General features: G+C 39.9%; 5 protein-coding genes and 1 long non-coding RNA gene across 31 annotated transcripts; 3 read left to right on the top strand and 3 right to left on the bottom strand.

Moving 5' to 3' along the window:
- The first annotated feature begins 9,443 nt into the window (after window positions 1-9,443).
- SEMA4D (semaphorin 4D) lies at window positions 9,444-97,124 on the top strand. Of its 13 annotated transcripts, none has more exons than XR_001552068.2 (20): window positions 9,444-9,546; window positions 57,759-57,822; window positions 61,161-61,553; window positions 63,591-63,736; window positions 64,622-64,684; window positions 68,099-68,197; window positions 69,423-69,516; window positions 70,432-70,545; window positions 71,830-71,981; window positions 73,692-73,867; window positions 73,974-74,130; window positions 74,665-74,887; window positions 76,158-76,273; window positions 79,516-79,688; window positions 79,905-79,948; window positions 81,038-81,364; window positions 83,805-84,011; window positions 92,520-92,729; window positions 93,275-93,386; window positions 94,808-94,909. XR_001552068.2 is itself a non-coding variant. In XM_015849344.2 (20 exons), the coding sequence occupies exons 3-20, from the start codon at window positions 61,460-61,462 to the stop codon at window positions 95,499-95,501; spliced, it is 2,538 nt and encodes an 845-aa protein (XP_015704830.1). In that variant the 5' UTR covers window positions 9,444-9,546; window positions 57,759-57,822; window positions 61,161-61,459; the 3' UTR covers window positions 95,502-97,124. The 13 variants fall into 13 exon arrangements, 12 of the variants coding, with proteins under 12 accessions (XP_015704830.1, XP_015704835.1, XP_015704833.1 ...); XM_015849344.2 differs by lacking the exon at window positions 93,275-93,386 and adding an exon at window positions 95,457-97,124 and having other exon boundaries at window positions 94,808-94,905; XM_015849349.2 differs by lacking the exons at window positions 81,038-81,364; window positions 93,275-93,386 and adding an exon at window positions 95,457-97,124 and having other exon boundaries at window positions 94,808-94,905.
- Window positions 95,395-125,680, bottom strand: SECISBP2 (SECIS binding protein 2). 4 transcript variants are annotated; one of them, XM_015849352.2, is made up of 16 exons: window positions 125,556-125,680; window positions 120,331-120,460; window positions 119,680-119,903; window positions 118,532-118,619; window positions 115,689-115,834; window positions 115,097-115,252; window positions 111,712-111,813; window positions 107,243-107,375; window positions 104,493-104,662; window positions 102,916-103,054; window positions 102,347-102,476; window positions 100,486-100,706; window positions 99,627-99,781; window positions 98,418-98,619; window positions 97,568-97,707; window positions 95,395-96,961 (listed from the first exon to the last, which is right to left on the bottom strand). In XM_015849352.2, exons 1-15 carry the CDS (start codon window positions 125,589-125,591, stop codon window positions 97,598-97,600), a joined length of 2,142 nt encoding a protein of 713 aa, XP_015704838.1. In that variant the 5' UTR covers window positions 125,592-125,680; the 3' UTR covers window positions 95,395-96,961; window positions 97,568-97,597. The 4 variants fall into 4 exon arrangements, with proteins under 4 accessions (XP_015704838.1, XP_015704837.1, XP_015704839.1 ...); XM_015849351.2 differs by having other exon boundaries at window positions 95,395-97,707; XM_015849353.2 differs by having other exon boundaries at window positions 95,395-97,707; window positions 120,331-120,457; window positions 125,556-125,655.
- A 465-nt stretch (window positions 125,681-126,145) lies between these two features.
- Window positions 126,146-128,931, bottom strand: CKS2 (CDC28 protein kinase regulatory subunit 2). The gene is made up of 3 exons (XM_015849356.2): window positions 128,782-128,931; window positions 127,654-127,781; window positions 126,146-126,432 (listed from the first exon to the last, which is right to left on the bottom strand). The coding sequence occupies exons 1-3, from the start codon at window positions 128,838-128,840 to the stop codon at window positions 126,380-126,382; spliced, it is 240 nt and encodes a 79-aa protein (XP_015704842.1). The 5' UTR covers window positions 128,841-128,931; the 3' UTR covers window positions 126,146-126,379.
- A 4,395-nt stretch (window positions 128,932-133,326) lies between these two features.
- On the top strand, window positions 133,327-136,627 carry LOC107306286. The gene is made up of 3 exons (XR_001552066.2): window positions 133,327-134,435; window positions 135,810-135,926; window positions 136,524-136,627. It is a non-coding gene; the product is annotated as an uncharacterized LOC107306286 (long non-coding RNA).
- A 19,373-nt stretch (window positions 136,628-156,000) lies between these two features.
- SHC3 (SHC adaptor protein 3) lies at window positions 156,001-219,991 on the top strand. 8 transcript variants are annotated; one of them, XM_015849366.2, is made up of 14 exons: window positions 156,233-156,489; window positions 157,824-157,879; window positions 158,533-158,694; window positions 171,826-171,896; window positions 184,245-184,308; window positions 188,167-188,286; window positions 191,137-191,190; window positions 193,537-193,588; window positions 198,835-198,961; window positions 200,233-200,374; window positions 206,970-207,066; window positions 207,938-208,132; window positions 211,033-211,328; window positions 214,403-219,991. In XM_015849366.2, the coding sequence occupies exons 3-14, from the start codon at window positions 158,536-158,538 to the stop codon at window positions 214,529-214,531; spliced, it is 1,506 nt and encodes a 501-aa protein (XP_015704852.1). In that variant the 5' UTR covers window positions 156,233-156,489; window positions 157,824-157,879; window positions 158,533-158,535; the 3' UTR covers window positions 214,532-219,991. The 8 variants fall into 8 exon arrangements, with proteins under 8 accessions (XP_015704847.1, XP_015704852.1, XP_015704849.1 ...); XM_015849363.2 differs by having other exon boundaries at window positions 156,233-156,504; XM_015849361.2 differs by lacking the exons at window positions 156,233-156,489; window positions 157,824-157,879 and adding an exon at window positions 156,001-156,216.
- A 2,215-nt stretch (window positions 219,992-222,206) lies between these two features.
- S1PR3 (sphingosine-1-phosphate receptor 3) lies at window positions 222,207-231,904 on the bottom strand. 4 transcript variants are annotated; one of them, XM_015849371.2, is made up of 3 exons: window positions 231,684-231,904; window positions 225,984-226,058; window positions 222,207-225,848 (listed from the first exon to the last, which is right to left on the bottom strand). In XM_015849371.2, exon 3 carries the CDS (start codon window positions 225,665-225,667, stop codon window positions 224,525-224,527), a length of 1,143 nt encoding a protein of 380 aa, XP_015704857.1. In that variant the 5' UTR covers window positions 225,668-225,848; window positions 225,984-226,058; window positions 231,684-231,904; the 3' UTR covers window positions 222,207-224,524. The 4 variants fall into 4 exon arrangements, with proteins under 4 accessions (XP_015704857.1, XP_015704856.1, XP_032297161.1 ...); XM_015849370.1 differs by having other exon boundaries at window positions 231,580-231,687; XM_032441270.1 differs by lacking the exon at window positions 225,984-226,058 and having other exon boundaries at window positions 231,580-231,904.
- Between the last annotated feature and the right edge of the window lie 20,920 nt (window positions 231,905-252,824).

Below are 252,824 nucleotides of genomic sequence, written 5' to 3'. Positions count from 1 at the left end.
TCAAGAGGTGAAGATTGGAGCTATCCCGGGCTGCAGAGACCACGCGCTGGGGTGCAGTTTGAGATCTTGAGGGCGACAGGCCCAGCAAAAAGCAAAGTCAGGACCCTGAACTTCAGGAGAGCAAACTGAAGGCTTTTTAAGGCATTACTGGGTGAGAGCCTCTGGGAAGCCATCCTTGCAGACAAAAGGGATCTCTAGAGGTCCCTTCCAACCCCTACGATTCTGTGATTCTGTATGCACCACTGAGGGACTGGGGAGTGAGGTGTGAAAATCAGTGCAGACTGGTTGACAGCTGACAGTTATGATGTTGACCACTAGCAAATTTCCATGATCATATAAAAAAAAATCCATATTGCTCTATAATAACACTTCTGATACCTCTTCTCCTTCTAAGGAAGGATGTTTTAAAGACCTAGGATACACTTTTTTGTACTGGGCAGATTGCCTAGTGCACATAAAATGCAGTAAGTGAAAGCCTTTGTACTTGCTTCCTTTGCAGGGACAGAATGGAGAGTTACAGATAAAAAATTCAACATTCTGCTATTTTACTCACTTAGTCTGTTATGCAAGGCATAGAAAAGCTAAAAAATGTTGTTATCTTCATGTCCTAATGTGATTATTTTATGTCTTTATAAGTCTCTTCTCAAAGACTGTTTTTGACCCATGCTACTCCATCTGTTGACTTTTCATTGCAAATTACACATATCATCTTAGAAAGTTGTATCCATTCCTGAAGTCTGTGTCCTCTTATTTAATTTAGAATAGTGAGGCAACTGGATCCTTTGTCATTATTCTCTATATGAAGTAACAGAATTCTAATAGGAACATCTGGTGGAAAGCAAAATCTTACTGTAAGGTGGGAAATAAACATCCCTGTAACATAATTCTGAGAAAGTTTAGCATAGCAAAGGGTTGGCTATTAGAGGATCTTAGATTTGGCAGCAAATCACATCAGGTTCTTACATTATTTTGGAGTGAGAAGCACAGGGGATGCCAACACTGAGGAAATAAAGAGGGCACAGAAAAAGAGAACAGGAGTTTGCTTTCACACTTCACTCAAGGTGCATTGCTGACTGTACTGTACATATTGCTGACTTCCATTTTGCAGGTTTTAGCAAACTCTGTGCTCACCACACAGCTGAGATAACAGGTTTATGGTAGTAACTTTTACATTCTAGTTAGCCACCAGGCAAATCCCTGATAATTCCATTTCTTAATTTCTTTTTGTGAATTGTGATATGAAATTATTAATTTATAGAAACGATTGTAGAAAATATAAACAAATCATGAAATATTATTAATTGGGATCATTAAAGGTGTTAAGGTTGGAGGCAGCCTGGGCTGCAGTGACCATGCCCTGGTCCAGTTTGTGAATTCAAGGGATGTGGGCCTGGCAAAGATTGGAGTTAGGACACTGAACTTTGGAAGAGCAAACTTTAAGCTGTTCAATGGATCCTCCCCCCACTGTAAGGGCAGAGCAAGTTTGAGACCACCTCATGAGACTGAATGCATACAAGTCTGTGGGGCCAGATGGCTTGCATTCTAGAATTATGAAGGAGCTTGCTGAGGTGGTTTCCAAGCCACTCTCCATCATATCTGAAAAGTCATGGCTGTCAGGTGAGGTCCTGGATGACTGAAGGAAGGGTCACATCACTCGCATTTACAGTAAAGGGAGCAAGGAGGACCTGGGGAACTACAGGCCAGTGAGTCTCACTTCTGTGCTTGGGAGGATCATGGAACAGATCCTTCTGGATGACATGCTTGATCACATAAGAAATGAGCATGTGATCCAAGACAGGCAGCGTGGCTTTAGCAGGGGAAGGCCATGCCTAACCAATCTGGTGGCCTTCTATGATGGAGTGACGGCATTTGTGGACAAAAGGAAGGTAACAGATGTCATTGACCTGGACTTGAGCAAGATCTTTGACATGGCCCTCCACCACATCCTTATCTCTAAACTGGAGGGATGTGGATTTGACAGGTGGACCACCTGGTGGATAAGGGATTGGTTGAAAGGCCACAGACAGAGGGTGGTGATTCATGGTTCTATGTCCAGGTGGAGGCCGATAACAAGTGGTGTCATCCAGGAGTCTGTCTTGGGACCAGTGCTTTTTTACATGGTTATCAATGACATTGACAACAGAACCGAGTCGAACACTCAGCAAGTTTGCTGGTGACACCAAGCTGAGTTGTGTGGCTGACACAGTGGAAGAAACGGATACCATTCAGAGGGACCTCAACAGATTTGATTTGAAAGGTGGGCCTGGGTGAACCTAATGAGGTTCAACACGGCAAAGTGCAAGGTTTTGCACTTGGGCTGGAGGAATCCCAGACATCTATACAGACTGGAGGGAATAGTCCTTGAGAGCAGCCCTGCACAGGGGGACCTGGGGTTCCTGATGGATGAGAAACTTAACATGAGCCAGCAGTGTGCTCTTGCAGCTCAGAAAGCAAATGGTATCCTGGGCTCCATCAGGAGAGGGGTGGCCAGCAGGGACAGGGAGGCTACTCTGCTCTTGTGAGGCCCCATGTGGTGTACTGTGTCCAGGTACGGAGTCCCCAGCACAAGAAAGACAGAGGGCTGTTGAAGAGGGTCCAGAGGAGAGCCATGAAGATGACCAGGGGGCTGGAGCACCTCCCCTACAAAGACAGGCTGAGGGAGCTGGTCTTGTTCAGCCTGGAGAAAAGAAGGCTGTGGGGTGACCTCATTGCAGCCTTTCAGTACCTGAAGGGAACCTATATGCAGCAGGGGAGTAAACTCTTTGAAAGGGTGGATAACAGTAGGACAAGGGCAAATGGTTTTAAGTTGAAGGAGCAAAGATTTAGGTTGGATGTTAGGGGGAAGTTCTTTACTATGAGAGTGGTGAGGTGTTGGAACAGGCTGCTCAGAGAGGTTGTGGATGCCCCATCCCTGGAGGTGTTCAAGGCCAGGTTGGATAGGGCCCTGGTCAACCTGGTTTAGTAAATGGGGAGGGCTGGTGGTCCTGCCTGGCAGGGGGGTTGGAGATTCATGATCCTTGAGGTCCCTTCGAACCCGCGCCATTCTGTGATTCTGCAGCCAATAAAAATGTGGGTCTTGTGCAGGAATACTGAAAACATAGTGTAAAATCTACAAGTACCTTGATCCATTGCTGTCACTTTATATTTGCTCTTCATGTGTTAACAATGAAGTGCCTTTATTATCTCTCCAGCATCAGATTTCTTCATAACTAGCACAGTCGAGCCACATTCATAGTTTGATAGGCACTGCTAACACCTCCTGTATTGTTTTTCTTGTTAATAAACACATCGTGTCTCCCCCACTAGCACATGCACTTTTCCTATTATGTGTAAAGTGCTTTTTATCATCCATTTACCACCCCCACTGAGTACTCATGTTGATCCTGCTTCTTTCCATACTACATTCACCACTTAAGGTGAGAATCTTCCTTTTGTACCCCTGATTGTAATTTGGCTGAATTAGCTGCTTAAGTAAGGATTAAAGGTTCAAAGTTTGAACACTGCTACATGAAAACTATTTTTTTTTTTTTTAGCTGTTCCTGTTTTGTCTGTGAGCAAATCATATCAGTAATACATTTTGCTAGTGAGCACTCTTTGTAAATTAGGGACTTGTACACAGAATCAGACTGAGGGGAATTCTTATAATCTTTGCAGCCCTTTGGTAAAATCAGTCTGTCCCCCATCGCTTCAGTGAACTTTGCAGGCTTTTGCAGGGAGACTTCATGGATACTGCCCTTTGGCTGGACACTACAGCATAGCTTCACCAAGTTTGTTCTTGCAGATTAGGAAGTAAGGAGATTAGAAAAAGAAATTATTCTCTGTGTTCAGTACTCTTGGCCACTATACTCATGAAAAGAGGACAAGAACACCCTTCTCATCCATGCAGTCCAATCACACACTTCCTTTGCAGCGCACAATCTAACTACAGGTGCCTGTGCAACACATACTTTTCCCCGCTCTCCTTCTGTCTTAGACATACAAGAAGACACATGGCAAATACAAAGACAGTTTTTAAACCTTGGAGTGTACAGTCTACATAATTGCTGTTTTTATCCATAATAACATAGGAAATTTTTAGGCAAAAAAACCACAACAAACAAACAAAAAAACAACCAAAACAAACAAACAAAAAAAAAAACCCCAACAACAAAAACAACAATCCACAGTATCAGAGGATAATGCCCTTTGACTATTGTAATTTACTTCCAGTGCTTCTGTAGTTGCAAAATGAATGGCAGTGCATTTTCTCTGCCTGATGGGGAAAATGTAGAAGGTCAAGATCCATCTGTCTATGGATCTTTACTGACTTACTCTATAATCTTGCATAAGTCACTTCAAGTTCAAGTTCATCATCCTCCTAGCTATGACGAAGTGTTAATAACATTTTCTTATTCTGCAAACAATTTTAAGCCTGTGTCATCATTAGTTTAATAATGTTAATATTAAGCAACATGAATGTACTAGACAGTGTTTGTGTGCTTCTGTGTGCCTTCTGTATGCTTATTTTTTCTATATAGTTTCCAAAATTGTTTTTATTGTCTTTACTATAAGACATATTTAAAATCAATGCTTTCATCAATTTATTTTCCCAAGATTGTTAGTTGAAAACTTTTTTTTTTTTTGGTATGTTTTTCTTTTTAGGAATGCATCTTATTTTAAGATTAAGCAGTGATTGACACCTATGAAAAATCATCTGAGCCACAAAATCATAGCTATCTAGCCATAGAACAGTATAGCTAAACATTGTTTAGAACTGTTTACATACTCACATGCTTTCAACCCAACCATTTATACTTTTATTCACACACCCATTCATTCTTTCACATACTCTGCCAGTGACCTATTCACTGCATTATATGTCTGCAAACTTCCCCGTCCCTGCCCTGACTAAATACGTACCACCTGTTCACTCACTCACTCTTGAACATCTCTGTCCCAGCTTCAGACCCAGCTTCCCGGATAGCTCCAGTCTGCCTTCTAACCTTGCTCTTCTCCTCTGTAACTTGTTTCTTCCTGAGGTTAATTAAGGACTTTAAGAGCAGTCTGTTGTTGAAGCTTTCTTTAACTTTTCCTTAATAGCTTTTTTAATTTTTATATTTATATTTATATTTATATTTATATTTATTTTTATCTTTATTTTTTCCCCAGCACAGCTTTGATACAGTTTACCTAGGATATGCCCCTGAATATGATTTCAGAATTAGATATATCTGTCATGATTGAGGCATTCATTACGTATTATTACTTCATTGCAAAGATTATATGTTCTTTTGAAGATTACTATGCTTATAATGGAGCTTTTAAAAAGTATGTTTCATGTATGCATTTAGAATGCCAATTATACAGTTGCTGTGGACATTCCTCAATAGTTACTCACTATATGATCCCACTGAAGCAGCATGTATTATTGGAAGGATAATGATCATTTCTATCGAAACAAATCCAGTTATGATAACTGCGAGTATCAATCAGTTCATGTACAAACCAGTCCAATGTTACAGACATCTGGAAAACCTCCCAGTCTGAAAGCAGCATTTCTGGGGCCACTTGTTTTCAAAAACTGTGAAAGATGTTACTTGTAATAGGAACCAACAGAAATTTTCAGTAGTACCATTTCTGCTACTTGGGTTTTTGTTTGTTTGTTTGTTTGTTTGTTTTGTTTTTTGTTTTTTGTTTTTAACTGATACTGTTACAGCGTTTTCAGTGTCTTAATGCTGTGGGCAATGCAATTGACTCGAAAGGAGACCCTGAAGTACTGAGGTACTGGTATTTGCGAGACGTATCAAAACACTGTATAAGTTTTACTGAGTCTGGAGACTGAAAACTATGCTATACAATGAACGATATTATTTATAAAGTTGAGGAAATCTAGCTTAGGTATGCACAGCAAAAGCAATGCTTTCTGCCTGGGTGCTGGACTTCACTCTGTCTCCTTGGTGCTTCTCTGGGCTTTGGGAAGATCATACAGACCATAAGCTACCTGGGAATGCCTGGCAAACTCCTTTGATTTTCCTCATCTGTTCTAAGAACTGCCTGGAATTTGTACAATGCAAAAGAACTTACGAAACATTTTTTCTTCCCTTGAAATGTCATAATGATGTCCCTCAGGAGTTGCTTAGCCTTACCTACTCCAGGAAGGTTTCACTGCTGTATCAATACCTGCAGCCAGCCCAGAGGAGAAAGTGGGCATCAGAGATGCCTGGCAGAGCCAAAAATCCAGTCCCAACAGAAGTTAAGTTAAAAACGGGAGCCAGCTCAGTCAGGGTAAAACGGTGCCCTTTGAGGATATGAGATTGTAGAAAGATAAAAGAAATAACAGATAACTTTTTTGAGTTTGGATTATTAGTTGAATGTGAACCCAAATAAAATATGCCAGTCTTGCTAGTAGAAAATTGGATGACAAGAGCTATAGTTTGGTACAAGATTTGAGGGCAGATAATAGAACTGTTGAAGATATACACCTAGTGGTGGCAAATCCATACACTTCATTATAAAAGTTAAGGAATGAGTAGGTGGGGTTTACTATTCTGGTTTTGAAGAATGTTTTTTTTCTGCCTGGTTTTGCTGGAGAAAGTCTCCTTTGAGCAGGAAAACCCCAATACGGGGAGAAAAATCTCCTTTAACATGGACAGTGTTACCCAGGGTTGTAAGAACAGATTTTTGAGAACCAGTCAGCTCATGAGCCGGAGACTTGGGTTCCTCCATCCCAAGGTGGAATTTTACTGCAGTATGTAGATGCCAGAGTAACAAAAGAGGACTGTGTACAATGGACTGTGTGTTTGCTGAATTTCTTGATTTAAGTGGTTATCAAGTTTCTCAACAGAAAGCCCAACTGAGCAAAGACAACTTGGAACAGAATGGAAGGAGGCAATTTGCCAAATGCCCAAAACAATGACAGAGAGCTGCCTCTAAGTCAGCAGTGCGTGGGGCTATCTATGCCAGTTAGTCAGATCTGCAGGAGGAACCATTGGACAATGCTGGGGATTCCTGGATTTATAGAAGCAGTTTTGTGAGACAAAGAAACTGTATGTAGCTACTGCAGTAGCTACTGACAAGGTAATTGAAGCAAAACCATTACCTGGGGTGACTTCGCCCAGAAGGCTGAAATAACTGCCTTGACAAAAGTCTTAAATACATAGACAGATTCTAAGTTTGCATTTGGGGTAGTACACACTCATAGTACCATCTGGAAAGAGTGAAGATCACTGACAGACATGGAAAATAAATTCAGTATGATGAAGATAATGAAAATAAATTCAGTGTTCCTGAAGGTAACACTGTACAGGAAACTGGAAATAAGATGGTGGATCAGGTGGCAAAACAGGCAGCTGAAGGAAAAGAAATTGGTGAACTGACTTTAATTCCAGACAGTAAACTTCAAATCTCTGAACCTGAGTCAGAACCTGTAAAGTATTCTAGAGATAATAGGAGTCTAATTAATGACTTAGAATGGAAGAGAGCCTTCCTGATGTCTTTTACATTGGTACTTAGTGGTGCTGACAGACACTTTTTCAGGTTGGCAAGAAGCCTCTCCTCAAAGAACAGATAATACAAGGAAGATTTCACAGATATTATTGAAAGAAATAATGCCTAGGCTTGGCATGCCTGAAATAATATCAAAGGATAAGGGTACTCATTTTTGTGAACAGCTATAACAACACATTAGTAAGCTCCTGAGAATCAACTGGCAACTACACATCCCATATAGGCCCTAAGCAAGCAGTCAGGTAGAGAAGATGAACCATCTACTTAAACAACAGATAGCCCTCCTATGAATAAGGGTCAAGCCTTGGACTGAAGCCCAGGGACTGGAGCATCCAATCCATTCTATTAATCTAGGGGATTGGGTATATTTTCCAGGTGATCCACTGGAATAGAAGTGTTAGGAATCCGTTAATTGAAAGACCAACAGCATTCCAAAGTTTTGTGAGGTGTTATATACTTTCCCTTGGAGCTAGCAAATTGGAGGTGATTCTCAATATTTTGGCCACCGTGGAACAAACAGAAAATGCAACTGCAAGAGACATAGAAAACCTGCAAGTATAAGTTTCATCCCTAAGCAAGATAGTGTTACCGAGCATAGAAGCCCTAGACCTATTAGCAGCTAAAGGGGTTGTATGTACAGTAATTAATTCTAGCTGTTACGCCTATATTAATAAAGAAAAATAGGTAGAAATGGGTATACAAGCAATCTGGGGAAAGAGCAGCCTATTACAACAGGTGGCCCAGAATATACTTTATTTGGATCTGCAGATATACAGAATAAACTCACTGGCTGGCTACCTAAATTCACCTGGCTAGAGCAACTGTTTGTAGCATGGTAATAATAATTATCTTTGTAGTGTTAACTTGCATGCTTGTACAGCACTCTCTGGTACTGTTGGAAAGGCCTAGATGACTATGCCACCTGGAAGAGACATTCACATGAACCACCAGATGGAAACAGTTAAATACTTCAAGAATGGTCAATGGGCTACTGCAGGCAAAAGAATTTGCCTAGGTTATTGAAAACGGGGGACTGAATAATGGGAACAGCTTTTCTATATTGTGAGAACAGTCTTTTGCATAACTTGAGCAGATATAAGCTGAAGGACGGAGGCTTGCATAAATGTAAGCTCAAGAACAGAATGCAGAGGAGGCTGTGGAGCTTGTTGTCAAGTGAAGTTAAGAAAGTAGAATAGATGTCCTGTTGCTGAAGACAAGATGGCAGTGGGAAATGGTTTGGGCTACCCCCTCCCCATTAAAGGTTGGAAATATACAATGAAAATGACTTCATCATTCATCCCATGACCACCAGAATTTTTTCTTAAAATTTCTGCCCATGTTCTTGGAATGCAATGAATATGTATACGTTAGGCCTTTAAATACATAATTGCTGCTTCTCTCTGTGCATGTTGGTGAAGCAATCCCGTGAACTCAGAGTTGTAATAAAAGCAATAACTGCTTTACTTAATTCAGTGGTGTGTCAAGTTACTTTGTTGTTTTCTTGGCTTCACTAAGCCACCATTCAGTGCGGCGGTGCTGGGTTTTGGTGTGAGAGCAGCCCAGGGCCCAAGTAAAACCACCACCTGGGGAAAGCATGAGATAGTAAGAGGAAGTGGGTTTCACTGTGTACAGCTTGCAATGATCTCTGTTAACAGCCCTGAAATATCTCAACGGCCAGGTCTTGCAGTGCATGAAAACTTTCTTCCCCGGAGGTTACCATCACAGCTCAATGCTTTTAAGAGACTCCATTTCCTCGATAACGCCGTTCTGATGGTATTTCTCCAGCACACACAGCAGGAGAAGCTGCAGCTCCATCCGCCACAGAAAAGGGCGACCCGACCTCCACTCCACCCGACGCAAGCCCAGGGCCCTAGCCCTCCCATCACCCTCCCATCACCCTCCCATCACCCTACCCCCGCCTTCTCCTCCCCCTCTCCTCTCCCCTTCCCCCTCCTCCTCTCCGCCCCGCCCCGTCCCCACCCGGAGCGGGAGGAGGGTTCTGAGGAGGAGGAGCCGAGGCGGGCTGGGGCCAGGGCAGGGTGAAGCACGTCTCTGGTGCAGGTAGGAGCGCGGTTGGGCTGGGGTACGGGCGCGGGGAGGCAGAGGCAGTGTCGCAGGCAGGGGTGAAAACACAGCGGCTGCACCACCGCTAAGTCGCGCCGCGCCGCGCTGCGCTTCGCTTCGCTTCTCCACTCCGCTTCTCCCCTCCTTGCGGCCCTGCGCCTCCAAGGTGGGTGTCTCGGCCTGGCGGGCGGGATCGTGGCGCCGCGCTACCTACGGAGCGTGCCTAGAGCACGACGGGATACGTGCAGGAGGGCGCGGCCATCAGGGTTGTGGATCTGGGAAGGCTGGGGGTGGTTACGGGCCGTGGTCGTCTGCCCTGCTTGTGGGCCTGCGGGCAGGCGCTGCACCTGCTGCTGCAGCTCGCTGAGGAGCCGGGGATCGAGGCGTGTCCGGTCTGCAGAGTTGCCCCCGCCCACTCCTGCCGCGTGCCGGCACGGCGGAGGGGCCTGTGGTCCGCGGGTCGGTTCTGCGCGCGGTGCTGGCCGCGGGAACCGGCTGCATGTGTGTGAAGGGCTCTGAAATGTTACTCTACTTCTCAGCTGTCAGGAGGGTTTAAATCAAATTTGAATTGAGGTGCTGAGTGTGCAGGAGATGGGTACGGTGACATCAGGACTTTATTACTACTTGTCCAGTGCGAGTTTTAAGTGGAACTGTAGGGCTGCACCCCTTTGGGTGGGGCACGTTTGTGAGTTTTGAGGGTGAGAGATGGAGCAGACACTGTGATGCTCTCGTTTCTGCTGTATGGCAGCTGCCAGGAATGCCGGAGCTTATTGTCTGTTCAGTGGCTTGGAAGGCTGTTTCTAAGTGTGCTTCTGGTCTGAATTTGGTTCCTGCCTTCTCATTACAACCTGTTTTTATGTCTGCCAGATGCTTTAGCTAAACGGCCATCTCTGAGCTCTTGCACCCCAGCATTTCTGGTGGGTTCTGGATGCTAGTACAATGGTCAGGTCCATCATGTCCAGGGGCATTTTTTGGGCAGCACAGGTGTTGTGCAGTTGGCTCTGCTTTGCTGAAAGGGAGTGAGCAGTGAGGAAGCAGGTTCCTGCATGTAAACTGGCCTTGAGGAGGGAGCTGGCTCTGCACATGCGGTTAAGGTCTGTCTCCAGTAGGATTGCCCCTGGAAAGCCATCATTGTGCTTACTTTACAGTGCTCAGGGAGCTGCAGAGTGGCTGGTGGATGCACTGTGCTCTCAGCCCCACTAAAATTAGGGAGCTGCGGTTTTGGCTGTTATTTTATTGTGGGTTTTTTTTTTTTTTCCCTTGAAACAGAAGGCATTGTAGCTGGTGACAACTGTGACTGCTCCTTCCATAGTGAATTAAGCATTTGATATCAGTGTTTGTTGAGAATGGGTTTGTTTCAAAGCTGGGAGATTGACTCGTAGCTGTTCTGGACAGTGTGCATAGAGGTGTGCTTGGAGATGTTCTTTCATGTGCTGTGCTGCCTTCTCTGCTGGTGTTATGATTCAGTGCCCTTTCCTCCCCCAGTGTAAACAGCTACTGTCTTAAACCTTCTGCCAGTCAGACTGCATGGCTGCAACTGTGTGACACCAAATATTGTGGCTTTATACTTACAGACAGCTGGGCTTTTTGTTTTCTGTGGCTAGTCCTCTCTGAAGTTGGACTTAATGATCCTTATGGGTCCCTTCCAACTCAGGATATTCTGTAATTTTATGATATGGGTCCCATGAGGATGAGGGGGGAATCTAGTACCTTCTGCTTCCTCATGGCTGCCTCCAGTGCAACTGAGGTGTTGTGTTGGAAGCTCCACACGGCCCTCTGTGGATATAAAAGGAATTGTGGGGAAGCCTGCAGCCCCATGGCTATGCAACCAGGTTGCTTGTCTGTCCCAAGTGGAACACAGGGCTGTAGGTGGCTTTGGAACTGCACTTGGAGCAGGTCTGTTTCAGATGTGCAAAAGTTAATTCTTGATTTTTTACTGGTAGCTTTGGATTCAGTTGTTCCCTATGCCTGTCTGTTTTGCAAGGGTAGATGGTAGCTTTGCTCTGCTTCTGAGGGTGTCTTCTAGAGCTGGGCTCTTCACAGGCAGTAACTATGACAGGAAAGCTCCCAGGTTTTGTACTGTTCCTGAACTTTTCAGATGTTTTCTTCAAGTTCTTTATTGTCCCCAGGAAAAATGGGGACTCATGCCACTGATGCTGGAAGAGGGATTTTGTAGATTTTAAGAAAATAAAACATTTCCCATCAGTGTTCACAGATGAGAGTCATTTTCTCAGGTTTTGCTGTACAAAGATAGCTTGAAACATATAGTGGTAAGGGAAGACGTAAGTGCCAAGGTTTAGTAACCTTGTAAGACTTTGATGCTTCCAAATGTTGGATCTTATAAAAATTCAAATTATTCTGTGATTTAAATGAGTTGAAAAATCATTTCTGAAGGTGCATAACCAGTGTGTTATTTGTGCGTGGATGCAAATCTACTATGCCTCTGAAGTTTAATTAAAGACAAAACTGTGAGGGAGTTTTTCACAATGGCTGACTTTTGGAAAAATGAAATGGGATGAAAATGAAACATGGGAATGTAAATAGGGTAGCGTGTGATGACAAATTCTAAAAGGTGACAACAAAAAGTAGAGCGGATTGTAAACCTCCGTGATGCATCCTTTAAAGGGTTTTATTTTAGCTTGTACATGCAAATTCCTTTGCTGGGAATTACAGAGTTGAGATCCTCCCTGATGTAGTGTTGTTGCATGCTTTGTGGCTGCTCTTTCTTTTGCCTGATGCTGTGTATTGCCCTTAGTTAACTGAGAGGGAATGTGCCTGCCTATTTGTGTATCTGGAGGTTTGCGTGGAGCTGATGACACCTCTGGCTGCTGTACCTGGTTGTTCTCTCTTTGGATCTCTGCCTCTCTTCTTCCTCCCTGTCTGTTTCTCTGATGATGATCAAGTGTGTCTAGGCAGACAGGTGGATGTTCACTAAGAAGCATGGGAAAGTCCTGCTGATCTCACTAGGTCTGGTGCTCAGGGATGGGGTTGATGAGTAGCTGCCTGTTGGCGTCTGCATGCATGGAGTCTTATGAGGCCTAGGGATACTGCTGTGGCTTCCATGCAGATGGCTGTCCTGTCCTGTGTGCGAAGTGCAGCAGGTAGAGCAGCAGCAGACTTATGGAAATGGCATGAATGCATAAGTAGGAAGTTGTTTAGATCCTGTTAGGGTGTTTTTTTCTTTTCTTTTTTTTTTTCTTTCTTTCTTTTTTTTTTTTTTTAATTATTATTATAATGAGGGGATGGTAAGAGAAGAAGAGTGTGTTGGCAGTGCTCCAGTTCTGAGCTCACTGACAGTAAGTGTGTTAAAGCACGAAGCAGCAGGCTTTATTGCAGGAATGTGTTCTTACAGTACATATAGGGAAACAAAACAGGTGGCAAATTAACAGAAACTTGAACTGTAGCTGTGAGGATGCAAAGAACTTTCTGAGGACAACAAATGAAGATAATTGTGGCCCATGTATTGAGTTTTGCCCAAGTTTGTTGCATCTTGCTGTCTCCCTTCTCTTCCATGTGCGTCCTTTCCTTCTGTTCATGTACAACACTGAACTCGTTATCCAGTAGGCATTTTCTGCATTTATCCTCTTAAAAAATTAGTATTAGCCTTAGTATTAGCCTGTGTATGGGGGAGGCCAGAGAGGATTGAACGCTGTGTTGCAGAACCAGTGTGGCCTCTCAGCGAGGATGGGTGGGTTGTTTGGCTCTCAGTTGTACTTGCCTAGCAGATGCCTTATTGGTGGAGCACGTTCATGGAGGTGACTGGGAAATATTTGGGTTTGTCAGACTGTGGGCAGGAAAGCAGAGCCTTGGCAAGCCTCCGGTTCTGTGCTGGGGCTGTGATAATGCTATGGGGTGAAAAGAAGCCTGCCTGTCTCTGTGCCACTGTCCACTGCATGGTTAGTAGGGTGGGATGAGAGAGCATGAAAAGTGATTACAGTTCCTGCTTTGTTTGGGAGTAGTTTTCAGGAACAGGCTTTAGCTGCACTTTTTTCGAGTCCTTCCTCTTTCCCTTGATATAAAGCAGGCATTATTCTTGCCCCAAATGATTGCTTTATATATATGTGTGTGTGCTTGATTTATTTTTTTCATAAACAACTGATGTTTTATGAACTTTGTCATTGTTATAAAAACGAATGTGCTGAAAAGTGGAGAGTAACTTTTATTATTATTTTTTAGGTATGTCTTTGTGTTCATTTGAACTGGAAGAGATAATGTATTATAGTTGGCTGTTACTAGAAGAATAGTACGGGGTGTAGACAGCAGACCTAGAAACGCAAAAGGTCTTGGACTCATGTTCAAGTTCTTTCCTTTCAGACTTAATAAGTTTGGGAGAGAATGGAACCATACATACTTCTTTTTACAAAGAAGCATCCTATGACTTTGCCTTGAATTAGGTCTACAGGCTATGCTTGGTTTTGCTTAGGTTTGTAGTAGCAAAGCCCCCCACGAAAGTGCTTTAGGAAAAGCTGGGTGTTTCTTGCAGAGCTTAGTTTCCTCCTGTTGGAAGTCTCTGTGAGGGCTCGGGGGTCTGGGGACTCATTTTGTCCAGCATGCTGTTGTGACCCATAGTTGTTGGAAGAACAAACCCTATTATGTCAGGAGTACATGTGAAATATGGATTGTCTCAGGGGAAGTTTCTCTCCATGTGCTGGTGATATGGCTCGGAGAGGGATGGGAGTGCAGGCATGTCTTCAGACATTGAGATTTTTTCCTGCTTAATCTAATACAGCATTTGCTGTGCTTCTCTGTAAGCCCCAGCTTGGATTTCCATAGTAGCCTCTGTAATTGTTGCCAGGCATTGTACTGTGGGTGGTGAGACATTTCTGTCTGTAAGTCTGTGTTTGATTTGGGCGCAGCAAGGACTGTCTGCAGAACATCTAAAGGTGGAGGGGCCTGCTGCAGGGAGGAACTAGCTGTGGATGGCTTCCACCCTGCATGGGATCTGTGCAGCTGTAGCCATCTTGTCTTCCCTGAAGCGCAGCAGTAGCTGCTGCCATGATGGCTCAGAGATGCTTTGGTGTGCCTTCGTGGATGTGGAAATCGCTGGAGTGATGCTGTGCTGGTGGAGATCCCCTCTCTCATACTTCTGTTTGTTGTTTTGTTTGTTTTTTAATCGAAAAAGGCATAATGACTGATAATACATAACGACATGATAACACACACTGACTGAGGCAAAATATTATGCATTCTGGTTTTGAGTCAGCAGTTGTGTGATTATGAAGTGTTTGTTAAATATGTGGATGTGTGCCCAGACAGATCACCCTCATTTGTCCTTCAGACCCACTCTACCTGAAGGATCTGTCTGTCAGACAACAAATTGTCCATCACAGGTGCAAGTGTAAAGAAAATTAATGCCATTGATAAAAGTGTTTTAAAAAAAATAAATATATGTATGTCACTAAAAAGTATCTGTCCTTTCATCAGGAGTAAGAATTATTCTTTTTTTCCTGTTAAAATCTAGTCTTATCTAGGTGATAGAGAATGCCTGTCTTTCTCTTCTTGAATTTATTAGATTTCTTAAAAATCTGCTATTGCAAGTCCAGATGCTTACCCCTTCTGAGATAAATTCACTCTTCGGTTGAATCTGACTGCAGTTTTACTTTAGGTGTCACTGGCATTGATATACTGCTTTAAAAGGTCGTCCTGATTATCTGCTAGGTTAGTGAGGCGCATAATGGCCTTTTCATTTCCTTTGTGCAGGAATTCGTTTTGAGGGATTCTGTGATGAACATGTAAGACAACATTTTGTAGGCATAAGAGCTTTCTTCTGTACAATTCTATCTCCCAAAAGAATTAAACAGTAATGAAGAAAACTCTATCCATACGTATACGTTTACAGTGTATTAGATACACTGTTGTAGATATTTGACTAAATATTTTCAAGCAGAAGTTGGTGCTTCTGAATTTTATTCTTTTTTCAAACACTTAAAAGGAGTAACAGTGTATTTTGATTCTCACGTGTTTCATGTGTCTGAGGAATTCATCATTTAATTGGTGAGGATGTATGAAATAAATCTCTGACTCATAGATATTTAGCTCACATATTGTATATTATATATTTAATGCTTGAATTAATGTTTGCTTACAATATAAATACCAGTATGGAAATGCTCTCAAAGGGTTGATTTCTTTCTTTTTCCTTTTTAAAGTATCTGCTTATACCTGCCCTGAGACCGGCCTCCCATGTGCATAAATTGATTGTGCATCTAATGATAAATGCTGGTAGTTGGGAATTCCACAGAGGTTTTTAAGAGCTTTTCTTTCCTGCTTTAGTACTGACAATCACCAGTGACCGTTGTCCGGAGTCTGTCTTCTGCTCTTTAATTTACTTTTTGGCTATTATATGAACTCTGTTCCTGTCGCTGCATGTCTGCCTTCTGTTGTTCTTCATAGCCATGCTTTAATCATTGAAAATCGGATGGGAATGTGTTGTATTTCAGTAGCATTAGCAACAGCTTCTTAATACTTTATGGAACAGTGCTTTTGACCAGGTGAGGTGTCTGATAGGCTGAGGCTTGCCATGAGTGTTGTGTGCACTGGGGATCTATGTGCTGCTCAGAAGCAGTGGTGCAAGGGGTGGATCAGGGCACCTTGGGGAAGGGTTGAATGCAGCAGGAAGCTGGGTCAGCAGGAGCAGTTAATGTTTGCCGGCAGGAGGTGAAGCGAGTCAGCTGCACTAATTTCTTTGCAACAAATGGGCCCTGGGAGTCAGAGGTGTTAACGTGACCCCCACCTTGCATCACTCAGTGGTGATGAGGCTTTGAGGTTCCCGCAGAGAGAGCCTGGACTGCATGTTTCCGTGGTGACAGCTGTTATTTAAACATTTATAACATTTGATTAAAGATACAGAAAGGGGAAAACCTTTTAAACATTACAAATATAAAGCTTTTAACTAACTATTACTAAAACTTTTGTTTTAACAATATCCCTTATTTACATTCCTTGGAGTGTGGATGTTTTATGTGTAGTGCAGCTGCCCCTTCCCATTTGATGGGCCTTGAGATGACAATCTGGGGCAAGCACCATCTTCTAGAGATAGTAGTCTGACTTTGATCATAGCTGGCTTGACATCACTCCACCAATTTAGTTACTCTTTTTTCACGTTACTGTTTTTTGCATCAAAATTGTACTTGAAGTTTCTCACGCAAGGAGATTTGTGTCTCTGGTAAAGGTTTGAGGAAAATGACTATTTTTGTGTTGATTAAACTGAGTTCTAAAGGGAAGGAACACAAAATAGATTGTAAATTACAGTCTCTGAAGTTGTGCAGTGATTGCGGTGATGCACAAAATCTTTGTACTAGAGGGGAGAGCTAGCTGTGACTGCAGGAAGGGAGGGTGGCTAACAGCATGTGTGTTGTGCAGAAGGGCAGCTGAATGTGTGGTACACCTTCCTCCTAGCCCCACTTTCATGTTCTTTAGATACTTTGTGCTCCACAGCCATGCTGGGGCAGCAGTGCTCTTCATCTAGGTCAGGTGTTCTCATGCGTAGTGCTTGTGTGCAGCATATTTTGCTCTCTGGAGGTTTCTGACTGCTGGAATAATTTCTGTTGTATTTTTCTGTTTTCAAACTTTCCTGCCTCTCACTTGCTCCTGTTTTGCATGCATTCCTGGGAAGATGGAGGAAATACTGAATATGTTAGTGGACTCTACAGTTGTGCTATTGAAAACTGTGCCTTGATTTGAGGACTAGACAAATGGGAGCTCTGAAGAGGGATGGAGAAAAGCTCTTATTTCTTCTGCGTCTTTGCTTTGGCCACTGACATTTGGTTTTGCTTCAGACTAGTCCATAGTCCTAGTTTACTAGGACTGTGAGAGTATGGATTTTACTAGTACTCAGGGGACTCTGCTCTGTTTTGTGTTGTACAGATTTAGATGATGATTCTGTGCTTCACGGTGATTTTTTTTTTCTTTGCCTTAGAATCACAGAATCACCAAGATTGGAGAAGACTTCCAAGATCATCTAGTTCAGTCGTCCACCTGCCACCAATATTTCACCACTAAACCACTTCCCCTTAGTACAGCATCTAAATGTTCAACAGCACCAGTGATGATGACTCAACCACTCTTCCCTGGGCATCCTGTCTTACTTTCTTGTTCTATTTTCTTCCTTCCTACCTCTACAGTAGCTATTCATTTGCAGTTTTACAAATCATCAACCATTCCACAGCTCACATGGTTTCTTGTAAAAGTTCCTGCTTAATCTTTATGCTGTTTCCCCTTAGGAGGTGTGTTGGTAGTAAGAAGAGGAGCTTGGCTATGGCTGATGTGTGGAGGAGGGGGAGGCTGAATGACACTGTTGGTACATGCGAGGACATCCCCCAGAGTCTGATGAAGGGCTCTGATGAAGGGTGCTGGGTTTACAGTGCCTGAGGACTTCCAGATTTTCTGAGTGTCTTTTTGTGTTGATGTGATGAGTGTCCTGGCTGCCGGCTTGACAGAGCTAAATCATATAATGACAGAATCACGGAGTGACTTGGGGTGGAATGCACTGTACAGATCACCTTATCCAACTCCCTGCCACAGGCAGGGACATCTCCTGGTTGAAGTTGCCCAAAGCCCCACCCAGAATGGCATTAAGGAATTCCTCCCTCACATATAAGTGTTGCTGGTTCAGGGTCTCTGAAGAAGTTTGCCTTAAAATTTACTGAGTAGACAAGCCTTAAAGTATGTAAGATTTATAGTAGTGAGATGTGGTGACAGCTTGTTCAGCAGTGACATAGCTGCAGGTACAGTGTTCCACATGTGCACCACATGAGTAGTCCTGCCTGAAGCCACTCTGTGTATGGTGGGGAAGGCAAGACTCAGCAGAGCAAAGCTGCTGTTCCCTGAGGTTGGAGCTTCACATGATCAGTACTCCAGGGAAGTGCTGTCTGACAGGCTCCCTTGGACCAGCCAAGTAGAACCTCTGTTCTACAGGGAGGAAGGCTCTAGTGTAAGTTAAATGGAAAATGGTCCCCAGAATTTAGTTACTGTCAAAATAAAGACCCATCTGAATGTGAAATCACTAAATTTCTTTTGCTGAGCTGCTTCCCAGTTTCTGAGGTGTTGTTCTGACAACTGTTGTTCTTAACTGCAGTTAAACAATTGCATTTAAGGCTCAACCAAGAGTTAGATCGAGTTACCTTTCCACCTGAATAAAAGATTCCATAACTGTGTCTAGTTACACCTCTTGACAGTGGAAGTCAAGGAAATGTGCGTACTCTGATGCTTTTTCCTGGTGTTAGGTATGTTTAATAAATTGGTTTGCTAGTTTGCTTCTGTAACATTCACAGGTGAGATTTCGATTAGTATTTTAGGTTCTTGAAATCCAGTTTCATAAGATTTGAAAGCTCCATCTTAAATGCGTAGGAGCTTTGAAACTGTTTGCGTCTGTAAATTATTTCATCATGGGGAGAATGATGACAAGAAAGCTCCTAATAATATTGTTCACTGGGCATTTTCTCAAAACCAGACAGAAAGTTATAGAGATGGGGAACTGAATTGTCTGACAATTATGCGTATTGAAAGCATCTGGAGTTTGTTCCATATTGTATGTGCACAACTTCATCCCCTTGAAGTTTTCATGATCTGAAAGTGCACATCCAATTTGAAAGGTGCTGCTGCATCTCTGAATTTGTGTGAATTATGATATTTGGGAAGTCTTGGTGACAGAAGCATGCAGAGCCTACAGTGTCTGTCTGCATGGAGGTCAACAGGAACAAATATGTACACCTGAGGCATTATTGTTCAGAACTGCAAATGTGGTATTGATACTCAGATGTTGTACTTAGTTATCCAGGCAGTATTATCATGTTAATTGTTGAAACAATAACGCATGTTAGGTTTCCTTCCTTTACAGAGGTACCTTTAGGTGGATTTAAAATTAATCAAATATTGACAGTAAAATCATTGGCATTTCACAGGCCTCTCTTTTTAACACTGGCATACATTAAGATTCTCTTCGGAAGTGAGAAACAATGTTTTATTGCTATGAGACTGATATTGGTAGGTGTCATTACAATCAACATTAATAAAGAAAAAATAGAGTTTTGAGCTGCTGCATTTGTTTCTACCAGTCAATTTTGACAATACATCAGTAGAACTACTGGTACTGCTGTGAATCAAAACAGGTCAGGTGGATACTGCATGTATTGGAACAGACAACTTTATTCCTTCCTGGATTGCCTTGAGTATAAGAATGTGGGAAAAACAAACAAACAAACAAAAACCAACTGTAATAAAGCCAGATGATTACTTCTGGTCATTGAAAGAAAAAAAAGTGGTAGCTAAAATACAATTTATTTTTAATTCTTTGTTTCACTTCCTCTTTTTCAAAGCAGTTGATAAAAAGGGGATCTGATACTCTATAAAGATAATTGTACAGGACTTAGAATTCAGGCTTTGTTAGAATTAAAACCACTTTAGATCTAAACTTTTAATACTAAACTGCTTTGAAATTGTTTTCGTCCAAATTTGGTAGCAAACTGGAAATTTACACATGTAGAGCAAAGCAGGTACTGCAGTTTGCTTTTAGTGACTCGGACATGTAAATTTGGTTGTATACATAGTATTTCTAATGCCTAGAACAAAGCAGAATTGCATGTAGTGATTGCCTTTGCTTTGCATTCCTAACTCTGTACTGTTGGACAAAAATATACATATCCATCTGCTGTTTGAAAATTGTGCATGGTAGGTAGCCACCTATATTGGCATGCACTGTCCAGGCTTGTTGAACTCTCCAGCAGCACTGTGCATGCCAGAGGGTGAGAGGCACAGTGTTGCCATGATGTCCTGCACAGCAGCAGCAGGTCTGGGCTTGGCAGTGACATCCTTATATGGGACTTTCCTCTGTTTCCTGTCATCACTTTAAGAATAGAAAACTTTATTTCTGATCTCCCAGAGCAAGGATGTCTTCCTCCCTTTTCAAAACTCATTACTGTCAATACCCAAGTGCACTCTCACTTGTTTTTCAGATGTTTTTTGAAGGATCTTAAAGGTTTCTGTGTGTCTTTGACATGGGTTGGACTAGCAGTATTTTAATCATCTCCATTTGATAGAAACATCAGCTGTTAAAAATGTTAATGTGACAACAAGCTAGGTTTGCTGCAGACTCTGAGAGGACATGGATGAGGTTCTACAAAACTTGAAATTTGCATTGCATCAATCTAACAGTAATATGACAGTTAAGTAGTTGCTTTTGTGCAAAGGAGGGTTCTGAAGGCTGGGAAGGATGGTTTGTCATTTTCTTAAGTAATGATTTCCATTTCCTGCAAGTATCTGAAGCCATCAGAGTCGGCCATGATTGATTGTTATACTGCAGCAGAACGGCTGTTGTGCACTGTTAGCATTTACGGGCTATGCAGTGTTTATAGATAAACACATATGGGAAAGACAAACCCTTCAGGGGGAAGTTTGTGGCAGGGTTTGAACCAAGAAGCATGTGAGCCCCACAGGAGGAGCAGCAGTGGAGCTGTAGCAGGTTAAAGGTGAGCTGTCTTGTCTGGCTTCATCATGTTGGTCAGCTGTTGTGTCTGGGAGTGCTTTCCTTTAAATGGTGCTGCAGACATGGATCTGAAAGGTGTGAGAAAAGGGGCTCTGGCTGTTAGTTTGTTAAGAAGGCTGCTGATTTGAAGGACAGAAAAGTGGCTGTCATAGAATATTCTGAGTTCGAAGGGACCCAGAAGGATCATTGAGTCCAATTTCTGGCTCCACACAGGACCAACCAGAATTCAAACCTTATGTCTGAGAGTGCTGTCAAGATGCTGCTTGAGCTCTAGCAACTTGGGGCTGTGCCCATTGCTATGAGGAACCTGTTTTGTGCCCACCACCCTCTGGTGGAGAGCCTTTTCCCTAACCCCCCAGTATGATCCTCCCTTGATGATGCTCTGTGCTGTTTGTTCCCTTTGGCCCTGCTACTGTCACCGAGAGCAGAGCTCAGCGCTGCCCCTCCCTCCCTGTGAGGAGCTGCAGCTGCCATGAGGCCTCCTCTCAGTCTCACAAACCAAGTGATGAGAAATTATTAGTCATGGATAAAAGGGCATGTAATGTCTAGCCAGAAAATATGATTTTGGTGCCTCTTAGGTTGAGGATGTTGAGGACGCGTTCAGATTTTATCTTCCAAATGTGATACAGAAGAAAAGGGACTATTGTGAGTGAACATGGCTGTGCAGTTTTTTAGATGCTGATTTTACATCCAAGAGTGAAGCTACGACAGCTGCTGAGATTGCTGTTACTTGGATTCATACAGTCTGTTTCGTGGCATACCTGCAGCAAGTGTATTGATAAAACCTGCAAGCCTTGTTTTTTTTTCCCCTCTCTCCCCATTTCACTGTGAAATAGATATCTAATTTTATTTTCGAAGTTATTTCTGCAGAGAGCTGCTTAAATGTCTTCTGTTGTAAATTCTTCCATGATTTGTAAATCTAGGGAAGTTTTATTGGAATCCTGCCTCTGCCAGGGCATGAGCACTTGTAAATATATGCTAATGCATACTATGGTGTGTTACTATGCTTACACAGTGATTTATTAAAAAAAAAAAAAAAAGTAGAGAAAACAATTGATTAATGCTGGCATGTATGTACTGAGGTATACCACAAGCCTAGTTTATCTCTACAAGAGAGTTTTCCCTGAGATTGGCATACCAGCTGGACTGACTGACCGTTGGCAGTAACTGTACTGATAAGAAACATCCTAACAGGCAGCTGGTGTAGTGGTGTGAAGTGAGCTTGTGGAGGAGGCTGTGCAGGGAAATGGCGCTCATTAGAGCAGAGCAGCACATCTGAATTCACTTTAATTCTGGATGGCACAGTACTGCCTTGCACAGACAGTGTGATTACTCTGGGGAGGAGGAGGCAGTGCCTTGTGTCGAGTCCTTCTGCTGATTAAGGAGTGAACACAGTCCCAGATGCTTTTTGGAGGCAGACAATTATTTCCAACCAGAGAGATGTTAACCAAGAACCAAGGCCCTGGGGGAGGACATGAAGAGCTGGGCCAGAGAGGGAGGGGGGGGGCTTACTGAACACAGAGCATTTATTTTGATTTTTCTGTGTCTTGGGATCTCTTGTTAGAAAGCTTTCACCATTGGCATGGTGAAGCTTTTGAGGCTGGTGGTTGACTCTACATGCAGCTAGACTCTATGTGCAGCTAATTGTTCTGTTTCATAGACCGTCTTTTAACATATACTTAAAAGATTGTTTATTGCTAATATAAATCCTACTGTATGGTCAGTGAGACCGACACTGATGCTTTTAATTCTTTCTGCTCTTCTTTTAGCAGTATTGTGGGGTTTTTAGTTTGGTTGGTTTGTTTTACTATTGATCCAAAATCTAGTTTCAAGCAGTGTACAGATTGATATCCAGCAGGCTGCTGCTGTGTGGTCATTATTTTTGTGGCAGACTTATTACTTGATAACAAAATTCAAGCCATTTCCTATGGCTCAAAGCAGCCATTTCCTACTATCTTTGTGACAGAGCTGTGAGAACAGCCATGCAGCTTGGGTTGAAGGTAAGAAATATATTTTTGGTTATTCAGCAGAAGTTAAAAGCTTATTTAAAGGTTAAAGATTTATCAACTAAATTGTTACAAGAGGGAATAATGAACAGCAGCAGAAAATAATTGCTTCAGTTTTGTAAAGTGTAGTGGTATAGGCTCCAAATGTGAGAGGTTTATATGGTTTTGTCACTGTTGATTGATTGATTTCTTTCCATCTCCACTAACAATGAGGCTGTTTGAATTGAGTTTTTTAATCCAACTGTGTGTCACATTCCCTGTATGGAGATTAATTGTAAATGGTCTTATGTTTATCTCTCTTGCTTTGCAGAGAGAGATCATTTTTCTCTAACAAGTCTAATCATTTCTGTCAGAGCCTGAATTCAACACCTGTCTGTATTCAGAATACTTGTGCATGTTTAGGCATAGTCTCTGTGAACAGAAATGCCCAAGGACCTTAGTGCTGCTATGATGGGACCTACTGGGAACCTTCTCTTCTGTTGGTGTGTTGTGTACAGATATTGTATGGTTTCTATTACCATATAGTTTAGAAACAAAAGAAAAAGTAACAGCAATAACAAAAAAGAATAATGCCCAACTTGTTGATGCATTGTGTCAATTGTGGCTGTACAGGTTGCCCCTATGTGTATGCTGCTGCTGAGCAACATTTTAGTCTGGCTTTCAAGACATGTTTTGAACCACTTTGAAGTGATTGATATTCGCATATATATATAGAACAGTCTGTGTTTATATAAATAACCAGCAGTTGAATATCAGTGTGTTTTTCATATAACAAGAACAAATGAAGGGAAAAATGTCTTCAGTTGTGGTTGTGCTCTAGAAAGTACTGCTTTTTTTTTTTTCTTGTTATTGCTATTAAATCATGCTAATGCTTTTAGGTTTTGCTGAGACTGTTGCTTTTGCTGTTTATTAGTAATCTGCTGCATAACTAGTAAATACTTTTCCATTTGCACTTAATTTTTAAGTGTGCCTTGCTTATCAGCATCACCAAAGCTCACTTGATTGAACAAACAACTCACTTTGTCCAGATCCACAATCAGTAGGATGTATTTTGCATTTTGCTATGTAGCGTTAGCAAGCAGGGAACAAATCTGCTTTTCAGGAGATGTCAGAATAATCAATGGTTTTGAAAGTACTGTTTTGCATAGGAACACAAATGTGTTAAACAGTGAGAGGTTGCTTCTGTGTTTTATAGGCATTGATTCTTTTTCTAATAGGGAATAATAGAAGACAAAACAAAAAGGAGTGAGGAATTTTTAAACATTTTGAGAAGTTTGCCTTGCAGTACTAACAGATACATCCACACATATATTTGTTGGATGATTTCATTATTGTGGTCAGGGTCTAAGTGCATAATGAGCTTGTTTGTTTGTTGAAATCAGTTGAGAAGGTTTCTGCAGGAGGTGAGTGAGTGGGCAGCAGATGAGGCCATGTGGAAAGGAGGGTTCTCTAGGAGATGCTGTGGGGCTGAGGCCTGGGCGGGCTGTAGATGGGTCAGAAGGGGTGGCTGTGGCATGGGGCCACCTGTGGGGCTGCAGCAGCTGGAGGAACAGTCTTGCTTATGCTGGCTTTGGTGTCTTTCTGCTGTCTCCTTGTACTTTATTATGGTCTTGATGCCTTGCTTCATGAACAGTGCACCCTTTCTAGGGATCATGAATGCACTGAGTACAAAGCATTCTCCCCTTGCTCCTGTATGTCTTCCTCACCTTGTAATTTGCTTCCCTTTCTGCTTTGTACTGGAAGCTGATAGGATTCTCTGCCTACCCCTGTCCAACTTCCACTCTGGGCCATCTGGCACCTGTGCCCAACCCACTCAGCCTGTGCTCTGGAAGGTCCCAGATCTGCATACTGGTGGCTTCAGGAGCATCAGTGAGCAGGCTGCCGAGAGAGGAATGGTGAGGAGCAGTGGGATGCCCTCAGCATGGCAGTGGTCTCCATGTCTAAAGCCTCAGGAGTGCACTGCTGCTGTCTATATAATCTGGCTGCATGTTTTTTTTTATTAATGAAGTGTAGCTAATGAAGGAGCTGACATCTATTTTGAGAGAGTGAATGGAAGGGGTAAGTACAAGAGGGGAACCTGTAAGATCTGATGCTTTATGGCTTGGTAGCTAATCTGTTTCACATAGTGCAGTATGCAGTGTGGTGATTCAGAGTGATCTGGGCAGTGTTACATTGTTTTACTGCACAAAGCAGCTGTTGTTCTACTGGCCATTGCCTCAGTGTGAAATAAGATCCAGAAGAGCTGCTGTGAAACCAGCCATCATTTTTGAAAGCACCACACACATTTGGGATTAGATTCCTCATTGCTGGGACAGCATGAGGAAAGATCAGATGGGATGTGAGCTCTGCATCCTTATCTTCCCAGCTAACACATGCTGATGGTATTGGCCTGTTGTGTTACCCTCCCAAGGTGCCTGTGGCAGCACACAAGGGAGAGTTCATGGCTCTGGGAAGGCTGCAGTGTGACTGGATGCAAAATGAGATCTGCTTCTATAGATCCTGGGACTCTGAGGTGATGACAGTGTTTTGATCATGTAAGCTAGCTGTATGGACTACCTAAGCCAAAATTTTGATGCTTCAGCTAGGAGGAAAGTCTTCAGAATGCAGAAGTTGTTGCTTAGTTTTGCCTGAATGACCAACATAGAACAAGTGTGTAACCTGACCTTCATGCCTTTTAAGTGCTCTAGTACTAAATGTTGCTTTAAACTTTAAAGGCAACGGCCAGTTAAAAATCTGTACCTTTTGAAAATGTTCTGTATCAGTAACTATTTTACTTCAGTAATATCATTGTATGCAACATATACTATATGCTAATACATGTTATTATAAGTAATTATAGTAATTATATTTATCAGGTAAATACAAATTTTCTTGTCTCAAGATGTGGAGGGACAGGATCCTGAAGGGCCATGTTTGCTTAAAGTTCAGATGTCATACTGAGGACACATATTATTTCTTCATGAAGTTCGTCAAGTTATACCTGTTCTTTTTGTTTTGTTTTGTTTTTTAAACTTGGCAAGCTATAGTTATAAGCTCAGGATCATATAGGTGATATTATAGGATCTTCTGTTCTTGCATTAGATTTGTGAGTGACAGAAGCAGATGAGCTATTCTAAGAAGTAGGAAAGAAGGGAGAAGGGAGGCTAGTTATCTGGATACAGGCCAACTCTGCTGTCTGGCTGGTGTGGCATGAATGCATTATTTCCTGCAGGAATTGTGCCAATTGAGATTTGCAATGCTACTGGGCGGTACCTTCAAATACCTATCAGTGGTGCCTCTATACTAGCCACTCGGTTGTGATTTTTTTTCAGTCTTGAGGAGGGAAATATTATCAAGGGGAAACTTGAAAATGAAAAGAAATCCTTACACTGTGCCAGCATGTGCTGCTGGCTTCCAGGTTCACGAGCCATTTCCATAGAGGTGGGTTCCGTTAGCCAGACTTTCAGCACTGTGTTCTTTTAACATGCTCCTCAGTAACCCCTCAACCTGCAGTAATGCTGTACTGAATAATGATTTGGACAGTGATGTGTTGTACCAGCAATGACAAGTTCCTCAAATCATGTTGCATCTGTAGGCAAAACACCACCTACTGCTGCTCTCTTTTTGCTCCAGTTGGTTCCAGACAGCTTCTGATTTTGTTTTCGTGTCTCAAGAGGAGGTTTTTTGAGGTCTGGTTTGCATGCAGAACACATAGTATCTTGAGGCTGAAATTTACCTTCACATTAATCTATTTTCATAGATTTCTTGGCCTGACATGAGATTGTTTTTTTTATTTTTTATTTTTAAATTATTATTTATTTAGCTCATGTGGGATTTCTTGTAATGGCTTTCAATTGTTGTGTGCAGTTTTTTGAGAGTTCCCTTTGCATTACCTTCTGTTGATGTTCTTTCAGTGTACTTATGCCATAATACATATTGTGTTATAATTGCTGTTTATAAATTACATGGGCAATATACTAGAGGTTATCTAGAAATTGAGAAGTTAATGGTGTAATGCAAGTGTAATGTATGAAATAAACGTGTACTAAGACATTTCTTTTGCATTAGTTTGAAATATCTCCCAGTTAAATATATAAAAATATGCAAAGAGAATATTTTAAATTACGCTATGCAGGGTTGGAGGACTTAATATGGAAAACTTTTATTGGAGTGATTCATGGCAAGTAGGAGCAGACATTAAGGAATGTGGCTTTGTGAAGGAGACCTTTTTGAAATTTAGGTGGGTTTTATCCAAGCTGTGTATGTAGCTAAACAGCAATCAAGAAGTTTTTTCAAAACGGTTTTCAAATAGGTGACTGAATGGGGCCTTTCTCTCTTCTAAGTAGACATTAAGTTTTGAAAGCATACATAGATGTATTGATATGGGCTGCAGCTTCCATATTGGTGATGCACTGGGTAGAGTAATAATGGAAAAAAAACCACAAAAAAACAGCTGCTGTAATGATTAGACTTTTGTGGAGAAAGAGAGAAATACGTTCTTCGCTGTCTCTCAGGGAAATGCATGCATGAAGAAAGAAAAGATAGTAGCACTTAGAGAAGCTGGCGGTAGAGTTAGTTACTGCCTTCATGTGGTATTACACTGGAGTGACTTGGATACTATTGCTACAGTTTTGTTGCTTGTGGATCTTGTATCTAAAGTGAACAGTTATTGATGTTGTCACCTGAAGTGCAGCTTGATTAAAGCCAGACAAGCATTTGGGAAAACAGTTGGCCAAAGTCACATCATCTCATATCCTGCCTACTCCTCAGTGCTCCCCTCTCTTGCCCGAGACAAGTTGTGTAGTACGTTTGAGCTTACCTCAGTCAAAAAGGTAACCTGACAAAAATATAACCCAGTATTCCTTGGAGGTACAACTAATTGAATATCAGTAATTACTTTTTAACCATGTAGGTGAAAAAGCCCTGGAGCAAGTTGCTTGAGAGAGGCTGATACCTCTCTCTGTCCTGGGGATCTTCAGAACCTGCCTGGACATGGTCCTAGGCACCTTGCTCTGGGTGTCTCTGCTGGAACAAGGCTGAGCCAGATGGACCCAGGGCTCCCTGCCAACCTGCACTGTTACATGATTCTGTGGAAAGAAAGTAAGTTGTTACCTTAGCCCATGAGTAAATCTGAAACTATTGGGTGAAATTCTGATAGCAAGCCCAGGAGTTCACATGGTCGTCTTGTTTTTCTTATCCAGAAAAGAGATCTCTTTTCCTTTTTCTTTTTTTTTTCTTTTTTCTTTTTTTCTTTTTTCCCCTAATAATGGCAAATCTCTTGTGTCATCGTAGTCCCTGGGATTACTCTGCACCTTGAGAGTCTGTACAAGTATTTCCAATGTTTTGTTGTTGATCTTTACTTCTTGGCCATATTATTAAATGAAAGACTGTGCTATTCAGTATCACCTTGTACTATGTAGAAATTGTCTGCTAGGATGTAGTAGCTTGTTCTTTAGACTCTAGTGTATTTTCAGTTCCTTAGCAAATATTTTACTGCTGAAAGGTGTACAGATGCCTATCACGTATGAAATTATTGATCCAGTTGTAATGTTGTGATGCTGGAAGTCTTAAAATATTGTAAAATGAAATTATGGAAATGAATAAATGGCTGAGGAAAATCACCAATAAATTTTGGTTGCTTTTGTTCCAGTTATTAAAAGTTTTAAATACAGTGCTAAGTAGCACATTACCTAAAAGCATAGTCTCAGAACAAACAACTTTATTATTTGTTTTTAACTTAATAACTAATTTGGCTTCTCTCACCTTTCTGTAAGTGGGTAGAGGGGGAAGGATGGGTGATCATGTTACTGAGTGGACTTGTTAAATAACCTAGGTTCTTCATACTGTAACTTATATTAATGCCAAATAACTCTGTGAATGAACTTATTTTTACTTTGTATGGAAACAGCTATATGTTAGTTGCATATTATATTAAAAACAAAAACTGTTTAAGTAAAGGGTAGAGTAAGAGTTTCTGAACCTTCAAGTGCAGCAAAGCTTGAAAACTTGTCCATTTGTATTTTAAGTATGTACTAATTTGTGGGCTGCAGCCACCTGGTCTGCTGCCTCTCCTCCAGGATGAAATGAAGGCAGCTTGCATTCAGCAAACTCATCCTTTGACCATTTGCTGTAATTGCTATTGCATTGATAGAGTTAAGGGGAAGAGGAAAGCTTATAAAAGCGAAAACAGCAGTGAAACCCCAAGAGCAAAGATTCAGGAGTTGTGGAGGTGGGACCCACTTGCTGAACAGCAATGGTTCTGTGACGAGCAGCTGGAGCTGGAAACAGTGCTCAGATGAACATGAGCCAGTATACCCAGATGTGTTTCCTCTATGTGGTCTTCCTGCTGTTCTGCCCCAAGCCTGAAGTGTTGCCCGGGGATGTTCTGGCCAAAGTGCAGGACCTGGCACTTGATCTTGTTGAACCTCATCCCATTGGCTTAAGCTGAGTGATCTAGCTGTCCTGACCCCTCTGTAGGGCCTTGCTACCCCCAGGCAGATTGACACTTCCTCTCAATTGGGTGTCATCTGTAAACTTACTGAGGGTGTACTCAGTGTCCTCATCCAGGTCATCAGTGAAGATATTGAAGATGACAGGCACCAGCACCAGCCCCTGTGGAGTGCCACATACAGCCAGTCCTCGAGTGATTCCTATTCTTTCAGGGGGCAAACTGGAACAAAGTCTGTTGCTCTGTTCTCCATTGTTTTGGTTTGGTTTGGTTGTTTTTTTGTTTTTTTTTTAATTGAGTTTAGTTTGAGGAGTTTCTGAACCTGGGGTTGACCTTGGCAAATTCTTGCAAAGTCAAGCAGAAAAGTGTGTATAAAATCAATTTAGGAGGAGGAAAACACTTCTAGTACTTTTGTGTGAAACTGTTCAGGTGATGATGACATGTAATGAAAGCATGGACTCCTGTGTTTATTGCTCTTAACTTCAGGATGCTGATGTGCTGATATTGATAACTCTCAAGAGATGTATGTATATTATCTAAAGTGTCCCTCAGGGTCACAGCAGCTTTTTTGACCAAGTTCATGACAATTTACCTTGACATTTACTCAAGTAGGATTTTATATTGAAAAGGATTTTTTAGCTATCTGAACCATAAGGTTTACAGCAGAAATACATTTAATTACTAGTATTGAAGCACTCAGTCCTCCCCACTTGCACATTCTGCAAATAAAACATGTTAATCCTCTCTTGCCCTTCCCCCACTGTAAAAGCCTGATTCGTTTCTTTTTGCATTAGTTAGGCCTCCTGGGAAATACATGCAGGAAAAAAAGGCTTTTCTATAGCCCTTTCTCCCTCAGGAATGCATAGAAACCAGCTCTTTGGATCTGTTCCACAAATGTGAAACTTGATTTTAGGAAAAAAAAAAAAGTCTATAATCCTGTACACAAGTTTGTGAGAGAGGCCTGATTTTTAGTTAGACGTATAGCTTGTTATAGGAGCTTGATACATTTTGAAAAAAAAGTTTCATGTTCCTTCTCATCAACCCGTGTGTTGTGCTGAGGCATGTTCCTGAAGCATATATTTAATGCTAACTTAGCTTTGTCCTTTATTAGCAGTGTGAACGTAGACGGTCTGCATAGAAGAGGCTTATTTTTACAAAGATTACTTAAGGATGGAGGTGGTTACTTGGCTACCAACAGTATTCGCACACTTCAACTACAGCAAAGGGTGTGTCCTTTGCCATGGGATAGTTGTTAGTGCATGCAGGTTACACATCCATGAAAACCCAGAAAAAGAGGCACTGCTGATTTTTACATTGATACTGGTGATGGGTATTGGCATTGTGCCAAGGGCAAAAAGGCTGAGCTGAGGCCAGGTGACTGTCATGTTACAGGGAACCTCAGCACTGATTTACTTTTGTGTTAGGTGGCTTTTTGGGCACGAGAGTGATGGGCCTTCCTGAGAAGGACCTTGTGAGGAATGTATGTGGCTAGTGTTGGCACAATAGTGCTGCTAGGATAGTGAAATAAAAAGTGGTATGGTAGCTCGAGCCTGTGACCTTTCCATGTTATTGGGCTCATACCAGTGTCCATGCTCTCCTTCCTCCTAAACCGCATATAGGTGCATCTTGAAGCAAGTAAAGCATGAGCTTGAGTACTCTTGGCAAGACAGCCTGGTTGTTCCCAAAGAGTGCTAGTCTGCATCTTCGTCTTGACTGCCCTCAGAGGAAATCGTTGCCTTTTTCTCCACCATGATCGTATGTGTTGTTTCAGTAAAGCTTGAAAGCTGTAGTGAACTATGTTTTATCGTGTTATATTTATATGTGTGTAAATATACAATTTTTTGAGTTACTGGTACTCTTCAAGCTACAATGGCAGTGGCAGTGGTTGTGGTTTAAAGTGATCGAAGTGGCAAAGTCTGTGGAGTCTGCTGCTCCCCACCATCAGTATGCCATGATTCCCATATCTGAAGAGTCATCCTGAGCTTCTGCCCTTCTCACCCTTCTCCTTGCTTTCCCAGAGGTGGATCAGCCGTATGGAGGCCAGGAGTTGAGACACCTTAGCACTGTTCACTGGTTGTATGTCGTACAAGTGACTTACGACATCGCTGTGGGGCCAGAGCTGCTTTACAGGTTTTGCTGGGGAGCGGAGGGCCTGTGAAACTGCAGTGGAATTAGTGCTGCCATGAGCTGTGGCACAAAAATGGCATGAACAGATTAGGATTGAATCTGGCTTGACTGAAGTAACAGTTTCTTTCAGACAGTAAAAATATTTCATAGCTACTGGCTTTCTTTAAGCTATTAGTTGTGGATCTAACTGAGGTCACGTTCCTTGGCAGCAACCAAATGAGGTTATTTTAATTCCATGCATCTTCCTGAAGTTGATAGATATAATCTCTGTGGCAGCAGGCTGTCAAGTTAACTTTTATCTCCCCCCACTTCTTGCATTACATACTCCTTTTGATGCTGCTGTCTACTTCTCAGCTCAGTGTTTTCTTCTGCTCCTCACCTTCCACTTCTCCAACATAGTTTAGTAAAGGCATCTGGCACTATAATGTTTTTCTGCTGACATTTTCTTAGACCGTGACTGTGTGTATTTTGTTTATTCTCCAGTTTTAATGCTGACAATCTGTTGTTCATACCCACACTTCCACTGTTTCATCTGCTCTCAGTAGCAGTCAAAATGACACCATTTTGCACTGCAGGTTGGCTTGTTTCCGGTCACAAGTGGTTTTCCACAGGGGTCGGTGCTGGGGCCTGTCCTCTTCAATATCTTTATTGATGACCTGGATGAGGGCATTGAGTGCGACCTCAGTAAGTTTACAGATGACACCAAATTGGCTGGGAGTGTGGATCTGCATGGGGGTAGCGAGGCCCTACAGAGGGATCTGGACAGGCTGGAGAGCTGGGCTGAAGCCAATGGGATGAGGTTCAATGAGACCAAATGCCGCTTCCTGCACTTCGGCTACAACAACCCAGGGTGATGCTACAGGCTTGGGGTGGAGTGGCAGGAAGACTGCGTGGAGGAAATGGACCTGGGATATTGATTGATGCTGGGCTGAACATGAACCAACAGTGTGCCCAGGTGGCCAAGAAGGCCAATGGCATCCTGGCTTGCATCAGAAACAATGTTGCCAGCAGAAGCAGAGAGGTGATTGTCCCCCTGTACTCAGCGCTGGTAAGGCTGCATCTCCAGTGCTGTGTCCACTTTTGGGCCCCTCCACTGCAAGAAAGACTTGCAGGCCCTGGAACGTGTTCAAAGGAGGGCAACAAAGCTGGTGAGGGGTCTGGAGCACAGGCCTTATGAGGAGAGGCTGAAGGAGCTGGGAATATTCAGCCAAGGCTCAGAGGAGACCTTATTGCCCTCTATAACTTCCTGAAAGGAAGTCGTAGTGAGCTGGGGGTCAGCCTCTTCTCTCATGTCATTAGTGACAGGACTAGAGGGAATGGTTTCAAGCTGCAGCAGGGGAGATTCAGGCTGGACATTACAAAACATTACTTCTCAGAAAGGGTGGTTGGGCACTGGAGTGGACTACCCAGGGAGGTGTTGGAGTCACCGACCCTGGGGGTGTTCAAGGAGTGACTGGATATTGTGTTGAGGGACATGGTTTGGTGGTATCTGTTGGTAATAGGTGAATGGTTGCACTGGATGATCTTTTAGGTCTTTTCCAGCCTTGGTGATTCTATGATTCTATGAAAAATAGACGTTCCTCATAAGATGAGGGTTGTCTGTAAGGTGAGCAAAGTTGGGCTAATATGCTTTGGAGGCAGTGTGTTTTTAAGTGTGTTTTCCAGTGTTGACTAGTGCAACTTGTTTAACTGCTTTGCTGCTAATTAATTGTGGATTTTTTTCTTTGTGTTATTACTGGTGGATGGTGCTTTTTCATAATGCACATTCTGCTGCTTAAGTAGTTTTCCCAAGGTTTAATACACTCCTTCCTATGTATATTTTAAGTATGTTTCACAAGTTTCTGATTTTAGTGGGGAATAGTTATTCAGTAATAGATTTGCGGAATGTAGGCAGTGTTTTCTTACAGAATTGTCTGGCTTCGGGTAACCATTATGAGACACTTGTCACAATGTTTGCTGATTGAGTACTGCAATACTGATTAGGTAAGAAGGATAAAAGCAAAAAATGTTGTTTGAATTTGAAAATGGTTAACCACTGTAGATTGATAGGCATTTCTCAGAATGTTATACTACATAAATGTGTCTTATCTAACATCATTTATTTTGAATTGGTGGAAAGAAAATCTAAGAAAAATGTTTTGGAAGCTGTAGCTCTTTAATGATGTGGTCTTAGATTCCTCTTTGATTTGAGGTTTTTATTTTTAGGCACACAGAAACCTATCAAAATTTGCATCATGGGGACAGAACAGTGTGCAGCTTCTTCTCTTTAATCATTTTCCTGAAGGAAAGAGAGCTACAGGGATAATGAGTCTTGAATTTGCTTCTTAGAGAGTGCCTGGAGAAGCAACTATAATTAATAAAGTAGTGTGTGAATTATGGAATCATAAAATCACAAGGTTGGAAAGGACCTACAAGATTTTCTAGTCTAACCATCCTCCCATTACTGTAGCTACAGCAATCTAAACCAATCTAAACCACTTCTGGTACAACTTGCGACCATTTCCTTGGGTTCTGCTTCCCTTGCAGGTACTGCAGGAACTGGGACACTGTCACAAAAGAGCTAATGAAAATGAATGTCACAGACCTTGACACACTTCCTTTTGTTTGGTCAGTGGACCATCTTTTTCAAAAGGTGCAATTGTTGTTGGTTTGTTTGAAGAGGAGTGTAGATCAGCTGAGTTTCTTGTACACTAGAACTTGGAACTGGTAAATTTTCTGTGTTTTGTTTTGTTTTTGGATTCTACTTTAAAGTAGAAGTGTTTGTTGATTTTAGATGGCAAAAACTGGTAGATGTGAATGCGGACAGCCTCAGGAAAAGAGTCTTATCAGCTACTGTGCTCAGCATGAATAAGGTACCTTTCAAGGTTCCAATAGATCAGTTGTATGGTTTAAAATTGAACAAAGCACTTTATGAAATAATAGAACTGTCTGGTACTGTGCCTTGAATTCTTAATGGTAAATTATATTCACTAGGCTTGTGTGTCACCTTCATTTCTTCAGCCAAGTCTGAAAGAGGGTATTTGGATAATGCTCTTACATGATTATGTACTTTAACTGCAGGCCAGTCCTGAAACTGTCAGTTGGACTTGCTGATTGGTGTTGATTCCTTCCACCTGAAAGTTCTGTATTCGGCACTTCTCCTGACAAGTTCATACTGACTGATTAGCAGGAATTCTGGCCGTCACATTTTGGTGGCCCAAGGCAAGAGGCAGGGTAATGGGGCTTTCTGGTCCTCATGTCCTTACATGTTTGCAGGGTGCTTGTGGTCATGGATGGATGGACATCCAGCAGTGTTTTCCCTGCTGGTGTAGCACTGTGCCTGGCACTTGCTCTTGGGAAGAGGCTCTGCCAGGTACCCACTCTCTGAAATGCTTTCTTTTGTTCGGGACTTCTGAAGCTGAAGGAGGCAGTCACAAACCTGCTCTTACCTACCACCAGGAAGCATGTGGATTTTTTTCACCCCTTTGATTGAAAAATGTGTCATACTGCCTGAGCTCCTTTCTGCACCAGTGCAGTAATGGCTTGTGCAGTGATTTATGGATTTTGCTTTTTTTGTGTGTGTGTTGCTTTTTTTCTTTCTTTTTTTCTTTTCTTTTTTTTTTTTTTTTTTTTTTAAATATTGCAGTATTTTCTGTCACATGTGCTGCTTTGTTGAGTTTTGGCTACTTTACCCACTGGTAGCATATTCTGAACAGCAGCACAGGTGGCCCTGCCACCTGCAAACTTGGTGTGGTTTGGGCAAAATGGAGAAATAGGTGGTTTACCAGGTGTGGTGCTTGTCCAGGTAAATATTCAGTCTGGTGCAGAAGAGAGGGAAAAAACGAAACTCTTTGATTCCTGCCAGCCTCGGAGAGATGGAATTTCTTCCTCTCAACAGCTTCTGCGAAATATGTATCCTTTTAATGATGCCAGTAAGGTTTTCCTCTGTGTGATCTGATAGCATCCAGACTGCTACCTGTTTCTTCCAAACAGTGACTCACACCGTTATATTTCTTTGATATACCAAGCTCACTTAAACAGTCTCCTGTTACATTTTACTCTTCTTTCTATCTTACTGTTGCTAAAACTTGCTTAAGAAAATGAAAACGGGATTCAGATGTAAGAGAGGTAACTGTTCATGGAATACTCAAGTTTGTGTCCCTGCAGAAATCCTTTGTTATTCTCGGTATCTTATCCTATACATATACATTGGCAAAAGAATTATTTATTTAACTCTCAGCTTCTTCTCCCTCAAAAAACTGTGTGTCTTGGCTCCTAAAAAGGATGCAGAAGTGCTCTAAAATGTAATTTTTGCTTCCCCACTGTACCAGCACTCTCTCTGAGCTGATCTGGCTGAACTTGCATCAATAATGAAAGCTTTTAGTGCACTGAGATCACAGCTGAGGTTTGTTTGTTGTTTGTTTTTTTTTTAAAAAAAGGTAAGGAAATGAAGAGAGATCCTTCGCTCTAAGAGAGACCTCATTGCAAGAGTAGTGTGTCTTGAGGACTCTGGAGTCAGGACTTCTGGCTCCGAAGTTGATTGCATCAAGAAGATGAGGTCCTGGAAAGCCCATTTTCTTAATCCCTTATAAAACAGATTTAAAAGCCACTGTATAGGACCCATAAGAAAAGTTGTTGTTTCTGTTTTTTGTAGTTATTACTTTTTCTTTAGGGCTTCCTTTCTTTTCTTGTCTCTGTACCTTTGGACATTGTTTTTAATCTTCTTTGCTCTTTTCCAGAAGATAGGGATGAGATATGGATTTGAAGGCTGATAAAGAATTAGTTGGACGGTTCTAGCCAAAGGGTTGTTGTCAGTGACTCGTATGTCCAGGTGGAGGCCAGTCACATGTGGTGTCCCCCAGGGAACTGTCTTGAGTCTGGTGTTCTTCAGCATCCTTATCAGCAATGTGGACAGTGTGATCAAGAGTACCCTTAGCAAGTTTGCTGATGACACCAAGCCGAGTGGCACAGTTGACACAACAGAAGGTAGGGATGCCATCCAGGGGGACTTGGACACACTTGAGAATATGGCACATGAGAATCCACTGAAGTTTAACAAGGCCAAGTGCAAGGTGCTACACTTTGGTTGAGGCAGTCCCAGATGTGTGTGCAGACTGGGAGAAGAACTAATTGAGAGCAACCCTGCTGAGAAGGACTTGGAGGTCTGGTGGACAAAAAGCTGGACATGAGTCAGCAGTTGTGTGCTTACATCTTGGAGAGCCAGCAGTGTACTGAGATGCATCAAAAGAGGGGTGGCTAGCAGGGCAAGGGAGGTGATTGTCCTCTACTCTGCTCTCATGAAGACTCATCTATAGTATTACATCCAGGCCTGGGGCCCCCAGTGCGGGAAGGATGTTGGAGTGGGTCCACAGAAGGGCCAGGAAGATGATCTGGGCTGGGGCACCTCTGCATCTCTCTTATGAAGAAAGATTGAGGAAGTTGGGCTTGTTTATCTTGGGGAAGAGAAGGCTCCAGAAAGAGCTCGTTGTGGCCCTCCAGTATTTGAGGATAGCTTATAGGCAGAAGGAGGACCCGCTTTTTACATGGTCTGAAAGTGATAAGACAAGGGGGAATGGCTTTAAGCTAAAAGAGGCAAAATTTAGGTTAGAAGTTAGGAACAAATTTTTTACTCAGAGGGCAGTGTGGCACTGGCATAGGCTGCCCAGAGTTGTTGTCTCCCCATCCCTGGAGGCATTCAAGGCAAGGTGGGATGGCATCCTGTTCTGGTGTTTGACAGCGCTGAGCATGGCAGGGAGTTGGAACTAGATGACCTTTAATGCCTCCACCCACCTAAGCCATTCTGATTCTATGATGGGAATGAGCATGAATGGATTTTTGTTTTTAAATATGTTGTAAAAATTCATGGCCTATTCCACAAGTTCAGAATCTTCTTCGTGCTTCTTTATGCAAGGCGTCTGGTTCTGTTAAATGCTCTGCAGCATGTTGTTCTTACATTTTTTTACTGAATGATGATAACTGTCTTACCACAAATATTTTGGAAAGAATCTAATTTATTGAGAAGTTTGTCCCATAGCTGTCACATTCACATGTCCACATGTCTTATTTTGTTTGTAGGTTTGAAAACTTGAAAGAGAGCGCTAAAGGTGACAACTTGGGAGTTGTGGTGGAGAGTAAACTATCCTTCCTTTGGAGGCATTTTGTGCTGTCTTTCTAACTAATGAGTAAGTGGTATGATGTTGAAGTCAGAATGGCTGGCAGAGTTTATGGAAAGGTGGTGTTCCATAAACAACTGTGACAGCTGTAGGTATTGTTTTCCTTGTTTTACATTAGAAAGTTTTCACTTCTTTCAGTGCAAGGTCTTTATGTTGCTGAGTTTGTTCTTGAGAAGCAAAGTTTCTTGCAGAAATTTAGCTTCTTGTTGGCTGTACACTGTACAACCTTTTGTTCTGCTGCTGAATACGTAAAGAAAAGACTAACAATGGTTTTATTATGTGGTAGTTCCTGAATGTGCTGTTGTCCAATGGATAACAAAGCATCAACTTTGATTAATGAACAGTCTGTTATTACAGCACATCTGAACTGTGCTAGCAGGCTCTTGCTCTGCAGTACATTGACATGTGTGGAGATCTAGTCATCTGCCTTGAAAATCTTTCAGACTGTCACATGAGCCACAGCCTCAGGAATCTGCTGATAGACAGTTTAGGCTGAAAGCCTGTGGCTGAGTTCTGATTTAGCCACCATCAAGCTTCTTTTTGGAGTAACGGGCTTAGCATCCAGATTTTCTGATGGGGAAGTGCATGGACATCATTCATGTAGACTGAGTTTTAATCACCGACCTACCATTTCTTCTTCTTCAGATACTACTCACATGTAAGTTCATTTAGCAACTATAGCGCTTTATCTCTGGGAACCTCTGATAGTGCATACTGATAGTGAGGTAGATTTCTAAAATAAAATATCACATCTCATAGAATCATAGCATTACTTAGGTTGGAAAAGACCTCAAAGGTCATCAATTCCAACCTCAGCCTAACCACAGTACCCTAACTCTAACAACCCTCTGCTGAATTTATGAGCAACACATCCAAAAGGCTCTTAAATACATCCAGGGACAGTGACTCAACCACCTCCCTGGGGAGCCTATTCCAGTGTTTAACTACCCTTTCTGTAAAGAAGTGTTTCCTAACGTCCAACCTAAACTTACCTTGGTGCAACTTGAGGCCATTTCCCCTCATCCTTTCACCTGTCACCAGTGAAATGAGACCCATCCCGCTCTCACTGTAAGCACCCTTCAGATACTGGAAGAGAGCAATAAGCCTCCTTTTCCCCAGACTGAACAGCCCCAGCTCAATCAGTCATTCTTCATAGGGCATATTCTCCATTCTCCTTCACCAGCCTTGTTGTCCTTCTCTAGACCTGCTCCAGTACCTCAATGTCCTTTTTGTACTGAGGTGCCCAAAACTGAACACAGTACTCAAGGTGAGGCTTCACCAATGCCAAGTGCAGGAGCAGGATGACTTCCCTGGTCCTGCTCTCCACACCATTCCAGGATGCCGTTGGCCTTCTTGGCCACCTGGGCACACTGCTGGCTCATATTCAGCCAACTGTCCATCAGTACACTGAGGTCCCTTTCTGTCAGGCAGCTTTCCACCCACTCCTCCCCAGGCCTGTAGGGTTGCCTGGGGTTGTTCTGACCAAAATGCAGGATCCAGCACTTGGCCCTCATGCCATTAACCTTGGCCCATCGATTCAGTCAATTGAGGTTCCCCTGTAGTGCCTTTCTTCTCTCAGGCAGGTCAACACTCCCTCCCAACTTGGTGTCATCTGCGAACTTACTGAGGGTGCACTTAATCCCCTCATTAAGGTCATCAGCGAAGATGTTAAACAGAAGCGGCCCCAGCACTGAGCCCTGGATTCAGCTCCATTGACCACAACTCTTTGGGCCCTGCCATCCAGCCAGTGCTTCACCCAGTGGAGCGTATGGCCATCCAGACCATGGGCAGCCAGCTTCTCTACGGGAATGTTGTGGGGGACCGTGTCAAAGGCCTTTTTGAAGTCCAGGTAGACCACATCAACAGCCTTACCCTCATCCACTAAGCAGGTCACCTTGTCATAGAATGAAATCAGGTTTGTCAGACAGGATCTACCATTCATAAACCCATGCTGACTGGGCCTGATAATGTGGCTGACCTTTCATTGGTCCATGATGATTCCCGAGATAATTTGTTCCATAACCTTTGTGGACACTAAGGTGAGACTGACAGGCCTGTGGCTACCAGGATCATCTTTCCGGCCCTTTTTGAGGATGAGTATCACATTTGCCAACCTCCAGTCCACCAGGACATACCTGGTCAGCCAGGACTGCTGAAAAATGATGGAGAGTGGTTTGGCAACTACATCCGCCAACTCCCTCAGCACTCTAGGGTGCAATCCATCCAGCCCCATGGACTTGTAAGCATCCAGCTTTCGGAGCAGGTCCAAAACTATCTCATCATGGATCATGCAGGGCTTATTCTGTTCCCCCATCCATCTGTTCCATCTAACAGCACAGGAGGCTGTGTTCCCAGGGAGCAACAAGTTTTACTGTTAAAGACTGAGGCAAAGAAGGCATTAAGTACCTCAGCCTTATCCCAGTTCTTGGTGATCAAGTTGCCCTTTGCATCTGACAAGGGATGGTGATTCTCCCTAGCCTTCCTCTTGCTGTTGATGTGTTTATAAAAACATTTATTGTTCTTCTTTACCATAGTGGACAAACTCAGGTTCTAGCTGCATTTCGGCTTTCCTATTTTTCTCCCTGCATAGCTTCACTACATACCTGTAATCCTCCTAAGTAGCTTGTCCTCTTTTTCAGAGACCCTAAACTTTGCTTTTGTTCTTGAGATCCAGCCAAGATCTCAAGATCTCAGATCTCTGTTCAGCCAGCCCAGCCTCCTTGCCCATCGGCTTGTCTTCCATGACTTCCAGGTGGTCAGCTCCTGCGCCTTTAGAACAATTTCCTTAAAGTATTCCCAGCCTTCCTGGGCTCCCACGCTCTCCAAAGTTACCTCCCAAGGGACCCTCTCAACCGAGGTTGAAGTCCACCCTCCGGAAGTCCAAGGTGGCAGTTCTGTTTACTTCTCTCTGTGGTTCAACAAGGATTGAGAGATCTAGCGTCTCATGATCACTTAGCCCCAGGTGGCCTCCAACCTTTATATCCTCCACCAGACCTTCTCTGTTAACAAACATTTGCACTACTAAGGAATGCAAAGCATGAAAAGCCAGCCAGTTAACAAAAGTGTGTGGAGTTTGTAGTTGTATGTTAACTTCCTTCTGACATAGCTGTCTGGCCATAGCTTTGATAGAAAGCAGTAGTTTCTGCCTGCTGCATGCACTTGCATCTGTGCCACATGTTGTAGTCGGTCAGTTATTGCTCACTGATTTAAAGAGGGTGGTGTTTAATTTCTGGTTTCACTGCTTCTCCATCATCCGATGAGGATATCAGTTTAACTTGAAAAGAGTCAGGTGGCAGTGGTTAAGCATTAGTTTATTTCAGTGTGTTTCCTCACAGACCATAGTTGGTGTTGGTGTCGCAGGCTGGTGTTGCTGCTGCCTGAAGCTGCGTGAAGCTTTGTGCAACATGCACTGTGCATTTCTGCCACACCAAATGTATGGGGTTCATAACTGATATTTCACGATACATTCTCACACTCCAACATGGGGCAGGTGAGCTAAAATATGCAAACAGTACTTTTTTTGTGATTTCCAGGTAGTGAAACCAGCCTGTGGCAGAAGTTGTAGCTGCTGAACTTGTGGTACAGGGATTTATCTGCTCTATCTTCCGGCATTCAAATGGTTTATAGTGCTGTGAAGTCAGAAGATAAACACAAGTCAGCAAGCAGGCTTCTATCTGGGGCACTTGTCCCTCTCCTTCCCTCTTTGCAGCCCTCTATGAGACCCACTGCCATCCTTTGTGCAGCATTGCAGACTGCTTGGCCTCTTCAGCATGGGTATGTGGAGTACAGGCTGTGCTTGAACCATTTTTGCTTGTCAGCATGGGGAAGACTAACTCAAAGAGGCATCCGTCAACTTGTCATCAGACCTCTGATGAGGTGTGTTGGAATAGTGGGCTACAGGCTCCCTCATGCAGGGAGTTAGAACAGGTGGGTCAGTAGGAAGCAAACTTGTAAGAAACAGTTTCAGTACACGAGAATACTTTGTTCTGGGACAACTGATGGGGAAGCTACTCTCTGAGTCTCTCTGATGAGCAGAATTTCAGTAAAACCTCAGCACTCTCCAAAACTGCAGTTCTGCACAGTTAAAGAGAGGGAGAATATTTGTCTTGAAAATCTGCAGGTTAAATGAGATATTACTTATTTCATTGTTTTCTTTGGCTGTACAATGAGCTATATGCACATATCAATCCAGGAGAGAAGAACATTTCTCAACCTCCATTTCTGTCCAGACAACCAAATAGCTCAGTTCTAGCTGAATAGATTTTTGAACCAACAAACACTCTTAAATTTAATTATTTTTGTTTGTCTCTAAGAACAGGGTAAGACAGCTATGCACACACAGCTTTTTGCATCTCTTCCACTGGCATATGAGTGTTTTCTGCTATGGAAGTGTACCTTTAGGTGCTGCAAACTCAGAAGTTCAGAGTCTTCAAAGAGTTTCTCTGCTAGTCTGATGGTTGTTGCCCATAGTCCCACGAGCAGCAGTATTCTGTCCTGAGTTGTTGTAGTGGGGAGGAGATAATGTCTGCTGTTGGCAAGTCTCTGCATCATTATTAATGTTCTACTAATATTTGTTCAAATTCTCTTCCCTCTCTTGCCTGCCACAGTGAAGCAAGAAAGCTTTGGGGCTTTCCCTTATGCTTGAGGTTCAAGCAGTTGCTTGTTAGTTCATGACATTAATTCCTGATAACACTCATCAAACAACAGCCAACAGGGGTGGAAATTTGTCTGCAGAGATGTAATTCTATCAGTTTTTGTTCTTATGTATCCAAGAAAGATTAATTGCCAGTCTCCTCTGGTCCAAGAGGTGCTAGAACAAGCAGCAGAACAGGTTCCTGGTATTCTGCTTTCAGCTGAGAAGAGGCAGCTGTGGTTCTTTTTGCTACATTAGCAGAGGAAACCAGCTTTGTCTGACCAAAGTTTGTGTGGTACTGCAGTGAAGAGAGTGCTGTGAGAAGGATTTGGGTGAAGGTGCCTTTGAAACTTCAGTTCACCAGAGGGCCACCAGCCTTTTCACATACTGCTCTGCCACCTTTGGTGGGAATATCTTTTGCTTCTCTGTCATTCATTGATTGGATGTGGTTTTGTCTGCAGTTTTCAGGCCTGAAGCCAAGAAGAAAAACATACAGCTTCGTGGAAACAGGGGCATGTGACAAATGCCTGGGCAGCTCTGATCCAGGAGATTAGCAGCAGGGTCAGTGCTGCATTTGCCTCCACAGTGGGACAGGCAGTAGCTTGCTGGTTGCTGCAGTCAGGGCACAGTTTGGTGTGCCAGTACTGAGGAGAAAAGGTGTGCTTGTTTGTTTTAAATCTTCAGATGTCATAAACACTCTGTCTGTACCATTTCCCTCTGAATTACAGAGTAATTTTCCTTCTCCAAATAGAAAGTGCTGTGTGATTTCAATGTCTATGCTTTCTGCCTTGATTTTCATTAATCTCTTGTTTTAATGATTTAGCATGTGCAGAATGAGAAAACCAAACCATTTGCAACTGGAGAACTGGCTTCATGTGGAATTTAAATTTTGGTAGAGTCCCTTGGCCTAATTTTTGAATTGTCACAGTCAGATATTCAGATATTATTTCAGACAAGTTATCTATGGTTGCTTTTGGACAATGCAGGCACTGGATACAAAATGATGTCTTGGTCTCTGCAGTACCACCCCTACTTCTGCTTCTCACTACTATAAAATCAAAAAATAACAGCCTTCCTTTCATTCCTCTGTGAATGTGAAAAGGCTAAATTTGGAATTCACTAGGCAAGGATTGTTTTTATTATTGAGAAATCTGGAAGAAAAAGTGTAAATTGTGATCATGTTTCAATTTTGTGGTTTTTTTTTTTTAAATGCTGGAGGAGGTTTGGCTTTTGAACAGCTGTTTGACACAAATGTTCTGAAGTGTGATCACAGAATTGGGTTTTTAGTGCTGCAATAGCAGAGTGAGGTAATTCAAGGTGATTCAAGCAGATTCATGCTCACCTTTCATTGTGGAATTATGCTGTATTTGTATAACAGTTTAACTTTGATTTTCCCTGTCATCTGCAACTTCTCTAACTATCCCAACCTCCAGGTTATTACTGAAATTTTGAATATGCAGTCTAATATGTTAGATACAATTCCAGCTGAGAAAGTAGACCTTTGAAAATATTCTGATATGAAAACCATTCATATTGGGAATACTTTCCTATTTTTTGTCTTCTGCCTCTTAAAAATCTTATGATAGAGACCATGAAACCTAGAACACTGCATGATGCATATTTAGTCTCCTACTGTTTGGTGTCTTTAGACCCTTACAAATACAAATCTGTTTATTCACCCCATTATGTCAATTAAAATTTTCTTGATTATTTATTTATTTATTAATGATTGTCCTAGAATCATAGAATGTCCTAGGTTGGAAAGGACCTCAAAGATCATCTAGTTTCATCCCCTCTGCCATGGGCAGGGTCACCAACCACTAGACCAGGCTGCACAGAGCTACATTCAGCCTGGCCTTGAATCCTTCCTGGGACAGAGCATCCACAACTTCTGTGGGCAGCCTGTTCCAGCGTGTTACCAGCCTCTGTGTGAAAAACTTCTGCCTGATATCTAACTTCAGTCTCTTCTGTCTTATTTAAAACTATTCCTGTGTGTCCTATATATATATATATATTTTTTTTTTTTTCCTTACTGTACGCAATGGCTAGTTGTGTAGAAAAATCATATAGAAGCATCGGGCAAAATTGAAGGCTCCATTGTGTTTGGCATTGTGATGAATGTATTTTCAGTCCCCAAATGACCTGCAGCACTGTTAATTTTGAAATGTTGTTAATTTGGAAATACGGTGCAACAGTTTTTTTTTCTTTTTATGCCCAGATTGTATGTAATGTTTTGGTTTTTTTTGAGTTGGAAAAGCAGGCTTATGTTTGTTTATACAGCTGACTGCAGTAGAATTTAATCCTCTGCAGTGATCTATCACCTTGAAAAGTCATCCTTTAAGTCAGCTGCCAAACGGCTGCTAACAGACAAGAAATTGGAATAAAATACCTGTAAATATGGAGGTTTTATGTGTTATGTATCTTATCTCTCTGTAATAACTTAATGTAGAAGATTGACCCATGCTCAGATTGTCTGCATTCACCTCTTCAGCGCTCCTGTCCTGTATATCTATGAAAGACAAGAGACATCCTTACAACTGAAAGGGGCAGCTCAGTCGTACAAGAGCCTTTTCCTGGGATCCCATACAGCAGTTGTTTTACATCTTTATCACTGGGCTTTCAGTATTTTACAGTTGGACTGGAAAGAGATTTTGGGGAAAAAAGGAATGTTTTTTCATTTCTTTGTTAAAATTATATGGGGTCTTAGCACAGAGGTATTTTAAAATTGTTGACCAGTTTAATAGCTTCCTTGGTTTGACATGGTTGATTACCAAGTAACATACTGCATTGTAACAAAAATAAGCATTGCAAGATTCAATTTTATATGCATGATGCAATTTATTATTTTATCTCTTATTTATTTTAATCATAAATATTGCCAGAATTGTAGTCAGTGATATACAATATGGGCGCTACAGTGATATACAATATAGTGATACTCAATATAATATTGAAGTACTTTAGTGTACATATGAACAGAACATTTTTAATATTGCTTTTTACTTTGCTTTTTGCAAAGGTTGTAGCCTTTGGTTGCTAGCCTGTGAAAGGGAACATAAAGGATGCCTTTAGAATATGCTCAGCCATGAGCAGATGGCTTCATTAAATTCTCTTTAGGAGCAAGGAGAGCAGTTGCTTCCTTTGGAAGAAAATTGGCTAGGGCAACTATTTTTATGTTGCTATTCCAAGTGTGTGGCAGGTAGTAATACTATTTGTTGAACTGTTTTATGCAAAGCAATTGGTCCAAGTGCCTTAAAAAAAAACTAGGTAAAAAGTGAAATTTCTGTTCCATAAGCTGATAGACAAAGTTAGGACAAAAAATTGAATATTTAAGTCATCATGTTTTCTGCCTGTATTCTAAATCTTGGGTGGAGGAAGCTCTGCTAGTTTCTTTTGTTGTTGGTTGGGCTTTTGGGTTATTTTTGCTTCTTAATCCTGAAAATCATCATATAGTTCAGTTTGCAACAAAATCTTACAATTTCTATTGTGTTTTACCTTCTTTTCTAGGGAATAGTAATGAAAAATGTATCTACAGCTAGTTCTGTTCATAAATAACTTGTGAAGGAGAGTGCTGTCTAAAATGTACGTTTCCTCCCTTATGAATACGAAGATGTCTAGCAGAAACGTTTCAAGTACTGTGGTTACTCAGAGATTCAGTGTTTTGTGGGCTAAAGTTGCATTATGTAAGGTCATCATTCAAAATGAAGATTATGAGGAAATTTTTTGCTATTCTTAGATCAAAACTGTAACTGAGTGTGATACGCTTGATTTCCTTCTGCCACAACAATTTAAAAACAATCCTCAAAGTTTTGGTTTAAGCTAAGTACTTAGGAATTACAAGTTATTTATGAGGCTAAATATCCTGCTGAAATCAGGAAAAGGTGTGTAGAACTTCAAAGGTAGGGATGGAATATGATAAGAAATTGAAGCTGGCGTTTGTTCTTGTAGTTAAAAGGTTTTACAGGGTTGTGTGTTTCAGTCAGTTGGTTTGTTGTTGTTTCCATTACATTTGGAGGCAATAAACCTGATAGTAGGTAAGAGTGTGCTGTATTGTAGTAGTGGACTTTATTGGTTTATTGATGATTGCATGTTCATTCCTTTACCTGTGAAATGCATCAGTATTACAAAGCAAGGTACCAGCTAATCTCAGGTGGAAATTTGTGGCATCTGCTGATGGGGAGCCTGAACTCCTCTGTTGAGGTTTGTCCAATGGCAAAAATACTGTGTTGTGGAGAGAATTTGAATACTAACCAAGCTGCCAGACTAGTTTTGGCAAGATAGTCCAAGAGGCCTACAGCGAGTGACAATGAGGGGCAGGTGACATTGAGATGCAGCTGTTGTCAGAACACCATGGGTAGGGGAAGCCTTTATTTGTAGCAGAGGTTTTGGATCATTTTGTTTCATTGTTTTAAAGCAAACATTTCTCTGTAAAGGTTGTGTAGGAATTTCTACCTGTGTGCTTGCAGAAAAGTATATTTGTATACTAGAAGAAATTTTTTTTTTTTTTTCTTCCCGTAAGTTGCATTTTAAGGGTAAACTGGCGGCTTATTTGTGCATTGCAGAAACTGTCTGAACAACACATATAAACAACTATTGCTGCAGGAAAATTTGTGCTTAATTAGAATCAATATATTTCACAGGGAGAGAAGTAAATGACCTTGTGTGTGAGTTACTGGCATGATATTTTCCTTGCTCCTGATGAGCTTTATACAGCTATAATACGTACTTGTAAAATGTTATCCATTATATGTGTTCTCCAGAACATGGAATTAGGGCTACTGTTTTTTTTATAGCTAAGTGGTCTAACTGTAAGTAGAATTCTGACCCTAGTTAACTAACACCTGCCACTATACATAAGATAAACTTGTGAGAGTTATCCTGGTGCACTGCTGTCAGACCTGAGGATTGGTGTCAAGACTTTAAGTGCAACGCTTTCCCTCCTACATGTTGCTTTAGGTATTTTCCAGCATGCTCAGAATTGGTAGTTTTTAATAGAGCTCATTACTGTGCTGCCTTTCCTTGTTGCTTATCAGTGCAACAGTGTTGTGTGCGTAAGAGAAAGGACCTTAACTGCCATTACAGAACAAATTGTACTCTGTTTTTGCTGTTTCTTTCAACAAGAACTGAATGCTATTACAGTCACAGTTGTGGTACACCAATGAATTTTATCAGTATCTGTTACCAAAAATAGTCTTGTTGAATTCCAGGCATTGCACATCTGCTGGATAGGCACTCCATCATGTATTTGTGTCTTATTCTTTTTTGATGTTTTGCAAACATCTCACAACAAAGACTTCTAAGCCATCCAGACATCTGGGGTGAATCACATTTAATCAGCTTATATGAGCAAATGTTTTTATTCATTCACATACAGAGATGTTTGCTATGAAGTCTGGGACATTCTGCCAGAAATGAACAGCTTAATGTGGTTATGAATATATAAAATCACTTAGCTTATTCTGACTTTGGATTTTTCCCGTGGATGCAGAAATGATTACAGCTTAGCAGTCCATGATTTTAGGATGTTTAGGCCCATAGAAAAACTTTGCTTTCACACTTGTTGTGTTTACCTTTTTTCATGCTGTTTAAGTAAATTATCAACTTCCTTGAACCCTGATTTGTATTTATGTCTTGCCTTTACATGGAAAAAATAAAACGCCCACTGAGATCTGAGTAAAAGTAATCTTCAGGTAGAGCTACTGCTTGCATTGCTTCCAGAGCTTTCCTGACCTGCAGCAAAGAAAACCAGGCCATCATTGTTGTGTTTGTTCAGGCAGCTCAGATTCTGCTGTCAGCACTATATCTCATAAATAGGAGTGGTTTTGCACTGCTCTGAGCTGCCACGAAAAGCAAAATGCAGGGGGAAGGCTAACTCTTTGGGGATTCAGGCTTGAGTTGTGCCTTCAGATTATACAGAAATCAGGAACTTAGTGTTCCTTGTCCTGTTTCTCCCTTTCCCTGTGTCCTGTGTTACTCATATTCCCTCAAATGAGATCTTTATGATGGATCTGTAGGGTGCCTGGACTGAAAATCTGTTCCCTGAAGTAGCTCTCTGCTGAATGAGATGGGATTCCTTAGCAGCCATATGATGCCTCTTTACTGCACATTGATGTTATGGTGCATAGCATGCTGATATGAGCTTGTTACCTGGCTCTGATGCTGGGTTCTAGGCATGGTTTTGAGCACGAATCCTGCTCTTCAGCACAGAGCTGCTTACCGCTCAGGCAGAAAATCTGAGAAGTTTTACACTGTCCTCTTCAAGACCTGGTTGAGAAGTGGCACCCTTTGTGTGGGCTGAGTGTCTGGGCCCATGCTGCAGGTCCCACTGCCTAAACACAAGGTTTTTTGGCTTTGGTGTTACCTGGAAGGGTTGGCTGTTTTCTCCCAGTTCCAGGCCTGCTAGTTTGCCTTTTCCCTAGGTAGGCTTTGTCAGCATTGTTGATGTAATATTCAGAGTAGCTTTTTTTTTGACGTATCACTTGTATTAATGTAACAGAATTTAATCTTTTGGACTACAAACAATTTACATTATTGAAATGGACTTTAAATAAATTGATGTTCTGCATTCATTTTCATTTAGTGTTTTCCACTTAAATTTGGCTGTGATAGCAGAAACAGCCCTATGGTCTACTGTGGCTCTGACGGCCTTTCAGCTCCAGAAGTGGGATTTGTGTTGTGGCTATCTCTTTCAGGTTGCTGCAGTGTTTTCTTCATGTACTTTAATGGATCACTTTAAGATCTTGTAAACTTGTTTGTCTAAATTTCAAAACTACTGGGGGCAAAGGCTAGGGGACCGCAGGTGTTTGTTGTTTTTCTTTATTTAATGAAGATTGCATAGAGAGAGCGTGCACTAGCTATTGCTTTTGTAGTGCCTTGAGCCTAGGCAGGGAGGGTGGTCCAGGTGACCCTAGAATCATGAAGTGGCTTGATTTGGAAGGGACCTTAAAGGTCACCTAGTTCCAATTCCCTGCAATGGGTAGGGCTGCCACCCACTCACATCAGGCTCACAGAGCTCTATCCATGACGTCCTTGAATGCCTCCATGGATGAGGCATTCAGACCTTCTCCAAGCAACCTGTGACAGTACCTTTTCACCCTCTGTGTAAAGAATTCTTTTCTACCATCTAACCTTAGTTTCCCGTCTTTATTTTTGAACTGTTCCCCCTTGTCACTATTGCACCATTTAAAATGTTGGTCACTCTCCTGTTTATAATTACCCCTAGGTACCACTGAAGACTTCTAAGAGATCTGCAAAAGCTATTTAAGAAATGCAGGCTGATTGGTAGTTGACTGTTCTAAGTGTTATCTTGTGTGTTCTCTTGGAAACAGTGTTTTTGAATTTCTGAAAAAATATCTTTTGACTTTGAGTCTAGATAAGTGTTGGGCTGGAAAGAGGAGTGTCCGTGAAAAGTTCTCCTATTTGTAAATAAATGAAATTAGCTCATGACATTAGCTGAGTTCACAGTGTAATATTAGACAGTTTTTTGATTTGATGACATGCACTTTTGTGGTACTTTTAAATCTAGTCATCCTAATTAATGAAAACTAGGGAGGAAGCGTGCAGCAGTAGCCAAGAGGAAGCTAATGCTTAGTAAGAATCGTAATTTTGTTTGCTATGTGAAATCTACCCTAACTTTAAAACAAACAGAAATATCTGATTAAACTTCTTCAGGAGATCATCTACATAAAACTTGGAATGCAGGAATTGAATATATCCACAGAGAATTTTGAACTTAAGTTTAATTGATTTAAGCTAATATGGAATAACATTTTTTACAGAAACAGACTATTTATTTTGCAGGATATAGGGGAAATAAAGCTGATTTTTTGTTCTATGAGGTGCAGTTCAGAAGGGAAGGTTATGCTGAGATTCAAAATGACAGTTGCAAAGAAGGTGAAGGCAGTACATTCTTGAGTTCAATGGCTGTCCTGAGATGTAGCCAGGAAGTGGACCTAGCTGTCTTCAGTATTTTCTCTTTAATCTTTCTATATCTTTTGATGGTGTTTTACTGTATTGAGTTAATATGGCAAGATTTATGTAGCTTGGGGTGCCTATGTGAGCAAGACCAGCAGTGTCCCATGTCAGAGCAGAGCCAACTTGAACTTCTCCAAAGGCACCCACCTCTGCCAGAGCTGAGCCTTGAGGGGCACTGGTTGTCTTCTGGGAGAGCAGATGTAAGAGGGGGAGACTGCTGCACAACAGCAGGTGGGAAGGAGGAATGAGGAATGGGATAGAAATGGCCCGACAGGCACCCAGGTCAGAGCAGGAGGAGAACAGGATGAGGTCCAAACACAGAGCTCCCTACAGCCCAGGAGAGGTCCACAGAGGAGTAGGTTGTTCCCCTGCAGCTTATGAACTCTGTGTAAAGCATATCTCTCTTTGTAGCTGCAGAGGAACCCACAGTGCAGCAAGGACAGAGAGTGACTGTGAAGGAGCCACAGAGGCAAGATGTTATGGACTGGCCACAGCCATCTATTCTCCATTTCTCTACCATGCTAAGGTGGAGGAGGCAAAAAGAGGTGGATAAGGGGAAATTGTTTTTAGGTTGCTTTTACTTATCACTGCTCTTGTCTGTTTTCAATAGGTAATAAATTAATTCCCTTATGCCATGTTTCTTTTGCCTGTGGCATGTTTGGTGTTTTATTTCCCTGTCCTTATCTCAACCCACAAGCTTTTTTTAATATTGTGTTTTCTCCCCCTGTTCCACTGAAGAGGGGAAGTGAGTGAGTGATGTGGTGCTGAGCTGCACAACAATATTAAATTACTGCAGATACAGAACTTGATGTTAAGAAGGGATAAAGAGGAACAGTTCACAGATTGGTTACTTCTTCTGAATCCATCACACAATTAAAAATGTTAAATATTATCAAGTTTTCTGAAAAATCTCTCTGAACTGTATTCTTTGCATATGGCTGAATGTAACCTGATGTTTCACTGAAACTTGAATTATGAGAGCTGAGAAGGTTTGGGGGGCTGGCCTGTGGATAGCTGCTGTTGTATTTTGAGGTCAGCTTTGCTGAGCTTTTGCTTTGTGTTTTACTATTGAGCCCTAACCCTCTCTGGAAGCACATAATTTTTATCTTTTTTTATGATGAATGCTTTCATGTCATTTTATAGTTCTGCTTTTCTGTAATATTTAAAACATCAAGCTTTGTTATCTTTCTTAGCATTCAGGGGTTAGAAGTATGCAATAATTGTTGGTTCAATAAACTTTGAGGCAGAACCTGCATACTGTGTGACTGTCACATCTGTCTTTTCATAATGTCTTTAATGATGGTGAAAGCAAGAAGAAAGCATGTTAATCTTCAAGTATAATATTGACTCTCCCTGCTGCATTTCATTTAGCATAAGAAAAAGCTTAATTTTAGGCTTGGCAGGAGTTAAAATCCCAGTAATGCTCATGAGAATGTTCTGCAAGCAAAGCCTCTATTAATCCTGCTGCTGACATACTCATACATTGTTTGATCTAAGATCTGAAGCATCTGTATGCAAGACCTGTATTTATGTTTTTAAATGTGCAGGAAGACATAATAAGGGTAAGAGTGATACTCAGTTCATAGATAATGCTCAGAATTATCTTGGCATTTGTAGTGCCAAGGAAAGGATTATACCAGTGTAGGAGCAGATGTTATTGATGCTCTGTAATGTCATGGAGTAGCTGCAGTAAGAGAAGTCATTTCATCTTTGCCAGCTCTCACAAAGTCAGGGCTGCTTTTTCACACTCCAGAGCTGCTCACTACTAGCCATTGCTAGCTGAATTGCTGCTCAATAAATTCTTAAGCACTGGCTTCATCTGGGTGCCCAGGAAGGAATATGGCAGCACTTCGTGATGTTTCAAGCAGCTCTGTGCAAAGGAAGTGTGTATTTCAGTCAAGAACATGTCTGGCACTTCAAACAGGGCTTTGCTAATGAAGGAAAAATGGCACAGCTTTTCCAGTTGAACCAGCATAAGTCATGTCAGATATAAAGCTTGTCTGTGTAGTGTGCAGCAGGGCAGCTGAGTGGAATGGCTGGTGAGGCATGGGAGGGACACTGCCTTCCTTCTTCATTTGCAACTGAGAGCTCTGGTTGTTTCTGCAGGTCCATTTGCCAGCTGGGAGTCACAGCTCTTTGTCACAAATGAAACTGGGAGTACAATATGGAAGGATTTGTGAATGTCCCAGTCTCCTGCAGTTCACGGTGGTTGTTTTGCCATTAAGTGAGCATGTTTTTCACACAGGCATAGTCTCACTATGTAAATGACTGTGGAGCTGGATATGTGAGAATATACTTCTAAAGGCATGTGTGGTAAGGGAGTAGTACTGCACGATTGGTAAGATCAGAATGTTCAGAAGCTCAACAGATTTTACCTGTTTTTCCTATGTTGGAGCTGTTCTTATGTAACTTGTAAAGCTTGAAAAAATCCTTTTTTGATATCTCTTAGGGTATTGTTTGGACATGAGTAGTTTTAGTTTGTTTTTACAAAAAGTGGGTAAATTCCACTTGTGGATTTTAATCGTGTTTTTAATAGCTGAACTCTACTGCAAGGTTAAACTTATGAATTTCATATAGCCCAACAAAATTAAGCCTTGTTTTTGTTATTTCTCTTTTGTTTTGAGAATAACTTGGATCAAGTTTTCTGCTTCAGCAGTCTCACTCAGTGCCCTTGGGGAAGCCACCCTTTAACTTGCACAACCTAGGAAGTAGCGTTTGGCTTCCTGGAATGAATGTTACTGTTCTTAAAGCACTGACATTTTTACTCAGGACCTACAGGTAACATATACCAAGGCTTCTCTTGAGGAAGCTGAACAATGTTTTGTTGTGCAGGTTTTTACCTTGTACTGTCGGTTGAAACTCTTTTTTCTCCTCCTTCTCCACCTGCTACCAGTTTATTACAAAAAAAAAAAAAAAAAAAAAAAAAGAAAAAAAGAAAAAAAAAAGAAAAAAAAAAGACAATAACATAACCGAAAAACAAAATACATTAAATTTAGAAGATCTGTGGTTTAAGGGTTGTCTTTTTGTTTTGCCATGTCAGTGCAGCTTTCTGTGAGCAGTGTATGCTTGGCAGTGCATACTGGGTTTGTACAGTTCATTATTAGCTGGTGTTGTGAATTGTCCAGTGTCCTGATGATGTTTGAATACTTAAGAACGTGCACTCTGCTGACAAGGTGTTTGCTTCTGAAAACTGAAAAATTCAGGGTCTGTCAGATAACTCAAGTAATTCATGAAACTTTTGAAACTGTTTTGAAAGCTTCTGTTCTTTATGCTTTGAAGATTCATCTTCTTATTGCCTTCAATTTTGTTAAGAATCCACACATTTCTCAAAAGAAGGGAGAAGAAAATTGTGAAGTGATGAAAACTGCTTAGTGGAAAACATTTTGGAAGCACCACTTGTGTATTTTGTGGTCTCAGTATTCAGGTAGTGCTCTTGAGTATATTTAGACTGTTGCTTATAATAGTGGATAGAGCATCTTTTATAAAAAATATGAGGAAATCAAATGGAGTATTTGAGTAATAAATGTTTGAAAGAAGACAGAACATACAATCTAAGCTATTAAAGTTACATGTTAAATTAAATCATGTTGATTTTAGCTTTTTTGTTATAGCGGATATGGAAACTAATGACATTCACTTCTCTGATTAATACTGAGAAGCACTTCCATATAAGGCATCCACGAAGCAGAGGTTGTAGCTTCTTTTTGTTTCTTGTTTTTCATTTTATTTTTTAAACTGATCTTTTTGCAAGTGTGACTGATACGCTTCCAGTGATCTTTCCTCTGCAAAGAGTACATTGTGTATTGAACATTTAAAATATTCTAATGCTGCTTTGCTAAGCAAATATACCTTGTGAGTTCACGTAAATTCTACAGCACCATAAAATGGTGGCTTTAAGTTCAGTCTAAATGCTCATAATCTGCTATTATCTACATGCAGTTTTGCTTCCTCTTTCCTTTTCTCTAGTGCTCTGTGACTCTTGGTCTTTCAGAGATGTAATTTTGGTACCCTGGAATCTGATTCAGAACCACCAGTATACTCTTGATTAAAATTTTGCTAGAATAGTCCTGAGTTAATGTTTGGATAAGATTGTAACATTGGGAAAGTTGACGGTGCTTGTGAGATTCAAGAAGAGTTAGGACGGTGAGGAGGAAGCTGACTGTCGCAGTCTAGCTTCGGCTAAATTAAAATGACTGAGACTTAAGAAGAGTTCTGGTATGTCAAATAACCTGTTACTGAAATAGCGGTTACTGTTTTTAAATTTGTTATCTAACTTATCATTTCGTGTAATTTTATTTTAAAACTCTAACGTCACACAAAATAGCCACAAGAACATTTTTAGCATGCTGTACATGAACAGTGTACGTGGCTGTAATTATTCATAGCCACTTGCCTGCTTAACCTGTGGCTTCTGTACAACTGTAAAAATAGTTTTCTAAAACCCCTAGAGTGCAAATAGGTTGTGGCTGACTAGATTTGAGAAGCAAATGCTAACTTGCAGTCATCAAGATCTTGATCTGGAAACAGTTTTGCTAGATGGGTAAATGATACTGTAAAAAAGCAAATATTCCCAAAGTTAACGTTTGCCTTCGTGGTCTCTGAGAGAGTTTTCTGAGTGCTTAGAAAGTTTTCTTTTGTTTCCTTCCTTCTTTTTTCTCAGTTAGTTTTTCTTGTATCTACATAAGGAGCAAGCCCAAATAAAGGATTGACTAAATACTTCTGATTTGGATGGTAGCTGGTATGCAGAAGGAAATAGTACAAGTTATTTTTTTCTGTGCAAGTGGCAGTCAGAAGTACACTGCGACACGTTAGTATGTTTTGGAGTTTGACAGATTAGAAGAAAATCCTCAAAGAAATAATTATGTATGCATGCATGTATGTATATATATATGTGTGTGTCTATATATGCATGGATATGCAAAAGATTGAAGCTCTTTCATGTGAATTTTGCTTAAGGTGACTGTCATGTTATTCTACTTAATATGTTCCAGGTTGTCTTTCATTTATAATCTAGTAGGTGTTTTCTTTAATCTTGGAGGACTTAGTCACAGTTGTCAAAATAATGAGCTTTTCATGGTGTAACATTTTTTTGTTGTCCATGTACTTTTCTCCCAACCATAAGTAATCGTTACTAGAAGAATGAGGTCTTTTCCTCAAACTTACACTGAAGTATGGATTTCACCCTTAAAATCTGACAACATTTAAGGTTGCTAGGGAGTTCTTTCAGTACCTGTTCAGATGAGAGATCTGGGTCAAATGAGAAGATCTGCGGAGTGCCTGAAAACTTCAATTACTTACATGAATGTTAATTTAGTATTCAAGTACTGGTTGAATTAAAATGTGTAATTATGCCTTTTGACAGTCTGTGACTGGTTACTTATTTGTGTTGCATGACGACAGGTGTCCAAACAGGTAGCCAACAGAGACCTGATCAAAGAATCAAATCTACTTGTACTGCAGACATCTGCATTTAGCTACCCTCACTCCAGGCCCTGAATCTGTGTGCTTCTGTATTTAAAAAAAACAACAATTAAAAAACACCCTTGACCCCCACCAGATAAGTGCAGGCATTTCCTTCCATCCCCCTTGTCAAGAGGGAAAGCCCTGAGGAGGAATGAAGTGTTCATGAGGGGCTGAGTTTTGGAGCTGAGGCATGGCAGCCTTCATGTCTTTGCAGCTGCCTACCACTTTTCCCACCTCTGTGGAGATCTGGGGCTTCCTGGACTGGGGTTTGTCCACGTGCCCATCCTTTGTACAGCTTTCAGCTCCCCCAAGTTGCTGATCTCAGCTCAGAAACTTGAAGCTGCTTGCTTCTTGGTGAGCCATTTTAAGAGTTGCTGAAGTCTTCTGGCCAGCTGATTTGCTGCCAAAAAAAAATTTTTTTTGTTTTTTTTGGAGCAATTTGACATCTACTTATAACTATTTACTTAGATGTGAGACCTACATTATAATTAAAATGTTTGTAAAAGCCACAGTATATTAGACATTATCTCTAAGGAGAGCAAAAGATAATTTTGTTCCCCTTTTAGTGTACCTACAGCTGAAATGGGTATGTTTGCACTCGAAGCAATAAGATGTGAGGAAGCATGCTGGGATCTAAAAATCAAAGTTAACAATAATCACCACGGCAAGTGGCCGTTTTTACAAATTTCAGCCCCACTTCTGTACAGCCAGAGTGATGATCAGATGTGAGCCAGCCTAAGAAAAGCTTCGTAATTTCCAGAATGATTCAGCCTATTATTGCTGTTTTTTGTTTTTTTTTCTCAAGCAAAATGAAAGGCAGGCAGTTGCATTTACAGCAACAATAAAAAAGTTGCTTATTTGCTTCTAGTGCATGTGAAAAATATCTACTGGGAAATAGCACAGGTAGGGAACAAATTTCCATGGGATATCTTGTCCAAAAAATATTGTAGTGAAAGAATCAGAGATGTCCCTTTCTGTAACCTAAAAAGATTTTTAATTACTGAAAGAAGACATTTTTCTCTATCAAAAGTAGGTTTGATGTAGCCGTTTGGAATTGCTAGTGTACTGGCCATCACAAAATGTATGTATATTGTTGAAGGATGGGGCAGACACTGTGGTTTTGATAATACGTTGTATAGTCTCCACCATTCCTTTTAGACCTGTAATATTTGTCTCAGCTTCCTGTAATTTTGTTCTGGTCTATTTCTTTTTGAGCCTTTTGTATTGTCTGCCTTGAAGTGTAATCCTCTGGATCCAGAATTGAGCTTTCAGATGTACAGCAGCAACTGTTTCAGATGTGCTCCCTTCCTATTCAGATGGGCAAGAACCCTTCTAGTGTTAAAAATCCAAATGGGAACTGTGGTGAATAGCATTTAATGACACTAACCCTACAAGTATGAACACACTAGTTTTTTTTAAAGGTATCCATATTTTCTTGCTCTGAGCTCATGTAAAGAGCAGTTTGGTAATGCAGGAGAGTGTTGAAATTGCCGTGTGTGGATTTGATAAAGCTAATTGTTTTTCTAACTGCTGGAGTCTGAATTTATAGAACATTATTTATACTTTCAGTCACAGTGTAAGAGAGGTCCCAGGTGCTTACCAGAATCAATAATTGCTACCACAAACAAATGCTGAACAATTTTGTCCAGGTGGATGTAAGAGAAGGGGAACAGACTGAGTTTGGAAAGGGCTGACGCATGTGCTTTTTACCAGGACTGCTTAGTAATTTTTTTTTTTTCTTTTATTGATTTTTATTAAGTGCAGTATCTTGGTTTATTGGATACAGATATATCAGTTCTTGTCTCTATTGGAAACAGTCTCTTAAAGAGAATCTGGGAAATGAAAGCAAAATTCTGGGGGAGGTTTTATTATAATTCCCGTAGCAAAAATGGCACTTTGGTTTTATGTGGTGCTAATGTCAAATTCTGTATATTACCTCTTGCAGAAGAGACGGATTTCTGATGACTCCACAGTTCCAGGGTTGAGCAGGAGTTTCCAAGAAGTGCCAGGTATGGTAAAATGCGGTTATCCTCTCCCTGCTTGCTGTGTGGTTCTTAGTAGATGTTACATATGTTGTACTCATAGGATACTCACAAGCAGGAAGACTAGTATCTTCTTTTGTATAGCAAACATGAATTATTTTATAAAAAGCTTGATTTATTATTCTGTTCCATTTGAGATTGAAATATTTTTCAAGAAATTCATTGTTAAAGGGACATTTTTCACCTAAGAACAAAATGTATTCTAAGCTGTGTGTTAGTTATTACTTAAAGGTCTTGTTCAGGATTGCAGATTGAATCAGAGGGGTAGTGGCCTTGCTTTCAGAGACAACTGTATCTTTGAAAGCATTGCTGGACATCCTGTATAGTTTTAATTAGAAACAAACAAACAAAAAAACCAACAAGAACAGCTGATATGGACATTCAGGTGCCTTTGAGAGTACCACTGTTTGCCATTAACATCTTTAAATAATTTTGACTGGTTGACTCAGACCCATAAGTCTAAGAAGAAATTATGTAGAAGCTGACCATGCAGTTTATGGCTTTGTCAAGAACATAAAAGATCCATCTAACACTTTGAGTAGTACCGAACAGAATTTAAGTGTTGCACAGTATAACTAAGTACTTATTAAAAGAAAAAAAACCAAAACAAACAAAAAAACCCCCAAAACAAAACAAAACAAAACAAAACAAAAAAACACTTTCAAAATCGGGGTTACAAAATCAGGCATTTCCTGATTTCCTGTCTTGGAAGTTCCAAAATTCATGTGGATTGTGCAAGTATCCCAGGTATCGGTTGCAGACCTGAGTGCAGCTTTGCAGTGTTGGCTGAGGAGAATGCACTGACTTCTTGTTGTTTGGTATTGCATTTTATTAATGCAATATTCATTAGTCAGTTGATGCAATAGTGATAAAAGTTTCTGAAGTTAACACCTGTAAAAGATGACACTATTTTCCACATACAACTCTGTGGTGTACTTTGCTTCTGTGTTCTCTGTGGCGGATGGAAAAGATGGCAGTCTTGTTCCCTGATACTGGTTTCTCAACTTCTCCCATTGCAGAGCCTGTTTTGTGGTGTGTTTTTTGTATTTTGTTTTTTTTTTCCAGAAGGTGGACCAGAACACTTTATTTCCAATCAGTCTGTTAAGTATTCCTTTGATGCCCACTCATGTGAGGTAGATGTTTTTCTGTCTCAGAAACAGTCAAAATAGCAACTCTCTGCTTTCTGAATTTATACTAGTATTTCACATTGTTTATTCCCTGCTAGCAGGTCCTTATTCTGAAATTTTTCCAACAGTTTCATTTTTTTTTCCTATTTTCTGTCCTTTGAAAGCAGGAGCTTCTCTATTCCTTTTTCTATGCCTTTGCACTAGTTGTGTGTGTCAACAGGAATGTTCACAGCTCTCTGTTTACAGCAGTGCTCTGCCAAACTGAGAGGAGCTCTGTTAATTGTTGCTTTTACTGCAGTTGCATGTTTTCAGTCACCATAAGTACAAACATGGAAAACTCATGCACATGGTGTGCAGATTATTTTACTCCACTTAAACAGAAGTTCAGTTAAAAACAGGAGCAAAATGGTAAAATGAGATTCATTTAAATTTATCTCAGAAAATTTTCAGCAATTTTACAGAAAAAAGTAGACTTGTAGTCACTTTAATTAGAGTTGAATTATTTAACTAAGCTTTTCAAGTTTGTTTTTGCATTACTTAATAAATGCAATTGCCGCTTATATTTTATTATAAAACCTAAAGCATTATGTGTCAAACTTTCCAAAACTGCAAAGTACTCAATTCAAAGACAGTGAACACCTATGGAGGTGTGCTTTTTGTTCCTTCTGCCCCTTGTGTTACATAAAAACAGTTTCATAGTAGATCATGGGTGACTTCCTAGTGGATGTGAATTAAGGAGTTATTCCAGATAATTTTCAGCACAGTGAAGGAGGAGAAGAGGAGGAGTAATTAAATTGAAAGCTAAATTAAAGGACAGGGTCCTGAGAGCATTTTAATCACTATTTAAACTAGGAGGCGTAAGAACATCTTGCATGATTCGGCACTCTGGTGTGTTACACCCCTCTTTTAATATGCAAAACTTTACCTTAGATCAGCAAATAAATTCCTTGCAAACTTAATAATATGAAAAGGCTCTGTCTTGCAAACTTATATATGAAATGAGATATTTCTTCTTTGAGAAATTCCCTGGCCCACAGCAGAGTAAGCACTAACTCAGCCAGGTATTTTGTCTTCTTCAGAAGGTAGTACCATGTGTTTTATTGCCATTTTGCTTCTCCAGAGATAGATGAGCTAGGCTAGAATTATAACCATGGCATTGGGAAGACAAAGAATTGTTCACAAAGAAGATTTCTTAAGCCCCTAATAATGTCCTAGAATTCTTTCTTCCAACTGCCGTTTTTCCCCTGACGTTTCCATTAAAATAAGATTACTAGGCTGCCTTCAAAGTAATCATTTAACTGCTGTTTCTTCTCTAGATACTTAACTGTAAGACTATCGGCATCACAATGTGCGTGGTATTTCTGTAATTCATATTCATGGTCTTAACAAGTTAGATAGAGAAACACAGTTGCTTGGCTGTGGCAATAAACAGGAAAGGTACAAGACAAACAAACCTAGTTAAATTAACTGAAATTACAGTGAGTTGAAAAACGATTTTTTTTGGGTATATTTTCCATTATAATAGATCTGAACCAAATCGAGAATTAAATAATGATAATAAAAAAATAAACTGCTTTGCTTGAGCGAATTGTATTTACCAAATACGAAGTTGTATTTATCAAATATATCAAAACAGATGTAAACGCTTCTGATGGATTTGTACTTTTTTTCTTTCTACTCCCTGCACCAAGTGCATAAAAAGACACGGCTAAAAATGACAGTTCGGTTCATAAGATCCTGAGAATGTGAGCTGGGGCAGGTATATTTAAATAGCATTTAGCATTAAGCTACATTTCTTATGTTATTTGCTCTCTGAAATCAGTCCTAGTGATTTATTTGATCTTTATTTGAGTATTTACAACAGAAGGTGATTTTTTTTTGCCTCACTTTTTTAAGTAAGAAAATATGTACATTGGAATCGAATTTTGAGCATCAAACATAAGCTCAAAATATTTATACTACAGATTCTGGATTGAAGTGAATGCTTATGTTAACTGCTTTTTTGCCATGTAATCTGTGGAGTGTTTTGAAGGATTTTATTTTCACCTATGAACTCTTAATCCAAATTAACCAATGTAGACAGCTGTAGAAGTACTGCAAGATCAGTGTATGCAATATGCTATTTCTGGCAATCCTCTGTTTTCTATTCTACTTCTTGCTCCCCTCCTCTCTCCACAGCATCATTTATTTCTTCAATGAATTTGAAGAATGCTTTCAGTGGCGCTTCTCAGCAGCTCTGCAGCCTGTGGAGAGTGTGGGTAGTCTGTATTCAGCGTCCCGGAAATTGTGTGTCCCCTTGAAGAAGTGATCTGCTGAAAATAAATACTTACAAAGCAGACTGGAACAGTCCTTCTGCAGTGCTCTCAAACTCTGAAATGCCTGGTCTCTAACACTCCCTGGAATTTGCATTTCTTTTGCTAAAGAAACACTACCTGCTGCAGTTATCCAGGGATTCTCAAGGAGCAAGGGAACTGAAGATGGCTCAGCTTGATTTTTATTCAGTTTGGGCTGTTTTGCTGGAATTGGCAGTGGCATTTGGTCCAGTACCAAGAATCATTTGGGAGCACAGAGGTAAGAAGAGAAACTTCCTTAGTGTAATGTGGGGCACTGCAACAACATCAGGATTTTTTATGTTTGTTCTTCCAGCCTGCTTGCAGGAAGTTTGGTCAGATGTTTCTGGTTTTGCTCAGCCTATCTGTAGTGCTTCAGACCAGAATGTTCATAAGTCACTTGGGCACTGAGCTGACCGATTGCATATCCTGCAAACAGTTGTGAAGTGTCACTTTTTAAAAGAGGAGTTTTGGATTGAAATTTCTCAGATGGAGGATCTTGTAGCTGAATCTTGCTCCAAGAGAAAAACTCAACAGCTATTTTGTTTTAATAAGTTATTTAGACTTTAGGTCTGAACATATGTAACAAAATGTACCTCACCAGCTATTTTTTTTAATTTTTTTTTTTAAATGCTTTATCGTGGTGAGGTGAATGATGATGCTGAATTGTCTTGAGCACTAGGTAAATCATCCAGTGAAGGAAAGAAACATTAAGTCCTCTTCTGGTAGTGTTCTGTGATGCCTGGAGTTTAACCTTTGTAGCTTTTTCCACAGACCCCTTCCTTTGCTGTACTTGGAAGTTGCAGCAAGTAGTTGTAACCTCCCAATGCAGTTAGCAGGAGGTGGCCAATGAAGCAATGAAGGATCAGATACTCTTGTAGGCTTTTGGTTTAATTGTTCAGCCTACACCTGAAGAGAACTCTGGAGCACAGGCTGTGAAGTAGTCACTTGCTGTTGTTGAACTTCTCTTTTTTTTTTTCCTCCTGCATTTTCATGCATCATGGATATTTTAGCTCTTAAAAGATTCTTCGAATTGTGCTTTTACTGTTGATTAAGATTAGGCACCCTGGAATGCTGTAACCAAATAAATATATGCGTGTCATGAAGAAGATGCCTTAAATAAAAATGCTAAATGCTGAAGAGTCACACTACAGGAAAAGATAAATGGAGGTTAAGAACATAAATAGCTGTTTCATGAGATGGCTGTAGGATATACTTTTCCTGTTTTTCCTGCTTATTGATAGTATTGTATTCAAGTATGAGAAGCTTTGAATAGAAGTGAAATTTTAGATCATTGGAGGAGTAAACAGGTAGAATTGCCTGAACCAGGTCATCCATTCGGAAAAGATTTTCCTGTGAAGTGAAAGATTTTAAAATGCACACATACGAATCTAATTTAAAATAAATGTTTCCCAGAGTTCTAAAGATAAAAAGGTGCCATTTTTTGTGTTAGAACTGGGAGTAGTAGTATGTTTTCTGCCTGACCATTAAAAATGAAACTGAATTAACCGCGTGGTAGTCTCCATTACAAAGTCTGTCACCCCAAATTTCAGTTTCTTTTCTATAACAGTCGTACGTGCAGAATAAACCTGTTTATTAATAATTCTGCCATCTTTCTCCAAGTGGTTCTGTTTCAGTTTGCATGTCTCTTTCCCTCATGCCTCCATCTTTCTTCTGTCTTCTTCCTTTTTATTTTGATTCTCCCTTATTCCTTTCTGTTCTGTGCAATTATTTCCAGTCTCCGTTCGAAAATCACCTTGTTTGCATTGTGTATATGGTTCCTTTGTAGGTTGTGTCTTTCTGCTGGGGTAGTATTTGAAATGTCTTCTTTCTTGGTGCAGGATTATTGGTTAGACTTGTCCGGGGAGGCTGAATTCATGTGGTGAATTAAATTTTCCACAGTATGTGGAAGGTAGAGGGTGAGGAAAGAACTGACAGTAGATGTGTGAATAGGAGGTTAGAAAAAGGAAGAATTAATGACTGGAGAAAATGAAGGAAGACATGAGTTACAGGGATCATTGCAGGAGGAAATTTGTAGGCATTTGAAATTGAACTAGAAAGTAGGGACCATTGATTTTAACGTCAGTGATGGGAGCTGCTGTTTGTGCTGAATGAAGCTTCCAGGGGTATATATATCAACTGTTATGTGTGTTGTCCAAAGTAAGCTTTGTTGCTTTCAAAGATAGTCAAAGGCTTTTAGGCAATTTAGATTAATGACCCATAAACTTGACCCAAGGTGATCATGTTTCTCCATGTCCTGCTATTTTCATTTCAACAGAGGTACAACTAATACATTTTCATGAAACTGGAGTGTCAAACTACTCAACCTTGCTGTTAAGAGAGGACAGAGATGTTTTATATGTGGGAGCCAGAGAAGTTATCTTTGCATTAAATGCAGTGAATATTGCTGAAAAACAGCATGAGGTATGCATTTAAATACATTATCCTCCATATGAAAATCATACTTCCAGTCACTTCATTTTCTGTTATCAGTAGAGCTGTGCTTGAGATGAGGGTCTTACGCCTTAGGTTTCTGCTTCTGTTTGATGTTTTGAGTGGTGCCTGCACACATGTGATGGCACAGAGAGATACAATCCAGTTCACTAGGCATTAGCTTACCTACAGAGATACTTTGGATGTTCTGACTCTTCTCTGAGTGGGTTGACCCATGCAGAAATCTGCTGATGTGATTGTGTTACCCCAAGTTCTTCTCAAGCTTCTTACTCATCCACAACACAGACCGGTGCCTAGAGACATGGTGTGGATTCCCAACCAGGACGTTTTGAAAGATAGTCTTGATTTTTAATCGGAACAAAATGTTTAGGGATGGTGATAGGAAATTTTGCATGCATATAAAACTTGGTTTTCAGTTGCTACTTTGAGTGGATATAGCTGTGAAAGTTATTCTTTAACATAAAATATAAGTTGGTCCAGTAAGGTTTTTACGTGTTTTTTTTTTCTTCTTCTTTTTAATGCAAATTTAATAAGAAATAACTAAAACAATTACACTTGCATTTCCCTAATGAATATGTTAATGAAGATATTCATTAATTGGAAAAGAAGGATTATAATGAACCCAGAAGATGCTAGCAGTGGTTCTGCACTCTCTGATGACCCATTCATTTGAAAGCATCATTTTTTCTGAAAAGAATAGCTTTAAGCCTTTGAAAGCTACTGAGAAAATTAATTATAAATAATGCAGACACAAATATTAAAATTGTTTGTTTTGTGCATTGTGCAAAGTCTGAATTTACTGCATTTGCCTTAAAGTGTTCTGAATACAACTTTTTGTTGCTTGTTTTTTGCTAGTTGCACTGGAAGGTGACTGAAGATAAAAGGACTAAATGTGCAGTCAAGGGCAAATCAGAACAGGTATGTTCTATTGAATCTGAAGAAAGATTGACATTTCTTGTAGGAGGAGAGATTATAAAGAAGAAGGGTTCTGAGTATTTGAAATTAAAGTCTTCAGATCACCTATATTATTTAATTAACTCATGCTTTGGAAACTAAAGTTAGTTCTCTTGTAATTCTTAGTTCATTAATTCTTGCTGTTGAAACTTGTTTGAAACTGAGAACATTCTTATGTGCCTAGTATAATAATTTTTTCCATTATATTAATAAACCATCATTACTTTTACTGAGCTAATTGATACCACCTGAATGACTGCTAATTTTACCTGCTTTGCTTTAGGATGAAGGGTTTATTTTCAAGGCCACTGTTTTTCCACCAGTGCATTTTTCACTAACTGCATACATTTTTGTGATGCTAAGCAGGTGTGCTCCTTGCTGGTCTGTCTGCTCAGACAGCTCGCCAGTGCTTGAGCAGCCCAATCTATGTGGCAGTGCAGGCAACTCAGACACTGGGCTCCCTCAGGGTTTTTGGCAGCCTCAGACCCCTCCAGGACCGCTGGCACGGGCTGCCTTGTGCATACTGCCTTTCTTTAGAGGTAGTTTATTTATGGTGATTGGCCTTAGGTGGTTGTGCCTTTCCCTTTGTGTTGTGCCACTGGCTTAATAGTATTGCAGACTAGGGGTTTACTTGGCAAGATTCATGGTCAGGCTTTCATCATGGTTTTGAAAGTGCAGGGTTCAGAAGACTGCATGTGCAAAAAGTAGTGCAGCTATCCAATTAGAGAGTTTTGACATGTGCGCCTCACATCTCCAATTTCTTTGTTGCACATTGACTATAAAACTCCAGGTGCACCCGCAGACTCATCTGAGGTGTAGTATGTTTCCCTCCCTTTTTCACTTGAACTGAGAGCCATCAAGGCAATTTATCTGCCTAACACAAGGTGTGATGGGCTGTTGAGGACCAGTTCCTCTTCCTCTTTGGCTCTTCCTGATGCATTCTGATTACTTTATTCTCCAGGTTTGACTGAGGTTGGTAGCAATAATTATATACAGTCATGATGGGTGTATATGATGTGACTCATCATACGTGCACCTTCATCACTTTTGCAGGCATGTCTAGGTATGCACAGGTCCTTTTCAGAGATTATTGATGGTGGATTGGAAAGAATGGTAGAGTCTGTAAGTAGGTACTTTGCCTTAGCTCTCTCAGAACTCCAGAATGTTCTTCCTATTTTTTTTCTGCCCTTAGATAAGCAGGTTTCACTATGTTACGCTTATTCCCAGCAGTGCTTTTTCTCCATTGTACTCAGGATTTATTACTAGCTATGATTATGCTGTAGCCATAATGTCTTGCAAAGTGCAGTTGTTTCAAGTGTTATAAGTATTAAACAATCACTGCTATTTCTTATACTAAAATGGGCAGTCCTCTCCCTCACCTATCTTCACTATATTATGTAGTGCTAGCAAAAAACAATTTACACTTCTGTTCAAGAAACTAATCTGGCGGAAAACTTGTTTTGTTCTTTTTGTCTCCAGTTTTCTTCCATCCCCAACCCACCACACAGTTAGAGAAATACTTGGTTTGTCTCATAAGAGTGAAGAGTAAGGACAATGGTTATACTTGCTTAAATAGTTTATGGAACTGCAGTACAGTGTTGGAACCTAGCTGTGTAGCAGAGAGAATTAAGGGATGTTGATGATACTGTTTTTCTCCACTGAGTGCATGTTTACAGTGTTTGTCATTGTAGTTTGGAATTCTTATGGCATGGATGTCCAACCATTTGACTACTCTGGGCCTCGGAGAACAAAAGGGAATTGTTGTGGGCCATATATAAAGTATATGATACAGTTAAAAAAAAAAAGAAAAAAGAAAAAAGGATGGCTGCATAGGACTGTGTTTAGCCAATGTATCAAAATGCATGAAAGTATTTGCTGTAACTTGGGCTTGCTGTAATTTTTCCTTTCAAACACTGTTACTGTCTGAAACAGCACAGACAGCATAGATAAGTTGATTTTTCACCTTCAAGGCACGTGTTTTACCCAGTTAAATGAGTGAACAAATCCATCAAAAATGCTATATCTGTGAACCATTTTTCATCTTAGCATTATGGCACAAACTTAATTTTGATTCCACAAGGGACTAGATTTTATTTTGCAAATCGTGAAGTTTTTTTTTAATCATCTTACACCAAATTAGCCACTCAGAAAAGTAAATAATGTCCCCATAATCAGCATCCATACTTTTAAGGAACTCCTGGAATTGGTGATGATTCAGTCCCTTGGACTTTATGAAATTCACAGCTTTGATGATGATTTGCACAATATTATCAGTTTTTAAAGCTTTGTCATGTGAATTTTGTTGATGTGCAGTGCAGTGATGTTTCAGCAAATGTGAATTGTCAGTGGCAATTTCATCATCTTCTGTTAATCTTATAAGTCCCTCTTTTTTCACTAACTATTGCTGGAATGCCATCAATAGCTACACAAGATATATTCATTAAAGGAAATGGTTTTAATATGTTTCTTTTATTGCTTCATACAAGCCAAGAGATTTAGTTGTGTCTTCTAATAGCACCAAAGAAGTCATTTTTTCCGTTCCATTAATATTTGTTATCAATACTTCTAATGAAAATGGCAAGGTGAGCCATATTTGTAGCCATCTTTTGCTAAAGCATAAAGTATCAAAGCATAAAGTTTGAAATTAGTGTCTTTACTCTAAATTTCTTCCAGTATATTTTCCAGTTTCTTTAGTTCACCTGGCTACCGTCTGGTGAGGTAAACTGATTTTTCTGAAATCCATTTTTTTTATAAGGACACATTATATCTGCCATGCTTTCCATGCATTGCTTAACTAAGAGTCACCATGAGGAAATGACTTTGATTTTTTTTTCCCAGTCAAATCTGCTACCACCTAACTAACTTTTGAAACAGAGTCAGTTTGAATTTTAACTTCTTACAAAATACTTGGTTGAGGTGACAGACTTTCTTTCAGTTCCACTGTTTTGTCTTGGTGATACCTTCTTTGATGTGCATCAGATTTGGCACCATTTCTGCATGTAGTGTGTTTTCAAATTTAATGTTCAAAAACTGACACAGTTTCTTTGCAATTAAGCATAGTGCCATATTATTTCTCAGCGCTGCACTGTGCCCTGCCCATGTCCTGTGCTGGAGCAGTTGGTGGGGCAAAGCTGACGCCGTGAAGGTGTGGTAGCAGGGTGTGGGTTGCAGAGCAAGCTGTGCTGGACTGCAAGCAGGCTGCAGGTTGGGCATGCTTGCTTTTTAGCATCCTTTTTTCAAAGCTTTGTTCAAACTCCTTACTGTCACAATGTGGCATGAATAGCAGCAACAGGAGAGTTGACAGCACTTTTGTTTATTTTTGTTGGAATGTAGAGCTGTGGTTTATCAGACCTGTCCTTTTCTCATCCTTTATTACAGACTGAGTGCCGTAACTATGTGCGTGTCCTACAGCAGCTAAACGACACTTTTCTTTATGTGTGTGGTACTAATGCATTTCAACCAACTTGTGATTACCTGGTAAGAGTATGTAGATTTTGTGACCCAGTAAAAACTTCAACAAAAAAGCAGCTCATCTAAACAATGAGTTAATCTTTTTTTCCCAAATAGCATTGCAATTCCAGTGCTTGTCATAGCTTCTGAAATATTCATGACAGTCTCTCACGGTGATAATTAGAGTACAGAAATAAACTACACTGCTCCTTTTTGAAAACTCTGAATTATTGATTCAGCTTGGTTATCAGCAGATTTACTCTTTCGTTACTTTTTGTAGTTCTCTGTGTATTTTACATTAGCATAGAAGTACTCCCTGAAACTGAAATGACATTCTTTGTGACCATCCAGTGCTGAATCTCTCTGAAATTTTTAATATTCCTGTCTCTGCTTGTCTTGTCTCTGCTTCTGGCAGTGCCATAGTTTTGTAATTCTGACTGCTTCAGAATGAAGTCTTGGCTTAAGATCAAAACTCCCTTTTTTCATTGCTTAATCTTCTGTTGTTCTCCTCACTGTGTCTCTTTATGATTCTGAAATTCAGAGTTGTTGTAATTATGTTCAACTTTGCTCTTTTTTGTCTCCCCTGCCTCTGAGTTTTTCTGCCAGTAGCCCTGGAACATTACCAGAAGTCACTGTCCTTAGACTCCAGTGTCTTCATTATGCAGCATAAGTGATTATTTTCCCAGTATTGTTGCTTCAGCTCTCAATCATCTTTCTGATCCTTATTCCCTTGATTTTTAATGGTTTTATGAAGTAGCAGTCATTCTGTTGTTTTTGAAAAATACGTCTAAGTTATACGCTATCTAACAAATTCAACAGTTTCAAAAATTGCTAAGTGCACTTCAGAAAGCGTTCTGAGTTTGTAAAACTGACAAATTTTGTGCAAGCTAATTTAATAATTGCAAGTTCTTGCCTTTCATCATCTTAATTTCTCCGCCTTCCATATTGTTTGGTTGGTTTTTGTTGGTTTTTTTTTTTTTTTTCTTTTGCAGATGTCTCTTTCCTATGTTTCTCCTTCTTTGCCTGGATTTAACTTTTTGTCTGTTCTTTGTTCCTACTTCCCTCAATTTCCTTTTCTTCTTAGTTGTTTTCTGAAAACTCCTATCTGTTTTATAAACTTGGGAAAGTAGGTATTTCACTGAAAGTTACTGGTATGTTACTGGTTGGTTTTTAGTTACCTTTACATGATTAAGTTAGTAGAAAGAAAGGGTACAGATGGTTGGCATGTGGTTTTCAACTTAATTTTTTGCAGAATTTAATTATGTTCGAGCTCGAAGGTAAGAATGAAGATGGTAAAGGTAGATGCCCATTTGATCCTGCTCAAAGCTACACGTCTGTTATGGTTGGTAAGTTCTGTCTTTGCATACTTCATTGCGATGTATAAATATTCAGCCTTCTCCACTATTGTTCTCCAGCCTTTCAGTATTAAGATGGTTTCTAAATCTTTACTGTGCATGTAAGTAGATATAAAAAGTACTCATGAGTTCAAAGTTAATGTGTTTCTTATAAGTAGAACATAGGAAAACTTCAGGTTGTTCTGGAAGCAACTTTTAAAACAACAGCTTTCAAGGTAGTAATTTTCAAGTGCTTTAGTCCAGATAGTGTAAATGTGCTTTGACTGCCTATGTAGTACCATTTACAGTAATCTAAATGACTTTAACAAGTGGAATTTTTAACTTTCCTGAAGACATGGTGAAATGGAACAGAAAAGTGAGTTATGTATTGCAACTACATTACCACATGGTTAGACTACTAAATGTTGACGGATAAAACCAGAGTTGATAGCTCTATCATAGTGTCACAAGATCATAAAAGAGAAGCTTAGAGTAATATGAAAAATGTCACTAGGAAACAAGAAAAAGAGCTCACTCACTATGTTGTTCTTTAAATTCTTAAGTTTAGTTGGAATCATGGTGGTACATAAAAAGAGAAAAGCAGTTAGTTCAAAAACTTCTGTGGCAATTCATAGATGCATTTTGATACATGAACATAACGTTTATATAGAAAGTGTTAAGGTATAGTGGAAACAGTGCTGACTTTGGCCAGGTGCTTGTGTTGGAGAAATAAACAAATTGTAAAATTGTTAGCTCTGAGAATGGTCAGTAGAAACATAGAAGACGTGTCTGGAGCAACTGAGAGGGAATTTTTGTTTATCTTTTCTTGTGAGAAGTTTAAGCTAACATAGTCTCTCAAAATATTTATATATCTTTTTTGGTAAACAGTGCATAAGAAAGTTTAAAATATTTGATTTTGTTTTAAAGATGAAGAGCTTTATTCTGGGACTTCTTACAATTTCTTGGGAAGTGAACCTATTATTTCACGGAACTCTCAGCAGAGTCCTCTGAGAACAGAGTATGCAATACCGTGGCTTAATGGTAAGTGGGTGTGAGAGCACAGCAGATCAAATCATTGTTTCTTTCTTCAGTGTCACAAAGTCAGACAAAGACTTTGAGCTTCTTTTTTGAGGTAAGGAGCAGTTGTTCACTGTCTCAAAGAGGGTGACTTTTGTTATATTGAAGTATGTCCTTATTAGATTTTTTTTCTCTGAAAACTTTCAGAACTTTTATCAGCACCAACAATGAAAACAGCTTAGAGACACATAGACTTTGACAGTCAAGTGCTGTGTTTTATTTTGTATCCACTTGTTCATCCTTACTGTGATACAACATACTTGTGATGCAGTAAGAAGAATATTCCTTGTCCTCAGCATATATATTTTAAAACTAGTATGTTCTTGGTTCCTGATTATGACAGTTCTTGACTTTCTGAATTGGCCAGGTTTTGTGAACTCTTAGAATTTTGTGGCTCTTGGCCCAAAAAAGACTGAAATAATGAAGGCAGCATGTTGGTAAAAAAACAACAAAAACAAAACAAACAAACAAAAAAAACCCAAAAACAAAAAAAACCCCAGCATCCAAGAAGGACAGGATTCTGAATTTGTAGTACATCCTGTTATTATTGTTGTATTTGTTATTTTAGTTAGCAGCAGAAAGACTAAGTGGCTGGTACTATGTACATGTAGTTGAAGTTGTTTTTACAAGATGAAGTTAGCCTAAATCTTATATGTGATTTAATGCATGAGGAATGAAGGACAACAGTGAGAGTATGCATGTTTAAAAACCAGTGGGGTTTGGGAGAGTGGTTAGTAGTTTTAGATTTGTTACAGTTTTTCTGTGGCACTGTGTGGTTTTCCTATGTGTCCAGCCACATAGGAAAACTGGTAGCTGACCAGCCCTGGCAAATTATTGCTTGTATGTTTTAGCTAATTCTATCCTTAAATATGAATGAACAGAAATAAACAATGTGGCTTTTCTTAAGTTTGCATCAGGAGGGAGAGGTGGGCAGTGGAGGATAGATCCAGACCTATCAGAAAACCCATGTTTGAATGTAGGTGTAAAATGAGCAGTAATGAGATACAATAGATAAAGAAGTATTAGAGATCTTTAAGGTATGGTATGTTAAATAGCTGGGTTTTTTTCCTCCACTGTTGTACTGTTTTAGAAGTGTTATCATGGGCTCAACAGTGTAGGCAGATCAGTAACTGAAGAACAGATAAATGCATTGTGAAGTTTGGGAGAAGAAAATTCCTAGAAAGTGTTCAAGAAAATAAAGTTAAAAGAGTTGTTTATAAAGTAGAACTATTCTCTTTGTATTTGTAGAGCCAAATTTTGTTTTTGCTGATGTGGTAAGAGCAGATCAAAACAGCACAGATGGAGAAGATGACAAGATATACTTCTTTTTCACCGAGGTGTCTGTGGAATATGAATTTGTTGGAAAACTTATGATTCCAAGAATAGCTAGAGTGTGCAAGGTGGGACATGGTTCAATCGCCTTTTACTAATTACAGTAGATTTTGTTTTTAGTGGAAAAAAAAATTACATTTATTGTAAATTAAATGGAAATGGTTTAACTTCATTTCACTGAAACAGCAGTTTTAACCAGTTTGTCATAACTGACAATGTGTCTTTCTTGCTTTAGAAACTAATACTTGACTTAATTTAATTAACAGTGAAATTTCAGTATGTGTGAGGGTTCTGTCCTCTCCTGGGAGGTGTTGGAGAATAACAATGGTTAAAAAAAAAAAAAAAAAAAAAAAAGACTCTTGATTCTGTTTTATTTTTTAAACTGAAAATGTAATTATGGTCCCAGAGGGGGGGGGGGGGGATGAAAAAAAAGAAAAAAGGCTTAAGTTGCTGTTGAGCAGATAGGAAGTGTGTCATATTCAAGTTATTCTCAGGCAGAAGCATGTAAGGAAGATCATTTTATCATTTTTTCTGTAGTCACAGCTACTTACAGCAGATGGGACTTCTGTGGTGCTGCCAGAGCCACAAACAAGCAGTCTGCCGCACTTAGTGTGATTAAACCTTAATTATTTTGGTTCAATCAAGTAGTATTGGTTAAAAATCTTGCTAATGGAAGAAGATATTTTTCAAGTACAAAATATCCTTTCCGTTGGAGTGTTATCACCTAGCCATTTCATTTTGATTAAGTTGAAATGTTTTATTCTAACTTTTCTATATTTAAATATGGAAGTTGAGATATCAATAACAAGTTAGTGCCTTTGAAATTTCTATTAAATAATCTGCTGGAGGTAGCTTTACATGGGACTTAATATTATAGCCCTCTGCCCACATACAGCTTGTGCGCTTTTCAGAACAGGAGTATCACAGAACATGAGAGATGTATTGCTTCTGCTTGATAATAAAAGGAATCAATGGCAGATTGCAGTTCGAAAGGAATTTTTACTTAATTTTTACTTAGATCTACTTAAACTTTCAGTTTTTCTTCAGTTCTTTACATGAAAGCTCTGGATAATGAACAAAAACTATTAACAGTGCCCAAATATGCCTGTTTTTGTAAAGAAATAACAGAGCTAGAACTCATAAACTAAATTTTTTGAAGCATTTCTAGTCTGGTAAAAGATATCTTTCAGTACTACAGATCCTTCGTAAACATCATAACTGCCCACAGGAATAGGCCAATGGTGCATTTTTTTTCCTAGTGGAATTGTTAATGTCAGGCATCTTAAGTGTATATTTCAAAATTACAGTAGAAATCATTTGTGTTTGGATGTCAAAGAACAAATGAGCTGTTGCTGATTTATGTTAAAGGATGTGTATAGTGCCTCCATGTTTATTTTAATTGTTACAGTAGGCATTTGTGTTTTATAAAGTTACATTACTGATCTCTATTTTTCAAGTACTGAAGAACAGTTCTTTTAGAAGTCCAGTGTCTCATCTTATTTCTAGATGTTTACAAAAACCATTCTGCGTTATTTCTGTTGACTCCAATAAGTAAATTATTAACTTCTGTGTCTCCCTTACTTTTATGTATATGAGCATATTTGCAGTTTTTAATGTTGCTGTAGATGAAATGTTGAAGAAGTATAGTAATTAGAGGAGTTCAAATACAGTTAGCAAATAGAAGAAAAAAGTAGTTTGGTAGCTTTGTAGCTGTGGTTCTTAAGTACAAAACTGCTGCCTTCATAGACACTTATCTTTTTTTTCCCCAATGCCAAAAGAGGGACCAAGGAGGACTGAGGACTTTGCAAAAAAAATGGACTTCTTTTCTCAAGGCCAGATTGATATGCACCATTCCAGACAGGAATTTAATTTTCAATATTATCAATGATGTTTTTATTCTGAAGTCTCCAACCCTGAAGGAACCAGTGATATATGGAGTCTTTACCCCACAGCTGTAAGTGTGCTATTACAGTATTTCCCTGGATGAGTAGTTTTGATCTCAGCTGTTTGTTAAATCAAGTAATTACTCCTGTGATTTTTTTTTCCCCCTATATTTTTAGGAATAATGTGGGACTGTCAGCCGTTTGTGCCTACAATTTGTCTGCTGTAGAAGAAGTTTTCTCAAAAGGGAAGTATATGCAGAGTGCTACAGTAGAACAGTCCCATACTAAGTGGGTACGGTACAATGGGGAGATTCCTAACCCTCGACCTGGTGCAGTAAGTTTCTGTAATTTTGGGTATGATGCTCAGGAGTAAAGAAACTAGAAAAGCAAACAAACAAACAAACAAACAAAACCAAACAATAAAAACACAAAAAGCCCTACTAATGCGTACTATTAGATTGCTGTGATCTGGATGCTTTGTATTGTAAAGATTTGCTGAAAAACACTTCAAGTGATTTATTTTAAAGCTTGTATCTGTTGTTTGTTTGTTTTGTTTTGTTTGTTTGTTTGTTTGTTTAATTTACCATACAGTTAATTGTAGTGTTTGTGTTTTCCTTATTTCAATACTAAATTAATGTATTTTCCTATAATATATTTTGGGTCCAAATAAAAATGAAATATGAACCATTTGCTTAGAGATCAGCATATTACAGAAGCCAAGGTGCTGCGATACTTGAGTGCCTTCTAGGCTTGGATGAGTATAATGTATAGTTATGTCTTTATGTGCCGAAGAAAATGCATGTACCTGCTGCTAGGATATAATTTGCTTTTCTCTATATGATTTCTTTCTTTTGTTTTTAAATAATAGTGTATAAACAGTGAAGCCAGAGCCTTGAACTACATGACTTCTCTGAACTTACCAGACAAAACATTGCAGTTTGTTAAAGACCATCCACTAATGGATGATTCAGTAACTCCAGTGGGAGACAGACCCCGCCTTGTAAAACGAGATGTGAAATATACCCAGATTGTAGTAGACAGAGTCAGAGCACTCAATGGTACAATATATGATGTTATGTTCATCAGTACAGGTAAGTTCTGCATAACATTCTTTTTAATAATGGTACTTATTCTTCAGGCAATGTGCTCTAATGGAAACTCAAAATATTTACAGTATTTTTGCAGCATGTGATATTTTCATAGAAAAACAGGGAGCCACAATATGTACATGGAGAACCTTGCTTGCTTTGAGGGGCTTTTGCAGGAGGAGATCAGAAAAAAAAACCAAAACCCTTAATCAACAACATTGACAGTGTACCCTTCAGCAAATTTGCTGATGACACCAAGCCGAGTGAGGCAGTTGACACAATAGAAGTGGAGGGATGCCATCTACAGGTACCTGAGTAGGCTTGGAAAGTGGGCAGATGAGAATCTAATGAGGTTTAACAGAGCCAAATGCAAGATACTGCAATTGGGTCGAGGCAGTCCCAGGTATGTGTGCAGACTGGGAAAACTCATGGAAAGCATCCCTGCAGAGAAGAACTTGGGGATCTGTTGCAGTGTGTTCTTGCAGCCTGGAAGGCCAATAGTATCCCAGGTTGCATTGAAAGAGGGGTGGCCAGTGGGTTGAGAGTTGAGGATGGTTGCCTCTCTCTACTGTGCCCTCCTGAGGTCCCATTTATAGTACAGTGCCCAAGTAAGGGGGCCCCAGTACAGGGAAGATGTGAAACTATATCAGCAGGTCCAGAGAAGGGCCATGAAGATGCTTAAAGGGCTGGAGCACTTCTCCTATGAAGAAAAGTTGAGGAAGTTGAGCTTGTACTAAAAGGGAGCTTACAAGCAGGAGGGTGACCAACTTTTTGCATGATCTAAAAGTGATAGGATGAGGAGGATAGGATTTGAACTCAAAAGGGGGAGATTGTATGTCAGATGTTACTCAGAAATCTTTTACTCAGAGGGCAGTGAGGCACTGACACAGGCTGCCCAGAGGAATTGTCAGTGCCCCATCCCTGGAAGCATTCAGGGTCAGGTGTGATGGCACCCTGGGCAGGAGCAGACTGATCTAGTGGGTTCCAGGCCTGTCTATGGCAGGGGGTTGGAACTGGATGATCTTTAAGATACCATCCAACCTAAGCCGTTCTGCAAACTGCAGAAACATTCACAAAATAATCCCTGAAAGCCATTCTTCATTTCAGAAGGCCTTTTCCAGAACTCCTTGCAGTGGCACGTATAATGTTTACCATTGGCACAGGCTGGTGTGAAGTCTCAGCTGGATAAATGAAGCAAATTGTACAAGTGTGCATTTTTACTTGCCTTTTTATTTTAAGAATCTCACTTAAATACATTTCTGTGTTATTGCAGATCAAGGGGCCCTGCACAAAGCTATCAGCTATGAAAATGGAATGCATATTATTGAAGAAACACAGCTTTTCCCAAACTTTGAGCCAGTCCAAACACTCTTACTTTCATCCAAAAAAGTAGGTGCTACAAGAATCACAGCATCACTAATCCTTTTTTTTTTTTTTTTTTTTGTTTGTTTCTTCTGTTTTTCTTGTTCTATAAAACTTACCTACCATCTTGTAAAAAGAACACAATGAAGCAATACAGATAGTGGAAATCTGTAGCTATAGTTTCTGCAGTAGTATCAGTATTTTCCCTAATAACTTCTGTTATGTTTTACAGGTGTCAAGCTTTTGAGATTGTCTTGATCTGGGGAGAGTGTGTGTGGTGGTGGAATGGGAACAGAGGTGTGCAGTCTCACTGTGGTTGTACAGGAGCTAAAAGCTGTAATGTATTCAGAGATACAGATTTTGAGGTTAGGAGTAGCATAAAAATCCTGACCCGCTGAGGCCAGGAAAAATCCACCAGGAAATAAATATAGGAATGATAACATTTTTTCTGAGGAAGCAGACATTAGTGGAGAAAGTCTTTTCTAACAGACTGAATAGTCTGTACTTAATTGATTTTTTGCTTTCCCAGATTTACCAGGCTAGTTTTGTCTGATAGATTTATTAGGAATACTAAGCATGTTGTTGCTGCGACTGGTGTAAAGCTCTGAAAAAGATTACTGGTGAGGTCCTGCCAGCCAGATAGGGGCTTCAGCCACATCTGGAAGACACAAGCTTTGCTACAGGCTCCAAACACAGGGATGTTTTGCATTATTAAATAATCACCAGGTTTAATTATTGAGTGTTTTTTCAACAGTGGAAGAATAATCATTTTGTATATTTTGTATGCTAGTCTTCTGGCCCTGACATGCAGATCCATGAATGTCTACAAAATTATTACCATAAGCGGTAGCTTGTCAAACCCTTCAACTGGTGAATTTCTGTGCTTCTTGAGGAAAGAACGACTGTTTAAAAGTGTCTGATAATCTTACTGACACTCAGCAAGTGCCCAGTAATCAGTAAGCGCTCTGATGTAAGGGATTTAGGAATACTGCCAAGATATCTTAAGAGCAGCTATTCTAACATGATCAATTCCATGGAAAAGAGCTTTATGCTAAAATTCTTTCCAGCTCATCTTGCATCTGTAGTAGTCCTTATAACAGAAAGAAGTATTGTGAAAATAGAGCATACTCTTGACAGACAAGTCAAAGCCAGTGTGATTAAAAGCTGCCTTTTTAATGGATTTGAGTGGAATCTATTGATTTTCTGTGTGATTCACACTGGCCCAGGTGCAGAATTACGGAATAGTTAAGGTTGGCAGATAGCTGTAGGTCCATCTGCTCCAACCCCTGCTCTAGAAGGGACACCCAGAGCAAGTCATTCATACAGCTGTGATTTGATATGTGTAGTGGCATCCCGAAGTAACTGATTAACAATAGGAGAGCAGTAGTTCCTACTTTTGACGATGGGCCTCAGAGCCTCATATACCTTCACCTTGCTCAGAGGGTTGTAGTCAGTAACATGAGCCTACAGCTGATCCTTTAACTCCTGTTTGGCTGAAACATGTTTGGATTTTTGCAATGGTCTGCTCATTTCTCCACTTGTTTACTGAACTCCCTGAATGTACCAGCTGGGAACCATGTCAAGGCACCAATACGCTTGTGCAGTGTTGCCCTCTTGGCTTTTATGTTAGTCCACAGAATGCTAGAAAGTTATACAGACTGCAGTGAACCAGGGGAAGCTTTTCCTAGAAAGCCATACATGTGAATTTATTATGTGGATGCTCCAGCACAGACTAATGTTAAGTTAAATGTTAGTATGAAAGACTGCATTTGATTGTGTGTCTCTGAAGTTTAGTTCTCTTTGAAAGTGCCATCTTCCAGTAGCGTGCATTTCTTTTTTGACCCAGTTTTGTCTTTTGTTAGGTTTTTCCTTGAAATTCACACATATGAGGGATCTAAAGTAGTTTTTTGCTTAGTCTTCCTCTAGGCGCTTCTGTTTGTCACAGTGAAGCATTCATTTACTCAAAAGCATGTGCTCTTGTGTTCATTGCATTAGAGACTCCCCTCTTTTGAGTCCTCATGATAGTTCCTCTTCATATAGTTAAATAAAAACATGACAGTAAGCCTCCAAATCTAAATTCAGCCTTAAGTGTTTTTGTTTGTGTATCTTGAAGTTGTTCTTGATGTCAAGAACGAGTCTTCACCATGACTATTAATGTTAAGAAGAATCTTGCTTTACTAGGATGTTTTTCTGGATACTTGTCCATGACTCTATGACAGTGTTCATCCTGTCAGAGTCAAAAAGGCTTCCCCCAAATGCCATTTCTACATACTAAAAATCAGTGCAGAATTTCAGGTCTACATACTGAAAATCAATACAGAAAAAACCACTCGGTGCTTAGATATGACTTCTTTGCCATGACAACTGCTGTAAAGTGCCTACACGTTTGGTATACACAGGAGGAAGTAAATCTGTTGCCAAGGTGGAGCATACTGTATGGCTTTGTGTGCACAGTGTCTGAGAAATACTAGATGGTAGATTGCTTATGGTGTTTTTTTGGAGGGCAGACCTATTTCCTGAGGCTTTGTATAGTGGTGAGTAAATTTGCAGTGTACCTTTAGTCATCAGCTTTCCTGAAGTTGTATATTTGCCTATTTCACTCATCTGTTTCATTCTTTTATGACAAGGATGATCAGAATGAGTATGACATTTTTCCTGTTGTGCATAAAGTGAGAGTTGTTACAGATCTCCAGGAACAGTAGGTGAAAGAGTTGTTCTCTTTATATCCCCTTTTGCTAAGTGTTATGCCAACATTCATTCCTTTGAATGCTATTCACAGTTCTTTCTTGCAGAGCATTCAAGGAACTAACTGCAGGTAAGCAACTAGAAGATTCAAATGCAAGGCTGACACTGGGGCTGCAGGGACCTGACTAGTAGGCAAGGAGTTGCTTTGGATTAACAGATGTAGGAGCAGTGTAGAAAACCTCCCCTTCTCAGACCTGGATGTATCCACTGCCTTTTGTCATTAGCATGTGCTTGTCTTTCATTGCATGAAGTCTATCATTGAATTCATATTTATGAAGAAAAAAGACATGTAAGAGCCACAGTTAGGGAGTTACTTTCTTTTCTTATGAAGTGTATTGATCTTAAGTTTTTGTTCTTTTGACTTATTTCCACTTCAAGTGTAGCTAAATATTTTTTAAAAGTTTTTTACAAACATACAAGTATGTGTGCACCTCTTTTGATAATTTTTCAGTTGCTTCATAAATGTGATTGGTTGCATAGTCTTGTTTATTTGAGATGTTTTTTGTTGTTTTGTTTGTTTCTAGAGCAGAAGATACCTCTATGCTGGTTCAAATTCTGGTGTGGTTCAATCTCCTGTGGCATTTTGTGACATGTACACTACTTGTTTCGACTGTGTTTTAGCAAGGGATCCTTACTGTGCTTGGAAACCTCTTGAGGGTTCTTGTGTTAATATTTTTCAAGAAAGTGAAACTGAAAGGTAATGGCAGCCTTTGACTATAGTTGCAATTGGTTTTGTATCAGTCTTACTTTATCTTACCAAGGTAGCTTTTTTAACTTAATGTTTTCAAACACATACTTCTTTCTATCCATGAATTGCCTACATAAAAAATGTCAGCTTGTGCTATTTAGATTTTTATTTTTTTTTACGCTGGAGAATGGGAATAACATTTGAAGCTGTCACACTCTTTTACAGGAATTGGATTCAGAACATAGGTGGAGATGCATCTTCTTGTTCTGGTGAGTTACATTCTGTGAAGAGCTACTTAACTTATCCAGGTGGAATAGGAAAGACTTGTGCTTGTGATTATCTAGATTTTCACTTATATTAAAATATGTATGAGTTTCTTTTTCATATTTGAGCATCCATACAGCCTTCATCTTCTCTTAAAATCTTTGTATTTATGTGCATTTCATTGTGCATTACACAGACTTCTGAAATGAATGGGGTACCTCAACAGCACCTCATGAATGAAAGTACCATCTACCATAAGTACCTCTGGTACAGAGGTTTCTGTCTCTGATAAAGTAACATTTGGCATTCGACTGTAGTCTTAAGTGCTTGATTGTTGTTGCTGGATCAGATGAAATGATCCTGAAAAAAGCTGCTTTTATTATGAGAGGGGAGGGAGACTCAGTACGTCATAGAGAGCAGCTGAAGTACCCTTCAGTGTATTTTAAGACAAGCAACTGCAGGCCTTTTCTTTTCTCATGTGTGTTGCTGCCATCAGATTATGGAGATCCTATAGAAGGCTAGTGCTAAAGAAGATTTGTACTGCAGTAAACAGTATGTGGCTTTATTCTGTTTTCAGTTCTTACCTAAACACAGTGAGGGCCACCATGAGAGTTTGACTAGTTAGTTATATCGCTCATTTATCATATCGTATTGTGGGTATGCAGTGTTCTCAGAAGAGAGGTTAATTTAAGTACTGGTACTTAAATTTCTTAAAATTAAATTTCTTCTTGAACATTTTGTGGTTATTTAAAATATACTAACTGGTTTTACAGTTATACAAAGTTGAACATCTTGATTCAAATGGTAACTTACATCAGAGGCACACCCAGTTTGGATCGACAAAGTCTCCCCCTACTTTTCTAGAAGTGGAAGCTGTTTTGGAATTTGAGGTGTTTGATCTTGTTGTTTTGATGTCCTGTACACACCTGTATTTTAGTATTTCACAGATTTGCATGCCGTTATCTTGGTCTTGAGATACTCTTAACACAGAAGTGTGCATTTCGGTTATGACTAGCACCGTCTCATGAAACTGCATAGATTAGATCAGACAGGAATCATTGCTGATACTCTGCACATTTATTTTGGTGTTCCAGATAAAGTAAAAGAGAATTCACTACAGCATACGTTCAAGCACGGGAGCACAGCAGAGCTCAAGTGTTCTCAAAAGTCCAACCTGGCACAGGTAGTTTGGAAGTTCAGAGATGACATACTGAGAGTGGAGAGTCCCAAATACCGTCTACTGGAAAAGGCGCTACTCATCTTTAATTTATCAGAGGGAGACAGTGGGGTTTACCAGTGTCTGTCAGAAGAAAAAGTGAAGAATAAGAAATTCTCTCAGGTGCTGGCTAAGCATGTTTTGGAACTGAAGAAAGTCCAGCATACTACAGCAAGCCCAGTGGTGGCAGCTGCACCAATAGAAGGTAATGGTGATATACCAGAAGTGTCCGCGATATCAACTGAGGGCTCTACTGCTCAACCCTCAACCACTCAGATTGTACCAGTAACAACTGCGAGGATAACAAAACCTATTGGCCCTGTCCTAACAAGCGCAACCTCCAAAATAGAGCTTTTCAATTCACTTCCGGACACAGTCCCAGAAAAGACAATGTTTCTGAAGTCAAATGATAACTTCCTGTTGATGTTCCTATTCCTCTTCTTTTTTATTCTCTTCTTGTGCCTGCTTTCCTACAATTGTTACAAAGGGTATTTGCCAGGGCAGTGCTTGAAATTTCGATCAATCATGTTGCTTGGCAAGAAAAAAACAAAGTCAGATTTTTCTGATTGTGAACAGAGCGTTAAAGAAACCCTTGTGGAGCAAGGCAGCATCAGCCACCAGAGTGGGGAGCAGCCAAAGCCAGCACATGACACCGGCTATGAGACGGAGCCAGACTGTGGGAATGGACAGCTTCAGGCCAGGGATGTGCAGGTGCCCCGGGAGGCAAAGGACAAACCTTTTGATGTGAAGTGTGATCTCAAGTTTGCTGACTCAGATGTGGAGGGAGACTGAAGGACACAACCATTGTTGTTGGAAATTAACCATGGTACTATGGCTGTTTTTGAGTGCCGAGAGCATGCTTGTGACCACTGAGCCATAGGCAAGCTTTATGTGCTTCAGCTACACAGCAAGCCAATTCGCATTCAGATCTCACCAGAAACAGAAGCAGTGTTCTCATCTGCAGACCATAGCATCTTGTATTGTTCTATCAGTTTTCTTTAAATGTACAGTTTCAGATTGTTTATTCCCAGTTCTTACGCACACATGGAGTACTTAAATCTGGTGAACAGTTTCCCGCTCCTGTTTGGCCCTTTTCTTCCTTAGGATAAAAGTAACTAATACAGCTGGCTTTAAAAAGTACTGCAGTCTGCAAATCTTTTAGCTGTCATTAAAAAAAGTTTAGTTTAATTTGAATTCCAAATTGGAAATTAAGTTTAGTTTATCAGATTGGTAAATTATAGACTATTGTCCAAATTGGGACATTTTTTTCTTTGCTTCTAGTGATTATTTTTCATATGATACTTTGTGTTTTGGCACGCTAGATCTCTTTAGTTGGTTAAAGTTAATTACTTTAACTGCATTTTAAGTATCTTAGATTTTAAAGAATATGGGGATATATAGTTGGCTTGATTTGTGTAAGATTCTCAGGGACAATCTTGTTTAAAGGCTTTTTTTCTCGCTGCTTTCTAGAAATGTAGGTAACGGTATCAGTATAAAACTTGTGGACTGGAGTAAGAAGGGGAAAGAATAAATGATAGATTTAGAAACATTTTATTTTCCTTAACCAAGCTGGACATAGTCACCTGTTGGGTTTTTTCTTGTTGTTTTTTTTCTGTACACTGTTGGATTTTTCCACTTCCTTGTGATTTTTTTTTTTTTAATGAATCAGTACAGACAAGCAGCTGTCACTTCGCAGTGACACTGAGTGAAGTTTTTTGCACTGTGAAAGCAAAAAAGGAACTGAGAATTCCCTGCAGTAACTCATCTGGAATGGACTGTTAGGATACAGCCTGATAAGAAATATTTGGGGATGTGTTTTTTTCCGATTCAGAAGTAACTTCTCTTCTTGTGACAAGTCTTTGCAGTGTCACCCTTTCTGGATGACATCTTCTAATCTCTTACATAACTGGAGACTGAAACTGGAGCTCCTCAAACAATCCGTAATTTGAACTGTTCGTTTGAATCATGTCTGCAAAAGTGAAAATGTGCATTTGTTCTAAGCCTGGTTCACAGCTGCACTATTTGTCTCTAAAAGTATTTTGTGTGGTACAGTCCCACAAAGAGTTGTCCCTGTCATTGCATCTTTCTGTAAATACAGCTAGGAATGCATTTTAATAGTAAACAGCAGTGTGCCTAGGCTGCTTTTCTATGTTGAACTTCCATGCAAACTTTAATTTAGACCATCTTAGTGTGAACAGTTTATATTTTATAAGATTCAGTTCGGTTTTATTTTTCTATTTTTAATTATGTACATATAACAGAATAAATATTAAAATAAATTGTATTTCACTTTGACTTTTATGAAAGCTGACATAATGGTAATCCTTTCCATACTGCGAGTGCTAATATTCCTTGTGGCTTCCTTTAATGGGGAAAAGAGGAAACTCTCACCAGTTTGGAGCAGGTTCTCTTCTCGGCGTTATTTTCTTGGTTTGTAACCCTCTGGGGATAGGACAGATGGAAAAGGACATGAGTGAAGGAGAAAAGTGTTTTTTCCTAGGCCCCTGGAGATACTTCCTGTTATAACCCTTCTAAAATTCATTTGTCTTTTTGCATTATTTCTTCAGTGTGTGATGTATTTCTTGCAACTGTTTTCCTTAGTACCATTTTTTTTTCTTTCTTTTCTGTCCTCTTCTGTTACACAGCCTCATCTCCTATACCCTTCCCTCCTACTGGTAGTTCCTTTTTGTCTTGTGTGGGATGTGGTCCACCTCCTTCACCCACCAGTATCAAGCCTGATGTTTGGTCTAGCACAGACTCTCTAAAGGTCATGTTGTTGCAACCTTTCCTAAATGACCAGGCACAGCATGTTAGTGCTCGGGGACCCTTCCACCTCTTCTGCCTAGCCACAGGTAAGTTGGAGGAGCCCTGCATGAACTAGCATTTTCTTCACTAAAGGTTTGGATATGTGGCCATGTACTGTGTGTGTTCTTTTTTGATGCCTAAAAAAGAAAGAAAGAAAAAAAACTATTTGGGGATGTATTGTGAAAATGCTTTTGCTGCAAATTGGGGATTGCAAACCCTGACATGCAGAATTGTCTGATTTAGCAGCCTACTTAAGTATGCAAAGTCAGTTAACTTCAGAAGGCTCATTTGGAGTTGAGTGATGTGCTTGCATGCATATAGATGTGTAGTAGGTAAATATCCTTGCTGTTAGGATGTATGCAATTAAAAAAATACTGTTCTGTTGGATTTGAATTTTGCTCTTATTTTGGACCTGATCAGGTATTCCTTGTTACTTATTTCAGATGATAAAGTATGTACAGTAATGGTAATTTCCATTTTATGAGTAATATATTGTCTGTGATCAATGGGAGCAAGTCAAAGCTGTTTTTTCTGTAGAAATTAAACATCTGTCTTTGTTTGGACAGCAGTTGCCTGGTTAAGTGAGATTTTAATGAATCTAGACAGGTCTTAAAATGTAACTTTAGTCCATTAAAAATAGAGGTTAATTTGAAAGTAGGATTGTTTTTTACTGGTGTGCCTGTGATTGTTAAATGTTACATGGAATCGGATCAAAATGCAGTCATCTTCACTAAAGCAGGTCTTACCAAGGGCATGATTTGTATTTTCTTGGCTAGTAACAACAGCAGCAGGGTCCATGTGGTTAGCAGTGATTTTTTCACTGCTGCTGGTGACACTGACACCTCTTACTACCCACTATGACAACAGAACACAGAATAATGGTATAAATACTGCAAAAGATTTAAGCAATTTGCTAACTAGGCAAACACTGCAGTGTCTGGGGCAGAGGAGGAGCAGTGAGCTGATTATGTTCACACCTGTGTTCACACCTTCAGGTGTGGTGGAACCTGGCTAGTTTGGTAGTTTGGTTCTGTTTCAAATGTCATTAACACAAGCAACATCACTACCCAGTGCAGTATATCCTTGGACTTGTCATAGGCAAGTGATATTCTACAATGTCCTGAGTGTGCTGAGCAACAGTTTGAGTGTATTTGCAGATGACCAGTGAGCGATGTTGTGATATTGTTGTGTTTCTGCCCTGCAGATAGTTACTGTTCACTCTGATCCTGTTCAAGTTGTTAGAAGCTTTCCTTACGTGTTCTGTAGCTTTTTGGTCTCATTAAAATAACCCTAGTATGTGAAGATAACAGGTTCTACAAAATTGGCATCCTTCTTTAAAGAAGTCATCATTCTGCAGTGGCACTGAGGTGGGTGCGTGATACACACCTACAGACTGCAGCTGTGCCCTGCAGTGGTGCTGTGTACAGGCAGTGCAGGACAGCTTCCCACCTGATGGGGGGAAGCTGCAGTACTCACAAGTCAGTGTCACAAGAGTTTCATAGAAAGTTTTTTCTCTTCAGGAACATTTAGAATTGCACAGGAAGGTGTGCAAGGGGAGGGCAGTGGGAAGACTGCTGCAGACCAAGCTCAACCTCAGGGAATGCTTCTGCAGTGCAAATGCAGGATAGACCCACATGTCTATCCATGTGCAGGGCCAAAGCTGTGCCAAGTGTCTGCCTGGCACTGGCTGTAGGCCAGTCCCCCTAAAGCACGCGAGCTCTACTGCACTGCTTCAGTGTAATAGACTTTGAGATTTAGTGGTGAGGCTTCACTAGAGCAGTGGCCCCTGAATTTGATCCATGTGGTTCTTGTTGACCCATCCTGGGTTTGTCCTTACCTTCATACGGGTTACTGTGCCAGCACCTTGCTGAGGGCTCTGTGTCTCAATTTAAAGACCAGCTTCTTTGTTGTGCTGCTACTGGCTGACTGCACGTCAGTGTTAACAGTCTGCCAGAGCCTGATGGAGTTAAATGCAAGGTATGGGATGGTAATGTTTATTCCAGTTATTCCTGCTCCGACTGTGAATATTCGTTACCTGAAGCCATGTTAGTAGAAAAACCTTTCCTTCAGACAGATCTGCAGAATGCCACATTCTTTGTTATTTAAGCTGCACCTTGGAGATAACTTCAGAAGCTAAGATTGCTCTTTTAAGTGTTCTGTTAATGCCTTAAAAGGTATTATATCTTTTGTAATAACTTAAGGTTTGAGAATCAATTATATACTGCCTAAAAGTTGAAGACCCTGAGAGTATATAATCTTGATACAGTAGATTGCAGTGTCCATGCAGGAATACCTGCAGCGCCAGGGTTGAAAGGGACTGCCCAGTTCCAGCTTCCTGCCATGGGCTGCTCAGGACCCCATCCAACCTGGGGTATCTCCAGGGCCGGGGCAGCCTGTGCCAGTGCCTCATTGCCCTCTGAGAGAAAAGGTTCCCCCTAACATGTAATCTATCTCCCCTCTTTCAGGTGCAGCTGTTCCCCTTGCCCTGTCACTGTACACTTTGGCAGTCTCTCCCACCCTTCCTACAGGCTCTATAAGGCCATGCTCCCCTTGCTGGCTCTTGGCAGTTCTGGTTCCAGACATGAAGCATTTCAGCCCTCCAGTGGCTCCTCCTCAGTGACATCTGCAAGCCAATGGAAATTAGTGACAGTAGGTTTCATGATGTGAATGCAGCATTTTTAAATTCTGGCATCAACAGCAGATTTTACATTGCATAGAAATTTTTGTTTCCATTCATATCTGAAACCCCTGGCTGAATTAAGAAACACAGTGAGCAACAAGGTGCAGCTGGAGACCCTCTTTTTATTTGACTTTTGGCAATGTTATCAATGCTTAAAGTGTAAGAGAAATTGAAATATTTTTCCCCATGAGGGAGTCATTCTAGTTAGAATGGATAATTGTGTTCTGCCAGTAATTTTTGCTGTTGTGATGAGCTTAAAGATTAAAACATCTTGAAGCACATTCACATTGTAGCCTGTCATGCATTGTGAAACACCTGTGTGTGCCCTACTGAAACAGTTTGGTGCGTGCCCTGGTGCATTCATTTCCAGGTTATACCAACTGCACCACATGTCAGTGAAGCACTGAGAAAATAAAGCAGGTTGATACTCCTCAAGCACCTGAAATTGCACTGTTGGAAGCTTCCAGTTAAAATCTGTACTGTCTGAATGAACTGTTCTCTGCCATAAAATCTCCTGAGGCCAAGGACAGCAGCTGCCCCTGCTGGCGTGGGTGAGAGCCCAGCACAGGAGAACTTGTGGGAGATGGCACTGGTGCAGGCCTTTGTGTTCAACTCCCTCCTGCATGTAATGTGTGTGACTGCTGGGAGGCTTCAGCAACACAGATAAATGTGTACTGCAGAGTCTGTGACTGCTTCTGCGGTATGTCTATTGCTGTATGTAGCAGAAAGTGTGATGGCTGATGTGATGGGAGCTGATTTGCAGCTGTTGTTTTGTTTTAACCCTTGGCAGCAAGGCTGCCCATCTCCTTATCTGCCACAACTGGGTCTGTCCACTGTATGCTCTGGAGAGGTGACTGAAAAGGCATTCTACTGCCAGAGGTATTTCTGTTCTCTAAATTTTTCCTCTGTGTTTTACAAGATAATGTCATAACTTTAAGACGTGGGGCAGTGTGCATGGCAGGGAAAACAAGCACGCTCAGGCTGAAGGTGCAACAAAAGAATTGCCAGACCCCAGATTACTTTTTGCATTTCACTTTAATTACTCCCAGGAGGCAGTTACCTGGGTTCCAAACACACAGCTGTGTTCTGGCTCCACTCAAAGCACAGCTGAAAGTGCTAGGGAGCGGGGACAGCTGTACTGCAGCCATGTTGCAGCTGAGTAGTGCAGCTGTGCCTGTGCTGTGCGCACGCTGGTGTGGCCTCAAGTCCAGCCGTGTCAGCCAGCAGCACTGTTACACCAGTGCCAGCTGACAAACCACACAAGCTGTTTCATAATTTCTAATATTCTAACCCAGCTAACTGAACAAAACTACAAACTGGTTTCAGAGTGCTACAGAGATCCCTGTCACAGTTCAGTGACCCTCCCACTGCAGCTCCACCGCTAACCCTGCTGGGTGCTGCACTGCTCTCAGCACCAACTGACAATGCCACCTGACCCTGCTCATGCCTCGTGGGATTGCAACTGTTCGGTGCTTCAGGACACAACTACCTTTCCTGTGCTTTCATCTCTGAAAGTAATGTTTTTGTGTCCACATTACAGAGTCTTTCAAACTTAATCCCTGATCCGAATATGAGCTTCCTGTGGTATGCTGAAAATCCAGGTGATTGGTTCATAGCATTCAAAACAAACCCAAGCTGCAGGCTAGTTACTGAGTGCTACATCCAGGTTCTATTGTTTTGGTTTTTTGTTTGTTTGTTTGCTTGTTTAATATTAAGTGATATTTGGAAAAGTTCTGGGGAGCCAACATGCTAGCAGTTGGAGGAAGACACCCCATGTCTGTAGATGGACACTGTAGTGATGCTATGCTTCTATCACAGCTGTGTATGACAAGCTCCTACTGCCCTGCCAAGCAGTCCCTGCAGGCACGTGCCAGCCACACATATTACCACCAGCTGCTGAAGCCCGGCCCATGCTGACAGGACCTGCTCTGCTGCACAAGGCTAAGATCTCCCTATCTGGAAAGGTTTCTCTATCTGTTAGGGAGGTGTGGTTCTACTGTTACCCCTTGCTGGCAGCAGCTCAGCTGTTAGGCCAGCTGCTCTGAGTAGCCCTTCTGTGTCCCAGACCCACGGGGCAGCTCTGTGAGGCTCAGCATTGCCAGTAGGACCTGACCTGGCCCCAGCTCCCTCCCACTCCTCAGTTTATGCGATCAGCTCCATATAATCCCTAATCACCAACACTTATACTGGTATCTCCAGGATAAAAGAAAAGCTGTACGCCTGTTAGGATTTTATGCAGATACAGCAGATGTGATACTGGGGACAACACAGTGGGATCCCCAGCGTGCTGCTCTGCATCTACAGCTGTACTCCATTCCTCACATCCCAATTTACTGCTTAATTATAAGCTGAAATGGAACATAAACCCACACTTCAGTGAATAAAGTTGGAGGGTTGGTACACAGTTTTAACACTGCAGGCAGCTGAAGCAGGTTAAGTTTTAGCTTTCTGTATGGCTGATAGGATACACAGCAAATCTCAAGGGGCAAAGACACTGCACTGACAGAATGACACCCACCTGGGAAATGAGCAATCACACCACCACTGGGCATTATGGAGGGCCTGGACAGAGAAAGGGCATATTTGTTTTGCCGCACTGTGTTAGGCATCTCCCATCTAAAACAGTTCAGACTGTGGAGTAATGAATGAATTTATTGTGATGAAGCAATTTTCTCAAAATTAACTATGTGAAGAATCATTCATTGTTGCCTAAGTGTACCTGTCTACATATCCAAACTGGTTTGCTGTTTAACACTCTGCTTGTATGTTATATTTTAACATGGGTATTTTCTTAAATCTTTCAAGCATTCTTAAGGTGGATGGCAATGTAAGTAGATAATGTTTTTAGCTACTTCTGTTTTAAAGTCTATATGTCATTGGAGTTACCTTAGTGAATGTATTCTCACAGTCATTTATCTTCAAAAGATAAATCTGTAACTGCTACATCTTTGAGCCTGAATTTATCTCACTCCAGAGTTGCAGAAAATCTGAATTTGAGAAATGTGACTTCATTATTTTGCAGATGTAACTCTGTGTTTTTCAGTGTGTTTTTCTGTTGTGCAGTTCTGAAAAGGAAATCAAAATAGGGAAAATACTGCATGGCCTCCTGGAATCAGGGCTGAATGCAGCTAAGGCAAAGCCTCAGCCCACGCAACATCTGGATGCAACCATGCCACTGCAGTCCACTGAGGGGGAGAGGGGAGGGAGCCTAAACCAACACAGACCACAACCCTCCTTGTATTGGGAAACTTTCTTTTTTGGGAGAAATGTGTCACTAGAGTGGGCATTCAGTCCTGTTTCCATAATATGTGTTGCCTTCAGCACCTGTAAACAGAGTAGGTTCTTTGGTGTCAGCAGTGACACAAAGCACTTGAAGTACATTTAGAGAATACCCTGCACTGAATGCACTATTTCCTTGCCTGGCCCTAGAACAGTGTTTTTCAAATTCATGGACTTACTTAGGTATCAAACTGCACTATTGTCATGTCATAGGGTTTTGAATTACGGCTGTTAAACAGATGAGCTCATGGCTCATTATTGTAATAATCATCCATCATTGTAATGGAGCAGTGACTGATATGCTTCAAGTGAGCTCCTGATTCACACTGTGGTTGAGTCAGTCCTAGTGCCTCCCAAGTCAGCCTGACCTCTGAAACCTTCGCAGGTTTCTTCTCTGGTCCTCACCCAGTAACAGACTTAGCCATGGCAACTATCCACAGTTCCCATCCAGGCTGTTCTCTCAACTCATCAAGGAATAAATCCAAAGCCTGGCTTTTTATTATTTCACTGCTTCTGTCCTGGTGCTGTGCTTGTAATTAATTTCTCTTTCCATTTGTCCAAGCACCAACTCCATTAATGTACTGAAATAATTTGTCCATGGTTCATGTATCCCATGTTTTTGGTTACATGGAACCTACCTTCAATTAATCACAGAGCTAGTATAGTCATCTGTAAAATATCACTTACTTTGTTTAAAGAACATTCTACACTTCTTGTTTCCTGCCTCCTTTTCTCCACCCCTCCTTCCTTCCAAGATTATATCCACCACCCTGCAATTAGATCACATTCTCTGCTATTCATCCTTGTGCTTAATACAAATTTATTTCTCCATGTTTGTAGGATACTAGTTCTGTTTCCAAATGATTTATATCTAACTCTAACATATGCTGAGAAAGCGCACAGATAGATGTAAAGGCTGCCATGTAGGTAGACAATAAATCAATAAATACAAGGGAATCTGAAATCTAACTAGTTTGCAGGCCTAGAATCACATATTTTCCTAAAGAAAATTCCACATCATTTTGGAATAAAAAAAATCAAAACAGCAAAATCTGACTGCTGAACCAGGTTCTATTCTCAAGACATACTTGAAATAATTATTTATTTTCTTTTTATCCATCTTTCTTTTGATACCTTCACTTGGTGTTCGAAGGCTGTTCTTATCCCAGCCTCTAAGGGAGAAACAGATGTGTTTTTCCATTCCTGGTATATGAAAATCTAGACACGAGTGAGCAGTGTGTCCCTGCAGCCCAGAAGGCCAACAGTACCCTGAGCTGCATTATAGGAGGAGTGGCTGGCAGGTGGTGATTATCCCATTCTACTCAGCTCTTCTGAGGCCCCACCTGGAGCACTGCATCCAGGCCTGGGGCTCCCTGCGCAAGAAAGATGTGGAACTCTTGGAACCAGTTCAGAGGAGGTCCACTAAGATGATCAGAGGGCTAGAGCATCTCTCCTATGAAGAAAAGTTGAGAGAACTGGGCTTCTTTAGCCTGGAGAAGTCTCCAGGGAGATCTCACTGTAGCCTTTCAGCATATAAGCAATTAGGGGAACACCTGTTTACATGGGTTGATAATGACAGGACAAGGGAAAATGGTTTTCAACCAAGACAGGGGAGGTTTAGGTTAGATGTTAGGAGGAAGTTTTTCACATGGAGGGAAGTGACGCACTGGAACAGGTTGCCCAAGGAGGCTGTGGATCCCATGTCCCTGGAGGCATTCAATGTCAGGCTGGATGTGGCTCTGGGCAGCCTGGTGTAGTGGCTGGCAACCCTGCCCATGGCAGTGGGTCTGATACTATGGGATATCTGAGGTCCTTTTTAAACCCAGGCTATTCTATCATTCTGTTATTCTATGTTTTAAGTAAGAATTGCTGCAAAGTGAAAGGACTCAGATATTGCCAAGTACACTCCATCCAACCTTGCTGACTTTCCACTAACAGCTGTTCTGTCCTCTGTGCTACTATCAGTAATTCTCAGATTTATTCAATTTCTGTCCTCACAGGTTAAGATGAATAATAGCAACAGGGGTAAAAGATTAGATTGCTCTTTGTTCTTGATCCAAGCTGTTTCCAAATTCTGTCTTGTCTAATTGCTTGCTGTGACAAATGGTCCCACACTTCTTCCAGTTTTGCCTTTCACTTGTTCTGGCATCTTTAACACACTGAATTCTTGAACTTTTTCCCCACCTGACCTCTATTTCAGATGTTGGAAGGTATCTCAGAAGGCTTCAGCCTTTTGCCAGATATAAGCTTCATCACCACAAGTTAGCATGGCCTGTATCTTCAAGCAACAGACTGATTTCTGCTGTCTGGTCTATCATGGTTGTGGATCAGTTTCCCACTGTGAGAATACATGTACAGAAAACTTATTTTTGCATATGAACTTATTTACAACTTTAGTTTGAACCTAAATTATCAATGGTACTTTTTTAAAGCAGTTTTTTGGTACCTAGAATTTCAGCTGAAGAAACCTAAGTAGCACTGAAATCAAACTTTTTATGCCTTTGAACCTAATCTTGAGGTCCTAAACTTTTCCTTTTTGAGTGAAAACACTCAGCTTGTGTTTTCTCCCCAAGTAAGCTGACTGACATTTTTACAGGTCCAGATGACTCCCATTTTGTCTGGAAGAAGAATGGACAGGAAATGAAGACATGCATCACTGAACAGTCTCACAGGTTGTTTGATGGCAGAGTGCATGTCCTAAGTTGGGTGAAAGATTCAGTATCAGGAAATACAAAATATAAATGTTCATTCATCTCAAAGATTGGGAACACATCATCAGAAGTGCTCATCAAAGTGGAAGATAAAGGTAGGCTGGTTCTGACTGTATGCAACAAAAATACTTTATATCATTCATGCGTATGTGTTGCTGTTAACTCTCCTTTGCTCTATTTAAACCCACTTACTTTGTATATGAAAAGGTTTTGCAGACACAGAAAATTGCTCTGAAGTATGGAATAAAGAACAACTTACTACATAACATCACTGTAAAATGGGGAAATCACAAACTGGGCAGTCGGCTGAATCACAAGTCCATGGGGCCAGACCTACACTAGAGTGTAGAGGGAGTTGGTGGATGTGGTTGCCAAGCCACTCTCCATCATTCTTCAGCAGTCCTGGCTAACGGGGAATGCCCTGGTGGAGACTGGAAAATGTGACACCCATCTTCAAAAAGGGCCAAAGAGATGATCCTGGTAGCTACAAAACTATCAGTCTCACTTTAGTGCCTGGGAAAGTTATGGAACAAATAATCTCAGGGGCCATCATAGACCAGTTAAAGGTCAACTGGGGGATCAGCATGGGTTTGGGAATGGTAGATCCTATTTGACAAATCTGATTTCATTCTATGACAAGGTGACCTGCCTAGTGGATGGAAGTAAAGCTGTCGAGGTGGTCTACCTGGACTTCAGTAAAGCCTTTGACACTGTCCCCCACAACATTCTCATGGAGAAGCTGGCTGCCCATGGTTTGTATGAGCATGCGCTCCACTGGGTGAAACTGTCTGGATGGCTGGGCCCAAAGAGTTGTGGTCAACTGAGTTAAATCCAGCTGGTGGCCAATCATGAGTGGAGTCCCCCAGGGGTTGGTACTGGGGCCACTTGTGTTTAACGTCTTCACTGATGATTTTGATGACTGGATTGAGTGCACCCTCCATTAAGCTTGCAGATGACACCAAGTTGTGAGGGAGTGTTAATCTGCCAGAGGGTAGAAGGGCACTACAGGAGAACCTCAATAGACTGGATTGATGGGCCAGGGTTAACTGTAGGGCCAAGTGTCAGGTGTGTTTGATCACAACAACCCCAGACAACCCTACAGGCTTGGGGAGGGGCGTCTGAAAAGCTGCCTAATGGAAAGGGACCTTGGTGTACAGGTACACTGTTGGCTGAATATGAGCCAGCAGTGTGCCCAGATGGCCAAGAAAGCCATAGCATCCTGGTTTGTATCAGGAATGGTGTGGTGAGCAGGACTAGGGAAGTCATCCTGCTCCTGCACTTGGCATTGGTGAGGCCCCACCTCAAGTACCATGTTCAGTTTTGGGCACCTCAGTACAGAAAAGACATTGAGGTGCTGGAGCAGGTCCAGAGAAGGACAACAAGGCTGGTGAAGGGCATGGAGAATATGCCCTATGAGGAATGACTGATGGAGCTGGCAAAATGGAGGCTGAGGGGAGATGTTATTGCTCTCTTCCAATATCTGAAAGGTGCTTACAGCAAGAGTGGGGTTGGTCTCTTCTCACTGGTGACTGGTGGCAGGACAAGGGGAAATGGCCTCAAGTTGCACCAGGGTAAGTTCAAGTTGGATATCAGGAAACACTTCTTTACAGAAAGGGTTGTTAAGCACTGGAATAGGCTCCTCAGAGAGGCAGCTGAGTCACTGTCCCTGGATGTATTTAAAAACTGTTTGAATGTGGTGCTCAGGGACATGATTTAGGGGAGGGTTGTTATGAGTTAGGGTAGTATGGTTAGGTTGCGGTTAGATCTGATGATCTTTAAGGACTTTTCCAATCTGAGTGATTTGATGATTCTAAATTCTTCCCTTCATCCTTGGCATGGTGTAACTGAAACATTCCTGTGCTTCTAAATGGCTTAAGCTTGTAAGTAATTTTTTTTTTTTTATTTTATTTTTTTTAAATACCTGGACTGACAGATAAAAGCACTGAGTCTGTTCACACCAGAGATTGTAAAGTTTGCTGCAGAGGGGAAGAGACCACCATTTGAACAGAACTTATTTCCATGTAACCTAAGAGAAGGCAGAGCTGAACAGAAGATAAAATGGTGCCTTCTCTTCCTTTGAGCCCAATTCTCCATAAAACTTGCTATGGCTGACTTGATGTCAGTTTATTTGATCACTACTTGGTGAAATAATCATCCCATTTACAATTTTTAGACAGTGTTGGAAAAGATGGATGGACCAAAGAATTGGATACCTGGAGAACTGTTATCAGCGAACATGACAAGATGATGCAAAACTGGAGGAAGACATGGGTAAGAATTTTTGGAACTGATATCTCCTATGGGCCTTTCTATAGGACAGACTAGTATCACAGTTGTAAATAGCCGGCGACACACTGGCAGCTGAATGGGTTTATATAATCATGTACATGCTGTCAATCTTGACCACACAACAGTATGATCTGCTTCATATATTCAGCTATGTCAGCTTGCTCCCACAGCGCATTAATCAAGTTCTGAATCAATAAGTAGTCCTCATCCTATCCCAAAGAGTAAGTCTGATTACCAAATACAGCAGATGTTACCACATTAATCTGTTGACTTTGGTCTGCAATACATTACTGGAGTTTGTAAATGATATTGTTTAATCAAAGCCACCCTTATTTAAAAACAAAACCAAAACAGAACCCCAAGCGTCTATTTAGCTTTCAGTGTTTTTCTCCAACTGTTACAGCAAACATTAATTGATAGCTGTGGATGCAGCATGTACTTGCTGCACGTGTAACAGACAGTATAAGTAAGTAATCTTTTAAACCCACTTTATTTTAATGATATGTTGACAGCTTGTTCTTTTTATCCTTCAGGAAACTTGCAACAAGAAAAGCAGCCTCTCATGTACAAAGGAATAAACAAACTGGAAGGAGGAACATATGCAACCTACCAGTGCCCAGCACTCTTAATAGCACAGCTTTCACAGAGGTATTGCAAATGTTAGTGCTGGCATTACAACTAGTATTCAGGAGAAATCAGCTGAAGTTTGAAGTGGAACATGATATCCTCGCTCATCAAAGAATGAGCACAGTGTGTGCCAGTGCTACAAGAGAGGCCATCTTTCCCTTGCTGGAACCATCTATTTTTCTCATGCATGTTATTTTAGCTTAACAAAGAATTGAAATCATCCTAGTATGACTTGTGCAACTCAAACAATGTAACATCATCTATGCCTTCTGTTCTGAGTTGATTAAGTAAACTAACTGTTTTGCTCTTGAGGCTCTTGGCATGTAAATTACAGATTGATAAACAAGATTTTAATAACTTTATTTAAAAGGCACTTCCACTCTTCCAATCTTTTCAAGCATTCACCCTTGAACTCAGTATTCTGAAGAACATTCTTTTCTGGTACAAGCAAGTTCGCTTGCTCAAACATACACCTTTTGGTTATAAAGCTTCTGTACCAAACAAAGAATTTTTGACTAATGCTGAAAATACAGATGGCTTACAAAACACCCATATTGAGTTAACTACAGTAGCTTCCAACACTTACACAGGGGGTGAATTTCAAGACTACCCTGTTGAGTTCACTTATTTCTAGTGGACAACTGCAGCTTGAAAATGTGTGGACCCACTTATTTCACAGTTTTATTGTATTGCTGTTCAGAGATTCAGCCTCCTGCATCCAATAAACAATAGTATCTGAAATAATTTTTCTCTCTTTTATCTTAATGATTTTTAAGCAAGAACAATGTTACCTAAGAATAATTTAAAGATTTCTGTATCACATCTGACTTCATGAGACAGTTACTTTCCAAAGTAGAGCACTACCACTGCTAAATGTGTTCCAGCATTTATAAATGCACTACAGAGATGCTGGCTGCAGCACATGGAATACCTGTATCTTTTTTTCAAAACAGCTGATCAGTTACATATGCCTCCTCCAATGACTTTGTTAGGCTTGTCCTATTACATCAGTGGTTTGTAAACTGAAGTGTTTATATACACATTCCCATGAAAGTGCTCAACCACACCATTATGAGCACATTTTGTTTTCAAAATTTACTTAATGTACAGGATGAAGTTTTTCCTTACCTTAGATACAAACTGATACTGACTTAAAAAACTCTTTTATATACACTGGCATAATCCTGAAATGAATGAGGAATCTGTCAGCTTGGGAAAGTACAAACAGGAAGGCAGGCTGTTCCATCCAATGTCCTTCAACTTGAAAGCAGGATCTACAGTGACCACAGTAGCATCATCTCTGAAGCATTATAATTGTTCAGACTATCAACTTGCCAAGCAGGGCCTTTTCACTTCATGAATTTCAGACCTTTACAGTCTGTACTCTTTCCTATGCACCGGCAGTATATTCCTAGAAAAAAATATCATCACAGGGGATGAACTAACTGGTAATCTTCCACATCATGGCTTTCCTTAGTTAGTTTCCATTTCACCTCCTGCTGAAGGGTATAAAGTGACATGCCAACCTGCCCACCTGAGCAGGATTATGAAAAACAATATAAAAACAACAACAACAAAAAAAAAGTTAAAAAAGAGCCTGAACTCTTTAAACGAGAATTAAAAATAGAAAACAAATCCCCAAAGCTCCAAACATCCAGCATATGGAATTTCTCCCCAAACAATCATGCTAACAAATTCCTTTGGTATATTGCACTGTTAACAAATTAGAAGTCCATAAAGCCATTACTAATATGCCAAACTTATTCAGGTTGTTCTGGGTTAAAACAACTGTTTGCTGTTATCATCTGCTATAGTAATCAGCCAAGTACACAAAACTTAGAAGAACTAGCCAGTGTCTCATATACTTCAGTGTGCATTTTCTGCAAGGGGATTCAGATCAGCTTTCTCACCTGACTTAAAATAAACACTTCATAAATTATTTTATCTTGCTATGCCACTCTCCTACCTGGATATTTAATTTTAGATAAAATATTTGTAAATCTATTACAAAATAAACCTTGAAAGCCCAGCAGAATAAAATCTGCCTTTAGTGATGCTCTTCTGAATTCAGAACCACCATGTCAGCAGATGCACTCTTTTCCAGTTCCAGTGCATAGGGGTTATATTCTTCTTCAAGTTTTTTCTTCCAGATTTTAACTAGAGGACATTAGAACAAAACAAAACAAAACAAACAAAACAAAACAAACAAACAAAATGAAAAAATCCCCTAAGTTACTGCATAACACCGAAGGGAAAACTTCAAATGAAAAGTCACTAACTCTTAAGATACTCATTCTCAAAGCAAATGTGAAGACAATTTGCACACAGGCATATACACCACTCAACACCAGATGACCCATGAAAGAAAACTTCATACATGAAAGGATGCACTGAGGTCCCTGGTCCAGCCATCTGCTTGGGTGACATTTAACAATGAAGGGGGCTAAAGCAGTCAAACTTTAGGGTTGCATAGTATTTTGTGATAACTATCACCAGTTGAATGCATTAGCAGAAATGGAAGACCTTTACAAAACTTGAGTCTACTGTAACTACAGAGCATACAGTTTAGGAAATTACAAAGCATTACAGATTAGGAAAGAAACATCATTTTCTAAGAAATGTACATAATAAGAATTCTGTGAAAGCCTCCTTGGACAGGGCATTTCACCTAACATTAGACAATTTCACATAGTTACTTAGTCTCTCTTAGCCAGAGTTGACCTCGGGTTCACAGAACCAGGAAAAAAAGAAAACTACCACAGAAAAGAACAGTTCCTCATTACTAGCCATTAACATTTCAGGTGTCATTAGTTTCACTGAAAATAGTAAAGCAGGCTGAAAACCTGAATAAGTCAATAAATACTCACTGTAATTTGGTATATCCTCATCTTGGTCCCTGGAAGAAGTTTTACCAGTTTCTGATAAGCAGCTTTTTTCAAATTCAGTGGTTACAATGCAGAGTTCAGTTTCTGTATGTGTTCCTTCAGCATCTTCCTCTAAAGCTGCTACCATATCCTTGTAGGCCTTCCTGGCCTCTGTTGTCAGTTGTACCATTCTATGAAAATGATCCTACGGAAATATTAGTATAAACATTCATCAGACAAAACTTTAAAATGTTTATGAAAATCTGTAATGGACATTTCCTATTCAAAACATATGGATATTTATACATAAAGATGGAAAATAAACTGTGTTTGTAGTAAGATAGTATGGATATTTTACCACAATATCATGAATGAATTTTTTTTCAAAACCAACAAATGAAGCTTTGTCCATGCACGTTTTAAAAACTGCTCTACATATTACATTCACTTTCAAGGCAAGCTTATCTTGATGGTTCATTCACCCATGTATTCAGCTAACCAGAACAAGGTGATGTTTAAAATTGCTCTCCATATTCACAGAATCAAAGAAGTGTAGGAACTGGGAAGGACTTCTGGAGATCATCTAGTTCAATCCACTGCTAAAGCAGGCAATCTGCACAGGAAAGCTCATGTGGGTTTTAAATATCTCCAGAGAAGGAGACTGCATAACCTCTCTGGGCAGCCTCTTCCAGAGCTCTGTCACCGTTACAGTTGAGATGTTCGTATGAAATTTTTTCATGTTCATATGAAATTTCCCGTGTTCCAGTTTGTGCCCACTGCCCCTTGTTCTGTCATTGGGCACAAAAAAAAAAAAGAGCCTGGCCTCATGCTCTTGACTTCCCTTTTAACCTTAGCTTTTCCCCCACGTACAAAAGATTGTTTAAAAGCATCCACTAGTTGACTAAATGCTGCAACTCTGCACTTGTTATCAAAGTATGAAAAACAAAAGAAGCATTAATAGAAACATCAAATCTTTGGAGGCAAACATTTTGAAAAGAGATTTAAGTGGAGAGGATGTTAGGAAGAGATGGCAAAATCAATTTTTTAAAAAAAAATGTGCGGAGTGGTCACACATTCAAATCACTGGCTTGGAATTAAGAGTGTAGGAGTTCAAAAGCAAAATTAAACCTCAAAATTAGAATTACTTTTTTCCCCTAAAGGTAAAAATTAAGTAAAGCAAAACAAAAGTCTGAAGTTTATCTTTTAACTCACCTGAGCTCCATCATAGCTAAAAATTCCCACTACACTCACAGGCACTGCTTTGTTCACACAACGGCCTAGGGCCTTGCGATTAAGGGCAAAAACGAATGGTATATTCTGCTCACAGGCACAGTCAATAATGTTATGCAGAGTCTCATCCAATCCACCTGGAGCAGACAACAGAATTAACAATGAATTACACTATTCAGGCTAGAAGACAGAATGTAAAAAGAGGACAAAAGCTGCAGGATTATGGGAACATTTAGAAATGACAAGAATTTACAAGAAAGAATATACGGATCTGCTAGGAGAATTTGACACTTTTTTCTTAATTAGCAGTTTTGCTAATTAATAGTATGGTACTATTTTATACTTTGCTGTATGTGAGGAATAGCATTTGCTACAGAAACAAGTCAACTACAAAAAAATCTCAATGTTAAGAAATCATTTAAAAGTGATTAGAAAGAAATAGGAATAAGTAATAAAACAAATTTTAAACAAAGTGTCACTGAAAACTTATTGCCACACTGTGGTCTAAAAGATACTGATTACAGTATCTTTTACTGTTTCTTCTGCATAGCTATGCCAGTGCAATCTTTTACACAATTGGCAATCAGTAAGAATAGTGGGGTCAGTTTCAATAACTTCCCCCACCCCCACCCGATATTCTTGGTATTTATTCTCGACTAAGTTCACACATCAGCTATAAACACAACAGTAAACAGTGTGAAGAAAGAAGGCATCTTTATATGGTTGGATTGCAAAGGTTGTTCAAGTAAGTCCATCTAATAGTAATGTCTTCTTTCTTTCATTTCCTTTATTAAAAAAATACACCTTTTTTTACTTCTTGTTTTTTTTTAATCTTATTTACCCTTTGACTGAATCTTTTCACAGTTAGGAGAGATGATGACACACTTCAGTTTTTTCAGCCTCAGATGTTTCAAAACTTCTCTAAGGCCCATAACAAGCCTGCGTTTTATCTTCGCCTTTACTGGGTCTTTCTGATACAAACGATCTTGGAACCGAACCAGTTCTTTTAAGAGATCTGTCACACAACTGTCAACTTCTTTACTAAGTACTTGGCTGCAGTAACTGGAAAAAAGAATAAATCAAACATTAACAACCCTGAAATTACAAATATGTCTTCATCTTTTTTCTATCCCCAATCTGCACGCACTCGTGACATAAAAGAAAAAAAAATTACTTCAGATTTTTTTCAGTGACGAAGAACTTAGAGAAAAGTTTCATAAAAGTGTTAGATACTACACTAAAACATACACAGAATATAAACACACTAAACCTATATATATGCTTCTGTGAATACGTTGTTTTTTTTCCATTGAAGAATTTTTCTGACATCAAAATCAGACAGTACAATAACAGTACAAGCTTTCTTTAAATGTATTTCTACTTATGATAAAGGTGGAAATCTGAAACAAATTTATCCTTCTCAGATTCATATTTTCTGCCTTTCATCCTGTTTTATTTATCATAGCTATCAGACCACAAGCTTGTGGTTTTCATAAGAAGACGATAACAGATGTAATTTATCCTTTAGGTATTCCATAGGAAACACGAGGGTTCCAAATTAATTTTTCCCCATCTTTCACACAATTAATTTGTTTAGGAAGGATACCAAGGAAAGAAACTAGAAAAACCTCAACTACATACCCAACAGAAGATGCCAAGTGGTAAATTCACATACATTATAAGAAGAAAACTCAGGATCTGTCCTCACTCTTGAAGACATACAAGCTTTCACTTAACTTCTAAGAGGTTTTTTTTTATTTACTGTTCCCAGTTTTTTCACTGAGTCTCTAAGTCAACTAAAACACTGAAAAACTTGGAAAATCTAATCTAAAGATACAAAATATTTTTAGCTGAATGTTCTACACTTCACAATGGACAGATCAGCCTCCTTGGGCATATTCAAGCCCAGCAAGACAGTCAGTAAAACACTGTTGCATAAACATCAATTAAGTATTTTTTCAAGCAAATAAGTTAAATTAATAAATGGCAGAAGAAAAAATAACAGTGATATCAAGACTAATATTTACTATAACAACAATTATAAGGAAGGCTAATGGTACTTTTAAGGGAGAAAAATCATAAGTTTAACCTACTTGCCTGTAACAGTTGTTAAAACCTGTCATAATAACTATACTGGATCTCTGACCTTTTCACACATAGTAATGACTAATTCTTTTTTCCTAAGGAAGCGTAAACAGACATCTATTTAAACAACACTGAAGTGTCTGCACAAAATAAATAACAAGTCTCCTTGACACGCCACAACATGAAAATGCAATCTCACTAGTCACATACTTTACACATTTGCCATTTGGCCTGTTAACAGAAAACCAAATTACACACTAAAAATAAGATGGTGAGTATTAGACTGGTACTCTATTAATGCAACACACTTATACTAAATAGCAGCTCCTTCTCATTCCCTTAGCCTCTCACGAATTTTTCGACTTCTTTTTTTTTTTTTTTTTTTTTCCCCTGCAAGGTTCATATATTCTGAAGTGAAAATTACAATGATGTACACTTGTTTTTCTGGATACCATTTCTTCATTTTTGTGCCAGCTTACAGAAAAACTGAAAAGAAACGTAGAATCATTAATCTAAACTCCAAATAGTTTTGCACACAATGCAGTTAACGTACGTTGTTTAAAAATGCTACATTTGTGGTATTGTGAAAAAACAGGCATCGTGCAATCAATACTTACTCTCTAAATCTTCTACTATGGATTTTTGGAAGATTAGAGGTTGACTCCTTTGAAGTCGTAGAACTTTCTGGAAACTCCTTGAACTTTGTGCTCCCCAGAAGCCCTTCAGCAATTTGCATTACAGGAACAACTATCATGCAAATAAAGATGTTTCAATACAAAGACAGACCTCAAAGCTGCTGTAAAGAGACGAATTTGCAAGTTTTCTATCTCCTGAAGTTGTTTCAGTATCATGGCAGTCTGAAGTAACAGGAAAACAAGTCATTCAGCTTTCTTTTTTTTCTCTCATACCTCTTTTTAAAACTGAGTGCCAGAAAGACACAGTCTCATGACACCATATAAATCCATCAAGCATGTAAGTGTGAAGCAATAATCTGGATACCTCTTAGTTACATAGAGCAGCAATTTAGGCACACTTTAAATTCTAGATAAGCCCATACTGAACCACTGAAAATTTCAAAGTAACAATTTTGGTTTGGCAGTATTTAGTACTATTTTTAATGTACCAAGTGTGTTCACTCACAGACCCCAACCTGTGTATTGTATTACAGCATTCCCTTGAAAAATACCTGCTTGACTATCCTGTGGAAGTGCTTCATCTTCAGTAGTATTTTCTGCAGACACACAAGAATTACCTCCATCTTTTGGTACTGCTGTCTGTTCTAACAGGTGTTGCTGTTTTCGCAGTTCTCTTTCTTTCAAAATAATCTAAAAATAAAAATAAATTAAAAATCAGTATCACAAAGCAGTTTCTCTTACCAAGTGCTTTTGTACAGACCACTCAAAAATAAAATTGGCACTATCATTCAAAGTTTACAACATGTATTTTTTTAATTTACATAAAAATGCTAAAGTTCCTCAAAGCACCATTGTAGAGTAGGAAAAATATTAACTCTACATGCAAGATTCCTTTTTCCTGGAGCACCAGTGTTTGGGTGGAGCTGGCAAAGAAAAAGTTAAGGAAGTAAAAATATCTCCCTTTATCTTTCTTCTGTAGACTGTCAATATGTAGCTATACAGCTCAGTAACACTCTCTGCCTCCCCTTACCCTGCCCATGTTATATCACATGCAGTGTTTTTCACTTGCCAAGTTGCTCTCCTGTTAGAAAGCTAAGTCAGGCTGTATTGAACTGCTGTTTCTGAACTTGCAGGATGAAGGAAAAGAGAAGAAATCAGTAGAGATAACCATCTGCATGGTACAGATGCTGCTGTAGGTGAAAGAACTAATTGTTTTTTAAAACTCATTTTCTACCTTTGTAGCTAGCTAACAAGCACTTAATGTACACAAGGCTACTAGCTCAGCTCATATGCTCAAAGTTTGTAATTGAGACTAACTGCCAAAATAAATTTATCCATTTGTGTTTGAAAGGAAGAATGAAGAATGAAAATAAGCTTCCTACCATACTCAGAACACAAACATTACAGAGACAGAGTAGATCTTTGTCTTCTCAGACCTAGTTTGGAAAATAAATGACTTGAAGACAGAGCACCAAAAACACAAATTATAATCATTACTGTCATCTCCCAAGTTTGTTATCATTTTATACCATACAGTTCTCAAACTCAACTAAGCAGCATAGAATAACTACTGATCAAAGCATAAACTAGTGATGGAGCACAACATGAGGAAAGGAAAATGCAAGATATGGAATTGCTGGTATTTCAAAATACTTAGTATGGATGGTGTGACAATGAACAATATGAATGGGGAAAGAGGAAAGAAAAGAGAAACCCCTCGGTTGATCTAACACTAGCTTTTGGAGAGTCAGCAGAAGTTCCAGTTTGGAAAAACAGTCACATTAATTAATGACTGCTCATTCCATTCACCTCAGTCCTGAAAGTAAGCATATCCTGTCCAAAACAAAGTTTATTTGGACATCCTCCTGCAACAATCATTTGCACACAATTTTGTACGGGCACTTCAGCTACTGAGTTATTTAAGTGAGGAAACACATTTTCAGGTAAATTTGTATACATCATTTGGCAAGACTTCTCCCTCCCCTCTTCTTCTTAAACCAATGAAATCTGGAACTGAATTTAGGCAAGTGGAAGCTGAGATGCAGATTTTTGTATTACAAGATTTAACTGAGTAATACTAAATTCACATTAGACTGTATCATACTATTTAAGGTAAAAATATCAGCACCTTTTTAAGAGGTGTTGGTCTCTTCACTTTAGGGACTTCTCTCTGCTTCCCCTTCTTCACCAAAGGAGCACTGGAATCCAAGGGGTTATGAGGTACATTTCCTTGGTATAACCGGTGATTTTTCGTGGCTGTAGCAGATTCTTTAGAGAGCAATGGTATGGCACCAGCAACTGAGATAAAAAAAGAAGTCTGTATCAGACACCTGTAACAGAATAGCTAAGCCAGGATCTAATGCAAGAGTATACTAGTCCTGCTGCAGTCATTACACATATTACATTTGTGTTGTGTTGCTATTAAAAATGCTTATAGGCAACCCTGTGTCATGAAACAGTGCTCCTCCATAAAGATACTCCTTTATACCTAACAAGTTAATGACATTCCTCCTACTACCATCAAGCTACTGGAATCACAAACTGTATCTCAAAAGCAAAATTTGGCAAATCACTGCACTCCATGCTACCTTCAGTACTAAACAATTCAAACTTAGTAAGCCTTCAGGAATCTCCAGGCTTCACTGTAATGGCATTTCTTCTTCCATGCTCACATTCTGTATTGTGTCAATATGAACACTGAGTTCTAGGATTAAAGGTTTAAAATTAATTGCTGTAAGTAGTCTGGAGAAGCCACTTCAACCATTCAACCATGACTAAATAATGTTGGTTGAAGTTCATTTGCAAGTAAGTAATAAACAAAGTAAAAGTATTTCTAAGTCTCTTTTGTTCAACAAGCATTGGCCTTGGATGCCTAGTATACCTGCATTATTCTGTGGGCTCAGGTCACAGAAGCTTTAAATGACTGATCAAGTGACTGAACTGGACTTGCCAAAACACAACCTAACAAGACTCCACTTACAACTCAGATCACAAAAAACCTGCTGTATAAAGGTGACAGCACTTGGTCAAACTTCCAGGACCTGTAATATAAACCAGGTTACATTACCAAGTAAAAGAACAGGGTCACATAAGTAACAGTGGAATGAGTTTGACATTTCTGCATCTGAGGAATTGTCTTTCCACTAAAAACTACACAAAGTTTCTGGCAATTTGCCTTAATCCATTCTCATTTACTGCCTCCGAAGTACTTACACGCTAAACCTCCAATGTCACATATACTATAACTAGTACAAACAGCTTACTTCATAAAACTGTACACTGCAACTTTTCTTTCTGGGTCCTGCACAAAAAAGCAAATTGAGAACACTGTCAAGAATGCAGTGCCGTGTGCTAGCACATGCAAAGACAAGAATTAAAGCTGGATTTGTAGCAATATGTAATTATAAAACCTGCAGACACCAAATACTTCAGTCACTGTGGATTTCACCTCTTCATTTACTGTTACTGCAGATGATGGCTTCAACAGTTTGTCATTTTGAATGACAGGTGCATTTCCAAAATTGAACTTTTAAATTCAAATGGTTATTACTTTACTATGCTCTTCCATCTATATATTACACTCCAAGTGAAGTAGCAAGAAGAATGAATACTTAATTCCCTCCACAGTTGCATTCCCTGACTTTCTTGCTCTCTGTGCTTCTTCCATGGCTACAGAGCTCAGCACAATGCCACATTAGAAAATGAAGATGAATTCTGGTGTACACTGATTTAACAGCACTTAGGAATAATAAAATACAAAGGTGAGGTAACATGTGCCTTATACTTCCAGGATATCAACACAACACATTAATTTATCTTGTGCAGCAGATTCAGACATTTGCAACATAAGAACGCAAGTCCTATGGTCCACAAATTTGTGCCTTATCACCTAGTTTGCAGTCCCTGTATAATATAAATATATACAATCAAAACTGGTTGCTAGCAACTCTGCAGCACTGACTGGCTAAAATAGTGGGGGAAAAAAATCAAGAGCAGAATAAAAAAATCTTACAAATCTCTCAGCAAAGTCTAAATGAGGCTTGGTAATTTTTGCTTTTTTCAATAACTCACAGAAATCATGCTAAACATTATGAGATCGATGCTCTTCTGATTAGCTCACATTGCCAAAATAAGGTGAGGAATTTTATCATCATTAACCACTAGGAAACATTATGTTTCTTTTTGAAAAATATAAGGCACTAACACAACCAAGACCAAATTTACACCTTCAACAGAGAATACACAGAGCTATTTGTTTCTTGTGTGCACATCAACAAATCTGTATGAATTCTATCACCAAAATGCCAAAATGCAGCATTTTTTTAATAGCAATTACTTCACAATTATCAGGAACTCAACCCTTCTTGGCTTGGGCTGACTGATTCCGTTATAACCCGTGTCTGCAATGGAGTATTACTCTTTTTGCTCAAGTTACAGCTCTAGACCTTTTAGCATCACTGGAATTTAAGATGTCATTTGTTATCACAGAATTTTCTTGTGACTTAAAATCACAACAGCAACACATTACTTAGATTCTAAGACAAAGCAAAAACCTCACTAAAAACATCACTATTTTCCTCAAAGCTCAATTTTTATAACTTCTAGTAGTTACACGAAGTATGCTTTCACAACTCATTGTCCTAAAGATTTTTCTGTCCCCAAGCCTTTCTCCAAACAATTCAGATTTTCTTTTTCTTTTTAAAACAAAGACCAGCAAAAAGCACAATGTGACTTTCTCTGGCATGCTGTGAACTGTGCTCCTGCTTCATAGATCACTACATATCAGCATCAGGCAGCATTTAGAAGTTTGAATACTTAGGTGCAACTGAAGATGAAAGACAAATAAAGTATATTTAACTTAATTTATATTACCAATACCTGACAACACCACAGGTTTAGAGTATTGTTTTGACTTCTCTGTTTGCTGTTTCTGCTCCAAGACCGCCAACATGCCACCTAAATCCAACTGCACAGGAATTTGACTCTTCTTACTACTATTCTTGGATGTTTCCTGAACAAAAACAATACAGATTAGGAATGCTTTTCATTTCAGAATGCAAAAACATATTCTTACCTCCTTTATTCACAATACTTATCATTTTTACCTTGATTTTACAAATTATTTGGACATTTAGACACACATAACCTTTAATGTGAATTAGTAAAAAACAGTTCAAATAATGTATTTTTATCTTTTAATAGCTGCTAGAATAAAGCATATAAAATTGAGTCTTTATTAAAGCAGGTGCCTTATGTCAGTATCCCACTTCAGTCAAACTACCATCTATCTCTGAAAAAGAAAAAAGGCTTATCAGAATTTATAGTTTTGATAAAAGTACTGTGAAAAAAAATTCTGTGATTCCCATAGGGCATGTGATTGCAATATACATACATCGTTATCTTCAGTGCCTTTTGATTGAAAAAGGAAAGGTCACCAACTTTTCCTTTAAGCAATATTCCCTCAGAAGCAGTAGTCTTTTTGTCTGCTCTGAAGAGAAGTTGAAAGTGGTGTCCCATATTTGACACTACATGTAATGATTCATAATATAAAAAGATTACAAATGTGTAGTTCAGTAAAGACTAGGACAGAATAAATTGTAATTCCAGAACATGTGAAGGAACTGGTACTGCATATATTCTGGAAGATTAATTAAATCTCCTATTATAATACAACTAAAGATGACAATCTCCTCTTTCTGAGACCACAGCTTTACCTGCATCAGAGCTACATCCAAACCTACTCACTGACCTCACTGTTGTGTTTTTCTCTTTGCCCCAGCTAAGCAGATCTCTGTGTCTTAATCTGGCTGAACCGCTTCTGCCAAAGGTTCTAAACTTAAGACAATCAGTGAGGATTAGACCTATGTCATGACCAAGTAAAACAGGAAGGAAAAACTCCTGACAGTGAAACTTACATGTACTAGTGAAAAGCTAGCATTTCTCTCTAAAAACTGCAACACAAACAGGGAGTTAACAATAATCACTATTGAATGTTTTGAAACAAGGAGATGTTGTCATTTACCTCCAAGTATGAAGGACAAAGTATGAATACAATTACAGATAAGCTTGGAACTAATTTTATATGTAAAGATGCAAGTTTTCTTCATCATTTTGAATTTTCAATTTATTTTCAAGTATTATTAATTTACTTGCTTCTTCTTTTCTAATATAAATGATGAAGCTTGCTTCCCTGACAGCACATCAACCTTGAGAGTTCCATCCACTGTGGAAGAACTGTTGCAAGACACTCTGGGGAGATTGATCTTTGAAATTTATAGACAAGAGGTAATAATGAAGGAAGAGAAAATAATAAAAGACATTCAAAAAAGGAATAAAGTCATACTAAATGCAAATAATATACACTAGTCAACCTATTTACAGTAATTGAGGTTTAAAGGTATAATCTACACCTTAAGTAGCAGGCAATGAAATTCTTCTACAGATGCAATCATTTATCTGCCGCCATACTACTTCAACAGATTTGTTATTTCTCCATTTTCAAATTTGGAATTATAAGAAGAAAGGCATTTTTCTTTTCAAATATTTGTTACAGAGGAATATAAGTGACTTTATAGTAATAACTTTACAATCTGTGTATGTTTTGAGAGGCAATAGCCCACAGAAGCTTACAAAAGCTTGAAGGCTTCTTTCATTTAAGGTGCAGGTCTGAAAAAGCACTTCCATCACAGCAAATGTGGTTTCAGCAATCACATTGTCTTTTGCTATCTACCTCTAACCCTCTGTGAAATTTACTGCCCCAAACAGACTAAACAAGTGTGTTCTATTTTTTTAAATACTATTTGTATTCAGTGAAACAAAACTAAGGACAAAAATTTCTGGACTTTAAATCAAAGCCAGACCCAGGTTCTTAACTTTTATACAGTTTGATAACAAATATGCCCATGAAATTTAATTGTATGCACAAACTGAAAAGCTACAGAATAAGAGACTTACTATAATTTCTCTGTCCTTTCATAGAATGCAGAAATAAACCATAACATTACCTGTAGGACAATAAACCATACTGAGAGAATTTACTTCACCTAACTTTAACTTGCCTACACAACAGCATGAGCTACATCCCAATTAACATTCAAGAATTCAGGTAGCTACTGGAGCTTACCTTAAGGCATAAGTGAGAGTATCAAGTGTGAGATGGTTTTATGATTTTTGTTATCAGTATTCCACATCATAACATAATGTAGTGTACTGGGAATTAAAGAGTTAATGCTCCAGTTCTGTGGATTGTTGATATTTCTGGTAATCTGGTTCTCAGAACAGAAAAGTAACTACAACCCCCTGAAAACTTTCACTGTTCCATTTCCATTTTCCATTTAGAGGGAAAGATAAAACTGCTTGCAAGTCACCACACTACCCCTTTTTCATTTTACTGCTCATCTCTGCATTGCATGCTCCCTAGCTGTCTTGCCATACATTGCAGTAAGGACTTCAGTTTTGGACACTCATTAGTTTGGTTTATTAGCTTCAATCCCAATTAACTTGTATTTCTGCTATTACAGTTAGTAAATTAACTTTCCTCCTCAGACTGTTGCCGCTGCCGTTTTTTTTATTTCCTCCTTCCCCTCTTTGTTCCTTTCTCCCAACTCCCCTTTTATGGGACAGTGGGCCTGTGGGCCTGCTGTCTTCCTGCCATGGATATAGACAGACCTGGAGATAACTCCATGACAAGGTAATTACACAGAAGGATCATTACTGACCAATCTGGTGGCCTTCTATGATGGAGTAATGGCATCAATGGACAAAGGAAAAGCAACTGATATAATCTGCGGCCTCTGGGAGACCTCATTGTGGCTTTCTAATACTTGAATGGAACATACAAAAAAGTGGGGGGATGACTGTTTACAAGGGTAAATAGTGACAGAACAAGGGAGAATAGTTTTAAACTATGGCAGGGGAGGTTTTGGTTAGATATTAGGAGGAACAGGGGGGAAGTGACGCACTGGAACAGGTTGCCCAAGGAGGTTGTGGATGCCCCATCCCTGGAGGCATTCAAGGCCAGGCTGGATGTGGCCATGGGTAGTCTGGTCAAGTGGCTGGCGACCCTGCTTATAGCAAGAGGTTGAAACCAGATGATCATTACAGTCCTTTTCAACCCATGCCATTCTATGATTTTATGATACTTGGATAACTGCAAGGCCTTTGATATGGTCTCACACAACATTCTTATATCTAAATTGGAGACAGCTGGATTTGAAGAATGGAGTATTTGGCGAGTAAGGAATTGCTTGGATGGTCTCAGCCAGAGGGTTGTGGTCAACAGCTCTATGTTCAGGCAGAGGCCAGTCATGAGTGGTGTGCCCCAGGGGTCTGTCTACTTTTCAACATCTTTATCAGTGACACAGACAGTGGGATTAAGTGCCTCAGTAAGTTTGCTGATGACGCCAAGCCGAGTGGTACAGTTGATACAACAGATGGCAAAAAAACAACCTGCAAAAGCTTGAGAAGTGGTCCCTCATGAACCTAACGGGATCTAACAAGGCCAAGTGCACTTGGGGCAGGGCAATCCCAGATATCAGTGCAGGCTTGGAGAACTCCTTGAGAGAAGCTCTGTGGAGAAGAACCTAGGAGTCCTGGTGGAAGAAAAGTTTGGTGCAAGCCAGCGGTGTGCAGTTTCACCCAGGAAGGCCAACTGTATCCCAGGCTGCATCAAAAGAGGGGTAGCCAGAGGGGAGAAGGAGGTGGCTGTCTCCCTCTGCTCTGCCCTTCTGAGGTCCCACCTGAAGTACCGCATCCAGGTCTGGGATCCCAACATAAGAAAAATTTGGAGCTCTTGGAGTAGATCCAGAGGAGGCTACAAAGTTGCTCAGTGGGCTGCGGCATCTCTACTTTGAAGACAGGCTAAGGAATGTGCGCATGTTCAGACTGGAGAAGAGAAGGCTCTGGGGAGACCTCACTGTGGCCTTCCAGAATTCAATGGAAACTTACAATCAGGACAGAGATCAACTTTTTACAAGGGTATATAGTGATCAAACATGGGGAACGGTATTAAACTAAGAGAGGAGATTTAGATTAGGTGTTAGGAATAATACTGAGTGGTGAGATCCTGGAGCAAGGTACCCAGTGAAGCTGTGGATACCTCATCCCTGGAAGTGTTCAAGGCCAGGCCGGTAGCACCCTGGGCACCCTGATCTAGTGGGTGGCCACACTGCCCCCGACAGAGCGCTTGGAACTAAATGGTCTTAAAGGTCCCTCTAAACCCAAGCCATTACATGATTCTATGACAGCAGTTCACACACCAAAGAGTCTGAACTCTCTGGTTCAGACTACAAGTAGTCTTCTCTTGCCTACTTTCTTAATATTCAGATTACATTCATAATGTTACTTACTTCAGCTTGCTTCCTGCCAGCAGGAGAAAATGATGTTTTCTGAGATCCTAATCTGTTTCTTCGATCAGAAGCAGCTGTCAGATCAGGAAACTCCTCAGCATCCTAAACAAGACACAGGATGTTGTATTTATAAGAACTATTATGTTCACATTACTAAAACTAGTTTTTGCAACATTCAAATGACTTTCTTTCTGCTTATCACTCATCACAGTTTGCTTTTATGTATAAAATTCAAAAGCTGAGTGCAGGACCATCAACTAAAATCAATTCTACAGCAGTTAAGTCACCCATAAAGTAGTAGTTAATTCAAGGCTGAAGGAACCTAGAAAGAAAAGTCCAGTGGTAGCTTGTTATTGCTATGAGATGATACAAATAATCAGAGGTAAACGGCTCCTAAAGGAGTACTTTTCAGATCATTTAACAGCATTGCAAACATCTTTCCTCTTCTTCCAGTACAGTCTCCAGCTGTGCAATTCTACCTTAAACGTGTTAGTGGTGAAAACAAAATGACAGGCATAAGGGTAATAAATCTTGAATACTAGTATGGAAATAAACAGGTAAATCAGTGAAGGACTGTGTAGGCTTAGTTACAAGTATATTTTATTAGCAGAGAATACGTTATCCAGATTCTGGATTAACTAAAACAGTGACAGACTGGAGCTCTCTCTATGCTGGCCACCTGAAGACCAGGAGAGCTTGCTAATTCAATCAGAAGGACTCTGATCCACCAGCCTGGTTTTCATCCACTTGATTCTCCTCTCACTTTCTGAGGGACCTTGTTAGGTTTCTAGTAGTAACAATACTACTGAGCATACCAATATTTCTTCTGAAGCCTGCAAGATCTGATTTAAACAGCCTGAGCTAGGACACCTAAGAACAGGCATGTTCAGTCTGAGCAGATACTTCTAACTAAACAAACTATTTTTGAAAGAAGCTTGTGAGTAGGTCAGAACAAGACTGTAAGAAAGGGAAGAAGGTTTCACAAATGCATTCTTCGATCTTAGGGATTTCTTCAATCAGAAGTAGTATCTTTGGATTTAAATAGCCCTCAAAAAAGAAAATAGTTATTTCACTTCATCCGAATCTCTTCTTGAATTCACACAAATTTCTGTAGTTTGCAATACTCTGTAGTAAAGGGAACAGTTAAATTCTAGCAATGAGTGTGGCTTAATACCTCCTTCAATTTGTTCTTAACTTGGCACCTACAGGAACCAGAGGACATCAAATGAAATAATGAGAACAAAAAGAAAAAAATTCCTTTTTATCTTCCAGTTCCCTCTAGGACTTCTATTTTACAGACAGAGAAGTCCTACTTTATTCAGTTTTGCCTCCCATGGGAACTATTTCATACCTTTGATCACTTGTGGAGCCTTTCCTCTCTCTTTTAGTTCAAATATGTGTATACTTTTAAGGAGAGGTGGCACACAAGAAAATAGAATCCAAACTATATTTAGATCAGATCTGTCCTAGATTTGTATATTGTTATAATGTTTTTAATTGTATTTCATATTTTTCTAACAATTCCTAATAATGCATGTTGGACCAGTGCTACGGTGCAAACCTGCTTATGAGTAAGAGCTTCTTATTTCTTCCCTCAGCAAAAATACCTAGATCAGAGCCAGTCATTGTGAACACCATTTCTTTCCTGCAAAATGCATTACTTTTCACTCATTAGCATTTTATCTTTAAATCTGTGACTTCTATAAACCTAGTTAACAGTCCAATATACTGATCCATTGAGTAGCTGCAAATACAGAACATCAATTTTTAAATTTTCAGAGTCCATAAAAGTTCTATGACCTTTCATGTTCTTCTGTCACAAGAACGTCACAAGCATTTCACACATTTTTCATATTGATAAGCATTTACAGCAAACCAGGAGGCTCTGAAAGCTGTTTCCAACTACCCCACCACACTCTGCATCCAAATCATGGATTTCAGTGTAATGCATATGCTCTGTTCTATGATTCGAAGTTTATTTTTTTTCCCATTTATGTCTTCATTGAGACACAACATTTCTACTAGCTTCTACAATTCTTGCCATTCTTTATCTTTAGATACTAAATCACTCACAGACCTGGTATCTTGCAGATTAACAAAATTAACAAAAGCATCAGAACACTAACGTGTATATTACAGTTACATGAATGTGAAAAATATTTGAATTGATCATCAGAAATATAAACAGTGATAATCTACATTTCGTAAGAACTGTTTCCACATTTGAGATCACAGAATCACAGAATGGCCTGCCTGAGTTGGAAGGGAACTCAAGAATCATCAAGCCCCAACCCCTCCGCCACAGGCAGGGCCACCAACCTCCACATTTAATACTAAACCAGGCTGTCCAGGGCCCCATCCAACCTGGCCTTGAACACCTCCAGGGACAGGGCATGGGCATCCACAGCCTTTCTGGGCAGCCTGTTCCAACACCTCACCAATCCCATAGTAAAGAGCTTCAACCCCAACATTCAACCTAAATCTTCCCTCCTTCAACTTCAAACCATTTCCCCTTGTCCTGCTATTATTTACCCATTCAAAGGGCTGACTCCCCTCCTGTTCATAGGCTCCCTTTAGGTACTGAAAGGCTACAGTGAGGTCACCCCGCAGCCTTTTTTCCTCCAGGCTGAACAAGCCCAGCTCTCCCAGTCCATCTTCATAGGGGAGGTGCTCCAGCCCTCCGGTCATCTATATGGCCCTCCTCTGGATCCTCTCCAACAGCTCCCTGGCTTTCTTGTATTGTGGGCCCCAGACCTGGATGCAGTACTCCAGATGGGGCCTCATGGGGGCAGAGTAGAGGGGGGTAATCACCTCCCTGTCCTGGCTGGCCACCCCTCTTCTGACAGAGCCCAGTTTACCATTTGCTTTCTGAGCTGCAACATGCTGGCTCATGTTAAGTTTTTCATCTACCAGGACCCTCAAGTCCTTCTCTGCAGGGCTACTCCTTCCAGTCTGTACATATGCCTGGGTTTCCTACGGCCCAAGTCTAAAACCTTGCACTTTGCTGCATTTAACTTCATCAGATTCACTCGGGCCCACCTTTCAAGTTTCTTGATGTCTCTCTGAATGGCCTACATTCCTACCACTGTATTACCAGTACCACATTCTTTCAATAACAACCTGTGTTATCCATTATCCCATTCTTTGTGCACTTTGCTTTACACTCTCCTGCAGAAATTTATGCTCATTCAATCCTTGATAAATAATTAAAAGGCACAACTGTTTCCTAACATGAATCTTAACTCAAGTGGACCTGACCCAATTTCCTCTACTAATTACATTTGATATTAAACTTGCAGAAAGCGGATTAACTTCTCGTCTTCCAATAAATACTCATAACACTAGGAACAACAAAACCACCACAACAAAAACCTCACTACTGTACCTCAATCCTTGGTGGCTCCTGCACTGTAGTAGATTCATGATGAGGCTTCTCTACTGTAGTGGGTGACCTGTTTTTCTTTTTCCTTTTCTTTTTCTTCTTCTTCTTTTCTGACACTTCTTCAGGCTCAGTTTCACTACCATCATTTTTCGCTTCTGCCTGTTGACAAAAATCATGAGGCAAGACCATTAGAAATTGTTTTCTTTTATTATTACCTACCAGCATAAATGCAAGTGAACATGCATACACATGCATCTAGTTAGCATGCATCAATCAAGGCTAGGCCACTGAGCAACAAGGAAAATTCAAGATCTCTTTGAAATTCAGAGGTACTGTAAGAACTTTTCATGTGAAAGACGCTTTACAGCTGTCGGAACATAATATGAGATTTCACTTGGCAATATCCACCCAGGAAGGACAAGGCTTCCATGTTTTGTGCCTGATTTAGAAGTTGAAAATTTTAACGAAGTCCTGCCTAAATGAAGTGCAAGTAAATCAGCTAGTCTGGAAGTTTGTGTTGTGGGAATTGCATTGACTTTTTGATACCTTTGATACAGTAACAGAAATTAGTTTCAAGAGCACAGTTCTCCAGTACCTTTGCTTGATTATCCTGCTTCCCTTTGTATCTGGGAAGACATTCAGTTGCTGGTGACGAAGAAACTTTCTTTGGGGGCTGTGAAAGTACCGTGGCCCAAGACACACATGACTGAGCAGAGCCATCTGTAGACACTTCAGGAAAGACTGATGTGGAAAAACAAGTGATACCCAAAGATGTCAGAAAATATTTCTCAAATATTCAAAAGACATAGGATCAACAGAGGATTTTATCAAGGACTTGCAAATACAGAGCAGAGCTATATTTCTTTTTTGATGAAAAACTGAATAAAGTTGCTTGGTTACAAATTATATTCTAGTCCACCTACATCCCCATGCTATATGCACACATTCAATACATTCATTATAATTTGAAATTATACCATCACACAAGCTATATAACTATGCTTATTCTCTAATCTATTTTTCTTTAAAATTATTAACTTCTATATCACATTTATATATTGAATTCATTTATTACTTATCCCACTATAACTTACACAGCTTTTAAATGCAAAGTCATATCAATATCTTCTACTTTCTAAAAACTTTCCAACTTGTAGATATATAAACACAAGCTAAAAAATCTCCTTATATGCCTCAATGTACAGCAGTTTCATCCACCACCACTGGGTGGTATCAGCATTCTAGAAGAATTACTCATTCCATTCTGGAAATATTCCTAACACATAATAAATACACAGCTTAAACAAAACAAAACAAAACAAAAAAAAACAAAAAACAAAAAAACACCTCCAATGAGAGATCAAATAAGTTATTGGTTTTATGTGGCAAGGTGTTGGTAGTAGGGAGGCTGTATGGCAGGGGCTGCCCCACAGCTAGCTGGGGGGACATAACTAGGGCAATACATTTAAGAAAGGGTAAAAAAAGAGAAAAAAAAATAAAAAAAAAAATCTGTGAAGCAGCTGTGATAGACTGGATGAGAAAAATGTGAAAGAAACAGCCCTGCAGACACCAAGTGAGCTGAAAACAATATCACTTAATGGTGGTTACATGTGCCCAACAAGAGCAAGCCTAATAGAAGGATATAACAAGATCCGGAAAGGTGCTCTGAAGGGAGATTCACAGTCCTGGCAGGGGTGGACCAAGAGGCTTTGTGAAACCCTGCAAGACTTGAATGAGAGACCAAGAGATGGCAGACCCAGTGCTTTAAGAATGTTGCAGACAACTTGGGCCTCCCTGCTTAGGACACAAATTACAGGCAAGGACACCTCACTCAAGCCACAAGTTGGCACCATGAATAATCTTCTGCTCCCTGCCCCTGAGGACCCAGAGCTCACGAGACACAAGGTAAAATGGCTTTGGAAGGTGCAAGCAGGACCAAAATGGTGTGGTCTCCTTGCACCTTGGCAGAGATTGTCAGAGGTTGGGGGATCAGTATACCCCCCAGTAACTGCTGCATGGCCCGCAGAGGTAGTAGCAGACACCCCTATTTTCACTGCAAAGGGGACAATAATCTCGTCCATGTGGCAAATTAGACGCCCCCTTTTGGAACCTGATATAATTATTCAGACACAGATATCAAGCAGAAGGGTGTGTCCTGACACAGTCAGAGGTGTTGACTCAAGACCAAAATACACCCTGTATCCTACAGTGGAGGGCAACGGTAACCCTTGACGTATCTATTAAACATCCGTTTTACTCCTGTTAAGGTTTTAAGTTCACAGGATAGCAACACCACTCCAGCATGTTTCAGTGTACATGAGGAAACATTGTGACACCCTGTGGTGCACTGCTGAACTTTTGGGAACTGGCGAGCATGAATCAGAACTGCTACTGGTCCTTGAAGAAGATATGCCTCGAGAAAGAAGAGCAAGTACTGGCCCAACAGAACCACGGAAAACACTGTCAATAATTGCCTTTATTGCCTTAACATTCTCCATTGCAGTGGGCACTGTACAAGAACGATGACATACACTGTACTTTGAGCCACCAAACTGCAGGAGATCAACCCCTACCTGCTCAGTCACTGGTTCTTGCTGTGAAGGGGTGGAGTGTAGCAGAATTCCAAGGTCACAGCCTGAACCAATACATGAGCACGTGACTGCCTGGAGCAGGTAAGTGGGACTAGAGTCACCCTCTTTGTCTCAGCAATGCTTCTGGAAGCACACGTGAAGTCTGAGTCTGTCCGGGGTTCTCCTTTCCCACACCCTCCTCCTGCAGCACAAGAGTACGAATGGTACTCATTCCTCAGCTCAACCCTTCCTCCAAACTGTTAGTGGGAGGGGTGAGTTACTTCCCCTTTGATATCTTTTCCTATAAAGGCCTTGTTTGCTCTACAATGGGGTACAAACTGAAAATTCCGCTGGTGGGAAAAATGTTATCAGATAACTTCACAGTTACTGGAATAACAATCTGTGCAAAATTCTTAAATTCGGAAAAACAAATAAGTTCTATACTACATAGCAGACTCTAGACTGACAGCTATTTTAAAAAAATGCTCATCAAATATTTGCTCAGATTTATTGTTGAAAAAATTTAAAAATACTTCAAAAGACTTCCAATAATCAATATGCATTATTTCCTCTCCTAATAAACAGCACAGGAGACATTCACAGAAACATTAGTCCTTTGGCATCAATGAAACAGAAGAGAAAGAGGACAGTTGCAGTTTTGATCTACTAACAAAATCTACATGCAAGAATATAATCTCATCTGGAAGAAACAGATGCAACTTCATTTTTCTTACTCTGTAATGAGTTTGCTCTTTGATTTCAAGAATATTTGAGAGTTCAGCAGCTCCTGACAATACTTTATTGTTCCAAATTGATGAGATACAAGCAGTTCAAATATGAGGAAACAATTTATGTTAGCAGTACTTACCTCTACCATCAAATGAGGAGGGAATTAAGCTTGCTACTGTTTCTTTTAAAGTTTTTGACGACGCTTTGCTTTCCACAGAAACATCTTCCTGCAAAATTGAGGGTCAGGTATCATAGAAGTATGAATAAAAGCATTTGCCAGAAGAAAGCTAAACATCATATAAAAAAAAAAATGAAAAAATCCTCAATTCATGTGCACAGAGGCATAAAGAATTTTGTAGCCCACCTTTTTTTTTTTGTTACTATTTTTAGTGGAAATATCATTTGAACCCTACTGTATTTTAAAGTATAAGCAGATGCCTCTCTGCTTTTGTCCAAGGAAGATGCCTGCTTACATTTTACAAAAGCATCCAAACAACGACTCTAAGAATGAACAAGAAAAAGTTTTAACATTCCAGCAACACTGAAAACTATCCATTAAATTCAAGTTAGTAATAGAAAAAAGAAACAGTAAAGTGCATTTTTGCCACCATATGCATTTTTTAACTTAAAGGTAACAAAAGTCTTATGATATTTGTATCCTTCAAAATGATTTACCTCTAACCACTGTTGAAAACTCTGATTCAGCATATGTGACAAACACCTGAATGTGTCAGTACTGAATTTACTAACAGCTGCAAAACTAGGAATACAAAAATCTACAAAAATAATTAAGTTAAGCAATCTTTACATATTAATAATATTTTTCCTCCTTCTAGAATTCAGTTTCTAATTTTTCCTCCTTTAGCACAAAGTAACAACTACATACACATATGTGTTTTTAAATAAGTTAAAACTTATGTCTAATTGGCTGCACGCTCATTATTTAAAGGTGAGAGAAAATCAAGCTGTTAAGAAACCTCAGGAAAGATATGTGTTCTGTACATATGAGCCAGAAATTTAGACCATAGCAGAATCAAACTAAACTGTAACAGGGCTTGGCTTTTCCATATCTGCTAGCAGCACAGAGGAGGAAGAAATAGTGAAAAAAAAGGAGAGCAAGGACTGATGTTTCCATCTATAAGAAGAAGCATAAAACCTGTAGCTATGAAACTTCCTGCTTGCAAGCTACTTAATCAGGTATTAATACACTAAATGCAAAAATTGTCTCTTGAGATTTGGAAAGAAAAGTATTTTTCATGAGTTCTGCAACATGAAAGTATAGCTAACCTCCGTGTTCAACAAAGGAGACATGTGTGGTTGACTAAGGCACATAATGTTACTTTCCACTGAACATGCTGGTCCATTTTTATGATGCACATTCAATATCTCACTTCTTCCCAAACTGTGCAACTTGTGGAAATCCAAAATAGTAGTTTCAAATGCAGGTACAGGAAAAGACTCTATTTTTGGAGCTTGAGTTGACTTCTTGCTTGCAGTTTTATTGAACCTGTCTGAATAAAGCAAGTAAAGTCTAAAAAATAAAACTTGCTTGCAATCATTTCTGCATATATCTTACAGCATCAGTGACACAGTCACAGCAATAGTCACAAGAATTATTGCTATAAATACCTGGCATGAAAGAAAAAAACAAAACAAAAAATCTAGTGATTATCACCAATGTGTTTAGACAACACCAAATTAACAACCAAATGTAAATTCAGGTACTCTCTGAGGATATTTTTGTTTCAATTTACATGAGCTCATGCAACCACCAAAAGATTTACTGCTACCATCCCTTGTCAGAAAGTCACACAGTAAAAAATAATCTGTTTCTAAACTATTCTAGATGTAGAAACACAATTGCAAACTGGAGGTTAAAGTGCAGACAACTATTTTATGGATACTCTGTGTATTTCAAACCAAATACCATATTTGTACCTGGCTTCATGGAATCTCCATTGCCTGCAGAAGTCTGTAATGCAGTTCTTTTCACAATTCTGACAGAAGAGTCCTCTCCATCTTGCTTTTTCTTGTCTGATTTTTTCTCACCCTCCTTTGTTTTCCTCTGCTGCAAGTATTTGTCACATATTTAGTTAATTTTACTTTAACTTTGTAAAATCTTCAAGCATTCAGTGCACAACAGTTAACTAACTACACATCTGGAGTTTGATGATACATCACAAATTCTATACCACAACAAAAAAAAAAAACCAACAAAACCAGAATAGTTAGTTAGATGTTTGTTACTGTATTTTATCTGCCCTGTTAACTGTGCTACCTGTGTTGCACATTATATAAACTCAAGAGGGATTACTCCACACTTCTATGCAACTACACATTTAAGATCTTATTAAAATTAATGACATCATTATCAACAGTTTATAATCAGCTGGTCTTAAATTGTCCAATTCTTATTTTATGAAACAGTTTCTTCTAGAAAAGGGCTAAAATTCTTAAGGCATTCCAAGTTTCTGACTGAGCTACATGTTATGGACAAAATGAGATAAGACTGTTGTAATAACCACCCCAAACATTTGCAGCAAAATGAATCTAATTAGAAAAGCTGTATCTACATCTTCCCATTAAAGCAAACGTTCATCTATATTGTACCGAAGTCCTGAAGCCTTGTGATTCTTGCAAGGAACACTCTTTGGCAGGCTTGGGCTCAAGAATCAGAGGTGCAGACAAGTAACAGGCACCTATGCAAATTATGCTGCATCAAACTAGATGCATGGCTTAACTCTGTTCAGAGGATTTGGAATTAAATTCAAAGTACATCCAGCAGCAATACTGTTTTCTGGAGTGGAACGCCTGGAAAGCTATGTTGTCAAAGCCCCAGGAGATGTGACCAAACTATTGCAAGGCTGCTCTCTTAAAGATCCTAAAAGGGAAAATGCAAGTGCCAAAAAGATCATCAAACAGTACTCAGCTCAGCCTGGGATTACTTAGACCACTGAACTGCCTCCCACCAAAAAAATCATTGAAGATTTTTATTGAGTATCGGTTTCACTTTTGACTGAAGGTACTTCTAATGTGAGCCTTTATTCCCTCTCCACTCCAATACATTCCTGCTCTCATTTGGATTGTTTTCTGTAGCAGGCCTTGGAAATGTTTGAACAATAATTGCGGACTAATCACTTATGGCCATGTAACCGATCACAGACATTCTCTGTAATTTATACTTGTGGAGGCTGCTACTGTACTCCAAAAAAAGCACCAAACTCCAACAGTGAATGAAGGAAAGCATGGTTCACGAAGGCAGTGTGATTTTTTTTTCACCCAGGTTGTTACTTTATAAGGAAAAACAATACACTCCTCTCATGTTCAAAAAATGCTGCTTGGAAAACTGTACTAATTGTAGAATGTGATGAATCTGTAGTTTGGCTCATTGATATTATCAACCTCTTTAAGCATCACTCATTATTCCTACACAAAGAGTGATCAGTCACTTCAAAAATGCATGAAGCATTCTGACTACTTTAAAGTAAGAATTTAATTTTTTTAAAGTGTTTTTGTTCACCTTTGAAAGACTCTTACTTTCTTGTCTGATTGGATACTTTTGTTCAGCAGATTCACTGACTATTCCGGAATCATTACAGTATGACTCATTTGAGTGATACTGTGGGACAGCTACTGGATTTGTATTTGAAATGACATCAGGTGAGCAGGAGCTGCTCGAGTATTCATGTAATACAGGATCTCGCACAACACTATGTGATGGACAATGAGAAAGAGATGAGAGGTCACCCCCAGGCAAATCTTCAGCATATACTCATTGTCTAGATAAATACACTATTCCTTGGCTGAAGAATCTGTTTAACAAGAAAGCTGTGTTCCAAAAGGAAAGTACTTCATGTTATTTCAAACAACTATTTACTCACTGCTATACATTCTTTAAAAACTAATATATTTTGTTTGGATAAAACATGCCGTTTGTAGCAAATACTTAAAAATACAGATGGTACATGCTTCAAGCTGTAAACCTAGCCTGCTTGAGAATTATAGTCTTCACTTCTGTTTAAGGTTGCTAGTTTTCTTCACATTTATTTTTGGTAGGCTTTTTCTTGTGAAGCAAACCAAAATCGCAGTATAACAACATGCACTTGATTAAAAAAACACAAACATAAACAGTGAAACCCATCTTAAGATGTCATAACAACGAAGTAGGAGTACAGCATCTTATGGGTCTATAAGGCATGTGTGGAATACAATACAGAATTGTAAGACAGCCAATAAATGGACTGCACTTGGACAGCCAATAAATGGACCATTACACTGATGAAAGCACAGCATATTTCTGTGACGTGTCTGTGGCATGCCTTTCTTTTCCGTACACTGAGATCCAGATTTGGTAAGGGAGACTTGGCAGACACCTCAGCACCACACAGCCATTCATTCACTTCCTCACAATGGGATGGGGGAAAGAATTGTAGGGGAAAAAAGAGTAAAACCTGTGGGAGCACATAAAGATTAATCAGTTCCTAGATTAATAGGAAAGAAAAATGAGAGAAAAAGAAAGCTCCATCCAAAGTTGTTCAGCACAAAGTGGACAACAACTCAACCTCAGGTTTGTAACAAAAAAATTGAAAAATGCTCCCACCAGAACGAGATGTTTTTGCATTTCTGACAGCATGTAGTCAAAACAACTCTTAGAATCAGTTTACAAAAAAAAGTACTAAATCTGAGTCACAATAAAGAACTACAGCTCAGCCCCAACAAGGCAAAACATTCATGAGAATACTGCTTCTGTCCCTGATCTTTTTAATGCTAACAAATACTGTGAGATCATACTCATCTCATTGCTAAACACATATTACGCATAAAAATGGGTTGAAAATACCCTGTAAAATCCCTATAAATAAAATGGCTGACATACTATGAAAGCCTAGAATGAATAGTTCTCTAAGGCTCTACCTGAACTTTCTAAGGACATAAAAGCAATTTTGCAGCAATTCCAAAATTAGTTCAGTGTTCAGAGTTCTACTAATCTGAGAAGCAACTGAAGAGCTAAACAATATCAAAAGTTTGTTACAATATTCAATTATTTCCTATCCCAGTATCTGGGCTTTCTTCTAGGCTTCTCTGGGCTTAACAATACAATTATAAATCCATCATGAGTGTCTATTTTTCAGTCCTTGTTAGAAAAATACTTTAAAAAGCCTCCTATGTTCTTACTAAGTCTTACTTTCCTGGGACATGGAGGTTGTGAAAAGGAGATGGAAGAGTAACCTCATACATTATTTACGGTAGGAAAAACATTCTTGGATTTGACGATTGCCCTTGCCCTCTTCCTTCTACTCGATTCTGTCTGTTTCAGCTTTGTCATAACACAACCATTCTTTCACTCAAGAACAGGATTCAGCTCTTTTGAAAGCAGTCCACTGGGTCTTTGCAAACAAGAGGTGAGATACCAGACATATACCCAAAGAATAGAAATGTGCAAATCTAAATCTTGAGGGCAAGGGAGGAGAATGTATTTAGTCAGAATATTATCATATCAGATCTTTGACTGTCTGAGAGTAATCAATGTCCAAAACTGGAAGGTTAAAATCCCCCAAGAAATAAGATTCAGAAAATATACATACTTTTCCAAAGACAGTTCCTGAACAAATGAATAGCCTGTAGTTAAGTACCTAGTAAAGACACATGCTGCTGAGGGTTCTGACCATGCCACAGTCACTGCTGCATATTTTGGAACAAATGGTTTGACCTCTGCTGACAACCGGATGCCCTGAGAAACAAAATGTTTTTTGGCTACATGCATTTTGAGATTAATATTCTAAGTGTAACTTACCCCTGTGAGCATGACTGTCGTAAGGAAGTTTGCTCTCTTCCAGCAGAACATGAAAAACAATGTTCACCAAAAAGAAAGAGAAGCAGAACCAAGGAGCCCAGTGCAAAACACGGCTTCTCTGGAAAACCATTTCCCTTAATACCCACATCTAACATGTAATACGTGTAAAAGACGATTACACAGAGTAAAAAGACTATGCAGTAAGCACTAGTAAACAAACTCTTAGTTTAGCTTAAAATAATGTGATTTAAAACTCACAATGTGTGACTAACACTGCCATTAAAAGTACTTCCAGAGTCAGACGTTAATAATAAAGGTTTTATGTACATATGTACTTTAAATTAGTCTGTGTTGAAAAAAATGCTTAATTATAAAGCGTTCTCATTACTTACACAGTGTAAATCCACTAAGACAGATTATCCATTTGTTCTGAAGTACTGCTGATTTAAATTGTACATATATACATTTTTATATATTTGTAGCAGTACTAAAGTAAAGGTCACTGTACTCACTGCCATTACAGTGTCCCATTGCTTTTATTCACTGCAATAAATACAACAGGTCATTAGCCACTTGTGTATTTCTGGGTTAAACAGCACACTGGATGAAAAACTTTTCACTTGCCAAGGCCAATTATAGTAACTAAATAACACGGTAATTTTGAAAATACCTGAACAGTAGTTTCAGCATTTAGAGATGCATACTGAGCTCACTGCTCCCTCTGGTTGCCTGCACTGATTTCATAACAAACATGTAAGGAACTCTGACATACTAAAGGAGAACAGAAGGAGCTGCAAACTCCTGTCTTAAACCTACCAACAGTTCCAACTACACGCTGTGCAGCTATTTGGCTATTTCAACGGTGAGAAATGGAGTATGAATTCTACACGTTTAAGTGTGTAACAAACACATAGGTGTGTAACTATACAGAACGCGAACAAGGAAACTTGGATCGGTTATTTAGAAACGGAGTTGGTGCTGGTCCCCAGATGGTAGCGCAGCGCACCGCGGGCACCAAGCGCGGCTGCAGGCGAGGTTTGCCCCGTTCCCTGCCACTATCTCCCGGCAGGGCCAAAACCCTCGGGCAGCAGTGCTTCTCCAGGACCCGAACGCGCACCGCCTGAGCCCCCAGCCCAGCCCCGCCGGGGACCTCCCTTACGCAACGCCCAACACAGAGCGGTGGGCGACCTGCCGACCGCGCCTCATCTCCCTCCCAGCTAAAGGCCTAATCGGGGCCTCAGTCAACCCTGCTGACGCGCAGGGCGTGCGATCCCCTCAAGCGGGTGAGCGCGGAGGCCACGGACCGGGGCCTGCAGTCCACTGCGTTACGCCACAAGTCGGGGACACGCAGGGCTCCCTCCGCCCTTACCTCGCTGCCTCGGCCCGGGCGCCTCCCCGCGAACATGGCGAGACAACTCCAGCCCGCCAGTCCACCGGCCTCGCAACGCCGCGGCCGGGACTACGGCGCACTGTGATGACGTCCGTCCAATGGCGCGCGGCGGGGCTGCAGCGCAGCGTGGGGAGCGGGTATAAGTAAGGACGTATGGGGTTCCACCTCAGCGTGAGGAAAATATTACCTTGCAGGTGAGCGAGCAGGGGAACAAGATCCCCAGAGAGGCTGCAGAGTCTCCTTCTGTGAAAATATCCGAGAACCGTCTAGACGCTTTAATGTGTAATGTAATGGAGGGAACCTGCCTTAGGAGGTGGGACGAAATATCTTCCAGAAGCCCCTTCCAAACTCCGCAGTTCTGTGATTCACTTAGTTAAAGCTTCTCTGTAAGGTAATTTGCTTTGCCTGGTAAACCTCTGTAGAGGTTTAGATTTCACAGAGCGCTAGAGGCAGGGTTTATTTCTTTATGCCTAGTGACAAACAGGTAATGCACTGCTTTTGAGCACGCAACATTTTTGCACTCAGCTTTTCTGCTAATGTTATTATGTGCAGGATTAAAAAAAAAAGACTCAAAGCACACAGTAGTAAACTTTATTAAAGAGAACTAAGATACATAAAGTTCCACTTCTCTGTGAAAGAATAGCAGCCTAGAAATTGCATTTGACTGAGCTTTGTTGCTGTGAAGAATACAGCTCATGCACAGGTACAGTTGTATGTTTTGTAAATAAAGTATTCACTGAATACTACCACCATATATACATGCATACAGAGTTCCAGAAGATTAAAGATTTATAGACAGTGCTTCATTTCTGTTCATCTTTTGGAAGAGGTCTTCTAAAGAGAAGAATGTGTGGCTCTGCAGAAATAAAATTGAACAAAGTGTCAGTCTGTCCTCTTAAGCCTTGATGAGAGGTATTTCATCAATTTAATGAGGGCTGAACAATACTATTGAATAAGAAACAGATAAATCAAGCCCACAAGTGTCCTCAAGTGTAGTATTTACAGACCAATTCTACGGTAACCTTAGAAGCTGCAAATGTGCTTTAAAAATTTATTCCAAAGGTATAAACTCAAAGAAAGTACAGTAAATATGGGAATTAACACTCTCTGCATTAGATTATTTGAAGACCTTAACATATAAGTATATGTAGCTTATATACTCAGTATAAGAATGTAAAGTATAAGAAACTGCTCATACTTTCCTTGTGAGGTATATACACTGCTGAACATCAACAGCAGCCACTTCACTTAATATAGATAGATTCTATTAGTACTGATTAGACTTAACAGCAAACCCCTTCCAAAACCCTATTCAAAGGATCAGAAGTATCCAGTTAAGGGAAGCTTTGGAAAGTTAGACTACTTCATCCATTTTTTCTGGAAACCTGGAATTTCATGAGGCTGGTTTCAATCGATGAATTGAATATCATATTGAATATGACAAATATCACCACTGACAAGCTTGATTAACAAGTACCAGATATGGATATCTTAGAACATAGTGATTGGAGAAGTTTAAGCTCTTTATCATCTTTTAATTGAGAAGCTGCATTTAGTAGACAACTACTACACCTCAAATTACGTCATAGATTTTTCAAATCATTAAAGAAAGATGTGGTCAACGTGAGCATTTGCTGGGTTTTCCTACTAAGTAGGTGTGCCAGGTACATGACATAGAACTATGCTGCTATATGAAGTTTTCCACAGTCACTGATATTGTAACAGCATACAGGAGCTCACAAAAAAATACCAGCTGGATGCAGAGGTACAAACAAGTTAGAACAAGATGGTTTTTATGGTCCCTTCTAAACTATTCGACTAGTATTTTCAAGATCCAGAGGTGAAATTAACACAAAAAACCTCCTGTGCTACTTATGTTGCTACATAACTGAAATAGCAAGGAGCTGACAAAAGAAATCGAAAACAATCAAAGCATTTAGAAGCAAATTCAACAGCAGGAGCAACTATTCATCTTCATACATCAGCTGAGTACCAGCCTCAGGTGGTATTTCAGATAATATTTTTCAAAATATATTTTAAACTCCGTTTTTCATCAGTACTATTCTTCTGTATTTACCTGGTTCATGGATCATGTAATGAACCCATCCAAGACTTTGCTGAACACCAAGGCTTCTCCATTCCTCTTCAGACAGAAGATGAGTTTTTGGCATTCGTTTTAAGAGTTCTCTTGGTAGCATTACATGCCTGTAGATTAGTAATTAACAAATTACATATGCTGATCTCTACATACCTTGCACAGGTCTCCACTAAAAGACATTAAGCAAGTCTCTTTATGAATACCAGCATTAGCATTCTCTAGAAGGAATACTAGGGTGCTCATGGATACCAGCAGTTATGGAACGTCAATTCCAAAACTCAGATTTAAATGTACATCTTCAGTGCAACTGCATATTGAGAGTGAACATCCCAGAAGAGATTAATTGCCCTACTTGCTCTAATTATGCTACTTATACTTAAAAACGTGTCACTAGCAATCAACCATCATATAAGCAACTTAAAAAAGTGACCCCACACATTTCTAATAAAGTCATTCCTATTTGTCTTTCGTAGTGAATATGATATTCTCCATAGAGATTACAGTGCTAGTTTTTAAAGACAAAACACTAATACCACTTAAGAGTCTAAGAACCTAAGACACCCTCTTTCCACATTTTCAAGAGTTCCATCTTGTTTCTGAGGCCAAACAACTATTAAGAGTCAGCTGGAAATAGGTACTCAGGTACCACACAACAAAAACAGTCGTTTGCAGTAGTGCTTTCAAGGAAAGTTAGAAGACTGTACTGCAGAACCGACTAGTACTACCGAAAGACTTCACAAAGTGCATTTATCAGCACTACACTTCGGCAAGGACTTAAGAAATGGCCCCGCTAAGGACTCTGAGTAGGTGAGGAGCAGCGAGAGCCCGCTCCACCTGCGCGGCCCGGAACGCAAGCTGTGCGCTGCCCAAATCCCGTCCGGGAAAAAAAATAAAAATAAAAAAAAAAAATCGGTCGAGAGCAGCCTTCCCCATCTAGGCGAATGAGGAAATATCAGAGAGGCGCTGCCTTCAGCCCATCTATCCCCTTGGGGGCCACAGGCAGAGTTTAATCCTCAAAGAAGACTCGAGCTCCGGGCGACAGCCTCGGGGCACCCAGCAGGACTCCCTCCCGCTTCCCTAAGCCCGTGCTCCACAGCTGTTTCCTACCGGTACTCGTATTGCTCGTCAAAGTACTTGTCGGAGTAGTAGATCTCCTTGTGAGCCATAGCGAAAAGCGGCAGAACCGTAGGCACAACTGACCGCTCGTTAATCCCGCGATGACTAACTGCCGGGCTCGAGCCCGCTCCATTTGAATCTATCCGTTCTATTTCCTATTGGCCTGCTGGCAATGACGTCCCGCAGAGACTTTTCATGTCCCGCCCTCCAGCCGACCCACCAATCATCGCAAGGTAAAGCGCGGACAGCTGGGAGAGGAAAGGGTGTCGCCGCGCTGTGCCGCGTTGCCGAGTGAGCTGGAGCCGTGCAGTGATTGGCCGGTTCCAGTACGTTCTGGAGCAGGTTAGGTAGGGAAGTTGAGGAGGTTGCTAGTCTCGTGACAGTCTTGTGGACTTGCCGTTCCGAGCGTGTGGGGGAGGCTTCCTTATGAAGGGCAACGGGTGGAGACTCCCTTCACCGCCTCCAAGTTTAAGTTAAAAATATAGCATGCTCAGGGCCTGGCAGGTGCTTTAATAGTGTGTCATGGAATCAAATAATGGATTGGGCTGGAAGGGATCTCAAAGACAACCTAGTCCAAGTCACTGCTACAGGCAGGATTACCATCCACTAGATCACTCTCTACATCAGGCTTCCCAGAGCCCTTACAGCTTGGTCTTGAACACCCCAGTGATGGAGCTCCCACAGCTTTTCTGGACAGCCTGCACTAGTACCTCAGAGCCCTCTCTTGTGAAAAATGTACCCTTGACATCTAAATCTAACCTCTTTAGCTGAAAACAATTTCCTCCTGTCCTTTGACTGTACAACTGTGTAAAAAGTTGATCTCCTTTCCCAAATTGACCTCTCACTCTCCCAAACTGACCTCTTTTCTCTTGATAATCTCCCATTAAATACTGGAAGGCCGTAAGCAGGCCTCCCCCAGAGCCTTGTCTTCTGCAGGCCAAACAAGCCTAGTTCCTTCAGCCTGTCTTCACAGCAAAGGTCTTCCAGTCCTCTGATAAACTTCATAACCTCCTCTGGACCTGCTTCAACAACTGCTTATCTTTCTAGCGCTGGGTGTCCCAGATTGGGACATTTGTACACCAGAATGCCCCTCATGAAGGCAGAGTAGAGGGGGAAAAACACTTCCCTCACCCTGCTCGCCACCCTTTTGATGCAGCCCAGGATGCAACTGGATTTCTGGGCTACAAGAGCATACTGCAGAGGTGCACTCAATCCCATTATGTATGTAATTAATAAAAATGTTAAAGAAGAATGGTCACAATACAGATACCTGGGGAACATCACTTGGTACTTGGTTTTTGACTGTGTAATGCCTCTGCTCTCTGGGCTTACCAGGTCACTGTTCCTGTATATGGTATGGCATGTTTCTTGTATAGGAAAATGATGGATTTCCAGGGGGTATTTATTGCAGCACAGGGAATTCCTGAGGCACCCTTACATCTTTAACTTTGATGGTTCTGTTTCAGCCTGAGGACGGTGCTCACAGCTCAGGGACAGAGTGCCTGTAACAAACAGCAGGTGCAGGTGCATCCAAGTACCAATTTGCAAGCCTTCTTACACAGAAAACCAACACAGTAAACATTTTCATTGTAAAATACTAGCAGCAAGTTCCCACAAACTGAAAGGTGGTAAGATACAAGTTATTTTTCAGTTTGTAAACAGTGATTACTCTGTTTTCCCGAATCAGGGCCATTTCCTGGGTACAGTTGACCTCAAAGATTAGACAGGCTTTGTGATGTCCTCAAGGCAGCATTTCTCTTTGAAATATCTTTTCTGTTCTCTCTGTTGTTTCTCAAGAGAAACCTAGATTAAATTTCTGCTTCCATAGTGTTATCAAAAATGCATGTTTTGTCTCTGGTCCTGTAATGCTTTGGTTTGAAACTGTTCTATTAGCTTTCTGCTATTTGAAATTTGTAGCTATGTGAGCTTGTCAGGCTGAGACAGTGACTTTGATAGGTTTCAGCAGCAGGGCACCCTTAAAGGGGAAAAAGTCTGAAGCCTTGAATCTAAAGCTTAAAACAATCTGAATAAACATCAAAATGAGTTTGTGTATCTAACAGGTAACATTACGCTAAGCAAGGATTTGGATGGTATGTGCTGGTGTTTATTATAATCCAACGGTAATATTTTTCTCTGAACTGAACTGAACCCACATGAAGCACATTTACACAGATCATTTACAGGCAAAATGGAATGAGTACATTTATACTGGTGCTGTTAATTGTTCAAATTCATTTGTTAACAAAGATACTCAACATAAATATCAAATCCAATGCAATAATTAAGTACAAATCACCTGTAAGATTCCTAAGGATTTGGCTAAATTGAACAAAATATATGGCTTGTTTTTTAGCTTAGTTTCCAGGCAGCACAATGATTATTTTTTATCATTTAAGGCAGGTCTACCCAGAATAGGAATGGCACTATTTAATGAGAGAAATGGAAAAATACTTCAACAAAGGGATTCTTCTGCACTGAAGACATTCTCTGTGTAGCTTTTCTCATGTATATTGAGTAGGAGAGAAAATTGACCTAAATGGCAGCCTACCTGTAAACCTCCTTTGAGTGCACTTAGAAGTAAGAGCCTGGAGTTTCTTTAAAGCAACTTTTTCTTTCATTTCAAAGACAATGATACCAAATGAATTTAAAGAGGATTCAATGAATTCCTAGGTAGGTAGGTATTCAATTTTGCTTTTGATCCCTCAAATTATTTTGAAAACACTTGTTCTTCAGGACTGGAGAACTGTATTTGTTAATCAACCAGCAGAGATAACATAATGAACATATTTTTTTGTTGCAATCTAAGTTTAGGAGATATTCTGTTAGTATTGGAATGCCATTTCAGCTCCTTCTTTTGTTGTTTCTTTTCCCTTGCTAGACTGGATAGGTTGGTGAATGATAAATACCACAACTGTACAATTAACTTGCTCAGGTCCACTATTAACATTTTCCTAACATTAGGCTTAACATTAGGGATATCATTTGTAAAAATACTTCATAAAAATATCATAAGCTTATTGCGTGGGCTAGGGAAATGTAAATTGTAATAATGAAAGTCAATGTTCTCCTTACGAATTCATATACAGAATTCAGGAACTAAGTAACTGTGGATTAAAAAATAAAAATAAAAAAAAATCTGTGACTTATAGCTGAAAGGGAAGTTGTAAAGTTTCCCATCTGTGGTCTTCAGAACAATTTCTTATTATAATTTTCTGCAGCATTTTCTGTTCAGTTCTATGAGACATCTGAAAAATTGAAGTTTTATGTACTTTTACTACAGTTTGGTTTTTAAACATGTTCTTCCCAGTCACTAATTGTCTTGAATGTGTTCTCCTAGATAGAACAAGATCACAGTCAAGGAATCTTTTGTCCCTTCTTCATGAAGGACATGAGTGCAGTTCTCTTATGTGCAGTTAATAATTTGTGAATAATTCACATACATATCACATTCATAATATATATTAATGAACTGTTAACAGTGTGTTAATACTTTTAATCTATTCCATTTGAAAACAAGGATCAAGCTGTTATGCTTTCTGTCGAATCTGATTCTTGATTGAATCTATTGGTTAATTGCAGTCAAACATAACAGAAATTATTGCATATTTCATGGTAACAGAGCAGAAGTATTCTGATGAGGAAAGATATTATAGTAAACTCGAACCTTACTTGACACTGAAGAATCTGCATTGGAAGAAAAAACACATGCACGCCTCTGGTAAATATCCTCCAGCCTTTGGTGCACATGCCATTCATAAACCATGGATCTGTACAATTCAGTCTCCTTTAGTTCTGTTCTTCTTTGACTGTGATGTACACATAGCTTCACTTGGTATTTGCCTAGTATTTCACAGCCCTAGAAATCTGTAAAGCACTAGCTGTATAGACTTAAATCAGACTGTATGTCTAAAATTAACAATATTTGTCCTTGCAGACTTGATTTTCAGAATTAGTTTATCAGATTTGAGATACTTAAATTTGGATTTGTTGCTAAACTGAATTTGAAATATCTTTTCAGAAGCATTGAGTTAGTTGTATGCTAATTAACCTCTCCAGTAAATTGAAGAAAACTGATTATTTATCTTTTGTTCTTCATTTCACATGGAATTGTGAACTATTTCTTGGAGAGTCTAAAGAATGATGCTGTGTTTTGATGATTTAACTATCTTTAAATAAGCTAGCACAAGTTTTGGAAATAATCTAGATGAATTACAGTGCATTGCCATCAGAGAAAAGTTAAAGTGAATTTAGAAACAGAGCCAATTATGGATACTCTTTCCATTACCTGCACTGATTCAAAAACTGACTTTTGCAGACATTCTTGAATGAATTTCTTCTGTGCTATAAAGAAGCCCAACCTGCAGGGTGGGAACAAGAGATACACAATGTCTCAGGTCCTGATCATAGAATCATAGAAGGGCCTGAGTTGAAAAGGACTATCATCTAGTTTCAACCCTCCTACCATGGGCAGGTCCCCAACCACTAGACCAGGCTGCCCAGAACCACATCCAGCCTTGACCTGAATGCCTCCAGGGATTGGCCATCTACAACCCAACCTCTCTGGGCAGCCTATCCCTGTGCATCACCACCCTCTGTGTGAAACACTTTCTTCTAATATCTAAGCTCAATCTCCCCAGTCTCAGCTGAAAACCATTCCCCCTTGTTCTATCACAGTCAACCCTTGTTCTATCACAATTCACCCACATTGTCCTAAGACGGTAATTAGATACTCATTGAAAGAAAAATATCCACAATTTAAATTCTCTCATTCCTTTTTACCATGTAGTATCTATACAAAAAAATAATAGTTATAACATAAATGTATAGAAGATTCTGACTCAAATTTTGCTTGGGTCCTTTTTTCCTACCTGTCAGACTGAAAACATTAACCAGACTCCTGCTGCACTCTTGCTGCTTGTGGGGACATCTGATTTAAAAAATTACTTATTTAGATGACTTCATTTCTGAAATAGATGCATGTTGGCAACATGCTTAGTTTGAAGCTTTATTTTTTTTTCCAGCTATCCCTTATTCTATAAGGAAAGTCTATCTTCACAGACCTTACCTTAAGGAGACTTAAAGAGAACGTGACTTTCTTCCACCATATTAAGAATATCCTTGACTGAAATCTTGGCTGTAGCACACATATGTATAAAGACTTACTTTAAATTACGAACAAACAAAAAACAACACCAAATCTTGTCAAATTCATAGAATAAAACAGACTGATTCTGGTGTCCTCATGTCTTTGTCTTATTTATAGCAGCACATTAGCAGGGTTGTCATGGATACTGAGTCAGGTTTCATTTTGCCAACTTGCAGTCATTTTACCAAATTGCAGACATGCCAAAACTTTTCCCTTTCCAGTTTTTAGAGATAACCATCCTTATGGACTTAATTGAGATTCCACTGAAATAAGGGAAAAGCCTTTGTTCATTTTAATAGATTTTGCACTAGAATGTTAGGTGAACAGTACAGTGCATGTAAATATTCTGTTTCTTAATAGTTGTCTGACATTTTTTATATCTTATTCCAGTACTGAAAAATGGATAAATATTATGATCCATGCCAGAAGTCACCAAACACCATCAAGCTTCTGCCAGCTTACTCTTAAGCTGTTCTTGCATTTTGCTATTCCTTCTATGGTAAGCAATCTTCATTGAAAGGTGGGCATGAAGTCTGCAAGTATTAGGGCTGTTCAAATAATAGTGAGATTAAAGATTAAAAGCAAGGCAAATTCTAATAGAAGATCTGAGAGACAATGTATTATAATTTAAATTAAACTCAACAGATAGAGTTATGAACTCAAAAACAAACAAACGGAAAACTTTATGGTGTTTTGCAGTTGGACTTGATCAATGTTCTCTAAGCCTAAAATGTCATATTTTACAACAGTATCATGTGATCACCGATCTGGTGGCTTTGTGGAATAGAGTAAAAGCATCAGTAGACAACAGGAGATGTTATTTGCCTGGACATCTGCAGGGCCTATAACATGGTCCCACTTGACATCCCTAGGTTGGAGAAAAATGGATTTGGAGAGTAGACTATTTAGTAAATACAAATTGATTGGAACGCCACAGCCAGAGGGTTGTTGTCCAGGTGGGAGCCCATGACAAGTAGTGTCACCAAGTGGTATGTTTGGCACCAGTGCTCTTTTACATCTTTTTCAATGACTTAGACAGTAGGATTGAGTGCAACCTCAGCAAGTTTGCTGATGACACTAAGCTGACTGGTGCAGCTGATATAATAGAAAGAAGGGATATTATCCAGAGGGACCAGGACAGGCTTGAGAAGTGGGTTCATCCTTGGTAGGCTCCAGGTGGGAGAAATAAATGAACACAGTATAGGTAACATAGACCAGTGGTTTTTCTTATGAGATAGAAGGCTGTGTAACAGGTAAAAGCTGTGGCTTGATGATGCATTTTCCCTCTTCATATTATTTATTAAGCAGTGCTGCTATAAGGGAGCCCTCAATGAAGTTCAGGACTGGTTTCATTTTAAAGGAGCTCTCAGTGAAGATCACAACTGGTTTGATTTTTGAGGGCACAAAGGCAATCTAATCATAATATAGCTGGTCATCTGTATCTCTTTTGTGACAAAGATATACCTTTAAAAGGGAAAATTGTTTTCTCTGGATTTTCCTGTAAGAGACTTTTTTTTATTCATCTGACTGGAAAGGAAGTCTAGGGAGATTAACCCCTTGTGCCTCAAAGTTAGTCCTTGTGAGTATCACTTGCCTCTTAGTGGCACTGATCATTCACACCAGTAGCTAGATGCTGAGCAGAGAAATTTAGATATCAGAATGGCCTGACTGTGATTTGAGAGTGCTTGAAATTTATTTCAGACTATGAATGTGTTGAGTCCACAAAACAGTACATTGCCTTCATTAGGGAAAGACTGTTTTTGCAGTCTATAAATATTTTAATATACTAAAACTAAATGAATTCACCAAAATGAATATATTTGGAATGCTTGTCTGACACTGTTGTGCTTTTTTTCTTTTGTATCTTTGTTAGGCCTGAGCAGTCTGAAAATTTTATTCAGTATGTCTTACGGTGCTGCAAGTATTGCCATGGTGCTTTGCTACCTTTTTCTAATCAGCAGATGGAGCCACAAGGGAATTTTAAAAAAAGGTTTGACTGAAGAATTTTGGAATGGAATAATGCTAAAATTATTCCATTTATTTATTTTATGTTATTATTTAATTATTATTTATTATTTAATTAAATTATTTAAACATGTTATAAAAACATTCTGTATGATTGATGATAAATTAAAGCAAACAGCCTTAATAGTATCATCTGTTAGTTAAACCTGTGCTCTCATGTAGTTGATCTGTATATAGCCAAAATAAATTACTGTAACAATTAGTAATAATTAATGACAACCTTTATTTAATTTAGTGTTGTATCACCTTATTTAAACCTTAACATCTGAAAGAGAGGAAAAAATTAAACTTTGGGGAGTTTAATATTTTATCTTCTCAGAAGGTAAAATTAGAAAAGAGACATCAAATTGAATGGAGCAGCTGGGGTTATCACTGTTGAAGATTTTCAGAGAGTTGGTCTGTCACCATTGTCTGCTTATTTCTGGGCATGGGAATGGGGTTTGATGGGGAAACAATCTTCCTGAAAGATATTAACTGCTAGTAAGACTTCTTACCAATTCATTGAAGACTGAGCTAAATCCATAATTTACCAAAAATTTCCATGATTTCCATTATTTTCAAGGTATATTTTCCTCAGGACTGCCAAAATATGCTTCATATTTCCAGGAGATGAGCTAGGTAATGAGGCGTTATGAAGAAAGGTGTGTCATTGAAGCAAGGGTGTATCATTGAAGGATTGAAGGAGTCTTCATGCAAAAAAACTTGCACCTATTGATGTTCATCAACACTTGCTGAACATTCATGTGGTCTGAACAGTGGATGTGATCACAGTGCGGTGGAGGGTGTTTCAGCAGTGGGAATAGCAGTGTGAAAGACAAGTCAATTTCCAGATGGCCATGCACAGCTGTTGTACTGTAAAACCAAGAGTGTCTCAATCAGCTCATCCAATTGTGACCAGGAAACTGTGTACAGAGCTGAATATCATTGTTAATGGTGGCAAAACTGGAATATTTCAAAGTTTGTGCCAAATGGGTCCCATGAATGCTCACACAGAAAGAACACTATATGCAAGTGCATTAGGATCTATTGAACCAATGCAAGGTTGAAGGTGACAGTTTCCTGCATTGCATCATTACCAGTGTCACAGAGTTATCTGACTCTGTGACCAGGAGCAAAAAGCCCAGGAAAAGAAAAACAAAGGAGAGAAAGGAAAACTATCTTCCCCATTGTAGCTCCCTGAGACAGGCATGCACTCTGGGAGAAGGTGAGAGGGAATGGGTAGAAAGATAGCAGATGGGTCTGAAAAAAAATGACAATGATAATGATTTGAGGAGGAACAGTAATTTACTAAATCTAACAAAATCAAACAAAATGAGGGAGACAAGAGTATCCAAAGTACAAAATAGTAGAAGTAGTCTTACTCAAGTAGACTGCAGGGGAAGCACGTGCTTTTCTCTGCTGCAAACTGAGAGAGCGGGTCCAAGCCGCTCATGTCCCGCCAGGAGCTCCACCTTTCTTCCTCTGCCCACAAGGTCCTCTGGGAATGCCACCCCTCCCCTCCCATCTGAAGACCCAAAATGGCCATAAAAGGCAGTAAATGGAACTCAAACATTAACTCTTTAACTTGCATTGTATATCATGATGCTCCAGTGTGGAATACTGACAACAAAAAAAATCACAAAACCACAACAGATAAGTATAGATGTCATATCACTACTACAAGCCAGAATCAAAACAGCATTACATAAAGAGATAAGATGTGAATTCCCCATTTCCCAAAAGTTGCAGATCAGGTGACATGCGCTGTGTTTTGGGATAGGAAAGATGGATTTCCTGGAACCTGGACAACCTCTGACCACCACATTGTGATGCTGGCTAAGCTGAAAGCTCAATATTACAGAAGCAGGCTAGAGAAGAAGTCAGCATTTCTCTTGCAAGTATGATAGCGCTAGATCCCATACCAGTTTGAAAACTGTGGAGCAAATGGCCAGTCTTGGTTGGATGTCCTACTGCACCCACTGTATTGTCTTGATTTGGTGCCTTCTGACTTCCATATTTTAAGGCCAATGACAGATGGACTGCATGGTCAACCATTTCCTAGCAACGATGTAATCGTAGCCACTGTGAATCAGTAGGCTGCCTCTGCTGATTGCAGATTTTTATCTCAGCATGCAGGCTCTTGTTCACTGCTGATGTAAATAGATAGCTAATAGTGTTGAAAAATAATATGTTGTAGCTGAGAATTTGCTCTATCATGTACTGTTATTGTGTTCATTGAAGTCTCTGTGAAAATAAACGGGAGGTATCACTTTCAGAGCAACCTACTTAACTTTGTATATCTTCTGTGAATGAACAGAGAATTTCAGTATTCAGGGTAACGCCTTTTGAAATGACTTGCATATGCAATCACATTAAAACAGCTGAATGTAATTACAGGTGTGAGTTTGACAGTAACTCCTTCAAAACTGCAATATTTTTCACTGCATGGGAGGCACAACTAAATGAGAGGGATGTGGTTAGCATCTGGTCAGCATGGTAACAGTTTTTTGAGGTGATCCAATGTCGTTTATGGCACTCTGAGTGAGAGTTATCTCTGTAACTCATAGTGCTCTGCCATTGAATGGTAGCATCTCAGTCTGCAGTTTTGTAACACAGAAATATGGAGGATGCAACTTTAACTAAGCAGGAAAAGGAGCCAGGTATCTTTTTCGGCCATTCCACCAGAAGTTGTTCAATGCAAATACCTGCAGCCACATGCTAAAGACCTGTTATTTGGAAAAGAACTACCTAGAGGGAGAACTGTAGCTGCCATATGGAGGTAAAAGGGAATAAAAGTGTACTTTATTCAAGGGAGCAAAAAAGCTAAGAAGGCAGAGATTCTAATGTGCTGAGTTGAAAACAAACATTCAAAAGCAAATGAAAAAGACTCCCATAATCTTGCTCTGTTTGTATATTGTTGCTAATTAACTGTCTCTGCTGGTCTTAGCTGGCTCTTCAAAAGTATTGTAAGCAAGAGAAACACGTGAGCTCCCACTGAGTACTTAGTGGCAAAATATTTAATGGCACAACTGAAATACTGTTCCATTTTATACTGGAATGAAATGCATCTTTATTCGCTAATTTATTGTTCATGTATTTTTTCATCTCCAAGTCTTTGGAGATGAACACAATGGAAATAAGGAAATATTGTACCTTTTCTGAAATGTCTGTAATGTGTTACCTGTATCTATCAGCAATAAATCCCAATAGATGTAGTGGAGCCCTGTAGAGGTATAGAAGTCACCAATAAGATTTATTGCAAAATTACCTCTCAGATTCTTAAGAAGAATAATAAAGTAGTATGTTTGCTAGTTTGTTTTCAACTAAAAACTACTATCTCGTGTATATGACAGGTTCTTTAATATACAAAATGAAGTCTTGATATTTCTTATGTATGCATTCCTAAAATGCAGAAACTGCTAATGAGAAAAGATATGTAGGTAGCATCTATGATGTCATTCAAGCTGCTGTGGATATGCTTTCTTGCACCAGAAAATAAAGGGTTTTTTCCCCCCAAGTATTATATACTGAGTGTTTATTAACTTAGCAATCAGAAGATAATTACATCTACAGATGTTTAAAATTCAAGTAGGATTGGTTTTTTTCCTATTTGTTTGCTTCTGTTTTTCAATTGCACTCCGTATTTTTGTCTTTATTTAGCAAAATATATTTGGCTTAGAATATGTATTGTTATATACACTGAGTAAATAGTTCCAGTCTTCATATGGTCAGTTTGTTGATGGTTGAAAAGGAAAAGCCAATACTGCCCTCATTTTTCCTATTTACCATATCATCATATACCTTGGAAAAGTTATTTAACTATAACTGACAACACGTCATTTGCTAGAGTTGTTATTTTCTCAAGCCTCTCCTTATGCTTTTGGAATAAAACTGACAAATGTGATGTTACTTTCCCAGACTTTATCTTACAAAACAGTATGTTTGAAAAAGAAGATGTTTAGGTTGTGGAAAGAGAAGATCCATGAACACCAGCCATGGTATTTGGGAATTTCTGATGTTTTTAAAGTATGCCAAGCAGTTACGTGCACAAGCTCCTCATCTGCCTTAATCTAAAAAGGTTGCTGTGCTAGCCTCCTAGATAATAAATTACTTCTCATTTACTACCAAAATAAACAAGTTGTGAAAGGAGGAAGAATGATCTGTTTTTGAAGATGCTAAATACAGAAGTAATGATGATTAAAAGACTGAGTTGCTTTTCGCAAAAACTCATGGGAAGATTGAACTAGGTAAGAGAAGTACACAACTCATTTAAAGATTAGGTAGAATTTATTTGTTCCAAATGCTATTCAAAAATTTGAACTGTTAATTCAGATAGCTTCAGCCTTAATTACTAGGTAGGACATTCACTAAATGTAATTCAACTGCACTGAACTCTGATCTGAACTCACCTGTAATCCTTGTACAGGTGACTGTTTCTTTCCATGGTCTGTTTAGGGCATTTCAGATGACTAACTTAAGACTTTCCAATAAATAAAAGAATTAGGTGTGTTGAAAATGGATTTAGGGGACGTGTTACTCAATTACAATATCAGCACTACACTCAGAAACCCCTACTTCCAGTCTAGGTATCAATGTCAGAAACATATGATGTATAAATAGGTAGGATACAAACAAGCTATTACAGTCATGTTGCATTTCTGCTGAGATGCAGTAATCATACTTGGCTTTCTGTGACTATTTTAGACATACTAAGTTCTCATTAAGATACTTGAAGTTTACAAGCAAGAGTTTATTAGGTGTAATTCATCACTTTTATTTGTATGTCTGAAAATCCTGATTTGCATTGGTCAACCACTATCTAGGAATTAATTTTCCACCAATACCACAAATGGCAACAATGAGTCATAAAAGCTACTTAATATTAGCAATTTTTTAAAATAGAAAATCGTAATCATCCTTTATTCATCTGCATTACTAATATTGGGAGATTCTCCTCCTTTTGGTAAAATAATCAAAGTCTTCTTTTCCAGTAGTGTCAGCAGTGATCTTTTCTTTAATGTGTAACTCTCTTTGGACTAAACTTTGAACCCATTACAAGTTTGACCAGTAGTTTATGTCCTGGCCATGTTAAGTGGAGTAGTAGTCTTGTGTTACTTTTCCATTCTAGTTAACCCTCTTACAATTCAGAGACACTACAGGGAGGTTAATATTATATTCTTTATCAACATTTAAGAATGCTCTTTTCACAGCATCACAGAATCACAGAATCATAGAGGTTGGAAGGGACCTCCTGAGATCCAGTCCATCCCCCCCTACACCAGGTCACACAGGTAGGCTTCCAGGTGGGTCTTGAATATCTCCAGACAAGGAGACTCCACAACCTCTCTTGGCATCCTGTTCCAGTGCTCCTTCACTATTACCATAAAGTTCTTGTGCACATTCATTCAGAACTTCCTATGCTCCAGTTTCTGGCTGTTTCCCCTCACCCTGTCTCACACATTGCTGAAAAGAGTCTGGCCTCGCCACTATGGCCCCCACACATCAGGTATTTATAAACCTTGATCAAATCCCCTCTCAGCCTTCTTTTCTCAAGGCTAAACAGACCCAGTTCACTTAGTCTCTCCTCACAGGGGAGATGCTCCAGGCCCTTCACCATCTTTGTGGCCCTCCACTGGACTCTTTCCAAGAGATCCCTGTCTTTTTTGTTCCGGGGAGCCCAGAACTGGACACAGTACTCCAGATGAGGCCTTACCAGGACAGAGTAGAGGGGGAGGATCACCTCACTCGACCTGCTGGACACACTCTTTTCAATGCACCCCAGAATGCCGTTGGCTTTTTTGTCCACGAGGGCACATTGCTGGCTCATGGCCAACCTGTCGTCCACCAGGACACCCAGGTCCCTCTCAGCAGAGCTCCTCTCCATCAGGTCATCCCCCAGCCTGTACTGATGCGTGCAGTTATTCCTCCCAAGGTGCAAGACTCTACATTTGCTTTTTTTTATACACTTGCTTTTGTTAAACCTCATCTGGTCTCATCTCTTTTCTCTTGAGTCACATCACACAGTTGTTAACATCACTCAAAGCTGAGTTTTCTGGGAGTTGGATAATTTTAGATTTCAACATCAATAATGCTTAATTATATAATTTATCACTATGTTGATTAATTTCTTTCAAAATGTAAGTCAAATGTTTTACAACCATTATTAGTACCTCTTCAGAATGCAGGACAATGTTGTTGTTATTATTATTACTATTATTATTATATCTCATGATATTATAGTATTTTTCTAGTAGGGATTCAGTGAAGAGGTTAATTGAGGAAAAGCATAAAGGACAAACCTCACCATTTTCAGCTTGCTGTTGAGAGTCAAGCTCAACAGGGTCTTCTTTCCCCGCTGATTCCGCCAAGCCCGTTCCCTTGGCTGTGGTTTCGCTGGACGGTAGGTAGGGACAGTGGGAATCTCGTTCATCCATTCATGCGCGTCACTAATTCTAGGAAGCACGGTCTTCAGTTTTAATGCAGATAGAGGAGGAATCTGTTATCCAGATTTTTATGCTGGTTCCTAATTCTGTATCACTGTCAAAGGAGTGGTTCTGAAAAGACCATTCCAGTCTGTGAGAGCTTTTCCAAATTCTCCGCATGTTATAGCAGAATGTTTATTTTCTTGTGTTTTATTAATTTCTCCAATAAATTGTTTAAATGCTTTGCTGCAAATTGCAAGCCCGGAGCAGTTCCTTTGATTCCTTTGTAAGCAACAAATATTAACTAGAAACATACTAAGTTTTTTGTTGTTGTTGTTTGTTTTTCTTTGTTTGTTTTTTACAGTCTTTGATAATATTTTCAGGTCTCTGTTAAGAAACATAGTTGCTCCATTCAAGACAAAAATATCTTTTATTTATTTATCTATTTATTTATTGATGACTTGGATATTTTTAGTTAACCAATTATTTCTAAATTAAAATTGTCCTATTACAATCATTAATATTTTTCCCAATTTCTGCTTGGTCTCATGCTCAGTTATTCCTCAGAGATATTTCTGGTCCATTTTTTTTGTTTGTTTGTTTTTATGGTTTGCTTTTTTCTTCTTACTCCTTATCTCCCTCTCTCTCACTCTCTCTCTCTCTCTTCCTCTCCTTTTTTTTCTTTTTCCCTTAGCAGCATGCCTACATTTTTTCTCTTTTCCTACTCTTAATGTGTAGTTTAGAACCTTCATTTTTTACTTATCTCCATCCATTTTCTCCACAGATTACTCATTGCATTACCTTTGTTAGGAAGGATAATGCAATGAGTAATTTAATGCTTAAAATAACAGTGTTTGCAGTTTTTAAGTTTCTGTTTCATTTCTGGCTTATGATTAGAAGCTAATTACTTTCCCATGTTCCTATCTGCTTTAAATATGTGCTGGACAGTGTTTTCTTGTCTTCTATGTAAAAATAATATTAGTTTAATTCTGGTAACATTTCAGCACCTCCAAATAGGCCAACATAAAATTCTTCAGTTTTCAAGCCTTTCTGTAGAAAGACTGTGTTTCATTATGAGAGTTAAAATCTTAATTTATTTTTGTCTATACTTCGGTATACGATAAGAAGGTGTAACATCTGCTGCTAAGAGTGATGTAACTGATCTGGTATTTAAAATTCCCACAGTGAGTAGATAATGGAGGGAGATGACAGAATGCTTTTAGCAGAATCTTTGCTTTCCAATAACCATGGTCTTCAGTTAAGAATTATAGATATGCAGCATTTCAATGAATGTTTATTTGTAGATTTTTTTCACTACACTGTTAATTGACTTTCCCCTTTTATGTATGCTAAAACAGTATTCAAGCAAATAAACAGCTTATTTAGAGGTGTGATTAACAGGCATACAATAGAACAGCCCTAAAGGAGAATCCACATCAAGTAAACATGGAACATATATAGGAACGTGAAAGCAAAGAAATCAGTTTCATAGCAAAGAATTGGTTTTGAGCTTTAAAAAAACATCAGGAATACACAACAGGGTGGTTTTTTGTGTGTGGTTTGGGGTTTTTTTTTGTTTGTTTGTTTTTGTGTGTTTTTTTTTTAATGTGTGTTTTTTGTTTTTCACTGCTGAGATTGTTTTCCTTTGGATTTTACACCTTAAAGTGTTCACTTAGTTGGAATATTTTGTTATCATAAATTCTGTACCTCAAATGTTACAATGCATTGTGTTTGTTTTGCTTTGCTAATCAATCAGTGCATTCTATTTCGTTTTTATTTTAAGAACTTTCTCTAGTTACCTACAATGAAGAGAAAATGAAAGTCATTTTACTTGAAGTATAATATTTGCTGATTTTATTGCTCCTAAGAAAAAAAAGTCTATGAGAAACATTTTTGTGTCTTTTCAATGTTAGTCACAAGAGCTGTTACTCATCTAATTATAGCATTAACTGAAGGCTATGCAGTCACCTACAGCATGGCATTCTGTTCCTGTGTGTTGAGCTGTCAATCAGTTAATCAGTTCAGTTTAGCATTGGATGCTGCAGTCTTCTATTGTGGTGCAGATCATGTAGCAGTGAGTGAATAAAATTGCATGAATAATGTGCTTTTTATTCAGTGACTGGATAAAAATGAATTCCCTCAGCACCTTCACACATCCAATCTCCACCACTTCCTGAGTGCTTATTTTTCTTGAAGCTTTAATTATTTATCCTTGGAGAGCCTCTGACAGTTACAAGTAGTCACAACATAGCAGATTAACCCAGCAAACACCAAAACCATCTTCCATATCAAGTATGCTTAAGTTTCTCATGGAATCTAATCTGTTTTGATTACGAGGGGGAAAAAAAAAGTTATGACTAAATACCACATATCTTTAAATCTAACAGACTTTGATGAACTTAAAAGTGATTTGATGTACTTGCTATCTTTAGCAGATAGCCATTGAAGTCTGGAGTTTTATGTGCTCTAAATACTGACAGGCTCATTCTGCAGTGAAAATGCATATTCAGGTGATAGTGGTCAAGAAATAGGAAAAGAAACTTCACTTAAATGAAAAAAATATGTGTATGGTTGCCCATCATACATTATTTCCCATTGATGACAAACTAATTGAATTACAGAATTAAAGGTGGTTGCTAGTGTTATTACTTGGTCTTTATACAATGTGTTTGAATTGTAGAGAATTGTACAAATAACATAAATAAGTCTATAAATATATACCATCAATATAGAAAAGGAGCCATAAAAATATACTTTTGTATATTGGTTACACATAGAACAGGGAAGAAACAGTGAGCGTGTTTATACTTGTGTGTGTATTTATATATGTGTTTACATATGTTTGTTTACTTGACCTGGATGCAAGAAGATCATCAAAGCAACAGTAAAATTATTATTCATGTGAATATTTGTATTACTAAAAATACTTGTTACACTGCAGCATTTTAGAAACTGGTGCAGGTAAGGACAAGATTAGTATACATCTCTGCAGCTAATTTTTTACTAAGTATGTTTTGTCCTCTACCCACCACTTTCACTGACAGTAATACCCTGCACAGATTCCAATTTTTTTTTTTTTTTTCCCCTTTAAGTGGAGTTTCCACAGTTGCATATCAAAAGCTATAATAATGAATATTGTTAGTCCTGGTGACCATAGCCAAGATCCAGAATAGCACAGAGAAATGTGTGTTTTTGACACTAGATTGTGCTCCCTGATAAATAATGTTATTGTGTTATCTGACTGGACTGTATGAGCCACTATAGTTAGGGGCAAATCTATGTATGTGATTAATTTGCATTATGTAGGAACACTCCTGCCCAGGAGCTGCCCAGCACTGGCAGCTACTGATGGGATGATTTAGCCTTAAGAGTTACTCAGAAAATCTAAACTTAATCCAGACCTTGTATAGCTCCCTAAGAACAGGCTCCTAAGTATAGTTTGACATGTTTTTTTTGCTTCTGCTTACAAGCAGTAAATAGTTTGACTATGACTATTGACTATGGTAGCAATTTACCCATGGATGCGAATTCTCAATAAAAAATAACTGTTTTCCTTGAAAATTATCAGTAGTCCAGTAACAGTAAAGAACTAACTCAGCAAAAATGTTTTATGTGAAAGATCAATGTTGGTATTAAATAACTCCTTTTTGCCTTTGTTCTAGGAATTATTGACTTTAAATTACCAAGTCTATTGGTAAACTCTTAATTATAAAGTGACATATTTAGTGCTATTGAAATGGGCATGAGGACAGCTGAATTAGTGGTTGGAATTTGCCAGAATTCTGAGGAATCCTGAATTTTGTATTGTAATTAGTGATAGTAATCATAATCATGATTGATTTATAGGTACAAGATAATTTGTGGAACATAATTAAAATTTACATAAAGGTGAATCATATGGTTCCCTCTACCCTGCTCATGCCTCATCCTTTTTTATTATGAATCACTTCTGACTCCTTTTTCTTGAATGATTTGATGATCATTTCCACTGCAAAGGAACCCCTCTAGGCTGGGTACCACTTTATCTATTGGTGATATTTTATGCACTGAATGCCTTCTTTCATAAGTACTAAAATCTGAGTAGAAATCAATTCTGCATCACATATTTCTTACAGAGATAACGCATGCTCTCAGTGTAATGTGCTGCTGAACAGGTGTGAAAGTCAGGATATTGTTGCTGTCTTAAACGAGATTACTTTTAGATGGACCACAATCAATTCTTTCTGTTATAACATGACCTTTCCAGGTCTTAGATGCAAACTTTTCATTCTCCTTATTTCCTCTTTTAGCTGTGCTTTTCAGGATGCTGATCTTAACTGACCCTGGGTTCTAATGTTTAAGAGTTAGTGAGCACTGTGGAAAGGAAAAGCTTCTTCCTGTTTCTTTTGCATCTTGGACAGCAGAGGGCGGGTGTTTCATGTTTATCGTGGGAAATGACTCTGCATGAACGTTATGAAAGTGTCTGTGCCTCCCAACGTCTTATAAGAATGTAGTATAGTTGCTTTTTTGCCTATACGAAGAAGTATATATAGTAGAATCTTCTTCTATTTCCTTTTGAAAGCTTTTGTTTTGCCCAAAAATGTTAAAACAAAATTAAAATGTTTCTGGCAAGGTAAAAACAATGCCAAGCCATGAATTGTAACATCTACATACATATCACTGTTCTAAAACCTAACACCTTCCTTTTATTTCATTTGACTGTCACTGTGATGGTTCGATCAGTGATATTTGAGTTATAGGAAGTAGATGCGTGTTTTTATTCTGATACATAATTTTGCACAGTTGGCTTATTTCTTATTTTATCATTATCTGATGCCAGTTTTAAGTTCAACTGTAAAGACTTCCTAGCTGTATGACAGTCCTAATGCTTACATAAAAACAAGATTTCTGCTAGTTTAGATATGCTGGTCAGGCATATGTTCATCAGATGCTGTGCAAAAGCAGGCTTTTGGTATTTACACAATATAATGTAAAAATTGTGTCATTATTGGTGTAATTTCTTGAGCTTGGTTATATAAGCAGCACTGCTAGGAGAAAGCATAGCTATCATTGCTTTGGTGTTGCTAGACAGAAGTTCTCCTAGTCATATGAAAGCTAGCAACCATTCATGGAGGCGAATAATAGCTGTTGTAGAGGAGACCTAGCATATTGCTTCAGTGACATGTAGTAATTTCATCCTTACTCTTTTCTGCACAGTTAAATTAATAACAGCAGACAACATTTATTCAGTTCCTACATGTTGTCTATAATAATAGTGGTCAGTTTAATGCTCTGATGTGCTGCTGCTGCTGCAATGGGCTTAACTACTCAGAGAAAACAGCCCTGTTGCTGCCAGAAGACAATAAGTCTGATTGTTTTCAGTGCTGCTTAATAGAATTGTTCCTTCTGGTACAACTACTGCTCTTACAGGCTTTCATAGACCATTGTCACGGGTTAAGCGAAAATCTACCTGTGCCCATGACAGGGGGACAGCTGGCCTGCAGGGCCGCTGGCCCAAAAGGAAAGGGAAAAAGGGAAAGGGAAAAGAAAACAGCAGCAGCGATCTAAGGAGGCACACTTATTTACTAAATACTATATCGAAGTATAGGATAACACAATATAATATAATATAATTGAAATTAAGGCTAATGAATCAAGCAAAGTAGGAGAGAGAGTGAGTCCCAAAACCGAGAGGCCTACTGTAGCTCTAGGCGAAACGGCTGGAAGGCTCCCACACACTCCCCCCTGGCTGCCAGGATTCAAGAGAAGGAAGCCCAGCCTGGGAGTGAGATTATACGGTGTCCTGGTCCCGTGACTTATCCCTGACCGTGATGTTCTCTGGGATATGTATTCTTCTGTGAACTGCACATTCAGTAAAATTATCCATGCTTTACATGGATGTTATGATGTGGAATATTGATAGCAAAATTACAAAATTACAAAACCATGACAACCATACAGTATCCTCATTCTCTTTCTCCCTTCTTGAAGTGGGAGCTGCATCCTGTGTCTCTGCCAGTGGCACTTCTCTGTTCATCTTGGCACCAGCCCACAACAGAGGGCTTGGAGCTATATGGTCTTTCAAGTACCTTACAACAGAAAGTGTTCTGTGATTTTGTGATTCTGTTATTCATATAGCCAAGGTCCCTTGGAGAGGTGCTGATCCTAAGAATACCAGTGGCTTCCATCCCTTCTCATGTTCTTAATTGTTTTCAGAGGCTGTACTGTTTTAGCATACAAAATAGATTTTCTGTATGTACCTAGGTAGAGAATTGGTGTATACTTCTGCTGCTGCAAAGAAATATATCAGATGCTATGGAAGATAGCAGAGCACACATTTTCATCTCCATCCACTCTAAACATTTTTAATCTTGCAGTCCTTTAGAGAGTGAAGGGTGCTTTCCTCCCTTCTGGTCTGCTTCAAAGCATGGGACTTAAGTCTGAGTTTCTCAGTCTTCTTCATTCACAGCTGCATTACTTCCTGTCTTTCCTCACATTACTACAATATAAACTTCAGTTCCTTTAAATTACTCTTTGATGTGCAGAATCAAACTCTATAACCAGAACTAGGTTATAAAGCAGGTATATGTTCATTCAGTGCTGGGCACATGGGGGATCACTTCTCCTATTATGTGCACAGATAGACAGGAGCATTAGAAAGTTATAGAGCAAGCATATACATATGCAACAGATTTCCAAGAAATCATTAACATATTCATTGTTTTTCTGGGAACTCATTTACATGCTGTCCCTCCTATTGACATGTGCGCAGTCCATAGCAGAGGTCTCACTCCGGTGGTTGTTGGGATGAAGTCAGAAGTCTTCCTCAGGTTGACCTTCCTTCTTTGACCCAGCTCCTTCACTTAATCCAGTCAAAACCAGTTTCTTTGGCTACCTTTCCCTTATGTTTGCCCAGCTGCATTGTCTTGACTACAGAAATGTCAACATGTCCCACTGGTCCTTTTATTCTGACTTTCCCCAGAGCTCAGGATACTTAATCTTCATGTAAAAGGCCCCTATTTACCTGATTCCTACTTTCACCTCAAACATTTCTCAGCTGTTTAAATTCTCCCACTCACCCCTGCTTCTTCTTCAGACACCTTGCAGGTTGGCCGCACGCTATTTCTCATTCACATCATATATATAAATCATCTCAAATATTGCTGCAGAGACCAGCTTCAGGGCAGGTAAGACTGTACTGGGTAAGGGACTTGGTAAGCAAAAAGGCCAACCAAAATGCTCTTTATAGGGCTTTTTTGAAGCCAGCAAAAGCACTATGCTGTTGCAGGGGACTGGTAGCTTCTGTGCAGGCTGCTGAGCCAGCAGGGGTGGAGCTGGTACTGCCCACTCATCTCTTGAACTTGACCATTTTCTGTGAGGCTGAAAGTAGCCTGTGGGAGGGCACATAACATAGTGGTGGTGTGGCTCTCTATGTTAGAGAGTACTTTGATGTTACTGAGTTTGTGGCTGGGGATGATAGGTGAATCCCTATGCATAAAGATTAGGGGAAGGCCGACAACAGGCAGACATCTTGGTGGTGTTTCCTATAGGCTGCCGAACCAGGATAAAGAGACAGATGAGGTTTCTATGAGCAGAGGGCAGAAGCTGTTTGTTCACCAGCCTTGTCCTCATGGGATTTCAGCTTTTCCAACATATGCTCAGAATACAACACAGCACAGAAAAAAGCAGTCTAGGAGTCTCGTGGGAGTGTGTGGAAGATAATTTACTGATGCAGCTGGTGAGAGAGCCTACAAGAGGAGCTGCCCCACTAGACCTGTTGTTCACAAACAGAGAAGGTCTGGGAGGAGATGTGGAGGTCGGGGGCTGTCTTGGACAGAGTGATCGTGAGTTCTCAATTCCTGGAGGAGCTAGTAGGGAGAGCAGCAAAGCTGCTACCTTGGACTTCCAGAGGGTGGACTTGGAATTGTTCAGAAAACCTAGTAGGGGGAGTCCCTAGAGAGTAAAGAGGTCCAAGACAGCTGGTTGTTCTTCAAGAAGGTAGTCTTAAAGGCACAGGAGCAGGCTGTCTCCCTGAGCAACAGAATGAGCTGGCAGGGAAGAAGACAGGTGTGGATGAACAAGGAAATATTCTTGAGGCTACAGGAGAAAAAGAGAATCTACTGCCTGTGGAAGGAGGGACAGGCAACTCAGAATGAATATAAAGAAATTGTTAAGATGTGTAGAGGGAAAATCAGAAAGGCAAAAACCCACCTTGAAGTCAGCTTGGCCACTGGGGTAAAAAGGAACAAGAAACTCTTTAACAAGTGCATCAACAGTAAGAGGAGCACTAAGGACTGTCTCCACTGTTTACTGGATGAGGCTGGGAATATGACTACTGAGGATAAGGAAAAGGCAGAAGTTCTGAATGCCTTCTTTACATCTGCCTTTAAAGATCAGGCCAGTTATCCTCAGGATACTCCACTCTCTGATCTTGTAGTCTCAGTTGGGGGGCAGACAAAACCCCTGACGATTCAGGAGGAAACAGTCAGAGACCTACTGCTTCAACTGGACTGCTGCAAGTCCATGGTGCTGGACAAGATTCACCCGAGAGTGCTGAGGGAGTTGGTGAGATAGCTGAGCTGCTTTATATCATCTGTCAGCTCTCCTTGTTGACTGGTGAGGTCCCAGAAGACTGCAGGCTTGCCAGTATGACTTCCATCTACAAGAAGGGATGTAAGGAGGAACTGGGGAACAACAGGCCTGTTAACCTGACCTCTGTGCCAGGGAAGGTTATAGAACAGATTGTCTTGAGGGAGATCACGCGGCAAGTGCAGAACAACAGGGGGGATCAGACCCAACCAGCACGGGTTAATGACAGGCAGGTCCTGCTTGACCAACCTGATCTCCTCCTATGATCTAGCAACCTGTCTGGTGGACAAGGGAAAGGCTGTTGATGTAGTTTACCTAGACTTCAGCAAAGCCTTTGACACTGTCTCCCACAGTATTCTCCTGAAGAAGCTGGCAACCCGTGGCTTGGACAGGTACATCCTTGGCTGGGTAAGGAACTGGCTGGAGGGCTGGGCCCAGAGAGTGGTGGTGAATGGAGCTCGATCCAACTGGCGACCGGTCACGAGTGGTGTTCCCCAGGGGTCGGTGCTGGGACCTGTCCTCTTCAATAACTTTATTGATGACCTGGACAAGGGCATTGAGTGCCCCCTGAGTAAGTTTGCAGACGCCACCATGTTGGCTGGAATTGTGGATATGCCTGGTGGTAGTGAGGCCCTGCAGAGGGATCTGGACAGGCTGGATTGCTTGGCTGAAGCCAATGGGATGAGATTCAACAAGACCAAATACCACATCCTGCACTTTGGCCACAACAATCCCAGGCAGCACTACACACTTGGGGCAGAGTGGCTGGAAGACTGTGTAGAGGAAAACAGACCTGGGAGTATTGAGTGAAGCTCAGCTGAACATCCACCTTCTTTGTGTGGCCAATAAGGCCAATGGCATCCTGACTTTCATCAGAAACAGTGTTGCCAGCAGGAACAGAGAGGTGATTTTCCCCCTCTACAAAGCTCTGGTGAGGCCACACCTCGAGTACTGTGTCCTATTTTGGGACCTTCGCTGCAAGATTTGAAGATTGAGGCCCTGGAGCACTTTAAAAGAAGGGCAACAAAGCTGGTGAGGGGTCTGGAGCACAGGCCATATGAGGAGCAGCTGAGGGAACTGAGATTGTTCAGTATGGAGAAGAGGACGCTAAGGGGAGACCTTGTTGCTCTCTATAACTTCCTGAAGGGAGGTTGTTGTGAGGTGGGGGTTGGCCTTCTTTCGGGTAACTGGTGATAGGACTAGTGTTGGGGTACTAAGTTGTCTCTGTAAGGATTTATGAGTGCATACAGTAGTTCTGAGTAGATGGAGTGTTCTAGAATAGCTGCATTATGGCCTGTAGGTTAAGAGTTAGTGGGCAGGGGTTTAGGTGTGTGTGTGTATAGGTTCTCTCATGTGCATCGGGTTTTGCATAGCAGGTGTACGCATCTGTGTGGGATTTAGGATGGTATATAAGGAGCGTGACGCAGCAATAAATTGAGAGAAGACTTCATGGCATCCATGTTTATGTCTCTCTCCCCCGAACAGTCGAGGTTCCGGGATAAGTCGGGTTAACTGGCAATTATTGGTGATGGGTGGATAGTAGGACTGGATGATCTTGGAAGTCTTTTCCAGCCTTGGTGTTTCTGTGAAATGTATGAAGGGTGAACAGTCTAGCTGAGAAAATACATCTTTAAGACATAAGTACATGTCCACACAGGCAAGTGTGTGCACATACGCATTTTTCTATGGCTTTCTCTTCTACATTACTGTATCCGGTACAAATATTGCAGAAGTATCCCACATTCTCAGTATGGTGGGATGAGTGTTGCTGCCAGTAACCCTGCAACTGCTGGCTATTATTTGCTGCAAAACTGTTAGAATTCTTTCAGTAAAAGCAGTAGTCAGTGATGTCTTCACTATAAATACGGCACACTGCATAACTTCTTGTTTGCCAAGAAAACCTGTACAATTCAATGGCACAAGCTGGTGGATTGCATTTCAGGGTGAAAATAGATAATCAGGCATTTGTCTTGACCTGTGCAATTAGTACGTTTAAACTCTGCACTGTCCACAACTTATTCCTACTTTTGCTCTGCCCTCAGTTCAATTTTTCATTTAGTGAAAGTATGTCTAGAATTTGTCTGTCTGGAAAAAAAAAAAGTGTATTTTTCTGTGTTATTCTTCAGACAGGCACTGTAACACACATTTTATGCCAATACAGAAAAAATGATGACAAGTCAATGAAAGGAATGTGAAAGCAGGCTGAACAGCTCTTGGACCTGCCATCATGCAAACCACCAGGATTTTGGTTAGATGTACAATACAAGATAAAGGTGCCTGTTTATACTATTCCTTGTTACCTGCATTCAGATATGGTATTGTCTAATATCCATCTTCATCCTGAACTTTTACTGTGCTGGCTTTTAGCAGTAAGCCAACATGAGCCACTCTGGTGGAGCATGAAAAGTTGCAAGTTGCATTCTCTACCAACTATTCCATGTCATTTTTCACAGGGTGAAAGTGTCTCAATGAAAAAGTGTTCCAGTATTTTCAAGCAACCAGAAACAATCCTGTTTAGGATCAGCTTCTGGCTTAAATGTGCTTATTTACACAGAAATCTGTAGTCGTACTTTGAACCTTAATTTACATTGGACTACTTCAATTTAAGGCAGAAGCTGAACGTTAGTAAATAGTATCGTTAGTTTTAAACAGTTATATTTCCAACAGTATGGTTTTCCAGAGAAATAACTTGCACAACTGCAGACAATGTTCCAATTTACCCACACAGCCAACCCTTAGCAAAAAGGTTGCCACGGAAACAGCAAAACTGATCATGTGAGAGAATAGAATGAAAAGGAGAGGAAGGCAATTTGCAGCAGGTTTTTCTTTAAAGAAATCAACCCAATTTTTTAAAAGTAGTGGTTGGAGGGTCTTCTTGTTGTTGCTTTTTGTTGTTGCTTTTTTTTTTTTTTTTAACTCATGCTTTGTTTGTTTGATTGTTCAGTTTGGTTTTGTTTTTCCTTTTCAATAGTCATACAGAAACTGAGGTCTGCCTCAAACAGCAAGTGAAAAACTCAGATTTATAAGAGCATTTACTATCTTCTTTCCTGCGGACTGTTTTGTAGTAGTCATGGCTCTTTTTAATCACAGTGATGGATGTTTTGCTTCTCTTGGATATTTCTGTCAGCTCTGTAAAAGTGTTCCTTAAAATCACAAGAGCATGTAACTGTTCTCTGTGTGCAGGTGTATCAGAGACAGGGAGGAGGACAGGTACTGATGTATTAAGTATATACAAACAGAATAGATACATAAAAATTAAGTAGAATCATTTCTTTACCTATAATAGCTATATACCTGCTTAAGAAGTTTATATCATAATGCTTTGCTGCTTGTTATGATGCCATTTCCTTGTCTAGAACCATGTCATCTGAGCTTCCCTCACACATATAAAGCTGGGTAAAGCCTGATGACTACACAGCTAGAGGTTTCTGGAAAATATCTAGCTCATAGAAGGAAAGCTGGTATTTTCCCCTTTTAATTAACAAATCAAGAGAAAAGTATCCTCGCAGAACATTATAAAACAATTGGACTGTTGAAATGCTATGTTTTAATGTAAGCAGTCAATCACTTGTGATATTAAATAGTCTGCAAGATGATTTACTAAAGTAGACCATTAACTCTTGTGTCTACCAGATTGCAAGGAGAAAAAATATAATTCTATATGCTGATGATTTAATGCTGAAACATAATGACATTGATTACTTAGGACTTCTTGTAAAGAGGAAGGTCAACTACAATAGCCCTTATGTCTGCTTTGTGTGTGTTGCAATCAAACTCATGGCAACATCCATATTCAAAGCTGTTTGACATTTTCAGTGTTTCTTGTAACAGCTGACCCTAAATTAGTTTGGTGTATGCTTTCTCCAAAATTTTTTTTCATGCACATCATTTTAAAAATTTTGTCCAAGATAAATCTTTCCACCACTGCTCACAAAATTTTAACATTGCCAAATAGTTCCCAAGAAATTCTGTGCTTGGTCAGAGGTGGCTACATCCCCTTATTATGTGTATATTGCTAGGGCTATGTATTATTTTTAATTTATCAACAGTGAAGTTCCACCTGTCATTTTATTTCTGAATCCACAATGGACTCACTGTTCCATGACCATTTATTACTCATGGTGCCAGTGTCTGGCTCACATCCCTGCAAAAGAACAACAAAAAGGCTCATTTTTTAACTTGGATTCACTTTACTAGCTGACCTAGAGCTGCTGCAGATAGATTTGAGGGAAATAGTGCACTGAATGCCTTCCTGTCAAGAGTGATGATAATGAACTCACTGGTTGCAGGCTAGTGTGGTATTATATGTGAGCAAAGTATGGGCATGTAGCCAGAAGACACCTTGTTATGATTTGACAATACAGGTGAAGAGACTGAATTCTAATTTTAATTGCATTTTAAGGCCAATACAAGTTCTCCTAATTTTATTATTTCCTTGAGAGACATTTGGGTGTGTTGCCTGCAAGGCAAAATTTTCTACATTTTCTGGTCCCAAGAATTACTATAAATTTTCAGATATTTACTTTTTCTAGTTTTGGGACAGATTTTCAAAGGAAACCAGTTCCCATCAGACCAGATTTCAAGATCTTGGAACTCAGTGACTACTACTGCTCCGTTCTGCAACAGCATTAAATGTCATATTTCCAGGAGAACTCAGTCCACTGGATGTCTATATAGCATTTCTGTGGCTGCCAGAATTGCATCCTGCTGCTGTGGGTCTGGGAAGTGGAAGAAATCCCTCTGCTTCTCTCTCACTGGCCTGATGATCACAATATTTTAAAATATCTACTATGCTAATAGTGCAAATAAATATCTGCTACTATTTCTTTTTCTTTTCAAGCAGTTTTTTTTTTAATTACTATTATTGTTGTTTATTTTATTTTATTTTATTTTTTTCCCTTATGGGAATATGAATGCAGACCTATAAAATCTGTGAATCTGCTGGCACACAGGCAGAGCAGTTAAACATCAAGCAAAATGTGCACACTCACGTTCTCACTCTGGATGCAAAGGAATCAGCTCAACCAACAGCTTGGGGAAGAACCCAGCCCTGGCTCTCCGTTTTTCCTCCCCTGCCACCTCTATCCCAAATGGCCCTTGCATTTCTCCTGCAACACCCTTTCACCTACAGGAGCTTTGCAGAGTGCTGTCACCCACTCTGGCACCAGCTTTATTTTCTCGTGCCGCTGCAGGAAAGACACCACCTCTCTTCGGAATGAGATCTTCCACTACTTAGCAAGCCTTTGCTGAATGAGTCATCAAAGCCGGCTGGTATTGGCTGGGCTGGTGAGTACCCAAGGGATTGCCTGGTAGAGGCTGTGAGGCCTTGCTTCATTCACAGAAATGCGAGGTTGCTAGCCCGTCCTTCCATTCACACACCCAGCGTCTCATTCATGTTTTGCAGTTTTGCTAGCTGCTTCTAATGAAGACAGCCGTTTGGGAGTGACAGTGTTTTCTGGGCAGTAGAGACAAGTAAAAATAGGCTATGATATGCATATTTGCTGTTGCTATGCTAGGAGGATGAAGAAAGGAACGAATGCTGTGAGGATGCTGTAGCAGGTTAGCTGTGTGATGGTGAGAGGCTATTCCACAGATCACTAGAAGCACTAACACTGCCATAATTCATCACTGCGGGGATAAAAGGAGCTGATTTAATTTAATGGCATAAATATACTAATTAAGTAACTGTATTTAAGCTGCTTTGGTTTGGGTTTTTTGTTTGTTTGTTTGTTTTTGTCTTTTTTGTTTGTTTTGTTTGTTGGTTTTTTTTTTGTATTCGAATACTGTGGCCTTTAGTTAAGGGAGAGGGAAAGAATAGCACAGGATTTTTCCTTTAAAATTTTCTGCAGTTGTTTGTTTAAAAATGAATATTATGTAATGTATTTTCAAAAAGATATTTTGCAAAGAAAGTCAATTTGTAGGAAAGAGCCATGTGGCTTGTGATGAGCATTGTATTTCACAAGGCTGTGTACACTTTGCATTTTAAAAAAAAAAAAAAAAAAAAAAAAAGGAAGAAAAATGAAGCATCTGATTTCTTCATGTTTTTCCCCTCCCCAGATCAATTCCTTGTGGTTGATATTTATGCTTAATAAGAACTGGTGTATTCTTTTATTCTTCACTGCAGAACATCAGTGAGGTGATGCATAAACTTTTGAATATTCCTCTAGCACTTCTCAGTTTTCTCAGATTTATAGCAAATATTCTAGGGGATGGAAGATGTGTTTCACATTTTAGTTTGGAGTGAATATCAGTGGTGAAAGAAAAAACATCTCGTATGCTTGTTGTTGGATATCAGAGAAATACTCAGTTCACACATAGGTACTTTATATAATCCTGCATTAAAACATAGGGTTGCTGTGAGGTAGGGAAGAAGGATTGTTTTATCTGTAAAAAATTGGAAATAACAACTTATGTGAGAAACAACATTGACACAAAAGCTTGTAAAATCTGCTAGGCTGCTTTTGTGAAGGAAAATGGTGTATTTTCTTTATTTCTATTACATGTTTTTGAGATGCTTAAAGGTATTCTTTAAACCTTCAAGGTATCTGTGTTTTGCTGGAGGGGGGAGAGGGGAATATATATGTGTATTATGTATATATATTAGAGATTTGCTATCTAGTTGTGCCTTCTTTATAGATTCACAAATATGTGAGGTGAAAGAACAGTCAAACAGAAGAATAAAGTGTGGTGTTTTAGATAGGCTGTTAATTCGTTTTTAAAGGTAAGTGTCTTTGGTATGAAAAGAAGTAGTGGGGGCAGGAATAATATTTTAAAAGAAAATATCTGTTTGAGAAGAGAGGATAAGGACATTTGAGAATCAATTGGTGCTGGTGTGCTGTAAGTGGGTGGATTTTTTTAATTTTTTTTATTTTTTTTTTATCTTTTTCCTACAGGAAGTGATTTGCAGTGCTCACTGAGCCTTTTGTTGAAAAGGGTCCTTCTCATTTGTGTGAGTCATGCTTTTGCTGTGAGCAAGTTGGCAGCTCTAAGCAGGATTGGGATCTCTGTTGTAGAAAACTGTTACTTCACCTAACCTTAACGCGGAACCACAAGAAATATCTTTAAAATATATATTTCTTGTTCTTCATCATATTGTTTGCTTTTTTACCCCCGAATCTTGTTCTCTGCCTGTGTTGCTATGAATCACCTGCTATGTTAGCACGAGCATCTCCTGCATTGGTATCGGATTTGCCAGAACATATGCAGGAAACTAGATAGAAGGGTATGCTTCAACGTACCAAGTATAACCGCTTCAGGAATGATTCAGTGACATCAGTTGATGATCTTATTCACAATCTGTCCATGAACAGCAAGGTCTCAGCAGTTGCTACGACTTCAGCAGCACCTTCATACCTGGTCACTCCAGAGGTTCTCCGCAAGGACCAAGAAGATGGACCCACCACTCTGTGTACCCTCATCCATAAAGTGTCCCACTTGAAATTCTCTTATACAGGCAGCCTCTTGGGTATCAAAAACCTGTCCTCTGCAGTAAAGGAGCTTGCAGTCTCCAAGTTACAGGGAAGCTCGAGTGCTTCTAGTTCAGCAGCAGAAGCTTCTGACAACACACGTAACCTTGTCTCTGCCAATTCGTGTTCACTGCAGGACATGAGCAAGATGAGTATGGGGAAAAAAACACGGTCAGAGGAAATGTGCCCAGGAGATGAAGACTGGAATCAAAAGAGCAGCATTGTCAATAAACCCTCTCAAGGATGGCTGCACTTGAGTGAGAAGATCCTGGGACCTGGTGTGACGTACATTGTGAAGGTTGGTCTGATTTCTTCCATTTTCTTTATCAATGAAAAATTCTGTGCTGGTTTTGTTGGCAGGCTATATGGGCAGATAGGATCTCTATTTGTATGCTCCTTTTTTTTGTGCATAATGCATGGTATGTAAATGCAGAAAGGCAGTGTTGGAAATTACTTATTTATTACTTATACCAGAGCAAACCTGCAAATAGACTGCTTGTTAGATAATATGCTACAGCTGGGTTAAAATGCTGTTTTTAAGCTAACAGCTATTTTTCTTAGTATTGTGGTGGTTGTTCTCACTCATCTTCCTAATTTAGGTTTTCAGTGTTATCTAGCATATTATATATATCTTGGATGCAAAAGCTTCCAATATGGCTGTTGCAATCTACAATAGGAAAGAAATACACCCTGTTGTATGAACAGCCATCTATCTTGCATGATTTTTCAGACTGGAAATACATTTAAGGGCACATGTGCTTCTAATGTGAAAGTATAAGGCACAGATTGTAATTCTTACCGTGTTCCACAAATAGAAATACTGTTGTGGGTAGAGCAGGAAAATGCTTGTTTTACATAATGAGAATTCAGTCACTTCTAATGTTATTGCTCTTTTCAGTTCACTGATACTGCATGTCAAGAGCAGCAAATCACAAGTTTCAAGGGTAATATTTTGGTATGCTTTGAAAGTATTCTGCAATGACCTGTTAAATTAGATCTTCTGAGAATAGGTTATTTATGTGTAGCATTGTTTTGCAGACAGGTAAGATACTGGATATGCCTTCTACCACAGTGTGCACTAAGTGTAAAAATAACATCTACAATTCATTCTTCAGTCACTCTTCTTTGCTGAGAGGCTTTTGCATCATGTTAAACTGTGGCAGACTGTTAATAATATTTTATAGACCTATTTTAAATCTCCCCTTAGTTTGGGTGCAGAAATATTGTTTGCAATACAAAGCATGACTTTGTATCAGGATGCTTGTTATTTAACTCTTAACAATATTTCTCAAGTTTCACTGTCAAAAGCAGAGTACATATATAACCTTTGAAACACTGGGTAGCAGCTTTTGTGTCTTTCTGCTAGTTTTGCAAGCAATGGCAGATGAAGTAAGTTGGCCAATTCAGAGCAGTGTTAATCTGAAATAGCACTTCCTTACTGTTCTGACATATACTGGGTGTACAATAGGAAAAGAGAGTTAGTGCTACACTTTGGGATATAAATTGCTTCTCTCTTACTGTTTGAGAAGCATCTTGATAAAAATGTCCCACTGTTGCTAGATGTAACTCGGTGGAGATCCATCTGCACGAGAAATAATCTAGTTGGCAGAATACTGTTTGATGTTCTCTGCTTAGGTCAGGAAACTCAGCTGTTTTATTTATTTTGCTTTGGACATTGTAGGTAGGCAGACAGTCACTGTGAGAATTCACTGCTTCTGTTTGTTTTACCTGAAATCAAACACATTATTCATTTTCTGTGTTTTTCAGTGGTGGAATATATATATATATTGATTTGAAAAAAAAAATTAAAATTATATATGAGTGAATTTTGATTTAAGATTCAGAAAAAACATATATTAACTGCTAGACTCCTGTGATGAAAACCTGTAGTGTTTATGTAAGAAACTGTCTATTTTGAATTATGGTTTTTAACATTGGCAGCATGCTTCTGGAATCACACCTTCAAATGTACAGTCTTGAAAGCACAGCAGTTGTTCAGCAGTTTTTCAGAAACTTACATCAGGTTTATACCCAGCTAAATGCAAGTGCACCCATTACAACTTCCATCTTCTGGATCTTTGCTGTAGTAAATGGAATAAATCAAGCAGTTCTGCTTGATGTCTAAGCTGATGTATGTTCCTTAAAAAACTGATATATCTACAGTCTCCATATTTATGATTTTAAACTTCTAATTATTATTTTCAGGTTTTGAAGCATAATGTTTTGGCTGCAGAACTTTTGCACATTAGTGTTAGGGGAAATCTGGTGCAGAACATAAGCTGCTAGAGTTAATCTGCATGGAGATTTAAAAGGAAAGACATCTTAGTGAATATTGAGGGTAGCAAGTAAACTGTCTGGAAAGTGTTCACTAATTTCCAGTATGTACTTGAGAAAATGAAGCACTTCACTTGTGACACTGTTGTGCATATTGCAAGTATTCGCTTTGGTTAATATCACACTGCAGCAATTGCATTCATCTTCTATTATATATCTTGAAAATTACATTTGAAAAGTACTAAACTACATGCAGCCTCTTTTTTCACTAAAACCTGTAACACATAGAGAATGAATAAATTTTAAAAAGGCAGTATGCAAGACATGTTTACGTATAAAATGGTAAGTGCCTAATGTATGCATTTCTGATTCCAGCATTTCCAAGTTTTTGCATACAAAAATGTATGTTTGCAAAATACAAACAAAAAGAAATACTGTGCATATAAAACTACTGATATTTCTAAATATGGAATCTTGTTAAAGTTCATTCCTTTTAGCATCTCCATTATGAGTATTTTTGAGCAAGATGTTGGTAGTGTTCTTTCATATCCTGCAAGTCAGAAATAAGAAAAAGATCCTTTTTATGAACATGTGTTGTTTTCAGTGAGGTTGAGATGGAGATTAGAAAGTTGACAGATGGAAAATTAGCTTCCCTGTGCTATCTTTCTCCTTGAGAAGAGGAGAAAGATAATTTCCCTAACAAGAAATGAGACTTTAAAGTTGACTTAAGAAATAGCATTTCAAGAGAAGATAAAATATATTCTCCTTTCCCTAGCTGAATACTTAGCATTTTTTTAAATGGAGTTCTGAAACATAATCCTGTGACTTGAGTGTGAGTTGATGACAGAATGTTTTCACAGAGGAGAAATGTAAAACTACTATTAATTTCTTACGATAATTATAGTTGTATCCAAATTGGAATGTTTTTTGAACAGATTTATGAGATAGCCTTTTTTGTTGTTGTTGTTCTGGTGTTGGTTTTTTTTTATTTGTGAGATGTTGTGTGATGATTTCTAAGGCTACTCATATCTACAACTCTGAAGAATAGTGGGGAAAAAAAAGTAGAAAATGTTACAATCTTAAAATCAAGAGAAAATATCTATATGTAGTAATATAATAAGATATATTTATCTATATTTATCTGTATATAGACATTTTCTCTTTCTCTCTCTCTCTCCCTATATATATATATATATATACATACATACACACACACACATATATATGCTGAATGTATACATATATTTATATATACATACACAGATATATATCCTCTCTCTATGTAGAGAGAGGAAAACTATACTTGGAATCATGGAGAAAATACTGTACCTTGTTACACAGCTTAACTTCAGCTAATGTTTCCCCCAGCAAGTGATAATTTTTAGTCACATAAAATCTTAGTCATACATTGAGAGTTATGTTAAAGAATGTAGAATCTATTGCTTAGTACTGTTCTTCTATTTGTCCTTCTGCCCTGATTACAGTGGCACAGAAGTACCATTTCTTTGCCAAATGGTGCTTTCTCTCTGTTACTCACTCTCAGAAGGAATGGGAGACATTCAAAAAGTGTTCATATTTTCTTCAAGGCCTCTCTGTTTTTGTGAATCTCCACACATAAAGAGGGGCCTTTACAGACTTTTTTTAATCTCTGTGTGGGGAAAAGGATAACAAATTTCCATCTTTTTCAGTGTATCAGGCAGATCCTGATATCTTCTTACACATTCAAGATCATTTATTAGTAGATATATGCAGTTAATATGCCAAAAGTTAGTAGATATATTTAGCTGCCCACAAACTATTAAAATTGGTGGCATTTATCTACAAATAGTTTTACAGAAAGGAGGAAAAGTAGTGGTGTTTTTTTCATGTTTAATGATTCTTGGTAAGTTTTCTTTAGAACAATAGTACTACATATTTCTGCAAATGTGTAGTCAATATACAGGACTTTAAGATTTGTGTGTGCATATATATTATACACTCATATATAAATTAAAAGGATTTTTTATATATTAAGGTGGATTGATTCTTTATATAACACAAGCAAATAAATGAAAAAAAGAAAACAGTTGCCTTATTTTGTTTAGAAGCTGGTATTTCTACTAGCAGTGGATCTGTCTTAAGAATTTGTTCAGTTGAAGTTTCAGTCTTTATGTATTGACTAAATGTGAAGCACTTTGTTCTGTTGTTCTCAGAATCCTGCTGGAAGTTTCTCTTTACTTAAGTGACTGAATTCCTTAATGAAAATCTTCAAGAAACTTTTTGTAAAGGGATTTACATGACTAAAGCAAGGCATCTTGCAAATATACAGTGACCTACACTCATGCAGTGGATTTTTTAAAAAGTGACCTTTCTTTTATAAATATTAAATTCTTTAATGATGTACTTTAGATGCCAAACACTGTTACTGCTTGGTGACAGAAAATATATCAAAGCACAGATATACAGAGAAAGTCTTATTTCCCTGGAGACTTTTATGAAAGTGTTCTATTACAACTATTATAATTAGAAGAGTGTTTCTCTGTTTCTCATGGCAACATATATTTATGACACATTTTTAGTGTTAGATTCTGACAGTGTCATATTGGGTATTTCCCTCATTCAGAATGATGCAGCCATTGTTTCATTGCTACAGTACTGCTGAGCCCTGCAGGAAGCAGGTGCAGTATTATGGAGATACTTGGAAAGCATGGTGCAGATAATTTCCCTCAGCATGCGCTGGTGGAGGACAGGCACCAGGTACCCTCAGAGGCAGCACTGAAGGTGAGCTTTGCCCTAGGGGAAGGGAAGAAAATGACATTGCATGCAGCAGGGCTCCACAGAAGTGCATGGACAAGGGACCTCAGCCCTCAGTGCCTCAGACATCTCTGTGGTCATCCTAAGGCTCAGTGTAGTTATTACATTTTGGAGATAATTGCGGGAGAGACTTAGTTTGGGAGTTCAGAAAATGCCTGTGTGTATAGAAATCTCTGAAACGTGTCACTACAAGCGTATCTTCTTACACAAAAGACTGATGAAATTTCAAATAACAGACTATAAGATTAATTTATGCTACTTTATGATGTGCATGTGCAGTATAACACTAATTCTAGGTAAGACTTTATTATGCGTTAATTGATAGCTAAGTAGAGCATTTATAGGCAAATATTTATATCCCAAACTTCCAGAGAAATGGAAAATCTCTAACAGCTGACTTGAAGGCTCTGCAACTGCTGCTCATACAAATTTATTTTTCTCCAAATATCAAGTCTTCCTTCTGCCTGCAGGTTTTTCTAATATTGTAACTAACCCTATATAAGGAATATCACAGAGCCAATCTTCTATTCCACTCTTAAATATGTAAGCATATCTTCTATTCCACATGCTTAAAATATGTAGTTACTCTGACATAACTCTGAACAGCTTAGTACATGCTGAGCCCTTTTTCTCACTGTTGTCTCTCCAGAAGATGGTAGCTCAAGTTTGCCAAAGCAGCTCCATTTCCCAGGAGGCACATTGCTTTATCAGCAACACCCGCAGAAATGGAGTCTGCAGACATCCATGGTGCTGGAGCTGGGGCAGTACAGTGCACAACTGCTCTTCATTAACAAGGAGGTTTGCCTGAGGTTTGGCAAACACCCTCTTAGCAGACACTAAAGTTTATAAAAAATAAAGTGGTTATTGCGTATCTAAAGTGCAGATCTTCAGAAAATTCTGGCTTTTTGCTGATACAGAGGAAAACGACCTTATGATATTATGTTTTTTTTCTGGATTGGTTTCAGAGTAGGTCTCATGCTCCAATGCAATAGCTGACCCGTGGGTCCAGATCCTGCAGGGACCAAGGCTCCAGCTCAGCTGTGGAGCTCCTAGCATCATATGGATGAATTCCCTATATATACTCTTTTTCAGTATGAATGCAGTAATACTGTATGTAAAAGTTTTCAATTGTAAATTCAGCCCTAGGAGCTTCCCATTGTTTTCAGTACTCATAATTGATAGTTATGCCAGCTCATTTTCTAACTTTTGTTTGCAGCAGTGCTGAAAGATGCATGGCAGTTTCAGACTGTCTATGTGGAAATATCTTCACAACAACCCTCCTTCTAAAGTGGTCCTTTTGTTCAAAGTGAATAAAGGCTAACCCCACACTTAACTAAAGGAACTATTTACCTGGTTTGATTGGCTCTTTCTGTTAAATGGGTAGAGGTTTTATGCTTCGTAAGTACGCCATATGTAATTACATTAGAAACAAGATTTTATCCAAATATACATAAGAACTACAAATATCTGTCAATGTTAGTTGTGGCAAACAATTGCAGTTAAGGTAACTGTGCTTAAGATCCTGGAGAACTTTGCTGGGCTTGTGAGTAGTTGATCCTCACCGCTGCTTAGCATGCTCTCCATTCTCTTTTTATTTTGCTTTCCAAATGGGTGAAGGTAGTTTGGATTTCGTAAGTACTATAGATTAAAACAAGCAAACAAACAAACCCAGAAATTTCAGTTTTCTTTGCACTGACTATTTGTTGTGATCAGGAAATAACCACTCTATCATATATTAAAAAGAAGTGTCACTGTTTGAACTAAAAATCCACCTGCCTCCGTGACAGGGGGCCGTGGGCCCCGGAGGGGCCCTAGGCCGAAAGGAAAAAAAATTAATTAGGAAAAAGAAAACAAACGGCAACGATCTAAGGAGGCACACTTATTTACTAAATACTATATCGAAATACAGGATAACACAATATAATACAATATAATTGAAAATTGAGCTAACGAATCAAGCAAAATAGGAGAGAGAATGAGTCCCATAACCGAGAGGCCTACTCAAATCTAGGCGAACGGCTGAAGGCCCCACACACTCCCTGAACGCCAGAAACTCGAAAGACGTCAGTCTGTTCTGCGAGTTAATATAGAGTCCAGGTCCCGTGACCTATCGTGTTGTTCTCTGGGAGATGTAGTCTTCTTCTGTAAGTTGCAGATTCAGTAAAATTATTCATGCTTTATATGATGTTATGATGTGGAATACTGATAGCAAAAATTACAAAATTATTAAACCATGACACGGTTGACACATGAAACCATTCACCTAGTTATCTGTGCATAGAGCTGTGCCTTCCGATCTTCAGTACTTCCCACACATTTCCAGTGCTCTAGCCTGACACAGGAGTGTGAACACTGTGTCACCTTCAGAGAATACAGAGGTCCTTAAATAATTAGCCTGAACTGGATAGGAGATCTGTCTTAAAAAATGTTGAGCAATTTACTTTCCTCCTGCAGACCTGGTAGGGTATGTTCTCCTGCCTTGTGCCTATTTGTTACAGGTAACAGAACAGGTAACTCTGTATTTCAAATTCTAGGTAAAACTATCCATTTTGTCTTTAAAAATTTGCAAGGACTGTTTTACTCCCATATTCCTTCAGACAGATGTCCTCAGACAATGACTTCTGCTGCCTCTGTTTGCTATTGAGTAAAATGTAGTATTCAGAAGATAGGCAACAGCCAGTAAGGGGGGGGTTATTTTATGGATTTTAGCAAGGATTTTCTGTATTGTCAGATGTCCTTATGTATTTCAGAAAACTGTATCTTTTTCTCACTTTTCATAAAATTTCACTTTTTTAATGATGTTGCAGTGCTTCTAAGATGCCACTGTCTTCACAGAATTAGTAGATTTACTCCTACAGGGTGCTATGTAGTTTGTTGGTATACATGCAACTAAGGTACAATGTTCTTATGATGTAGAAGAGCAAAAGTATATTATGATAAACTATCCTCTCTTTGTGCAAACAATTTGAGGTGCCTTACTCCAATCATTAAGGTATTCAAGGCAATTAATGTTAAGTTAAAGCAAATTTTTAAAAGATTATGAAATACTTTGCATCTTTTATTACTTCTTCTTTTACTTAGTATTTTTTTATTAACGGAAACACCTTTTGATTGCAATTCCTTTTTTTCTTTTCAGTAGTTTAGTAAGTGGGCATTATAAATTCAGGTAAGCTGGGAACATGGTAAAAAGTGATGTTACAAGGATTCAAGTTGATTCTTCCTTATGTTTTTGCCAAAGATAAAAATTACTTTGAAAGTGGTTAACTCTCAACTCTGTCTAGGACTTGGATTGCTTTTGTTTTTATTTGGTTTTCTTCTTTTCTTGCATCAATGCAAGAATTTACAATACAGATCTATGACTGAGTTTTCAGTTATGTGTGGACAAGTTTATTAACTTTAACCTGTAACTATTTTTGTATTATACCATGCTTGTTAGTGTGCATCTAGACTTCAGTTTTGATAGGGCTTATGAAGGAAGGCAAGTTTATAAGTTGTAAATCCTGTAGAACATTTTGAAACTCTTAGTGTCCTTTTCCCAAGCCTATTAGGCTAGTAATGACATCATCTGAAATTATGATGATTGGTTGTTTGGATGAAGAAATTAATGTATGTTGCAACAGAAGCAAAATAGACTGAATTTGACATAGAAGCTCTCCTTTTGAAATAGGGAATAATCAGCTGGGCTTAATTAGCAATAGTCAGCTCTTGTTGTTGTTGTTGTTGTTGTTGTTGTTAGCACTAACCCTAACAAGTATAAAGTAAGAGAAAAAAAAGAAAAAAAGTCAGGATATTACTCTAAATACACATGAGAAATAGATGTGGCAAGTAAAAAGGAGTTCTCTTTTGTATACTTCACAAGTAAATGCACAGTCTGAGCCAGAGGGTGACAAACTGTCCAAATTATTACCGAGTACCTTACAATATGTTTCAGAGCTTTCTATTTTCAAAAATTAGGTCTGTATACATCATGCAGAATCACAGGGCGATACCTCTGTTTTTCATTCAGTCCCTAGGCTATTATCAGCATTTGTGAAATGCTAGAGCAAATTTCAGATACTTTAGTGTTTGAAGGCACTGACTAATTTATGGCCTACTACCAAGTGTATATCTGTTTGCTGATATAACCATGTTATCCTTTATATAACTTGCATGAGGCTATGTGTATTGCAGGTGCAATCTGCAGTGCTGTGAGCCACTCAGATTTATAGCAAGTAGCTGGGAACACAGATTTGAAACCACTTTTAATTTGCTGTGAATAAGCATGCAGCTTTATTGAACTAATGATATTCCAGTAGTTTACATTCAGGGATTAGGCTTCCTTATTTTGTCTGAGAGTGGGTGATAGGTTTATTTTCATGCTACCCAACCTTTGGGCAGACACTAGTCTGCTAGTCAGTGCCACCCATACACCTTCCATTTAAACATGTGTTGTTCCCAGGCTGGACTACTCCAGTGCCATATGTGCATAAGTGCTGCTGTATTTATATAAAAACATTTCTTGTTATTTCTACTACTAGCTTCTGACACAAAAACTGAAAGATTTCTTCTAGTAAACTGATGTTCTGAATGAGCTTATTACAAACCTCTGAGCAAGATTTCATGTTCTAGGGGAAAAAGATAACTCTGATGGTGACTTCTCTTGCTTGCCTTTCCTCTTCACTCCATGCAAATGAATACACTCAACCCTCATTTTTTAACCTGTCTGTTTCTGACACATGGTGAAGAACTCTTTACCCTTTCTTGCACTGAGTACTGTAAAAAAAAAAAAAAAAAAAAAAAAAAATTAAAAAAAAAAATTAGTTGCTAAGCAAGAATTTTCTGAGTGAGTCATAGAGCATAGAGAAGATAGAGATACTTCAGGGAATTTGGAAAAAAATCTTTGCTGTGGAATGAACTAAAAACCTGGAATGTATTATGCTTACCTGAAAAAATGATGGCTAGATTTTGAACCTCTGCAGTAGAAGACATGATTCCAGGAGAATGTGACACATTTAAGCTTTACATCAGTGTCCTGCAAGGCACAGTTTAGAATGCAAAGTGTTGGTTATGATTCTAAAACCTCTGAATGGGGAGGCATTCATTCATCTGAAAGATGTCGCCTTAGGGTGTGGTACCATTCAGTGAAGGTATACAAGCTGGAATATTCTCATTCAGATATGAGAAACTAGACAGAAGGTAGAACATTACCAGAGAGAGCTTGGTGCTCCTAAATTTTCCTACTTCAAGGTGAGCTGCATTTGGTGATTTTGTAAATTGAGCATGAGAGGGAGGATGCTAGTGGGATGCTATCATGATGCACAGTAGCCAGTTGGTTAGAATATGCGTTAAGTGTTGGGTGAAGAGGAGCTCTTATTTGAAGTAGACTGTTTTATAACTATACTTTAAATGTTTCATGGAATGCCTAAAACAAAAGCATTTCTTTTTAAATGGGATATATATTTGTTGAAATAAATGAATAATTTATTTACTTGCTATCTTGGTTGTATGTCTCCTTTCTGTGGATCCTTGTCAGGATGTACTTCAAGTGGATATTTTTAGAGAACAGTGTTGGTCTTTGGGAATAATTGAAGCATAGCAGTAGGTGAGTTATATGTTCCTGTAGTTGGCCTTTGGGCCTTCTGAATGTCAGTTTTTATAGTAATTTCATTACTTAAAAACATGCTGTGGTGATTAAGTGTTTGCATCTTTTATCCAAGAAAATCAGTTACCATCTTTGCCTTGATCAGTCAGGAAAATTGCAAGCTTTACTATGTTGTGTTCAGCTGTCTCCATACTATGCATAAAGCAAGTACAAGATAATTTTTCCATCTGACTTTCCTTCAGTCTGGTTTTGTCTCTACTTTCATTAATGCAGATCAGGTAGTATGACTCAAGAGAGTCTAACTGCACACCTTCTAAGTATGTTAATGGATATCTGTCTAATTGCTTGTGTGTTTATTTCAAAACGTGTGAATATGTGTTTGTGTATTTATTTGCACGCCTGCATGTACTTGTGAAACTACCTTTCACAGTTTACTTCTAAAGTATTTGACTCAGCCCTCAAAATTATGCAATTTCTGAGCTTAAAAAAACTTGTGACAAATATAGGCAAGTGAAGGAACAAGTACAATTCAAGAATCTTTTGGTATCAAGCGGCCTAAGTGGATGTGTTGAAAAAATAATGAAAACCAAGTATTTCAGTAAGGAACAGCCACGGGAATGCCTTTGAATAGTTTTACCAATTTACAACATATTTAATTAAAAAAATACACTGTATGAAATAAATATTGGGGAACATTTATTCTTAAAAGAATCATAGAACTAAAGCAAAATGATTCATTGCTATATATTGGTATAACTTAACTGAGTTCAGCTGATTATCTCAATTGATCTTCATCTTTGAGAAAATCGAATCAGCCTCTGAGATACTTTAAAATAGAATTAGTAGCTTAACTTCTCTCATCAGAACATGACAATATTTTTTTCTTGATACTTTAAAGTGCGCAGGGAGAAACCTACTAAAAAAAAGTAGCTACTTGCAATGATACACAGGAGGTTACCTTTTCTTTTACTGTTTTGGTCTTGGTAATAATGTTACAAGCCTTATTTTGAAAGCTCTGTGTGCCAGGATCTCTATGAAGAAGCTATTTTCCACAAGGATTTTACAAACTTTTTGAAAACCTAAGATAAAATTGCAGAAGAATTCTTAAAAAAACAAAACAAACAAACAAACAAACAATTGATCTTGAAATAAGCCTTCCCAGAAACTGCAAGCAATTATGATCCAAATTTGAGCAATTTAATGATTTTAATTTTAATTTCCTTGGTTTGTAAACATTTTATAACATATATGTTTCTGTACAAAAAGTACTGTTGAAGATCCTGGTAATTAAAAAAAAAATCTTTTTTTTTTTTTTTTTCTTTTTTTTTCAGTAGAATAAAAAAGTCCTAAGCAGACACAAAATGCTGACCTCACTTGGTTTTTGCACCAGTTTTGTGTCTAAATAGATTTGATTACACTGCAGATTGGTATTAGGCTAGAACAGTGTTACCAAGTTAATTATCTAAAAACTCATTCCAGCTTCCCCTAACTTTCAAAAGCTGAGTGAATGGCTGAGTACATGCAGTGATGCTGCCATTGGATATGCCTGCCATAAGCTGTTTGTACAAAGCCATTCTACAAATACCTGTTGAGATCTGCAGCTTTAGCTGTAGGCTTTATCATGTGCAAATTATGCCTGCTCTTGGAAGCAAGTTGAGAATTCACCTGAGGTTTTCTCTCTCTTATGATAGTTACTGTTACATCTGAACATATTTTCCAACTTACTCCCTGTTTTTCAAAGAGGTACAGGGCAGAAGTGTGCTCCAATAAGTCTGGTCTTTTCCTAAATATTACCCAGCCTTCGTATCCCTCCTCTCTAGAATAATTCTGTCAAAACCATCTCCCAGCATTTGTTATTAGTGTATTTTCTTAAGACTTTCCTGTATCTTTATATTGTTGCACTAATGAGAATACTAACAAAAATTCCACCTGTGCCTGAGGTGAGGAATTTTCAGATTGCTGATGCTGTTTACAACTTCCCTGCCTGCCACAATGTTTTTTTCCCCACTAATGGTAGTTGAATTTGTTTTTCTGCACTTCGTTTGTTTTTGTTTGTTTGTTTGTATGGTTGGTTGGTTGGTTGTTTTTTTTTGTTTTTGTTTTGTTTTGCTTTTTTTTTTTTTTTTTTTTTTTTTTTTTTTTTAATAGCTTTGTATGTAAAATAAAACATGGAAAATGAAAAACTAAAAACCAGCACATTACGGACAAGATGTATTAATGGCATTAGATTAAACTTATAGAGAGATGTTGAATCAGACTTGAGAGAAATTGTTAATGGAAAAGCTGTGTTATACAAGAACATAATCACAAAAATCTACATAGCACATAGGATTCATGGAATGTAAAAATACATATTCACAGAATCACAGATTCACAAAATGGCCTGGGTTGGAAGGGACCTCAAGGATTATGCATCTCCAAACCCCCCAGCTACAGGCAGGACCACCAAACTCCAAATTTAATAGTAGACCAGGCTGCCCAAGGCCACATCCAACCTGGCCTTGAACACCTCCAGGGACAGGGCATCCACAGCCTCTCTGGGCAGCCTGTTCCAGCACTTCACCACTCCATCTGTAAAGAATTCACCCCTGATATCCAACCTAAATCTTCCCCCCTCCAATTTAAAACCATTTCCCCTTGTCCTGCTGTTATCTACCCTTTCAAAGAGTTGATGCCCCTTCCTGTTTCTAGGCTTCCATTGTGCAACGCCTTTCAGTGAACAGTTTATCATAGAACTCAAGAATAATTTCATGTTTTTCAACTGCTTCTTTTTCCTTGCAGTACTTGGGGTGTATAGAAGTCTTGCGTTCAATGAGATCTCTTGACTTCAATACCAGAACACAGATTACAAGGTAAGACTTTATTCAAGTGTACATTTAAAATAAAGTGTAAACTGTGTCCACAGAGAGGAAGGGATATGAAAATAGCAAGACAAGACATGCAGTAAATAGTATTTTATGGATACCTTAGATCAGTTTGATTGTTTTTGTTTTTTTGTTTTTTGTTTTCCTTTACAAAAGCAAACATCACACCAAGTATTAATACAGCTCCAGTGAAATTTAACAGATATATTCCCTTTTTTCTTTTTTCTTCTTTTTTTTTTTTTTAATTTTTTTTTTTTTTTAAATTTTATGTGCCAGGAACAACTTTAGAAAACTTTAGTCTGTTTCTTCAATGATGCTTCCTATAAAGGCACTTAGCTAGCTAGCACTTTCATGACATTTAAGCTAGCAAGAATGAGAACTCTACTTGTCTTCAATCTGTATACAAGCCTGCAAGGCATTTGTCAAAATTAGTCTAGGGAGCTGATTTGAAGCATCATGTTTGTGGGTTTTAATAGTATTTTTTTCATGAAAAGATGTCAGATTAAAAACCAGCCGGACAATAAGGATATATTAAAATGCATCTCCACAGTGAAATCTAAAAGAAATGAACAGATATGTTCTTTTCCAGACAACATGTAACAAACAGCAAGCTTATATTAGACTCTCATTACAGTTCTTCTTTGATACCTATCCTGTCATTGTTCTAAAGGTAGTATAGTGTCTTAAGAAATTACCATGAATCACTTTATTACTAAGATATATTTTGAGAACTGTAGCAAATAGTGTTTTGAAGATGTTTTCACTTGAAAAGCTGAGGTCATTGATACAGACAACTGTGGTGTTGCGATCACATTTCAAATTGCCACAGACACAGCTGCTGATGGTCTTTCATAAAATATGGTCATACTGTAGATAGCTAAGTATTTCTGTCATTAAATGACGAAAATGACTTACTTTAGGCTTGGATGCCATACTAATGGTCTGTATGCACTGACTTTGAGTTACCCTTGCATATATCAGCCTTGAATAGGACCCAGTGTGTCCCTAAAAATGTTCAGCATTTACTTGTCAAGACACTGATTTGACAAAAGGCATAAAAGCACAAGGAGTGATTAATGGCAGAATTCTGGATTTCAGACAATACAGACAATGGTAGCATCTGATAATTTTCTCATTGTGTTTTTTTAAACTCATAGTGTACATTTCTGTTACTTGCAACAGTGAACTTCTAAAATGACTGCATGTGCAGATGGTACATCTGTGATGATCACTGTGAATTTAGATGACTTATTGTGATAGGTTTTTTTTTCTATATTTCATAATTGAAGATGAATAGAGTTCACCTTTTTGTTTGTTTCTCTCTGCGTCTCTTTACACTTTATCCCTCCACTGAAACAGCATTCCAATTTTCTTATTATTTTGCTTATCAGCCCAACTCTGCTTTTGATACTTAAGCACATACTTATGCAAAACTTGATTGTACTGTTGATCTGAAGCAGTGTCATTTGCACAAAGTATCGTCTTAAAACTCTTTAAATACAAAAATACTTTCTGGCTTTTACTGTAAAAGAGACTTTGAATCTTTTTTTTTTTTTTTGTTATGTTATAGCATATTTGACTACATGCTGGACATATTGTTGGCTTATCTTCCCTTGACCTCATCAGATCATGGGATATTTTTTCAAGCAGGAAGCTCTGTTTTCATGGTTTGCTAATTGTTTAGCATTTGCTATTTTCTGATTCATAAAATAACAAGAACTTTCTAATTCAGCTTTCTGATCATGCTATTCCTAGCTAAAACATATTTTAAAGTTGGAACCTTTAGTTGAAATTGGAATCAGAATCTAGCAACTTAATCTGCATTTCATTAATTCAGAAATCCTCATATCATGACCTGTAGGAAGCAGTCTGATCAGGATTCATTATTTAACGTTGCATGTACAAGCCTATTTTTTAATTAGTTAATGCTAATTGCTATTAAAAATTAAAACTCTCATTTGCCAGCTAGCTTGCTTATATGCACTGAGAAGCATAACGTAGGCTTGAAGGTATGTTTTGAATTAATATGGCTGATATTCTGATATTACAAGCACTAGTTCTCTCTCAAAAAGACACCTGTAACTCTGTACAACTTTTTAATTACAAATAAAGGGGAAGTATCTGAAAGCTACATCTATCTGAGAGTGATAATTGTTTGTACAGTCGTGCAGGAGAGAAGGGCGGGGGGGAGGAGGAACATGTGCAGACTCAGATTACACAGAAGTAGGGAGGCTCCAGACATCTCCCACTGCTCCTGGCACTCATGTACCCACGTAGCTCACCCATTGGTTCAGGCTGTGACCCTAGAATTCCACTATACTCCACCTCTTCACAGGTTGAACCAATGACTGAGCAGGTAGGGGGTGAGCTCCTGCAATTTGGTGACTTAAAATACAATGTACATCACAACGTATGTACAATACCCACTGCAATGTAGAATGTTAAGACAATAAAGGCAATTACTGACAGTCTTTTCTGTGGTTCTGTTGGGCCAGCACTTGATGTTCTTTCTTGGGTCATATCTTTTTTAAGGACCAGTAGTGGTTATGATTTGTGCTTGCCATTTCCCAGAAGTTCAGCAGTGCACCACAGGGCGTCACAATTTTATCTCATGGACACTGGAGCATGCTGGAGTGATGTTGCTCCTGCCAGCTATCCTGTGAACTTATAACCTCAAGGGGAGTAAAACAGATGTTTAATAGGTACAAGGAGGGGTAGGTCTGCCCTCCATGGTAAGATACAGGCTGTATTTCAGTCTTGAGTCAACACCTCTGCCAGTACTGGGGCACATCCTGGTCTTCAATACCACACCCTTTGGCCTGATATCTGTGGCTGAATCATTATATCAGGTACCAAAGGGGGGGGGGGAAGGGAGAGGAAAGAGAGGTTCTAATTTGCCACATGGACATGATTAATGTCCCCTCTGCAATGAAAACAGGGGTGTGAACTACTACCTCTGCTGGCCATGCACCAATTAATGGAGGGTTTACTGCTCCCTCATCCTCTGACAATCTCCGCCAAGGTGCAAGGAGACCACACCATTTTGGTCCTGCTTGCACCTTCCAAGGCCATCTTACCTTGTGTCTTCCAGGCTCTAGATCCTCAGGGACAGGGAAGAGAAAATTATTCATGATGCCAACCTGTGACTTGAGTGAGGTGTCCTTACCTATAATTTCTATCCTAAGTGGGGAGGCCCACTTGTCTGCAACATTCTTAAAGATACTGGCAAACTGGGTCTGCCATCTCTTGGTCTCTCATTCAAGTCTTGCAGGTTTTCATAAAGCCCCTTGTTCCACCCCTGCAAGAACTGTGAATCTGCCTTCAGGCCAGCCTTCAGGATCCTGTTATATCTTATATATCTATAAGCAGGACTTGAAAAGTCCACTGCCTGCCCTCCCATGTGAATGCAAACTGGTCTTGGGATTCCTTAGCAATTGGAATGCTGAAAAATGCATTTGCTAGATCCAGAACACAGTGATATGCTTCTGTCTATCTCTCTACTTAATGTATCCATGAGGGAGGCGATGTTGGGTATGGCTGCATGGATTGGTGGTGTGACTTTATTTAGTTCTCTGTAGTCTACTGTCATTCACCACGTACCATCTGACTTCCTGACTAATGATCCCTACTCTCTCCAGCTCCTGCACAGTCTTGGTAATTTCTTCTTGCCCACCCAGGAGTCTATACTGCTTTGTATTTGTGATCCAGCGCAGTTGTGGCAAACAAATAGGTTCAATTTTTGCATGACCCCTTATGATTGCCTGCACCACCTAGATACTAATACATCTTTCCCTTAATCTGAACTCTCCCACAGTGGTTTGGAGAGTCAGACCTGACAGGATGTCTATCCCCAATATGTACTCTGGAACTGGGGCAATAGACACCTTGTACTCCCAGGGTGGTAGATGCCCAACTCAAAGTTTCAACCATGTTTGGGTTACAGGGATTGTCTGCCCCGAACCCTCCTATAACAAAGACTTTTACTGAGTGAGATTAACTTGAACAATACGCACTTGGTCAAGTATCTTATTAAACATGACTCTCCTGCTGCATGTGGCAGTGCTGGGTCATCCATCCTGCCTTGAAGGAGATGTCACTGGAGCTTGGCTCGTCCCTCTTTTGCCATCTTGTGGCACCCACATCAGCCTGTGCTCAACTCAGGTACTGGTGATGTTGACATGGTACCAGTTTTTGCTGTTGTGTTGGACAGGGGCACTGGCTCTGTCAGACTCATCTCAACACCTCTCTGTTGTACTTCAGAGGCATCTCCTGGTAGTGGGTGATGAAACTGAACAGGCTGTTAAACACCAGGTTGTTGATCAGGAAGAATCTGGGGGTGCCAGTGTCCTGCTGCCAGTGGATGTGGCAATGCCGTACCTTCTCATTGCACCAGAAGGACAGAACATAGTCCCCAACAAATGTCTCACTCTCCCTGATGAGGAAAGAGCCATCAGGTGCCCCCGTCTCAGTGCACTACTCTGTCAGCAGCCACTCAGCAATGTGCTGCCCACCACGCCTTGCTCTTAGCCTGCCATGGAACCATTCATCTGTGAAATGCAGCTTGGTGTTATTGCTCACCTTCTGCACTGGTTTTCTCCCGTTTGTTTCTGGCTGGGACAAAGTAAAGTGCATTCCATACATAATCGATAGGGTCTTCCATTATTTGGCAATTATCTGCCTTCTGTTTCTTTGTCATGCATGTACCCATGGTTCCTTGCCACTCACCTCTGTCAGCCACCTCAGGTTCAGCAGGGTTTGCCATTGGTAGGCTTGACCTTTATGGCATCTGCTCACACCTATGCCAGGAGTACAAGCTAGACATCTTGTGATTATTTCAAGAGGTACTGTCTGACATAAATAGTTACAGTCTTTCTATTTTCACCCTGCTGGCTGAACTTGTTTACATCACCCAAGGTCTTTTGCTAATCAGACCAAGAATGTCTTTATTCTCTCACAATGATGTACAGACTAAAAGAAGAGAAATATGGGACCTGGATAAACTAATTGAGGTGGCTTGGGGAGTATACAGAAACAGGGATTATACTGAAAGAGAAATTGGGAAGAATGGTAACAGTTGCTCGAGAAGTGGTACAACTACCTGAGAAGATGACCACGATGTATTGTAAAGCCGACCAGAAGGGAGAAACAACCAAAGAAGTAGACAACACATTAGCTGACTGAGAAGAATAGTGGCAGAAATGAAGGACACAGATATGCAGGCTTTGGTTACAGACAGTACAATTCAAATTGAAGGTAAACCAAGATATTAAAGAGACAAAAAATTGATAAAGAACTTAGAAGGGCAAGTGGGAGAAGGAGAGTGGATTAGGGTGCAAAACAAAATAACAGTTCCCACCTCCCTGTTATGGGCCATAATCCTGGCTAAGCACAGGAAAACTCACTGGTGAATCGAGGCCCTGTATAAATACCTGAGTCAACGGATTGTGGCTTGGAATTTATACACCATCATTAAAGAGGTAACACAGCAATGTGAGATTTGTTTAATTCTACAACAGGCCTCGGAGTCCCACTGGGACAGATAGGAAAGGGAATTACCCGGGACAACAGTGGCAAATTGATTTCTCAGAACTCCCAAGAAAAGGGGGGTTCAGATATTTATTGGTATTAACAGACACCTTTTCGGGATGGCCAGAAGCGTACCCCTGTAGGACTAACAAAGTGCAGAAAGTAATTAAAGTATCATTACAAGAGATAATTCCAAAACATGGGGCGCCAGAACATCATATAGGTAGTGAAGATAAAAGAGCAAGTGTTGTGGATCCGCTACATGTGACTTCAGAAGACCTCTCAACACCAGTGGGCTATTAAGAAGTCCGGACCACTGAAGCTAAGGATTAAGAGACAATATGTTTAGAACGTGTTTTATAGGCTGCATGTGTTATATAAAACTTGCTTTAGCCTGGCATGAAAAATACCTATTTAAACATAACTGAAGGAGTAGTGGCTAGCCTGAATCTCACTGTTTGTTGCATATGTACAGCCTTGCCAAGGGATGGAGGAATGGAACTCCCTCAATATGGGATTCCGTCCACCAATTGGACACTGTGGGGAGGAGCAGGAGGTAGGCATAGGTGTGCAAATAAAATTGCTATAATAGGAAAAAAGGACCTAAATTCAGTATACAACTATGATACTTCATTAGGATTTACAGATCTGTGGAACAAATTAACCAGTTGGTTACGGAACTTTGCCTGACTAAAGCCACTCTTCACGGCTTACATAGTCTGACTTTAGAATATTGCATATTCCTACCTTGGAATATTCATATGTTATTTACGTTGTTTCTTGTGTATGTCTAAACAACTAGGTGGAAATTATGAGACATGGAAACAAGATATGCCAAAAGATGGCAAGAGGGTTGCATTTTCGTAAGTCCCTAGGAGAGAATGGTATCATCCAGCGACATGAAGATGGCTAGATTATGGAAAAGAAGGGAATTGATGTGGAACGTATTTCCTTAGAATTGTTTCAGAACGGCATTTGCTTAATTATGAACTAGGCAAGGGAGTGTAGAGCGAACAAAGGCAATGACAGGCACTACAGGGAGGGATGTGGAGGGTTGACTCACCCCTCCTAGCAATGGCCTGGAGAAGGAGGGGAAGGCGAGCTGAGAAATGCAGCCTTAATCCCTCTCTCATGTGCTCACGTTTTGGTAATCCTAATTCTGAATCTTGTGAAAAATGAACAGCTTTGTGTGATATTTAAGAGAATTTTTTCCTTTATCATTGCATATTTGAAGTTTCAAAATTCTTTTATTATGTTTCACGGAGTTCTCTTTAGAGCTCACTCCGTGACAGCGGGAACAAACCTAGGGGAGCAGGAACAAAAGTGACTCCCTTCTCTAACAGCGCAGTACGGCACGGCACGGCACGGCAGGGCACAGCGCGGCCCGACCACGTGCGCTTCGGGAGAGGGGAAGGGAAGGGAGATTGCGATTGGGTCTAGGGAAAAAAAAAAAAGAAAGAAAAATGAAGGAAAAAAAAAAAAAAAGAATGATCTGAGTACAAACGGCAGTTTAATAACCCAATAATGCTAAACAAGAAGAGAGTTTCAACAAAGAGAAAACCAAGTCCCCAATCTCACCGATGGGCTGTGGGAGGCTGGAAGTTCCGACCACGCTGCCTCCTTACGGGGAGCCGGGACAGAAAACCCCGTCCCCTTCCCGACTTCCCCTCCGGTGCGGCTCCCCACATGCCCATTTAAGGCAGTCCACAGAAAAAGAAAGGAAAGAAAAACTTGACTCCTTAACTCTCATTATCCCACATGATATTCTGATGTGGAATTGTAACACCAACCAAATTACAAAACCATAACATTATGGGAAATCTTGAATAGGGTACTAACAAGTTGTACTGCACTTATTCTTTGCTATAATGAATATAATGTTGTGTACTTCTGAGCAAATACATGGAAGTGCAAACCAAGGGTCAGTAGTTAAATGTAATGAAAAATAAAAAACATCTAAATCTGCATGGTGCATCATTAATATTCAGGTGACAATTCTTGTAATACTTGTGAGGTCAAGAAGACTTTCTTAAGGAGCAAGATGAACAGAAACATTTAATTTTCAAAGTAGAGGAGGAAAAGGAGGACTTAAAGGTGAGAATACTCAGCTAATTGCAAGTGTCAAGAAACCATTCATCTGATACATATCACCATCAACAGAGAAAGGTGCACTGTGCCTTTGAGCTTTTGTGACCCCACTATTTGTTCTCTCAGGCAGGCTTTTTATAAAGCAAAGATCAGGTAAGGAGTTTGCAACTTATCTAGTATTTCTAAGCTCACTGTTAAATCTGTTTTAGCATAATGAGTCTTTACTGCTTGTTATGTGCATGAGTGTAGTTATGCACTGGATTTAATTAGAATAATGTTGCACACAGTGTTTATTGTACAGAAGTATCCGGGCTACAACACTGCAAGTTCACTAATACCTAATCAAATGCAATTGGTTTACTGCATGTAGCTTCAGAAAACAAAGCCCCTCCCCTTGAGAAGCAAAATGCATTGCACACTAAATAAACTGCTCAGAGTGTTAATAACAAGTAGATCAGGGGAGTGAAGTATTTCATACCTGCACTGAACCCAAATCCATACTCTTATCCTCTCTGCAGCTACGGCGTGCTGAATAGTTTGAAAGAGATTCCTCTACATATCTGGGGCCTGAACCTATGTTCATTAAGACTGAAAATCAAACTCATTAATAACAATATCCCAACCTCTTAAAGGGGAAAGAATGCAAATCTGTATTTCTGAGTTGGTTTTGAGTTCAATGCTAAACCACATGAATTCAGTTCATAAATTGTTTCCTTCAAATATAATTGCATTCTTTTAGAAATTCGAAATCAGCAGACATCAGTGAAAAATGTCTGAAGACATTGGAAAGGAAGATATTTCCACTGTGTTTTCAGAGCATGGATAGTAATATAAGTTGGTTTGCTTAGCAATAGGGATTAGTACATTAGTACATTGGTTTAAGTACCAATATAATAGTTTAGCAAAAGGAATCCATAAGTCATTAGTCTAAAACTTCCCATTTCGGCTTTAGTGGGTAAACAGTCTTGTTTTTTCCTCAATAATTTTGCACTGGAGACATAATAGAATACTTTTATCTTCTGCCTCAATGGTTTTGCCTTATGAGAAGTACTGGAGTCAAAATAGAATACTTTTATCTTTTCCCTCAAAACATGCAGGGACATTTTCCTCAGGTCTTATCACAGAATGACCCGGGTTGGAAGGGACCTCAAGGATCATGTAGTTCCAACCCCCCTGCCTTGCAGGGCTACCAAACATACACATTTACTAGATCAGTTTGCCCAGGGCCCCATCCAACCTGGTCTTGAACACCTCCAAGGACGGGGCATCCACAACCTCCTTGGGCAGCCTGTTCCAGGGCCTAACCACTCTCCTAGTGAAGAACTTCCCCCTAACATCCAACCTAAATCTTCCCTCTTTCAACTTAAAACCATTTCCCCGTGTCCTGCTATTTTCAGCCCTTTCTAAGAGTTTACTCCCCTCCTGGGTGTAAGTTCCCTTCAGGTATTGAAAGACTGCAATGAGGTCACCCCGCAACCTTCTCTTCTCTAGGCTGAACAAGCCCAACTCCCTCAGCCTGTCATGACATTCTGACATTCGCTGTTTTTAAAAAAAAGTGGTTCACTGTGGCCTAATAAGCAATGGAAATCCTCCAAACTTGGGAAAAGTGAATGAAAGTGAGTCAAAGGGTTTGGTGATTAAGCTGATTGTGAAAAAAGGCAAGAAGTAGGTGGGCACTTGACCCACCACTGAGCATGCCCAAAGGGACATTAGCACATATCTATGAGACCTTGAAAAAGAGTGAATATGTATGCCAAAGTACTGCAAATGTATGTCTTAACTGTATAAATGTAGAACCTGAACTCTGAGAGCGTGGGCATGCTTGTCAAGTCACCCGATGTGCATCATGAGGAATAAAGGAATGCCCACTTTCTAACATGACATATGAGTTAGAGAGTTTCCTTCTCAGATTTTGGATGACAGTAGGTACCATCTTCATTGTGTCATCTTCAGAGAGTTCTGAGCTCAGCTTTCTCAATATCAAGCCCTCAGGTGTAGAAGGTGTATTTCACCTGCCCCTGCTTTCTGCTGTGTGGGCTCTGGGTGTGGGGCAGTAGTGAGGGACTGGTTTACAGGGAAACACAGAGCACAGCACCCCAGGCATGTGGCTCCACAGGGCAGGGCTGGGAACATCACTGGTTTACTTTCCATGGGCACACTTACCTTGGGGCCAGAGCTCTGGGAAGGAAAGCTGCTGGTCTCTGCTGCTTTACCAGGAAGTACAGCTCCTGGAGGTGGCTGGAGTCACCCTTATAATTCAGGCAACAGGCCATTAAGTGAGGCAGTGATAGTTGAAGTGGCTGAATGTGTCAAGGAATAATTTACATTTTCTTGTTTAGCTGTGAACAGAAGCAGACTAGAATAGAAGGGGTTCTATGCCTAATAGAGATCTTTCATTTTGATGTGTTACTTGTGAGGAAGAATGTTAACAGGTTTTTGGATTCGTTTGACTAATACATGTCATGGCAATGCAAAGCCTGAGTGAGACTAATTAATTGAGCTCTTCCCCTCCACTTGCCTTCATGAGAAAGAAAAGAGCATCTCAGAGGACTGGAAAGCTGGAGAATCTGAAGCTAAACATTCAAGGAAGCAGTTGTAGTTATAGCAGAGCGTCTTAACATTCTTTCAGATTCTGTTGGTGGCACCAAGTGGTCTGATTACACAGAGAAATTTATGCCTTTTATGTAACGTGTTGTCATGCCAGACAGTTCATTAACATCGGGCAGACATTTTAGGCAGATACATATGGTATATTTATAAAATTTCATAAATCTTATAAGATTGCATGTTTGCATAAAAATACAATGTTGGAATGTTTGTATTCTAATAGATATCTTCAAAGACTTCTTTTTTATGTCCAAGTCCTGTTTTAGATGTTAAACCAATTAGGAGTAAACAAAAATATTCTTCAGACCAATTTTTTTCATTTTATTTTTGTAAGGTTTACTGTGCCTTCCTTTGAAATGTCTGGTAAGGCTGCTTTTTGAGAGAATGCTGTAATAAATGACCTGAGGTTGGACCTGGTCTGAAGGTTATTGTGATCATGGATCAGATCCTGTCAATCTCCCTGACAACTAAACAGCTAGAGACCAGGCTGAATGGAAGAAGACCTGGAGCTCATGAAAGAAGGGAAAAGATTGGACCTATCAAACAGTTTAAGCCTCCAAGTACATCTTTCTCTCTTTTATTTTTTCTTTCTTTTTCTTTTTTTTTTCCTTTCTTTTTGTTTGTTTGTTTGTTTGTTTTTTGATTCTATTCTTAACATATGGGGGGTTGTGCAAAAGGAAAGGTTTTTGTAAGTATGCATTCAGAATCAAGGTTTTTTATGGCTCTACTTTATGTTCCCCAAAGCTGCAAACTATTTTGAGAGCTTTCCTCTTTGAAAGGTACCCAAGATTTTGGATCAAGATTATCAAGAACAAAATAATGCTCATTTGCTTATATATTATTAAATTCTCAGCAGCCTTTTTGGTATCACCTGCTGGTAACATACATTCGGCATAATTGTGAGTTTAAATTTTCAGAGGTTACTCCAGTTTGCTAATGTGAGCAGGAGCAGGGAAGTCATCCCGCCCCTGTACTCTGTACATTGGTGAGACCTCACCTCGAGTACTGTCTTCAGTTTTGGGCACCTCAATATAGAAAGGAAATTGAGGTGCTGGAGCAGGTCCAAAGAAAGGCAAAAAGGTGGGCAAAGGGCTTCGAAAATCAACCCTAAAGAAGTGCTTCCTGACATCCAATCTAAACTTACCTTGGTGCAACTTGAGACCATTTCCCCTCATCCTGTCATTTGACACCAGTGATAAGAGACTTGCTTTGCTCTCACTGTAAGCTCCTTTCAGATACTGGAAGAGAGCGATAAGGTCTCCCCTCAGCCTCCTTTTCCCCAGACTAAACAGCCCCAGTTCCCTCAGCCACTCCTCATAGGGTTGATTTTCCAAGCCCTGTTTTGTAATCAGTTGTTAAGTACTGAAAGTATATAAAAGATTTGTTGTTGCAGTACAGTTTGAAAAACGATTATTAGTACATGGTTACTCTTTTCATTCAAATTCGTTTTCAACATGATTTGCTTTCATGGGAAGAAAACTAAGGAAAAAAGTTCAGGGCACTAGTTTTGTTTGCAATAGAAAAAATAGAGTCACAAATAAATTACTTAGATATGCTGAACACATCAATTAGAATTGTGTCAAAACATACTTTATACACCGTGCAAATTACCAAGAATGTTGAAGGTTTCTGATATTATCTAATGCCAAAAAGGTGGTTTTGCTATGTCTGAAAAAGTGTGTACAGCGATAAATAATTGCTACTAACCCTTGCTTTACAGGAAAGTAAGAGTACTAAAATAAAGGTGTAAAGTAACGTAATCAAGTGCATGTATTGTGTTCTGATTCCTCATGGCTTAATACCCTTATGAGAAATGGAATAAAGTATTAAAATAAATATTCTAAAGCAATGAAAGGTCTTTTTAATAGTGTGAGAAAACACTTTTATCCTTTGCAGTTCACAAAGTGTTCTTCCTTGCATTAATGCTGGCTGTTCGCTGCCTTTTGCTTTATTCTGAATACTGACTGCGTTATTGGTGAGGAGAGCTCAGTGACTTGCTAACTGTCCTCACATGTGAGCAGAGATACTCTCTTTTCTCTTCCAGTGCATTTCAAAAGCACAGTGAAGAAAAACCCACATGTTCATTTGCCATAAACATTTTTTCTGTCTCTTCAGGGAAGCTATCAGTCGTGTTTGTGAAGCTGTGCCTGCTGCCAAAGGAGCCTTCAAGAAACGAAAGGTATTTTTCCCTTCTTGTACTGAAGTTCACTGTATTTTCTTAGTTCAACACCAAGGAGAACAGCCACAGCAGGCAGGAGACTTAGAGCAGCTTTGAGAATTGCAGATCATTAACTATTTAAAGGCAAGGAAGGAGGAGTGGCAGCGTGGCTCTCTATGTTAGAGAGTACTTTGATGTTACTGAGCTTGTGGCTGGGGATGATAAGGTGAAACCCTATGCATAAAGATTAGGGGAAGGGCCGACAAGGCAGACATCTTGGTGGGTGTTTCCTATAGGCTGCCGAACCAGGATAAAGAGACAGATGAGGTGTTCTATGAGCAGCGGGCAGAAGCTGTTTGTTCACCAGCCCTTGTCCTCATGGGGGATTTCAGCTTTTCTGATATATGCTCAGAATACAACACAGCACAGAAGAAGTAGTCTAGGAGGTTTCTGGAGTGTGTGGAAGATAATTTACTGATGCAGCTGGTGAGAGAGCCTACAAGAGGAGCTGCCCCACTAGACCTGTTGTTCACAAACAGAGAAGGTCTGGGAGGAGATGTGGAGGTCTGGGGCTGTCTCGGACAGAGTGACCAAAAAAATGGTAGAGTTCTCAGTTCCTGGGGGAGCTTGAAGGGGGAGCAGCAAAGCTGCTACTTCAGACTTCCAGAGGGTGGACTTGGAATTGTTCAGAAGATCTAGTAGGTGGAGTCCCCTGGGATTCAGTCTTAGAGAGTAAAGGGTCCCAAGACTGGTCGTTCTTCAAGAAGAAGGTCTTAAAGGCGCAGAAGCAGAGAATGAGCTGGCAGGGAAGAAGACAGGTGTGGATGAACAAGGAAATATTCTTGAGGCTCCAGGAGAAAAAGAGCATCTACTGCCTGTGGAAAGAGGGACAGGCAACTCAGAATGAATATAAAGAAATTGTTAAGATGTGTAGAGGGAAAATCAGAAAGGCAAAAGCCCACCTTGAAGTCAGCTTGGCCACTGGGGTAAAAAGGAACAAGAAACTCTTTTCCAAATGCATCAACAGTAAGAGGAGCACTAAGGACAGTCTCCACTGTTTACTGGATGAGGCTGGGAATATGACTACTGAGGATAAGGAAAAGGCAGAAGTTCTGAATGCCTTCTTTACATCTGTCTTTAAAGATCAGACCAGTTATCCTCAGGGTACTCCACTCTCTGACCTGGTAGTCTCAGCTGGGGAGCAGACAAAACCCCTGACGATTCAGGAGGAAACAGTCAGAGACCTACTGCTCCAACTGGACTGCCACAAGTCCATGGGGCTGGATGAGATTCACCCGAGAGTGCTGAGGGAGTTGGTGAGATAGCTGAGCTGCTTTATATCATCTATCAGCTCTCCTTGTTGACTGGTGAGGTCCCAGAAGACTGCAGGCTTGCCAGTATGACTCCCATCTACAAGAAGGGATGTAAGGAAGACCCGTGGAACTATAGGCCTGTTAGCCTGTCCACTGTGCCAAGGAAGGTTATGGAACAGATTGGCTTGAGGGAGATCATGCAGTGAGTGCAGAACAGCAGGGGGGATCAGACCCAACCAGCACGGGTTAATGACAGGCAGGTCCTGCTTGACCAACCTGATCTCCTTCTATGATCTAGCAACCTGTCTGGTGGACAAGGGAAAGGCTGTTGATGTAGTCTACCTAGACTTCAGCAAAGCCTTTGACACTGTCTCCCACAGTATTCTCCTGAAGAAGCTGGCAGCCCATGGCTTGGACAGGTACACCCTTGGCTGGGTAAGGAACTGGCTGGAGGGCTGGGCCCAGAGAGTGGTGGTGAATGGAGCTAAATCCAACTGGTGACCGGTCACGAGTGGTGTTCCCCAGGGGTCGGTGCTGAGACCTGTCCTCTCCAGTATCTTTATTGATGACCTGGATGAGGGCATTGAGTGCCCCCTGAGTAAGTTTGCAGACGCCACCATGTTGGCTGGAATTGTGGATATGCCTGGTGGTATTGAGGCCCTGCAGAGGGATCTGGACAGGCTGGATTGCTTGGCTGAAGCCAATGGGATGAGGTTCAACAAGACCAAATGCCACATCCTGCACTTTGGCCACAACAACGCCAGGCAGCACTACACACTTGGGGCAGAGTGGCTGGAAGACTGTGTAGAGGAAATGGACCTGGGAGTATTGATTGATACTGGGCTGAACATGAGCCAGTGGTGTGTCAAGGTGGCCAAGTAGGCCAACGGCATCCTGGCTTGCATCAGAAACTGTGACTGGTGATATTTGGAAATTGCTTGTTTCTGGAAATCAAAAGAATGTGCCCAGCTATTTCCTGATTCAGTGCTCTTCCCTGAGCAGCATTGGCCTAGCACACTGATTACTATACTTTTGTTCTTATTCATGTAGTAGGAATTAGGATCTGCAAAGAAATGAATGGAGGAAGCCTTGGCTTGTCCCCTGCACCACCTTATGGTCTTATACATGCCCATGAGCTAAGCTGGGATTTAACACTAAGCCTCAGGGAGAGAGTCATGAATGAAATTAATTGTAGCACTTGTGTGTGTTTTTGGATGCAGAAGAACAGGCAGGTGAAGGTGAGGTATGCTTGCTTGCCACTGCCTGGCTGTGTGTGCAGTCCCAGCAGAACAGGGAGACTGCAGTTCTGCTTCTGCAATGGGGAATATTCCCAAAATAAGGCAATGGAACCACATCTTTGAAAGCATAATTGGAAACAGTCACAGAATTGAAGTTGTGATTTTCTTTTCTTCTCCAGGAAATTTATGTCACTGTCAGTTTTAGATTCTCCAGACTTAAAAAGCAAAGCAAAGCAAAGCAAAACAAAACAAAACAAAACAAAACAAAACAAAACAAAACAAAACAAAAAAATGAAGGCAAAGAGGAAAATGCCTTTTTTGAAAATGTTCTGTATGTTCTGTCATGCAAAATATAACAATCTTTGTTGCCTAGTGAGACACCTTGCTGTATGACTGTATTTAGAAGTAGTGTCACTTATCAGCTATGGAAAAGAAGTACAGATCTTAAAATAAATCTACTGGTTGAGAAGAAATTTTGCCCAGCAACAGAATATCAGCAAAGTGTTAAAGACAAGTTATCTGTTGTCAGGGTATAACTTCCAAGATTTTGCCTCTACTGGTTACCAGTTTGGCTAAGGAGGCTTTTTGAGAACAGTGGTACCATTAAGTGGGGATCCTCAGGCATTAGATGGGAAGGGTTTAAAAAAGAAATAAGAATAGCTGAAAGAGGTTGTTTTAAAAAGCTTCTGAAAACACTCTTTCTGTAACATCATAAATTAAAACCAGTGAAGCACAAATGTTGCATGCAAGTAATATGTAGTCAGTGTGTTTTTAATCAATCAAACAGAAAGGAAAAAGTTTACAATGAATTTAAGCTTTAAGGAAGAGTACAAAATTGGCCAGTCTGGTAGACACAGAGCTTACCAGCCTTGCAGGCACTGTGTCACAAATACAGTGGCAGAGGAACACTGCCTTCAGTCACAGCTCTGCTTTCATAACGACATTACCAACATGCATATGCAGCTGTGTATCTGCAGTGAGTGCATGGTTTGGTCTGCTGTTTGTGGGCAGCCTGCTTTTCTGGCTGCATCTACTCAGACAAGGCATCTGTACAAGCTGCCAGAGGTGGAAACTTTGTGAACTATGTAACTGCTCCAAGGTAACCTCTTTGGTTACACTTTGATCAGGTGTCAATACCTACGTAACCTGTTATCATTATTAGAAGCAATAGTATAAATGACATATTATCTCCAAAGGAAAACAGTTGTTCCAATGAAATGATCTTCAAAGGCTAGCAACTTTTTAGAAACCTTTATTGTTTGTGCTAACCCTATCTACAAGAAAGGCTGCCCAAGAAAACAACAAAAATGTGTTTTTCCCCCTCACAGCCACCGAGCAAAGTTCTGTCCAACATTTTGGGAAAGAGCAATCTTCAGTTTGCAGGAATGAGCATAATGCTGAATATTTCTACCGCAAGCTTAAATCTTATGACTCCCGATATGAAACAGGTGAGTATAAGTACCATATTAATTTGTGAGATTTTTGGCAAACAGCCTAGTGTGCAGTTATTTGTAGTCTACCAAAGTACTGGTTCAAGGTGTTATTCCTCAACGTTGTTAAAAAAATAAATGGAAATATAAATAATATTAGGAGTCATAGTTTGCTGGAATATTCATCACGGATTTGATTTTCTTGTTACCATTCTTGAAGTTTTGCTCTTGAGACCTGTAATTTGAAATGGCATTCACTGGCTGTAGGAGTTCTTGTTAGGCCCAATTACAAGCATTCAAAGTGTTCAGAGGGATGCATCTGAAATAGGTGACTAAGGGATGGAATGTGCAACCCTAATTTTGTTTTCATTCTTCCCATTTAGAGCCTTAAAGGGCAATCTGTTTCTAAAGTGCTGCTAAAAATATAGCCAAGGGGATTTTGCAGTGCAGTGAAATGCCCAGATACATCCAGAGGGAAAAAAAAAGAATGTTTCTGCTGTTCTGCTGTTCTTAGGAGCCTCAAGACTATGGAAGAAAATGAATATGTACACTGTGTGTTAAAAAAAAACCACCCTGCTTTTATTATTATATTTTCAGTGATTATATTTTCTTGTCCTCCTTTTCAAAGGCATTGTAATCTTCTACAGTGAGCACTGATGGCTGCTTGCAGTATTTTGGAGCCTTATTATGCAGTAGACAAAGTAATGTTTCCATGAGGATAGTTGCCCACAGTCAGAAGCATAGGAACTTGATTTATTTATATATTCATCTATTTATAATATATTACGTCTATCAAAAAAAGGGCCCTGAAAGTGGCTTTGTTTTCAGCTGGCATCAGAGTAGAAATGCAATTAAATGTTATGTTCCTGAAAAACATCCTCCCCCAGATGCTTCAGTTTTTCTCTGTGAGTGATGAAGTGATAACCAGTAAGCTGAAAAACAAAACAAAACAAAAAAATAGTTGACAAAACTGTATATGTTTCTCCCACATCATTCTTGTCCTGGATGTTCCCAGCCTGGGAAACATCTGGTTTCTCAAAGATCCCATTTGGCTATTGTGTCATTTTTGTGCCAAGCATTTGATTTGAAAATAAGCATGGCACAGCAGCCCTGCCCTTGGAGGCTTCACCCAGGAATATGGCTGCAGATATCTGTAATAGCCTATTTTTCCCAGAGGAACTCAAATGAAAGAAAAAATTATGTTGCAGGCTCTTGGGTGGCAAGCAAGCAGTGGATTATGTCCCTGCACAAGAATGTTGTGACCATATTAAGCAGAGGCATATGGAACCTTTTTGTTTTCTTTTGCTTCATTTTATTTGTTTAAAGTGCAGATTTGGATAGGCTGAGGTCTTTCCAAACAATGTGCCAAGAGGAGCAAATTACTTCATTTAAATTTGGGCAAGATACCAACTGTTTGACACTTGTTTCAATATTTTGCTATTGGGGAAGAAAAGCCCTGACTCAAACTAAATGAAAATGTTTAGCTATGGAATTTAGGGGGAAAAAAAAAAAAAAGGACGTAGACACTTCTACATTTCCATTTCCTTAAAATTCAAAAAATATTTTTGAGGCAGTCTTAATTTTTCTTTTTTATGATGTAGAATGAGTTGTTTGCACAATGCTAAAGGCACAGAAAATATCTATTCGTTCATTTTCATTGTTGAGATTATTTCCTTTTTATGGAAAAAAAAAGATATGGAAATCCTCACCGTTGAGTACAGACTGGTGGTTCTGCACTGAAAACTTAAAAATTAAGTACATATTCTGAGGCTGCTGTGGAAAAGGAGAAGTGTTAAAAAGGTAATACTCTTTATATGAAATAAGCACTGAGTTCTGTGTTGATTCTATCTGACTTGGTGAAGTTTTCTTTTTAAGGAAGGATGGTTGCTAGTTCAGGTCTTTAAAATTCAGGATGAATAAAGATATCACAGAATGTTTTTTATTGATTCTTTCTTCCTCTCCCACACCCCCCCAAAAACAAAAACAAAACCACAACAAAACAAACAAAAAAACTGTTTTCTTAAGTTTATGGTTCCCTCTCCAAGCAAAGGATCCGAATGTCTGAGGCACTGAGTAAGAGGCCTGTCCTAAAACAGATGAATACTTTGGTATGGATTCTATGAATAAAATGATCAAGATAAATTTTCTCTCAAATGACCTTTTCTTTCTTGGTTCTTAAATGATTTTATTATTAAAAGATGAAAGTTAAATCTCAGGATAGCAATGCAGAGGAGCTGTTATCCTACAATTAGAGGTTCACTACAATTAATCTCTTCAGTGATAAATATCTTATTAGTTCAAATTGTACATAAGTAAATTGAATTTAGTTATTTCAAAGCCCTTGATTATGCCTGAAATTTTGACCATGATGCTAGACTGCAGCTAGATTGAAAATCCTATTTGCATGTGGCAAACAATTATATTTGCAACATAAAACAATACAGAGCTATTGAAATGAATGTTAGAAACTTGAGCTAATATGCAGGTTGGCATGATGTCATTGATTTCACCAGCATGGCATCAGCAGGAAAGTATTCTGATGAAAAGGACACTTTGCTCCATTCATCACTATCTGTGATAAAGAAAGTGAAGGAAAAAATCTTATGCAGACTCTGTATGACAAATCTGGATTTACTGGAGTTCTAAGAATATTTGACAGTTTTGCTGTGTCCTGCCAGGTTCCAAAGAACATCAGAATGAATACATTCATCCTTGAGTTTGTTTACATTCTTGTGTTACACATGTACCCCTTTGTAGATATAACACAGTTTATTTTAATCTTGGTTTCAGATTTTCACCCCCCAAAAGGGATAAACTGTAAAAAGATCTTACTGACTTGCACTTTATTCTTTTGATCTTTTGATACAGATCATAGCAAATCACCACATGCAATCTATCTCTTTTGCATCTGGAGGTGATCCGGTAAGCATTTATTTAAGCTTTCTCCCACATAGATATTGAGCAGGATAGGCAAATGGGTATTGTGTGAATTTTCATCCTGAACATTCTTTATTTTGTCTTCTTTGCAGTAATATACATGTATATATATGTGTGTGTGTTTATATGTATATGTGCAGTGTATATGTTTTTTTTATTTCTTGTCTTGAAGAACACAGTGAAGAGTGTGTGAAGTACTGCCTTCAGGAATAGTCATTACACAAAGTTTGAAGACTGGCTTTCAGGAAAGCTAGATATTTCTTTGTAATTTTGCAAAGTTTTCAGATACACCTATGCATTTGATTCATTTTAGAAGGGCAAACTCTCATTGTGCTTTATCCTATCTTTATGAGTGGCCCATCCAAAGGGATATTAAATGTGTTCTGAAAGTATTTCTCATTTACAAAGAAGTGTAAGAACTGTAAAACAGGACAGTGCTTTTATCATAACCTTAGGCATATGAGAGCTTAGACTAATTGTATAAATCTACATTTTCCTTTGTCATATTATCATACACAATTTATCTGTCATAGTGTACAGGTAAGGTGACTTACAGCCTGCTTTGTAGATTATTTCTCTCAGTTACACTCCATTAAGTTGAAGACTGGTTGTATTTCCTCTGTTCATTTCACTACCCTTGGTAAACATAAGGGCAAACTTCAATCTTTGAATAGCTCTGCTGAATTCAGTTAAGTTCAAGAAGGGAAAAGGACACCATATCATAATAATCTGGGGAATAAAAAATGGATTAACAGCAACTTTCAAATACAACAGATTGCAATGGATGCTGTAAATTAACTATTACTGAAGTGGGCAGAGGGGTGACTAACGTAGATCCCTGGCTCTGTAAAACATTTTTCATCCATAGTTGTTTCAGATGTCTGTTTCTGGGCTGCTAGACAAGACATTTGGCTTTGATGCTGCCTGTTGACATTTTGGAGGCCCTGAGGAGAGCAATTTATCAGTTTCTGCCCAGCTGATGATTCTGGAAGCATACCCTTTTGATGAGAACCTTATAATTTATTCACTCACCTCTTGTCCTTACTGCTTCATCATAGCTTGTGTATGAAGAGGCTTTAGAAGAAATAAAAAGTAGGTGGCTCCAGTCTTTCATACCCCCACTCAGAAATAATATGAGGTAAATCTAAGATTTACTCAGGCATAAATATATCTATTAACTGTCTGTACTAGGGAGCAAAATGACTTGTGGTCTGCTTTAAGACCCCAAAACCAAACAGCACAGTGCAATTTGCATCTGCAGATCTACTCTCTTCCCTCCTAATGGTCTCCTGGGATTGAAGCCCATTACCACTGTGCCTGTCTTTCAGTAGTTCATTAAGTGATACAACTGTCCATCTGTCAACAAAATTATGAATGTACTTCATCATTTCCCCTGTCCTCTCCTTAGGAAGGAAACTGTATATACAGGTAGCAGTGATTTAGTAGGGGTGTATATGTGCTTGTTCCAGAGAGAGGTAAGTTACAGAAATCATTCATTTAATTGTATATTGATGTTTGTTATGACATTAGATCCTGGTCTAATAGTCAATAGTATTGGATCAGTATATATCCTATATATGTTTCAATTAGTTTTAAATATACATCACTAGCCAGGCATGTTAGAAAGTGCTGGATTTAACCAAAGTTTCCTGATTGCATCAAGGATACCTGGCATTTTCCAGATGTGCCAGCAGACCTCACATTTCCTGGGAGCACTATCCTTTCTCCTTCATCTGCATGGAGATATACTATGTGTGAAGGTGACAGAAGAGCAGAAAATATATCCCAAATGAGGACATGAACCCACTCTTGTCAGAAAAACCACCTGGCACGTGGGAATGGGAATGTATAAGAACTGCCCATGGGCAGAAGAAGAGTGGCCTGGGAGATTGCTTGTGACAGCCTAGCCATGGTTGATCACTTCTGTGCTATATGTATTTGTAGCCAGTAATTTAAATACACCCACTTATTACCCATGTATGAACTACACTGCTAAATATTTTTGAGGAGCAGGGCCATCAGTCCTACTCTTTCTGTCACAGACCCAGTTGCATATTTGTATTCTGAAACAAACTCTCTGGGTACTTGGAAGATGAGGACTTGAAATTTTACACCCTCTAAATTAGGCATTACCCACATCCTTCTAGACTTGTTCAATTGATTTTCAAGGACCTTGGAAGAGATTTTTAAAACTGTAGAGCAAAATATGTTGAATTGAGCCCATACTCACAGAAATATGTACTCTACGCCGCGATAATTTAATTTAATCTGTGCAATTTTTTTTTTTTTACATTCAATGTAGATAACTTTTTTTTTTTTTTTTTTTTCCAGGATACAACTGACTATGTTGCTTATGTAGCTAAGGATCCTGTTAATCGGAGAGGTAAGTTAGAAATGTCTGTTTGGCATCTGTTGTCCCTTGAGAAAAATGGGCTTTCTTTTTGTTCCCAGAAAAAAAATAAATGTAGCCCAATAAAACATTGCCTTGGACAGAGTAATGAAACAATTATGTAGCAATAAAACAGCCATATGCAAGTTGGTTCTGAAACCTGGAACAGGCCTTCTCTGTAGTTCATCTCCGAATTTCACTTGGATTCTCTTTGTCTTTTAAATCAAAAGCCTGTCTGCATGAGCTTCTAGTCAACAGTTAATTCATACCTAGCTTCAGTCGAGGTGCAATCCTCTGATTAACTCTTTGTGATTAAGAAGTGGAATCTGTCAGAACTCAGCACATGACAAATTCTTCCTGATAGAATCCGGTATTTTTAACAAGTATGAGCTTTTGAACCAGGTTGCTGGAGGCTGTAAATCTTTCTCTGGGAAGTTTTATTAATACAGATTCCTGATTCTATTTCTTTGTCAGTGAAAAGTCAGGAATAGGGAACCAGTTGCTGATTGCGTTCAAAGACTGAGATCTGGTGCAGTCTCAAAAATAATAGCAAATTATAAAAAGTGAGAATTACAGTGTGTAAGAATAGATACATAAAACATTCCTGCTTGTAATGCAGAAAGCATCACTAGGCCTTAATGCTGAATGCAGAATATTGTATAATGCACCTGAGAATCTATTTATTATCATAGATTAATAGAGGAAAAAGACTAGCTGCAAAACATGTCTTAAGATTTTCAACAGGAGTTCTGAAGAATTTAGATACTTTTACTCCAGCCCTGGAAATCCAGAGCTGCTACCATCAGCACAACTAATTCAATATCATCTGTATTTTGTGGCCCTTAGTTATCTTAGATATTTAAGCAATCTGATGTGTCCTTGTTCAGAAATGTCCAGATTTTGACAGCATTAACTCAATACATCTGCTAAAAACATAAATATGCTAAATATTAATGAAGAATACAGAAATCTGGGAGTGATTAATGAAGAATACAGAGATCTGGAGTGGGAGGTAGGGAGATGATAGTTTCTCGTCGTGCTTGTTTTAATCTGATGTACCTCCCACTTGCAAGGCTCAGGCATCAGACTGGAGGCTATATGATGCAGAGCAGGACCCCACCCTCCCTCCTTTAGCAGTACTGTTCTGCTGAAACTGGTTCAAGAGATCTCAGAGGCAGTGCAATGGATTACCTAGTTATTTCCCACCCTGCAGACATATACATGCACTTTAGGGCCTGGAGAGGCCCTGCAGTTCTGTTTTCCTCTGTGAATGGATTTTATATAAAAACTGTTTCATAGACTATGGACCTTGTATCTAACTTGAATGCACTTAGCCTTATCTTCATGTCATGGTTGCGTTATGCTAGTCTATTCTAGATTGAGAAACAATAAAAGTACCTGATATTGTTTCCTTGTGATGTGTTTATATGAAGTCACTTAACAGTTTTTAGGAAAATCTGTCAGAATGGATTCTGTAGATCTCCAGCTACAGTTCATGTCCTTCATCCTTCAAATCATTTGTTCCTCCTTTTCTGCTTTATATTAAAAATGGAGATTACATCTGTTATTTTTCAGAGTAGTCTAGTCTATCTCAGCAGTCTGTAATAGAGCCCTTTCAAATTAGCACTTTATGCTGCCAATTAGCACTGTTGTCTTGGGTGAAGTACTCTCATGCAGTGATCTTGACTTCAGTGATGTCAATGACTGTCACTCATGCAGTTCTTGATCTTGAGTTCTTGTTCGGTTGTGGGCACCTCAGTACAGAAAGGACATTGAGGTGCTGGAACAGGTCCAAAAAAGGGCAACAAGGCTTATAAAGGGCTTGGAGAATATGCCCAATGAGGAGCAACTGAAGGAACTGGGGCTGTTTGGTCTGGGGAAGAGAAGGCTGAGGGGAGACCTTATTGCTCTCTTCTAGGAGGACTTGATGATCTCTAAGGTCTTTTCCAACCTGAACAATCCTATGATTCTATGATCTTTAACTCTTTTGAGTTTCAGCTTTCCAAAAGATGTTTCCCCAACAGTATATATACATTAGAAGCTTGTAGATCAGTGACTTCACATGTGCTTAGTACTGAAATACATTTTTTAGACATACAGTTTAGCAAGGGATCCAGGTTGCTGTCTTTCACGATCACTGGACAGCCTTTGAGTTGTCTGCAAGTCACTTCAGAAAAGAGTTTGAATTTACTTCTGTATCTCAAAATTGTTATTGCTACTCTTACTGACACGAGGTCTAGTGCAGTGCCACAGCTTGCACATGCATTAAACTAATTTCCTCCCAAGGCTGGAAAAGCTTTTTTCTTGTTTCATATTCTGCATCTGGCTATCTAAAGTCTATTTGTCTTCCATTGTAACATACACAAGAAATCATCTCCGTATGAGCCAAACCATCTCATTCTTTTACAAAGAAGCACATCTCCCTACCATTCCATCCATGTGTCCAAGGAAACGTGTTACTCACTGTGTCACCCACTGAAACTACTTAATGTCTCATGCTTTATTTCAGTTCCAGGCGGGTTTAGCAGTGAGCAGTGTAGCCTCTTATGCCCTCACTACTTACAGAGTGCAAAAATTATAGCTTTCTTTGACCTTATTACTCCGGGTCCACTTTCAAGGAGATATGTCTGCAGTTTATCTGGGGCTGATTGTTCTCCAATCACTAACACTGTTGCAGAGACTGTAAACAGCAAATATTCTGTTGCTAGCTTTGTCAGACTCTGTATTTGAGTACATAGAGGCTCCTGGTTTTGGCTGACAAATCCACTTTCAACATGAAATCAGGGCCATTTTCCTCAAATTAGATATTGCTTTAATCTGCTGGTAGACATAGCAAATGCCGTAAGGTGAGAAGACAGCATCTCTAGATCTGTTTAGCAGGGCAGCATTCACGATAAGCTCAGAATGTGCTGCAACAGCTCTAGCAATTACCCACATGACTGCAGATTTATTTACTCTTTAGTCTGATCTTCTATGAAGTTTGTCAAATAGACCATCAGTGGGAAGACACTGTTAGACTTTCTGAATATCCCCGCATTGCTTTAACTAGATTTATATTGCATAAATGTCACAATCAGTCTGCATTTGTAGGACACTGATATTCAAAGCTCTTGATTCCACTGAGCTACGAAGTGGGCATACACTGAAGTGCAGTTTTTCAAGTAAATAATTTATTTTCAAATTACTAAAGTAACCAGGGTAGGACACCCTGTGGTACTATGGAGTGCTTGGAACAGAGCCAGAGTCTCAAATCCAATCCAGACTGGAGCCAGTAGACCATCTTTCTGTCCAGCACTGAGTATAGAAGATTAATTTGCCTGGGATTTTCATAATGTTAGAGAGGTGTTGCTTGTTTAGATCTTTTGCTTCCAACTCTTCTACATTCCTACTCTGTTAAGTGAAATCTTTGTGAGTTCACTCATTTATGTTGCCACATAAAGTTATACCTCTGAGACATTCTCTTATCTGAGACTAGGACTGATTTAGCTGCTTAATCAGCTGATAGATATTTCTTTATCTCCCACGGAAACAAAGTTTCTGTTGCTAACCAACAGTTTGACCAGGTACCAGCAATGTGCCCTTGCTGACAAGAAAGCCAATGGTATCCCATGGTGCATCCCTCCCTCATCCAGCAGACTTGTGATTTTATACCAGAAGCTAAGCATTTTGGCCAGACATGAGGTTCTCTTGGTGAATCTATGCTGACTTCTCCTTCTTGCGCTTAAAAATGTTTTCCATAATTAACATCATCTTCTCAGGGACCAAAGGGAGGCTGACTGGCCCTTAGTTCTCTGAGTCATCCTTCTCATCCTTCTTTAAGATATGAGCGATTGCTTCCCTGCAGTCTTTGGACACTCCTCCCAGTTGCTGCAACTGAGCAAAAATTATTAGATATTGTTAAGAGTAGCCTTGCTATCTTTGTATTGCTCTTGATGTACCTGGCCAGATTCAGTTCTTTCTGGGCTTTAGCTTAATTTCTGGCTGCTTGGACAATGTCTCTGTCATCTTTCTGTGTTACCTGTTCTTGTTTCTATCCTCTGTAGGCTCTCTTTTTGTGTTTGAATTTGGCCAGGAGCTCCTTGTTCATTCATGCAGGCCTCCTGGCATTTTGCCTGATTTCTTTGCTGGGATGCATAGCTCTTGGATAGACAGGAGATAATTGGATATTAGTCAGCTTTCTTGGTCCCCTCTTCCCTCAAGGTCTGTATATCACAGTACTTAACCAAGCAGATCCTTGTAAAGGCCATGTCTGCTCATCTTGTCTCGGGTACTGACCTTGCCATGTGCTCTCCTGAATTTCATGGTCACTGCAGCCAGGGCTGCCTTTGAGCTTCACATTCCCCACAGGCTTCTCCCTATTGACAAGAGTGAGGTCAAGCATAGCACATCTTCTCTTTGGTTCCTTTGTCACTTGGAGAATGAACCTTGCTTATGCCCTGATGTGATGTCCTTCCAAAAGATATCAGAGTTGTTGAAGTCCCCCATGAAGACAATGTTGTGTGAATGAGATGTTAACTGTCTGTTAGAAGAGGGCTTCATTTTCCTGGTCAAGCGGCCTGTAGCAGGCCCCCAGAATAAGGTCAGCAACCCTTTCTTCCTTTTAATCGTTACCCATGCACTCTCAGTCAGCTTTTTTTTCATTCCTGGACAGAACACTACATGCTCCAACTTGTCATTGGCATAGAGTGTGACACCTCCATCTCATCTCCCCTGCGTGTCCTTCTTAAAAAGCCTTTATTTTTCTATTCCAACACTGTAGTCATGGGAGTCTGGAATAAAACTAAAGTGAGATAACATTAATGAAAACAAAGAAAGTATGGAATGGTTAAGTAGTTAGTGTTGTAATAATTGGTATTGGTAATAGTTGCTGTTGTTACTATTTACTAAAGTCTTCATAAGCTCAACTTAAGCCTCAGAATTTTCTTGCAGCCTGTTATATTCAGGTAATTATGGGTGAGTTTTATGAGGGTTACAGTCTTCATGGTCCTGTTAACATTGTGGAACTGATTTGTGCTCTCACCTACTACAGATATAAGCCATAGCAATTTTATTTAACCTCTGAATATTCAATTGTTTGAAGTTCACTGTGCTTGGTTTAGGGTTTGTTGAAATATGCATACTATGAATAGGGCAACTGTGCTGGATACGTAGGTGCTTTGTCACAGGTCAGTGAATCCCTGCTGTGCTGTGTGCACTCTAACATAAGTAACAATTTCTACATGTTAATCTTTTTCATGTAGCATGTCATATACTGGAATGCTGTGATGGCCTTGCCCAGGATATCATCAGCACCATAGGGCAAGCATTTGAGCTTCGATTTAAGCAGTACTTGCAGTGCCCCTCTAAGATACCTACTTTCCATGATAGGTGAGTATGATTAAAGAATACTGCTGAGAATCTACTTTAACTTTATATTTATTTATTATAATGTGCTGTAGACAAAATTGCTGAAGAGGAACAAGGTTTACATACATTCAGAAAGAGATTTCTGCTAACCTGGCAAATCAGAGCTTGCCTAATGAATATGAAAGGAACACAGCCATTTTAAAAGAATGGGCTAAATCTGGATTCCATAGTGGAATTATTAAAATGATCATGTGTTTTCTGTTGTTGTTTATATGCAGAACTGAATTGCTAAAAATGGGTGTAATTTGTGACTTTCCTTATTATTTTTACTGTCATAGTCACTCTGTCAATTTAGATGAAGTGAACTAGAGTTGCTGGCCTTCCACTATGACTAGTGATGTAAACAAATGTTAAAATCCAACTAAAATCACAGATCCAGTCTCTTGATTTCATGAAGTTATTCCAGGAATTCTGGAATATCTTTGAAGATTTACTGGTGCTGGAGTAGGTAAAATTAAAGACAATGATTTAGAGCTTAGTCAATCAATGAAGGAATAATATGACAAGGGACATTGTGAAATTAAATGAAATATTTTGCTAATGCCGTTTTTACTGTTTGTTGAAGGTAAGCAAAAAAATCCTTGACTCAGAATAAGGAATTTCACCCACTGCAAAGGGAGTTTTCAAAAAATTAGAGCAAATTTGTCTAAGAGTAGGTCTGATGCACAATATATCATTCCTTCCTGACTTATAATGTTATATGAGTTTTCTAAATAAGATGCTTGGAGAATATGCCCTGTGAGGAGAGACGGAAGGAACTGGGGTTGTTCAGTCTGAGGAAGAGGAGGCTGAGGGGAGACCTTATTGCTCTCTTCCAATATCTGAAAGATGCTTACAGAAAGAGTGGGGCTGGTGTCTTCTCACTGGTAACAGGTGACAGGACAAGGGGAGGTTTAGGCTGGATATCAGGGAAAACTTATTTACAGAAAGGGTTGTTAAGCACTGGAATAGGCTCCCCAGGAAGGTGGTTCAATCACCATCCCTGGATATGTTTTAAAACCTCTTGGATTTGGTGCACAGGAAATTGATTTAGCAGAGGCTTGTTAGTTAGAGTAGTATGGTTGGGTCATGGTTGGACTCAATGATCTTTAAGGCCTTTTCCAACCTGAATGATTCCATGATTCTACAGTTCTATGCAGAAGTGATTCCCTGACAAGCAGTTTTAACATGCTGCAAGTATCTGTTAGTGCTTTGAAAATGAAGGATAAAATGAAGCACTTGTTTTCTTACAGGATGCAGAGTTTTGATGAGGAAGAGAGTGTGGCAGCAGAACATCCCTATTATAATAAAATCCCAAATAAAATGCCCCCTCCTGGTGGCTTCATTGATTCCAGACTAAAAGCAAGGATTCTCACTGCTGCAGACCCACCTCAGGTCAGTGCAATTGCATCTCTGCCTTCCCACAGATGGATCTGAAAAAATGTCTTTTAAGGTGGATATATCAGGAACAGAAATGTGTGGCTAGTTTAATTTAGAATAATCAGTAAAGATCTAGGAGACAACAGATGAGGCATTTTGAGTGCAAAGGGTAGTGAATTTTTCATAGTGTTAAAAAATTATGTAGGTTCAAGGAAGATAAATCCATTGAGGAGTACTGTATTTGTAAACACTGTATCTGTTGCAGAGTATGAAATGAGGGCATACTAACTGGAAAAATAATGTTACAAAGCCTTTTGAACAGTCTAGCATAGTCATTGCTAACAGTTCATTATGTTAATAACTCAGTAGCAATTAGTATTCAGGCAGATTCACAGGTAGATCTTTCATCTCACATTGAAATGAAGTCAGCTCAGATATTTCTGCCAGCATTATGGTTGGAAATTTAACTGCAGTACCTACACAGCCATGTAAGAGTTTTAGATCCAGCCCAATTCTACTGAAATCTCTTAAGGGCCCTGTCTTCAGAAAACATTCTCCTACCAGTACCTGAGTGAGTCCTCCAGTAACAATGTGAGTCTTTCAGCCTTGGAGAGCGCGTAGGGTGTCCATTTATTCCACATGTGGTTTGTTTTCCCATATGCCACAGAGCTATCTAGATCGATCTATGTCCATAATGGGGTTTGGGGGGAGTCAGTAGGCCCGTGGGTCCCCGGCCCCCAACAAATGAGAAGGGAAAAGGGAAGAGGGTAAGGAGACAGGAGCTGGGCTTGAGGGAACAAGCACAGCAGTGGCAACGATCTAAGGAGGAAAATTTATTTCACTAACTATGATATCAGAATGCAAGATAACACAATATAATACAATCTAATTGAAACTGAGGCTAATAAATCAAGAAAAATAAGAAAGAGAGAGAGGTTTTCCAGAGACCAAGAAGCCTACTTTGAAATTTAAGGTGCCACAGCTTGGAAGCACACCCACACCCACTGCCAGGCACTGAGAGAGAGTGAACATCACTTCTGTGACATATTTTCCTCTCTGACAGTGAGGTCCTCTGGGACGTGTAGTTCTTCTCTTTGCACCAGATGATGTCATGATGTGAAACACCAGTAGCATAAATTACAAAACCATGACATTCCATCCCTTATTCTACTTCACCACATCATGCTTACAAAACATATATATATATACACAAATAAACAAAAATTAAAATGCATTACACACACAGGTCTATATACATATATATACATAGAATTACTGACTGCACTCCCCCAACATCAGATTCCCTTGTGGTACACACTGAACATCCCCATCTTTCTGCAGCACCCACCGAGTGCACCCAGCTCCCTGGGCAAAAGCAGTTCCACCCAGAGGTTTGCCCTTTCCAGAGGCTGGAAGGACCCAAACTGCTTTTCCCAACATGTTCATTACATGTACTACAGGGACCTTATCTCCTTCTACAGTCTGTAGGGGGCTGGATTGGCTAGGACCATCATAATTGACAGATCCTCTAATATTGACCAACCAGGTGGTTTCTGCCAAATGCGTTTCCCAGTGCTTAAATGTTCCACCACCCATTGCTTTCAACATAGTTTTCAACAACCCATTGTATTGTTCAATTTTAACAGAAGCAGGTACATGATAGGGCATATGATAAATCCACTCAATGCCATGATCTTTGGCTCAAGTATTTATACGGGAATTTTTGAAATGTGTCCCATTATCAGACTCAGTTCCTCTTGGGGTGCCATGTTGCCACAGGACTTGCTTCTCTAGACTCAGTATGGTGTTTCAGGTGGTAGTATGGGTACTGTGTATGTGTCAAGCCACCCAGTGTTTGCTTTCACCATGGTAAGCACATAATACTTACCATTGCAAGATCATGGCAAGGTGATATAATCAACCTGCCACACCTCCCCATATTTATACTTTTGCCATCACCCTTCCCCTCAGAGAGGTTTAATCCACTTGGCTTGTTTAATTATGGCACATGTTTCACAGTCATGAATAACATGTGCAATAGCATCCATAGTTAAGCAGTAAGCACACTTACATGTCATGTCTCTTTCTTGATGATCGGAGGTCTCATGGGCCTATCAAGCTAGAAATAATTCACCCTTGTTCTGCCAGTCCAAGTCTATTTAAGTCACCTTAATTCTGGCAGCTCAATCTACCTGTTGGTTATTTTGCTATTCTTCAGTAGCCTGACTCTTGGGCACATGAGCATCTACATGATGCACCTTTATAACCATATCTTTTGTTTGGGCAGCAATGTCTTTCCACAGTTCAGCAGCCCAAATAGATTTACCTCTCCACTGCCAGTTATTTTGTTCCTACTGCTGTAACCACCCCCATAAGGCATTTGCCACCATCCATGAGTCAGTATAAAGCACTGGCCACCTCTCCCATTCAGGAACATGTAAGACCAGCTGGACAGCCTTTACCTCTGCAAACTGACTTGATTCTCCTTTACCTTCAATGGCCTCTGCAACCTGTCATGTGTGGCTCCACACAGCAGTTTTCCATCTACAATGCTTCCCCACAGTATGACATGATCCGTCAGTGAACAGGGCATATTTCTTTTCATTTTCTGGTAGCTCATTGTATGGTGGGGTCTCTTTAGCACATGACACCTCTTCTCCTGGTGATGTTCCAAACTTTTTACCTTCAGGCCAATCCATGATCACCTCTAGGATTCCTGGATGACTGAGGTTCCCCATCTGAACTCGCTGCATAATCAGAGCAATCCACTTGCTCCAGGTGGCATCAGTAGCGTGGTTGTTGGAGGGAACCTTTCCTTTGAACATCCAGTTCAGCACTGGCAGTTGAGGTGCCAGAAGGAGCTGAGTTTCAGTACCGACTACTTTGGAAGCAGCCTGAACCCCCTCATATGTGGCTAAGATCTCCTTCTCAGTTGGAGTGCAGCACTCTTCAGACCCTCTGTACGCTTGACTGCAAAATACCAAGGGGTTGGCCTTGGGTCTCTCTCTTGGTGCTCTTTGCCACAAACTGCAGGTGGGACCTTTCTCTCCAGCAGCAGTGTAGAGGATGTGCTTTACATCCTGTCCTGTCCGTACTGGCCACAGGGCCACGGCACGGGCTACCTCCTGTTTAATCTGTTCAAAAGCCTGCTGCTGCTCAGGGCCCCATGTAAAATCATTCTTCTTCCATGTCACTTGATAAAGGAGGCTTACAATGAGGCTGTAGTTTGGATGTGCATCCTCCAAAAGCCCACTACGCCCGGAAAAGACCTTGTCTCTTTCTTGCTATTGGGTGGAGACATAGCAGTGATTTTGTCGATCACATCTGTTGGGATTTGACAACGCCCATCTTGCCACTTTATGCCTAGGAACTGAATCTGTTGTGCAGGTGCTTTTACTTTGCTTTGCTTTATAGCAAAACCAGCTTGCAGAAGAATCTGGATTATTTGCTCTCCATTTGTGAAAACTTCTGCTGCTGTATCACCCCACACAACAATGTCATCAATGTATTGCAGGTGTTCAGGGGCACCACCCAGTTCCAAGACAGTTTGGACCAACCCATGGCAAATGGTTGGGCTGTGTTTCCATGTGTACTGAATGCCCTTCCAGGTGAAAGCAAACTCTGGACTACATTCTGTGGCCAAAGGAATGAAGAAGGCATTAGCAATGTCAGTGGTGGCATACCATTTGGCTACTTTTGACTCCAGTTCATACTGGAGTTCTAACATGTCCAGCACAGCAGCACTCTGTGGGGGTATGACTTCATTCAGGCCACAGTAGTCTACGGTTAACTTCCATTCTCCACTGGCTTTACGCACTGGCCATATGGGGCTGTTAAAAGGTGAGTGAGTTTTGCTTATCACTCCTTGGTTCTCCACCTGGCAAATCAACTCATGAATGGGAGGCAAGGAATCCCTGTTGGTGCAGTACTGCCGTCTGTGCTGTCTTTGTAGCAGTTGGTGCCTGCTGCTCTTTTACTCTCAGTTCATCTCCTTTAATTAATTGGACTAGTTTGATTAGCTCCTTTATTAGACCCCTTTGGTGATCCTGATCTTCATCAATCATTTCTGATACTACTACGGGATCATACTGATTAATCAATAGAGATATTTGCTCTTGCATTTCATTGAGTGTGTTCTTCTGAGATGGCTGAAATGGAGACGTGAGTTGGGGGTAACTGTTGTTCAGAGTTTTGCAGTGTAAGAACCAATTCAAAAACTAGGGGTCTTCTCTGTTGTTCCTCGTACCGTTGAAACGTTGCTGCTAGTGTAATGGTGTACCTTTCTGGTGCTGTTTTGGTGAGTTTCTGCCATATATCAGGTGTTGTCCTCACTCTCTCAGGATCATGGTCTTGGCAAGGATCGCTAGGATCAAAATTAGGGTTATACAACATTTCCACCACAGCTATTTCCCTCAAGTACTGGATGCCTTTTTCAATTGTATCCCACTTTTTCATCAGAGGCTTCAGATTGTCTTTGAAGGGAAGCTTTTCCCTCACAGCCACTAACATTCGCTCCCAGAGGATGGCAGCCCCATCCAAACATCTACTAATCCCTCTGTCAATGGTTGGGTCTCTGGCAATGCCTCCTACTTGGCGAGCTTTGTTGCCATCTAAAGACAAGCTACTGGCCCCACTGTCCCAACAGCGAAGCAACCAGGTAACGAGATTCATTCAGGCGCCGTGTAAATTCCTTTCTTGAGCCTTGGATTTCAGCCATCTTCAGAGGCTGATGAACAGTAATACAGACTTCTTCATCATCACTTTCCTCTTCATGCCTCTTAGTTTTTCCTTTTACCTTTCTCGGTGCTGTGATGCCCTCCCCCCCCCACCCCCACCCCCATCTGGATCTTCCTCTGCCTCCTTCTCTGCTTCTTTTTTCTGTTCTGCACACGAGGACATCCGTTTCCATTTCTTGCCTGACACTGTTACTGGTGCCTCCTGTGACTGATCAGATTTGACTTGGGGATTTCCCCTTTCAGCTTGAACCTCAGCTTGGAAACTCTCCAGAATAGTTTTATATGGTGCACAGAAGGCACAAGCCAAGCCCTAAATAAGTCGTACCTCCTTAGATCTATATAAGCTGCACCATCCCTGACTCAAATATTGGCTTAGTTTCTTGGGATCCCACAGGTGTTCAAGAGTGAAATCCCATGACACTGCAGGCCCCCACACTTCTAAGATTTTTCCTAGGTATCTCCATATTCCCTGCCAATCAGCATTTTCTGGTTTTGGAGGAGACTTCCGCATAGAACGAATGGAGAGGAGTACATTCAGGGAGATTGATAACATGAACATGAGTATGAACACTAACTCGGCATTCAAAAAGCATGTGGCAAACTGAGAAGACAGCCTGGAAACTGGATTGAACACTGTGTTGTTTGTAAAATTAGCTATTCCATCTGGGATGTAAGTGTCAAAATTCAAATTATACCACATTGCATATAAGTACCAGGCAGGTGTCTCCATCAATGCCCTTATTTGGTTATATACAAACACAATTCCACTACAAGAAAGCATCATGTTAATAATCAGCCAATACGTTGAGAAAAACATAATTGCTTTCAATCCCTTAAACAGAGCAACTAGAATGAAGAGTGGATTCATAGCTGGTAGCTACTAAAAAGAGAACGGAAAAACAAAACAAAACATAAAGAACCAAAACAGAAGACACTCTGTACAGTGTCTGGAGTTTGGCAGACTGCCCAGGCTACAGTCTAATCTATGAAAGTCAAGTAGCAATGCTCTGACTTAAAAAAATCAGTTTTTTTTCTTTCTTCCCTACTAACTAGCTTCTAATTAATGTTAAAATCTTATGCTTGTGCCTGCATTCTCCACCAAAATAACCATCATGGAGTTATCTAGATCAATCTATGTCTGTGACAGGGGGTGAGGGTGGGGGGTGGGGGGGAGCAGTAGGCCCGTGGGCCCCCGGCCCCCAACAAATGGGAAGGGAAAAAGGGAAAGGGGTAGGGAGATGGGAGCTGGGCTCGAGGAAACAAACAGCAGTGGCAGCGATCTAAGGAGGAAAATTTATTTTACTAACTATGATATCAGAATGCAAAATAACACAATATAATACAATCTAATTGAAACTGAGGCTAATAAATCAAGTAAAACAAGAGAGAGGTTTCTGAAGGCCGAGAAGCCTACTTTTAAATTGAAGGCACCACAGCATGGAAGCACACCCACATCCGCTGCCAGGCACTGAGAATGAGCATCACTTCCGTGACGTATTTCCCTCTCTGTCCGTGAGGTCCTCTGGGATGTGTAGTTCTTTTCTGTGCACCACATGATGTCATGATGTAGAACACCAATAGCAAAAATTACAAAACCATGACACCATAGGATGTCAGGGCTGCCTGTGGAAGCAAATGCTCTGAAGCATCACTTGGAATTAATAAAAGCAGGAAGGAGTTAAGTTTTCATGAAAGTCACCAGTAATATCTTACTCCTACACACATTTCTGAGATATATTTTTTGGCTCAATAATAAATCAGAAATGAAGAGTGGGAGTATAGAGAATAAAACCAAGGAAATTGTCCAAGCCACTCATAATATACCAGAGTATTTTAAAGATAATTGAAATTTTCTTTGCACGTGTCCATTCTAGTTTGCAGCAGGAGTGAGAAGAGAGAAAATCTATTACCAGAATCATCACTTAGGAGACAAATTCTATGAAGACTGGCATCAGAAGACTGTTAAAGAAGGTGAGACTTGCTAGTTTTATCTCTAATACTGCAAGACATCTTGGGTGTGCAAAGCATGTGGCAGTCTGATGCCTTGAAACCTGAAGGCAGTGAAATGCATTTCACTGATTCCTTTTGATAAGAATTTATTGCTGATAGCAGTGTAAAGCATATGATAAATACACCTACATAAAGTATTTAATCTACAGTTATATAGAAATGTATATTCTGCAGAAGAACTCATATATGGATTTGGCCCAAACTTTCAGCTATCTGGCTTGCCATGTCTTACAGTCTTAGTATTTAAAGACAGGCTTTTTGGCCCTTTCAGAAAATCTGATCCATGAGAATATGCAAGAGGGAGTTTCCAAAGGAAGAGCCTAAAGTCATCAGCTATTTTGAAATATGGAATAATGAACATCCTTGGACATGATCTGTGCTCTAAAAGAAACAAATACTGTATAATTTTCATTTTTCTGTTGCCTGTAAATTATAAGGAAATCACATCAAAATGTCTGTATAAAATTTTACCCTATCCATCTTTAAGTGACAGCTTTGAGGTGATTCTGGGGACTCTATTTTCAAGTGTTGGAACATGTTATCTGCTATTAATGTGCAGCAGTTTGGGTGTTTTGTTTTACTTCCTCACAAGTCCCCAGCTGAATATTAGTTTTGAAACTCACAGTCTTTATTTACAAAAAATTCCCTTTCTTCCTGAATAATTAAAAATAAAATTCATTGAAACATAGTTCTGTCCATTCATCAGCATTTTTTCCTACAAGGTTCATCAGTTCCAGTTCCCATTCCAGGGAATTCTAAACCTGTGGTGATGGGTTGTGATTTTATCATCTGGTCATTTTAACATTGTTCTAACATCTCTTACATTTTCTAGGATCCATGGATATTTATAGTATGCCAGAAGGGAAATCACAAGCAACCACAACAACAGAGATGCCAACGTATGTGAACACACAGCAAATAAATATGGAAACTCTATTGGCGCTTCAGGCAGATGCGGAAAACGACATCAGTGGAAACAGAGATAGTACCAAAGAGAGCAGCCCAGAAAAGGATCTGTTTGACATGAGTGAGCCCCCTTCCTTTTCATTCCTTTTCTAACAGGAGAGTCAATATCTTTATGCAATAATTCTGCATACAAATAATTATAGAATTGTCCAGATGGAATTTTAGTGTTAAGGTGAATTTTAGAAATCACAGAGGTTTCATATCTGACATGGTTAAAAACGCAGTTGACCAAAGTCTTGAAGCTAGTTGGTACTAGATCTGTGCTAATCTGAGCTGAAACTTTTGTTTTCCATAGCATCATGGCTATCTATGTTAGAAGGAAAATTAATCATGGACCTTGTCATGTGGGAAAGTGAGTTAATGGCTGGAGAACTACCTCCTTGCCTGCCCTAAGTATGTGTTACTAAAAAGTCAGTGCATACAGCAAAAACTTTATGCAGTATGGAAGCTGAGTGGGAAATTACAAGTCTGTTATCTCTTTCTCTGGGTAGGACTGGAATCCTACCTGGCTATCTCTTTTAACTTGGGCGTTATTCTTGGGAGTCAGCGTTCCCAAAGTCAGTGTATTATCTACAGTCTTAAAGTACACATTTAAGCAGCAGCAGAATGTAGGCCACAGTTTGCTTTCACCTGGAGGTAATCATCCCTCTGTACTCAGATCTGGTGAGGTCACATCTTCAGTACTGTGTTCAGTTTTGGGCTCCTCACTACAAGAAAGACATTGAGGCCCTGGAACGTGTCCAGAGAAGGGCAACAAAACTTGTTAGGGGTCTGGAGCACAAGTCTCATGAGGAGTGGCTCAGGGAGCTGGGATTGTTTAGCCTGGAGAAGAGGAGGCTCAGGGGAGACCTTATTGCACTCTACAACTTCCTGAGGGGAGGTTGTGACGAGGAGGGGCTTGGCCTCTTCTCCCAGACAACAAACAGGACCCGAGGAAATGGCCACAAGTTGTATCAGATGAGGTTTAGACTGGACATACGAAGGAACTTTTTTTCTCAGAGAGTGGTCAGGCACTGGAATGGCCTGCCCAGGAAGATGGTGGAGTCACTATCCCTGGCAGTGTTCAAAAGGTGTCTGGACAGGGAGTTGGAAATATGGTTTAGTATTTTTTCTGTAGGTATGGTAAAGGGAGGATGGTTGGACTACATGATCTTGTCGGTCCTTTCCAACCTTGTGATTCTATGATCTTATGATTCAGTGCCATCATCTATGTCACTGATGAAGATGCTGAAGAGCACTGGTCCCAAGACCACTTGTGACTAGCCTCCACCCTTACACAGAACTATTAATCACAACCCTTTGGCTATGTCCAGCCAGCCAATTCCTAATCCGTCATATAGTCCATCCTTCAAATCCACACCTCTCCAATTTAGAGAGAAGGATGTGGTGGGGGACCACGTCAAAGGCTTTGCAGAAGTCCAGGTAGGTGATATATATTGCCCTTTCCCCATTCACCGAAGCTGTCACTCCTTTGTAGAAGGCCACTCTCGATCTGCCCTTGGTGAAACCATGCTGACTGTCTCAAATCACCTCTTTATCTCGTATGTGCCTTAACATAGCTTGCAGAAAGATCTTCTTCATTCATGATCTTCCCAGGCACAGGGGTGAGGCTCACTGGCCTGTAGTTCCTTAGGTCTTCCTGTCTCCATTTCTTATATCTTTTTCAAAACTGTCTTTCTGGCATGCTTTCACTGATTTTAGAATGAAAGGGACAGGGGAGAAAGTTAGGGAGTGTACATATGTATGGAATGAGAAAAGTCTGCTGTGCGAAATTATTCATGTTAACACTGATTTCTAACAACTTTGCCCTTAAAATATAAACATGCTTAACTCTATACTACACATATTCCTTTCCTAAAAATGAAAACCAATTTCTTATGTTCCAGTTTCTTATGTTCTTCATTATACTTTATTGACCATTGGAACATAATGAAAAAATAGGACCCGAAAATATGTCAACTAGAACAAAATTAGTAATTTGTCAAGTTAAACATGGGCTTTGTGCAGACTGTAATGTAGTGAAGACATGCACAAGATAGATTTAAGAATTAGCAAAACTGTGACAGTTCTGTATGTGTCCTTTTAATCTGACCTAGAATAACTTCTCAGTGGTCCTGTACAAGTATGGCTATGTGTCCCTAGAGTTAGAGCAATCTATTTAGAGCTTCTGTAATACTTCACAGTACTGCTCTGCAGATGTCCTTTAGTAAGTCTAGTGGGCACAAAAAAATATGTCTTTTTAGTATGTTCTAGTTGGCCAAAAAAAAAATCTGAAAGAAACACAGCCTATAGTGAAGCATGCACTGACCTATTTACTATTTCTGTAAGACTGCTGGGACATTTAACGACATATTTTCATTCTACTCTTGGAATTAAAGATTCAGCTGAAATTTAAAATATTGTTTCTCAACGGCTGATTTCACTGAGGTAAATCACACTACAAGTGTCAGTCCACCTCTGTGTCACAAGCTGAGGCTTGGAGGAGGCTGAGTAATCAGGGTGACTGACTCTTTCTAGAGATACCAATAGGCTGGAGACTCAGTAATGGATAACTCTTAAGTGAGTATGTTGCTTGACAATGGAACAGATATGATTATAATAACTTTGGGTACCAGTATTATGCAATTTATTTGAAATGAGACTGAATGACATAACTGTTAAAGCAAGAGGACAGCTCTGTTTTGTATCAAGGTATATAAATACAACTGTTGATAATGGCTATTTCCAAAAGAAAATAATTATATTTAAGAATCTCCTGCCAAGGTTCACTTCAATTTTTGTCACTATTTTTCTGCATGTCACATATTATTTTAACATATTACTCTCCTTGCTCTTAGAATATGACATGAATCAATAGGCCCAGCAGCATGCCTCTTTCAATTTCAAATGACTGGAATATCACTGTTTTGCAGTATGATTTACCTATGAATAATCTTGCACTTCTTCTATTTCCACAACCAGAACCATTTGAAGATGCCCTCAAGAACCAAATGTCTGAGCCTGTGCTAAGTAAACTGACTTCTGTTGAATGTACTAGTCCTCTCTTATGTAGAGCTACTGACTGGACTAAAACAGAAGAGCTGAGTATAGAGCCATGGTATCAAGGAGAGATGAGCAGGAAAGAAGCTGAACAGCTGTTAAAGAAATGTGGAGACTTCCTTGTGAGAAGGAGTACCACAAATCCAGGCTCTTACGTGTTGACAGGCATGCAGAATGGACAAGCCAAACACCTTCTTTTGGTGGATCCAGAAGGAACTGTAAGTGTGACTCAGTAATATGGGAGGTTTCTGACTCTGTATTTTCTCTGAATATTTAAGCTTATTTGCAAGTGGTTGTAATGACAACCTCACGTTAGATGCCAGTTGCATCTATTTTTCTCCTAATCCCTAGGAGAAGATGTACTTCTTCACCTACCTCTAGTAGGGGTAGGTGAAGACATCCTGCTTGACTTAGCCAAAATGCAGGAAGCCTAGGGATGTGGTTCCCCAGCTTTGGCCACTGCAGTATTGTCTTACTCAAAAAGTGTAGCTAAGTCTCTGTTTAACCTTCTAGCTGCTGATTTCTGTGCACATTCAACCGGCCTTCATGCTAGTAGTTTTGAGGACTAAGACCAAGTCCTCCAAGCCATTAAGTTTTCCAGCCCTGAAAGCTAGGAGACAGATGTGGTAAAAACTACACCGTCACTTTGCTGCACAGAGACTCCTTTAGCTGATGAAGCCACCCAGTAGCAGCACAGTGACTGCCAATAACTTCTTGTTTCTCTAGCTGTCCTGTTGCACTTCCAGGGAGGGTGAGGCAGGCTTCAGCAATCATTGGTGTACTTTAATCTTGGCTTCTGGTAGCTGGCAAATGGCAACTCCTCTTAAGCTATAAAGAACAGCATTGAAAGCCACAGAGTAAAAGAGAAGCTCCTGGAAAGGAGATGGCCTGTTGGCAGCCACTTCAACTGAGACACCTGCAGGAGGAAGACCATGAGAATCATGCTAGTCTTGTGGACTCTGACCAGAATAACCATTGCACTCTCTGACCTACTTACTTACCTTCACCACACGAGGGCAGTCAAAGAATGTTTTTAACACTTTTATGTGTTTATGGATTACATGTAGTGAAGCTGTGCAGGGAGAAAATTAGAAAAGCCAAAGTGCAGCTAGAACTGAGCTTGGCTGCTAAGGTAAAGGAGAACAGTAAATATTTTTATAAACACATCAACAGCAAGAGGAAGGCTAGGGAGAATCTCCATCCCTTGTTGGATGCAGAGAGCAACTTGGTCACCAAGGATCGGGATAAGGCTGAGGTACTTAATGCCTTCTTTACCTCAGTCTTTAATACTAAGGCTTGTTACTCCCTGGGAACACAGCCCCCTGTGCTGGTAGATGGGGATGGGGAACAGAATAAGCCCTGCATGAGCCACGATGAGATAGTTTTGGACCTGCTCCAAAAGCTGGATGCTTACAAGTCCACGAGGCCAGATGGACTGCACCCTAGAGTGCTGAGGGAGTTGGCGGATGTGGTTGCCAAAGCACTCTCCATCATTTTTCGTCAGTCCTGGCTGACTAGGTATGTTGCGGTGGATTGGGGGCTGGCAAATGTGAATCTCATCTTCAAAAAGGATCAGGAAGATGATGCTGGTAGCTACAGGCCTATCAGTCTCGCCTCGGTGTCTGGGAAGGTTATGGAACGAATAATCTTGGGAACCATCATGGACCAATTAAAGGTCAACCAGAGGATCAGGTCCAGTTAGCATGGGTTTATGAACAGTAGACAAGCTTTCTAATGTTATGAACTGTCTGACAAGCCTGGTTTCATTCTATGACAAGGTGACCTGCTTAGTGGATGAGGATAAGGCTGTCAATGTGGTCTATCTGGACTTCAGTAAGGCCTTTGACACTGTCCCCCATAACATTCTTGTGGAGAATCTGGCTGCCCATGGTCTGGATGGCCAGACGCTCTGCTGGGTGAAGCATACGCTGGATGGCTGGTCCAAAGAATTGTGGTCAATGGAGTGGAGTATATTCAGAATATAGCATTGAATAATTACAGAAAGTAATGTTTTAATGAAGTATGAAAAACCATGAGAGCCTGCTGGTTTTCTTTAGTGATGCAGCTACGGGCAGCTGAGTGGAAGACATCATTTGTTATGCCAGTTGTTTGCTGTTTTCCTGTGACATTGTGTGCCTTTGGTGGCGCAGTAGTTAAAAACGCCGCTTTGCAACACCAGTGGCCTGGGTTCGAATCCCCCCTGTGGCGCAAGTGGTAGAAGTGCCGCTCTGCTACACAGAAGGCTCCAATCCTGGGGGCTGGACTCGATGATCTCTAAGGTCCCTTCCAACCTGCATGAGACTGTGATACTGTGATCCCATGTTCTAATTTACCAAAACTTTATTATGAAGACTGAAATATTTCAAGTGAGATGCTAGCCAAAGTACACTGTTTCTAGAAAGTTTTAACAAAAGTTATCTATTTTTGAGGAAAGTTGAAAGAAAATAGGTAATACACTTAATTTTAGAGCAGTGTCTGTACACTTTTTCTTGCAACACTGTAGTGCCATCCCAATACAAAGCACTATTTTAGCTTTACTCTACCTGTGGAACTATATGCCTTAAGTAGTTTTAAATGTAAAAAGGAAAAAGATGTTTTGAGAAGATGAAGTTATAAATTTAAATATCTCTTTGTAATATAAATTAGGTTTTGCTCTGTCCTAGCAGACTGGTTTTCCTTGCAACATTAATCTTCTCATATCATAGAAGTAATACTTCATTCAGCAGGATACTGGTACAAATGCTAGTAAGAGGGCCAGAGGAAATGACATTCCCTGTCCTAAAATGTTCCAGTTTCAAAGTCCCAAGCAGATACTATGCATGCAGCATGGGGCAAGTGCAAGTCAAATAGAAGAAGTGTCTGGTCAACTTCAGGCAAAGGGAATTTTCCAGTGGAAGCCAGCACTGTTTTTTGGTACCTTCTTTGTTGAAAAAAAGGCAGAGATGCTAAAGTGCACAGAGAGATTCTGATGTTGCCAGGAAAAAAAACGAAAACATTTAAAAGGAGCCCTTAATTTCTTGAAGAACAAAACTCGAGCTAGAAGTCCATCGTATGGTAAAGCAAAATGATGTATGGAAACTTTTCAAACTGTATACTAGCCCACAGCTAGTCAAGTATCTATTTGGGGAGACTAAAAGTGTCACAGAGAATAATTTCTACTGTTTCTGATGGGAGAGTAATCAGTCTCTAAAACATGATCAATTATCCCATTTTATTCTTAGAGAATTTGATGCAAAGTTAAGGGAAAAAGTATTTTGCTGCTTAATCTACTTCTTGCATCCTTTTTTTGAAGGTTCGTACAAAAGATCGTGTCTTTGACAGCATAAGTCATCTTATCAATCATCACCTTGAGAATAATTTGCCAATAGTTTCTTCTGGGAGTGAACTCTGCCTGCAGCAGCCTGCTGAGAGAAGACACTGACTCTAGATAATTCTTGCAATTTTTGTAACTTGCAAGTTATAACTTCTTGAACTGTATGTTAGAAAAAAAAAAATCATATTTCCTTATATTTCACCAGTATGTTTTCCTTAGTTTTAAGAAACTCTCTTTCACATGTTACACTTGAAAATAATCAATGCTTTATGTGGACATGAAGTCAAAATAAAAGGATTTCCTAAAAAGTAATTTCCATAAAATTCTTCTGATTCTCTAATATGAATATTAAGTGTATATATACACATTATACATAAATATAATATATATTTATATTTTTCAGGTCAGTCTGTTGATGGTATAGAACTAATCTTCTGTGCCATGTGTTTTTAACTTAAGAAAATTGCCAGTTTTGATTTCTCAGCTAAAAGCAGAATACAGCAGTCTCAATTTCAATTTTTTTTTCTCAAGGAGAAAAAAAAATAAATGAGTATCTTATCTGTGACTTTATCTAAGAAGCACAACTATGGGGATAATCATTGGATCACACTGCTTAAATACTGTGTAAGGGGAGTAAATTCAGCAACTTGTACTACAACTCAGAATTTTAACATAAAAGGATTTTTAAAAGCATCATTCAGTGTTATTGATACAAAAAGCATTTTATCTTTCTGATGTCAAGTCTGAATTCTTGTATGATACTACTCAAAGCATTTGTATTTAGCTTTAACAATGATTTGATGTGATCTCTCTGTGTACAAGTCTGTATGCAATTGGTTGTTTTTAATTATAACAATATTCTGCAACTTGAAATTATTTTTGAGTGATGAAGTTATTTCTAGATAGTTCTCTGATTATAGTGAAGAGCTAGGTGTCCTTGACTATCACTTTCCAGTGGAGATGTTATATACTGATGAGACAAGTTCCAGCACCTTGTGTTTAGTAGGTTTAATGCAAAACAGAAGTGAGTAGTCAAAGACGTTTGGAAAAAAACAAACAAACAAACAAAAAAAAACTTTTCTTCTTATAAAAACTGAAAACTATTAACAATCCATGATCAGTTTTGTAAATGATGTAATTTGCATTTGCCAAGTTATTTCATGCCTCTTCCAAAGTATAACTTGACATTGGCTTTCATCAAGTGATAGTGAAAATATCAGCTTTTCTCTAAATATGTGTTTAAATAAAGATGCATTTCTTCCATATACATCTGTGACTTTTGGTACTGGGAAATGTTTTAGTGAAGGTTTGTGCTGTTCAAGTGCAAGGACTAAATGAATTTATCTTTCTAGAATCTGTAAAATGTAAAACCATTGAGCCACACTGAATAGACACAGTTCCTGTTATAGCAAAGTTTTAGCAAGAGCCATGATTTAGCATTCAGCATTCCAGGATCACCAGCAACAGCATCTCTAATCAAATCAATAGATTTTGATTTGTTATGGCCAAAAATCAGCAGGAAAAGTCTTGGTTATGCACCTGCCTGCGCTGAAGTAGTCAAATGTAGAATAGACATTTGCTTTTAAGAATTTTGAAAGTTTAAGATTTGTTATATTAAGACCAAACTGATGGAAGAATTGATTTGGAATGAATTCAGATAACATCATTATATATATATGTATATATATGTATATATATATATATATATATAACAGACAGAAAACGACCAAAACACAAAAAAACTTATCACAACCTCAGATGATTTTCTTGGACCGTTTGCTTTGAAACATGATGAGTTTGCAACTTTAGAAAGTTTTGTTTTGGTTGCTCTCAAGAACAAAAACTGGTAAAGTCTCTGACTGATCATGTGACCTGTGTCATAAAAGTGCTTTTAATTCTGTAAACAGGACATTCTGAAACCAAACTAAGATGTTCAGTGAACAAAATGTTCCCAATTCATTTTGATTGCAGTTAGTTATTAGGTTTCTAAGTCTGGGTGCAATCTGAGACCACAGGAAAGAAATCAGATGAGCACGGCACAAATTAGCATGTCAGTGGGACAAGTGGAATTCTTAAGATCTAGGCTGTCCTTTTACCAGGTTGGAATTTGTGAGATAAAGTGAAGAGATCCTGAATAAAATCAGATTGATTTTATTGATAAATATCCATTCTTACCATATTTCCACTTGAAGTATCTCAATTGGCACCTTTTTTTTCATCATATAGAACACATGTCATTGTGGGCTCCCACCAATCTACAGCCATGTCCTGGAAAAGTTTTGACTGTGATATAACTAGCTATAAGAGAAGGCTTCTTTTGTACTACAAGCGTAACTGTATATCACTTCAGAAAGCATCAGATGGCTAATTTCTTAATACGCCTTCAAAAATCCTACCTGCTACCTCTCTGTTTTAGATTCCTAAGTATCTTGTCAACATATGTCTGGCAAAATGTGACAAGACACAGGTGTATGACTGAAGGTACTAAATACAGACTGAAATAATCATTTTTTTTTGTTTGTTTTTTTTTCTTACCATTGTCTTTACGGTAGCTTTAATAACTTAGAAGCCAAATAACTGCATGTTTTAGAAATTAAAGCAGGTGTCAAGAAGACATAAAATGAAAAATCTTGACAGAAAGAAACATACAGTTCCTCAAACTATATGTCACAAACTGCTTCTAGGAAAAGGTGACTTTTTCAGGCTGTTCTGTCCAATTTGCTAAGTCTGTTCACTGATGTTACAAGTACATGTAGCTTGATTGGCTACAGTTTAGTCGTAAGTGTTTTGGGCTGCAACAGCGTCCTGCTGTGACAATATCCTGGGAGACTCCAGTCAGATGGCAAGGTTCAGACCCTTTTCTAAGTCACTGGGAATGATTCTGAAGCTAGCCAAGAAGGAATAGCATAGGGGCAAATCAAAGTTCCTTTTGCACTGCCACTGCTTTTTTTTGTCATTGTTACTCTCATAGATCTGGCTTTCCTCCCTATGACAATGCTATAAAAACTGTATAGCCATTTGGATGTTGCCATTAGAGTTGAGGAGTCAGGGCTCATTTCTGTGAGGAAACACCATTGTAGGCAATTGAAGATACATGACATTATGAAACTGATTTGAATGCTGTACAATTAATTAAAAACTGTACTTCCAACACCATTACAATTTGAGCCTTCTAATGTTTGCCTCTGGTTTTGAGCTCCCTCTCCTTCTGATTTTCTTCTCCTATATAGTCCCAATGGCAACACACTTACTTGTTTAGAAATATGATGATCCTTTAAAACCATGACTTCAAGAGCTGGGATTTAACTGAAAAATTTTACTAGGCTTAACAGAAATCACTGAGATTAAATAATATTGTAGTACCCTTTTATATTTTCCCAGGGAATAGTTGGCAAGATTGAAGTGAAATTGAATCAGAAAATCTCGTTATCAGTTCTGATTCCAGCTGTATTGCTACTTTGTGAACTACAAGCAATGAAAATACATTAGATTCCTTAAAACAAGTAAAACAACTGCTTCTGACTTTTTTTTTTTTTTTTTTTTTTAATATTAACTATTCTCCATTGAAGTTGGGAACACTAGATTAGACAGTTGAAGTATAGTCATATTCACAAATTTTCAGTTTCTTTAGGTGCTTTTACAAGCAATGGAACCCAAAAGGTTGAAAACATGAGCTGAAAACTTAATTACCTTCTGACTTCAATGAGAGTTTACACAATTACTTTGTACATGAGGAGAAGGTAAAAGAGGAGAAGTACAGTAGCTTTCTCCACTGCAAATCCTCAGGGTTCTATCAGAAATTTATCTACTGTACTTGTTCAACTAAAAAGAAAAGAACAAAGGAGATAGGTCTCAGGCTAGTATTTAAGTACAAAATGTGCGCTGTCACATAAGAAAATGTTTACTAACTGCCTCTTGTTAGCTAGCAATGCTAAATTTCTAATATCCTGGTATCATTTTTCTCCTTTCCATTACAAAATGCTCACATTTCTTATTGTCATGGTCCTCAGGCATCAGGATGTGCAGTTAGAGGAGGAGAGTCTGTAACATTTATATGTTACTTATACTTGATACATCAGCAACTGCTGCTGATATATCAAGCGCCAGCTACAGTATTCATAACAGAATGTATGCATATTTTGCTATTTGTAGGTAGTAAATGCTGCACTTCGAAACTGTTTTGCAGCCTCCAAGACACTTGCATCTCTAGAACAGAACCTTGCAATCTCTGCTTGTTCTGATGTTACAAATCAGCTTTGAAACCATTGTTCTTAGAATCCCATGTCTATTTGAAGTGGTGAAACAAAGAATTTTTAATGTAAGCCATATTTTCCTTAAAAAAATAAAAAATAAAAAAAAGCTGAAGTAATAACTACATTTTCCTTCTAATCTACGAGACAGTCTCACAATATGCTTATAAGAAATCCAAATATAGATTTACCTCATTTGCTAAAAAAACACGTTGGTTTGCAGTGTATTTTTTGTGCGAAACTTTGCACCTCTCAACTCTTCATGCTGCCTCAAAGCTGTCAGGGTATGGAGCTAATTACTGCTGTATTTCTTATTCTGCCCACACATACTCAGTGTCTGTGAACTTTGCTCACATCCATTCAGGATGCAGCTGTAACATGCACAAGGCTGTGTAGAGGACAACACGGACATAATGACAAGATGGATGTAATCTACAGTTAACCAGAGACTTGGGGAAAGCCAAAAGATGAAAAGCTGCCTGAAAGTAGACAGTAGAAAGTAGAAAGGAGAGTAGACCCTGGGGGTTAGAAGTATGAGGCTTGGAAACATGAGCCAATAGACACATAAGCCACTAATAAGAGCTGTCACCATATTATAAACATGCTAATTGTCTGATAGAGTTAAAGCAGAGCCACAGGAAGATGTGTTGCAAAACACCTGTGCAATGCCTAAGGCTCATCTATTTCTGAGACAGTCCTGATCTGTTCCTCTGCATTCTCCAACATGTGCATCATGTATGGCTTCCACTGAACAACAGTGAACAACAGTTTTTAAAAACTTTTTAAAAAATCTCAATAAGGGGGATAAGATTTCAGAGCTGCAGGTTTCTAGCCAAAGTACTGTATAGTGGAAAAGCTAAAGGAAGTGTGTTTAAAACTTGTCTGACAACAGCACAAGCTGTGGAAAGCAGAAGAAAAAAGGAAGTTGAAACCAGGTAATTCATGTTTTTCTTTATATTTTGTGGACAGCAATGAAACAAAAAAGTGGCTATTTTGCTGTAAAAGGGAGTCTGACTATACATTTTATATTTGTTAATATTTACTACATTTAGAAACATTTTCAAATTGAGAACTGCAGGAAAAAATAATGTGTATGGAAAAATTGTGATCACTTATATCCCCGAAAACTTTGGTGAACCTCAAGTTTTTTACTCCTTACTGATTGTGATATTGTAGCTATGGAGGCAAATTTTGTCTGTGAGGAAGTCCTTGAGCATCAAAGTTTGGAATGTAAATGTCATGCAGCTGCTTTCTGATTATTCAGTTTGTGTTTGATAATCAAATTAATAAAATAACAAGCACTGCTGTCGATACTGAATGTATGTAAACTGGGCGTGAGTTTGTGCTCCTATGAGCAGGTTCCCTAAGAGACCATCTGTATATATATTTGCCTACCTACCTATCTACCTACCTACCTACCTACTACCACATTTAACTGAATAGATTGGATATTGAATATTTTTAAGTTAATGAACTACACAGTAGAAATAAGAGACCAAATGTTTCAGAGGACAAGGTAGCATGTAAAGGTATTGGTTCTTAGTTACACTGGTAATCTTAGTTACACTGACTTTACACTAGAGCAGTTCCATTCACTTTGACAGAGATGGCTTTGATTTCCACTTCTCTATTTTGCCAAATAACATTTTCTTGATGCAAGTACAGGCCCACACTCTTTGTAGCAGATGATATGCTCACCTGAAAAGTAGCTGTCCTGCTTGGCATGCTAAATAGGTGAAAGTAACCAGTTCAATGGTTTCTCCATGGGAAACGATGGCAAGGATGATGTCCATACAAGAGCAGCTGTTTAGTGTGCTGAGAAGAAAGCATTCACATTTGAAGGACATTTAGCTGGGCTGACACTCCCCAGTTCCCCTTCCTACACCACCAGAACAGTTCCTTGCAAAGAGCCTTTCCTCAAAACCAACAGGAGAAAAGTTTAGCCCTGGGAAGTTACATTGCTCTTGGTGAGATCCGCAGTCCTGAAGGCCACAGAGGTGCCCACATACCTCTTCATGGTGCTTGAAGCCTGCTCAAGGCTGTATTAAGCCTCATGGCTCATTGACAGCCAAGCAAAAACCCCTGATCAACACTGCTGTTCTTGCTGCTGGTGAGTTTTTGCCATGAGAAGAGTGTCCCCAGGATGGGGCTTCCAGCATATCAAGAGTCTGTGCTGCAGACTGTACTAGAAATGGTGGGTTAAATGACACTAATTGGTGCTAGCAAAGCTCAGTTCAACAGTAGATTGGCTGCCCTCAGGATCTCAGCTTTCTGGCACCAGTCATTTCACACCCAGGTCTGTTTTCCATTTCCTCACTAAAGCTGTTGGATAAAAACAAACACTTCAGCCAATGTTACATTCTATTTACAGTCCCTTACTGCAAAATGTACCTTTTCTATCAATGTTGCAGCCAGTGCAGTGGGCCCTCAGAGCAGATAAGGTCAGAGAGCAGATGTGCTCCCAGAACAGAGGCAGAGCTTTCTGCTGGCTCCAGACTGGCAGAGCAGCAGCCTTAGGATGGCCACTGCTCTCACAGATAGTGCTTTCAGGCATGACATCCAGAATTTAAACCTGTGTTTTCTAAGGAGGGCCAAAATCTTTCTACTTTTCTTTAAAATATGATTGCTACATAAGAACTTTGCCCAAAGCTTTGAGATTCAAATAAAAGTTTTCTAAATGTTTATGGTACCTGTACTCTTTACATAAAGACTGTCAGCAATGTGACTCTTGCGAAAACTGCATATGAAAGGTTTGGTTTGGTTTTTTTTTTTCACCTTAGGTGGCTGGATCTCAATTTCTTTTGCAATCTAAAAAAACAAACAAACAAACAAACAAAACCCCTCAATTCATGAAATAGTTTGAATCAAACATGACTTTGCTTTACAGTTTTTGTTCCATTTGTTCCAATTACAGAGACTGATTCAGATTTCTGGCAGGCTCAAATCAGACAAGTTTGGATTCTACACAGCATTTTAAAAGACTTCATAAAATTTTAGGGGGAAAGAAGCTTCAAAGATAGAGCTTCTTCCTGGTTGTTTAGGGTCCAGTACTTTTAAGCCCCTGATTTATCCTACTCCACAATTTTGGTATGGAATCTCCCCAAATCTGTATTTAACCTAATATATTCTAGTGAGCTGTACCCACCTAAGAAAGAAAGACCAGTCATTTATTTATTTATTTACTGGCCTGTATTTTGTAAATTTTATTATCAGTGTTCCACGAAAAAGCATGAGTATTAGGAACCTGCTTCAAGTATGCCTGGGCAGTGAAATACTCCCCACTTTCCAACAACCTGCCCTCAAAAAAAAAAACCAAACTCAAAACTTTAGAACAACAGCAACAACACAAAACCCTCCAAAATAAAAGAGAAAGTGGAGTGAGAGTTCTGGAGGTTTTTTGTTTTGTTTTTTTTTTTTTAATTATTATTGACACATAATCACATAATTCCAGCAGTTGCTTGTATTGGTTGTACCATGCACCAACAACAGCTAAGACTGGCATCCAGAAGTCATAACTCATACTTCAAGGCATGTTTCTAGATTTTGGCTACTGCAATATTTATTTTTCACCTAAATATGGAATATCATGTAACATCATAACACAACGTGAGCATTGGTGTGGAACAACAACATTTTCTCCATCAGCTGTCTTGTCTTTTCAGCCTTTTTCATTTATAAAAAGCAAGAAATGTTACATGTGGACACTTCATAAGCTAGCACTTAGGAGCACATTAACATTTTAGCAGGCAGTTTCCAAACAGGCAACTTCAAGGCAGATCTTCAACACTGAAAATACACACAAATAGCACTATAGCACCTAAAAACTTATGCCACAACAAAACAGTGATATTAGTTCTATTTCTAGAAAACCTACAGAGCTGCTGACCTCACCCATATCTGCAGTTAATGCTCCTATTCATGGTAAGGTTTGTTTAGCTGGTTCTTTCTCTGCATATGCCCTGTGTTATATCATTTTGGTAGAAGTTATTCATACTTAGTATTCTCTTTCACATTTTGTTCAAATGCAGTCTATATTCTTCCTTGTTCTTACACTTTATTAACAACAAGAAAACATCACTGCTAACTTGTAAAGATAATCACAATGCAAACCTCTATATTTTAAAGGCATTTGCGACACACGTTACATCACTTGCACACTATACATGCTTGGAAAGAGTCTTAATGCTGTTGAGAAAGATGAAGATCAGACTCAAGCTAAGGATGAGGTCCTACAAGTTATTAATTAAAAAAGCCTCAACCTCTCTGATAGTGATTAAGGTGAAGTGTGGTTTGAGACATTAAACAGGAATCTTTGAAAGAGCCCAAGAAAATTAGATGTTTTCACTGAAAAGTAAAGTATTTCCCTTCCACTGAAGGGAAAGCCTACAGCAAAGCCTCTAGCTGTAAACTACCTGGATAGAAGTACCACAGGCCACATAAACTTACGCCTATTAAGTCCTATGTACTCTAGGTCTTAGTGATGCCAAACAGCATCCTACACCAAGTCTGGCAAGGCCTACTGTTTTCATAGAGGTTTCTCTGGACCATCCCCTCAGAAAGATGATTCTAACGCTCCTGCAAATTTGGAAGGTCTTCTGAACTGAGTGGGCCCTCATTCCAGATCCAAGGCAGGGTCTGGTATAAATTGAGTGATGCCGTTCAGCATGACTCTTGTACTGCATCTTCCCTCCTGCATCCACAAAGGTGTTCAGAGACAACAGAAACACGATGTCCCACTGCCAGAAATTTCATCCTACTGGTGGGGCCTCTTCCCAGGGAGAATTTATTTCACAATCCCATGCTGTGGTAGCGCCCAGAGGGAGAACAAGGAACTCCACAAGAACCAGGTTGTGGTTCACTGTCTCTGAAATGATACATCTGTGCTTCAGAACTGAAGCAGTTTAGGTAGCACATTCACAAGGTACATAGGTTTATATAGGTTTTACATGCATTTTTAAATACACTAAAAATAGTAAGTAAAAGCATACACATTGAACTATTACACACACTTGATATGTTTATGGTTGGTTCACAATTTAGCTGATTTAAACAGCAAACATATATAGACTTTCACAATAGTTATTTACTACTGAGTGCTTAAAATAAATTGTGAAATGTCACAGTGACAACTGTCATGTTGTCTTTCACTAAACATGAAAAGTTTGAGTAACAGTGGAAACATAAAATACTGCATTGATATGGCATTGAAGTTTGTCAGTAAAAGCTACTACTTCATGTATTTTAAAAATCCCCTTTGGAACACATCTATCACTATAATTTGTCACCTTATACTCTATACTACAATATGTTTAAAATACAGTTAACTCTAACCATTCAATGACTTTTTAATATGGTATTGTAAAAAATATACATCTATTTATATCACATACTAGCAAGGCCTTTAATGTAACAGCAAGATACAGAGAATTATAATCCCCAGTATTTGGAATGAGCTTTTCTCTGAGTCAGCAAAAATCAGACTCGTTTTTTTTTCATTATCAGCAGCATTTAGTGAATGCTGAAGTTTTACTTATTTTGTGAACATTTAATGAATGTAACAGGTTTTACTGATGTCCTGAAGGATCAGGTGGCATCAAACACAGCTTCACAATGTAATGCCATCGCAGTCACAATGTCAGCAGATGTGCATGGTCACTGTACTGACTGCTGAGTACCATGAAAAGTCTTTTCTCAATCAGATGCCTTACTGAAAGACATGCAAAGCAAACTGATGATGATGAAGTCCTTAAATAATTTAGTGTTTCCCCCTACAATTCAAGTGCACAAATACTTAAACTACACTTGTAGTTTAATTCTAAGCCACAGAAAGGTCCTTGTCTTGAGGAATACTTTACTTACAGAAGCTTCCATTGTAAAATGAAGACTCATGTTTCTCATTAACACATGAGGGAATGCTCATCTGCGGGAAATCATCCTTTGGCTTCGGGGTGTTGCTGCTGCTGGATTTACTTCGGCTGTGATCTGGTGTGGGCTGGATAGACAGAGATCTGGCTGCCCTGGATCTCACCAGGCACCCACAAACAAGTCGAAAGAAAGCTCGACGCATTTCCTTACTAGCCAAAGTATAGATTATAGGATTCATTGCAGAATTGATGACGGCTAGAGCTATAAACCAGTTGGCTTTGAACAGAACAGAGCACTCCCTAACTTGGCAGGCCACATCAATAAGGAACAAAATGAACAATGGTGACCAACAGGCAATGAAGACACTAACAACAATCACAACAGTCCTAAGGAGTGCCATGGACCGCTCTGAGTTGTTATGGTTAGTGACATTACGGCTGCTGGACTTTACCAGGATGTAGATGCGTGCATAAAGGATAACAATGGCTACCAGAATGGCTATGAAGATACTAATGCAGAATACAACATACTTCTTGGAGTAAAGAGGCAAAATCGTTGAGCAATCTGGCAAGTTGTTTATACAGTTCCAGCCAAGGATGGGCAAGGCACCCAAAGAGATTGAAATAAGCCAGCAGGTTCCAATGAGAAGGAACACCCTGTATTTTTTATTTGCATCGTAAGGCCTCATCTTAATCATTGTCAAGTGTCGTTCAATAGCTATTGCTAATAAGCTGAAGGTGGAGGCTCCTAACGCAACAAACATACTGCCTTCCCTAATAAACCAGATTGTGGAGGACAAGCTCAGTGTTTTCTTCCCAGACATAAGAATATTTACTTTGTAAACAATCCCAGCCAAAAGATCACAGAGAGCTAGATTGCCAATGAAAAAGTACATGCGGTTGTGAAATTTATTGTTTTTCCAAATGGCAATCAACACCATCAGATTTTCCAGGACTATGAAACTACACAGGATCAGAAATGCAACAGTTGTAAGGTCTATGTTATCAGTTGCCTTTTCCTTCAGAATAAGCTTTCCTGTGTAATTATAATGCAGTACAATCAGAGAGTCCATTTCCTCATTTCCTTCAGTACCAACAACAGCAGCAGGTATCACAGTAACTGTTGACATAGTTTATTAGTTGCTATTGGATGTGTCTTCTTTAACGTCACAAGAATTTAGTTCCAGTAATTTTCCACCAGAGGGAGATCAAGCCACAATCCTCCAAGTACTCCTCTGGGCAGGCAGTGGATATTCCCAGATCCAGCGACTCTCTCATGTTAATTTGGGAAAGCAGCTAAGAAATCATGTTCTGAAAATAAGAACAAATGCAACATAAGTCTCACTGTCATCACACATCACCTATATATTGTGCAATAGCTCAAGCTGTAATACAGGCCCCTGATTCAAGAGGGATGTTGGCTAGGATGGAGTTCTGAGGTCGTACATTTATCAAGCTGGTGGTGAGGAAGCCACAGGTCTTGCTTTCCATGGTGCAGCTCCTAATGGTAGGTGTTTTCTCCTGCAAAAGTTCCATGTTTTTTTTTTTAAAAAAAAAAGAAAGAAAAAAAAAAAGAAAAAAAAAAAAAAAAAAAAAAAAAAAAAAAAAAAAAAAAAAAAAAAAAAAAAAAGAAAAGAAAAAAAGCAAGAGTAACAAGAACAATTAGCAAAAGCTCTCAGCAAGCATATGTGCACAGTAACTGGTGCACTCAGTCTCAGAAAGACTGAAGTGTTTGCGGCACTACCAAAACACCATCCCATCTTCACTGCCTGAGCAGTAACAAGGCAGAATTACTGCATTTTAGATTCCCATTGAGATCTTAGGTAGCAAAGAATCTAAGAAAGCATAAGACTCTTGACACCATTGTGCACACCGCCAATGCCTAAAATAGGTTCCCAAACCTAACAATACCAAAACTATGTTAGTTGCAATTAAGGAGACACCTTGAAAGCCATTCATCATAAAGCTAATCCTACTTCAAATTCAAATTAGTTGACCTACTACTATCATTTTTCTAAACAAACATAGCCAATCACATCTTTCTTCTACTTTTCCTCTACGTTGCATATGCAACACATGCATATGCATAGAACAGAATCAGAGAATAGTTTTGGTTGGAAGACCTCTAGAAATCATCTGGTTCCAACCCCACAGCCCTGGGCAGGATTGTCTCATACCAGATCAGGCTGCTCATGGCCCCAACCCACCTGGCCATACCTCTGGGGATGGGGCATCCACAGCTTTTCTGGGCAGCCTGCGCTTGCGCCTCATCACCCTCTGAGTAAAAAACTTCTGTCTGACGTCTAACCTAAATCTCCTCTCTTCTGGTTTTAAGCCATTCTCCCTTGTTGTTTCACTAATATATCATGTAAAAAGTAAGTCCCCCTCTGGCTTATAAACTCCCTCCATGTACTCTCAGGCCACAATCAGGTCTCCTTTGGAGCCTTCTCCAAGTTAAGTGCAATTCCCTCAATCTTTCCTCATAGGAGAGCTGCCCTTTGATCATCCTTGCAGCCCTCCTCTGGACCTGCTCCAATAGCTCCATCTTCCTCTACTCAGTGTACCAGACCTGGATGCAGTACTCCAGATGGGGTCTCACAAGGGCAGGGTAGAGGGAAACTATCACCTCCTCCACCTAGCTGGCCACCCCTCCTCTGATGTAGCCCAGGATACAGCCCTGGCTGCAAGCACACACTATTTGCTCATGTACAGATTTTTATCCACAAGGACATAAAAGTCCTTCTCTGCAGGGCTGCTTTCAATGAGCTCTTCTCCCAGCCTGTATTTGTACCTGGGATTGCCCTGAGCCACATGCTACACCCTGCACTTGTCCTTGTTGAACTTCAATAGGTTAATCTGTGCTCACTTTTTGAGCCTGTCTAGGTTTCTTTGGATGGCATTCCTTCTGTCTGCTACATCAGGTGTACTACTCAGCTTGTGTTGAGCCTGTTGACAGAGCAATTCTACTGTCTGTGCTGAAAAGTCCTTCTAGTCCCAAGAAGGACCAATGGAGGACACCACTCATTACTGGTCTCCACCTGGACACAGAGCCATTGTATGCATAAAAGACACTGATTTAAGATTTTTCTTTTCTAAGTACTATAATGACCAATTATTGTCCTTTTCAATTTACTTCTGTTCTTCAAATGGAGACTTAGATTAATTGCAGCATTTTCCCACAGACTTTGATATGTTGCATTTTCACAGTAGACTGATTCTTCTACATCTCTTTTTTTGCACTGCCATGCATAAGTATTAGAAGAGATCTGCACAGCTCTGTAAAAATATCCAGTAGTGACATAAGTATTTAATACTCTACTAAAATGTGACAGGCACTGCATACTCCAATGAGAATCAGTGCTCACACCTCAAATGCATACTGCAAGGTTGAAAGGCCAATTTTTTAGTTCAGCTACCAAGCCAGGACGAAGAAAAGAACTGGTTCAATTTGAAGCAAATTTGTACCTTTTTTTTTTCCCCAGGAAAAATAGGAAAATTTCTACTACATGGGAGGTCACTTGCTATTGCTACTCACACCCCAATTCCTGCCCCCTAGTCCCCCAGCCCCCCCCCCCCCCCCAAAAAAAGAAAAAAAAAAAAGTAGCTTAATTTTAAGAGTTTATGAGAGTTATAACTCATATATATATATACTGATTACAGAACGGCCATAAGCATTTCCCAAATATGTGAAAGGCACTTTCAAAAGAAGTCTATCAATAGACGAATTTGAGATTTCAGCCTTCACCAGTACACCAGCAGTTTTCAACCTCTGACCCTCATTACAAGGAATCTCTTAAATAATCTACATAACAGAGGTATGCAGGCTTGCAGTCAGTAGGCTTAGGTTTAACACAGTACCTTCACTGGAAAGCACACAGGTTTCTGAAGATCACAAAAGCACCTGAGTTACTGCTATTCCAACACACTGTTTTGAATGCTGGAGAAGAGGGAGTGGCATTTTCAAGTGCCTTGTAGAAGACAGGGGGAGCAAGCAAGTCCCAGTTGAACGTAAAGAGGTTTAAAGGATGACACTACTCATTTTTCCTACTCTCCCTTTTCCTAGATTCTCTCCTTCAGAAAAGAATGAATCTGACAGAAGCTTGTGGTGACATTACTACATTCAGATATATCCAAATGATTGTCTGTGAGAGTGGTTTTCTATTATTATTTGCCCGTTCTAGTCTCTATGTCCAAAATGCTTTGGTGGAGAGACCCACAGGGAGAGATCATGCAAGAAGCACAGTTATCTCTTGGAGCTGTAGGTAGACTTCTCTCTGAAGATGGCAACCCCCTCATTGACTTCTCCAGATCTGAAATGGGCCCTTGAGTTGCCGACACTTCTCCTGAAGCATGAACAGTAAAGCTCTTCAGCAGAACCTCACCTCAGCTAACTTTCAATTTAATTGTAATTCAGTTGAAATCTGCACACTGTTATCACAGACTATCACAGTCTTTCACTGTATTGACTTAGAACAAAATGCCACTGTTCATATGAATTGCAAATGCTTGTCAATGTACAATAAACAATTATATTTCATTAGAAAAGTATTCATTAACAGCAGCTTAACTAGCATCAGACTGCTTGAGGGAATTGTACTCAGTGCTGTTACAGCACCAAATGCAGCAAAATGCATGTTCCTGTAAGACTTTTCCAAGCAGAGATATCATACTCTTCTATCACAGCATTTCATTCTGACTCTACTGAAAATAACTGTGCTACACAGGTTCCCCTGGCAGAAAGCATAGCTGATGCACTCAATCAGCAGAAATTATACTGGGCCTCTTTTATTGTTCATAATTACTTCTTCTCTTAAAATTATTACAGCAAATTCAGTATCACAAAGGTAAGTCAGCCTCTGACAGCCCAAAGTCAAGGCAGTGAAGGATGTAACAGTATTCACCAAGACTCTGTGGGAATGAATCTCACTCACTAGCCACTTAAAAGTTAATACAAATAATAGCAAAATAAATTAAAAAATATTCTTTTCTGGCAGCAGCATTCAGCCATGCCATTTTTTAAAGATTGTTTTCATTCATCTTCCTCTTTGAAGTCAGTAACTCAGAAATTATACAATTGGTTGTGTACCAGAATGCCTATACCACTGCTTCCTGACAGCTCTACTGATTAGTCCTCCAAACGTCTTTGTGCTAGCCAGATGCAGAGGACTAGTCACTAGCTGCAAAGTATGGACCTTACCTTTAAACACTGAAAAAAAACCCCTGAAGAACACGTTGGTCTGTGTTGCACATTCAGCACTGCTGCAGTTAAGTACCTCAATACCCTGAGATACTGACAGAAATCCATTTCATTCTCTCTAAAGGAAAGAGGAGAATTCCTATTGCTGCACCAATGAGGTACCACTAGAACTATAAAGCTATAGACAGAGTAAGGGCAACCTGACACTGCCTCCTTGAGGATGCAGTGGCTAAATCAGTGTTTAAACAAAGGAACAACACCAAGAAAAACAGCCAAGTGGAGCACAATTCAGCTGCCTCCTTTCAGCTGTTGGAGTTACCTGCATGCTCTGAGGATGGAAAGAGCAGCGGGGTGAGTAGTGTGGCTGTGAGCACTGTGATTTGCCCATGCTGGCAAACCTTCTTTCCCACTGCTATATTTTATGATTTCAGCAGCTGTTAGTGTGGTCTTCTGTAGAGGTCTAAGATCCCATAGGGTCATGCATCGTTCCAGGTTGCAGCACAGCTCACCACCACAGCTGATGTTCCCAGTGTCTGGTGGGGTACATACTGTCTTCCACATGGAAAGGTCAGTGATGTGTGGAAGACCACAACACTAATTCCTGCCCCATGGTACATCTCTACATTTCTAGACATACCAATAGCACAGGTGGGGAAGCAGGGCTTCCCACAGATAACTGTCCGGGTAAAGCTGCTGGAGACAACCTGCGATTTTCCTCTAGGACCACGTAACTCCCAGTACCAGGAGGCAGCAGGGAGCTGATGATAATACAGACTTCTAACAACCTTTAGCAACTATTTGCAGCACACCTCTGTTCTCAGCAGGCATTCTATTAGGAGACCCACAGGGAGCAGAGGGTTTCTACCATCTCATGTGCCACTGTGCAATTTACAGTAGCAAAAATAAGAAGTACGTATTTTTGAAACACTGAGCCAAACAATCTTCATGATAGCCCCAAGTCAATCTTATAAAACACAAGTGAGAACACGACAATTCTCTGCTCCTTGCGTTTCCTTTCACAACAGCCTAAAATGCAGTTAAGTTTGGGACATCCACTGCAACTCATCTAGATTCTGTGTTTTCCTACCTTCCAACCATCCATGAAAATGCATGCCCAAATGGACCGGAGACCCCCTCATTACCATCACACACATTCCTGTCCTTCAGTTCCACACACTGCCATATGCTTTGGCCAAAAATGACAATTTTAAGAAAAGCAGAGTGAAAGACAAGAATGTATATTAACAGCCAAACCTCTGTATATTGTAAGGCCTTTTATAGATTAAAAGTAAATGTCTGCAATTTGTCTGGCACACCGTGGCAGTGTTAAATTTAAGCAAAGGCTTTTAAGAACAGCCATTCTCGATGTAAATGGCATCCAGACAACAAACATCTGCTGCAAAACAATGTCTTGGACAATTCAAATAAACTTTAAAATAGTTCTGGTTTTGAAGTGAATGTGCTGGCAGCCTTTAGCAAATGGTTACTTTGTGGCTTTGCAAGTCAGACATCCGTTCGCATTCCGTAATCCCGAATAGCACACGTACTCCTCTTACTCGCAGCCCCGTCTGGTTTTGTTCCTGCATGTAAGCACGTTAAAAGAAGGCACATTCACTTCTTCCCCCCAACACCCCCGCCCCTACCCGCCGGCCCCTGCTGCCTCGACTTATTCCTCCCACCCCCAAAAAATCAGCATTCAGCTCGCAAACTCTGATTTCTCAGCGACTCAAACTTCAAGGGGGTGACGAGGCGCTCGTTGGAGCCATCCGAGCACAACCCCGACAGGTCCGGCACGCTCGCAGAGCGCCGGCGTCACCTAAACCCGGCGCTCGGCGCCTCACTCACAGCTCCGCAGCCCTTCGCCGCATCCCGGGCTCGCCGCCCTCTGCAACTTTCCAGCCCCGAATAGTAGCTCCCTGGCGGCGGGACAGGGGACTCACAGCACTCACCCGCTGCAGCAAGGACTCTGGGCAGAGGCCGTCCCTCGGGGAACAGAGTACCTGCGGGTACTGATCGGCACCCTCCCCGGAAGCTCAGCGGCAGTGGCTCCCGAGCTCGCGGGCTGTGCTGGGCCGGGCCGGGCTGAGATGGCCGGGTTGAGATGGCGGCAGCCCTGGCCCGCTGCCGCTCCCCGCCGGAGCCGCCCCGGCCGGCCGGCCCCCTCCTCAACCCCGAGCTCTGCCCGCCTCCTCCCGCCTCCGTCCTGTTCTGCCTGTCCCGCTGTCTGTCTGTATGTCTATAGAGACAAACAGGCAGACGTGGAGCAACAGCAGTGAGCACTGACAGAGCGAGGCAACAGAGCCCGCCGTTGGAGTTTGCGGTCCGTATAAATGCTGGTGGAGAGAAGCGGAGGAGGAAATTCTAGGTAGTTGTTACTCATCTTAAATTATTAGCGTGTTCAAGCAAAGCTCACCTTTCCTGCAGTTTATTGTGCCTAGTAATCAGCAATTGGCAGAGAGGGGTGGCACAGGGTGAAAGGCGCATTTAGAAATTCCAAGCAAAAAATGCAAAAGTTTTACACTGAACTGCCAATTACAGTAGGCCCTTTACAAGGTACATCTTGACAGAAGTATTGATTGAATAAAAGCATCTCAAGGATAGCCATAGGCATGCAGATTGCTCCAGTGCTGGGAACTACACTTCTCGAAAGAAGCTGAAAACAGTATCCTAGAGCAGCTTAATTTACTCCAGTTTTTAAAGTGTCTGTGGGTACTGCAGGGTGTCCTGTCAGAAAGCAAATCCTTTCTGGCAGGAGTGCATACAATGAACAGGAGCAGCGCAGCAGCGCTGTTGAGGGCAGGTGGGCTTTAGGGCTGCCCAGTGCTTCACAGCAGTGATGTCCGCAGTTCAGCATCATCACAGTGAGACTCATGCCACAGTTTCAGCTGTCGTGTTGCCTGCACCACTGCTCTGGTTAAAGTCCTAGAAGAAAGCAGAACTGGGGTCTTAAAAGTCAGAAGTTTACACAAAGTTGATGAAACAGAATATGGTAGTATTCGGTCACTTTTTTATCTATGGGAGATTCTGGGTAGGACCTTGGTAAATAAGGACTACAGGTGGCCCAAGACTGGTACGATCACTTTGAAGCTTCTGGGTCCAGTCTGTGTGGCCCTGCCTAACTATGGGCAGCACTGTGCTGCAGTGAGAGTGGTGCTGGCCTGACTTCTTCATCTTTCCATCTTGCATGCTGTTTGAGGTGTGCTCAATTCTGTGGAAAGTTCCCTTCACATCATATGGATGCACACACCACTTTTTTCAGTAAAGGGGACTTCATGCCTGTGGACTGGGTCTTTACCATGAAAAAGCCGTGTCCAGCAGTTTCCCTCCAAACAACCCCAGGGTATTCTGCAGTCCCCATGGCAGCCAGTTTCCACATGCTGCAAAGCCCAGTTCTGGCAGAGATGTTTTTTTTGGTAAAGACCTCTTCGCCTTGCTCTCAGATCTGCTACTATTCCTTGTCCCTTTCTCTGTATCTTTGTATTTCCTTTAGTACCTTTCTTATACTTTGAGGGAGGAGATAGAAGGAACAGCATTGCTGTTTCTTTTGAAAGATTCTTTTGGCAACAGTGCCAGGGGGTGCCAAGCCATACCCTGCTGTCTGCAGTGGATTTGGTGAGGCTCTTCATCTGGCCCTGTGAATAGCCAGGACCCACCACAGGACAAGGAAACTGCCTTTCACTGCAGAGCACTGTGTGTGGGAAGTGTTGTTGTGTATGTGGTGCAGACCAGGTATCACTTATGAGAATGCTGATGTTTGACATCCCAAGCCCTTCTTCTGCCAATGAAGCACCTTGAATAGTATGATCCTGGCAGTGAGCACAGAGGACATTATACCCCAGCTCTCCTCTCTGGAAGACAGGGAGGCAGTGCAGGCTGGAGGAGCCTCCCAGAAGTAATGAGTGGAGAAAGGTCCTCAAGCAGATGCTGTCAGGGGTTTTCCTCAGGAAGCACTGCATGTCCCAGCAGCAATCCACAGCAACCCTCTAGGAGCTCAGCACAGCCCTCTGGTTCATTTATGAACATTGTGCAACAGCCTGAAAGGCATGCTTACAAACAGTCAGTTTTCCAAGAAGCTCTCAAACTTGTTGAAGCACTCTTAAAAGAAATGGCATTTCATTAGCAATCGGGTAAGAAACAGAATGTAATGGCAAGGAACAATGGCCAATTTTCATAGCAACAGGAGTTTAGCCTCCGTATTGCCCAGCAATGTGGAGTCTGTTCTGACCTGGAAATTCATGAGTAACTGGGTGAATAGGATACATAATGGGAGAGCAGCATTTGCTGATGTTATTGGGGGTAGTCAACAGCAAAAATTGCCAGACCCCAAAGGTCCAGAGTGACCTTATGATAAAGTGATGTGTTCAGTTCCAGGCTGATAAGTGAAATGTAGGAAAAAACAACTGTACTTACACATGCACAAATTTGTCTGAAGTGTTACAGGAGGGGTGTAATTGTGGATAGTTACTTGAAAACACTGTACACTCATTAATTGTAACTGGGAAACTAAATGTTAGGAATGATGAAGTTAAAAAATGAAAATCAGAGCTTATCTCTGGTTGCTTTGCCTCATAATTAAACCTGTAATATGATATAACGTGCTATAATGAACTACAGAAAAGAGCACACAAGATGACAGGATGGTTATAAAAGTTTTCTGGGCAGAGAAAGTGCAAGTTGGCTGGGCCTGATCACTAGTGTGAGGAAAAACACAGTGGAGATAGACAGTTTAATACAAAAGGAAACAAATTTCGAAAAGGATAGTGTTGAACTGAGGAACATGTTGCAGGAGAGAAAAGTAGAAAATGGTTAAATGCACACACAGGTACAGTTCTGATGACTCTTAACCCTAGTGGCAAATGCAGCATGGAACAGAAACTCCTGGGGCAGCACACTTCCATCCCCACAACTAGAGTGGAGTGGATCCTGTCTGTTTTCTTTCCTCTTTTTTTAAAAAAAAACTCATGGTCTTGGCTAAAAGGACAGTCACATAGGTGACAGCATAAACATTGCTTCTGCAGACACAGAAAAACTGATCACTTTTCGGGGGGGGGGGGGGGGGGGCGGGGGGGGGGGGGGGGGAAGGGCTGGAATTTAATATGAATGTGGAATAGGAAGATTCAGAACTCTGAGAAGTGGCTCAGGCAAAGCAATGGACTTGGAAGTGACCTAGCCAAGCTGTGTGATCAGTCTGGAGTCTCTCAGCACACTGTGGAAGCTGATGACTTTGTTTCTCGGTCATCTGTGTTAAATGGAGAATTCATAATTAAGTTCTATTATTCAGAAGTGGTTTCTGATTCAACTCACTCAATGAGAGACACATGTATCATTTACTTTAAAGGGTTTTCAGCACAGGCTTGTAAGTTATAAAAGCAGTTTTGGGACTTCTATTTACAAATAGTTAGAGGAATAAAATAAATGTGGTAACTGCCACACAAGCTAAACCACCCTCACACAGAAGATCGTGGTTTTTATACAGAAACACATGTGACATGACTAATAATGTCTTTCTCAGGTACCAGAAGAAAACGTTAACTGTTTTAGATCTTATAAAACTTAGGGTCTTTTGGCTTATCAACATTAAAAAACATTAGTGCCTTGTATTGCTGATGCCTTAGTTAGGAATCCTTACGCAGATCTGTCACTGATTTCATTTCCTGATGCTCCTGAAGTACTTATTCATCACTTGGAAATTCAATCATCTATTTTTTATTTGATTGCTTTAATATGTAAACAAAATGTGAGTGGAGCAATCTTAAAAAAATTGCAGTTAAAAACAGAAGGACATGTATGAAAAAATAGTAAAATTCGGTTGTTGGCAAAAGCAGCATAATGTAGGGATTTTGCTGTTTGAGAGAAAAATAACCAAAACTAACTGAATTCCTTTCAGACTAGCCAAGGACTACTAAGTCATTAAAACAGAAACTTGTTTTTTTTAATGGATAATATGGTAAAGAACTAAATTTTAATTACCAAGGAATGTAAGCAAGCAGATGAGCAGATTAACCCATTTGCCCATGAGGATGGAAATTCATAGACAGTTTTTTGTCAGGCAAGAGTTTTCATTCAAGTGAAAGTCTTGTTTTTAAAGGAATCATAGAATCATAGAATCTCAAGGTTGGAAAGGACCTACAAGATCATCTGGTCCAACCATTCTCCTATCACCATTGCTACCACAAGCCACTATACCATATCTCGTAGCTCACTCAGGTGCCTCTTGAACACTGCCAGGGATGGTGACTCCACCACCTCCCTGGGAAGCCATTCCAGTGCCTAACCACTCTCTGAGAGAAAACTGTCTAAACCTCTTCTGGTATAATTTGCAGCCTTTTCCTCGGGTTGTTTTTTGCCTGGGAGAAGAGACCAATGTCTCAATGTCTTTCTTGTAGTGAGGAGACCAAAACTGAACACAATACTTGAGGTGCAGCTCCACCAGTGCTGAGTACAGGTGGATGATTACTTCCTTGCTCCTGCTGGCCACACTATTTCTAATACAGTCCAGGATGCTGTTGGCCCTCTTGGCCATCTAAGCACACTGTCAGCTCATGTTCAGCCAAGCATCAACCAGCACCCCCAGGTCCCTTTCCTCTTCGCAATCATCCAGCCACTTAGCCCCAGGCCTACAGAACTGAATGGGGTTGCTGTGGCCAAAGTGCAGGACCTGGCACTCGGTCTTGTTGAACCTCATCCCATTCACCTCAGCCCAGCAATCCAGCTTATCTAGATCCCTCTGAAGGGCCTCCCTACCCTCGGGTAGATCGACACTACTTCCCAGCTTGGTGTCATCTGCAGAGTTACTGAGGGCACACTCAATCCCCTCATCTAGGTCATCAATGAAGATGTTAAACAAGATGGGCCCTAGTATCAACCCCTGGGGGACACCACTTGTAACAGATCAGCAGCTGGACTTAACTCCATTAACCACTACCTGTTGGGCTTGGCCCTCTAGCCAGTTCCTTACCCAAAGAAGAGTGCCCTGTCCAGGCCGCAGGCAGCCAGTTTCCCCAGGAGAATACTGTGAGAGACTGTGTCAAAGGCTTTGCTCAAGTCCAGGGAGACTACATCAACAGCCTTTCCCTCGTGTACCAGTCTGGTCACCCAGTCATAGGAGATGAGGTTGGTTAAGCATGACTTGCCCTTTATGAACCCATGCTGGCTGGGCCTGATCTCCTGAATGCTACGCATGTACTGTGTGATCTCACCCAAGATGATTTTCTCCATAACTTTCCCTGATACCAAGGTCAGACTGACAGGTCTGCAGTTCCCTGGATCCTCCTTACAGCCTTTCTTGTAGATGAGAGTCACATTGGCAAGCCTCCAATCCTCTGGACACTGATAGATGTTGGAGAGTCACCCCCACCAACTCCCACAGCACCTTAGGATGGAGCCCCTCTGGTCCCATGGACTTGTGATAGATAGAGGAGGAGCTTTATAACTGTCTCAAACTGAATCAGCAGGGGTGTATTACTGCATAGCATTCCCCCCCAAAAATTGGCACATCCACAGAATACAGAATTAACACTCTTTTTTTTTTTTTTTTTTTTTTTTTGGTTAATAATTCCTGTATTCAGAACAGCAGAGTAGCAAAGTAGCAAAGTACCATTCCGAAGAAGCAGGAAGTGTTCTTTGTTTATTATTTTTGTACAAATTTTATCCAGTGAACGTTCTTTCAAAAAGTGCATGAAATCAGCAAACTTGAATCCTTGAATATGTGGATTGCAGATTGAAATAAAAATGCTTAGAAAATGTCTGCTAGATCCCTGTCTGCTGTGTGCCATCATGCAGAGTGACAGGCTTCATTCACTGAAGCATCACTGCTTTGCATCAGGGAAGGATGCAGCCATTTAGATCAAGCATCTTGATGCACTGGGGAGAGGAAAAAAACCACAGAATAAATATGACAACATCTGGGTTCCTGGTACTTGTTGCTGGAAATGGTCCTTTTCTGGCACAGCAAAGAAGCAGAAAACAAGGTAAGTTTCCACCTGAACTCCTACTGAAAAGGTGAATAATCTGTTTTGCAATGCTGAAAGAACGGGCTCTGTGTAATAATGATGCTTAATGGGCAGTATTGAAGTGTCATGGTACTGGGGGCACTGATTTTCCAGCCCTACTTCAGCCCTGCTGAATTAAGCTGTCCACAGCTCTCTGTTTTATTGTTTTCCTGGAAGTGTTTACCTCCTCCAGGTCAGTCTATGGCTTAGTTGATAATCTCCTTTCTAAGGGTCTATGACAGCTGTTCAGGCAGGTAACTGTGGCCATAACTGTTTCAGTGTTTGGGAACCTGGACAAGGACTGCCTCATGCTGCCAGACCCTCATCCATAGATCTGAACAGGGCTGGTCATAGGGCCCCACCCACTGTGTGACCACCACCACCACCCCAGGCACAGCCAGGGGATATTGGGAAATGGAGCTGGAGCTGGATCTCTGCAGCCTGACTGAGCCCAGGGTGAGGTGAGGTGCTCAGCTCAGACTAAAATGTGGTCGCTGGCCCAGGCAGGGACTGTGAATAGGTATGCCAGCTGTGAGTGGCTGGGCCATTAGGATGGCCTGCCCCAAGGCCTTGACATTTAGTCTTCTCTGCTGAACTCCATGAGGAGTCCATGAATCAGAGTTCTGTGGTACTCCATGCTTAAAGACACTGAAGTTTTGTCCTATGTCAAGTTCTCTCAGTTCACCACTGATCTTTCCATTAATGCAACTCTGAAATTCTGTCAAAGCTTATCCTGGAAAGCACAATCCAAGTTGCATACTGAGACTCGTAAGCACCGGTCTGCTCCATGTGAAGGGACTGTATGACTGATTACATCTGGGCACTGACCAGGAAGGACAAAGTTACCACTGACACGGCATGTCAGGAGTCACAAAGGAAAATCATAGCAGGATATGTGGGACTTAATTGTGAAAATCTGACACCTATTCTCTTAACACTGCAAAAATCTGGACAATTTGGTTAGACCTCAGCAGTCCATGCAACCTGGGTCATAAAGAAAGAGATTTAAGATTCTCTTTATCATAGCATACATGCAAATGCAGGCAGCCTGGATTAAGGCTACATATACATTCTCCAATATCTGCTTGAGAAGACTAGGACCCCTCATCAGACAGTTTGCCATTTTCACAGTGGCCATGTGAGGTGGCCATAGGTGGAAAAGAACATAATACAGAGGCCCTTCTATATATTAGTAGTGTGCCAGGCTAATCTGCACCTGGGCTTGCATCTGAACATGCAGGGAGTTACACATAATATGTAATATGTAGTATATTATGTGTAAGTAGGCCAGTTGAGACATGAAAATGCTAGTGGTCTCTGTGATCTTATGCTCTTTGATTCAATATGGGATGTCGTGGAAGTTCTTTACAGAGTGGTTGAAATGCTGGAGCATGCTGCCCAGAGAGATTGTGGATGCCTTGTCTTTGAAGGTGTTCAAGACCAGGTTGGATGGGGCCCTGGGCAACCTGGTCTAGTACCAGATCTGGAGGTTGGTGGCTCTGCCTGTGGCAGTGGGGTTGGAACTTGGTGATTCATGGGGTCCCTTCCAACCTAAGATATTTTATGATTACATGTTTTATGCTTGGACCGAGTGTAAGAAATTAAAAGAGAAGTGGAAGAAGGGAATAGAAGAAATTCTGTACTTTTTAAGAAGGTAATGGACCCAGTTTTCAAAGCCATTGAGCATTCTGATCCCCATTGAGAATAATAAGGGTTGAGAATGCTCAGAAATGTCGAAAAACAGACATCTGTATTGACGTTATAATAATGACTCAAAATTACAATTAAGGAATTATAAAACAAGTATTGTTCAGAAAAGAATCCTTGACCTCTCTCAGAAACCCCGTAATGGTCCCACGTCTCTCTCTCTTCAACATATATTTTCCCTTGTACTAAAGAAAAAATCCTCTCATACTACATAGCATTCTTAAGAGCTGTTATTATTTGATGAAACAAGAAGTTCCCTAGAATCCTTTTGTGCCACTTCTTTGAATCAGAACCTGAGAGCTTCTTAGGAGCTACTGGTGTATTTTTTCCTATTCAACGATTGAAACATTCCAGTAAATAATGGCCATATTACAATAGTCTGCAGATTAAACTGAGGATCAGTTTGAGAGTACCATGTGCCTCAAATGGTGTCATTAGATGGAATGGCATTGATGGATGGCAGAAGAAGACCTTTAGGTGATTGAGGCTGCCCAAAACAATGTATGCATACCCACATGATTCCACATCTGTGTATAAAATAATATCAAATTGCTTTAAAGATTTGAGTGTATTTTTTTACTGATCCTTTTGGGTCTGTATATGGAGTGTAAGTCTGTGCTGCGTAGTAACATCCACAACATAGCTTGGTTACTGGAAGCATTGTTTCTCTGGCATGGGACACTCCTAGATGACTAGCTCTGCTAGTCATATTCTTAGGGGCACACTACTGCCTCTTCTGGACTGTCTGCCACATTTCCATGGATGGAGTCATGGTTTTATGGTTTTTGTTATTGGCATTCTACTTCATAACATCATGTAGTGCACTGGGAGTTAAAGAGTTAATGCACCAGTTCTGTAGATTATCAGTAGTTCTGGGTATACCTGTTTCAGAAGGGAAAAAGAACTACATACTCCAGAGGACTTTTCATTTCTGTTTTCCATTCAGAGGGAAAGATAAAACTGTTTGCAGGTCATGAGATGTCCCTTTTTTCCCCTTCTGCTAATCTCTGTACTCTGTGTGCTTCCTAGCCATCTCACCTTCAGCATTAGAGTAAGGCCTTCAGTTTTTGGACACTCCTATTTTATTTATTCGCCTCACTTCCAATTATATTGCATTATTTTGTGTTATCTTGCATTCCAATATCATATTTAGTAAATTGGTTTGTTTCTTCTCAGGTCATTGCCACTTTTTTTTTTTTTTTTTTTTTTTCTTTAGGCTCATCTCCCTACCATATTTCCTTTCCCCCTTTACTGGTGGGTCGTTTCCAACAATTGACCCCAAGCCTGACCCTGTCTGGAATGGACCCCATCCTGAGAGAGACACAAACATGGATGCCATGGAGTCAGCTCTCAGATTTACTGTTGCGCCATACTGCTTGAGAGTCACAGTGCTATCAGTCAGCGTCACTGACTGGGCAGTGGACAAATCCACTCCTGCGCTGCCAAGGGTGGCTGGTCTGAGTGAGCTGGCCAGGCAGTGGCTGGCTGATTCGGGACCATATTCACTGTCATAGCGCATGGTCTTCCCATTTCATGGCAGATCACAGGGCTGTGCAGCAACAGGAAGTTTGGATCGGCAGTCTCTAGCCCAGTGTAGCCCCTTCCTGCACCGTGGACAGGGTCAATTTGCATGAGCATTTTTATTTACTCGCTTGGGCTTTTTACAGTCCCGTTGGACATGACCTGGTTCTCCACAATTGTAACACTTCATGCTGTCCCTGCATCAAGTTGGGTGGCCAATGAATCTGCTAGCAGGGCCATTTTATGACTTTCTGTGCCTACATCTTGACAGGCTTTAATCAAGTCAGTAATGGATGGATCTGCATTCTTTAAGGACTGTAAAACCTTTCGACAGTCTGCATTTGCGTTTTCTACTGCTAATTGCTTAAGCAAGACATCTCGGGCAGCTTGATTTTCTACTTGTCTCTCTAGTGAATTTTGTAAATGGTCAAGAAATTTAATGTAAGGCTCAGTAGCCTCTTGCCTAATTGAAGTAAATGAAGCATTAGACACATTAGTATCAGGTATCCAACGGATAGCACACAACACCAGTCTTAACTTGTTCAAGGCATTGCCTGTCCATCTGTGCCTGGGCCTGAGGTGTTGCCCAGACCCCCTCCCCCATGAGTTCCTCTAGGCCAATATGATTTAAGTTGTTCAAATTATTCAAGGCCTGGACAGCAGCCTGATCCCGGTATTCAGTCATGAACACGGTGTATTGCATGGGAGAGAGGATCATTCGTAACACACTTTTCCAGTCATGAGGGGTCATAACATAACTATCACCAATTGCAACCAAAAGATTATATGTAAAGGCAGACTGAATTCCATAGTCTCTCACTGACTTCCTTAGCTCCTTTACTGCCTCATAAGGCATGAATTCCCACTGGGAGGGGGCGGGGAGAGGAGGAAAGGGGTTGATTTGGATAATATAGCACAGATAAAGCCCACAAAGTATCAGCATCACCCTATAATATTGTATCTCCTCTGCACTGCTCCCAAGCACCCAGGTACGCTGTAGAAAAATCCTTCTTTCCTGCATCCTTCAAATTATTATCATGAAGGAAAATGATCGGCTTGTCCTCCAGATCTACTGGACCAGGATCAAAAAGCTCCTCTGGTTCCAACCCGCCCCTGTCTTTAACCAAGTTACACGCACGCTGCAGGGACACAGCAGCAGCTGACGCAGACGCGGAGGAGGGCGGCAGCGTCACGGCGAGCGACGTGGGCAGGGCGGAGAATGGGAGCGACTCAGCTAGAGTCGAGGTTGGAATGTAGGGCGGCCGTGCGGGGGAAGGACAGGGGGCTGGTCGTGATTTCTCCCCAGCCTGTTGGGGGGCCGGAGTCTCGGACCGCCTCCGGGCAGGGCCTGCCCTCTGCACCGAGGGGCCGTGGTGGGTGTGGGAGGGAGGGCAACAGAGAACAGTCAGAAGAAATTCTTCCTTGTTGAATTTGTTTTAGCCCTTCCACTACTTGGTGCCAAACAGACAAAAGTTTAGCAGCTTTTCTGTCTTTAGTAATAGAAGCCTCCCAGAGTTTTGTGCCAATTTTGTCCCAAAGCTCTCCATCAAGAGAGAACCCAGTTTTCAGAAATTCAGGGACGTTTTTGCTGCAACCTGGAAATAAGTCCACATTCTGTGTTAATCTGTAACTGGTTAGAAGAAAGACTTCAACTTTCATATACTCCGATATATTGATTTTGGATGATCTCACTAACATTTGTACAGCAAATGCTTTTAGAGTGCTTACAACCATGCCTTTGGCCTAACAGATGATTATAGAGTATCATGAGGGGCATTATTACTTATTGACCCTTGAGAAACAGCAAACTGCAGAAAAGGAGAAAAAAGGAATGTGTTGGCAGTGGATGTGATAGGCAGTGCCAGCAGGGCATCCCCTGCTTCAAAGTGCACTTTTCCTCTCTCACCCACCACAGATTCTCTCCTGCTTTTATTCCTCTCAGGGTCTGAAGGGTATTTTCCATTTGAATGCCATATCCGTGTGGCCAGTGAGTGATACAGAGCCCAAGTGGAACACCTGCTTGGAAAACAGAATGAACTAGCAAGGTTAGCTCTCTTAGCATGCATCTTTCTCTAAAGTAATGCATGATCATATTTTAAAAATGCTCATTAGTGGGATAGAAGAGAGTTAATCATTCCATAAGACAGGGTCATCCCTTTGCCTGGGATTTCTTTCCAGGTTTCATCTTTGCAAATTAAGAAAAGGCTAATTGATAGGCTAATAGCATCATAACTAAGCATTACTAATACATCAAAAGAGCTATTCCCATAGATTCCAGCATTGGTAACATCAAATCCTGTTTAATTCGCATACGATCTATTACTAAAATAGAAGCACACAACAACACAGATAATGCCTAATAATTCTAATTCTTGAGAATGCATTGGTAACACAGGAAAAATCACCCACTATGTCATACCAATACTAGTGTTATTTGTAATATAACAAATTACAAAGCAATACCAGTAAGTAAGAAGCACACAGTCCCAGTCACTATGAAGGCTGGATGCTATTTTCTGCTTTGATATGAGGCCAAACATATTGTGCTGGAACCCACATAGGGCCAGTCCCTGACGATCTTGAGACACTGGACATATCTACAGCTCAGCATCATCCACCAAGCTCAAGAACATGTCCCCTTTGAGAGAACAGTTTTTCATTATCAACCGCCAATGGCCTCTTGGGTCTCTTGGAGTAGCACCCTGACCGTGCTCATTCCTCTTCTCCATAGCTTGAACCAATGTATTAGAACTGATTGAAATGTGTCACACTTCTTTTAGTATTCAAGACAGCAGGTCCTCTGTCTCCTCCCTTCCCTGTGCCTCTCTCCTCTGGATCCACCCATCCCCTGGGGAGGGTCCCCAGTCATAGGCATGCTGATATCCGCCAGAAGAGGGTGACAGAGGGGCACAGCGGTGGGAGACCCAGAATGATCCCTGGAGCATATGGGTTATCATCTGTAAACAGAGCCCGAGGGTTACCTGTCACTAATCAGGAAAGCCCAACTCTGCCGCTCCATCCCACTGGACTGGCAGCTCAGCTGAAACCACCTCTATGTTATCCCTCAGTTTATTCTAGTCCACTGCGCTAGGGGACCCGCATATAGCCTCTACTGTAGCTGCCCACACACCCTGCACCTCCTGAATCTTTTGGAGGTAAGAACATAAAATCCCCCATGTCAGAATATGTTGGAGCACTGTCTTGCTCCCTGCCTCAGCAGAAAACAACAACTCCGTCCCTGCTGCCTGGACTTTCTCCAAGTTCATAGCCTGTGCGGCAGATCCCAATAAGACCTTTTGAAACATCCATTGGATGAGCCCCCCTGTGCTGCTGGAGGAGAGCAAAACCTCTACCTCCCAAGCAAGCACCTTCAGTACCTTAACTGTATCCTCGATGGATGCTGTCAACATGGTTAGGCCTGGATTACCCCGAGCCCTGCTCACACTGGCACACTATCCTTTACACTGCTTATCATGTCTGCTATCACTACAGTCACAGTGGGGTTACCATTTGTTATTTCCAGCAATTGACCCTGGGCTGGAACCCGTCTGGAATGAACTCTGTCCAGAGAGAGACACAAACATGGATGCTGTGGAGTCAGTTCTCAAATTTACTGTTGAACCACACTGCTTATATAGCAGCATGGCTTCTGTGCAAGCACGTCCTGTACACCCATTTACTCAATTCCATGTGCACCTGCCCCTACCCACCCCCAAAGTCCTATCTTGCTGACAGCTCTTGTGCAATAACTCAGTTCCATTCAGTTAATTTCCATCCTTCAGTTAATCTTGTTCCCCAACACTGGGACATCGTTCTGTGGGTCCCTCCACCCCACTAGTCACAGAACCAGGCTGAACCATCCCATTAACGGTTGACAGTTGACAGTTAAAGAGAAACCTGTCCTTATTGCATTCAGTACACATAAGTTGCTTTATTTACACAAAGCTGTTCTCTGGGGCTGTTGTATCATAGAATTATAGAGGGATAGAATATCTTGATTTGGAAGGAACCTGCAAAAAGCACTGAGTCCAACTCCGGATTCCATATGGAACCACCGAAAACTCATGCGTATGTTGTCTAAATGCTACTTGAGCTCCAGTAACTTGGGGTCATACCCACTGCCCTAGGGAGCTTGTTCCATGCCCACCACCCCCTAATGAAGGACCTTTTCCTAGCCTCCACCTGACCCCCTCCTGACACAGCTCCATGCCTTTCTCTCTGGTCTTGTTGCTGTCACCAAAGAGTATAACTCAGCACAGCCCCTCTACTACCTGTGAGGAGCTGTATGCTGTATCCCCTCAGTGTTCTCAAGACTGAACAAACGAAGGGACCTTAGCTTCTCCCCATACATTATGTTCTCTAAATCCTCCTCCATCTCTGTAGCCCTTCTTTGGACAGTCTGATAGCTTTATGTCCTTCTTATATTGTGGCACCCAAACTTGCACATAGTGCTCAAGGTGACACAGCTGCAGAATGGAGAAGTTGGACACTCCCTTCCCTCAACCATCTAGCACTGCTGGGCATGAGGGACCTCAACTTGCTGTCAACCAGAACCCCCAGAACCCTTCCTATGGGGCTACTTTACAGTCTGTGCATATACCTGGGGTTGCCCCAATCCAAGTGCAGAATCTGGCACCTGTTCTTGTATTTGGTGAGTCCCCAGTACTCCAATTAGTTAATGTCTCTCTGCACCCTCCATCCTGTTGAGGGAATAATTGATTACTCCAATTTTAGTATTGTCTGTAGTTATTTAGTATACAAACAACTCTTGTAGCTATTGATCTATACTAGCAATCACTACATGCCTTAAGAGTTTCCAGTCCATTTTGCCAGGTTGATCTTAGGAAATTTTTTTACTAGGTTGTTAGCAGAGAATGCTATCCTTAAACTGTGGTTAGGTCTGCCACTCATCTAATTTTCTTTCATATATCGCCTAGCAGTTGATTCAAACTGAGTGATATAAGTCTTTTTTTTTTTTTTCACATCAACAGGGAGATTTCTGCTGATAATAATAATTTTTGTATTATTTCTATTTTCTAAGTCTCTTTTTCATTTACAACTTCCCCTTTCTGTTCTTCTTTTACTCTTCAGATTTTCAAATATGTTTTTCTGTAGATCAAGTTCTCCAGCTCCAGTATGCTCTTTTCCTATTCAATATGTTGCATTAACTATTCCTATATTTGTGTATATTCCTATAGCTCTGCTTTCTATTTTTGAAATCTCTCATATAAATCTTATTATGTCAGTATTCAAACTCTCCCCAACTTCACCTTGTTCACACTCATTTCATAGAATCGTAGAATTATATAGAGTTGGAAGGGATCCTTAAAGGCCATCTAGTCCAACTCCCCTGCAACAAACAGGGACACATACATCTCAGTCGGGTTGCTCAGACCCCTGTCCACCCTGTCACGGAGTTATCTCTAGATCTGAATCCGTGACAGAAGCACAAGCCAGAAAAAAAAAAAAAAAAAGAAAAAAAAAAGAAAAAAAAGACAAAAGACAAGAGAGAGAAGGAAAACTACCCTACCTTTTGCAGCGCTGCCGGCCATGGGTGGGCCATGCACTCCAGGAAAGGGGGAGAGGGAGAACAGTTGGGAGATAGTGAGAAGGGAAGGGAGATAGAAGAAAGGCAGCTATCTGAGGGGGAATGGTAATTTATTAAATCCAACAAAATCAAACAAAATGAGAGAGAAAAGAGTGCCCATAATATGAGATCTTACACTAGTTGACTGCTGGGGAAGCATGTGCTTTTCTCTGCAGCAAACCAAGAGAGCGAGTAAGCAACAAGGAGAACCACTGGTGTCCTGCCAGGAGCTTCACCTTTCTTCCTCTGTAGGCCAGGTCCTCCAGGAATGCCACTGCTCCCTTCCTCTCTGGGAACCCAAAATGCCCAAAAAAGGCAGTCCACAGAACCAGAACATTAACTCTTTAACTCCTACTGTTTTACACAATGTTCTGATGTGGAATACCAACAACAAAAATCACAAAACCACAACAGATCTGAACTTCACAGGGTAGCAGTCAAAGTCCAGTGTGTCTGGGAATGCATGATGACACATGAGGATGGCACTGAGGTGCTGTATCCAGAATGTTTTATTAATAATAGTGTATTAGATAATAGACGATATTTTGGCCAACACTGACATACTCATTCAGGCTTCAAGGCACAGACTACCTGTGCAAGTTACACAGAGAATAAGCAAGAGAATTTCAGTAAAGCACTTTCCCCTGTATTTCCACTCTCAGAGCATCTCTCCTCTATTGATAGTAACGCAAACTGCATTCTCTTGTGCTGCCTCCAGACATGATTGGCCTTGTCCTAGAAGGCAAAGAAAAAACACATGGCAATGGCTGTTGCAGAAATACATTTTTACAGCATTCCTTTTTATCTGAAGACTTGAGATATTTGGTTAAGAAACTAGTTCTGTTAGTTTTATACAAATAAATCAAAACACTTCATATATTTACTCACTTTTTAGAAGCAGAACATGAGGATTTCTTCTTGTAAATTGTTAGTTTGATTATGATCCAGAAATGGCAGACCTTGCATTCTGACTGCAAAGTGATCTACACTTGGTCTAAGCTTCACTTAGTGTATGTGAAAGACATTTTCCTGCCTGCTGGAATCCACACTCCCTGGTTTTAATATCTTACTCTTTGAAGCCTACTTATGCACATAAAAATGAAATTTTGACAGTGCACTTACTCTACATACCTTCTGGAACCCTGCAGTCCTTTGAAGGGCAGGGAGAGATGAAGGAAAGACTGAAATAAAAGTGTGGTGCTCTTTCTGACATCTTCTTCCAACACAAATTTTTTGCAATGACCCTGCACAAGACTAAATACTATTAAGAGAATACTTACTACCAGAATCCTCCTACATAATGTACACATGCAACAATTCCTGAGTGAGCTTCTATATTATTTTAATTGCTGCTCAGTGGTTTTCAAAATGTGTTTTGATGCCATACCTTTACAAGTGCTGATTCTGTAATCCCAGTGAAAATAGCTGCAGTATTGTACATCCACGTGTGTGCATCTTATAATTTTTACATTCTTTTAGTTTCTGTTCCGTGTGGTTAGTCAATAGGTTGCATTTAGAAGAATCTGAGAAAACAAATATTTTTTACATGCTTGTTTGGCGAGCTTTCAGTTGAACCTTGGTTCTCATTCTATCAGTTAAAGCCCTCTAATGTATGACCAACTTAAAATAGTGTGGCTTAAAATAGTTTGTTTGATATCAGTTCTTCCTGTTAAAAGTGCGGAGAATCAAGTATGACTCCCTAGCACAGAAGAAGAAGAAATGATGCAATGTCTATAATGCTGTTGTTGAATGTGGCATCATTCCAGGTATACCCATGTGGCTGCTGTGTAATAATAACAGAACTGAAAAACTTTCCCCATGAATGCAGTGCTATGGGTCATGTAAGGCTGCAAAGATAAATCATCTTTATATGCTTCTAATACAAGCATCTGCTCCTTGTCTCCCTGTTTCTCATGAGAGTTGGAGAAATGCATTTCACTAATTTAGTATCAACAGATAATGTAGTCTTCGAAGCATCATGTAGCAGTGAAGCAATTCCCATTCAGGAAATTGTGACCAGAATATGTGAGTAGATTAAATCTATTTCAGAAAAGGGAAGAGTGTTGACCCACTCAGATGTGCGTTTACAGTTCTCATGATAATCATAGGAAGTGTATCTCAACAGATTCCACTACAGAGTAGAATAGTAACAGAAGTATAACAAAGTACAGCAGACTGGGGAGAAAGCTACTGTGAATGGACTGTGTCACAGCTGCAGTAGGGAAATGTGTGTGTGAGTGCATGCACAGTGGAGTAAAAGTTCTCCTGAGCATACTGCATCTCTCACAAAGACAAAACTAGAAGGATGCGCTGGCAAGTATGGTCTTTTGAAACTGATCTTTTGTGTGTTTGGGTTTTCTTTTTGCCCACCCCCCATTTTTTTCTATTGAATACACTGTTAACTCTTGTGTTGTGCTTTTCCTTGAGTTTTGCAAAAACTGTGATGCTCATCGGTTCCTCTGTGTGTATAGTGAACGTCTTCATGACAGCCATTCACAAATCCTTCATTAAGAAATCAACAAAATGTCAGATGTATCCTTTGAGGATCATTCCTGGAATTGCTGCTCTTTCTGAAGAACTGCATCCACTTGACCAAAATTAAATGAAATGACATTTGCATCAGAATGAAACTGTAGTCCTGTCACAGTGATCAGGATCTCTGAAAGAAGATCCAATCACCATCAGGAAAGTAACAGACTCTGGTTATAATTAATTGGTTACTAACTGGTTTGCTGTAAGTTAATACCATGGGACTGTGGGGCTAAGTATATGCAGCACTGCTTTCCTGTATAAATGAACTGGCTTTTCCCCAGAGAATGTTAAGGTTTTCACAGTGAAAATCACTGAATAAATTGCTGAGAAGCCTCTATTTATGTACAGGGAAGGTTATTCCCCCTTCCAGTTTTAAAATATATTTAATGTAAAATATTAGCTAATGTTTAAATAGAGCATCCTGAAATATCTACGATACCATGAACTTTAAAAAGTCTGATCTGCATTTTCTGGTCACTAGAGGAAGATCTGTGCTCAGAGACACATATAGCATTGAGATTCTTCCATTAGGTCTCAGCCAGTATATTTATACTTTTTTTTTCTACAGCTTAAGAATCTTCAACATCACCTTGGCACACAAGGGGTGGACGGGATCTCAGTGATCTCAGCCAACAGGTGTTGGGAGAAGAGGCTAAGAGGGACAGAAGTCCATTAGCGAGTCAGGTGAAGAATGAAGCCAGTATTCTCAAGGCAGACCCAGACAGGCACTTAACCACTTGCTCATGTGTAAATTTGGCTCTGAAGATGCTGAATAACATGCACTAAAACACCAGTATATTTGGATTAAAAAAATGTTATGTATCGACACATCTTTATGCAGAATACCTCAGACTGATCAGACAACAAAGTTTAATAAAAAGACCCTACTTCTAAAATCTATTTTTTTTTCTGCAATAATTCAGAGGTGTTTTCTGTTTATGTGTTAATCTAAAGGCAAAATTACCTTATGTTTTAATCACTGAAATATTTTGTAAACAGTGTTGGACAGCTGAAAGGTTCTGAGATGTTTCTGTTTGCAGAGTATTTTCTTTTTGTGTAATTTTTCACATAACCACTAGATCCCTGTTGTGTCTGAATTAAAAGCACTGACAGTTCCACTGCATCATTTTAGTTTTATTTAAAAGCAATAAGCAATGTATTAGATGGTAGAGAGAAGTTGTTAAAAAACAAGATGCAAAAAATTGATTTACCTTAGATCTAATTGCAGTGTTTGAGCAAACCATGTCAAGATACTCCAGCCAAGTGTAAAAATCTGAAGCATCTTCAATGACTGCATGAAGTACACGTGAAAATAACTAGTATGAGGCACAGCACAGTGCTGCACCTCATAGGTAGTGATGCATATTGCCACCCAAGCCAGAGAATTTTATCTCCTTGGGCCCATTGCATTCTTCTAGGTCTTCAGAGGGAATACAACCACAGCTCAGGGGTAGCCTTTTCTCCCTGGGCTTCTGGAACTGGATGTGGTGGCATGACAGAGCTGTGCACCCTCCTAGGCCATCCTGGAACAGGCAGTCAGCCATGTCATTGACTCTTGAGTGTGGCCCTGTCCTGTCTAGAGGAGAGCAAACATGCTAGTCTCACTATCAGCACTGTGCTTGTTGTCTTTATATAGCTCACAGTACAGGAAGTGGCATCAATCAGCAGCCATGGGCCTTTCAGGGAAATGTGCGATGGGCTTGCTACAGTTTCTCTGACATAAATGTTTTTGTGTTGTGAATTGCTTTTGTTATTTTTTGGAGGAATAATTTTTGTTCTAGTGACGACTACGTGGAGTATGACCAGAAAGTCCATTTGTTCCTCAGTGAACTATAGACACAGGCAATGTAAAGGCTGCATGATGTGCCAAGTGGTAACAAATTCCAGGTGGAAAACAATTTCAGCAGAGTATCTTGCTTCCTGGGAATGTACTCAAAGTAAATATTTAAGGAATTTGATTTTGGAATGAAACACAGATGCTGCAAACTTAAGCTTTGTGCTTGGGCCAGCCCTGGACACAGGCCAGCTGGAATAACCCTCTAAATGACTCTGAATATCAGAGGACTGTGGAATAAATAATGAGAAGGAGCACAAATCTCTAATGCAGCATAAATACTGGCTCCACTGTTAGCAAGCAAATGTTAGCAACGGGAAGCTTCAAAAGCTCCTTCATGGGGTCCTGGGAAGAAGAATTTCCTCTTGTATTTTTGTAAGCTGAACTGGTTCACATAAAAGTGAGGCCCCCAGGAGCATGCTTACTTTCTCTTTTGGGAATTCCATTGGGAAACTGTACTTACTTTCATCTAAAGCAGCTGTATATGTGGCTGCTAATTCCATGCTTTGGGAATGCTGTGGGCACATGGTATCCTTACCACATATGACTGGGCACTGCAAGCTTTCAGACATGTTTGCAACAATTTTGAGTGATGTGGCTCACAGATCATTTGCATCTTGTCTTGTTATCCTGACCCTGCTGTCAAGCTGACTGTATCTCTTACTTCTGCTGCAATGATCAAGGGCCATGCAAATGAGGTAATGCAGCGCTAAGCTTGGGCAACCAACCAACCCTGTATATACAGTTTTTTCTTCAAAATTGTCCAGTCTTCATATTTAAAATCTCTTTTCAAAATTAAATACATATTTCAGTGAAGCTATAGGTGAGTTTGGAAGCTTTGGCAGTGTGAAGAAATACTCACAAGGAGAAGCTGATGGATCAAAGCCAAGCAGCACCCAAGAGCAATATGCTTTGAAATAAACCATGTTGCTGCCTGCTCGTCTGTCATCCCCACATGGAATGCAAGCTCCAGGTGCTGGGGTCATTTTCTGAAAAAGTCACATCAATTACTTCAGCATAAAGTGTTCAGTACCTTCTGGATCCAGTGCACTGTTCGCCTCTCTCTGTGAATGATTATGGCTTTTTCCTACATGGCTTTGGAATTCAGAAATGTGAAATGAACCAGTTTTCCTTGTTGCTTCCAGATGGAAAATTATTAAACAAAATGTTTCTAATTCAAGCTGGATCCAGGGCACTGTGAAGTAAATTCATATGTAGTATGCTTTCCATTTTTGACCTTGAATTTTTTTGGCAAAGAATATGGAGTAAACAGACAGTCTATATCTTTTGCCTACAGTTTTGTACATAATGTATCACTCATTGATAAATAAATGAAAACAAGTATGGAAGAAGGAAGAAATTAAAACATCATCTTCTAATTCTGAATCATGTTCAAAACTAGGGAAATAAGAAAAATAGTAGAGGCAATATTTTCAAAGCACTTAAATAAAATATCAGCTTATGTTTTAGGATTCACTGAAGACACGAATGATACAAGAAAGTGTCTATTTCTCTTAGTTTATTGTACAGTGAAACTAAAGGAAATATATCTCGATTTGGTGCCTGAGGCTAGATGGGATAAATATGGACTTTCAGACCATCTTTTGCAAAAGAGAGCGATACAAAAACTCATTGTAACAACATTTTAAGTTGGAACTTAGAATGAGTTCTAAGTTGAGTGTGTTCTCAGTTGAATTCTAACTCAAATTCTAGTGGTTGGTGACCTTGCCTGTGGCAGGGGGGTTGAAACTAGATGATCATTCTGGTCCTTTTCAACACAGGCCATTCTGTAATTCTGTGATTCTGTGGCTACATTCATGCTGTGTGGACAGTACCTTATTCCAAAATCCTGCACCACTTTGCTAAGCAAATCAGTTTGGTTGAGTAGCAGCACTGATGTGGTCATATTGCTTCCAGT

Source organism: Coturnix japonica, chromosome Z (assembly GCF_001577835.2).
Source record: "Coturnix japonica isolate 7356 chromosome Z, Coturnix japonica 2.1, whole genome shotgun sequence".
Classification (NCBI taxonomy): Eukaryota; Metazoa; Chordata; class Aves; order Galliformes; family Phasianidae; genus Coturnix; species Coturnix japonica.
Note: the sequence above shows the minus strand (reverse complement) of the source record. Positions and strands in the feature narration are given on the sequence as shown.

Excerpts from the sequence above, each read along its gene's own strand:
- SECISBP2 (XM_015849351.2), bottom strand. The coding sequence starts at position 125,591 with ATGTTCGCGGGGAGGCGCCCGGGCCGAGGCAGCGAG. Across the intron at positions 98,620-99,626 it reads TTAGCTATGATGGAGCTCAG|GATCATTTTCATAGAATGGT; the intron begins GTGAGTTAAAAG and ends ATATTTCCGTAG. Across the intron at positions 97,708-98,417 it reads TGAGGATATACCAAATTACA|TTAAAATCTGGAAGAAAAAA; the intron begins GTGAGTATTTAT and ends AATGTCCTCTAG.
- CKS2 (XM_015849356.2), bottom strand. The coding sequence starts at position 128,840 with ATGGCTCACAAGGAGATCTACTACTCCGACAAGTACTTTGACGAGCAA. Across the intron at positions 127,782-128,781 it reads GACGAGCAATACGAGTACCG|GCATGTAATGCTACCAAGAG; the intron begins GTAGGAAACAGC and ends ACTAATCTACAG. Across the intron at positions 126,433-127,653 it reads TTACATGATCCATGAACCAG|AGCCACACATTCTTCTCTTT; the intron begins GTAAATACAGAA and ends TTATTTCTGCAG.
- S1PR3 (XM_032441270.1), bottom strand. The coding sequence starts at position 225,667 with ATGTCAACAGTTACTGTGATACCTGCTGCTGTTGTTGGTACTGAAGGA.
- SEMA4D (XM_015849341.2), top strand. The coding sequence starts at position 61,460 with ATGGCTCAGCTTGATTTTTATTCAGTTTGGGCTGTTTTGCTGGAATTG. Across the intron at positions 74,131-74,664 it reads CTAACCCTCGACCTGGTGCA|TGTATAAACAGTGAAGCCAG; the intron begins GTAAGTTTCTGT and ends TTTAAATAATAG. Across the intron at positions 79,689-79,904 it reads CAAGAAAGTGAAACTGAAAG|GAATTGGATTCAGAACATAG; the intron begins GTAATGGCAGCC and ends ACTCTTTTACAG.
- SHC3 (XM_015849360.2), top strand. The coding sequence starts at position 158,155 with ATGCTTCAACGTACCAAGTATAACCGCTTCAGGAATGATTCAGTGACA. Across the intron at positions 158,695-171,825 it reads GTGTGACGTACATTGTGAAG|TACTTGGGGTGTATAGAAGT; the intron begins GTTGGTCTGATT and ends TTTTCCTTGCAG. Across the intron at positions 193,589-198,834 it reads GGATCCTGTTAATCGGAGAG|CATGTCATATACTGGAATGC; the intron begins GTAAGTTAGAAA and ends TTTTTCATGTAG.